Raw genomic sequence first — 286,122 nt, forward strand, 5'->3', positions numbered from 1 at the left:
CGTTTTAGCTAGTATACTTTTCATGCACACGGAACAGTCTCTTACTGTCATTCTGGAAGCTTAGGCGAGTGTGAAGGGGGCTCTGCATTTGGTTCTTAATCTGGATTTTGCATTCTTGATGCACTAAAGAAGGCCAGGGAGAGATGAACAATCTGTTGTTTTATACAAGATGATTGTGGTCTTTGGGGCCCAATGTTGAATTGCTTCGGGTCAGAAACTTCTCACTGGAATCATCTGGAAAATGTGGTTTTGGTACTTGGCACGGAGCTGTGCTGGTGCAGATAACATTTGTTACTCTGAGGCTAATTACCAAGTGCACTAAGTGAACTAAAGCAGCTTTGCTTTTTTTCAGGCTGGGTTCTAAATCCCCTGACCCAAAACTCCTTTCAAACCCAGCCTCGTAATAAATGCAGAGAGGCTAGTATCCTTGTATAATATGGCTGATGGTGAAATTCTTCTCGAAAGATAAAAGCAGAGCTCTAGCACTGAGCATAAATGTTGAATGCGAGAAACACTACCGGCCTGGCCTCTGTGGAGATGTCTTTCGCCATCTTTCGTCTGGAAAGAGCAGAAGGTCCCAGGCCAAATCTGCCCTTATGCCCATTTCCTTACTGAGACCCCTCCAGCAGAACTGATTAGTGATTGCAGATTCTCAGTCCCTTGGGTACGGCCCAATGGGCCAAGAGGCCAGACTTTTCCCTAGAGGGCTGGGCACAGTTGAGTGCCATTAAAAGAATGATGAGTCTCCACCACTTGAAAAACCAGACGGTGTCACTTTATATCACTAACCTAACGGTTAGGCTCCAAAAGACCTCGGTGCTAACTGAAAAGAAGGAACACGAACTAATTTCGGGGGCAGCAGAACAAGATCACAGAGAAAAACTGAGAAGTGAAGGAGAGTCCATGGAAAATTTTAGGAGGAACAAGAGAGCCGCTCTCCTGGAAACCCTCCAGCGGAGAGCAAACAAATTTTGACTTATCACACACAGCCAGAGGGTCCTCCAGCAGCATTTTCCAGGAATTATCTTTTGTGAAAGACTTAGCCTTAAGTCGTGGCCATGCCCCCTCACACATTCTAACTGATACGTTTGTGCTCACACGGAAACTATGAGCGCAAAAGCGTTTGCAGAAGAGACAGCAACAGAAGAGCCACGTCACATTGCACCCCCCCCACCACGTCCCGGCCCCACCTGTCCTTGGGGAAAAAAAATTAAAATCCTCTTTTCAAAATGCATGCCTCAGGAAAATGGCTTCATTGCATTTGTTTCCATGCTGCAGAAAATCAACACTCACTGGCTTCAATCCCAAACAGGGCCAAATGCAGAACGCGGAGGTTCAGCCGCCAGGAACTCCGAGGCCTCCTCCATCCTCCCTCCCCCCAAGCACATTCGACTTCAATTATGTGGGAACATGCCTGGGCCGGGGGCTGCTGCCAGAACTCTCCTGGCCCCGATGGAGGAAGCCCCGTGCTGCGGCCCAGAAGCTTTCCTAAAAGTCCATACAGGATCTCTCAGCTGCTGCCAATCGTGTACTCTCCCTTTGGCCAGATTCCTAGCTCTGGCCGGAGTAGCGCCAAAGCTCTCCCTTCTCACTTTCTTCCTATAGGCTCGGTGCTCCTCTCCCCACGGCCCCCTTTCCCCTCGCTCTTGTAAATAAGAATGTTCCGCTGCTTTTTAGAACCAGAATAATCCCAAGAAAAAGCCTACATCTAGCCCCCCCACCCCTTTTTAAGGGTGAACCCTTAAAAACAGTTTTCTTTTCACCTGCTGAGATAACATTCTTGTGAGAAGGGAGGTAATTGACGCTAAGAACTCATTGAGTTTCTGTTAGCCCGTGTGAACCCATGTTGACTTGGAACAACCTAGAAGAACATCCCCAGGAGAGACCTCTTTTCCAGCACCAGTAACCCCCAAGTAGGCGATCCAGAGGGGCAGACCCGGAACCTCTGGTTTCTTTGGTAGGACCCAAAGCCAGGAGAGAATGAGAAGCACAGAATTAAGAGGATTCTCCTCCACTCGCTGAGCGATAGAGACGGGAGCACGCTCTGCCCTGATTTGATGCACCTGATTCCAGGGGCTAGCGCACGTTTGTTGAATTCCTGCTGACCGGACCACAGTTCCTGTGCATGGTTCCGTTCAGTCGCGCACACCAGCCTGTGAAGTAGGTAGAGCTACCCTGCTGTACCAACCGAGAAACCGAGGCCCAGCCAGAGGCATCTCAGAACTGGCTGAGCTCACATCAGGGATCCCTGAGTAGAGCCATGCTCAGTCCCAGCATTGCCTGAGTCCGGACTCTGGGCTCCTCGCCACTCCACTCGAACCTTGGGACGTGGGGACAGAAAGGATGCAGCTCCCAAGTCCCCGTTTTGTGATTGCCTTGCGCAAGGAGCAGAGTACGGAGTTGAGGCCACTTTGACGTGAGTAAAATGGTCTCATACCCCTGCCTTCTGCAAGCCTCCCCCTCCCCATGGAACTTTCTAACTTCTGTCTCCTCTCCCACTTCAACGGGACCTGAGCCAGAGCTGATAAAGAAGGAGGAAGAAAACCACACCAGTGGTTTTCCCCCACTCCACCCAAGGGCCAGCTTTGGGAAATCACTTTATTCCAATAGCCTGTTGTGGCCCCGTCACCCCGGAGAGGCTCGGGGCCTAGTTCATACCGACCATTTAAGCTGACATCTCAGTTCTGTTCTATAGAGCTTCATGGAAGCCGGGGTGCTTCCCTGGCTGGAAAAGTTGCTTCTGGAACAAAACTGTCTGGACTCTCAGGAGTCCTTTCTTTGAGAGTGTAGACTCAGTTACTGCCCCCAGAGGCACGAGCAGGAATAAACAGGTTAACTGGAAACTAGATTCTGAAGGGATCAGTTTAGCTTGCGGCTTCAGTTTATTACAGAATCAGTGGAGAGGGAAAGCCTGAAACACATTTTTTATGAACTCGAGGCGGGGTGTTACAAAGCGGTGTTAACTTGGCAGGTATAGACTGGTCTGTGTGTATCCGTGGGTAAAGGTCATCCAAAACCTTTTTCTTCTTTTTTTTTTGATATTGTAACAAGTGAAATTTAATTTAGAATACAGATGCAATACCTATTATCCTGTTTATAATTATGTATTTTAAATGCTGTAAGATAATGGCAAGAGCATTGTATTTTTTTTTTAAGATTTTTTATTTATTTGACAGACAAAGATCACAAGTAGGCAGAGAAGCAGTCAGAGAGAGGGAGAAGCAGTCAGAGAGAGGGGGAAGCAGGCTCCCTGTCGAGCAGAGAGCCCGACGCGGGGCTCGATCCCAGGACTGTGAGATCATGACCTGAGCCGAAGGCAGAGGCTTAACCCACTGAGCCACCCAGGCGCCCCAAGAGCATTGTATTTTGAGATATACACGTATGTTATTCATATATTACTTGTATGTTTTTTTTAATTTTTGAGATATAATTAGCATATAACAGAATGCAGGTCTGAAGCATTCAGTTGGGTGAGTTTTGACAGTTGTCCACGTCCGCGTAATCACCACCCAAATCAAGATACAGAGCATTTCCATCTACCCCCCAAAATAGGATGTTTTATTTTTAAAGCAGGAAAATATAGAGAGGAAAAGTAAAAGCAGTCTCATTTCAACAGAGGAAACCATTAACACTTTGGGGTGTTTCTTCTAGTGTTTTCTAGGCATACAGTTTCTATATGGTTGATTTGTTCTCTCAGTAATTACTTGAGGGCCTACTAAGTGCCAGACCCCGTCAGGATTCTGGGACTCCAGCAGCGGATACAACTGTCCCCATCATTCCTGCCCTACAAACAAAGGAAATTGTATGAAATTTTAGAAAATGTAAATGCTAGGATGAAATAGTGTCAGGGGGCAGGAGGGAAGGGCTGCTTCAAGGAGGGTAGGCACAGATGCCTCCATGGTTGATTGTGTACAAAAGAGGCTTGATTCGGACTTCTGGCCTCCAGAACTATAAGAGAATCAACTTCTATTTGTTCTAAGCCCCCCAGTTTGCGGTACTTTGTTATTCTGGGACACTGACCCATGGGTCTTTGCTTCCATTCCCTCTGACAGCTTGGCAGCTGCTCCCTTCCCCCGGCCATTTCCTATTCCTGCAGTCTACCTGACTAAGCACTATGTCCTCCTAAGGGCCCTCCCTGTCTCTGGGATGAGCCTAGCCTCCCCAGGCTGCGGTTTCTCTCCACACCCGCCGTCATGATTCATTCCTGGTCATCTCCACCAGCTCTCAGAAAGAGAGGGGTTCTCAGCGGTGGGTCCTGGCCTCCGTCTTCCTTCTCCTCTCTCAGTGAGCTCACCAGGTCCTGTGGTTTGAAAGACCATCTTGATGCCGTGAAATCCCATCCCCAAATTTCTACCTGCGGCCTCGACCCTGCCCTGAGCTCCAGTTGCAGTAGCTTCCTTGCTGGTCTTTCCACCGTGACTCCTGCCCCCTTCCAAATCATTCTCAACACCCCCACTTATGGCAGTTATAAAGCCCATCCGTGATTTTCTGGATCTCAGAGTAAAATCCAAAGTCTTGCCTGGGCCTACGCGGTCTTGCGTGATCTGGCCCTGACCTGCCTTTCCAGTCTCACCTCACAGCTCCCTCCCTCCCTCTCCCTACCCCCCAGCTCCCTGGAGACCTCCACTGGTGTGTTTGTCTGCTAGCACACAGCCATCAGAGTGCCACAAACCGAACGGCTTCAGCAACAGGAATGTGTCGTCTTGTGGTCTAGAGGCTTGGAAAAGTCTGAGATCCAGGTGGCCGCAGGGCTGGTCCCGTCTGCGGCCGTGCAGGAAGGGTGGGCTCAGGGCCTCTCTTTGCAAACGGAGATCTGGCCAGTCTGCCCCCGAGCCTGGACAGGCAGTACATTTAGAGGTTTGTGCCCAGGGCCCGGGTTCAAATCCCAGCTCTGCTACTACCTGGTTGAGTGATTTAGGGAAAGTTGCATGACCTCTCAGAGCAGTGATTTCATCTCCAAAATGGCAATAGTAGTAAGAGCTGCCCCTCAGAAGATTTGTGAGAGGATTAGAGGAACCGGTGCTTAGTTTAGCTCGGTGGGCACAAATACTGGTCTCCATGTCAGCATTTCTCACCCCAACCTGTGTTAGTGGCCGCTGTGCTTATCTCTCACTGTCCCCTGGCTAGATGATATGCATTTTGAAGGTGGGGACCATTTTCCTTCATCTGCACAAGGTCTGGCCCAGAGAAGCCCCTCAACACGGGACTGTTGGAGGGAATGAAGGAAGGAGGGAATGGACAAGGGCCGGGTGGAGTAAACCAAGCACACTCTGCATGACAGAAGGCACGCGAGGGGCAGCCTCGCCTGGACAATGCCGGCACCCAGCCCCTCCCCTAGAATCTGCAGGACTTTAATAGAGTGAATGGGGACGGGCAACAGGAAGAAGGAACAAAATGTCTGAGGGGTTCAGTAGAGGTCAGGGTGATTGTGACCAAGCATGCCAGGAATGGCTGTAGGGACAAGGTGGCAATTGAGATGGTCCTTGGAAGGACAGAGTGGGCTGGCCTGTCCCGTCTTTGGAGCAGGAAACCAAGTCTGGAGAAAACTGCCTGGAGCAAATTCTTTTGGTTCAAGGAATGAATCTGTGAGATGCCGTCAGGTACAAGTAACAGAATCCCAACTGAACAGGGTGAGGGGTTTATCTCACTCAGTGAGAACGGAGGTAGGTCCAGTTGTGGATTGGTTAGATGAGCGGCTCAACAACCTCACCAAAGATGCGGTCCAGAAGCCCTCCAAGAGACTTTCCCTTACTTTCCATGAGGCCAACCATGGTTCATCTCCCAAGAATGGGGTTGGACCTCGCCACCCCAGAAACTCAAAGAGGTTGACTTTTGAGACAGTCATGTTGCTCTCTTAGCAAACAGATGAAATCATAATTGGTTGTAGCCAGTCATAGGATTGGTATGGACAGGGATGGTCATATGGTGAGATTATGGCCAATGAGATGGAGAGGGAAGTCTGCTGGGGGTTTCTGGAAATGATTTTACCCCCTGAGATAAAAAAGGTGAAAATGAGAAAGTTCCTTTTGTTCCTGGCTCCTGTCTTCCTACTTTCTTTCCTTCTCAGAATGCTGCTGTGTGAGGCTGGGATGCTTGGTGTCACAGCAGCCATTCTGTGACTCAGAGGGACAATGTTGCAGACATGCTAAGGATGGCAGAGCAGAAAGTAAGAATGAACCAGGTTCTTGATGACATAGTTGAATCACCAAACCAACACTGAAATTGCTTACCTCCATACAGCTAATTCATGCAATAAATAAACCTTTATCACTTAAGTCCCATTAGTAGGTTATTCTATTACTTACAGACTAAAGCATTCCTAATTGATAGAGTCCCTTACTTCCTTCAATACATTTCACATCCCTTCTTTGCTGGTAATAAATTTGGAGCTGGTGGCCATCTTTTCTGCCATGTGGAAAGAGAGCACTTGAGAATAAAATCAATACAGCAAAAAGGACAAGGGAGAAATGGAGAGGGACTGGATCCAGCTATGCCAGAAATGAGCCCTATTCCTGGACTTTGTAGTTACATAAGCCAATAAATTCTATCCTCCCTCTCCCCCCACTCTTTTTTTTTTTTATTTTCTTAATCCAGGTTCTTTTGATTTTCTGTCACTGCAAGTCTTGACTAATATACTGTGTCTCCAAGTGCCATTTCAGGGTGTTCCCCCATGTCACAGATCATCACAAAGTATTTGTCAAGGAAGTGAATTCACTACTTTACCTTCTCTTTCCTGCATCCCAGACGTTGGGAAGATACCCAGCCCAACTACAGTCCTATGGCTGGGTGTCTACAGTGCACGGCCATGATATCTTACAAACTTGAGGCCTGTATTAGTCAAGATCATTCGGGCACAAGTCAGAAATCCAACCCCAAATGACAGAAGCAAAAAAGAGGAATTGCTTAGCTTTCATTAAGGGACGCTCAGCGGTGGGGGTGGCCTTAGGGACTGTGGTCCCACACCTGGCCAGCTCACTAACCACCCGGAGCTTGGTTTTCCTTCAGATTGATCTCACTTTCCCATCCACATGCGGACTTCCTCCAGGTGGAGGCCGATGAGGAGGGTGGGAACCTGCATGGCTCTGGGTGCTGCTCACACTGGCTCACCAGCACCTTCTCTCTCCATCTCTCTCCATCCCATGACTTCATTTCCTTTAGTCCAGTCTGGGGCACATGCCCCTATCTGGGATAACCACCCTGACTCTGACTGGCCGTACCTGGGCCATCTGTCACAGTGCTGGGTCCTTTAGGGCAATGTGACCATGATCACCTTGTGTGGGGAAGAGAATGCTCCCCAGAGAAAGGAAGGGTGCTATTGTGCAAATGAGGGGTCAGGAAGGCAGGGCCTGGTGGATGGAAGTGCTGACATCTGTCATAAAGCCATCCCATTACAAACTGGGACTTCAAAAAATCTTGATGGATTTCACGAACTGCTTTTGGACTCGCTAAATACTTCCTTTGCACCTGTTAAGGGCCACGAGCTACGTGTTAGGAGCTGGAGCAATAAAGATGATCAAGCAGAAGTCCCTACGCCTACAGACTTCACAATCGAGTAAGTGACCAGATGTGTAAACCGGTATACCATGGTTCGCTGTCATAAACTGTTTGGCTCTGGGAAAGTGAGAAAGGGTGCACTTCATTCTCCCCGGTTGTCCCCACGGTGGGGGGGCTTAAGGAAAGCTACAAAAGAGAAGTGTCATTTGAGCTAAGCCTTGAGATCCAAGTATGGAGATTGGCAGGTAGAAGAGGGTGGGCCAGTCCTTCAGCAGAGGAAACAAGCAGGAGCCAAGGAACAGAGGGAAGGAAGTGCCTAGTGGATCCCGAGAGCACGCAGGGAGGCCCAGCTGGTTGAAGCGGGGGTGTCGTGTGTTTGGTACCGTTGTGGCCAAACATGGCCACACCCTTATCGCCTGAACCTGTGCGTATTACTTTGTATGGCAAAATGGCCCCTGCAGATGTGATTAAGTTGATGATCTTCAGATGGGGAGGTTATCCTGAATTGTCCAGGTGAGACCTAAATGCAGTCACAAAGGTCCCTATCAGAGGGAGGTGGGAGACCAGAGCAGTAGGAGGTGATATGGGACCAAAAGCAAAGGGAGCAAAGGCCATGTAGGGCCAAAGGCCAAGGCATGGGCATGGCATGGGAATGGCAAGCAGAAGAAGAAAAGATAAGGAACAGATTCTCCCCTAGAGCCTCCAGAAGAAATGAGGCACGTTAACACCTTGGAGTTAGCCCCATAAAACTCACCGTGGACTTCTCACACAACTCTAAGATGTTGTGTGTGGTTTTTATCCACCAAACTTGTGGCAGCATGTTACAGAAGCAACAGGAAACTAATACAGACAGAGAATAGGATGGAAAGAGAATAGGATCAGGTTACAAGGACCTTGTCTATACGACTCCAAGAAATTTGGCCTGGCCAGTCCACAGGTTCTAACCCCCTGGCCACAGAAATAGGTTAATAAAAGAACATGGGACCCAGTTCTGCCCGATGAGCATTGGCTCTAGGAATTTTGTGGTGATCCTGTCTTCGGGGATTGCCAAGCCAGTCAGAAAGGAAGCTTGGAGCTGTAGGGGGCCATCTTTGCTACCATGTAAGGGGGACTTGTCTGGGGATATAGTCAACAGGGAGGATAGCAGAGCTAAGAGATGGAGAGGGACTGGGTCTGCAAGTCTAATACATTCTTCAGCCAATTTGTATAATAAGCCTTTGGTGCCACTTGAAATGGAGACTCATGGGGAGGAGTGGGGATGATTTTTAAATTTTTTTAAAGTAGGCTCCACCCCAGTATGGGGCTTGAACTCAGGACCCTGAGACCAAGAGTCGCATGCTCTTCCAACAGAGCCAGCCAGGCGCCCTGAGTGGGTATGATTTTTATTGGATGGGGATGACACCTGTTCTTCTCAGGCTCATTCAGGAGCTCACGCTGGCCGGTGTCAGTTCCTCCCTGGCTGTGGCAGGAGGCCTTGGTTCTTACTACGTGGGCGTCTCCATAAATGGCTGGAGTGTCCTTCTGACATGACAGCTGGCTTCTGCCAGAGTGAACTGTCTGAGGAAGAGAAAGTGAGAGCGCCTACCCAAGATGAAAGCCGAAGACTTCTTCGTAACCAAATCTTGGAAGTGACCAACCACCATTTCTGCCATGTTCGATATGTTTGAAGCTAGTCATGAAGTCCAACCCAGTCACAAGGGGACTCGAGTTAAGCTTCATTTTTTTTTTTTTTTAAATTTTAAGTAAACTCTACGCCACACATGGGGCTTGAACTCACAACCCGGAGATCAAGAGTGGCATGTTCTACCTACTGAGCCAGCCAGGCACCCCCAGCTTCAGCTTCTCAAAAGGGAGACCTATCAGAGGATGTGTAGGGCATCATTTTTAAACCAGCAGACCACCAAACTTCCCCCCTGATAATCTCATTCATGAGATTTGGGTCACATGGTTGTACCTGAGCCAGTCACTGGTAAGGGGAATGGATTCTCCCAAGACTAGACATTTCTGAGGGCTGGGCTCAGTTTCCTTGGGGCTCAGTGCTGCGTGGGGGAAGGGAAGTGCCCGAACAAAACCAGTATTCTGGGAGAAAGGAAAGAATGGGTGCCAGTGTGGGACCGGCGGGAGTGTGCCATAGGCAGTACGCTGGGCTGGGGTAACTGGGAAAGGCAAGGGGGACGTGTCAACGGAAGAGGAGCTGAATTTAATACTTAATTAAGTCTCAGATTCTTTAGTGGTATATATTTACCAGAAGAAGAAGGAGAATGAGATGAATGGCGTTTCCTTCCTGAGTTGGAACCCTGTTTTGTCCCCTCTGCCCTAGAAATTTTGTAATTTGTGTTCTCTACGGAGACACAATAATCCCTTTTATCACTGAGTCTTTGCAAAAATGCTAACTATTTCATAATGAAAGTCAAGGTTGTGCTAATTAAAAGATCCAACGTGAAGCCCAAACAGTTTTTTTTTTTAATTGAAGTGAAATTCACATAACACAAAATTAACCGTTTTAAAGTGAACCTTCGGTGCCGTTTAGTACATTCACAGTGCTGTGCAAATACCACCTCTGCCGAGTTCCAAAATGCTCACACACTCCTCCACCCTCAGAGCAACCCCGGACCTATTAGCAGTCACTCCCCGTTCTCCCTTCCCCCAGCCCCTGGCAACCGCCAATCTGCCTTCTGTCTCTGTGGGTTCGCCTGTTCTGGGCGTTTCATATAAATGGAATCATATACTCTGTGGCCTTTTGCGTCTGGCTTCTGTCACTTAGCATCCTGTGTTTGAGGCTCATTCATGATGGTATGTATCAGAACCTCACTCTTTTTTATGACTGAATGATATTCCATTGTCCAAATATACATTTTGTTTATCTGTTCACCCACTTATGGACATTTGGGACGTTTCCATTTTTTGGCTACTGCGAGTAGTGCTGTTATGAACATGTATGTACACATATTATTTTTGAGTTCCTGTTTTCAATTTTTTGGGGGGGGTGTACACCTAGGAATGAAATTGCTGGGTCATATGGTACTTCTGTGTTTAACTCCTGATGAGCCGGCAAACTGTTCCTTTTTTTTTTTTTTAAGATTTTATTTATTGTCAGAAAGAGAGAGAGAGAGAAAGCACACAAGCAGGGGGAGTGACAGGCAGAAGGAGAAATAGGCTCCCCGCTGAGCAGGGGCTCATGACCTGAGCCAAAGGCGGATGCTTAACTTGACTGAGCCATCCAGGCTCCCCCACTTATGATTTTCTTAGTAACACTTTTTTCCCTCTAGCTTAGTCTATTGTTTTGTTTTTTTTTTTTAAGTTTTATTTATTTATCTGACAGAGATAGAAGACAGCACAAGCTCGGGGAGCAGCAGGCAGAGGGAGAGAGAGAAGCAGGGTTCCTGCTCAGCGGGGAGCCCAATGCTGGGGCTCGATCCCAGGACCCCAGGATCATGACTTGAGGCAAAGGCAGACACTTAACAACTGAGCCACCAGGTGCCCCTAGTTTACTCTAGCGTAAGAATACGGTGTATAATACATATAACCTATGAAATATATGTTCACTATGTTACCAGTAGGCTTCCAGTCGGCCGTAGGCTATTGCGGGGGTTCACACCCCCACCTCTGCATTGTTCACGGGTCCACTGTATATCTCTTTTACCTTCTCATTCATTTCCCTGGTTCTCCAGGAGTGCGTTAAAAAACACTTTTTTTTAGTAATCTCTATGCCCAACATAGGGCTCAAACTCAAGACCCTGAGATCAAGAGTCATGTGCTTTTCAGACAGAGCCACCCAGAAGCCCCCAGGAGTGGATTTAAAAAACACAACACCTAGGGGCACCTGGTGGCCCAGTCGGTTAGGCATCCGATCTTGGTTTCTGCTGGGGTCATGATCTCAGGGTCTTGAGATCAAGCCCCATGTAGGGCTCCATGCCCAGCGTGGAGTCTGCCCCAGATTCTCTCTCTCTCTCCCATCCTGTTTACGAACCCGGCTCCAACTTGCACATGCACATGTGCTCTCTCTCTCTATTACATAAATAAGCAAAATCTTAAAACAAAATAATACATACACACACCACACATGTAACTCCATTTAAAATCTGTAAATTAGGAGTACCTGGGTGGTGTAGTCGTTTGGGCATCTGCCTTCTGCTCATGATCCAGGGTCCTGGGATCAAGTCCCACATTGGGCTCCCTTCTCTGTGGGGAGCCTGCTTCTCCCTCTCCCTGCCACCACCCCCCTTCCCGCTCAGGCTCTCTCTCTCTCTCAAATAAAGAAATAAAATCTTTTAAAAAATAAAATAAAATCTGTTAAATATCTGTTAATTCACTCAAAATATCAAGCAGGGTGCCTGGTTGGGTCAGTCGGTTAAGCAACTGACTCATGATCTCAGCTCAGGCCTTGATCTCAGGGTCATGTGTTCAAGCCCCACACTGGGCTCCATGTTGGGCATGGGGCCTACTTAAAAACAAAAACCAAACAAACAAAAAGCCAAGCATCTATTAAGGGTCAGGCAGCGTTCTAGGCTTTATAACTGCAAAAAATAAAGTTTCTGCCTTTGTTGGGCTTACTTCTAGTGGAAGGAAACAGGTGATAAAGAAACCACCAAATATATATCTAGTAGTGATAAGTGGTATGAGGAAAGATAAAGCAGATTATGGGGGTAAGTGTGAGGAGGTAGGGTGCTGTTGTACACAACAGGGTGCTCAGGGAAGCCTTCTCCACTAAGAAGGATCAAAAATGAGCCCAAAGATCCAAATAAGGTAAAGGACTGAGCCACGTGTATGCCTGGGGAAAGGTCATCCCAAGCAGAGGGAGCCGCAAGTGCAAAGGCCCTGAGGCGGGGGGGGGGGTGTGTGTGCTTGGCATGTTGTAAGACTGTCAAGGAGGCCAGTGTTTGGAGGCTGGAATAAAGCACAAGAGTGGAAGGAGAAGACAGAAGAGGTAGTGAAGGTCCAGGTGTTTAAGACCTTATAAGTCAAGGTAACCATGTGGCACTTATTATTAAGACGTGAGAACTACAGGAGCCACAGACTATGACTTGTGTGTGTGTGTCTTTTTTTTTTTTTTTTTTTAAGATGTTGTTTGAGAAACACACCCAGCGGGGTAAGATTGTAAGCAGACAGGCATAGGACAAGCAAGTGCAGGGCAGGCCTGGGGGAGAGAATGCAGCTGAGATCATGAGGGTGTGAGTCCCCACAGGGGAGAAAAGCGAGGTGGGGAAGGTAAGCGGGGCTCATGAGAGAGTTCAGGGCAGAGAGCCAGGTGGCAGGAATGTCTCTAGAAGGAGGAAGTGAGGAAGTCTGCTGCTAAGGCCAGGAAGGCAGGCTTCTGCAGTGGGGCGGCCACAGCAGACATTGAGGAAAGTGTTTCTTTGAAGGGGTGGGGCTCAGGAGAGAAGGCAAGTGGAGGAAAGGGAGGTGGGGGCAGGCAACTCTGCTCAGTGGCGGGCAGGGCAGGAAGGCAGAGGTGACCCAAGGGGGGGTGAGCACCAGTGGAGGGTTACTTTTGTAAAGATGAGAGGTAATTGTAGTGCTTACTTAAAAACATAATAATAAGTTTTTAAAACATTAAAAGTTAAATTTTAAAAGAAAGAAAAAAAAATATTTAAGGATCCCGGGCTGGCTCAGTTACTATATATAGCATGTGACTCTTGATCTCTGGGTGGTCAGTTCAAGCTCCATGTTGGGTGTAGAGTTTATTTAAAAAAAAATAAAAAGGGATGACTTGAGTGGCTCAGTCAGTTAAGTGTCTGCCTTCAGCTGAGGTCATGATCCCAGGGTTCCGGGATCAAGCCCCGGGTTGGACTCCCTGCTCAGCGGAGAGCCTGCTTCTCCCTTTCCCTCTGCCTGCTGCTCTCTCTATCTCTCTGTCAAGTTAAAAAAATTAAAAAAAAAATAAAGTAAATAAAAAATAATTAACAGTTTTTTAAAAATGAGAGCAGTTACAGCATGTTGGTTTGCTGGAGAGAATGAGCCAGAAGAGAGCTGAGCACTGGGGATGTCCCTCAGTAGGAGAGAGATAGTAGGATTTAGATCAAACAGTGGACCCTTCTACAAGCACAAATAATGTTTCTATGGGTGAGCCTGCTACTGAACTTTGAATTTGAACTCCTTAGGGTTTATCTAATAACCTAAGAACATCACCCGTGTTCTCTTAGCTCCAAAGCCATCTGGCAGTAGTTTGTTACTTAGTACCGCTTTTTTTTTTATTATGCTAAAATATACATAAAATTTACCATTTTAATCATTTTTTAAAAATATTTATTTATTTGGGGGAGAGAGAGCTTGTGAGCAGAAGGGAGGGGCATAGGGAGAGAGAATCTCAAGCAGATTCCCTGCTGAGCGGGGAGCTCGATGAGGGGCTCGATCCCACGACCTTGAGATCATGACCTGAACCAAAATCAAGAGTTGGATGCCTAACTGACCAAGTCACACAGGTGCCCCCATTTTAAGCCCTATATGGGGCTCCATCCCAGGATCCTAGGATCATGACCTGAGCTGAAGGCAGACGCTTAACCGACTGAGCCACCCATGCGTCCCCATTTTAACCATTCTTAAGTGTACAGGTCATTGGCATTAATTACCGTGTTCTGCATCCATCATGACTATTCTTAACACTTTTTCATCACCCCAATAAATATCAGCTCTTGTTATTTGTTGGGTGAATTCCTAGTACAGGATAGCTGTGTTGGTTGGTGCTCTCACTGCGATGGAAAAGGCAGGTTACGTTAACTGTATGTTTCTGGTCACTGTGCTCCAACATTAGTGCAGGTAGAGGTGGGAGTGGGGGCCACCCAGCGGAAGTGCACTAGGGTGTCAGTATTCCAAAGAATAATTCACGATATGTGAATATCCTTGCACGATCCTCAGGGCAGCCCACCCGCATGTGTACACAGAGGCTGTTCTCTGAGCTGAAGCTGTTCACGAACACTGGGCTTTTTTTTTTTTTTTTAAGATTTTATTTATTTATTTGACATAGATCACAAGAAGGCAGAGAGGCAGACAGAGAGAGGGGGAAGTAGGCTCCCCACTGAGCAGGGAGCCCGATGCAGGGCTCCATCCCAGGACCCTGAGATCATGACCTGAGCCGAAGGCAGACACTTAACAACTGAGCCCCCCAGGCGCCCCTCGAACACTGGGCTTTGCCTAAGGGTTGAGAAGTTAGGAATCTACCTCCTCAGTTCCCGGCTACCTAGGCTTTCCCAAGAGGCCAAGTTGGCACCAGCCCAGATTCGTTTTTGTCATTGTAGGTGAGCCTCTCATCTCTGCCCCTTTGGTCTATCTGCAGAAAGTAGCGCAAAACACTCAGGGCTCCAAATGCCAGGACACCCACCACCTCTTTAGGCAGGAGGTGAACAAGGCCAGAAGGGGAAGGGCCTGTGGGAGACACATGGGCACAGGCCCCACATATCCATCATGACTCCCTTCAACACAGCCTCTTGCCTTGCTTTCCCTCTTGGCCAATATAGAAGGGTAAGTTCAGACTACTCTTATTTTTCCATTTGGAAGGGGACGGAGATGAGTGGGAATGGGTCCATTACTCGATTAGTAGAGGTCAGTCCACAAAAAACAACTTCCAAAGCTTGGCATGAAATAGCCTATGTGTAAATGTAGTCCGTTCATTCAACAGAAACTTACTCAGCCTGAAAAGGGAAGGAAATTCTGCGATATGCTACAACAGGGATGAATCTTGAAGACATTACGGTGAGTGAAGGTAGCCAGACACAAAAGGTCAAATATTGTATGATTCCACTTCTTTTTTTCTTTTAATTTTATTTGTTCATTTGAGAGAGAGAGAGCACAAGCAGGGGGAGAGGGAGAAGCAGACTCCCCACTGAGCTGAGAGCCTGATGTGGGGCTTGATCCCAAGACCTGAAGATCATGACCGAAGCCAAAGGCTCAACCATCTGAGCCACCCAGAAGCCCCATCTGATTCTACTTCTATAAGGTACTTCAAGTAGTCAAGTTCATAGAGACAGAAAGTAGAAGGGTGCTCACTGAGGGCTGCGGGCTGAGGAGGGTAGGGAGGAAATGGGTAATTAGTGTTTAATGGAGACTGAGTTTCATTTAGGAAGATGAATGGTGGTGTTGCCTGCCCAACCATGGGAATGTATTTGATGTCACTAAGTTGCAAATTTAAAAATGGTTCCAATGGTAAATTTTCTGTTATGTATATTTTGCCACAAGAAAAAGAAATAGCCCAAGGGGCAGAAAGTAGATTAGTGGTTGCCAGGAGCTGAGGAAGGGGGAACGGGCATTGATTGCCAATGGTTATGGGATTTCCTTTCGGGATGATGGAATGTTCTAAAATTATACTGTGGTGACAGTTGCACAACTCTGCAAATATACTAAAAACCACTGAACTGCACGCATTTGAATGGGTGACTTACAGAGGACGGGAATTAGATCTCAACAAAGCTGTTAAAAGAATAGTGCAAGTTGGACACCTTAGGAAAAGTGCAAAATTAACAGATTCTTTTCCTTCATTTGCTTTCGCTCTCCCTCTCCTTCCTGCTTTCTTGGCCTTCATGTGTTTGGACATTTTTAAGAAACTACCGTCTGCCTTTCGCCTTTTTACATCTAGCATTGTTGAGTATTCTGCTGACTTTTAATGCCCTTTAAGGCCTGGGGGAAAGGAAAGGCTGTTAAGGTCAGGCTGGAATAAATGGGTATTTGTAAAGTGGTATAATAATATTGCCCAATAAAAATGAGATCAAAGGGTTTAACCAGGCCTATGAGGAGGAAAAGTTGAAAATCATAGTCTTACAGACCATACCAAAAATCTGGGTGAAAGCTGAAAGTTCCAGCCCCAAGTCTAACCATCTTCTCTCTACAAGCAGGGGTTGGGCCATTCAGCATGTGGCCTATTCTTTCATTTTCCTGCAATATAACCTCTGAAAGTTCCCTTCCTGGTGCCAGGCTGGCTTAGTCTGTGAAGCATACGACTCTTGATCTCCAGGCTGTGGGTTCAAGTCCCACATTGCATGTAGAGATTCCATAAAAATAAAAGTCTTAAAGAAAAGAAGTTCTCTTGCAACTTGAGAACATCTAGTGCCCCCCTCATCATCCATAAGGGACAATGAGGATGACTTTCCCAAGGTTATATGATGACATTTCTGGAGTATCAGTGTTTTACTCAGGGTCCCCCAGAGAAACATTACCAATAGGAGATAGATAGATAGATATCTACCTTTTCTCTGGGGGACCCTGAGTAATACACTGATACTCCAAAAATTCATTATATAATTATAATTCATATATATATATATATCAATAGATTTATTATAAGGAATTGGCTTGTGTATTTACAGAGGCTCAGAAGTCCCACAATCTGCCATCCGTAAGCTGGAGACCCAGGAAAGCTGATGGGGTGGTTTAATTCCATGTCCAAATGCCTGAGAACAAGGAGCCTTGATGATTTTAGATCCCAGTCTGAGGCCAGAAGACCAATGACCCAACTCAAGTGGTCAGGGAGAGGACTCTTCCTTCTTCTGCATTTTTGTTCTAGTCAGGTCCTCAATGAACTGGATGGTACCCACACACATTGGAGAGGGCACTCTGCTTTACTCAATCTGCCAACTCAAGTGGTAATCTTTTCTGGAAACTCCCTCACAGACACACCCAGAAATAATGTTTCACCAGATATATCTGGGTATCCCATGGCCCAGTCAAGTTCATAAATAGCATTAACCATCACAACCAGCTTTGCAGAAAACACATGTGGTGCTGTTTTCATCAGGGTGCTTCTAGCAATCCTGAGTGAGATGACCAAAAATCTGGAGGTTTGAAAGTCATCAAAGGGTTAAAGGTAGGCTTCTCAGCTTTCTTCCGAATACTGGGCGTCCTCTTGTTAAAGAAAAAAAAAAAAAGGTTTAAATAGATTTTTCTAATTACCCCATCCCTGATTGTGATAGATTCCAAAAAAAGGACCACAACATCTTTCCTCCCTGCATGCTTATCCTTTGCAAAGTAATTTTGCAGCTTGTTGCCTCAAGAGATGGATTCTCTGTCCCCACCCCTCAACTCTAGGCTTGGCTTTGACTAATGTGACATTAGAAAATGTGACACAAGAAGAGACACGAAAAGTGCCATGGGTTGAGGCTTGCCCAGTATATGCTCCTCTGGAGCCTGTTGTGACCACTGCCATGTGAATGAGCCCAGGCCAGCCTGCAGGATGATTCGAGTTATGTGGCCAAGTTGTGCTTCCCATCCCCAGCTGATCCAGAGCCAATGGCCAGACATGTCAGTGAGGCCATTCTAGACCATCCACCTCCAATCACGCCAGCCCGGTAAAGAAGAATCGTTCAGCCAACCTAGGAATTTTAAGGAAAAAAAAAAAGTTTGTTGTTTTCAGCCACCATGTTGGGGGGCAGTTTTTTGCAGGGCAAATGCTAACCAATACACAAATATTTAGGATGTTCTTAAAAAACACTGAACAACAACAACAAAAAAAACACTGAACAACTTTTTAAAATTTTTTTAAATTTATTTATTTGAGATAGAGCGAGAGAGAGAACACAAGTGGGGAAAGGGGTAGAGGGAGAGGGAGAAGCAGGCTCCCCACTGAGCAGGGAGCCCAATGCAGGACTCGATCCTGGAACCCGAGGATCATGACCTGAGCCGAAGGCAGACGCTCAACCGACTGAGCCACCCAGGCGCCCCTGAACAACAACTTTTAAAAAATATGTTGAGATTATTAGAAATCCAGTAACGGGGGACCCTGGGTGGCTCAATCGCTTAGGTGGCCGGCTCTTGGTTTTGGCTTGGGTCATGGTGTCAGTGTCATGGGATGGTGCCCTGGACTGGGCTCTGCGCTCGGTGGGGAGTCTGCTTGGGTTTCTCTCCCTCCTCACTGGCCCAACTCACAGGCACATGTGCACACACACTCTTTCTCAAATAAATAAATTCTTTAAAAAAAAAAAAAAAAAAAGGAAAGAAATTGCAGTAACAGGATTCCTGAGTCATTTTCAGGATACCAGAAGCCTATCTGTTGCTTATTTGATGGATGAACACTTATCCGGTATTGACACGCTGAGGACAGAAATGAGCCAAGTGTGTGGCAGAAGAGAGTGGGATCCCGATCACAGGAGGGTGAATCCAGCACTCCCAGCACCCCAGCAGTCACCTCTTCAAGCCCCGCTGAACTCTGGTGACTAAGAGTAGTTCCCCAGGAGGGCCCCTTGCGGTTTTCTGGCTTCAGCGTCTCTGATGAACTAGGCTGGCACTTTCCCGAATGCCCGTATCACAAGCTCTTAACTGGAAGAGACGTAAGCTTTATCCATGAGGGAATGTGAACTCCGCCCAAATCACATGCGATGGAAACGCGTGGGTAAAGCAGGCTAGTTGTCCAGCCGTCCTCTCCCTGCCTGGAAATGCTTGGGTCATTAGGGGGTGGCCTTGGATGTGGGCCCCACCATTCTGGCCTGGGGCTGGTAGTCATTAGCAGGTTGTTGAATAGGAAGCATATGCCGTTCCGGGCCCAAACAAGCAAACGTGTATAAACCGAGATCGAGTCTCTATCAGGTTGAGTGAGCTGGGGTTTATTAAGTGCCTACTGTGGACTGACTGTAGGTGGTGGGGGTGAGCGGGTCTACCTGTTTCCCTGGCTCCTCTGGCTGATCTAACATTTCAGCACTAAACAATACAAAAGTGGCAGAGAGAGAAGAGTGTGTGTGTGTGTGTGTGCATGCGCATGAGAGAGAGAGGAGCTCCTGAAACTGGCTTTTCTCTTTTTATGGGAATCAGGATTTTCTAAACATTTTTATTTATTTATTTGACAGAGAGATCACAAGTAGGCAGAGCAGCAGGCAGAGAGAGAGAGAGAGAGGAGGAAGCAGGCTCCCTGCAGAGCAGAGAGCCCGATGTGGGACTCGATCCCAGGACTCTGAGATCATGACCTGAGCCGAAGGCAGAGGCTTAACCCACTAGGCCACCCAGGCGCCTGGGAATCAGGATTTTCTGCTAGAGTTTGAGAATGACAGTTTGTGGTGGAATAAAACAAAAATTAGTGGTGGGGACAGTGATTGATCTTTGGGAAACAGGGAAGGGAGGTAGGTGAGGGAGTCAGTGGCGAGTGACCTTGGGTAGCTCAGGCCACCTCTCTAATCCAGGGTCACCGTCTCTGCAATGGTGTGAGCCCCAAAGGAAATCCTACAAATAAAAGTGCTTTGTAAATCATGAAGCGTTATATAAACAGTAGTTACTCTTACTGATGCCCTAACAGTCTATCATTTTTTTTAATAAAAGGTAATATATGGGGGCGCCTGGGTGGCTCAGTGTGTTAAGCCTCTGCCTTTGGCTCAGGTCATGATCTCAGGGTCCTGGGATCGAGCCCCACATTGGGCTCTCTGCTCGGCAGAGAGCCTGCTTCCCCTCTCTCTCTGTCTGCCTCTCTGCCTACTGTGATCTCTGTCTGTCAAATAAATAAATAAAATCTTAAAAAAAAAGGTAATATATGCACATGGTAAAATAAATTTTTTTTTAAGATTTTATTTATTTGTTTGTCACAGAGAGAGGGAGAGAGAGACAGAGAGCAAGCACAAGCAGGGAGAACGGCAGAGGCAGAGGGAGAAGCAGGCTCATCGCTGAGCAGGGGACCTAGTGTGGTACTACATCCCAGGACCCCGAGATCGTGACTTGCTAGCTGTAACACTTAATGAAGGTGACCTTAGGCAAAGCGACTTAACCTTGTTGTGCCTCAGTCTCCCTACCTATCACATGGGAATAATAATCCTATCTACTTCATAGTGTTATGCAGGTTTTCCCAGCCAACCTTGGCACTACTGATATTTGGGGCTGGGTAATTCTTTGTGGTGGTGGTGGTGGGGGGGCACAGTCCTGTGCACTGTGGGTGTTCAGTAGCCTCCCTGACCACACTCACAAGATTCTAGTAGCATTTCCTCTTCAGTTGTGAACTGTGGGTATTCAGCAGCCTCCCTGACCTCACTCACAAGATGCCAGTAGCATTTCCTCTTCATCTGTGACAACCAACAATATCTCTAGACATTTCCAAATGTTCCCTGTCGGGGGAGGGGGCAGCACAAAATTCTCCCCTTCCATTGAGAATCAGAGGGTATTGTGAGGATTAAATGAGTGAGTTATTATGTAGAAAGCACTTAGAACAGAGCTGGTCCATAGAACAGTGTGTAGTAAGGGCTTGCAATTATCATTCTCATTCTCTTGTCCTGGCCTACCTTATGGAAAATGAATAGTTTTGATAAAATAGGGTCTTCAGCAAGACAATGAGTATTGTTAAGCCCATATCTGATTTCACTCTGAAACAAGCAGCCAAGTCCTTATTCTAAGATGATAGGTCAGCGATGCCAATATTAATTATAGTCTGATCCCTCTGGGGGTTCCACCGTGGGGTTCCCCATCTCTTGTAGCAAACTTAACACCATCCCATGCTAACGGCCACTTGAGCCATCTCCAGTGCGGAGCACATCGATTTCAAATTCCCTCCTGTATTCGTCACATGGTGCATGCTTCAAATCTCGGGTTTTCCATAAATCCATGGCCCCTGGAACAACAGGCTGCCCCCAAATCCACCGAAAATAGGGGGCAAGTGAAAACAGAGAATGAGGAAAAACAAAAGGCTGCGTTTCTTTAAATTTCTGGCTCCACGCAGCACAAGCATTTCCAATGAAAAATAAAGAATTCTTTCTTCTGTGTCCATTTCAGCTGGCATCCAGCTTTTGCTTCGTGAATAATGTCGCCGCATCATTATTCTGTCCCACAAGGTAAAACAAAATGAGCAACTTAACAACCAGAAGGGTGCTTGTTCAGGGGAAAGGCTCATTTAAAAGCTTTTCAGATAATGTGGCTGTTGTTCCCCTACTACTTTGCCACACCCCCCCCCCCGAAGTTTTTTTTCAAACCTATGGGAAAGTTGTTACTTTGCACACAAGGTGTATAAATTATGCCCTCCTGGAAGGCCTCCGCACCATACACGTTTTCTTTTTTTATTGCTTTTAGTCTTTTGGGATTCCTGGAGTGTCTACAAATAGATTAGCCTCTAAGAATTCTGAGTAACCATGGTTAGAAAAAAACACTGGTTTAATTAGCCATGGTCCTATTTTTGAAATTACATCTGCTCTTTTTTTTTTTTTTTTAAATGAGGATTGATCTATGCAAAAACTTGAAAAGGATGGATGGGGGGGGCGCATGTTACTTTTGATTTGAATTAATTTTCCTGCTTTTGAAAGTGAAATCAAGAGTATTGAGTGAATAATGTATCATCATACATTAAACATGCTCAAATGAAGAGAGTTGAAAAGAAATGATTGGAGGAAAATGAATGGCTGAAAATACTGGATCACCTGATGTGTGCTGCCGTACTGAGAGGTAGCAAATCACCCTTCTCATTTCAGCTTTGTGGGGCTGCCTCCGTTTTTCAGCCCCAGGTCCTCAGACTTGATTAATCATTGAAGTGATAAAAATTAAAGGGCCACACGGCTCGCTGAAGGGTCACTGAAAATCAGAAAGCAAGTGCGAAATTCACAGGACTAGGTTCCCAAGTTTGAAAGTCTGCTTCCTCATTTGACACATTCTTCATTTCTGAAATCGTGTTTGAAATGTCCACAACTACTTTTGAGATTTAAATTTTAGCAACATTTCTCAATGTCAGAACTCTTTCCGAACAATGTTCTTCATCGCCCTTGATGACAACTTGCCAGCGACACTAGTGGATTTGGTTTAAGTGGCTGCCGGAAGATCATTCAGGAAGCATTCAGAAATTTAAATTCTATTGGATATAACATTTCTGATTTCAGCATTTGTCTTTAAAGAATTCTCTTCTTGCGGGGCAGGAGCTGCGTGGCTCAGTTGTTAAGCTTCTGCCTTCGGCTCAGGTCGTGATCCCAGTGTCCTGCTCAGCAGGGAGCCTGTTCTCCCTCTCCCACTCCCCCTGCTTGTGTTCCCTCTCTCACTGTCTCTGTGTCAAATAAATAGATACAATCTTTAAAAAAAAATTCTTTTTTTTAATTTTAAAGATTTTATCCTTTTTAAAAAAAAGATTTTATTTATATGAGTGAGAGAATGAGAGAGCACAAGTGGGGGGAGGGGCAGAGAAGTGGGAGAAGCAGACTCCCCACTGAGCAGGGAGCTGGCTGCAGGATCCCCCCCCCCCCCGGGGATCATGACCTGAGCAGAAGGCAGATGCTTAACTCACTGAGCCACTCAGGCAACCCCCCTTAAAGATTTTATCTTTTTTTTAAATTACTTTTTTGAAAATATTTTCTTTATTTGAGAGAGAGACAGTGGGAGAGAGCATGAGAGGGGAGAAGGTCAGAGGGAGAAGCAGACTCCCCACGGAGCTGGGAGCCAGATGCGGGACTTGATCCCGGGACTCTAGGATCATGACCTGAGCCGAAGACAGTTGCCCAACCAACTGAGCCACCCAGGCGTCCTTAGTAATCTCTACACCCAATGTGGGGCTCGAACTCACAACCCTAAGATCAAGTCACATGCTTCACCAACCAAACCAGCCAGGCGCCCCTTTAAAGAATTCTGAACGCACGTGGAAATCATAGGAAATGCACTTTTTGCTTCATCTGTATTGGTTGTCTTTTGCTGCATGATACATTATCCCAGAACTTACTGATTGAAACAACAAAAAGGCTGGGAATCTGGTGTGGCTAAGTCAAGGGTCTTTAGCTCAGGGTCTCTAACAAAGCCTATTAATGTGCTTTGATCAGGACTGCAGCCACTTCAAGCCTTGACTGGGGGATGAGTCATTTCCAAGCTCACCCACGTGGCTGTTGACAGCCATCAGGTCCTACTGCAGTGCTTGTGGACAGCAATTCCTTGCCACGGAGTTCTCTCCATAGGGTAGCTCGCCACATGGTGCTAGCTTCCTTCAAACAAGTGAGAGAAGGCAGTCCAAAATAAAAGCCACAGTCTTTTTATAACTCAATATTGGAAGTGGAGACCTATAATTTTTTCAAATTTTTTGTTGGAAGGAAGCCACTAGGTCCAGCTCATATTCAATTGGTGGACATTCCACTGGGTCTGGCCACCAGGAGAGCAGGATCACATGGGGGTGGTCTTTTTTTTTTTTTTTTAAGATTTTATTTATTTATCTGAGAGAGAGAGAGAGAGAGACTGCAAGCCAGAGTGGGGTAGGGGGAAGGCAGAGGGAGAGGGAGAAGCAGGCTTTCCGCTGAGCAATGAGCACGAAGCAGGGCTCAATCTCAGGACACCAAGATCATGACCCGAGCCAAAGGCAGATGCTAAACTGACTGAGCCGCCCAGGTGCCCCCAAATGGGTGGTCTTACAGGCTGCCTACCACACCTTTTTTTTTTTTTTAAGATTTTATTTATTTATTTGACAGAGAGAGACAGAGAAAGGGAACACAGGCAGGGGGAGGAGAAGGAAGGAGAAGGAGAAGCAGGCTTCCCACCGAGCAGGGAGCCTGATGCGGGGCTGGATCTCAGGACCCTGGGATCATGACCTGAGCCCAAGGCAGACGCTTAACGACTGAGCCACCCAGTCGCCCTAGATTTATTTATTTTAAAGAGAGAGAGAGCTCGAAAACACGTGTGTTTGAGTTGGGGAGGGGGCAGAGGGAGATAGAGAATCTCGATCAACTCCCTCCTGAGCACAGAACCTGATGCAGGGCTCAATCCCAGGACCCTGAGATCATGACCTGAGCTGAAATCAAGAGCTGGGCGCTTAACCGACTGAGCCACCCAGGCGCCCCACACACTGTTTTGTCTTAAGGTATATTATCCTGACGTTTACATTGAAAGCTAGAACATGCTGATGTCACAGTTGCTGTTATATAGCTACATTTTCAGATGTCTGGAATGGAGGTGAAGGGTTTGCAATAAAACATATTTCTTGGTTTTGGGTGGCGATCTTCCTTGGACAAAAAAAAAAAGGGTGTGTGTACAGAATGGACTTCATTCTGTAGAGGTTCTTTCGGTTTCCATTTTAATATAAAAGCAGAAATTTTAATGAGAAACCCTCAAACATTCCAGGTGTGGATATAAAATGGCAGTCACTTTAGAAAAGAGTTTGATAGTATCTTCTTTTAAAAAATTTTTTTATTTATTCACATGAGACAGAGAGCAAGAGGGTACAAGCAGCAGGAGAGGCAGGCTTCCCGCTGAGCTGGGAGCACGTCATGGGGCTCCATCCCAGGACCTGGCGATCATGACCTGAGCCGAGGGCAGACGCTTAACCATCTGAGCCACCCAGGTGCCCTGATAGTATCTTTTAAAAAGTTAAATATAAATTTACCATACCAGCCCAACATTCCACTACTAGGCCTGTGCTCAAGAGAAATATATCCATTTGAAAACATACATGTACAAAAATGTTCATAGCAGCATTATCCATAATAGCCTCAAACTTGAAACAATCTAAAAGCTCACCAACTGGTGAGTAGATACACAAAATGGGATACATCCATACAATGGAATACTATTCCATGATAATAAGTAACACTACTCCGTGATAATAAGTAATGATACATGCTAGGACATAGATAAACCTCCAAAACATTAACATATGCTAAGTGAAAAAAGGCAAACATTACCTATTGTTAGATTCCATTTATATGAAATGTCTACAATAGATAAATCCATTGAAAATATATTAGTGTGGCGGCGCCTGGGTGGCTCAGTGGGTTAAAGCCTCTGCCTTCGGCTCAGGTCATGATCCCAGAGTCCTGGGATCAAGCCCCACATCGGGCTCTCTGCTCAGCGGGGAGCCTGCTTCCCCCTCTCTCTCTGCCTGCCTCTCTGCCTACTTGTGATCTCTGTCTCTCAAATAAATAAATAAAATATCTAATGTATATATGTATTAAAAATATATTAATGTTTGCTGGGGCTGAGAATGGGAACCAGGAGTAACTACTAATGGGTATAAGGATCTTTTTGGGGTGATCGAAATGTCCTGAAATTAATGGCGATGGTTACATAATTATGCATTTACTGAGAATCATTAATTGTATACAGAATGGGTAAATTTTTTTTTAAGATTTTATTTATTTATTTGACAGAGATCACAAGTAGGCAGAGAGGCTGGCAGAGAGAGAGGGGGAAGCAGGCTCCCTGCTGAGCAGAGAGCCCGATGCGGGGCTCGATCCCAGGACTCTGGGATCATGACCTGAGCCGAAGGCAGAGGCTTTAACCCACTGACCCACCTAAGCGCCCCTGGGTAAATTTTATAATATGTAAATTATACCTCAATAAATTATTAAATATATATATGTATTTTTAAATGTTTTATTTGTTTGACAGAGAGGGAGACTGTGAAAGAGGGAATACAAGCAGGAAGAGCGGGAGAGGGAGAAGCAGGCTTCCCGCTGAGCAGGGAGCCTAATGTGGGGGCTCGATCCCAGGACCCTGGGATCATGACCCAAGCTGAAGGCAGACGCTTAACGACTGAGTCACCCAGGTGCCCCTAATTATTAAATATATTTTAAATGATAGTGGGTAAAACTTTCTCAGCCTAAATGAAATTAAGTTCAGCTGTCAACTTCAGGTTTTCTTATTCAACGTCTCTTTTATCTCCCACCTGTCTGCAGTTTGGTCCTAAGATTGAATTCTGGGATCATGTTTCCTGATATGGTTAACTATCAAATCATTAAACCAGAGAAAGTTGATGTATTTTTGTTATAGTCCTTAAAAAAATTTTTTTTTTAAAGATTTTATTTATTTGAGAGGGAGAGAATGAGAGGGCGGAGGGGCAGGGTAGAGGGAAAGCGTTCTCAGTCCAGGCTGAGCAGGACTGATCCCACCACCCTGAGGATCTGAGCTGAACGCAGAGGCTTAATCGATTGAGCCACCCAGGGACCCCTCTCCTGGTTTTTTAATCTCAATTTCCTTTGGGTTAATTTTTAAAGGATTTTGCAACTGTTGGTTTAAAATAATACTTTTCTTTTTTCTTCTCAACCTTTTTACCTCAGTTGGGAGATAAAGCTGACTTCCTATTTTCAAGTATTTGCAGAATTAATGTTAATTTTTGCCTGGACTATCTGGGAGATTAATTTCAATTTGGCTCCTGTATACTTGTGGTTTAATCATTCTCCAAGGGTTTTTTTTTTTTTTTCTTTTTTTCTTTTAATGTCTTTATCTGACAATTCTGGTCAGATTCCTTAACAATTTTACTTAAAAAACAAAATCAAAAACCAAAAAACAAAAACCTCGATTCTTCACTTAAAAAAAAAGCTATTAGCTTCCAGTTTAATTGCCACACATTTAAAAAACGGACTACTGTGCTGGCTAGCAATCTAAGTTAAAGTAAAACTTCTAAAGGGGCCAAGGTCTAAAGTTCACACATTCTTGTGAGGTCTGTTCTGTCTCCACCGAGGGAGACCCCATTATCCATAGCTCTACCAATCACGTACATTTCCTTTTGAGTCTCATGAATGAGGAAAGAAAGAAGTTCAAGTGAGGGAAAATGGGTTCAAATGAAGGTCAGATACCCAAAAGAGTTTTCTGGCTCCTGTGTGCTGGGGTGGAAAAAAGTGGGGAAAAGGTAACCAGATGTAGGTGGCCCCGAGAGGTTGCTCGACTCCAACCTCGTTGTTAGTCTTGGCAAGGGAAAAAAGGGTCTGCCTTCATTTTAGACATCCAGTGACGCGGTGAGAACCTACTGTGTGCCAGGTGCTGGGGATACAAAGACAACTATGGGATGCTTGTGTTCTAGATGCTTCTTACGTAGCAAGACAGAGTCTCCGCCCTGAAGGGACTCGCAGTCCACGTTCGAGGTTGCATCAGGTGGGGGTAAACACGGACTCTCCCAGTACTCTGAGGACGCCGAAGGATTACTGGGGGGCGGGGAAGAAACGCTTCCCTCCCGTCCTCTAGACTAGGCCGGCCCTGAGGGCGAAGACAGACACGCCCTCCCGAAGGGCAGACCCGCCTCGAGGAGGGCGGATCCGGGCAGGGCCGCGAGCCGGGCCCTCACCCGACCCCCGCGAACGCAGCCCAGCGCGGCGCCCGCTCCTCACGTGTCCCTCCCGGCCCCGGGGTCGTCTCACGTTCTGCTTCCGTCCGACCCTTCCGACTTCCGGTAAAGAGTCCCCGTTCCGCACCACCGCGCCCACCCAGCATCGCCACGCGGCGCCTCTGTGTGCCCGACCCCCGATGCGCTCGGCGGCCGCAGCTCCTCGGGGCCCCGCAGCGGCCATCGAGCCACGCCGCTTCGCCGCGGCCAGGTGGCCCGGGCGGCGCTCGCTCCCGCGGCCGGCGCGGCGGGGCGGGCGGGGCGGCGGCGGCGGCGCGGCTCCGGGCCCGTATCCCTCCGCCGCCCCTCCCCCGCCCGGCCCCGGCCCCCCTCCCTCCGGGCAGCGCTCGCCTCCCTCCGCCTCAGACTGTTTTGGTAGCAACGGCAACGGCGGCGGCGCGTCTCTGCCCGGCTCCCGGCGGCTCCTCGGTTTCGGCGGGCCTCCCCGCCCCTTCGTCGTCCTCCTTCTCCCCCTAGCCGGCCCGGGCGCCCCCCCGGCCGCGCCATCCCGCGCCTCCCCGCTCGGCGCCCGTGCGTCCCCACCGCGCTCCGGTGTCTCCTCGGCGCGCCCGGCTCCCGGCTGTCCCCGCCCGGCGTGCGGGCCGGTGTATGGGCCCCTCACCATGTCGCTGAAGCCCCAGCAGCAGCAGCAGCAGCAGCAGCAGCAGCAGCCGCCGCCCGCGGCCGCCAATGCCCGTAAGCCCGGCGGCAGCGGCGGCCTTCTCACGTCGCCCGCCGCCGCGCCGTCGCCGTCCTCAGTCTCGTCGTCCTCGGCGGTGGCTTCCTCCTCCTCGGGGCCGGGGAGCGCAGGCGGCGGGCGGCCCGGCCTGGGCAGGTGGGTGTCGCGCCCCAGTCCTCTCCGTTCCGGGCCTGGACGAGCTCAGGCCTCCTGTCCCCTCCCCCGCGGCCCACACCGTCGTCCCCGCCCTGTGACCGGCCGGCTTGGTGGGGTGGGCTGGGGGCCCGCAGTGGGGGTGGGGCTCCCGCTCCCCCCTGGAGCCCGGAGGTTTGGGTGGGGGGCGCTGCGGGGTCCCTTCGGGAATGTCAGGTCGTGTCCAGCCTCCTGCAACATCCCCACCCCCTCCCCCAAACGGTCAAGATGGAAGGACTGGGCAGCCTCCCCCTCTCCATTTAAGTGTTCGGGAGGGATTTACAGGTCTCACTAATTGTCAGCCCCTGTACCTCCTTTAGCCCCAACGTGGAGGGGATGCTTGGGCAGCGCCCCCCCGTCCCCCCCCCCGCGTTTAAATATTAACGTGGAATGGTCTTTAGGTTTTGGTTCAGTCTCCCGAAACTTGCCAACTCCCCCTTTGGGGAATAACAAGGGAGGGGGAAAGTTAGGGCAGCGTCCCCCCCTGTCCGTTAAAGGGGCCGCCACGGGGCTCATCTGGAATCGTTAGGGTCTGTCTGGTGTGCGTAATCACCCCACTCCCCTGCCCTGGGAAAGCTCGAAGAACCGGATTGAGGTGGGTGGGTAGTGGTCCCCGCTCCCCTCCCCCATTTAAATGTGAGGTAGCGGCGGGGGCTCCAGAACTCCAGGAATCGTGGGGCTCTGTGCAGTCTCCTGCAGCGTTCCGCCCTCCCCCACCTGAGGAAGGGGTGGGGAGTGCCCGGCCCGCTCCCGGCCTCCCTCCTTCCCCCGCAAGGCCTCTCAGCCGCGGGTGGTGGCCGATCCGCAATGCTGTTCCGAGGCCGAGAAGGCGCCTTTGAATAGTGGTGGGCGAGGGCCGGACCCAGGCGTGCGTCAGAAGTCCAGGCCAGATCGGGGACAGAGGGGGATGATGGTGGCAAGGAGCGGGCACGCTGCGTATTTTCCCCAACCCCCGCCCCAATTCGTAGAATTTCGAGGGGAGAGGGATTGCAGCAGGAGACCTGGTGGGGTTCCTGAAAGCAGAAATGCGGGTGTTTACTTGCGTCGTCTCCTCTTTCCCCATAAACCTAGGCTTGTGGTAGGGACTGGGGGCCGTGTGCTGCCTCTCTAACCGGGTCTGACTTTGGAGGGTGTGTTTGTGCGGGAAGGCCTGTTGGGGAGGGTGTGTGTGTGGGGGGTGGTGGTGGTTGACAGTTCGTATTTCACGAACTAAGAAAATGCTTAGTGTTCAAACGGGGCAGCAAATGTCAATAGACTCCGTTCCATTGTGGCCAGTGTCCTTAACTTGGGAAGTGCCGCCAGAGCTCACCAAGGGCACCCAAGTCTATTTCCCCTGTGCCCCGAGCCCATCCGTGTTCGGCACTGCCTTGCCTCCCTTAGACCTAGGCGGGGTTGGCAGTCAGTGACGAGGGTCCTCCGGAAATAGACATCCTGGGCTTCAGAAGGTGGGATAGGGGATTTTTTTTTTTCCACGCACTGAGTTTTGTTTGAAAACAGGTTTTCAGCGATCCATTTCCAAAGAATTTTCATTTATGGCCCGAGAAGTTACCCTTCAAGATGAATCAGGGCTGATTTGTAAGGAATCCTGCTTGAATCAAGGGGGGAAGGGCGAACATTGTGTTTTTTGTTTTTGGTGTTCTTTTTTTTTTTACTTCTGCCCTACCTCCCCTTCACAGTTGTCCTTTCTCTGAACCACCCTCAAACGTTAACCTTACCCCAACTAGTTCAGATAAAGTGCTTATTTTCCCAGCTCTTTCCACTTAGGATTCTGTAACTTCAGTTTCCCTTTTTCAGTGGCATCCACGTGAAAAATGGACAAATTTTGTACCTAATTTTTTACAGAAAAGGATCCACGGTATTTTTCTTCTTAGGTATCATAGAGATTTGGCAGATATATTCAACTTGTTCATACAATTAGAAATTAAAACTTAGGCTTTAGGTTGCGACCGCTCTCCTTAGGCTTCAAAATCATAATCTGTTCCAAAGTGGCTTGAATGATCAAAAATATTTGGAATGTTTTAGTACCAAAGAGCCTTTTCTGTTCTTTGAGGCTTTACATTTAAGATTAATTTAAGTTCTTCTTTGCTTTAAGTTCTTTCATTTGAGACATGAATTCTTGCCCGTGTTCTTTTTGATAGATATGTGAAGTTCTGTTTATTGGATTCATATAATGTGTACTTTTATTACATACATCTCACGTAGAGTTCTTTTGGATTTTGAACCACTGCTGCTGGGTTCTTTGTAAACTGGTTACAGTTTTTAAGGTCTCCTTACACATGTTTGTGTGTATCAGCAGTTAAAATATGTCCCTGAGGCCAGGGGTAAAGAAAGAAAATGCAGCATTGGGTTTGACGTGTTTAGAGATAGTAAAATATTCTTGAAAGTCAAGAAATTCACATGTTTTCTTTAAATAACATTTCATTATGTTTGACTTTTTAAAAAATACTGGTTTTTTTTAAATGGCTTTCAAAAATTTATTCTGCCTTAAATTATCATATGTTTTAGAAGGTTACTGTTTTCTCTTAGAACAACATACCCATGATATTAAAGTCTGTTAATCAAAATCTTGCTTTGGTTTTTACCTTTTCATTTTTATGTAGTTTTAATGATTGTGCATGTTATTTCGTGTTTTTTTTTTTGTGTGTGTGTGTGTGTGTGTTTTTCTGTTCAGCATGTAATATAAATTTTCTTTAGGTTTTTGGTTAACCAACTCTTGGGATTTGGGTGTCCATGTCTTTATTATTATAGTGGTACACTAAACATCTTTATACTAATAGCTTTTGGCTTTAGTCTAATTATTGCCTTGGAGAAAGTTCCCAGGAGTGGTTTTACTGGGTCAAAGGGCTTCAAGGTTTTTATGGCTCTTGCTAGCTGTGCCATATTACTCTTGAGAAGACTTGTGTTAGTTTCCATTGCCAGGAAGGTGGTTCTTCTATAGAATGGTTTGTCAGACACTGTGGGGCATTTTCAAGGGAAAAGTTGCATTTACTGTCAAGTGAATACATTATTAAGTACTTTTGTTAGCTACCTGATTATTTATACTTGAGTTTGAATTTGGTTTCTCTGAGGACTTAATGAAATAATATAAGGGAAGATGCTTTGAAAACAGTAACTGTTAACACTAATGAGGATACATGGTTTAACTATTGTGCTCATACTTTTCTAAGTAGAGGAATGAAAGTCCTGAGAAACTTGTTCTGAAGCTTTTGCTGTTGTTAATCTCCCTCATTCATCTAAAAGTATTTTTTATTAGCTGTTAGCCTGTGACCAAGTCACTTTTGTTGACTTTTATATAATTTCATGGCACTGTTGGGAATTATCACTGGCTAACCTATATCTCTTCCTCTCCCACATTCCCTTTCCTATTTAAAAAAAATAATGGGTTTACCCATTCTGTTACCCATTCCTAAACCTAAATAATACAACATTAGAATGTCTTTGGATACAGGATTAAATGTGAGTAGAAACTTACTTTAGTCATTTTCAGCTTAGTACTTTCACTGCTTCTTTCTTTTAAGGCATTGCAACTTCGAAATTATGCTGCAATTTATTGTAAGTTTTCATTTAAGAATCTGCGAGACATTCGTCTCTTTAAATATATTCTAGAAGAGCCTAAAACATCGACACACAGAAATTTATTGAAAATCCATGTACAGGCAGTTAACAAGTGTATGGGATGTACCAATGAATAAAACAAAAAGATAGTTGCTCTCCTCGTGTTTCCATTCTAACATGATGAGTCAGACATTAATTGAGACATTAAATTAGCAAACTATGTATGATATTCGGTAAGAGCTATGGGATTAGGGGAGAGCAGATTAAGGATATAATATGAGAATGTGAAGGAAGGGAGTGGGTTGCACTTTTAAGTGGATTGGGGAGGCTTCTTGGAGCAGAGCAGAGTTTTGATGGTGAAGTAGTTAGCCATTTGCTTTAACTCTAGACTAGTCAGTCATATGGTCCCATTTGTGGCTTAGAAGGTTTAAACTGTATCATCCTTTGTTAACTTTTTCTTTTATGTGGGTATTGATAATAACCACATTTGCAGTTGGACCAGAAAAGTTAATTGACAGTGGAAGTCTTCAGAGGTAAGCTGTACATGGCTATTAAAAGCTGTACATTTTTGTTTTTCTAATGGACTTATGTATTTTAACCTAATTGACTTAATTTTCATCCTAAGTACCTAAAGAAAATAGAGTTTTTTGGATTGGGCAAAAACCTGTATCAGTCTTTGTCAGAAAAAGTAATCCTATAGTTGCTTAAAGATTTTGCATTTTGAAAAGTCAAAGCATTAATGGTGTCAGTTACGGTGTTCCTTTTTTGGTTAAATGTTAAGTTTGTATTTTCCGTGTCTAATTAGACAGTTATAATTTTACAGATTTTACACGAGGGATGTTAACTCATATCATAGTTATTTAATAGCCATATGTTTCGACTTAAAGGAGGATCTAATTTTTTTATTGTTGTTCTGTGTAGCTACAGCAGTGTTAGAATTTATTTTCACTGTGGCAAAGTGTGTTTTTATACCTTGAAAGGGATTTTTAGTCTCTATAAGATATTTTTCCTGGAGTTGTAGTTTTCCGTTTTGGATAGATAGTGATAGTGTTTTGATATGTAAAGAGTTGAGCCTGAACAAAACCCTGTTTTTGTAGCTATTTCAAATGATTGTAGTAACTTCAGCTGCAATATAGTTGATTAACAGGCCTGACTGCTACTGTATCTTTTTAAGTGAAAGTACTTGTTTTTGTTTTTGTTTTTTTGTTTTTGAAGCACATCTGGGTCATTTATGACTGTTATCATACCTTGATTTTAAGAGGTCAGTACAGTGGTCTTTTTCATATTTTAGCAAGAATGTTACTAAAATAAAAGTAGGGTGCTCTTTCCTCTTGAGTCTTTTTTGCCTGCTTAGATAGCTAGACTTCAAAAATAGGGATGTTTTTATCAGAAGATTGACTTATCAGTGACTGTGAAGCTGGTATCAAGCCTTTGAAAGGTTGTAGCATCCAAATCTAGAATCTGTAATGTAGGCACCTTTGAATGTGTGACCTTTACTAGAATTACTTAGGATAGGTTGAGCTGCATCTTAATGTGTTTTTTGATATCCTTAAAGTATATTTTTCTACTCAAAAAGAATTTCTTCTGCTTTTGAAGATAAATGTTCTATGTAGAATAGTAGTAGTCTCCATTGAGGTGCTTGCCAAACAAAGCAGATCTGCAGTTTTGTAGGAGTGGTGTCATAAACCGCTTTCCTGTTATTTAAAACACCAATTAATTCAAGAGATTTTTATGTCATATATATATGTATATATATGTATATATATAAGATTTCAGGCTTTGTGACTTGAAGATATGTATAGAACGTGGTTGTGGATCTTCAGCAGATCTTAAGCTGCCTGTAGTATAATGGAGAGAAGAGATGTACTTGAACCAGTGTCCAGAACAGATTTCTTCTCTTTTTTTTTTTTGACCTTCTTATTTTTTTGAGTATAGTTGACATATACAATGTTACATTAGTTTGAGGTGTAGAACTTGGTGATTGGATAAATCTATGCATTATGCTATGTTTACCACAAGTACAGCTATCATCTGTCCCATTACATCACTATTAAAATATCATTGACTGTATTCCTTATGCTCTTTGTACTCCAGTGACTGACTTTATCTCCTCCTCCCCTTCACCCATTTTGCTCCCCCACCCTCCGCAACCATCAGTTCTCAGTATTTATAGTTCTTATTCTGCTTTTTGTTCATTCTTTTTTTTTTAAGATTTCATGTAAGGGGTGGAATCATATGGTATTTGTCTTTCTTGGTCTGACTTATTTTCACTTAGCATAATACCTTCTAAGTCCATCCATGTTGATTCAACAGAACAGATTTATTCTTGAAATTAATAGAGAGGGTGCCTGGGTGGTTCAGTCAGTTAAGTGTCTGCCTTCATCCTGGGATGGAGCCCAAGCCCCCATTGTCAGGCTCCCTGCTCAGCGGGCAGTCTGCTTCTCCCTCTGTCCCTCCCCGCTGCTTGTGCACCTGTGTTCTCTCTTGTGCATGCGCAAAAATAAATCTTTAAAATAAAAAAATTTGATAAATGGTCTTTGTACAGGTACTGCCTTATCTGTATATGAAAGTTCTGTCTTGTAATTTGAAAAACAGTAAGCTTTAAATACTCATTGTAGAAAAGAGTACAGAGAATCAGAAAAACAAAGCCAAAACTCCTTTAAAATCACCCACAATCTTTCCTTTGACATACTATTGTTGGAAGGTTGGAGCTCATCTTTTCAGACTCTTTGTGAACATATATAGAATAAACAAAATGGAATCATATGGTACATACTGTTGCAGCTTCAAGAGTATATATTGTCTGTCTTTTAAAATATTTTCCTCCTAAAACTAGAATTTTAGAGCAGGAAGAAATAACAGAAAATCTTAAAGTGGAAGGGAAAAACCCCTAAGCTTTGAAAAGTTGGGGGACTTGACCAAAACAACTTATTTGTAGCATTTTATTATATTCTTCTCTTTAAATAAATGCAGACATAGACCTAAATAAAGTTATGGTGTGTATTTTAATTTTATTTATTTATTTGTTTATTTATTTGAGAGAGAGAATGAGAGAGAGACAGCATGAGAGGAGAACGGTCAAAGGGTGAAACAGACTCCCTGCCTCGCAGGGAGCCTGATGTGGGGCTGGATCCTGGGACTCCACAATCATGACCTGAGCCAACGGCAGTTGCCCAACCAACTGAGCCACCCAGGCGCCCTATCCTGTATATTTTAAAGAATACGACATTCACAGTCAACCTTCAGGGTATCTTTTTGTAACCTTGAAGTTTGGCTCAGTGAAATAGGAAGTCTAGTTTTTTATCTTTTTGGAAGATACATGCAATTTTGTACATATGTGGCATGAAATCTACTTAAATGTTAAGTCCTTGGTTTTATTATTATTATTACTATTTTAAAAGATTTTATTTATTTATTTGACAGGGGGAGAGAGCACAAGCAGGCAGAGAGGCAGGTAGACAGAGAGGTGGAAGCAGGCTCCCTGCTGAGCAGAGAGCCCGATGCGGGGCTCCATCCCAGGACCCCAAGATCATGACCTGAGCCGAAGGCAGAGGCTTTAACCCACTGAACACGCAGGCGCCCCCTCCCCTTTGGTTTTGTTATTTTTAATAGTTTAGTATTACTATGAATCTGTGGTTGCTTATGAAAATTTGCCACAACTGGGCACCTGAGTGGCTCAGCTGGTTAAGTGACTACCTTCGGTTTAGGTCACGTCATGATCCTGGGGTCCTGGGGTCCTGGGACTGAGTCCCACATCAGCCTGCCCTTGCTCTGCAGGGAGCCTGCTTCTCTCTCTGCCTGCCACTCCCCCTTCTTGTGCTTTCTCTGTCAAATGGATGAATGGAATCTTTAAAAAAGAAAAAAAGTGAAAATTTGCCACAACTATTAGCCTTAGATTTTATTTGCTGAAAATTGTTTGCAGTTGTCATGTGAAAATTGGAAATCCCTTTTAATTTAAAAATACTGTGGTGTAGATTGCTTATATTATGAGCCTTGAAGGTCTATAAAATAGCAATTTCATGCCATGATTAATAGCTAACTGCATTTTGGAAACTGGATAAAATGGCATTCTATAATGGCTTTGTAAATCCTATCACTTTGTGGTATGAAACTTGTCTGTGATGTAATTATAAATGAATGTAGCTGATTTTTAGTAAGCATATAAGAACTGTAGAATGTCGTACTTGACAGTTTTGTCAGTGGTCAAATATTTTTGATTACCACTTTATGTTCTTACTGGTTTTATGAATTATTAAATAATATTCTTAATAGTAATCTTGTAAATAAGCAAAATTAATCTTGATTATAGTTTTAGTTTAAAAAGAAGGGAAAGGTTAGTTTTGAACCAAATTGTGCATTTTTCCTTTGGGGCTCAAAATCATTTTTTTCCCCCAAAAATCGTTTTTGTGGACAGTGTGTAGTTACCTATTTTCATTCCTGAAACACACTTGCAATTAGGTAAAGACCTATGGTTTTTACATTGAAGTTTGTGTAGATTACAGAAAGGGGAGCTCTTCAGGGCCTCTTTCAGAGTTTTATTTGCTTTTACTTTACACATGATTTTACATAGCTTGCATTTTTGATTTACAGATTGCCAGCAATAGAGAAATAAAACTTATTTCCTTTTTTTTTTTTTAAGATTTTATTTATTTATTTGACAGAGATCACAAGTAGACAGAGAGGCGGGCAGAGCGAGAGAGGGAAGCAGGCTCCCTGCTGAGCAGAGAGCCCGATGTGGGACTCGATCCCAGGACCCTGAGATCATGACCTGAGCCGAAGGCAGCGGCTTAACCCACTGAGCCACCCAGGCGCCCCAAAACTTATTTCCTTCTGTTTTAAAGAGTTTATTTAGTTGAGAGACGGGGAGGGACAAACAGATTCTGTGAGTGGGGAACCTGACACAGGGCTTATTCTCAAGACCCTGAGATGGTGACCTGAGCTGAAATCAAGTCAGACACTTAACTGACTGAGCCACCCAGGTGCCCCAGAAAGGGGCACATTTAGAGGCAAACATATTGACAGCAATAAGAAATACTAATTGTGTGACAAAAAGTGAAGAGATTGGAAAACTATAAAAAACACAAAAGAACTCAAAGTATACCATTTGACTCTAAGGTTATAGCTGTATGCCTTCTATAGGCATTCAGCCTGAGGCATTACTATTTTATAGCACAATATAGTTAGTTGATGGGCTTATAATAGTGACTCGACACAAAGGTAAATTGTTTTTCATATTTTTCAAAGAAGTATTTTTCGAGCTGGACATCAGGACCCCCTAATAAATTGTAAAAATCACTTTAATGAGTCGTGACAAGCATTTTTAGAAAAATGAAAAAGAATAGAAGATACTGGAATGCATTGTACTCTTAGAGGTAAGAATGGTTTTAAAGAACTGTTTGACTTAACGTATATGTACTGTGTTGTGATATAAACTGTAATATTTTAGAGCACTAAGATGTAGTAAAAGGACTGAGGAAGGGTTTTATAGTTAAGTCTCTGCTAGGGTTGCCAGATTTAGCAAGTAAAAATATAGGATGCCCAGCTAAACTTGAATTTCTGATCAACAGTGACTGATACTAAAGTATAAATGTGTCCTAAATGGCATGGAACAAAGCTATTCATTTATTTGAAATTCAGATTTAATGGGGGCATCCTTTATTTTTCTGGTAACCCCAGTCTACGCCAGAATCAAGGTTCACCCCTTGGTAACTAAAATTTAAGAGCAGTGAGGGCAGAAACAGTCTTTCTGTTGAAACAGTCATTGGCCCTTAGAAGTGGTGAGCTGTTTGAATAATTGTGGCAGATCACTTACTCTTAGTCTCAGTTTTTTTATTAAAAACTTTTTATTTATGACACTTATTAAAAGGAGAGGGGGCACCTGGGTGCCTCAGTCGGTTGGGTGTTAAGCTCTTGGTTTGAGCTCAGATTATGATCTCAGGGTTTTGGGATCAAGTCCCAGGTCCCCCTGCTACCCCTACCCACTGGGGGCTCCGTGCTCAGCCTGCTTGAGATTGTCTCTCTCTGCTGAGCAGGGAGCCGGATGCAGGGCTCAATCCCAGGGTCCAGGGATCATGACCCGAGCTGAAGGCAGCCACTTAACCCACTGAACCACCTAGGTGCCCCAATTAAATCTTTCTAAAAAAGGAGAAAAAAAATACCTTCCTTAAAAATTGAGATACTGGGTTTTTATTACATTCCATTCTTTTTTTTTTTTTTAAAGATTTTATTTATTTATTTGACAGAGATCACAGGTAGGCAGAGAGGCAGGCAGAGAGCGAGGAAGGGAAGAAGGCCCCCTGCTGAGCAGAGACCCTGATGCGGGGCTCCATCCCAGGACCCTGGGATCATCACCTGAGCCGAAGGCAGAGGCTTTAGCCCACTGAGCCACCCAGGTGCCCCTACATTCCATTCTTGGTACATGGAAAGCACTCAGTATTTTAGGATCATACAGATTTGGAGCTGGAAACTGGCCCAGGTGGATTTTTAGTTCTTATTTTTCTTTACCGGTGAGGAAACCAAGGCCACAGAGCTTATTTGCCAGGAATCTTGTTCCCTTTTCTTTCTAGGATAACATTTTAAAAAATTTATTTAAAGTCCAGTTAGTTAACCTACAGTGTAATATTAGTTTCAGGTGTATGATATAGTGATACTAATATGCAGTTTTTAAAAAATATTTTATTTCTTAGAGTGAGAGAGCGAGCACGTGCTCATGGAGTGGGGAAGCAGAGGAAGAGGGAGAAGCAGGCTTCCCACTGCTGATCAGGGAGCCTGTCTGAAGACAGACAGTTAATCAGCTGGGCACCCAGGTGCCCCTAATATAACATGTTACTTTTTTTTTAATATATATATTTTTAGATTTTTAAAATTTATTTATTTGACAGAGATCACAAGTAGGCAGAGAGGCAGGCAGAGAGAGAGGGGGAAGCAGGCTCCCCGTGGAGCAGAGAGCCCGATGCGGGGCTCGATCCCAGGACTCTGGGATCATGACCTGAGCCGAAGGCAGAGGTTTTAACCCACTGAGCCACCCAGGTGCCCCTATAACATGTTTCTTAAGACTTATCTTTAAAATTGGGTGTTTATTCAGTAATCTAAGAAAAGATTCACTTATCCAAAAAAAAAAAAAAATCATTTCTGAAGTTTGCTGAGTTAGCAAAGGCTCTACTCTACTTTTGCTCTTGTTTTGTCATGTTTCAAGTGAAAGTGTGTCTTTAATCCTCCTTTTAAAAAAATTTGAGAAGGAGCGCTTGAGAGGGGGAAGGAGGAGAGGGAGAGAGAGAACCCCAAGCAGATTCTGTACAGAGCCTGACCTGACTTGGACTTGATCCCAGGACCCTAAAAGCATGACCTGAGTTGAAACCAAGAGTTGGATGCTTAACTGACTGAGCCAGCCATGTGCACTCTTTAGTTCTCAATAAATGAATTTCATCTATTGTTTCTGCCAGGGATTCTTTTCCTTTCTTCTGTGACTATCCATTTCTGATACTTGTTCTGCATGGCAAGTAGGTTTTACCTGATAGGCCAGTTCTGATTGGAATGTTATGTAGAGGATTTGTCTTTTTTTTTTTTTAATGATTTATTTATTAGAGAGTGATTGAGAGAATGAGTGGGAGGAGGGGTAGAAGGAGAAAGCAGACTCCCTGCTTGAGCAGGGAGGACTCGATCCCAGGACCCTGGGATTATGATATGAGCTTCTGCCTTTAGCTCATGTCAGCCACCCAGGTGCCCTATGCAGAGGATTCTGAGATTTCTTTTGGCCTTAGGGAAGAAATGTGGATAGAAGTGGTGAGGGGAGTCTACATCATGGGCACCAGACGTTATCTGCTGCCTGGAGCCTAGCAGGCTTCCCATTTGGTCTCTTCATGTCCAGATACTTCTTCCATAGTCCATACCCATAAGAATCTCCCCCAAACATCTTTCACTTACCCACTTACTACTGAGAAACTTTCAGTGGCTCTCATTACTAGCTGAATCGAATCCAGACTCTTTGGCCTGCCAAGTCCCTCTGCAGACTGCACACTGTATTTATTCTCCAGCATAAATCAAATTATGCCAATGTAGTCCTCTCATCCTCTTCAGCATAGGTCTTTAATGGCTTAGCCCAGATCTTCTCTCGTAGTATCTTACCATATTTACCTTTGGAAAATGTGGTTTCTCCTGTGCTGCTAAAGCTTTTGGCAGGTATCATTCCCGTGGTATTGAATGCATAGTGCCTTATATTTAAGTGCAGTAGCTTCTCCTCTTACAAACTCTCTTTAGAATGAAATCAGATGGTAGCATAGCTACTGCCCAGAACAAAAGTGGGTTAAGTCTACCAGCAGATGGGTGGGTTTTTTTGGAGGGGGAGGTTATTTATGACTGTGGTCATTTCATAGTCAGCCATGCCTGATGTTTTTAAATTCTCTGTGTTTATACTTATTGTTCCTAAAGCTGTCATTTTCAAGAAGTGCAGCAGCAGTATTGACAATGCCAGTCAGAAGAAAACATTTAATTATGGTAGAAATGAGAGATTGGGGCACCTGGGCTGGCTCAGTCAACAGAGCACGTGACTTTTGATGTCAGTGTGGTTCAAGCCCTGCATTGGGTGTAGAGATTACTTAAATAAGTAAACTTAAGGTAATGAGAGATTTTAAAAAAATTAGTAGGAAAATGATGGCTGGGGACAGGATGAATTATTCTGAAGGACAGAGAACGACAAGTACCATGGTTTAGTCAGTAATGATCAGCCAAAAATAAAGATAATTAATGGATGAAATGGGAAAACTTGGAAGGTTGCAGCTAACCATGCTGATTTGGGAGAAGGCTAAAGTAGTTAAAGTGCTGCTGAAACTTGTGTCAGGACTTGCAGATAGTGTTACAGGTTCACGGTCATTGAGTACAGGATCTCAGGTGGCTCCCATGACACTAAGAAGGTTTTTTAGAAAAGGTTGGGGCGCCTTGGTGGCTCAGTGGGTTAAGCCGCTGCCTTCAGCTCAGGTCATGATCTCATGGGCCTGGGGTCGAGTCCCACATCGGGCTCTCTGCTCAGCAGGGAGCCTGCTTAACCCCCCCCACCCCCTCCACCTCTGCCTACTTGTGATCTCTTTCTCTCTCTCTCTCTCTTTCTCTGTCAAATAAATAAATAAATAATCTTTAAAAAAAAAAAGGAGAAGAAGAAAAGATTGTCTTTTGGGAAAAGATGCCCAATAGAATGTTCATATATTGGGTCTGTAAGCTTCAAAACCTCTTCCTGTCCAAACATGTGGATGATACACGAGAGATTTTAAAAATGTGTTGCTCAGTATACTGTGGTTTAGCTCAGGTTGGTAGACAGTTATTCTCTATTGTGGTAGGTTGCATTTTAATTAGCTATATTAAAATACGATTTACATAAAGTTCACCCTTTTTAGTGTATAGCTCTTGAGTTTTCACAAACAGAGCTGTGGAGCCACTACCACAGTTAGAGTGTCACTTAAAAGTTTCCTTGTGCCTCTTACCCGTCAGTCCCCATTGTCTAATCCTGGCAATTATGGTCTTTTTCCTGTTGTCATAGTTTTGTCTTTTCTGGAATGTCATTTGAATGGAATCATACAGTATACAGCCTTTTGTGATTAGCTTCTCTCATGTAGAATAATGGGTTGAGATTCATTTGTGTCACTGCATGTAATAGTAGTTTCTTCCCCACAGTTTGTTCATCGAGTGTTGGACCGTTGTTAGCAGTTTTGGCTATTATGAATGAAGCTGCTATAAGTATTTGTGTATAGGTTTTGTGTGGTCATGACGATTTCATTTCTCTTGGGTAAGTACATAGAAATGGGATTGCTGAGTTGTATGATAAGTGTTTATTTAGTTTTAAAAGTAATTGCCAAACTGTTAAAGTCCTGTCCTATTTTGTATTCCCCTCAGCAGTGTATGAGATTTTTTTAATTGCTCTAATTCTTTGGGAACACTTGGTATGTTAATCTTTAATTTCAGCCAGTCTAGTGGTATTTCATTGTGGTTTGAATTTACATTTCTTTATTGCCTAATGATATTGAACTTCCTTACACATGCTTGTTTGCCATTTATATATCATCTTTGGTGAAAAGGAACTATTTGGGCTCTAACTTGTTTGGAAGTAAAAGAGCTTCTGAATTTGTAGTGCCTTCTAGGTTTAGAGCATCTTGAGGACAGGGACAAGCGCGTTGTACAACTTAGCATACTTAATAAGTGGTAAATTCCTTATTGACTGTATGAGCCTGGGTTTCATTGTTAAGCAGATGAATTTACTCTGTCAAGGAATAGCTGTCATCTCAAAAAGGAACGTGCTATTTGTTTTATAGGCATACCTTAGTTAAAACTATTCTTTAGAATTTCTCATTTTCCAGGCCCTGGGGATACTGTAGTAATCAATCCAGATGAGGTCTCTTCCTTCCTAGAGCTTACCTTCTAGTTGGGGAAGACAAGGCAGAAAGTTCTAACTGCCTCCTCATGGTATGTTTGAGTTGCTAATGCTTGCCTCTTGGAAGGAAGTCTCTTAGATAAGGGGAGGAAAACACGCTGCTTTCATCAGAATATAGGCCCTCTTATGAGTAGTCTAGTATTTTTTTAATAGCTAATATTTTTTAAATTTTATTTTTTTAAAGGTTTCATTTATTTATTTGAGTGAGTGCAAGAGCACGAGTTGGGTGAGGGGCAGAGGGAGAGAAGCAGACTCCCTGAGAGCACCGAGCCACTCAGGCGCCCCTAATATATATATTTTTTATTTTTTTTATTTATTATTATTATTTTTAAAGATTTTATTTATTTATTTGACAGAGAGGGAGATCACAAGTAGGCAGAGAGGCAGGCAGAGGTAGGGGGGAAGCAGGCTCCCCTCTGAGCAGAGAGCCCGACGTGGGGCTCGATCCCAGGACCCTGAGATTATGACCTGAGCCGAAGGCAGAGGCTTAACCCACTGAGCCACCCAGGTGCCCCTATATATTTTTTTCAATTAAGTAAGCTCTGTGTCCACTATGGGGCTTGAACTCAAAACCCTGAGATCAAGAGTCCAGGCTCTGTGGACTGAGCCAGCCAGGGGCCTCAGTAGTCTAGTATGTTGCTAATGTTTTACTCCTAATGCTTTAGGGGCAGCCACTGGCTAGTCATAGAAATCAGTATGTTTGAGAATCCTTGTGGTCTAAGCTTGTGAAAGCTGAGTAAGGTTATAATTGAAAGGGAGGGGGAAAAATTACTGAGTGGAACCCACTTTGAGCTTCTTTTACTACTTGGGCATATATACTTAATGTAAATATATACATGTATACATACATATGTTTTTTTCTTACTTGGTTATCACACAATCCTGTTAGATAGCCTGTTGCCCTGTCCCATTTTACCTGTGAGGAAGGTAAGGCCCAGAGAAGCTAAGTACCTGTTTAAATTTACTCTGCTAGAAAGTGGCAAAACTGGAATGACTTAATATTGTTGTATTAGGATCTCTGAAAAGGTCTGCAAGTGAGAGGAGAAGAAAACTGGTGATGGATTTTTTCTTTTTTAAGATTTTATTTATTTATTTGACAGAGACAGACACAGAGGGGCAGCACAAACAGCGGGAATTGGAGAGGGAGAAGGAGGCTTCCTACTGAGCAGGGAGCCTGATGATCCCAGGACCATGACCTGAGTGGAAGGCAGACGCTTAAAGACTGAGCCACCCAGGCACCCTGGATTTTTTTTTTTTTTTTTAAAGATTTTATTTACTTAACAGAGAGTGAGCACAAGCAGGGGGAGTAGCAGACAGAGGGAGAGGGAGAAGCAGGCTCTCTGCTGATCAGGGAGCCCCACGTGAGGCTCGATACCAGGACCCTGGGATCGTGACCAGAGGTGAAGTCAGATGCCTAACTGAGCCACTCATAAGGCCCTGGTTATGGATTTAAGGAAAATTACAATTAGCTTCTTATTTTAATTGACCAGGAATTTGCTTCACCTGGTGAAGAAATGTACTTCAGAGGCTCCTTAGGATGAACAATGGAGAAGAAAGGGAGGAATTTGCATTTGTGATGGATACAGAATTTAGTTGTTTATAGTCTGTAAATGTTATAGGAAGTCTGCATATTTTTAACCCAGTCTGAAAGATTAGAGAATAAAAACCCCTGTTGACAAAAACTTTTTTCCTATATAAAATGTGTTAGGAAAAAGCTAGCATTTCTGAGTTGAGTGGTGGTAGTAGTAGTAGCAGCAGCCATTTTTCTGAAAAAAGTTTAGGTAACTGTGATGTGAAAACAGTTTATGGAGAACTTTCTGTTTATATAATGATAGTTACCATTTATCGTGGACCTATTAGGTTTCAGGAACCGTGCCAAGTGCATTACTTCTTCTTTTTTTTTAAGATTATATTTATTTATTTGAGAGAGAGAATGAGAGAGAGAGAGATAGAGCATCAGAAGAGGGAGGGTCAGAGGGAGAAGCAGACACCCTGCCAAGCAGGGAGCCCGATGCAGGGCTTGATCCCAGGACTCCAGGATCATGACCTGAGTCGAAGGCAGTCGCTTAACCAACTGAGCTACCCAGGCACCCGTCTATATCCTTTACTCCTTAGAATAGGTCAGCCTGTCAGGTTGGTAGTGCCATATCCATTTTACAGATGAAGTGGTAGTTCAGGGAAATTAAGGAACTTGCCCAAGGTTCAAGAGCTAGGAAGAGATGAAGCTGAGATTCTAAGCCTGTGAGACTTAAGCACTTTTGCATTTATTTATTTATTTATTTAACAGGAAAAAACCCCCAAATTTAATTTTGTAGGTACGGAACTCCCACAAAAATATGAGACTCAGAGGCAATCAGGCAATGGAGGCTCACATGCCATCCTGAGCTGAGGAAAGAGATGGGGCTGGGGCTTCAAAGGGAAGGAGGGCAATTTGCAGGAAGATGAAAAGAGCAGATGTTTCCTAGGCAGATGTTGGCCCTGCCATGTGGGTAAGTCTTTCAGATTTAAAAAAAGCCCCTCTGGTAAAAACTCTCTTTCTGGGCCAGGCTCCCCATCTAAATTTCTTTCAGGCGATTTCTTTTAGCCATCATCAGTCAGTTTTTCTTGAGTCTACTGAGACTTGATTGAGACTTGATTGCCTTCAAGTTAAAATAATCTACATGTCAAAGTGGCATATTCTGTTCCCTTCAGTCTCATCTTTGAAACTTTCCACAGTTTGTAAGTTGAGTTGGTAAATCGCCCTATCTCACTGGACAAGTCTCTTAGTCCAGAGAATAGGCCAGTTCAATTAAACAGTTGTGTCTCATTTTAGGAGGCAGAAATGCAGGTGGACTTCCAAAGTTAGGTATGTGCAAGCAAGCAATTAGATATTTAATAAGCATTTCTATGGAAACAAAAGGAAAACAACAGTTAATGCCTGGAGAAGATTATACTCCTAGTTTCTGAGTTCTGAAGACAGCCAGTGGAGAAGATTTTTAGATATCTGGCTCCAAACCTCTTCAGAAGGAGTGAGAAAGGACAGCAGCAACCTGACAGATTTTTCTGGTTGGCAGTTCGAATGTCTCTGGTGACCCTTCTGTAGCGCGGAGGCATTAAGATTGTCCGTACATGAGCTATTGTGGTGATTTCTTTGAAGTTTATATCAAGTTGTCCAGCTCTAGCTTGTTTGCCTGGCTTCTGCAGCATTCTCAGCTACAGCTGCCCTGGGGGAAGCTGTGTCCAGCCAGCGAAGGTCCCTTTGCAGGTCACCAAACTGTCAGGGGGCGTGGGGTGGGGGAGGGAGAAATTTTCCTTCTTTCTTTCTAGGTTCTTTGGTTGCTCTAATACGCTGTGGTCATTTGCTCAGGGTCAGGCATCCTCGGTGAACTCTTGGCTCCATGAAAGCAGGGATGGGTGGTTTAGTCCGCCATTCTACCTCCTGCCACCAGTACTGTTATGCATCAGTGTTCTCACTCCTTCCCCAAACCCACATTCCCAGTTGGAGGTAGCAAGTTGCAAACTATTGTAGTAATTTGCGGAGATGTCTGTCTTGTCTTTCTTTTCTTTTCTTTTCTTTCTTTCTTTCTTTCTAAGATTAATTAATTTATTTGACAGAGATCACAAGTAGGCAGAGAGGCAGGCAGAGAGAGAGGGGGAAGCAGGCTCCCCGCTGAGCAGAGAGCCCGATGCGGGGCTCGATTCCAGGACCCTGGGATCATGACCTGAGCGGAAGGCAGAGGCTTTAACCCACTGAGCCACGCAGGCGCCCCTGTCTTTTCTTTTTCTCTATCACATTCCAAAACTTTGTGAAGAGCTACGCGGACGGAGGAAACAATTTGTGCAGAGAAGGCCTCGGGCTTTCCTGGGGGTCACTTGCTCCCGCCGCACCCAGCCCCGCCATCCGGGCGCGCGAGGGAAAGTGGAGGCGCCCGGCCCTCCCTGCCGAGGCCGCGAGCGGGCTTTCGCTTTTAGTAACTGCTCTGCTGCGTCTAGTGTAGCTCTTTGACAAAACCGATAAAAATCCATGAAAACAATTCAGTCATTATTGTTAGCCATAAAATGGCTTCAGTTATCCATGCCTTAGTCCTGGCAGTTATATTTATAAATGAATCTGGATCTAAAAGTTCATGACTTTGATTTTTAAATCTGAAAACAGTATTATAAATGGTGGTTAGTTTTCTACACCTGCCTATTTTGTCAGATTGTCAGTTGTAACCCATAATTAATTTGAACTAAGTATTGTATATATCATGGGTTGAGAAGGCGTTTGTGGTTTGAACTAAGAACCCAAACACCACTTACGATGTTTCTGTAGGAAAATTAGTGTAGAACCCACTTCTCTACTCTCCCTGTCTTAGTCAAGTTAGAGGCTGCATAGCCCTGGGGCTAGGACACACTAAATAAGACTTAGCACACATTAGTCTTCCAGAGAGAAAGGATTAATAGTTGAGGAAATGATTGCTGACTTCAGGGAAATTACTGCTGCAGTTACGTGTATGGGCCAGACCGTCATTTTAGGTGATCATACATTTTATTCTTAATTACTGCAACACATTAATTTTGTCCACCAGATTAACCTAGCCTACCTTTTGCTGTTAGACTTAAACTCTCCTTTTGTTCAGAAATCACCCTCTTCCCAAGCCCAAGGTCTTCTTCACCTTTCCATGATCTAACCTAGGGATTGGCAGGCTTTTTTAGTGAAGAGCCAGATGACTTGGGCTTTGCATGCCACATACAGTCTTTTTTTGTGTATATATTAAACCCTGGGACATATAAAAACAGAGCATTTGCTGACCCTTTATAAAACCCCATTTTATCTTTTTTGGTCCTATTTTCAATCAACTCTTCAAAACATGACCCATTTAAATCACTATGGTCTCCTTTCTTATCACCTCTGCAGGTACCAAGCTCAGCCTTCATTCCCTTCTTGCTCTTCCGTCATTTTTCTGTTTCCATGTCCTTATATTTATCCTCATCCTCATCCTTAGATCTAGCCTAAGTCTTCCATTGAAACAAATTCTCATTTTTCTTTTTATTAACTCCTGTAGAACTTAGCTTGTCCCATATGTTAGTGTTTGAGAACATTTCCATATTTCTCTATAGTAGTTTGCTATGAAATACAAGAATAAAGATTGACATTTTCCCTCAAACTATTTTATGGAGAATGCCTAAAATTACTTTTCTTTTCACAGATCAGTGTTCCTTCTATTTGGCATCCTATTCCCTTCCCACAAATCTGAATTTTAAAATTGGAAGCTTGCGTTTCAGATCATCATGACTCATCTTTATTTTACACAGGAGCAGGCACTTTAAATGACTTGTCCAAAGTCATACAACAATTTGTTTAGCAGCATAGCTCCTTTCTTTGTGATACAAGGCCGGCTATTTCATTTGTGCTTGGGTTTCTTCGTCTGTGAAATGGGGATGAGTATGAAATGAATTGTGCGTGTAAAGTGTTTAAATCAATGCCTGGTGTGTAGTAAGTGCTCAGTAACGTTTAGCTGTTAATTAGCATTTTTGGAAATTGGTAGAAACTACATGAGCAAGTTAAAGCTGGAAAGTGCTTATTGGTAGGTTTCGGGTAGTACTGGATGAGTGTATGCAGTTAAGCATTTTGTTGAGCTTGTATGTATACTGTTCATTAATTCAGTAAAAGTTTTGTTTTGTTTTTTTTTTAAAGATTTATTTATTTATTTATTTGACACAGAGGGGGAGAGAGAAGTAGCAAGAGAGGGAACACAAGCAGGGGGAGTGGTAGAGGGAGAAGCAGGCTTCCCGCTGAGCCGATGCGGAGCTCCATCCCAGGACCCTGGGATCATACTTGAGCCGAAGGCAGATGCTTAAGGACTGAGCCACCTGGGCACCCCTTTTTGGTAAAAGTTTGAAGCTGTGTCTGGGACAGTTAAAAAGGTGAATGATTCTTGAATCACTATACTGTATGCCTGAAACTAACTCTGTATGTTAACTAACCAGAATCAAATTAAAACCTTGAAAGATGAATGAAACATCTCTGCTTCCAGGTTTCTCAGTGTAGTAGGGAAGGCAGGCATTCAGACAGTGTACGCTGGTAGCACTGAGGAGGGAGTGAGTGACTGCTGTGGGTGGGCGGTTAGGAAAAAAAGCCTTGAAGAAAGCAGGAGGGTTGAGGTGGATCTTGAGGAATGATGAGCAGTTTTCAGTGAGGCCATGGAAGAGAAGAGAAAGTTCCTGGCAAGGAAGTTTGTGCTAAAGCAGAAGATGCTATCAACATGGCATGTGTAGAAAGACGTGGTTCACAGTGTGGCAGAAGAAATGTAGGGGAGGCACTTACTGAAAGGGGGGGGCAGATTTGGAAGCCCCTATAGTTAGAGAAGGAATGAAGTGAGTTTGGAAATAAATACCAATGAGAATTTTTTAAATAGAAAATTTCAGGGACACCTGGGTGGCTCAGTGGGTTAAGCCTCTGCCTTCGGCTCAGGTCATGGTCTCAGGGTCCTGGGATCGAGTACCGCATCGGGCTCTCTGCTCAGCGGGGGGCCTGCTTCCTCCTCTCTCTCTCTCTCTGCCTGCCTCTCTGCCTACTTGTGATCTCTGTCTGTCAAATAAATAAATAAAATATTTAAAAAAAAAAAAGAAAATTTCAACATATGTAAAAGTAGAAGAGTTTAATGAGCCCTGTTTAGCTACCACTCAGCTTTAGCAGTGATGGCTCATCTTTTTTCACCTGTACTCCCCTCTTCCTCATTATCACTTGTTGTCTTTTGAAGGGGATTAAAGTTGTTTTGAGTCCCCAGGAAAGATTAATGACCAATGGGTAAAACCATTGGGACAGAGACTTGAGTTTACTATATGGAAACACTTTTGGTCAGAGGGGATGATGACTGCTTTGGAAGGTCGATAGGGCCTTTTGCGGAGGAAGCAAGTTCAAGGAGAGGACTGAAACTGTACTGTCCAGTATGGTGGCTATTATCCGCATATGGCTATTTAAATTTACAGTTACATTAATTAAAATTAAAATTCAGTCCTCAGTCACACTAGCCGTATTTCAGTTGCTTACCCATCATGTGTGCCCCTGGGCTACCATATTGGGCAGTACAGGTATAGAACTTTTTTTTTTTTGAAGATTTTATTTATTTATGAAAAACAGAGGTAGCGAGAGAGGTAACACAAGCACAGGGGAGCTGGAGAGGGAGAAGCACTGAGCAGGGAGCCCGAATGGGGCTCGATCCCAGGACACTGGGATCATGATCTGAGCCAAAGGCAGATGCTTAACGACTGAGTCACCCAGACACACCTCCCCCCCTTTTTGAATCATTATAGAAAGGTCTGTTGGACAGCACTGAACTTGAGCCCTGAAACTCCTTTTTATCTGAGTCTTGTGGAACTTTTGGTGCGTCTAGGTTTCTAATTGTGTATGGCTTCATGTTATGGTCAAGCCCCTTATCCCTTCCTCTAAGTAAAACTTCATTTGAAGAGATACTTTTTTTTTTTTTTTAATTTTTAAATTTTTTAAATTTTTAAATTTTTTTTTAAAGATTTTTATTTATTCATTTGTCAGAGAGAGTGAGCACAGGCAGACAGAGAGGCAGGCAGAGGCAGAGGGAGAAGCAGGCTCCCCACTGAGCAAGGAGCCCGATGTGGGACTCGATCCCAAGACCCTGGGATCATGACCTGAGCCGAAGGTAGCTGCTTAACCAACTGAGCCACCCAGGCGTCCCAAGAGATACTTCTTTTTAAAGATTTTATTTATTTGAGAGAGAGAACAGGCACATGAGCAGTGGAGTGAGAGGAAGCAGGGAGCCCAATGTGGGGCTCAGTGTGGGGCTTGATCCAAGGACCCTGGGATCATGACCTGAGCTGAAGGTAGACACTTAAACTGCTGAGCCACCCAGGTGCCCCAAAGAGATATTTTTTTACAGCTTTAGTTTGTTCTGTAATATGAGGAAAATAATTGTATTAAGCCAACAATTATTAAGCATTTATTTAATGTACCAGGTGTTGTTCTTAAGCCAGGCTGTCTATATGAATATCATTTAATTTTTTATAACCTTATGTGCAAATACTGGTTTTTGTTTTTGTTCTTTTTCAGAAGGTACTGTATTTATCACCTTTTACAGATCGTAGATTGAGACACAAACAGCTGAAGTTAACGAGGTTAAGGTCACAGAGCTAGAAGTGATAGTAGGGTCAGATTTTTAATCCCAGCTGTTTGCAGAGAAGTTGAATTAGTTCTTATGGGGATGGTAGTTTTTTTGAAATGTTGATTCTAGATGATTATGTAACTGGATTAATCTGATAGTTGTTTTGTGTGAATTTAGAGTTGCCAGTCCACCTTAGTTTGCTAAAAAGAAAAAAAAAAAAACTAGCTTTACTCATCTTTTCAGTGAGGAAATAGTTGTTCAGTAAGTACTAGTTACACAATTTCCCTTTCTAATAAAAAAAACTGAAACGGGAAGAACAAAATGACTCACCTAAGTGACTTAACTGTAAGAGCTGGAATTAGATTTCTAGGTTTTAGTTGTCCTTTCTCTTGACAACTGTAGTTACTCTGTACTATAAAAAGAAATTGAACTAGTTGATACTTGTCATAATTCACATAAACTGTTCTGTATACTTAATTTAATCAACGATTTAGAGTACTTTCTGTGTCCCAGGCTCTGTTTAGCTATGGGCACACAGTGGTGAAGGAGACAGAAGCATTTGCCCCCATGGAGTTTATATTCTGGGAGTGGGAGGTAGACAGAGAAATTAAGTAGCTGAACACATAATAGAATTTCAGATACTAAGTCCTATGATGCACTAAAGATTAGTTACTAATAAGTACTAAAACGGTGTTATACTGTTGGGGAACTACTTTTTGATAATATGGTCAGGGCAGGCCTTTCTGAGGAGGGGACATTTAAATTGAGATCTAAATAACAAGCAGGTGGCCATATGAATACCTGAGGAGAAGAGCATTATTACAGCTTCTACTGGAAAGGGGTTGGAGGTATGTAGTATTCTTTCTAAGTGTGTCAGAGAATATTAGATACATCCAGACAACAGTTTCTGGTTCTAGAAATCTGGGTCAGTGAAGTATTTTGATTGCATTTACTCAGGCCTGTTGAAATAGTTGTAGAAACTAGCAAATGACATGTATAGCTACAGTGTTGAAAGATGGTAATGAAGGAGCAGAATGGTGAAAAGTGAAGAAATAAAAATTTCCATAATTACATTATGGATGGCAGTTCCAATGGAGATTACGTATTTCCTGGACCCCCAGAATTTTGAAATAATAAGGGAAGGAATTTTATTCTTAGCTAGATTTTTAAATGTGTTTCAGTTACCAGGAGTGTTCTTGGGGGGCATCTGGCTGGCTCAGTCAGAGCATGCAACTCTTGATCTCAGGGTCATGTGTTCGAGCCCCATGTTGGGCATGGAGCCTACTTTTAAAAAAAAAAAGGAGTGCTCTTGGGTTTTTTGTATGTTTTTATTTATTCAAGTGGTGAAGGAAACAGATAAAATATGCATATGAAAATATACATTCTAGGGACGTCTGGGTGGCTCAGTTGGTTAAGCGGCTGCCTTCGGCTCAGGTCATGATCCCAGCGCCCTGGGATCGAGTCCCACATCGGGCTCCTTGCTCCGCAGGGAGCCTGCTTCTCCCTCTGCCACTCTGTCTGCCTGTGCTCTCTCTCTCTCTCTCTCTCTCTGACAAATAAATAAATAAATAAAATATTTAAAAAAAAAAAAAAAAAAGAAAATATACATTCTAAACTTTGTCCTAGACATAACCTCTGAAGTGTAAGCTGCCTGAAGGCAAGGCTGTATTCATCTTGCTGTTTCAATAAATATTTGTCAAATATAAAGTTAAAAACAAACTAGTTTTTGAGTGCTTCCTGTGTGCCAGACTTTATTTTATACCTTTAATGAAGTTTAATTGACATAAAATAAGCCTCTAACTCTGGTCCAAATGAGAGTGTGTATGTGCACACATATGGTTTATGTATGTACATTCCGAGTATTACTTGATCCTCAACAACCCTTTGACTTTTTATTTTTTATTTTTTAAGATTTTTATTTATTTATTTGACAGAGATCACAAGTAGGCAGAGAGGGAGGCAGAGAGAGAGGAGGAAGCAGGCTCCCCGCTGGGCAGAGAGCCCGATGCGGGGCTCGATCCCAGGACCCTGAGACCATGACCCGAGCCGAAGGCAGAGGCCTCAACCCACTGAGCCACCTAGGTGCCCCTGACTTTTTTTTTAAAGATTTATTTGAGAGAGAGAGAGTCCATGTGAATAGGGGGAAGGGGTAGAGGAAAAGAGAATTTTTTTTTTTTAAGGATTTTATTTATTTATTTGACAGAGAGAGAGAGAACAAGTGTAAGCAGGGGGACAGGCAGAGGGGGAGAGAGAAGCAGGCTCCCCACCAAGCATGGAACCTGATGCAGGGCTTCATCTTCTCACCCTGAGATCATGACCTAAGCTGATACCAAGAGTTAGATGCTCAACCAACCGAGCTACCCAGGCACCCCCAACCTTATGACTTTTCTTAGTAACATTTTACAGATAAGAAAATTGGGGACCAGAGTGGTTAAATAACCATTCTGGGGTTCCTGTAAGTGGCTGGCCTAGGATTTGAAACTGAGCTGTCTAAAAGGCAGTAGAGTAGACTTTTGGGTTTTGATGTGGTTGTTCTCTGTTTTTAAGGAGTGCACTCTGGAGTCCTGTGCTTTTGGTTTCCTGTGTTAGGGGATATCTGAGATCTCTAACATAATTTATTCATAGTCCTTCACATTTCTGGGTTTTTTTCATGTTTTTGGTTTTGGAGTTTTTTGGCTATTGTTTTATTGATGTCTTTTGCAGCAAAAATTTATTTATCTATCTATCTATTTATTTATTTATTTATTTTTTCAGTAAGTAAGCTCTATGCCCAGTGTGGGGCTTGAACTCTTTTTTTTTTTTTTTTTTTAAGATTTTATTTATTTATTTGACAGAGAACACAAGTAGGCAGAGAGGCAGGCAGAGAGAGAGAGAGGAGGAAGCAGGCTCCCTGCCTATCAGAGAGCCCGATGTGGGACTCGATCCCAGGACCCTGAGATCATGACCTGAGCCGAAGGCAGAGGCTTAACCCACTGAGCCACCCACGCGCCCCGGGGCTTGAACTCTTGAGATCAAGAGTTGCATGCTCTACTGACTGAGCCAGCCAGGCACCTCAGATTTCTGATTTTGATCGAGTTCCATGTAAAATATATATCCATTGTTTGAGTCCTATCTAAGAATCCATTGCTAAGGGCACCTGGGTGGCTCAGTTGGTTAAGCACTGCCTTCAGCTCAGGTCATAATCCCAGGGTCTTGGGAGCCCCACATCAGGCCAGGGGAGCTTCTACCCCTACCTCTGCTCAGGTGCGCATTTAGGCTGTCTCTTTCAAATAAATACAATTTAAAAAAAAAAAACTAACCAAACAAAAAGAATCCATTTCCAAATCCAAGGTCTTAAAGATTTAACCCTATTTTGTTTTCTCCTAAGAGTTTTTACAGTTAGTCTTTACATTTAGGTATTTGATCTATTTTGAATTTTTATATATGGTATAAGGTAGAGGTCCAGCTACATTCTTTTGCATATGGATATGTAATTATGCCAGCGCTTTTTGTTGAAAAGACTATTATTTCCCCAATAAGTTGTCTTGGCTCTTCCTAAAAATCATTGACCATAACTATAAGAATTTGGGGGGGGGGGCGGCGCTTGGGTGGCTCAGTTGTAAAGCGTCTGCTTTCGGCTCAGGTCATGATCCCAGGGTCCTGGGATCAAGCCCCACATCCGGCTCCCTGCTCGGCGGGAAGCCTGCTTCTCCCTGTCCCACTCCCCTTGCTTGTGTTCCTCTCTCACTGTGTCTCTCTCTATCAAATAAATAAAATCTTTAAAAAAAAAGGGGTTTTTTTGGACTTTGAATGCTGTTTCATAGCTCTTTTATCTGTCCTTATGTTGACATCATACTATCTTGGTTAATGTAGTTCCCATATTATTTTATTTTATTTTATTTTTTAAAAGATTTTATTTATTTATTTGACAGAGAGAGATCACAAGTGGGCAGAGAGGCAGGCAGAGAGAGAGGGAGAAGCAGGCTCCCCGCTGATCAGAGAGCCCGACGTGGGGCTCGATCCCAGGACCCTGAGATGATGACCTGAGCCGAAGGCAGAGGCTTAATCCACTGAGCCACCCAGGCGCCCCAGTTCCCATATTTTAAAGCAGTATTTCAATAGATATCTCTCCAAGAGAATGAAAGTTTTAAAAACAACACATGTACGGGCACATGGGTGGCTCAGTCGTTAAGTGGCTGCCTTTGGCTCAGGTCATAATCCCCAGGTTCTGGGATCAAGTCCTGCATTGGGCTCCCTGCTCAGATGAGAAGCCTGCTTCTACCTCTCCCACTCCCCCTGCCTGTGCTCCCTCTCTCGTTATGTATACTGTCTCTGTCAAATAAATAAATAAAATCTTTAAAAACAAAACAACACATGTAGTGACACCCGGCTGGCTTAGTCAGTAGAGCCTGGGACTCTTGACCTCAGGGTCATGAGTTCAAGCCTCTTGAACATTGAGGGTAGAGATTACTTAAAAGAAAATAAAAACATCACATGTAAAAAATTAAAATTCTCAAGTATTACTTAATGTCTAGTCAGTTCAAATTTTCCCAATTGTGTGTCTCTTAAAAAGTAAATCAGCTTTACTATTGAAGTATAACTTATATACAGTAAAATTCACCAAATTTACGTTTGCAATATAATCAGTTTTTAAAAAGATTTTTTTTATTCGAGAGAGCGTGGAAGCAGGGGGAGAGGCAGAGAGAGAGGGAGAAGCAGATTCCCCACTGAGCTGGGAGCCCCACATGGGGCTCCAACCCAGGATCCTGGGATCGTGACCCAAGCCGAGGGCAGACACTTTACCATCTGAGCCACCAGGTGCCCCAGTATAATGAGTGTTTAACATCAGATTAGTTTTGTTACAAAATTCAACCTTTTTGTAGGTATATGTGTTAGGAGTTTCTTTTTTCTTTGGATCTGTCTTTAGTTTGGGGAGTGGCAGGGTTTTGAGGTATAGTTTATATGCAGTAAACTCATCCTATTCAGTGTAAAGTTCTTTGAATTTTAACAAATGTGTATAGTCATGCAATCACTATCACAATTGAGATACCACCCTTGGGCGCCTGGGTGGCTCAGTGGGTTGAGCCTCTGCCTTCGGCTCGGGTCATGATCTTGGGGTCCTGGGATCAAGTCCCGAGTTGGGCTCTCTGCTTGGTGGGGAGCCTGCTTCCTCCTCTCCCTGCCTGCCTCTCTACCTACTTGTGATCTCTCTCTGTCAAATAAATAAATAAAATCTTTAAAAAAAAAAACAAAGATACCACCCTTTAAAGTTCCCGCTGTACTTTTATAATAAATATCCTTTCTTCTCCCTTATCCCAGGGTAGTCATTGATCTGATTCTGTATCTATAGGTTTGCCTTTCCAGAATGTCATATAAATGGGATCATTTGTGTCTAGTTTCTTTCCTTTAGCGCAGTGCTTTTGAAATTCATCCAGGTTGTGTGTAGCATGTATCAGTAATTTGTAACTTTATTACTGAGCAGTATTCCTCTGTTAAGGATGTACTATCACAGTATGTTTATTTATTCATCAGGTAATAGACATTTGAACTATTTCCAGCATTTGGCTATCTGAATAAAACAGCTCTGAACATTCACATTCATTTGGTCTTGAATAATTACCTGGGAGTGGGATTGCTAGGTTGTATTAGTATGTTTAACTTTATTTTTTTAAGTATTTTTATTTGTTTATTTATTTAAAGATTTTTATTTATTTATTTGACAGAGATCACAGTAGACAGAGAGGCAGGCAGAGAGAGAGAGAGGGAAGCAGGCTCCCTGCTGAGCAGAGAGCCCTATGCGGGACTCGATCCCAGGACCCTGAGATCATGACCCGAGCCGAAGGCAGTGGCTTAACCCACTGAGCCACCCAGGCGCCCCTGTTTATTTATTTTTTTAAAGATTACTTATTTATTTATTTGACAGAGAGAGACAGACAGCAAAAAGGTAACACAAACAGGGGGAGTGGTAGGGGAGAAGCAGGCTTCCCGCTGAGCAGGGAGCCTGATGCCATGCAGGTTCATCTCAGGACCCTGGGATCATGACCTGAGCCTACGGCAGATGCTTAATGACTGAGTCACCCAGGGGCCCCTAAAGTAGTTTTATTTATTTATTTATTTATTTATTTATTTATTTAAAGATTTAATTATTTATTTGACAGAGAGAACTAGATCACAAGTAGGCAGAGAGGTTGGCAGAGAGAAAGGGGGAAGCAGGCTCCCTGCTGAGCAAAGAGCCTGATGCGGGGCTCAATCCCAGGACCCTGACACCAGGACCTGAGCCGAAGGTAGAGGCTTAACCCACTGAGCCACCCAGGTGCCCCAGTTTTATTTATTTTTGAGAGAGTGAGAAAACGAACTGGCGGGGAAGAGCAGAGAGAGAAGCAGACTCCCCAATGAGCAGGGAGCCCAATCCGGTCCTATCTATCCCAGGACCCTGGGATCATGACCTGGGCCAAAGGCAGATGCTTCACCAGCTGAGCCACCCAGGCATCCTAGTATGTTTAACTTTATAAGAAAATGCCAGACTCTTTTCCAGGAAAAGAAATCTGCATTTCCTTTTCCAGCAGTGGTGTGTGAGAGTTTCAGTTGGTTGGCGTCCTTCCTCGTGGTTAGTATTATCAGGCTTTAATTTTATGAAGTCTTAATTGGTTAAACGACTGTGTAAGTCTTCTGCCCACTTATGGGTTATTTGTCTTATCTTACTAAGTTGTAGGAGTTCTTTGTATATTTTTGGTGTATATCTATTATTAGACATTTTGCAAATATTTCCTTGTTTGGATTGACTTAATTTTCTTAACAGTCTTTCAAAGGACAGAATACTTAAAACTTTGATGAAGTCTCATTTGTTAGTTTTTGCTTTTATGGTTTGCATTTTTTGTCTTATCTGGTCTTCATCTAACCAAAGGTTATAAAGATTTTCCCCCCTATTTTCTTTTAAAAGTTTCATTTAACCCTTTTGTGATTAGGTCACTGATATGTTTTGAGTTAGCTTTGCTAAGCTCTTATTTCTTGTAGTTTTTTTGAAGATTCTCTTAGGATTTTCTGCATGAATGATCCTGCTGTCTTTATTACTAAAGACATTTTTCTTTTTTCTGTCCAATCATGGTGCCTTTTCTTCCTTCCTTCCTTAAGGTTTTATTTATTTTTTTGACAAAAAGACAGCGAGAGAGGGAACACAAGCAGGGGGAGTAGGAAAGGGAGAACAGGCTTCCCGCAGAGCAGGGATCATGACCTGAGGCAAAGGTAATTGCTTAAGGGCTGAGCCACACAGGCAACCCCTATTTCTTTTTCTTGCCTTGATATGGCCCAGGCTAGAACCTCCAGTTCAGATGTCTCATCAATTTATTTTTTTATAATTCTAGTCAAGATTCTTATGAGATTCACAAGGTGATATATTAAGTCTATCGATACAAAGTCCCTGGCTTTGTGAAACTTGCTTGTATTGACATCAGATGTTAGTAAAATACCTTGATTTTTTTCAAAATTTGGATCATCCTCAATTCCATTGTGAAGCTTAAAAATAATTAAGAATGAGAGCACTTTGGTGACATTTTTTCAATTATGTTTACATTAAACTTCCATGAAAAAAATATTTAATAAGCTATCAGATTTGTTTTAGAAGTAGTGGTTCATGTAATATAGCAGTAAACTTTTATTTTTTAAATTGCAGTTGTTGACATCGCAGCCACTTTTTCAGTGCAGAGGTCGTCAGCAGATTTTTCTTGAAATGACCCAGAGAGGTAGTATTTTAGGTGTTATAGGCCATATAACTTCTCTGTTGCGTATTCTTTTTGGCTTGTCCCTTCTCTCCTCCCTCCCTTCCCATCTTCCTCCCTACCTAAAAACGTACTTAGCTCAGAATCTCAACAAAAACAGGTTGTGGGCTATAGTTTGCTGACCACTGATTTATGTAATGATTACTTTGAAATCTTTCTCCATCTTTTTCTTTCTTTTTGGCTGGGCTCATTAATTCATTACTTATTAATTATATGTCATATGTGAGCTATGGTTCTTCTGTGCTGATTTTGGTAGATGTTACTAAGGTGTGTAAGATACTGTCTGCCAGTCTTGGTTTAGGTTTTATTTCATCCAGGAGCTTTTGGCCAAGGACATGAATGCATGTTGAAATCCAGGAGTTTCTTTGGCCACACAATGTGCCTTTGGGGCTACCTCCATTTCTGGTACCTCTTCTAATTTTCACAAAAGCACTGGCTGCTGATCACACTCTTTTCTCTAGTGTGGAGTTTGACTCCCTGGAGGAGGCATCATTTTCTGATATGGTCAGTTGATGGCCCTGAGTAGTGGGCATATGATAGGTCACCAGTAACTATAATACAAATCTGGTTATGTCAGATTCCAGTCTGGAGAGTTGAAGAGAGCACTGTGTGTTTGATTTGGAATGGTGTAATCCAAGGAAGGCTTCTTGAAAGGGTGGCATTTGAATTTCAAGGCTGCGTAGAATTGAGTTTTTGTTTTTTTTTTTTAATTTAAAGAAATTAAAGACATTCTGGACAGTAAAGTAGATAGAAGTTAATAAATCACAGTTCTTTTTTGTTTTAAGATTTTATTCATTTGGGAGAGAGCAGCGAATGAGAGAAAACACAAAGGGGGTGGGGGGGTGCAGAGGGAGAGGGAGAAGCAGACTGCCCACGCAGCAGGGAGCCCAACGTAGGGCTAGATCCCAAGACCCCGGGATCATGACCTGAACTGCAGTCAGACACTTAACTGATTAAGCCGTCTAATCATCCCCAGAACCCTGCTTTCGGTTATTTTGGGTATATATTCTGATGTGGTAATTACTGGATCATATGGTACTTCTGTTCAATTTTTTGAGGAACTGTCATACTATCTTCCACAGTAGCTATACCATTTTACATTCCCACAGGTAGTGCAGAAGGGTTTTGCCAGTTTTTTGCCAACACTTGTGATTTTTTGTCTTTTTGATAATAGCTACAGTAGTGGGGGTGAAGTGGTAGCTCATTGTGGTTTTGATTTGCACTTTTCCTGGTGACTAGTGATGTTGAGCATCTTTTCATGTGCTAATTGTATGACTTCTTTGGAGGAGTGCTATTCAAGTCTTTTGCCCATTTTTGAATTAGGTTGTGTGTACTTTTCTTATCAAGTTACAGTTGTTTATGTATTCTGGAATGAACCCTTTATCATATTGGATATGTATGTGGAATGCACATATCTTCTCTCATTCTGAAAAGTATTGTCTTTTCACTCCGATAACTCTGATAATCCTTTGCACAAAAGCTTTTTTAATTTTGATGAAGACCTTTTTACTGTTTTTTTTTTTTAATGTTGTCTGTTCACTTTGGTGTCACAGTTAAGAAATCATTGCCAAATTCAGAGTCATGAAGACTTGTTCCCTCTGTTTTCTTCAAGAGTTTCATAGTTTTAACCCTTAACTTTGCATCTTTGACCCATTCTGAGTTAGTTTTTGTATATGTTATAAGGTGTAAGGGTTCAACATATTTGTGAGGATTTATTTCTGGACTCTCTATTCCATTGGATTTTATGTCTGCCCTTGTGCCAGTATCACACTATTTTGATCACTGTAGCTTTGTAGTAAGTTTTGAAATTGAGAAGCCACACTTTGCTTTTGATTTACGTGTGTCCTTAAATTTATAATTTTCCCTCCCTCTGCACTGTTTTTTTTTGTTCTTCTGCTGTTTATTTGTTGAAGAAGCTGTTACTTGTTATGTCATATTTACCACAGTCTTGGTTTAACTGATCATAACCTCATGGTATCAGTTGATATATTCTCCCACACCATGTTTCCTGTAAACTAGTAGATCTTGATTAAATCTGGATTCTGATTGCATCATATCAGAAGGTACTTTTTTTTTTTTTAACTTAAGGAAATTGTAAAAAGCAGGCAGAATGATATATTGAACCCCTGCACACCTGGCACCTAGTTTTAATGGTTAGCAACTCATGCCAGTCTTACTTCAGTATAACCCCTGCTATTTCCTCTCTCTGTGTTATTTTGAAGCAATACAAACTGCTATTTAAAACATTCCTTTATATTAATTTGGCATTTTGAATGACACCTTAACTTCATATTCAGTAACAATTGAAAGCATAGCATCCTGAATATGGTTATTTTGTTAAATCTGATCCACCTAATCATAAGTATATTTAGGAGTAGAGTATGATCTTGGCTTTTTTTTTTTTTTCCTTTTAAGATTTTATTTGCCAGAGAGCGAGCGAGCGAGTGAGGGCACAAGTAGGGGGAGTGGAAGAGGGAGAAGCAGGCTCCCTGCCTGCAGGGCCTGATCCCAGGATCATGACTTGAGCTGAAGGCAGACACTTAATTGACTTGGCTTCTTTGAGATTCTGTTTTTGTTTCTATAAGAAACATTAAGATGCTTTATTCCAAAATACTAAAGAAAAAAATTAAAAGTGAAGCATAATCTGAGTGGATTCTAAAAGAAAAAAAAAAAAAGAGAATGAATTTAGACTTGTAGCATAAGTTTCAGAAAACACTACTATGGTACGCTAACATTCCCCTTGGTTATTCAATTTCCTGGTTTGGTCAGTGGAAATCTGTTTCTACACTCTACCACTTTATACTGCTGTGGGTCTTCTGTTATTTTCTTTGTTGCATGATTTGTTCTAATTAGTAAACTAGATTGTCAAAACAGTTCTTTGTTAGTCAAAGATGTAATTATATAATCAATAAAAAATAGTGTGACTTCTGTCGAGGGTCTGTAAATTCTTTTAAATAGCTTTATGGGGATGTCACATGAATTTAAAGGTACTTAATTGGTGGCATCTCAGCAACCACCAAGATAAGATAACCCACAGAGGATTTTTAGCTATTTGGTAGCCATTCGTTTTAGACTACTGATAATTAGAAAAACCCAATAAATTCAAATGATGTTTGAAAAAAAAAATTTGGTTAGGTTTAATTGTGAAATTAGTTTATTCCTTGTGATGCAATTTCAGAGAGGCAGAATATAACCTAGAAATGAAAAGCCTAGACTTTGGATCACCTGGTTAAAATACCAGTTCTGCTGCTCATTAGCCAGATGGTTTTGGTCAAGATAGTTAACTAAGGTCCAGTTTCTTCACTTGTAAAGTTGGGGTGAGAGTTTGACATAGTGCTTACCATAGTATATGGTTTGTAGTATTATAAATGGTATTATTAGTCCTATTCTGTGGACTACAGGAATTTTTCTGTGCTGTGTGTGAGGCAGAGAGTTACAGAATCAGAATGTTAGAAATGGAAGGACTTTCAGAGGTGCTTTGGTCTAAGATGTTATTTTCTAGTTGAGAGAGGGTTACTGAGTTGGAAAGCAAACCAGCCCCGTCCTTGGAGTTCTAAGATCAGTGCCATTTTACTGGGAATTGGCACATTCATACTATTAGACTTTTTAGACCTTAATTGTGCTTCTCTTTGAATTTGTGACTTAATTTGAGTATCTTGATTATTTTGTTAAAATAAGATTCTAGGGTTTCCTGGCTGGCTCAGTTAGTTGAGCATCTGCCTTCGGCTCAGGTCATGATCTCAGGGTCATGAGATTGAGCCCTTTGTCCAGCTCCACGTGGAGTGTGGAGCCCACTTAAGATTCTCTCCCTCTCCCTCTGCCCCTCCCTAATCACACTTTCTCTGTCTCTCTTAAAAGAGAGAGAGAGGGAGATTCTAGTTCTATTATTCCAGTTTTATTATTATTCTATTATTCTGTTATTGATGAGGAATATAGCATTTTATGTTATTAATGTTTTTATCATTTCATAAGGGGCCTAATCTTTTCCAGTGGAATAAGCCTTAGCTTGTATTATGCTCTATAACTAAATTCATTTGAGTCCACCTTACTGGAAATAACTTGACAGCTGACTGGTTTACTGCATTGTTTCAGAGGTAGGGGATTGGCAGAGAAAGATACTTGTTACATAGATCCTGACAGAGGTACTTAGAAGTGAAAGTGCTTTGAATGATTTAACTTATTTTCAAATGTCTTTCTGCAGTTGTAAACATGGTGCCTATTTTTAGAGGCAAGAGAAAAACACAGGAGGTGACTTTGATGTCAGTCAATAATATGTCAGTTAAATCAGGAGTGGAATTTATATTTTATTCCTAAGTAGCTTTCTGTAACAGAACAGTAGGTTACTATGGGACTAAAAATTATTATGTTTAGTATTGGTTATTTTTTCCAGTAGGCTGTTTTTATTTTTACTTCATTTATTTTATTTTGATCATGTTCACATTCTTCCTCCTTTCTCCCTCCCATGATACATACCTGTTCTGGGTCTCTGAGCCAGTGAAGCACAGAGGGAATCGCTCTTAGGTAGCCTTTATACTTAATATTAGATGAGCCTTCCCCACAGGTTGCTTGTGCTATATTTGAATGGAATTATAAGATGATTAAATTTGAAAATATTTAAATTTGAAAATATTTATGAAATTTAAATTTGAAAAAATTTTTTAAGCTTGTTTCTCCTGTTGAACTTAATAAACATTTTATTTTTTCAGAGGTCGAAACAACAAAGGACTGCCTCAATCCACGGTGAGTAATTTTAATGTCACTTTTTGGGAAGAATTGGTAACTAAAGTGTTATTTCTGCACCATAGACGAAAGCCAAGACGAAAAGATATCTTGGGTTTTATACCTCATACAACTTTTGTACCTCAGTACTGTTTGGTATAAAATTATCAGCTATGTGTGTTTTTGGACGTGATTCTTCATACAAGATGTAAAATTATCTGTAAATAGTATTTTTCATGCAAAGTAATAAGTCATTTGTTATTTTATAAATGGCTAAAGGCAAATCTAAATGAATAACACCCCAAAAGATAAGTGGAGCAGGACTGGAGTTGGCAGAGTTCTTTGGGGTTTTTATTTTGAATTAATGCTGTCTTTTAAGTCGTTTTCTCCCTTGGAAAGGGCCTTCTTATTTTAAATTTTAGAACTCTATCAATAAAATTAAACTGGGCATGAAGGGCAGTTCCATGTGATGGAAAAATAAATGAGAAACTGTCATTTATCTTTCAGATTTTGGCATTACTGGACAGATACTCTTATTTCAAATCAGAAGGACACATGCTTTGGTAGTATGTAGTAAGGAGTGGTGTGTTTGATGAGACCTGAGAGCACTAGTGTTGATTCATATGTGCTAAGAGAAGATAGTCAAGGGTCTTTGACAAAGGTGCACACTTCTGCACCCCATTTATTTATTTATATATGCTTAGCCCTGTTTAGTGTACAGGTCTTTGAGTTTTGATGCATACAGTAATGTAACCACCACCACAGTCAAGATAATGGGACAGTTCTCTCACCTTGAAAACTCACTCATGCCATTTAGTAGTGATGCCTCCTCCCTCTGCTCCCCAGCCTTTGCTCTGTCCTCTGTTTCTGTGGTTTTGTCATTCCTCATATATGGAAGTTCACTTTTGCTTTTTTGTATCGCATGTAGTCAAAAACATTGTTAGATGGTATGACTGTTTTCACTGTTGAAAACTTAAGCTTCTATTCTCTAAGGAAACAAAAGATCGTAGTAAACCCAAGTCTTTCTTTAATGCGTGTAAGGCATCACAAACTTAACTAAACATTTTTTAAGAAAATAAACAATATATATACAAGGATTAATACTAATTGCTAATAGTGTTTTTTTCTTAATATTCCAGATTTCTTTTGATGGAATCTATGCAAATATGAGGATGGTTCATATACTTACATCAGTTGTTGTAAGTTACCAGATTATTGGGGAGAAACTGCCTTGGGAGTGTACAGTAAAGTAATTTCGTGATGCTGAAATGTAGACGAATGATTTTCAAAATAACATTTCTTAGGTCACATTTAATCAGGATTATTTAGGAAAAAAAAGCTTAGAACTCCATCCAAACTATTGTGACATATTATAAAAGCATTCTTCTTAACCCTGGTATGTATAAAATAATAGTAGTAGTTGATTAGTGCATTATTTTGTCACCTAATAAAGCCAGAATCAGAAATACTTAACTTCAGTATTTATTTTATCTATTTATTTTTTTAAAACTTCAGTGTTTAAATTCATACTGCAATCTCTGAGCAGTGCCTCCTGAGGAATTTTGAGAATTCAATGTATTGTTAATGTTTTAGAATTTATTGTTCTGTCAGTGAATACCTAATATGCTGAGTGAAGCCTGGTGAGCTATATAAAAAGTAAAATGAAAACAGTTATCCCTCTTGACTGGGTAGCACACTGTTTCTTTGATAAATTAATTGTATGTTTTTAGGGATCCAAATGTGAAGTACAAGTGAAAAACGGAGGTATATATGAAGGAGTTTTTAAAACATACAGTCCTAAGGTAATTTTTACTCTTTTCCTTTTTGTTAAATGTAAAAGCCCGTGAACTGCTGAATGTTTGTATACCGTCCTGACACTGTGTGTTAGTTCCTGATTTAGCAGTTTGTAGTTGTTTCTGACATTTTCATGTTCTTTAAAACACTTTTAAAAATTTACACTTTGGGGATGCCTGGGTGGCTCAGTAGGTTAAGCTTCTGCCTTCAGCTCAGGTCATGATCCCAGGGTTTTGAGATCAAGTCCCGCATCGGGCTTGTCTGCAGGGAGCCTGCTTCTCTCTGCTTCTGCCTGCCACTCTGTCTGCTTGTGTGCTCTCTCTCTCTCTCTCCCTCTCTGAGATAAATAAATAAATAATCTTAAAATTTACACTTTGATTTTGCTCTTTAGTTTGAAATACTGATTATTTTGTAGACTGGTTCATATAATTAAACTTGCTCTGTGTGCTTATTAAAATATCTTGACCTTTTCAAGCATTGGAGGCTAGAAGACGTATTGAGTGGTTCATTATTTTCTTCATCATCACCATTAATGTACTTAAAACAGACTATGGTAGCAAGGACCAACTTTCAGATAAGAGGATTTTGAATGATGGAATAAATAACAGGTTATATTTTTGAGAAAAATTTATGATTATAAGGTTCTTTTGAGATAGATTATTTTTGTCAAAGACATAAGAAATAGTACCTTGATGTGCTGAAGAATCCCTGTCATATTTTATTTTATAAGTAATTTGAATATTTACTCATGCTTCTCATTTTAGTGTGATTTGGTACTTGATGCTGCACATGAGAAAAGTATGGAATCCAGTTCGGGGCCAAAACGTGAAGAAATAATGGAGAGTATTTTGTTCAAGTGTTCAGACTTTGTTGTGGTACAGTTTAAAGATATGGACTCCAGTTATGCAAGAAGAGGTAAATTTTGATTTCCTAAATATGCTTCATGGTTTATAAGATTTATTTAAACAAGGACTCTATACATTATACAGACTTTTTTCCCCCTTTTTTTAAAGATTTTTTTTAAAGAATAACCTGTTTAAAATTAAAGAAGAATCTGTTTAATAACAGATGGGAATTTTAATGCATTTTTGTTGAAAAGTATTTAAAACTTCAGAGGAACAGTCCTTGGTACTTTTGGTAGGGTAGATAATAAGAGTTCTATTAAAGTTTGTAAAGGATTTTCTACAGTTTCATGGTCAAAAATGCTATAGATCAGATTCAGCTGAAATTTCTTGTCCTATTTGGCTTACAGTTCTTTAGTTTATAAATTTTTAGTTTTAAAATGGTTATAAATCATGCTTATTTAGTTTTATTATGCTTTTAGTTCTATAAATGTTTTAGTTTTGTGACCTGGAAATAAAGCACAGGTCTCAGGGAGAAAGCCAAAGAGCTGTGGATGGAAAAACAATTGTCCAATGAAGATGAAAAAGGTAAAGAAGTAGAACATGCATATTTTAAAAAAAAAATTCAGAGTATGGGAGTATGTTTTGACAATATAAAAGGGGTGATATAGTTATATTAAAATTTAATCTGTTTCAGGGGCGCCTGGGTGGCTCAGTGGGTTAAAGCCTCTGCCTTCGGCTCAGGTCATGATCTCAGGGTCCTGGGATTGAGCCCCGCATCAGGCTCTCTGCTCAGCGGGGAGCCTGCTTCCTCCTCTTTCCCTGCCTGCCTCTCTGACGACTTGTAATCTCTGTTGATCAAATAAATAAATAAAATCTTAAAAAAAAATTAAAAAAAATTTAATCTGTTTCAGATGTCCACTGAGGAGGGAAATATGGGAATGCTATTACTTGTTTGGAGAGCATTCTTTGCAGTGTTGAGTGTTCATAACATGTTGAAAGGCTCTTCTGGGCAATTTTGAACTTGGTTCTAAAATTCTTTTTTTTTTTTTTAAAGATTTTATTTATTTATTTGTCAGAGAGAGAGAGAGAGAGCGAGCACAGGCAGACAGAGTGGCAGAGGGAGAAGCAGGCTCCCCGCGGAGCAAGGAGCCCGATGTGGGACTCGATCCCAGGACGCGGGGACCATGACCCGAGCCGAAGGCAGCCGCCCAACCAACTGAGCCACCCAGGCGTCCCTGGTTCTAAAATTCTTAAATTGATTTTTTTTTTCTGGTCACATTCTATAGTCAATTCTCTTTTGAGTTTTAACTCACCACAATTTTTGATTTTCATTATTCAGTCTATACCAATAGCTGTTTTTGTTGTATTCATTTTTCTACACCGTTATTTAGAAATACAAGCCACTAGAAAGTTAAAGCCTTTCTCTTGGACCCTTAACAAGGCTCTCACATATAGTTAGCTTGTTTTTTTCAGAGGCTAGGTACCATTAACCGCTTTGCCGTGCTGCAGAAAGCACTGTGTTCTGTTTTTGTACCTTGTACTCAGATGTCTGTGTTTCTGACTCACAACTGTATCTAAGAGTCCTTCAATGGCCCATACAAGGAAACAAGTCTTTTTTTTAGTTTCTGCCTTTGGAATTGATCTTGTTTATGCCTAGGACCACAAAAATACAGTTACAGTTGAATTTAGTACATCGTACTCTAGAAAAAGTATGGGCCACAACAACAAAATATTTCTTACTCTGTTGGGTGCCAGGCTGTTTAGCTAACAGCCATTCACAATAGACTTTGGTTTTTGTTCTTAAAGTGAATTGGCATTTCCCAAATTTGGAAAGATAAATATTACTTGGAAGTATCTATGGTATCCTGTTTTTCGATCCTCTTCAAAACAATGTCTTCAAATTTTTTATTTTATTATTTTGTTATGTCTTTATTTCTCAGATAATTTGTGTTCATTGTAGAAAGCCAACAACATACAGATCAGAATGACAGCTTTGACAGTGTTCAGTACACTCATAACGGGCTGGATGTATTCTGCTGTATACATAAAAATACAGTTTTCTTGATGAGGACATCCCGTAGTGGAGTAATTTAAAGTATTTTATATAAAGACTGTAGTGGTTTAGTGAATTACAAAGTTGTGTCTAGTGCATAGTCTCCTGAAAATAGTGTTAAGTCATGTGTTTAGGATTTCAGATCTCTTTTTTTTTTGTTTTTATTTTTATTTTTACTTATTTATTTTTTAAATTTTTTAATTATTTTGTATTTCAGGTCTCTTAAGCCAGGTTTTTAATACTGTCTGGCAGAAGTTGCCCTCTATAAGTATTATTTTGGAGATAATAATTAGTATAAAGAAAACTTTTTTAGAGTAATTAATTGGCATTAATTGGTTCATTAATTACAGAAATTAAGACACAATTCAGTAACTTGGTAAAGTGATGCCACAAACCTAGCACTCAAGTCGTGATCCTGAGGTCCTGGTACCAAGTATGACATCGGGCTCCTTGCTCAGCGAGGAGCCTGCTTTTTCCCTCTGCCTCTGCCATTCCCCCTGCTTGTGCTCTCCTCTCTCTCTCTGACAAATAAATAAAATCTTTAAAAAATTATTTATTTATTTATTTGACAGAGACAGTGAGAGAGTAAACACAAGCAAGGGGGAGTGGGAGAGGGAGAAGCAGGCTTCCCACTGAGCAGGGAGCCCAGTGCAGGACTCAGTCTCAGGATCCTAGGATCATGACCCGAGCCGAGGCCAGGCACTTAATGACTGAACCCCCCAAGCGCCCCCCAAATCATGTTCTTAAACATTGTACTACTGTGACATAAATTATGTGGTGTAATTTGTTTAGCTGTGTCAGAATAAATCTGCATTTACCTTAAAAGATTTCCCCACAAATAAAGCCAAAGGTAAAAAAAAAAAAAAATTCTTGTTCAATATAAATATGCAAATTATTATATTACTTAAGATTCTTTTTTAAATCTTTGGCTTTATTTTTGGGGAGACTTTTAAAATTTAGGTTATTACGACTTTTAACTTCTTAATGCTGACTTTATTGATTTTATAAGTTTGTCTTTTTCATTTTAATACGTTTATAAGGTTGTCTTATTCATATGCAAGTGAATAAGAGGCCTAGAAATAATATGGTGGATAAGTTTAGTTTGATCTCGTGAATGAATATGTTACCAGATTGATTTGCAGACAATGAAAAGTAAGCACTATTTTGTAAGCTGTGGGTTCCTTTTGTACATCCATAGTTAGACCATCAGATTATCACTGGAAAATTAGTGTGTGTTTTATACTTTATCTGAATTCCATTGCAGACAGAGCTAGGATGCTCTCATTTTACCCGCTTCATTTTGCCACCTATATCTTAGGGCATTCAGTTGCTTTGGTGTCTGCATTTTTCTACCTTGGAGTTGGTGTATTATCTCTACTCACTTTTTACTTGGTTTCTTTTCTCTTTCTAGTGTTTCTCTGTCTGCTTTTCTCCTTCTTTCTCTTTCCGCTTTTTCTTTTGCTCCTTTATTCATATTTTGCTTTTGATTTAATACCCCAACTCAACTACATTTTAGTTCTGTGGCCCCTTCCTTCTTTCCTTCTTCCTTCCTTCCTTAGATTTTATTTATTTATTTGACGGAGAGGGGGAGAGAGCACAAGAAGGGGGAGCAGCAGGGAGAGGGAGAAACAGGCTCCCAGCTGAACAGGGGCTCTATCACAGGACCCTAGGATCAAGATCCCAGCCAAAGGCAGATGCTTAACTGACTGAACCATCCAGGTGACCCCTGTGTCTACTTTCTTATTTCATTCTCCTAACTTATGCTAGTTTTATTTTAACAGGGTATGCCTGTTTATTCATGTATTGTCTATAGCCACTTTGATGCTACAGTGATAACATTGAGTAGTTGTAATAGAGACTATATGGCTTGCAAAGCCAAACAATATTTTCTGGTTCTTTACAGAAAAATATTGCCAACTTTCGTCCTAGATCTTTTTTCCTACTGTGTTTGGGTTGTTAGGGCTGATCAAAAATACGTACTGTACTGTCTTTGGTGAAATAATTTAGAACATACTTTGTCTCTAACTCATGCTTTGGCTCTAATACTGTGTAATTTCATCTATTCCTTATTTGTGACCATTGAAATTGGATTTAGTTTGAAGAGTCAGTTTTCTTACCAGCTTTTTGTCACAATAACTGAAAAAATCACAAATGAGGAAAGTAGTTATTGGGAAAGACCTCCATCATCAACCAGCTGCTCCCTCCCCTACCTTCAACTTTATATTCCCCTTGCTATCACTGCTCTCTTTCCTTTGGTTTTAATAAATGGGATGTTTTACTTCCTGTTGAATCCCAACTTCTCTGGTCATGCCCTTGACTCTATTTTACCATTCCTGGGTTCTTGCTCTTTTATGTCACCTCTGTTTCGAGACTTCAATCTTTTCCTCTCTAGTTAGTCCTTTCCCTTTAGCCAGAAAACCTATTCAAGTCCCTCCCTTCCGGAAAAGAATTCCCTTTTATCCTGAACTCCATCTTACTATCCTTTCTTCTTTTCTTTTCCTTTTTTTTTTTTTTTTAAAGATTTTATTTATTTATTTGACAGACAGAGGTTACAAGTAGGCAAGAGAGGCAGGCAGGGAGAGAGAGGAGGAAGCAGGCTCTCTGCGGAGCTCGATCCCAGGACCCTGGGATCATGACCTGAGCCGAAAGCAGAGGCTTTAACCCACTGAGCCACCGAGGCGCCCCCTTTCTTCCCTTTCTTATTCAAACATTTTTTTTTTCCCCCAAAGATTTTACTTACTTATTTGAGAGAGAGCATGGCGGGGAGGGGCAGAGGCAGATTGTGGGACTTGATCCCAGGACCCCAAGATCATGACCTGAGCCGAAGGCAGACCCTTAACTGACTGAGCCACCCAGGCACTCCATTACCTAAACACCTTAACTCTTACTAGTTTCTTTTGACTCCTGCAACATAATCTGACTTTTATGTTCACTACTGGGGAACTACCTGGAATTAACCTCTCATTGCTTGGTCCTTTGTAGTCTTGCAGACTTTACTATGGTTTTTGACACTGTTGGTTTCATCCTCCCTCAGAAGCCGCTCTTCTGTTTTTCGTGTGTGTGTGTGTGTGTGTATGTGTTTTAAGATTTTAAAAATTTATTTGACAGACAGCGAGAGAGGGAACACAGCAGGGGGAGTGGGAGAGGGAGAAGCAGGCTTCCTGCTGAGCAGGGAGCCCAGTGTGGGGCTCGATCCCAGGACCCTGAATCATGACCCGAGCCGAAGGCAGATGCTTAACAACTGAGCCTCCCAGGCGCCCCTGTTTTTCATATGTTTTATTCATCATTTCTTCCCTGCCCATTTTTAGGCTTCATTTCTGTTAAAGTGGTCTTAATTGTGTGTGTATTTCCAGTGTTTGTTTCTTTGCTCACTGATCTTAACTGCCTATCAGTTGTTTAATACTCTTCTAATTTCAGCAGCCACACATAAGCCCAGCATCTTTTGTATTGCCTTTATGCCATGTTGTTTTATAGAATTAGATGTTTCTGTCTCCCCTATTATGCTTTGAGCTCCTTGCGCATGAATACTGTTTTGTCTTATTTTTGTTTGAGTTTTTATTTATTTATTTGACAGAGATCACAAGTAGGCAGAGAGGCAGGCAGAGAGAGAGGGGGAGCCAGGCTCCCTGACGAGCAGAGAGCCCGACTCGGGGCTGAATCCCAGGACCCTGAGATAATGAGCTGAGCTGAAGGCAGAGGCTTAACCCACTGAGCCACCCAGGCGCCCCTGTTCCATTTTTTTAATCCTTGTTGCCTAGCGTAGTCTTTTCCCACATAGGACAGGCACAGTGTAAATGTCTCTTGAATGAATGAAATTAGGACCTTCCCATATTTTTAAAAAACTGTTTTATGCAAAGAGTGAGAAAACTAGAAGTGGTCTTATGTATACAGCCAGCCAACAAACACTTACTGGGCCCTGGAATGTGTTCATTGCTCTGCTTGTTTCTATAGACAGTACAGAGAAATTCAAGACTTAATCTATTTTGGGTCCCTTTTGAGAACTTCGTGAAACTGTATACCCTAACCCTAGAAAAAACACGCACACAGACTTTTATATTTAATTCTGTAGTGTTCACAGTTCCTTAGGGAGTTCATGTACTCCGTGTTAAGAAGCTCTGCTTCAGGCATTTTCACAGTTGGAAATACCAAGGCACATGAAGGAATTCAAGAAAAATGGAATGTTAAAATTGGTGGCATTGAATTCCAAATAGAGTTCAGAGACAAGTAGAATTGTAGTGGTTGGAGGAATTCGGGGTGTGAATGTGTGATTAGAGGTAGAGTGAAATAAAGTAATACGTGACTATTGTGTTCTCATGTGGTTGTTCTGTAGCTCTGATAGGGCACGGTCCTAGGAATAACAGAGAATCTCTTCTTCTTCTTTTTTTTTTTTTTTTCCCTTAAGATTTTATTTCTTGGGGCGCCTGGGTGGCTCAGTGGTTAAAGCCTCTGCCTTCGACTCAGGTCATGATCCCAGGGTCCTGGGATCGAGCCCCGCATCGGGCTCTCTGCTCAGCAGGGAGCCTGCTTCCTCCTCTCTCTCTGCCTGCCTTTCTGCCTACTTGTGTCTGTCAAATAAATAAATAAAATCTTTAAAAAAAAAAAAGTTTCTTAAAAAAAAAAAAAAGATTTTATTTCTTTATTTGAAAGAGTGAGAGAGAGTACAAGCAGGATGAAGGGCAGAGGGAGAGGCAGATTTCTTGCTGAGCAGGGAGCCCAACTAGGGGCTGATCCTAGAACCCTGAGATCTCAGGCCGAGCTGAAGGCAGATGCTTAGCTGACTGAGCCAGCCAGGTGCCCTGGGAATGATCTTTTCTGAAAGGCATGACATTAGGAAGGCTATATCAGTCATATCTAAGGAAGAGACAAATCTCCGCAGGCTGTAACTTGGAAAACCTTGAATTCTGAGGTGTCTGAATGTGTTCTAAATTCTTTCATGGGTGGTCTTATAGTAGGGTGATGAGACCACAAACCTTGCAGCTGAAGAGGCACATTCTTGGAGCTAGGAGTGCAGTCAGTAGGCTCTGTAGATGGGCAAGCCATGCTAATGTTGGACAGGCAAGCAGCTGTAATGCTGGACAAGTACTAATGATCACTCTGCCTTTTGGCAGGAGGGAGGGTAGGCCCTCTGGTGAGTAGGCAGATGGGGTGATGGATAAGCAGGTGGTCTCAGCTGGGGGATATCCAGGGAACGATGCAGGGAAGCTCTGTAAAGAGATTGGCTTGGGCCTGTCGGCTTTGGACTAGTTTTTCTATTGAGCCAGCTGAGTAGTTTTGTGCTCTTAATAGTCCTCTGTTAAAACTTGAACCATCAGAAAGTTGACTTCCTCTGCTGTGGGCTAGTAAGAGAAGGTTGTGTGTCCATGCTGGGCGAAGTGGTTGAATGGAAACTAACATTTACTGAGGCCAGTATGGAGGTGGCACAGAGAATATTGAGATTTAAAAAAATAAACATGTATAGTAGAACAGGTGATGAAACATTAAACAGTAGTTGGAGCTATGCAATAGGGAAGTATTGCATATTAAAATATGATCTCTGATATGTTAAAATTTCATTTCCTCATATATTTTTAGAGCATATAAAAATTCTCTGCTGTATTCTTCATGTGTATGCGAAGATCAAAACAGTAATTCTTCATTTATTAAAAAAATAAAAAACAAGCAAATGAAAACCTCTAGAAGAAAATAGAATTTTGTTTAGATAAAATAGAAATATTTAGAACTAATAAGAGTAAGGTGGACTGATTTAAGATATATGAAAACTGTTGCTAACTATTGGACAGCATTAATCAGCTAGATGGTTTAAAAGGAAAACATCTTCACAAAGGAACAAGACTTAAAGTGTAGAAATAAGCATAGTTCAGGGGCGCCTGGGTGGCTCAGTGGGTTGAGCCACTGCCTTCGGCTCAGGTCATGATCTCAGGGTCCTGGGATCGAGCCCCACATCGGGCTCCTTGCTCCGTGGGGAACCTGCTTCTCTCTCTGCTTCTGCCTGCATCTATGCCTGCTTGTGCTCTCTGTCTCTGTCTCTCTGTCAAATAAATAAATAAATAAATAAAATCTAAAAAAAAAAAAAAAGAAATAAGCATAGTTTATGTGAATAGGCTGAAGACTTCATAAAAACACTACTGAAGAAAATAAAAGTAGATTAGACTAAATGGAGAAATGTGCCATACTTGGAATGGAAATATGTAACACTGTAAAATTGTCCTTTTTCCTCAAAATAATCACTAAAGATAGTATCTCTGTTTTTGTAGAAAGTGACAAAATGATCCTAAAATTTTATTTATTTATTTTTTAAGTATTTATTTATTTATTTGACACAGAGAGAGAGATTGCAAGTAGACAGGCAGAGAGAGGGGGAGAAACAGGCTCCCTGCTGAGCAGAGCGCCCAACACGGGGCTCGATCCCAGGACCCTGAGACCATGACCTGAGCCGAAGTAGCATTTTTGAGCTCTTCTGGCAGGTAATTCAGATGAGTCCAGGAAGACCGTTTACTTGGCAGTAGTGTGTAATGCTAGTATACCCAGTTACTGTTTGGTTTTAGTTTTACTTTTTCTCTTGCTCTACACACACTCAGTGAAGTCTTATGAATAGCACATATATTAAAAGTAGTAATAAAGCAGGGCAGTGAAGGGATGTGGACAAATTGTCTGCATTTTCTTTTCCATTTGGCTGCTTTTTTACCCAGATCAGTCCTGGCAGAGAGTTTTAAGGGAGCATGCGCACTTGAACGGTAGTTCTTCTAATTTACATAAGAAAAGAACAGTCTGATTTGTAAAGTGTTTTATATATTTTCCAAAGAAACAGAAAGGTGTTTGTATAGCTGTAAAAATTGGAATTAATTCTATTTACTAGCTTTTTCTAGGTCTCAACACTTTGCTATAGAATTGAGAGTAAATTGCAAAAAGAATACTGTATTGGCTAATGGTATTGGCTAATGGTATTGGCAGTTAGTTCCCAGATTCTTTTTTTGCTTCCTGAACATTTCTGAATTTACTCCCCTAAATTTTCAACAAAATCACTTTCTTTCCATTTTTCTTCCTCTTTAACTTTTGAGATAAAAAGTTACCTTTTTTTTTAAAAGATTTTATTTATTTATTTGACAGAGAGATCACAAGTAGGCAGAGAGGCAGGCAGAGAGAGAAGAGGAAGCAGGCTCCCTGCTGAGCAGGGGCTTGGTCCCAGGACCCTGGGATCATGACCTGAGCTGAAGGCAGAGGCTTTAACCCACTGAGCCACCCAGGCACCCCAAAACAGTTACCTTTTATTAAAAATTTGCTCTAGCAGTGATTAGACAGATTTCATTTTTTCTGATGGTGTAGACTAAAGACTCCCCCCACCCCTTCAAAATGGGTTCTGAACCAGGAGTCTAATGGAAAGGCTGACAACAGAATGTCACCTCCTGATACCCCACAAAGTATCTTTCTGTTGGCATCTTTGTTAGAATTTCTTGTGATTTCTTTTGGAGATAATATAGAAAATAGAAGTCTAACATTCTCTGTAATCTGTCACTTTGGGTTTGTTTGTTTGTTTGTTTGAAGATTTTTACTTATTCGAGAGAAGAGAGAGAGCATGAGCAGGGGTAGGGGACTAGGGAGAGGGAGAAGCAGGCTCCCTGCTTCTCAGGGAGCCCCATGTGGGGCTTGATCCTGGGACCCTGGAATCATGATCTGAGCTGAAGGCAGATGCTTAACTGACTGAACCACCCAGATGCCTCTATCACTTTTTTTTTTTTTTTTTTTTTTTAAGTAATAAAGCAAGCCTCACAATGGGGGTTTCCATTTTTCTCTTGTTCTGTGTTACATTAATCTGGCTTTGCTGTAGGATTTGGTGTGCATTTGATTCTGTGGAGTCTTGGCTATTGATCTTCATTTAAATCTTTTCACAGAAGTCTATGGTTTGTGGGTTTAATGGGGTTTTTTTGTTTGTTTTGTTTAAAGATTTTATTTATTTGAGAGAGAAAGTGAGTTGGGGAGGGGTGGAGGGGGAGGGACAAGTAGACTCCATGCTGAGTACAAAGCCCATCGTGGGACTTGATTCCCTGACTCTGAGATCATGACCTGAGCTGAAATCAGGAGTTCGATGTTCAGCTGACTGAGCCACCCAGGTGCTCCTGTTGGTTTAAATTTTTACCCCCAATACTTGGTTGATTTTTAAGTCTTATACAGCAGTATATTAAATGGTAAAGTTTCTTTTAAAAAAGTAGGATTTCTGAAAAATTTGGGGTGCTTGGGTGGCTCAGTCATTAAGCATCTGCCTTCATCTCAGGTCGTGAACCCAGGGTCATCCTAGGATCGAGCTCCACATCAGGCTCCCTGCTCAGCAGGAGGCCTGCTTCTCCCTCTCCCACTCCCACTTCCCCTGCTTGTGTTCCCTCTCACGCTGTGTCTCTGTCAAATAAATAAATAAAATCTTAAAAAAAATTTTTTTCCTGAAAATTTTAGCTCAACTTCTAATTTTGCTAATATTTTAAGAAAATTGCTTCTCAAATGTTATATTCAGTGTTTTCATGTTATATAGCAGGTTAGTAAAAAGATAAAATAGTTTGTCTAAAAATATTTTGCCTTAAGTTTAAATTAGAGAATTCAATGTGCACATTTTTCAAAGTTTATTGGTAAGGAAAATAACTGCTTTTTCATATTTAAGTTGGATATGTTTTTCTCTGAGGAATTTTAGTAATATTTTATCAGTACTGTAAGATATTTTATATAAGAAGAATATGAGCCTTCTTCATCATTAATACATCTTGACATAATTTGGTGCTGTTCAAGTAGAGCTACAGACTAAGCAATTTATTTAAACTTTTGGTCAAATACTGTAACATGAAAAGCATTGATAGGGCTGTGTATTGTCAAAGGCCTATACTGTGTGCCCTTTCGAAGTGGTGCATTGATTCACGTTACCCGGTTTCCTGCTTGGAGTCTAGGCTTACCTGTTGGGCTCCATAAGAGAGACAGAGACACAGATTGAATTTAACAAGACCAGTATTTGGGCTTTGCTTTTCCACATCTCTTGATTCTTTCCAACTTTAGTCAAAAGGGTACCTAGTCCAGATGTCAGAAAAGAACAAAAGAAAACGATTTTGGTGGTTTGGTTTGATACTGACTAGAAAACCATAGAGTCTGTTTTTTAGTATTTGGTTTATTTATTTTTAATACAGTAGGTGATGCGTGGACTGAAACTGAAGTCTCCCAACGTGATACACTCTCCTTTTCCTTGGAGCAGCATTTTGCTCAGGAAAGAATTTTTTCAAGTGGCTTAGTTAGCCGTGTTTCAGAAAGCCCATTATTGGTGCTTTCCCTGCACTGTATGCCATCCTTTAGGTCCTTGCCTACTGCAGCTGTTCAGATAGCCTCCATCTCAGTTTCCTTGCTAAGGGTTTGTCATTTCTTCCTTGGGTGGTAATAAATTTACTTTGAGTTCTAGGACTCAGAAGTTTTTATGGAAAGCACAGTTAAAAAGTAAGCACTGTTATAGGCTATATTATTTTGTCGTCAGAGAACAGGACATAATGATGTCTTTTTCATAGCTGCATATAACTATCAAAAAGAAAAGATCCCCTTCCCAGGTTTTTTATTTTTTTCCCCTTCTTAAAGGCTGCATCTTGAAATTTTGTAAGCTTCAGAAAAAGTACGTTGCTGTGCTTTTAAATGGGTGACATCCCTTTTTGAGTCTTTCCAGGGTGGCTCTTAAATAGTGTAGTGTTTATTTCCAAATGACTACATGATGTCAGATCCCAAAAGTTACATACATCCGCAATAAAATCTGATAAAATACAATTTTTCTCTTAAAGGAATTTAGGAATTTGGGGCTTTGTAGCCTCAAAGCTTTTATGATTTTGCCTCTTGCTTGTCATTTCAAAAGAGATACCGCCTTAGGTTATCAGTATGATTCACTTTCTGAGATTGATAAGCACTGTATCTAAGAAAGTCCGTTTTTTTTTTTTTTTTTTTAAGATTTTATTTGTTTATTTGACAGACAGAGATCACAAGTAGGCAGGCAGGCAGAGAGAGAGGAGGAAGCAGGCTCCCTGCTGAGCAGAGAGCCTGATGCGGGACTGGATCCCAGGACCCTGGGATCATGACCTGAGCTGAAAGCAGAGGCTTTAACCTACTGAGCCACCCTTGTTCCCAGAAAGTCCGTTTTTTATTACTAGCTTTAAACAGGCAATGTGCAAAGACATTATTTAGCTTTATTTCAGATTAAGATAAAGCAGATGATTTGGGTTATATGATCACTGGTTTGATAAACTATCAGTCAAATATGCATTTGAATGCAGAGCAGTATGCCTGATGGAAGAAGCAGTTGGCAGTATTGTGACCAGTGTTATTTGAAAGTTGTCAAAATGAGTGCCAGTTCAACTAAGGTCAGACAAAAACTTTCTTTTTTTTAAAAGATTTTTATTTTTATTTATTTATTTATTTTTTATTTTAATTTTAATTAATTTAATTAATTAATTTAATTTTTATTTTTATTTTTTATATTTATATTTATTTATTTATTTATTTGACAGAGCACAGGTGGGGGAGTGGCAGGGAGAGGGAAAAGCTGGCCCCCTGTAGAGTAGGGAGCCCTATGTAGGGCTTGATCCCAGGATCCTGGGATCATGACCTGAGCCAAAGGCAGATGCTTAACTGACTGAGCCACCCAGGTGCCCCTAAACTTTCTTCCTGTTGATAGTTATATTATTTTGAGTCATCAGTATAACAGGCATCAAGCTCCAAATCCTGAAAACTGGAATGCTGCTGTTTATATATGCCGGTCTCTTGAATTGCATGCCTCCGATGCAAGACAGTGTAGGGATTCTGGCTAGTCTGAAGTTTCCCAGAAAATACAGTTTCTACCTCCTTAATGCCATATACTTTGCAAAGAAGTAAAGATTTTATCTGTTGTAATACTGGCATTTTTCTTTGTTGCTGACTTATGAGACAGCATTGTAGAGATAATAGATTTCAAGCCCTGAAGTACCTCCAGCTTTTGAGTTGCCTTTCAATAAGGTAATTTGGGGGTCTGGGGGCAAGGGGACCACTGTCACATAGTCCTTATCTTTTGGACTGTTGAGAGCAAAATTGGATTTTTCTTAAAAAGAGTTTTATTGATATATAATTCACATACATTATAGTTTATTCATTTATATTATACAATTCGGTTTTTAGTATATTCATAGAATCTTTCACTGTAGTTAATTTTAGAATATCTTCAGCCTAAAAAGAAGCCTTGCACTCTTTAGTGTCATTCTGTACTTGCTTCCAACCTACCCAGCCTTGGACAACTACTAATCTCCTCTCTGTCTCTGTAGGTTGCCTTTTGTGGTTATTGCATATAGAATCACACAATATGTGGTCTTTTGAGACAGGCTTGTTTTACTTAGTGTGTATATAATGTGTTCATCCATCCATCTATCAGTGCTTCTTCCTTTTCACTGCCAAGTGATTTTCCATTGTAGGGCTAGACTACATTTGTTGTTGACTAATAATTTTTTTAAAAGATTTTATTTATTTATTTGACAGATCACAAGTAGGCGGAGAGGCAGATAGAGAGAGAGGAGGAAGCAGGCTCCCTGCTGAGTAGAGAGCCCAATGCGGGGCTTGATCCTAGGACCCTGAGATCATGACCTGAGTTGAAGGCAGAGGCTTTAACCCACTGAGTCACCCAAGCGCCTCTTAATCCTGTTTATCTATTACACACCCCCGTCACCTCCCCTTAGGCAACCACCAGTTTGTTCTGTTTAGCATGGGTTTTTGTTTTGTTTTGTTTTGTTTTTAAATATTCCACATACAAGTGAAATCATATAATACTTGTTTTTTTTTCCTGACTTCACTTAGCATAATGTCCTTTTCATCCATTCTGGGTATACTACATTTTATTTATCCATTTATCAGTTGTTGGACATTTCAGTTTCTGCTTTTTATGTTGAGAATATGCTGCTAAGATCATTCATGTGCTGATTTTTGTGTGGACATTATGTTTTCATTTCTGTTGGGCATGTACCTAGGAGTGGAATTGCTGGATCATATGGGATGGTTTGAGGAAACTGCCGGGATGGGTTTTCAGAGTGGCTGTATCATTTGACCATCCATCAGCAGTGTGTAAGAGCTCCAGTTTCTCCATATCTTCATCAGCAGTTGTTTCTTGGATAATAGCTGTCCTAGTGTGTGCTTGTGAAGTAGCATCTCATGTGGTTTTGATTTTTCATTTCTGTAGTGATTAGTGATGTGAATCTTTTCATGTGCTTATTGTGCTTTTCTTGTGTTTTTTGAGATTTGCACATTTTTCTTAGAGAAATGTTCTTTGCCTACATTTTAAATTAGTATGTCTTATTATTGAGTTGTAAGTATTCTTTAATTCTTTAAATATTCTGGGTACCATTTATCCCCTTAACAGAAATGGTTTGCAATATTTTTTCCCCATTGTGTGGGTTATCTTTTCACTCTTTTGCTGGTGTCCTTCAAAGCACAAAAGATTTCGGGGCACCTGGGTGGCTCAGTAGTTAAGTGTCTGCCTTTGGCTCAGGTCCTGTCCCCAGGGTCCTGGGATCGAGTCCTGCATCGGGCTCCCTGCTCAGCGGGAAGCCTGCTTCTCCCTCTCCCACTCCCCCTGCTAGTGTTCCCTCTCTTGCTGTCTCTGTCAAATAAAAACAGAAAATATTAAAAAACAACAACAACAGCAACACAGAAGATTTCAATTTGGATGAAGTCCAGTTTATCTGTTTTTCTTTTTTTTTTCTTTTTGTGTTGTATCTAAAAAAAAGTTGCTTACTCTGAGATTATGAAGATTTGTTCCTCTGCTTTCATTTAAGATTTTTATAGTTTAAGGTCTCATAGTTAGGTGTGTGATCTATTTTTCGTTTAAATTTTATATGAAGTGTGAGGTAGAGCCCCACTTTAATGGTGTTACATGTGGATATCTACTTGTCCAAGTACACTCTGTTGAAAAGACTGTTCTTTTCCCATTGAAGTATCTTAGAACCTTTGTTGAGGTTCAGTTGACCATAAATGTAAAGATACATTTCTGTACTCTCAGTTATATCCTATAGATTATATGTCTCTCCTTATGTCAGTATTGTTCTATTTTGATTGTTGTACCTTTTTTTGTTTTGTTTTTTAAAGACTTTGTTTATTTTATTTTATTTTTTTTTTTAATTTTTTTTTTTTTTTTTTTTTTTTTTAAGATTTTATTTATTTGTCAGAGAGAGAGAGAGAGAGAGCGCGGAGCACAGGCAGACGGAGTGGCAGGCAGAGGCTGAGGGAGAAGCAGGCTCCCCGCTGAGCAAGGAGCCCGATGCGGGACCCGATCCCCGGACGCTGGGATCATGACCTGAGCCGAAGGCAGCCGCTCAACCAACTGAGCCACCCAGGCGTCCCAAGACTTTGTTTATTTTAGAGAGAGTGTGCAGGGGTGGGGAGAAGGGGAGAGCAGCAAAAGGGGGAGGAAGAAGGAGAGGATCACAAGCAGACTCTGCGCTGGGTGCAGAGCCTGATGCAGGGCTCAGTCTGAGATCATGACCTGAGCTGAAACCAAGATTTGGACGCCTAACTGACTGAGCCACCTGTGTGCCCCTTAATTATTGTACCTTTGTAGTAAGCTTTGAATTCAAGTGTTAGTGTTTTTTTGTTTTTTTCTGCCAAAGATTGTCTATTCTGGGTCCCTTGCATTTCCATGTGAATTTTAGGATCATCTTGTCAATATCTGTAAAATGATAGCTGGGATTTTGATAGAGATTGCATTGAATCTGGAGATCATTTTGGGGAATGTTACCATCTTAACAATGTTAAATCTTCTAGTTCAAGCACATGGTATGTCTTTCCATTTATTTAGGTCATCTTTAAATTTATTCAGAAATGTTTTGTAGTTATCAAGTTGTAAGTTTTACACTTCCGTTGGTAGCTTTAATCCTCAGTATTTTTATTTTGGTTAAAAATGTTATCCAAAATGGAGTTTACTATTGTAAATATACTTTATTTATTTATTTTTAGAGATTTTTATTTAGTTATTTGAGTGTGAGAGAGAGCAGAGAGGGGGGAGGGTCAGAGGGAAAAGCAGACTCCCCGCTGAATGGGGAGCCTCACGTGAGCTCAGTCGTAGGACCCCAGGATCATGACCTGAGCCAAAGCAAGACACTTAACCAATTTCAGCCACCTAGGCACCCCTATTGCAAATGTATTTAAAAATTTTTTTTTTCATTTCTAGATTAGAGCAGTATTGTTTTAATAGTCTTTATATCTAATACAAATCTTTGTTTTGACTCATTAGTAGGATAGGTACTAAGCTTTGAGCTTGTCTGCTCTGCTACCTTTTGCTGATTTATTAATTTCCCACTGATAGTAGCATTTATGCATGTCTACGTTGTAAAATTCGTTTTCTGTAATAATCAGAACAACTTTGTAATTGGTATTTTGGCAAGGTCAGATTTTTACTGTGTTTCAAAGTAACAGTGTTTTATGAAACAACTTCTGGAGATGAAAGCAAAAGCTTTCTTTCCTTTGAAGCAAATGATAGAATGGTAATTCATTCTACAGCAGGAGTGGACACATAAAATACCTATTATATAGATGGAGTCTTAGAGGCTGTGTAACCTGAGCTGGATTTATTCTTTTAGCTCATAATACACTTTCAAACAAGAGTCACATCTTTTTTATCCATCCTGTTCTTCAGCTGCTTGTAGGGAAGTAACATAGACACAAGGATTATTTTGGCTTCTGTTTGGGAAGAAAGTCGTATTCTTCCTTTTACCTTGCTTTGTAAAGTTTTCCTTGGTTGTCACATCTGCATTCTTTTCTTCCTCACTGTTTCTTTTCCTATGATAGTTTATAACCAGACAGTACTGGAATCGCCTAGTTAACTTCTTCCATATCCCATCACTTTCAGCCAGTCCTGGACATTAGTACAAAGAAATTATTATTATTTTTTTTTTTTTAAGAGGAGAGGGAGAGAGAGAATCTCAAACAGTCCATGCGCTGAGGGGCCTGATGCAGGGTTCGATCTTAACACCCCTAAGATCATGACCTGAGCTGAAATCAAGAATAGCACGCTTAACTGACTAAGCCACCCAGGCACCCCAGCACAAAGAAATTCTTAAGCATTGCTTTTATTACATGATCTCTTTTCTTGTTCAAAAATCTAGGGGCGCCTGGGTGGCTCAGTGGGTTAAGCCTCTGCCTAATGCTCAGGTCATGATCTCAGGGTCCTGGGATCAGCCCTGCATCAAGCTTTCTGCTAAGCAGGGAGCCAGCTTCCTCCTCTGTCTGCCTCTCTGCCTACTTGTGATCTCTTTCTCTCTGTGTCAAATAAATAAATAAATAAAAATCTTAAAAAAAAAATCTACAGTAGCCTTTGTAGCTTACCGAATAAAGTTGGGATGCCATACCTGGGCATTCAAGGCCCTTCCCAGGATATCTTCTCCTTTTCAACCTAAAATCTCATTATTCCTCAATATTAATCCACTTCTTGACCCAAGGAGGCCTTTTCTGTATGCTACACATTCCTGTGTCTACCTTTGAGCTTGCTTACCTAACTGCTAGATTTACTCTCTGCCTTAAATACCTTCCTTCCTTCGTAGATTTTTTTTTTTTTTTAAGATTTTATTTATTTGACAGATCACAAGTAGGCAGCGAGGCAGGCAGAGAGAGAGGGGGAAGCAGGCTCCCTGCTGAGCAGAGAGCCCGATGCGGGTCTGGATCCCAGGACCCTGAGACCATGACCTGAGCAGAAGGCAGAGGTTTAACCAACACTGAGCCACCCACGTGCCCCCTTTGTAGATTTTTAAATACTTTTCTAAAACCAAGTCAAACCTCCTTTCTACTTTATAGTGTTCCTTGACCTTCCCTGCTCACTGTGGTCTGATTATTTTGCCTATACCAATGGCTACTGAAATTTACCTCATTTTATTTTTAGCACAGAATGGTTTGTTTCTCCCTGACCCCCATGAATCTCATGCTGGATTCCAGTTACAACAAGGTAGTGTTGAGGGAGGAAAGTTGGGAGGAGGGTGTCCTAGAGCCTCAACTTACTCAGTTTCCTTTTGTCTGCTGAGGTACCCCTAAGAAATCATAGGGTTACATGGAGCACAGTGGGAGAGCCAATTGTCTACCTCATGTCCTGAATACTCAGCATTACAAAGCAATGTGTGACATTTTTTTCTCCTAATGCATTATAATTTTCTGCAGTTTAGAAACATGTTTATAGAACTAGGGATGTGTATTCCCCGCGGTGTCTAGCATAATGTCTCACAGAGAGTAGGTACCCAGCATATATTTATTTTTCAATTAATATTTTTAAAATCTTATGTTTTTACATTCACTACATTCAGATCAGGGGCCAGCTTTTTTTTTCTTACATGGACATATTGCCATAGGTGATTAGAAACTGTAAGTACCACTCATTTTCAGGATATTAAAGAAAGCAGTTATTCCTAGTCAAATCTAAAAACGGCTTTCCTACAACATGTCCTACAATATGACATACATTTTAATAATCCTTTTAAAGTATTAGAAAAAACAAAATCCCAAGTATTAACTTTAAAAAATAACTTTAAAAAAACTTTAACTTTAAAAAAAATCATCCAAATGATGCTTATACAAGTGAGAAAAGTCAGAAACACAAATAAGGGATTTAAGTATAAATGCATATAGGCTATTTGGAATTCAAATACATATAGGCTATTTGGAATTCTCTTAAAATAATTAATTTGCCTTAGCTATTGTGTGTGTTGGAAATGCATGCATTTTTGGGTTTATATCCATGTATGCAGTATATTCATTTGTGAAGATTTGTATCAAATCAGCTTTATCTGAGTTCAGTTTGAAACCCTAAGATGAAAAGATACCATACTTTAGAGATTAATGCATTTCATTTTTGTGCTAACCAGGGTAAAAACAAACCCCTTTCTGCTTGTGGGTCACAAAACTCATTTTCCTTGTTCAGTGCCCAGGAGGCAAAGATAGGATTAATTGGTTCTTCTCTGAAAAAATGACACCCTTTTCTATTAAGGTAGGAATTTTTTTAAAAAAGATTTATGTAAATCCCCCCTATGCTTGTGGGGTCCATGAATAAAAGAAGAAAGGTTAAGAATCCCTAATCTAGATAGAGGCTCCTCCTTGTGCCCTATTTCCCTGCATTTCTCTCCTTAAGATTTTATTATTATTATCTTTTAAGTAAGCTTTGCACCACTGTGGGGCTTGAATGAGCCCAGAACCCCAAGATCAAGAATCACATGCACTACTGACAGCCAGCCAGGCCTCCCCTCCCCTATTTCTCTCTTACTCCTTTTTCTCCCTCTTGCCTGAGAATAATGCCTCCACTTATCCCTTTGTTACTATTGTTCCTTTCCACACACCTTGGCCCTTATAGTGTTATCCCCATCTTGTTCCTTTTTTTTCTTTCTTGCCTGTTTTAATAGTTTACAGAAATATATGTAGATAAAAACTTTATAAAAAAACCTTATAAAACATAACACCTTAATCTGTAGCATGTGCAGTCTTTGTATAATACACTGTTATTTGAGGATTTAGCATTTTCAGGGAACACATCAATTGCTTGTTTTGTGTGTGTGTGTGTGTGTGTGTGTGTGTGTGTGTGTGTGTGTTTAATTTGAATTCCAGTATGGTTAACATACAGTGTTATATTAGATTCAGGTGTACTATATAGTGATTCAGCAGTTCCATACATTACTTAGTGCTCATCATGATACGTGTAATCAATCCCTTTCACTTTTCACCCATCCTCCTACCCGCCTCCTGGTAACCATCTGTTTGTTCTCTAGAGTTGAGTCTGTTTCTTGGTTTGTGTGTGTCTCTTTCGCCCCCCCCCCCCTTTGTTAGTTTGTTTCTTAAATTCCATGTCTGAGTGAAACTATATAGTATTTGTCTTTCTCTGACTTATTTCACTTAAAATTAAACTTTCTAGATCCATCCATGTCATTGCAAATGCCAAGATTTCTTTCTTTTTTATGGCTGAATGATATTCCATTGTACATATATATCACATCTTCTTTATCCACTCATAGTCAGTAGACATGTGGGCTGCTTCTTTAATATGGCTGTTGTAAATAATGCTGCAATAAATATAAAAGTGCATATGTCTTTTTGAATTAGTCTTTTAGGGGCGCCTGGGTGGCTCAGTGGGTTAAAAGCCTCTGCCTTCGGCTCAGGTCATGATCCCAGGGTCCTGGGATCAAGCCCCGCATCGGGCTCTCTGCTCAGCGGGGAGCCTGCTTCCTCCTCTCTCTCTGCCTGTCTCTCTGCCTACTTGTGATCTCTCTCTCTCTGTCAAATAAATAAAATCTTAAAAAAAAAAAAGAATTAGTCTTTTCATATTCTTTGGGTAAATACACAGTAGTGGAATTACTGGATTGTATCGAAATTCTATTTTTAATTTTTGGGGGAGCCTCCATACTGTTTTCTGCAGTGGCTGTACCAGTTTATGTTCCCACCAACAGTGCATGAGGGTAAAAAAAAAAGGGGGGGGGAGAAAAAAAATTTTTTAAATGGGGGTGGGGTCCGTGGGTGGCTCAGACAGTAGAACATGCAACTTTAGATTTCAGGGTCATGAGTTCAAGTCCCACATTGGGTGTAGAGATTACTTAAAAAAAACAACAACAAAAAACAGTGCACAAGGGTTCTTTTTTCTCCACTTGTTTCTTATGGTTTTGATTTTTAGCCATCCTGACAGGTGTGAAGTGATATTTCACTGTGGTTTTCATTTGTATTTCCCTGATGGTGAGTGATGTTGAGCATCTTTCCATGTATCTGTTGGTCATCTGTGTGTCATCTTTGGAGAAATGACAGTTCATGTTTTCTGCCCATTTTATAATTGGACTGGGATTTTTTTGGGTGTTTTCTAAGTTCTTCATTATTTTAAATGCTAACCTTTTATCAGATATGTTATTGGCAAATCTCTTTCCCCATTCAGTAGATTGTCTTTTAGTTTTGTCAGTTTTTTTTTTTGTTTTTTTTTTTGCTATACAGAAGTTTTATTTTTATGTAGTTCCAATAGCTTATTTTTGCTTTTGTTTCTCTTGCCTCAGGAGACATATTTAGAAGAATGTTCTTGCAGCCAGTGTCAGAGGAATTACTGCTTGTGCTCTCTTCTAGGATTTTAGGGTATCAGGTCTCATATTTAGGTCTTTACTCTATTTCGAGTTTATTTTTGTGTATGGTGTAAGAAAGAGGTCCAGTTTCATTCTCCATTTTGTTTCTTTATGCTCTTCTTTAATCTTATTTTTTGATAAATATTTATTTTAGAGAAAGGGAGTATGAGCAGGAGAGGGAGAGGGAGAGAGAATCTCAAGCAGACTCCAAGCTGATCGCAGCGCCCCACATGGGGCTTGATCTCACGACCTTGAGATCATGACTTGAGTGGAAACAAGAGTTAGACAATGAACCAGCTACACCATCCTGGCACCTTGAGAAAATATTTTTTTAGTTTTTGAAAAAAGTCACAGTATTAATTCATCAAAACAGAACAATAACAAGTAAGTTTTTAAAAATTGATCTAGAATTTCATTGTTTGAGAAAACGTGATCCCAGGGTCCTGGGATCTAGCTCTGTGTCAGGCTCCCTGCTCAGTGGGGAGTCTCTTATTCCTGTGCTTGCTCTCTCTCTCTCTCTCATATAAATAAAATCTTTAAGAGAAAGAAAAAGATTTAATTGAGAGAGAAAATAGAGGATTCTGGTGCAGACTTTTCTGGAAGTGCATTTGAGGGCTTCTGATGTTAAGTCTGATACCGATTTTTTAATTTTCATTTATAACATTTAAAAAAATTTTTTTTAAGATTTTATTTATTTATTTGACAGACAGAGATCGCAAGTGGGCAGAGAGGCAGGCAAAGAGAGAGGAGGAAGCAGGCTCCCTGCTAAGCAGAGAGCCCAACATGGGGCTCGATCCCAGGACCCTGGGATCATGACCTGAGCCGAAGGCAGAGGCTTTTAACCCACTGAGCCACCCAGGCACCCCTGACATTTTAAAATTTTTGATGATTTTTTTTAATTAAAGATTTTATTTATTTATTTGACAGACAGATCACAAGTAGGCATAGAGGCAGGCAGAGAGAGAAGGGAGGAAGCAGGCTCCCTGCTGAGCAGAGAGCCCGATGCGGGGCTCGATCCTAGGACACTGGGATCATGACCTGAGCTGAAGGCAGCGGCTTTAACCCACTGAGCCACCCAGGCGCCCGTGATAATGATTTTTAAGTTTCGTTTAGTTTTATGTCATTTTGTGGTTTGAATAAATTTAAATTTGTATTTATTAATTTATAGCATGCCACTAGCATTTTATTTCACCACTATTCTGAGCCTTCAAAAAGTTCTCAGACAATTTTGAGGGATTTTTCGGAGTCTTTAGAGGAGCATAATTGAGAGGTAAAAGAGGAAAAGCTGAGGAGCAGAAGAACATGCATCCTGTTTCCTGGGTGTGGGGCCCTGGGCTACCCACAAGAGTTGGTGGTTTGGCTGAAACACTTCTTTCTGATTACCACCAGGTGTCGCCAGTGACCCAGGGCGATGAGACCTCTGCCTAGAATCAGAAGGGAGGGTTTTGAGAGCCCATCTTCTGTTGGGGGTGGTGACATTGAGGGGTTTGCAGATGTGTGGGTAGGAGGATACTTGTGTATTCTTTCCCCTTCTAGTCTAGAGATTTGGGTAAACTGAATGTTTATAAGGCAGGGAATGAAGCACATGAATTTAAATCTTTATTGTCTTTATAATTTTTATTGTTTCTACTTTCTATACCTGTTACTGCTTCAAAAACAGGTAAAATTTTTCTAGCATCCTTTTTGTATTCTTGCATCTTGCCTTTATTATGCTTTTGTTTTGTGCATAGAGGATAATGGAAAATTAATATACTCTCACATGGCATTGGAAAAATCTGCATGCAAATTCCCACAATTGTAATTAGATTATGGCCAGTTGATTTCTTGAACTTTGCAGAAATCTTGGCTACAAGCTGTATTATTTAATACCAGCATTGTTTTTTAAAAAATCCAAACATGGAATTTTCAGAATTTAGAGCATTAGATATTGGTAACAGCGTAGAATGAAATATCCAGGTCTTGCTTCCTTCTAGCTAATAATAAAACACAGGGTTGACCTGAAATAATAGTATTTGTCGCCAGGGTTTCCCTTAGCATCCTGACTGTATAGCCTCATTTTTGTGCTCACTCTCTACCTCTGCTCATTTCTTTTTTTTTTTTTTTTCCCCACATCTTTCTCTAAACTCGTCACTCATCTTTAAAAAGAGACTTTTCTTTGGAGGAGGTCTTAGAATCGAGGAATATCATTCTTAATTAAGGGAAACACACCTTTTATCTTTTCTCTCCCCCCATTACTGCCTCAAAAAAAAACTATCATGTTAAGTAACAACATGTGAGTAGTTAATCCCTGTTACAGTATTGATACTGTAAACAGAAATTTATGATAAAAATGTAATGAAAAAAATAGGTTACTTAATAATCTGTTAAATTTGAGAGGCAGGGCGGGGGGTTGTGGGGGTAGGGAAGGGAAAAATGAAACAAGATGGGATCGGGAGGGAGACAAACGATAAGAGACTCTTAATCTCACAAAACAAACTGAACGTTGCTGGGGGGTGGAGGGGAGGGATAGGGTGGCTGGGTGATGAACATTGGGGAGGGTATGTGCTATGGTGAGTGCTGTGAAATGTGTAAGTCAGATGGTTCACAGACCTGTACCCCTGGGACAAATAATACATTATATGTTAATAAAAATAATAAAAAATAATGTCCTGTTAATATAGCCTGAATTGTGATCAGCAGGGTAAAACTTGGCTCGGTGAACTGTTAAATGCTTGCTTTTCCACATTGACTTCCATTCAGGGATCCTTTTTGATTTTATTTAGAATAATACTGATAAAAAATATATTTATCAATTTGAGGACAGCTTGGTTCAGCCCGTCTTTCCTAAATATTTTGACACACACATGCGCTCACATGTACATACACATGCTTAGTGAGAAAAAGGCAATTTATTTCATTGTGTAAAAATATCTCTTGCTGCTTTGAGCTTTAATTTCTTGGATAAAGAGTATCATCTTTAGTGCTGGGATTCCATGTAAGTAAATATTCACTGAAGTAGATGCTTTTCCAAGACCTAATGTGATTACAACATAGGATGAGCAGTATAATAGTAATCCTATTGCTTTTTCTTAGAAGATGACATGACTGGTTGGGAATTTTCCTGTAGTCTAGTTTTCTGGAGAAAATAGGGAATTTCAGCACCCTAATGTAAGTTGTTATTGATGTTTTCTTGAAGCATTTCATGTTCTTAAAAATAAACATGGCAAAACTAATTTTTACCAAGAATTTGTCCAATTACAAGGTGGTAGAGAGTATTGCTTGACTTAGGTGAATGTCACATAAAGCCAAGTTTCTAGGGCCATTAGTGGCTTCCAGCTGAACGTGGCATTATGAAGACAACACCAGTCTATTAGAAGCTCTTAAGAGAGCTTTTCCAAAGTACAGTAACCTTTCAGTGGATGCTCCATCCTACTTTAAGCTGAGGCCTGCTGTTCTTGGGGATTCTCCTTGATATGCTCTTAGCTTTTATAATTGCTAGCAGCGGGAGCCATGCTGTTGGTAGAGCTAGTGGCTAAGCCCACAGGTGCAGTTATGCTTTTATTTCTTGGTTTGCATGTACACGCCCATCTACCCCTACTTTAGGATGAGAGGAGGCAAGAGCTAGTTAGGTTTGTAGTGCCAAGCTGGCTTTAATTTGCTGGCTCAGATTTTTTATTTTGGTTATCATCTTGCCCACTAGGGAGCCAGTGACTGTTACAGAGTCGTACCAAATTAAAAATCCCTCTGGAATTGTCTATTTAAAGAGCCACAGTTGTTGATTGTCCTTCCTCCTACTCCTTGGTGGCCTCTTACAGTATGGTGAGGGCACAATGACTGGGAACTAGTATCCTTTGACAGAGCCAGATCAGCAGAAGTATTATTCCCTAGCCCTGTGCTAGGTGATACCTTGTGGGCCTAGCCATTTAAATGCAAGCCTGTATCTCCAAAGCATTTTCTAATACTGTCGTTAGCCAAGTAGACCTTTACTTACCTGGTCCTAACACCCAACTAGAGAAAAATTTTCTTTGTTGGATAGCAGCTATGAGATATTTCCTGTCAGCTAAACAGTGATGCTCTCACAAGCTACTGCTTCTCGGTAACATTAGAGAGGAAGAGAGGACACAATAATTATAAATAAGTGTTGGTGGGAAGTCCAGGTAGATAGGCCTGCCTCCTGAACCTTTTGGGGACAGGTGACACTGTAGCGCCTGAACTGTGTAACAAAGTGGCTCTAGGGAAAAATGGATTTTCTGAAGGATTTGCTCATTTAGAACGGCTTCCATTACTAACGGCAAGATTATGTTAGGATACTGACCCCTGCATATAGACATGGCTTTGGAAAGTTAAAATATCAACACATGTTTAGATATAGGAGCTCTGAGCTTTTATTTAATTAATGGATCTGTTAAACCAAAAACATCCTATTTTACATGGGTTGATAGTTTCTGGGTCACTTCTGAAATAACATAATGACCTGTGTGAATACGTTAAAACATTTCATGTGGCTTAATTATATGGGAAGAACATACCTTACTCAAAGTGTTCTGAAGATTATTGTATTAGAGGCATTATACATCTGAAAGCATACCATTAGTGAATGTTATACCTTCTATATCATAATTTAGCATATCTGTTGATAATTTATGTGTGTGTATTAGTGTCACCCATTGGCTGGCTATATGATCTTTCAGCTAAGTCCATCCTTTGCAGATGCTTTTACTGACTCTGCTATCAGTGCTAAAGTGAATGGTGAACACAAAGAGAAGGACCTGGAACCCTGGGATGCAGGTGAACTCACAACCACTGAGGAACTGGAGGCTTTGGAAAATGATGTAGTAAGTAAAGTGTTTTTGCTTGGTATCAGACTGTGGTCATGTGATGTGGTGTGATATCATTTGGTTTTAATTTAAGTATGTTGTCATCATTCCGGTGGATATATTTAAATCAACAGTTTTTACTGTCTATATAGAGACCTCCCCCCAGGCAGTAAATACAGACAAATCTTTCTTTGGGATGCTTATGAATGATTTCCATGTTTTTAAATAGATCATAATAAGCAACTTATAAATTTAAGTTGGGAAACATTGGAAAGTGGAAAAACTGGCATGTTTTGCTTTGAATGTTTTACAGAATAAGGTAGCCTAAGGAAATTAGTGTTTTAATTAATTGTCTGTTGACCTTTCCTAGAGGTAAGACTCTTGGGCTTTCTTATCTGAGGAAAACGTACTCACTATTAAGATACATTGTTAAGTTGCATTAGAAATAAAGCAGTAAGTAGGGGCACCTGGGTGGCTCAGTGGGTTAAAGCCTCTGCCTTCGGCTCGGGTCATGATTCCAGGGTCCTGGGATCGAGTCCCGCATCGGGCTCTCTGCTCGGCGGGGAGCCTGCTTCCTCCTCCTCTCTCTCTCTCTGTCTGCCTCTTTGCCTAGTTGTGATCTCTGTCAAATAAATAAATAAAATCTTTAAAAAAAAAAAAAGAAATAAAGCAGTAAGTAGATTTCTTGGTCTTAAAATTAGGATCATTCTCCACAAAAAAAAAAATTTTTTTTTTTTAAAGATTTTATTTATTTAACAGAGATCACAAGTAGGCAGAGAGGCAGGCAGAGATAGAGGGGAAGCAGGCTCCTTGCTGAGCAGAGAGCCCGGTGCAGGACTCTATCCTAGGACCCTGAGATCATGACCTGAGCCGAAGGCAGAGACTTAACCCCACTGAGCCATCCCGGTGCCCAAAAAATCTATTTCTTTCTTTCTTTTCTTTTCTTTTTTTTTTTTTTTTTTTTAAGATTTTATTTATTTACTTGACAGAGAGAGAGATCACAAGTAGGCAGAGAGAGAGGGGGGAAGCAAGCTCCCTGCTGAGCAGAGAGCCTGATGTGGGACTCGATCCCAGGACCCCGAGACCATGACCTGAGCCGAAGGCAGCGGCTTAACCCACTGAGCCACCCAGGCGCCCCAAATCTGCTATTTCTAAAAGCTTTTTAATGTGTATTATTTTTACTTTTCTATTAACACATCATCTATAAATCAATGCTTGGTAGTAAAGACTATCACTAGGATTCTATAAATTATGTTTCTAAGGTAGAGAGATAGCAAAGTCTTTTGCCAAAAATGAATGTTTAGGTACCAAAATTTGAATTGGATGAAGAATCTTCCATTGACTGTTGTGGAGAAGTCTTTATAACAAATCTGTTTTTAATGTTTAAGTCCAGCTATGAAACTGAAAATATATAGGCAATACATCATTATTCATTTTCAGACTTTAAAGAATTCGATATAACCTAATATAGAGGTTCTCAGGTCTCTGCACCACATCACCTATGTAGGATACAAATCAGTTACTCCTTTTTTACTGATAGTAAGGTGGATAAACTGTTAAGTTGCCAGAGAGCATTCTGGCGATATTTATAAAAGTTTAAAACACACCTATAGTTTGTCTCACCTCTGAGAATTTACTTTTGTCTTGGTATATCCATAGGACTTGCAAATAATGATGTGTAAGGATTTTTTTGCAGCATTATCTCTGATAGTGAAAAATTAGAAACATCCTGTCTATCAGGAGGACATGAGTTAGATTTATTGTGCTTCCATTCAGTTGAAACACTGTGGTTCCACTAAAAAGAATGGCATTCTGGTATGGAAAGGTACTTAAGACTTATTAAAAGACCAAGCAAGTTATAGAATAAGAAGATCCTAACTGAATTAAAAAGGAACTTCATCTAACTGATCATGTTCTTAATGAATGCATAGAGTGCATCTGGAATTATGCCCAAGAAGTTAGTAGTGGTTAATTGTTGCGGATAGATTTTGCTATTATAGATGATATTATTAATGTGAGATATTGATTGTACTTGAATTAAAACAATTTCCATGACAAATACTTTGTCATTTTGAAAAATACTATATTTTCTTCTAGTCTAATGGATGGGATCCCAATGATATGTTTCGATATAATGAAGAAAATTATGGTGTAGTGTCTACATATGATAGCAGTTTATCTTCATATACGTAAGTTTAAAAACCTGGCTTTTATTTTAGTACATTTGTCTTTCACTTTCATCAACTTATATTAGGATGTTGAATAAATTTTTCTGTTGGATTTTTTTTTTTTAAATGTACTTTTTTTAAGAGAGGGGGAGAGGGGTGGGGCCAGAGGAAGAGGGAGAGAGCGAATCTTAAGAGGGTTCCATACCCAGTGTGGAATGTGACATGGTGCTTGATCTCACAACCTTGAGATGATGATCTGAACTGAAATCAAGAGTTGGATGCTTAACCGACTGAGCCACTCAGGCGCCCCTCTGTCAGATTTTAAGTTAAACAATTATGTGAAAGAATTAATCCTTTTACTGCTTAAGCTGATAAATTCTCATTAAAACAGGGCATAAATGTAGTTTAGTTTACCTGTATTCTAGTTTTACGCTCTAGATAAATTTTGTTCTTGTTTTAAGTTGTAAAAATTCTTAAGTTTGTAAGTGTAGATGTTATAGGAGAATAGTCAATTTAACCAGTTTTGGAAATATTACATTCTTCTAGGGAAAAGTGGAACAAAAAAAATTTCTAATTTTGATTTATACATGAGTAGATCACTGTAAGTGATTTATATTTTTATCAGTCTTTCAAACTCTAAACTCTCTTAATAGTTGATTAGGACAGATACATAAACTGTGCCTTCAAAATACTCACTTTGCTCCCCGCCCCCCGTCTTGTTTCAGGGTACCCTTAGAAAGGGATAACTCAGAAGAATTTTTAAAACGAGAAGCAAGGGCAAACCAATTAGCAGAAGAAATTGAATCAAGTGCCCAGTACAAAGCCCGGGTGGCCCTGGAAAATGATGATAGGAGTGAAGAAGAAAAATACACAGCCGTTCAGAGAAATTCCAGTGAACGTGAGGGCCACAGCATAAACACTAGGTATTTAAAGGAAATCATGATGCAGTATTTTGGATACACAACTCAAGGTCTGTGTGAGAAGGTGTATTATTATTATTTCATCTTCCTTTAATGTAGCTTAGGTAGAGAATGCAAGGGGAATTGGTTTAAGATTCTTTTAGAGAAAAGATTATAGTAATTTTAGAAAATATTTTTTGAGCATCAGCTCTGTGAAGCCAAGCGTTGGAGGTACAGTGATGAGCAAGCCAAGGAGGAGCTACTTACAGAAAAGTGATCAGGTGGGGGGATGCTGCTCAGAACATAACAGCAGTTCATTAGGATTTGCTTGATTAGAGGTGTATTCAGAGTGAGAAAGAACTAGCATGTATCCAGTGGGGTCAGAGAAAGCCTCACAGAAGAGGAGAAATTTTGTGATAGGATAGTAGCATTGTCTGCTGCCCATCGAGAAGTAAGAGAGAGGCATTCCTGCATGAGGAAAACACATGTGAAAGAACCTGGCCACCTGAGGATGAGGCTGGTTGTTTCATATGTCTGGCATACAGGGTGATGTTGAGGGTGCAGTGGTGGCAGCTGGTGATAGGAACTGAGGTCCTGAAGGGTTTGTGTCCTGTTAAAGAGCACCCTGTAGGCAAGGGATGGTGTGAACGAACTCTGGGACATTTGAGAATTGGCTGAAACATGAAGACCAGTTAGTGTATTGAAATTGTTCAAGTGTGAAAACTTGGTAACCATCTAGACCAGGGCTGGCGAGAGAAAGGTTAGAAAAACCGTGGGTGAGCCTGAGGTTTATTTGATAACTAAGTTGATTGATATTCGTACTGGTAATGGAGATAGAAAACAGAGAGCAAATTTGAGAGGAGATAGAATGAGCCCTTTGTTAAATTTATTGCATTTGAGGGGCTTGCAGGTCTTTGATTAATTTATTTGTAAACGTGTTGAGAAACATGTACTACATACCTGGTGGAGTAGGATACAGATTCTTTCTTGAAGACGCAGCTTAGAGTGATGGTTTGAATGAAAGTGTTCAGTGGGAGATGTTGAGACTGTGGGACTGGCAGTGTGGATTTAGGACTTGTCAGCATTGCTGATATTGAATGAAAAAACCAATGAATAGCTATAAAAAGAAGAGATCCAAGAGAAAACAGCAGAGAAGGCCAAGGACAAAGAAAGTTTTAAGAAGATGGACCATATTTGATAGACTCAGCCATTTAGAGGTGAGGTAGGATGAGAATGAACACAAATCTGTTAAACTTTTTGCTTAGGAGGAGAATCTGAGAGAAAGGAAAGGCCATAGGGTAGACTTCAGGGTAACATGGAAGAATTAGGGGTGTTAGGGAGTGAGATATTTTGGTTTAGTGTTTAACCTTTTTGTAACAAGCATTCACTTCTGCCTAAATTATTTTTAGATTTGTTTCATTGGCCTGATACCTGTTAGGATAAAATAATTTAGAGAATCTCTCATTTTCAGGGAAAATAAATATATTCCTCCTGGACAAAGAAATAGAGAAGTCATATCCTGGGGAAGTGGGAGACAGAATTCACCGCGTATGGGCCAGCCTGGATCGGGCTCCATGCCGTCAAGATCCACCTCTCACACTTCAGATTTCAACCCGAATTCTGGTTCAGACCAAAGAGTAGTTAATGGAGGCAAGTATTTTGACCAAATTTGTCAATGTCCTCAGTCAGATACACCGTTTTCTGAATATTTAAGTTTAACATAATTGGTAAAAGCATGCACATCTTCAGTGATTTCTGTGGAGTAGTTTTTACTTCAAAACTATTTAAAATTCGCCTTTGTGGATATCAAATTAGTAAAATTAGTATAAATCATTGGCATATATAGTATTTAGTGTGATGAAATACTCACGTGTTAGGATGAAGTGCTAAATTTAACCAAAGATAATTCACTTGGCCAAAAAACACTCCACATACAAAGAAATTGGAAACTTTGGGTAGGTTCTCAATTTAAAAACCCTGTGTGATAAAATTACTTGAACGTAGTTTATATGGAAAATCCTAGTTTGTGTGAAACGCTCAGTAGTTAACACAGATTAAATTCATTAACTGTTTGCACGTTTATACTCTGCTTATTTCAAGAAACGATTTGAGGTAATTTGCTATACAAGACATGACCAAGAGTCATGTGAAGATGATGAAGAAAGAAAAGTGCTTAAAAAACAAGAAAAACGACTGGATATTGCAATTTATCATAAGTACAGTGAAAGAGACTTGCACCTTCAGGAGGAAGATATTTTTCTGCTCTACCTCTAAATCTAAGATTGAATATAGCTCATAGGTCATGGATCTTTCGTGTGAGTCAGGGGTACTGGACAGTAGTGCTATAGGCAGTACGGAAATACCATAGCAGAACTGTGTTCATAACCTAGGGAACAAAGTGGACATTCAGTTTAAGATACTTAGGTTCAGAAAGTTAGAAAATTAGAGAACACTTAAGTTTCCAATTTCAGTTGTTTCTGTTGAGTCTCCAGAATTCCTCTCCAAATAAACACTCTTGAGTATTTTCTGTACTTAGTGTTGGGGGTGAAATTTCTTTGCTCTCTGAGTAAAGAATTTTAGTTCATGAACAGAATTTCCAAGTAAAAAACCTGAAGGGGGCTAGGAAATGTGTGATACTCAAGTGTGTGGAACCCTATGGAGAGGAGACCTGGACTGTTTTCCTAAGATTAAGGTAAGTGATATGTAATGTTACACATTAGCTGTATCTTGACCTGTGCATATCCATCAGTGTCAGCTTATGTGGTGATGACTGCTTTCTAGTAGCATTGCTTATTAAGCAGTCACTTAAGTAAGTGTTTAATTGCATAAATTAGCAGGTCTCCCCTCTTTTTCTAATTTGATGAGATTAAAATGTTTTTTTGAAAAGGCAATGAATAGTAACCTTTTTCACTCTTATGACTCTAAAAAATAGAAGTAATGTTATATTTCTACTAAATGGGCTTGCTTAATGAGATTTCAAACTAAATTTTACCTTCAAATACAAATTAGATGAGAATCACAAATGGTTATATAAAAACCAGCATTTTTAATGGGATATAATAGCTCCTGCTTATTTTCCTGTTTCAAAAGCTAAAATTAGTAAGTAATCTTATTCCTGAGTTTTGTCATTTATTGTGTGAAACTATCTAGTTTATGTTAATACTCCTTTTAATAATTGATTATTGAGAAACAGTTACAGAAGCAGGATTAATAGGCAAAGTCTTAACTGTCTTCTTCAATAGTATGTCTAGATCCTAATTAACCCTTTGGGAACGTATGTTCATTTAAACAGACTTAATTTTAAGGAGGTTAAAGTAAAATGTGAATTTATGTCAGTTAAGTTATGCTAAAAATTATCACAAATCAAATGACTGTCCTCAAAGGGTTAAAATGTACAAGAAATCATTTTTGTCATTTTACTTTTTTTTCTGTTTACTTTTTTCCCTCATTTTTTTCTTTAGTTTTTATACTTTCCTTCATATCATTTGTTCTGTCAGGTGTTCCCTGGCCATCGCCTTGCCCATCTCCTTCCTCTCGCCCACCTTCTCGCTACCAGTCAGGTCCCAACTCTCTTCCACCTCGGGCAGCCACCCCTACACGGCCGCCCTCCAGGCCCCCCTCGCGGCCATCCAGACCCCCGTCTCACCCCTCTGCTCATGGTTCTCCAGCTCCTGTCTCTACTATGCCTAAACGCATGTCTTCAGAAGGTACAATACCACAATTTGTTCATGTTTTTGTTTGTCTTTGTTTAACTCCTATGTGAGTTTATAATTACAAAATAGTTTCCTCTTCATTATTTAGTAACCTATAATTTCCGTGTTTTAACTTTAGTTTATTAAAACTATTTCTATTAACCTTTTGTTCATTGGAGAGAATATTGATAAATGCTGTGTGAAGCTATGAACTATCCTGGATTATAAGAATGGGGGTTTATCTCTGCCTGGTAAAAATGATGTTCCTTTACAGCCCCAGAAGGTCTGCCCCAGGTTTTTGTCCCTCTCAATATACAGTGTAAACAGTGGTTAATGATAAATGATGAACTTTCTTCACCAGTTTTGGACTTACCGTAGAACCTTCATTTTATAGCTCCTTGGCCAATGTACTCATGAACCTACCTGTTGGCCATAGGCAGTAATGGTGATTTAGGGGTCCTTTTTGAAAGGGATATTCCATGTAGCTGCCTTTGTGTGTCTACTCTTAGATTATAATACAGGGATTGGTTTTATGTTTGGGGAATTTAAGAAAATTAGCTTTGTAATATTTTCTAGTGAAAGTCGAATCTGGAAGTCTTTGATCTAAGATAAAACATTGTTACTAAAAACCATTTGCCCTTGTCAAAAAAAAAATCCTTAATTCTTATGCAATGTTTGATGCTAAGTCTACCGTTACTACATATCAAATCATGGAGGTATTGTAGACAAATGACACTTTAATATAAATGCAGTGCATATGTTAAAAACCTATTTTCTGAATATGTATTTTTGATATTATTTCAAGGTATATATGTTTACATTTTAGTCCCGACTTATTCATTAAAATCGTAGTTGATAGAACTTATGCTGAGACTAATACAGTTTTCTGGCATAAAGTGCTTCCCTGGAGAAAACCCACGTTGGCTGCTTTTTAATAAATTGTTGCCATCCAAGCAGGAGGGGAAGTCATGTGATCCTGACTAAAGTGGCTGACCTTGAACAGCATGTTGCACTGATTTTCAAGGTGACTTCCTTGCTAGAAAGTGCTTGTGATGGTGGCTGCTAAGTGAAAAGTTAAAATCTGTTGTGGTATTTGTTGTGGTGCATTGTTTGAGTAAAGCAGGACTCAGTGAGTATGAACGTCTTCGCTATAGTAAATTATACACTGCTTGTAAGAGGGACTGTTCACGTAGAAAATAGACCTTCTGGGTATTCAGAGCTGCTACATTATCCAATTTTTCTTTTTAACTGATTTGAATTAAAATGTTTTCCAGTCATGTAGTCAGGTGAACTTCAAACGTAGAACTATGAAATTCAGTGGTTTTCTGTGTTTAATATGGGAGAGTATTTTGTATTTTATGTATTACCAAAAAGAATGAAATTTTTTTTAGTTAGAGTTTGATTTCATTGAGCTATGCCAACCAGCTTTCTTATTCTTTTTCTCTAAGTGGGTATAAAAAGTTTATGATATGCATTTACCTAATTCTTCAATTAGTCTTTTTTACATAAATCATCTCTCCAATTGAAAACTATAATACATAACATTAACATTTCTTTTTAAGATTGTGTCCATGATTAAATTCCTACTGAGCGTACAAATTTATTTGACATTCTTAAGATTTTGGCAGGAAGGTAAGGGTGAGGACCTTGGCTCTATGACATTAAGGATGAGTTTTGCTGAGTATTAGCACTGTCTGGCTTTTCTACTGAGAGCCATTCTGTCTACTGATTTCACTTGATTATTCAAGTGCAGAGTAGACTTCTTTAGAAATAGACGTCACTAATGGGGTGACAGAATTAATGATCTAGAATTTTTGATGATTCATGTAGTGCACATTTCTTCTCCAAATGCCAGTTATTTTAGTCTTTCAGGTCATGCCTTAACAGTAGAATTTTCAGCTTATAGCCTGTTCAGCCTGAGAAACTGCTTACAGGTGAAGACTGTTTTAAGGCATGGGTTGTAAAATTTATGCCATATTTCAATAATATAAAAGTTTATAGGGATTAATAGTCTGTTTCAGAATCTTTTTCTAATTTTAGAAATAACAAAGTTTGAGGGGGAAAAGCTAAAAGTATGTGGTAAAATAAGACTGATCCTATCATGTAACTGTAACTTCTGTTAAAATTTTATAATATATTTATTTTTATATGCCCACAAGTAATGAATATAGATTAAACAAATGAATAAAAATTTTTGAAGAGTTACGACGTCTGTTTGATTTCCTGACACCAACTTCATCCCTCCCTTTCTTTAAAAAACAGGGAAATAATATAAAATTTATTTATAAAACCTTGTGGCATTCCACAGAATAATTCTGAAGGAATATGGCCAAAAATACATTTTTCTGGTTTTGTTCTTTCTTTAATAACCAAGGAGAATTTAGAGAGAGTGTGTGCGTGTGTATGTGTGAATAGGATCTATGTATTTAGCAGAAAAGTTGTACTGATGGACATTGTAGCATTTATGTGATGTTCACTATTCCTTTCTTAGGGCCTCCAAGGATGTCCCCAAAGGCCCAGCGACACCCTCGAAATCACAGAGTTTCTGCTGGGAGGGGTTCCATTTCCAGTGGCCTAGAATTTGTATCCCATACCCCACCAAGTGAAGCAGCTGCTCCTCCAGCAGCAAGAACTAGTCCTGCGGGGGGCACATGGTCATCAGTGGTCAGCGGGGGTAGGTAACACTTGGCTTGGAGCATAATGACAGTGGACATTTTGTAACTCCGCTGCATGTAAGAAGGGCTGAGCTCAGTGTATATATTAAAAATAGTGGAATAACCAGGAATTGGGAAACCTATATTTTTATTCTGGTTTCCACCACGTATTCACCATATGTTAAAGCAAACCATGTGATCGTTCTGAATTTCAGTTTTCTCAGTGAATTAGAGTAATTTTTGCCTGTTCTACTTTATGGACTTGTGATAAGATTCATATGAGGTTCATAAGTTTAGGAATATACTTCATAGTTCTGTAGAATACCACCCAAATATAAAACAAATACAGTATGTAACATCAGATGAACAGACTGTATTTCCTGTCTTCTTAGCAATTTTGTCTGTGGATTCATTCCACAAACCATTACTTTGGGCTTACAGTGCTGTGTATTCCTGTAGCATCTGTATATGGTATTAATTCCTGATTGTATTTCCCTAATAAGGAATATCAATACATGATGGGCCCCAGTTTTATTTGTGATTAGCCTGAGGAATGTGCTGACAGCAGCTATAAAAGTATAAAAGATACATAAAAAGACTAACTGTAAGCTCAGTCCAAAACTGCTTTTGCTACTTAATGTTTTGTTTCCATGATAACTGTGGGAATTAGAACATGCAGTGATTGTGATTTTTTAGTCATAGTCTGTCTTAATCAGCAGATAGGATTTTTATTTTTATTTTTATTTTTTTTTAAAGATTTTATTTATTTACTTGACAGAGATCACAGGTAGGCAGAGAGGCAGGCAGAGAGAGAGGAAGGGAAGCAGGCTCCCTGCCGAGCAGAGAGCCCGATGCAGGGCTCGATCCCAGGACCCTAGGATCATGACCTGAGCCGAAGGCAGAGGCTTTAACTCACTGAGCCACCCAGGCGCCCCGGCAGATAGGATTTTTATTTATTTATTTTTTATTTATATATATATTTTTTTAATTTTTTAAGATTTTATTTATTTGTCAGAGAGAGTGAGCACAGGCAGACAGAGAGGCAGGCAGAGGCAGAGGGAGAAGCAGGCTCTCTGCTGAGTAAGGAGCCCGATGTGGGACTCGATCCCAGGACGCTGGGATCATGACCCGAGCCGAAGGCAGCCGCTCAACCAACTGAGCCACCCAGGCGTCCCCAGATAGGATTTTTAAAAGAAAAGATCTTCAGGCTTAAACAAAAACATACCCAACTCTCTAAACTTAGTTGATACACATTGCTCAGCATCATGTATGCATAATTTTATGGTCAGCTGCTTTGTATATTCTGTTTTCTTCTTTGGTCTTCAAGGAAGACCAAAAGAAGTTAGGTATTAGAAATTAGATATTTTGTTAACATAATCTAATTAGAAATGTAGGTGTTAATTATTAGAAGGAAATAATTCACTTAACAAGAAAATAGAATTTCTAAAAATCTCTATTTCTTTAGTTGTACCATTTATCGTTTGACATTGCTTAGAGAATTTGGAAGTGAATTTTGAGAGTAAGCATAATAATAGAACTGAAACAATAACTGTTATTAGGAATACATGCAGGGTGGTGTTACAGTTGTTTTTTTATACTAATTAGAAAAATGACAGTTGTTGGATAGTTTCCTTCCATGATCCTATGACTTAAGAAAGTAAAGAACCACTAAATTGTAATTGGAACCATTTTCTTTAAACCGTTGAATCTGAGTTCTACAAATGGGTTTTTAATGGAATAAGAAACCTATTAGTTGTTTACTTAAGGTCAGGTGGAACAGGAGCCCTGGTGAATTATCTTCTGCTTTTGGCTAAATTGGTTCCCCGATTTTCTTAGTTCTTGTAAAGTGCCTCTTGAGGTGGCTGGAAAGAGCATACAGGATTGGCTGCAAGCTGCCAAAAGGTGTTTGAGTTTATTATTTGAAGGAGAGACAAATAAGCCTGTTTCTTTGGGATCTGCCACCCCACTGTTAAAGAAACATCTCACTTCTTAGTGGAGAATGTTGCTGTCTTCATCTAAAAAATGGGGTTTATCTTGTCTTAAAATCCAGTTTCTAATTTCATTTAAAGTACTGCCTTTTGGCATTAATCTGATCTATTTAGTTACAAGGAAGACCTGCAGCTGTACTTAGGTATTAGTAATTGCTGTCATTCTTCAGGTATTTGTGTTTTCAGTCACCACCACTATGGGTGATGGGATAAAGAGTAATAGGGATGGTGGTTGACGAGGAGTATTTTACCTAAATTTTCTAAGAAGCCTCTTTGAAGAAGTGACATTTGAGCTAAGAATGTAATGGATAAATTTTCTCTTTCTTGTAGTTCCAAGATTATCCCCTAAAACTCACAGACCCAGGTCTCCCAGACAGAACAGTCTTGGAAATACTCCTGGTGGGCCAGTTCTTGCTTCTCCTCAAGCTGGTATTATTCCAGCCGAAGCTGTTGCTATGCCTGTTCCAGCCGCGTCTCCTACACCTGCCAGTCCTGCATCCAACAGAGCTGTCACCCCGTCTATTGAGGGTATGTAAGAAAGGGCTTCTGGCTCCATGTCATAAGTTTAACATTAATATGAAAAATGCTGTATTTATTCATAGGTATGTATTTGAGTGTAAATTTAAAATTTTATGTAAATGAAGTTTAATACTGTTTCATATATATTATTCTTGAATGTCTATTGTTACAAGGGTTAACATTCTTAGGTAGTGACTATCAATATAAATAAAGTTGTTGGTGTTTCATTTGTCTGCCAAGGGAAGAGCTTCTGGTTAAGTGGAAAATTTTTTTCCACAAACCATAGGAAATAAAAATTGTTGAATATTTTCCCATTTTACTTTACTATTATTTTTTTAAATATGTATTTTTTTAGCTAAGGATTCCAGGCTTCAAGATCAGAGGCAAAATTCTCCTGCAGGGAATAAAGAAAATGTGAAGCCCAATGAGACATCACCTAGCTTCTCAAAGACTGAAAATAAAGGTTAGAGCTTTAAAAAGTCTTTCAGTATAATTATGGAAATAGGAAGGAGATGTCTAAGCTCATGCCTAGTACAGATTGGTTTTGGTCAACACTTTTTCTTAGGATTGTGCACATTTTAAATGCATAATTTGACAGATATCAAAATCTGTAAATAGTATATTGAATAAAAGCTTATTTTTATTTCCAGTATCTCATCCTAAAGAATTTTAAATTAAAGATTTGCAGCGAATTTATATTTAACAGTTTGTAATTTTATAGGTATATCACCAATTGTTTCTGAACATAGAAAGCAGATTGATGACTTAAAGAAGTTTAAGAATGATTTTAGGGTAAGTGTTGTTATTGATTAATGAATTAGAACTTTAAAAATGAATAGTGAACATGATTACGAATTCTTAGATCCTTCATTTACAAAAATGCATCATATGCATACTTGGCAACAATGAATCATGTCTGTAGAAAGCTAAACGTTCTTAAAGTTGTCTTTGTGCTTTAAAATTATTTATTTTATTTACTTACTTTTAGAGAGAGAGTGACCTTGGGGGTGGGGGAAGGAATAAAGGGAGAGGGGAAGAGAGAATCTTGAGCAGACTCTCAGCTGAGTGCAGAGCCTGACACAGGTCTTGGTCTCATGACCCTGACATAATGACCTGAGCCGAATTAACAGTCAGTCGCTTAACCGACTGAGCCACCCAGGTGTTCCTGCTTGTGCTTTTGAGTAGGTAACTAAATCAGCAGCTTCGAGAACTATACAGATACCAAATGAAAGAGAATATAATTTTGACATTTAAAGTCAGTCATAACATAAGTTATTATTTGATGCTCATTTGATTACTTTATTCAGTGAAGAGTAGAGCAAAGCCAGGGTATTAATTATCTGGTAGGGCTAGTGGGAGATATAATGGACCCTGGTGTTCTGGATAGTTGCAGGTGTATACTTTGTACACAAATGTATTATAGTAGAAATTGGTCTCTAATACCAGTTATCTGTCTTAAGACTTTCCGAACATACTCCCCTCTCTTTTGGATGAACACTGTATTCTTTTGCACGCATTTACTATAATACACTTTGTATGTCAGGTCATTTTGGGACCAATGCAAGAAGTTATCCTGAAACTTAGTTTATTAGAGGGAAAGATCTGATTATCAGCCTTTGGAAAATATGGCTGACTTAAGAGGTGAATCAGTCAAAGGGCAGCTTTTTCATAGTCTGTGTTAGCTTCCTAAAACTTAATGATTTTTTGGTGATAGCTTCATATTTATTGGCACCATTCAAAGTATTATATACCACATTTTTCCACAACTTATCTATTCAGCTTTAATGCTGTTAGTGATTATGAATTTAAATTTTAATTTTTTAAGCCATAGCTAATCCATGGACATGATACGGAGAATTACAACCAAATGCCCAGATAGCCAGTTTAATATGTCATGCACTCCCAACACAATTAAAGCTCTTTTATGTACTTGGTCTCCTCAGCTGCATGCTCCTGCCAGAGGGGAGGGTTTCATGTCTGTGCAGTTCTTTACACTGCATCTGAATAGATTCCTAAGGAATAGGTGATACTATTTTGCATAATCTTCCATATGATGTAACTGAGCTCATGTTATAGGTATTGCCTATTCCCTTTTATTTTCTCACATTACTTTTTAGAGTCAGGCATTCAGTCCTTTCTTATGTTGAATTTATCATGTTATGAAGGAAAGGAAATTTTTACTTTGAAGCATATGAGTTAGTAGTATCAGTCTTACTGAGATAAAATTTACATGTCATACATTTTAGCCATACAAAGTGTACAATTCAGTGGCTTTTCGTATATTCACAGATTTGAACGACCATTACCACAGTAAATTTTAGAACATTTTCTTCACCCCCAGAAGAAACCCCATACCCCTTAGCAGTCATTCCTCTTTTGCTTTTAAACACCTCTTCCATACCCTTTCCTCAGGTCCTAGACAGTCTGCTTTCTTTCTCTATACAGTTGCCTATTCTGGATATTTCATATGAATGGAATCTCATGACATGAGGCCTTTTGGCCTTTTGGCTTCTTTACTTAGCATAATATTTTCAAAGGTCATCCATGTTGGAGCATCTGTCATTGCTTTTTTTTTTTTTTTTTTTTTTTAAGATTTATTAGAGCACACGAGAGCGTGCAGGGAGGGGGAGAGGGAGAGAGAATCTCAAGCAGTCTGTCTGCTGACCAGGAAACCCAACATAGGGCTTGATCCCACAACCCTGAAATCATGACCTGATCTAAAACCAAGAATTGGTCACCTAACCAACTATACCACCCAGGCACCCCAGTACTTCACTGCTTTTTAATAATACTCCATTGTATGAATAGACCACATTTTATTTTTCCATCATTTGATGTCTCTGAGTTTTTCCCATATGTTGACTATTATGAATAATGCTACTATGAATATTAGTGTAGTTTTTGTTGTAGACATATATATTCATTTCTTTTGGGTGTATATACATAAGAGTAGAATTTCTGGGTCCTATGGTAACTCTGTCTTAAACCTTTTGAGGAAAGTTTCCAGACTGTTTGCCAAAGCAACTGGAGTATTGTGGTTTCTGTCACCAGCATATAAGGATTTCTGTTTCTCCACATCCTTGCCAGCATTTGTTATTGTCTCTTTTATTGTAGACATCCTTGTGGTATCTCATTGTGGCTTTGATTTGCATTTCTCTATTGGCTAACAATGTTGAGCATCTTTTTATGTGTTCATTGGCCACTTATAAATCTTTTTTAGAGAAATGTCTATTCAGATCCCTTGCCCATTCTAAAATCTGAGTTGTCTTATTATTGAGTTCTTTATTCTGTGTACAAGTCTCACATGAGATACATGGTTTGCAATTTTTTTTCTACTATTCTGTCAGTTGTCTTTTCACTTTCTAGATGTTGACCCTTAACCAAAAATTTTTGATTTTACTGAAGTCCACTTTATCTCTTTTTTTTGTCGCTTGTGCTTTTGGTGTCATTATCTCAGAAACCATTGCTTAATCCATAGTCATAAAGATTTACTCTTATTTTTTTCTGAGAGTCTAATTTAGGGCTATGATCCATTTTGAGTAATTGTTTTATATAGTGTGAGGTAGATTTCCAGATTTACTCTTCTGCTTGTTGCTCTTACTTGTCCCAGCACCTTCTCTTTTAAAAGATACTGAATTGGGGGTGCTTCCTGGGTGGCTGAGTTGGTTGGTTGTCAGGTTCTTAGTTTCAGTTTGGGTCATGATCTCGGGGGTCATAGGATCAGTCAAGCCCCGTGTTGGGGCTGTGGAGTCTGCTTGGGATTCTCTCTCTGCCCATCCCCCTGCTTGTGCTTGCTTTCTCTCTCTCTTTAAAACAAACAAAATCTTAAAAAAAAGAAAAGATACTGAATTGAATAATCTTTTCACTCTTGTGGAAACTCCATTACTGGACTCTGAATTCTCTTCCATACATCTCTCTGTATGTCTTTTCTTATGTCAGCAACACACTGTCTCAGAATTAGTGTTTTTGTTTTGTTTTGTTTTGTTTAAGGTGGGGAGGAAAAGGGGAGAGGGGGAGGGAGAGAGAGTCTTAAGTAGGTTCTGTGCACAGTGCTCCATCTCACAACCCTGAAATCATAACCTGAGCTGAAATCAAGAGTTGGGCACTTAACCAACTGAGCCACCCAGGCACCAATAGAGTTAGTGTATTTTTTTTTATTATTTTTATTTTTTTTTACTATTTTTTATTTATTTGACAGACAGAGATCACAAGTAGGCAGAGAGGCAGGCAGAGAGAGAGAAGAGGAAGCAGGCTCCCCGCCGAGCAGAGAGCCCGATGTGGGGCTCGATCCCAGGACCCTGGGACCATGACCTGAGCCAAAGGCAGAGGCTTTAACCCACTGAGCCACCCAGGCGCCCCAAGTTAGTGTATTTTTTTTTAAGATTTTATTTATTTATTTGACAGACAGAGATCACAAGCAGGCAGAGAGAGAGGGGAAAGCAGATTCCCTGCCGAGCAGAGAGCCCGATGCGGGGCTTGATCCCAGGAACCTGAGATCATGACCTGAGCCGAAGGCAGAGGCTTTAACCCACTGAGCCACCCAGGCGCCCCTAGAGTTAGTGAATTTTTGTTTTTTTTTTTGTTTTTTTTTTTTTTTTTGATTTTATTTATTTGACAGAGAGAAATCAGAGCTAGGCAGAGAGGCAGACAGAGAGAGGGGGAAGCAGGCTCCCGCTGAGCAGAGAGCCCGATGCGGGGCTCGATCCCAGGACCCCGAGACCACGACCCGAGCCGAAGGCAGAGGCTTAAACCACTGAGCCACCCAGGCGCCCCGAGTTAGTGAATTTTTGATAAGCTTGTAACTTCATTTAGTAGAAAACATTTTGTTTCTCATATTATCAGTTCACAGTTTTCTGTAAATCTTTAATGCTTGACTCTTAAAGTCCAGGTGGTTGTAGGATTAGAACGCTACCTCTTTAGGAATTCTAATCTATCACTATTGGGAGCCTGAATAATTTAATGTAACATTAAGTCTCTTATAAGTAACTTTTTCGTCCATAAAGGACTTCTGAAAAGCAAGGAGATGGTATTAAAAAATGTTTGAGGGTGAACTTTATACTTCAATTAGGGTAAAATAACATTAGTAGTTTACACATTGAATATTGCCTATGTATCCTCTGCTGTCTTAAGTGCTTATCTGATCAATCTTTTATTGTCCTATCATCCCTTTGAAGCAGCCTCTATTATTATTTCCAGTGTGTATATTAGGAAACTGAGGTAAAGACAAATTAAATAATTTGCCAAGGGGCGCCTGGGTGGCTCAGTGGGTTAAAGCCGCTGCCTTCAGCTCAGGTCATGATCCCAGCGTCCTGGGATCGAGCCCCGCATCGGGCTCTCTGCTCAGCAGGGAGCCTGCTTCCTCCCTTCTCTCTCTGCCTGCCTCTCTGCCTACTTATGATCTGTCTGTCAAAATAAATAAATAAAATCTTTTAAAAAAAATAATAATTTGCCAAGAATCACATGGTTAGTAATAGATAGGCCCGGCCATTTGTGTGTTTAAGTTTCTAGTAGTGCTTTGGATAGTACCTAACACATAGGCTGTATTGCTGCTATTCAGTCAGTGAATTATCAGAGCCATCCTCATAGTATACACGTGGCCTCAGACTATGGTGATTCACGGAAATCTCTAGTCTTTCATTGAGACAGAGGTAAGAGTACTCTGTGGTTTTCTTTTTTCTTTTTGTTTTCCTTGACAGCCATCTGCAGGATCTAATATAGCTGTGTGCACGATGCTGATAGCTTTATTTGTATAAGAATTGCTAGTAATTTGATCTGTACAGATTAACAGTATGGGGTTTAGAGGTAACTAGACTGTCTGATTTGAATCATCCCTTTACAGATACCCTATGTGAAACACTGAAGTATGTTACCTACTTCTACCAAGCTGAAACGGGATTATTATAGAACCAATTTCATTGTTCTTATGAGAATTAAATGAAATACTAATGTGAAGTGTTTAATATAGTACATGACACATACAGTATGTGTTCAGTGAATATTAATTCTTACTAGCAAAAAAACAAACAACCCAGTGCTTTATTGGCAATCAATTGTCTTGTTTGTTAAATCACATAAGAATTTCAGTTTTCCCATTAAATGTCCATACTACCCAAAGCAACCTAGAGATTCAGTGCAGTCTCTGTCAAAATTGCAATGGCATTTTTCACAGAAAATGAACCAATAATCCTAAAAATTGTGTTACTGTAGTACATTTCAGACAGCCAAAGCAGTCTTGAGAAAGAAGAGGAAAGCTGGAGGCATCATGCTCCCTGATTTCAAACTGTATATAAAGCTGCAGTAATAAAAGTATGTTCTTGGCATAAAAACAGACACACAGGTCAGTTATACAAAAATAGAGAGCCCAGAACTAAAGCTATGCACATATGGTTAATTAATTTACGACAGAGGAGCCAAGAATATAGAATGGGAAGGGGAGAGGTGCTTGGGTGGCTCAGTTGATAAAGCATCCGACTGTTGATTTCGACTCAGGTTATGATCTCGGGGTCCTGGGATTGAGCCCCGTGTTGGGCTCCATACTTAGCAGGGATTCTGCTTCTCCCTCTGCTCCTCTCCCTGCTTGTGCACTCTCCCTCTCTTTCTCAAATAAATAAAATCTTAAAAAAAAAAAAAAAAGGCATGAGGAAGGGCCAGTATCATCATTAAATGGTGTTGAGAAAACTGGTCAACCACATTTAAAAGAATAAAACTAGGGCATCTGGGTGGCTCAGTTGGTTGAGCATCTGATTCTTGATTCCAGCTCAGGTCATGATCTCAGGGTCAGGAGATCGAGCCCTGCATCAGCTCCCCGCTACGCAGTCTGCTTGGGATTCTCTCTGTCCCTTCGCTCCTTCCCCTGCTCACATGTGCGCTCTCTCCTTCTCTCTCAAATAAGTAAAATTTAAAGAAGAATGAAACTGGACTATCTTACACTCTACATAAAAATTAACTCAAAATGGATTAAAGACTTGAACAAAAACTCCTAGAAGAAAACCTAGGCAGTAAGCTCCTTGACGTTGGCAGTGATTGGCAGTGATTTTTTTTATTTGACATCAAAAGCAGAAGTAACAAGAGCTAAAATAATGCACAGCGAAGGAAACCAAAATGAAAAGGAACCTACTGCGTGGTGGAAATATTTGCAAATCACATAACTGATAAGGATTTAATATCCATACAGAACTCCTATAACTGAGTAGGGTGCCACCCCCCCCCCCGCCCAAAAAACTGATCTAAAAATGGCGGAGGATGTAAATAAACACTTTTCCAAGAAGACATACAGATGGCCAGTAAGTCCACGAACAGGTGCTTACCACTAATCATCAGGGAAATGCAAATCAAAACCACAATGAGATATCACCCACAACTTTGGAATGGCTGTTACCAAAAAAAAAAATTAAGAAAATAACAAGTGTTGGCTAAGATGTGCACTTTTTTTTTTTTTTTTAAAGATTTTATTTATTCATTCGACAGACAAAGATCACAAGTAGGCAGAGAGGCAGGCAGAGAGAGGAGGAAGCAGGCTCCCTGTGGAGCAGAGAGCCCAATGTGGGGCTCGATCCCAGGGCCCTGGGATCATGACCTGAGCCGAAAGCCCCCAAAATGTGCACTTTTGGTAGAAACATAAATTGCTGTAGGTGCTAAGGAAAACAGTATAGAGGTTCCTCAAAAATAAAAAAATTAAAGGGGCGCCAGGGTGGCTCAGTGGTTTGAGCCTCTGCCTTTGGCTCAGGTCATGATCTCAGGGTCCTGGAATCAAGCCCCCCATCGGTCTCTCTGCTCGGCAGGGAGCCTGCTTCCCCCTCTCTCTGCCTGCCTCTCTGCCTGCTTGTGATCTCTGTCAAATAAACAAATCTTTAAAAAAAAATTAAAAATAAATAAAAATTTAAAAATTAAAAATAGAACTACCATATGATCTAGGAGTTCCATTTCTGGGTATTTATACAAAGGGAATGAAAATACCAGGACCCCCATGTTCATTGCATCATTATTTACAGTAGCCAAGACATGAAAGCAACCTAGGTGTCCATTGATGGGTGAATGGATAAAGAAAATGAGGTGTATATATATATGTATATACAAATACATACACATATATATGTATATGTAATATAGATACAGACGGGAATATTGAGGCATAAAAAGGAGATCCTGTCATTTGTGACAACATGGATGGACTTTGTGGTCATCATGCTAAGTAAAATAAATCAAAGACAAATAATTGCATGATCTCGCTTATGTGTGGGATATTAAAAAAAAAAACAAAACCCTTCAGGTACAGATTGGTTATCACAGGCAGGGGACAGTGAAATGTGTGAATGGGGTCAAAAGATAAAAACTTCTATTTATAAAATAAGTCATGGGGGTGTAATGTTCAGCATGGTGACCCCAGTCAGTAATACTGTACTGAATATTTGAAACTTCCTAAAAGAATTGATCTTAAAAGTTGTCAAAAGAAAAATCTGTAACTGCAGTTATGGCTCTTAACTAGACATTGATTATTTTGCAGCATATACATATATTGAATAATTGGGGTGTATGCCTGAAACCAATACATTTATACATTATGTTTCATTGGGAAAAATTGGTTCAGTTTCAGGGGAAAAAAAATCTCAGTTTTCACTTAGGCTTCCTTAGTGTACTGCAGTTGGAAATACAGCTGAATGCTGAAAAGCATGAATTGTGCCTTAGTTTATCCATTTATGAGGTGGTGATAAGTGTCTACATCACATAGGTCTGTTGTAGCAATTAAATGAATGAGTTTGTAAATCACTTAGAACAGTGTCCACACCATAGTGAGTACTTTAGGTATGTTTTCCATTATATGAGTAACATAAAAAAAAGTCTCATTTTTGTCTCACTCAGAGACTACTGTAAATACTCAAGAGATCTCTGCAGTATGCAGTTGGTCTGTTAACGTAGGTAGCTTCTACTAAAGATTACCTGAACAAATGCTGGCTTAAACATTAAATGCCTGTTTGTAACTTAAGTTGCCACTGGGTTCAAATAAATGATCCTATCATCACCTTTTGGCATGAGCTGCTTGTGGATTCTGTGACTGTATTGGTGATGTAGTGAAGCTTGAGATGCCCCCAAGATGCCAGCCTGCCAAGGGCCTGAGGAGCGAGACTTTGACATTTGTTTGCACATCCTGAGGCTGGGGAGAGACTTGTTTTCTGTCCAGCCCACTCAGTCCCTTCTTGATGCCTGGGGCTGCTGCTGTATTCACATTGCCACTTCGGCTGCTTCTACTTGGTGTCTTTTTCCTTCTCTTTTTCTTGTCATTTCCTTCAGCTGCTTCTCTTATCTTTCTTTAGAGTATGGCATCTTAAATCAATCATCTTCAGACAGTAGTAGCATTGATTTCTTCTAGCCTGTAAACTTAAAAACCCCAGCACCTACTTCACTAACATCTTTGCCTTCTACTCGTCTTGATACTTGTGTTTTGCACTTTCCTTCTTCAGTAAGGTTAGAAGATCTAATTGACCAACCTTCTATCCCTCTGAATCCACCTGCTTCTGACTTGCCAACCCACCACTTCTGCAGTCCAGGCCCAGCTCCTAGTCTACTAGTACTTTTCTGTTTTTCCCTTTCCCTTGGGTTTTTAAACATGTTGTTTCTTTAGCTTAGATAATTCCATTTTCCAGGCTACCCCCACCCCCAAACTTTTATGCCTTAGACTAGATGGCGCTTCCACTGAGAAACCTTTTTCTATAAATTGCTTTTCCTTTAGGATCCCATAGCATTTACCACATTTTTGTTAGGTATCTGATCTCACCCAGGTGGTAAGCTTTGTGAGGATAGGAACTATTTCATATTTTCCATACCCAGAGGGTACAATTTCTGACACATGGTAGGCAGTTAGTAAATATTTAACTTTTGAGGTTAGGACATTCGAGTGCCTAGATGACTATGGGTGTGTTGTATATATGTTGTTGTTATTGCTTTATAATAAGTGCATTATTCTTAAAATGTAAAAAGCCTTATTTGGTGTATCTCATGCTTATAAATAGTATTGGTTTGCTTATACTCATGGAGAAAATTGATTATAGAGTTATTTAAAATATTTAAATATAATTGTTTCCTTTATTTAGTTACAGCCAAGTTCTACTTCTGAATCTATGGATCAACTGCTAAACAAAAATAGAGAGGGAGAAAAATCAAGAGATTTGATCAAAGACAAAATTGAACCAAATGCTAAGGATTCTTTCATTGAAAATAGCAGCAGCAATTGCACCAGTAGCAGCAGCAAACCGAACAGTCCCAGCATTTCCCCTTCAATCCTCAGTAACACGGAGCACAAGAGGGGACCTGAGGTCACATCCCAAGGGGTTCAGACTTCCAGTCCAGGATGTAAACAAGAGAAGGATGATAAAGAGGAGAAGAAAGATGCAGCTGAGTGAGTAAACTTTGAATTGAGCTCATCCTGTTACTTACTTTTTCTTAGAGTGTACAGGGGCTTTCAGCTCAGGAATCTATCTAGACTTTTGGACTGCTTTCTGAGTACCCCCCAGGTTACAAACGACTGTAAACAGATGACTTCTTAAGTAAATTAAGTCTTTGTATTCTGTACTCTGTTTCCTTCCTTCCCCAGTTTTGTTCCCCATGGCCAAAATCTAGACTAAATTAAGAAGAACTTTTTTCTGTAAATGTTCAGGGAGTTTTGGGAAGTATATCCCCTGAATGCAGGTCAGTACCCCCCTCCTAGCCCTGCTGCTAGAACCAAGAACTGCTGCTGCCAAGAAGAGAAAGAAGTATCTAGTGCTCCTACTTGGAATTCAGCATGTTTTCCGTCAGAAAACATTTTATTAATTGTTAGATTTCTTAAGATAAACTTAATCCTCCACATTTGATGTGTTATCAACTGAACAGATCTTTGTGGGCTAGCTTCAACCTAACCACTGTTAATTTATCTGTTCTGGGTTCCATACAATCCATTTACAGCCGAACTTTTGGAATGTAGCCTGTTGATCTGTCAAAGAGTGCTTATTCTTAATATGAGGCAAAAATTTTTATTAGATTCTTCCCAAGGTGGTATGTAGGAAAACACTTGGTTGCATTAGAAAATACTGCATGCTAGGGGGCACCCAGCTGGTTCAGTCTGCAGAGCATGCGACTTGATCTCAGTGGTGTGGGTTCTACCCCATGTTGGGTGTAGAGAGTACTTAAAAGTAAAATCTTAAAAAAAAAGGGGGGGGGGTAGAAAATACTGCATTCTAGAGAATCGGTATATTAGGGATTGCCTTTAGTGATATTTTATCTTCTCAGTTGATTTGTTGATTGCCTTTGAGAGAAGAATTATATATCAACACTTTTTTTTAGGATTTATTTATTTATTTGTTGTACACATGCGTATGCATGGTTCGGGGATGGGGAGAGCGTGAGAAAGAATCCTCAAGCAGACACCCACTGAGTGCAGAACTCAAGGCGGGGCTTGATCCCAGAACCCTGAGATCATGACCTGAGCCGAAATCAAGAATCGGATGCTTAAATAACTGAGCCACCTAGGTGCCCCCACTCTTTAAAAAAATTGCCTTTTTGGGGCATGTCTTTATCTGATTAAGGTGTGGGAAATACATGTATGCATTTTAATGAAGAGAATTCGTGATCTAGTAAGAATTGTTTAATGTATGTTTAGCAATTTTTTAAAAAAGTGTAGAAGACTTGAGAGAAACACAAGTTCCATGCAGATTTTATTGGCCCCTTTTAATATTCCCCTGGTTTAGGCAAGTGAGAAAATCAACTTTGAATCCTAATGCAAAAGAGTTCAACCCTCGTTCCTTTTCTCAGGTAAGTTTATTTCTCTCTTTGAAGTAATCATTGTCTCTAAAAAAATTAATTTATTATTGGTAATAGTATTTTTCACATACCTGACATCTTATAGGATGTTGAAACAACTTGTAGTTTAAGTTCCTTTTTCTTATATGGTCATTCATGAATATTTTTGAGTCACTGAAAAGATTTCTTGTTTTATTTTGTTGTCAGTTAAATGTGATCTGGGATAAATCTTTGAGTCTGACTGGCTGGCAAGCTAGGCTCTCAGGTTTATAGATAAACTATTTTTATTCTACTGAATTTGTAAGACACTTAGTAAATTTTAAAAATACTTTCTTTAGTTCATTAAAAATCACAACTGTTTTTAAATTATTATTGACAAGTTGGCAGATTATTGTAATAAATTAATTGACAAATTTAACTTTCTACCCAAGTGTTTTTCCATTTGAAACGTGGAAATTTATTTTCTAAAACTTTTTTTCATTAAAAGGCACTAAAAGCAAGTAGAGCTTAGAAGGATGGGAAAGATCAGTTTTCAGATTGAAATAACAGTTAGCTTTTCACCTTAAGCTGGTTGATTTTTATTTTTGTAGCCAAAGCCTTCTACCACCCCAACTTCACCTCGTCCTCAAGCACAGCCCAGCCCATCCATGGTGGGCCACCAACAGCCAGCTCCAGTTTACACGCAGCCTGTTTGTTTTGCACCAAATATGATGTATCCAGTCCCAGTGAGCCCAGGCGTGCAAGTAAGTCCTAGATTTTGATGTTCGTTTTCCCTCTTAGTTATTTGTATTCACACCAAGCACTCTGTCAGTGTGTGGTGACTTTAAGGCAGTAGTGGCAAAACAAAAGTACTTGAAAGGGGGAGGCATGCGATGGCATGGTGTGTTGTTAGTATAATAACCTAAATCTGAGAATGTTTTCTGGTGAGAAAGAAAGGCAGTTCAGGTTTACTGCAGTTTGGGGTTTGTTCTTTTAGGTGTGGGGGTGATTTTATTTTTTTAATAACTCCTGGAGAATCAGGAAACCTCAGAGCTAGCTCTCTAGCAATATACAACTAAGAGAAAAGAGTAAAATATATTCTTACTATCTGGAAAGTCTAATCTTTTTTTTTTTTTAATTCCCTCAAGCCTTTATATCCTATACCTATGACGCCCATGCCAGTGAATCAAGCCAAGACATATAGAGCAGGTAAAGGTGAGAATAATCCTGCCTGTGTTTGCTTGTAGTCAGCATGCTGCATGAATTTGGGAAATAATTTATAATGAATGAATATTTGTAGTTGAGCTTTCATTTTTGGTCAGCGTCTATCTACATTGACTTGTGATACCCAATACTAGGTAAGGTATTTGATGCGCTTTTCCCCCCCCCAAGATTGACTTATTAGAGAGAGAGAAAGGGGAGGGGGCAGAGGGAGAGAGAAACTCAGGCAGACTTCTCACTGAGAGCAGAGCTGATCTCACAACCTTGAGACCATAACCTGAGCCAAAACCAAGAGTCGGATGCTCAACAAACAGCACCACCCACGTGCCCTCAGATGCATTTTAATAAACAAGACTAGGGGAGGAGAAAATGTTCATCAGTTGTGATTGTTAAGATCCTTTTCAGAAAGAATAATTGAATTTTGAAGTTTTCATTACTAAATTTGAAAAGTGTTTGCTAAATTAATTTACCAGGTTGTTAACCTTTTGTTTCATAGTAACATACAACCCACCCCCCACCCCCCCAAATCCGGAATTTCTTTTTGAGCTGAGGGCAGCTCATTTCAGAAATCATCAAAATCTTCATGGTAGAGGGATGTTTCCTCATCTTAAAAATGAAAATGTTGTGGGGAGCCTGGGTGGCACAGTCGGTTAAGCATCCAACTCTTGGTTTTGGCTCAGGTCATGATCTCAGGGTTGTGAGATCGAGCCCTGCGTTGGGCTCCCTGTAGAGTCTGCTTGGGGTTCTCTCTCCCTCTCCCTCTGCCCCTCCCCACCCTCAAATAAATAAATCTTTAAAAAAATAATAAAATAAGAATGTTCTGTAATCTAATATTCTAGACTTGTGGTTAAATAGTCTTCATGGGAAAAAAACACCTATTGATCTTAAAAGGAGATCTTTTAATGTGGGCAGATGTTAAAGGGTGTCCTTTTTTGCCGTCCAGGTAGTTGAGAGCTAGTTGGTAAGTTACTCAATGCCTAGCAATATTCTCCTGACCTAAAACTTCCACTTCTTAAATTAATAAGCTTTCCTAAGTATTTGAAGTAATCATTTTTTGATGTTGATTAAAATTCTTACTTTTTTTTTTTTTTTTAAAACAAGTATGGTATTCTTTGCCTTGGACACTGGAACATGCTGAAAGAACTGTAGCTTAGATAATTTAAAGTTATCTAGTTTTAGGATTAATCTTATTCTGTGGATCTAAAAAAGTTCAGATGGAGGAAAGGTTCTTCTAGTGCCATTTTGAGTGAGGTTAATACTAAGGTATATCTTCCTCTCAAACTGTTGGTGGGAATGCAGGCTGGTGGAACCACTCCGGAAAACAGTATGGAGGTTCCTCAAAAAGTTGAAAGTAGAGCTGCCCTATGACCCAGCAATCACATTGTTATGTTTTACTGCAAAGATACAAATATGGTGATCTGAAGGGATACCTGCACCCCAGTGTTTATGGCAGCAGTGTCCATAGTAGCCAAACTGCGGAAAGAGCCCAGGTGTCTATCAGCAGATGAATGGATAAAGAAGATGTGGTGTATATATACAGTGGAATATTACTCAGCCATCAAAAGAAAAATGAAAGGGCGCCTAGTTGGCTCAGTTTGTTAGGCGTCTGCCTTTGGCTTGGGTCATGGTCCTGGAATCAAGTCCTGCATCAGGCTCCCTGCTCAGTGGGGCGTCTGCTTCTCCCTCTGCCTCTCCCCGTGCTTGTGTTCTCCCTCTCTCAAATAAATAAATAAAAATTTTTAAAAAGCCAGTGGGGGTGGTGCCTAGGTGGTTTAGTCATTAAGCGTCTGCCTTCAGCTCAGGTCATGATTCCAGGGTCCTGGGATTGAGCCTGCATTGGGCTCCCTGCTCTGTGGGAAGCCTGCTTTCCCTCTCCCATTCCCCCTAATGTGTTCTTTCTCTCGCTGTCTCTCTCTGTCCCAAATAAATAAATGAAATCTTTAAAAAAAGAAAAATGAAATACCTTGCCATTTGCAAGTATGTGGATGGAACTAGAGGGTATTTTGCTAAGCGAGAGAAGTCAGAAAACAACAAATATCATATCTCACTTGTATGTAGAATTTAAGAAACAAAACAAGATCATAGGGGAAGAGAGGGAAAAAATAAGATTAAATCAGAGAGGTAGACAAACCATGAGAGACTCTTAATCATAGGAAACAAACTGAGGGTTGCTGGAGGGGAGGGGGGGGGTTAGGGGGATGGATCAACTGGGTGGTGGACATTAAGGAGGGCACTGGGTATTGTCTAAGACTGATGAATCACTGACCTCTGTCTCTGAAACCAATAACATATGTTAATTTAAATAAAAACAATATTAAGGTTTTCGTATATTACTACCTGGTTATGGGATATTTTAACGATTACTTAAAACAGTACAATGGAGTGTTTTTATGTTAAAACAAAAAAGATGATTACAATGAAAGCAAACACTATAGTATGGCTCTGATGTGAGGGCGGCACTTTAACTTCAGGCAGCAGTATCATTTCCCAAAGAGAGAAGTTACACGCCCTGAGAGACCCTCAGCCAGTGTTGTAGAGCCATTTCTAGAAAGGTAGAACAGGCACACTGCAAACAGCAGCTGTAAACATAGTCTGTGCTAAGAAGGTGGAAAGTGACAACATAATTGCTTTGTCCATAGTTCAGATTTGGTGGTTATCAAGATTTTGTCATATTTATTTGAGGGGTGCTTTGTTTCTTTGCTGCAGTATTTAAAGTAAATCCCAGACATCATGCCATTTTATTTCTATATGTGTATCCTTTTGAATATGGACATTTTTCTTAGCCAGAGTGCTAATTATCACACTTTATAAAAATAGTAATTCCAGGGTGCCTGGGTGGCTCAGTCGGTTAGGTGGCTCCCTTTGGCTCAGGTCATGATCCCAGGGTTCTGGGATCAAGTCCCACATTGGGCTGCCTGCTCATCAGAGAGCGTGCTTCTCCCTCTACCTGCTGCTCTGCCTACTTGTGCTATCTCTCTAATAAATACATAAAATCTTTAAAAAAAAAATAGTAATTCCTTTTTATCTAATAATCACCACAATCACATTATCTTGGTATTTTTACAGCTGGTTTGTTTTGAATATGGATCAAAGTAATAAGATCCATACAGTACTATATTTATTACATGTCTTTGTAATTCCTCTGCTGTTTTTTCCCTGCCTTTGTTTTGAGGCAGAAACCAGTTGTTACATAGGAATGTCCTATATTCTAGATGGTCTGTTCACTTCTTGTGATGTCACTGATTACATTAGGTTTAATTTAATTTTCTTGTGGCAGAGAGGTAAGAATATTTAACAGATGATTGTGAGATATTTAACAGAAGATGGTTAAGAATCTTTAACAGATGATATTGGATCGTTCGGGAGGTGCTCATTATCTGGTCCTGCTTTGATAATTGGTAAAATTAAGGGCTCAGGTGGTGATAGCCCAGTCCTTCCCTCCCCAGATATAAAGTTTTCTGTAATTTGTTAGGGCTCTGGTTCTCAAATTTTAGTGTGTATCAGAATCACTTGATGAATTTGTTAAAAACACAGATTGCTTGGCCTCAGCCCCAGAATTTCCAATTCAGTAGATTTGTGGTATAGCCTGAGAATTTAAATTTCTAGTACAACTTATAAAACCAGCTCCCTAGTGATACTGATGGTCCGTGATCATATTTTGAAAATCATTGCAGGGGCGCCTGGGTGGCTCAGTGGATTAAGCCTCTACCTTCGGCTCCGGTCATGATCTCAGGGTCCTGGGATCGAGCCCCACATTGGGCGCTCTGCTCACTGGGGAGCCTGTTTCCCCTCCCGCCCCCGCCTGCCTCTCTGCCTACTTGTGATCGCTCTCTCTGTCAAATAAATAAATAAATAAATCTTAAAAAAAAAAAAAATTGCAGTTAGGAGTTTGAAAACAGTAATTTCTGAATTCCTAGCATTTCTTTTCTATGTATTAGCTAGAATCATCCTGTAAGGGGCTGTTTTTTTCAACTAGGGCTGGATATGGTTATCCTCAAATAGTTGGTATAGGAAAGTAAGAATAAATGCTTAAATTTAAGGGCTTAAAATTGCCTTAAGTGCCAATTTTGCCCTTGACACTTTTCAGTAGTGTCTAGTAAAATTGCTTTGTTTTGAAAGATGTGACTGTCTCCCCTTTCTTTTATTCTTATTTTTAAAAATATTATGAATGCATGGATTTTCGTATACTTTTGTATATTCGTACGTTTCAGGTTTTTGCTGCTCCTATTGCCCCATCTTTATTTTTTTTTAAAGATTTTATTTATTTATTTGATAGAGATCACAAGTAGGCAGAGAGGCAGGCAGAGAGAGAGGAAGGGAAGCAGGCTCCCTGCTGAGCAGAGAGCCCGATGTGGGGCTGGATCTCAGGACCCTGGGATCATGACCTGAGCTGAAGGCAGAGGCTTAACCCACTAAGCCACCCAGGTGCCCCTGCCCCATCTTTTAATCAATGCCAATCCCTTCCAGTTGGCTCCTGTGTCCTTTTAGTACTATTCCTTTGTCTTTGTTTTTGTTGTTGTTGTTTAAAATTTAATTTGTTTATTTGAGAGAAAGCACAGAAGAGCAGGGAAGAGATGCAGAGAGAGAAGCAGACTCCTGCTGAGCAGGGATACCCGACACGGAGCTCAATCCCAGGACCCTGAGATCATGACCTGAGCCAAAGGCAGACACTTAATTGACTGAGCCACCCAGACTCCCCTATTCATTTGTCTTTGATAGCTTCCATAGTTTCTGCCGTAAATAAGATATCTCAGGCTAATCTGTGTCTAAACTCCGACCTGGATCTGCATTCCTTCAAGGAATCCTAATTCTTTTTGCAGAAAAAGTATTTATAAACCATTTTCTGGTCTTTGGGTATGCTGTTGAGTTGTTGTGTCTTGGCCTTTTCAGTGGACAAAATTGGGAAATTCATACTGATACATCTAGCTCAAGTTAACATTGCAAGATTTTTACAGTGACTTTTTGCTTGCATCTTTTTCTTTTCCATTGAAAACCTTGTAAAAATAGTGACTGTATTATCCCTTTTTCGGGGAAAAAAAAAGATTATATTTATTTATTAGAGAGAAAGGGGAGAGGGAGAGAATCTCAAGCTGACTCCCTGCTGAGTGTGGAGCCTCCTGCAGGGCTCAGTCTGATGACTCTGAGACCATGACCTGAGCTGAAACCAAGAGTCAGACACTTAACTGACAAGCCACCCAGGTGCCCCGGTATTATCTATTTTTTAACAAATTACCACAAACCTTAGCTGCCTAAAACAACAAACATAAATTATTTCACACAGTTTCTCAGGGTTAGAAAATCAGGAGTAGCCTAACTGGGTGGTTCTGTCTCAGTGTCTTATGAAGTTGCAGTCAGGATATTGGTTAAAACTATATGGTCTGAAGGGGCACCTGGGTGGCTTAGTGGGTTAAGCCTCTGCCTTCGGCTCAGGTCATGATCCCAGGGTCCTGGGATCCAGCCCCACATCGGGCTCTCTGCTCAGCAGGGAGCCTGCTTCCCTTCCTCTCTCTCTGCTTGCCTTTCTGCCTACTTGTGATCTCTGCCTGCCAAATAAATAAATAAAATCTTAAAAAAAAAAAAAAAAAGAAAGAACTATAGGGTCTGAAGGGTTAAATGGGGCTGGAGGATCTGTTTCCAGATTCAGAGATATTGACAGGGTAGAGCTGGTCATAACATGACAGCTGGCTTCTCCCAAAATGAGTATTCAGAAAGAGAAATTGATCTAAATGGAAACTAGAGTGTGTTTTACAGTCTAGCCTTGGCAATGACATAACTTTTGCGGTATACTGTAGATCACACAGAGCAGATCTGGTACAGTGGGAGGGGACTTCACAAGAGTGTGATTACCGGGAGGCAGGATCAGAGTGGCCCATCTTAAGAGTGGGCTTATTTACATTTTGCTATAATGTGTATAATATATTTTAAAAATATTTGTTGTCTAATTGTGTAATAATAAAATTTAACATTTCTTTGCAGTATTAATTTCCTTAGTATCTATTTCATTTAGAAATCGTTAAGTGACAGTTTTCAGAGTGAGAAGTTGTTGGTATTTTATATTTTTATGCTGCTCTTTCAGTGTTTTAAAAATTTTTAACATTGTTTACCAAGTATATAGAGATACACTTGATTTCTTAATACTGACTTTGTGTCTTGCCTCTTCACTAAATACATTTATTGTTTTTAGTAGCTTCTTTTAGACTTAGAATTTTCTGTGTACATAATTATAGGCCAATCACTGTATATTTTCTTTATTGCACTGGCTAAGTCTTCTAAGTGACATGACCCTTGCATTGCTCCTGTTCTTAGGGCGGAGCCTTGTCTTACAGTGTTAGGTACAGGCGTACTTCTTTAATTACACTCTACAGGTATTGCTTTTTTTCCAGAGCGACGGTTTGTGGCAACCCTGTTTTAGGCAAGTCTGTTGGCACCTTTTTCTTTTTTTTCTTTTTTTAAATGTATTTATTTGTCAGAAAGAGCATAAGCAGGCAGAGGCAGAGGGAGAAGCAGGCTCCCTGCTGAGCGAGGAGCCCAATGTGGGACTCAATCCCAGGACCCTGGAATCATGACCTGAGCTGAAGGCAGCCACTTAACCGACTGAGCCACCCAGGTGTCCATGGCACCATTTTTCTAACAGCATTTGCTCAGCCTGTCTCTGTCACATTTGGTAATTTGGTAATTCTCTCTTTGTTTGAAGCTTTTACATTATTATTTGTTTTATACGTATATAAAATATGTGATCAGTGGTTACAACTCACTGAAAGCTTACCGTCATCCCAAATCCACCTTTTTGATTGATGTATCTCTCTTAATAAGTCTCTCTTAAAGTTTTCCCTTTAGTTTTTTTTTTCCCCCCCTTTACATTTTACTTAAATCTAGCTGCTTTGTCCTATATTCTTTCTTACAATTTGAATTTCAGGAATTGCATCTCTGGTGGTGTTTAAAGTAGCCGTCTGTTCTCTGTAGTGCTCGAAAACTGAGAGTAGATGTCTAGAGAGGCTTGATAAGATCAGGTTGTAGTTTTTTAAATTTAATCTAGAATGTTTCATAGGTAAGTGTATACTGTCATTAGGATTCATATGCTGTCACCTTTTTGTGATAATAGAATAGCTGTATCTATTCAGGATAGCATTTCCTACCAGCCCTTCTCTGTTTAGCAACCACTGACAATCATTGTCTAGCCCTAGAGCCATCATTTCATTAAGGGGCTGCAAAATGGTGACATTGTCTATTATCTCTTATTCAATTATTAGTTGGAATACTTCTATAAAGAAAATTTTTAGGGACGCCTGGGTGGCTCAGGTCATGATCTCGGGGTCCTGGAATCAAGTCTGCATCAGACTCCCTGCTCAGCGGGGAGCTTGCTTCTCCCTCTGCCTGCTGCTCCCCCTGTTTGTGCTCTCTTCTTCTCTCTCTCTGACAAAATCTTAAAAGAGAAAAACTGGTTACTGTGAGGTATAGTTTGTGCAATTAAAATGTTATCATTTCAAGAAAGTTCTCAAAATAATTAGTTGATTTCATACTATCCTCTAAAGGTTGGCCAGTGATGGTTTTTGTTGTTCTTTTAGTACAAACTCATTGTTTTTAACATTCAGTTCTCCAGTTGGCATTTTTATTGGAATGATATTAAATTTATAAATTAGGAGAGAATTGCTGTCTTTTTATTTAGTCTTATGCAGGAACAATTATGCCTTTCTCCGTTAAATCTGCTTTTGTATCTTTAGTGGTTTTTTTAAAGTTTCTCTTAGAAGATAGTGTGTATTTTTTCAGTTTATACTTAGGTATTTTCTTTTTTTATTGTTATAAAACCAGTGTGTTTTCCACTGCAGTTTAAGTAGTTACTTATGAAGTAAGTTTATGAAGTACTATATATGCAGGCTATTTCTGTCTTTATGTTAATTTTGTATCCTGCTCTTTTATCTGTCAAGGATTTGCTTCTGAAACGCAGTCATGGATTGTATAAGGCACATCATTCCTGCATGATAGTAAAGCCTTTGCACAAAACCACTTTGTCTTCTTGGTACAAATGTAATGGTTTTTTTTTTTTTTTGCAATTTGTGAGAAAAATTTTGTTGTTCTAAAAAATATGCCAAAGTCAAGAACTTGATTAATGTAGAACAGAATTTCTTAGCCTTGGCCCTGTTGACATTTTGGGACAGATATTTTTGGTTTATTAGCATACCTGGCCTTTACCCACTTTTAAAATCTTTTTTTTTTTTAAGACTTTATTTATTTGAGGGAGAAAGCGAGTGAGGGAGAGAGAAGAGAGAGCATGAGCAGTGGGGAGGGGTAGAGGGAGAGAGAGAAGCAGACTCCCCGCTGAGCAGGGACACTCCCCCCAAGCCCCCTACTCCATGTGGGACCAGATCCCAGAACCCTGGGATCATGGCCTGAGCTGAAGGCAGATGCTTAACCAACTGAGCCACCCAGGTACCTGGGCCTTTACCCATTTGATGCTAGTAGTACTCCCCTTCTCCCATTTGTGGCAACCAGAATGTTTCCAGATATTGCCGCATGTCCCTTGTTGGCCATATGGAAATCATTAAACTATGGTCCATCTAAGTTATAGTTTAATATTAAGATAGATTCAGTTTAAGGAAGAAAATAAGCCATAAACCCAAGTATATGTCTGTATAAATACATAGGCATATATGCTAATGCATAGGAAATAATCTAGAAGGCCACACACAGTTGCTGTTAGTGGGAAAAAAATGTATGTAAATAGTGGGATGGAGGATTTTATGTTGTATTGTAGAATTTTTTATGTTTTAAAATTATATTCAAGCATTTTCTGTGTGTATAACTAGAATTTTAATTTTTTTTTTTTAGACTTTATGTATTTGACAGAGATTGCATATGTACAAGCAGGGGAAGCTGCAGAGAGAGGGAGAAGCAGGATCCCCCATCTGAGCAGGGAGCCCGATGTGGGGCTTAATCCCAGGACTCTGGGATCATGATGTGAGCTGAAGGCAGATGCTTAACTGACTGAGCCACCCAGGAGTTCCTAGAATTTTAATTTTAAAAAAGATGGTACACTCGACTGGCTTTTTTACTTAATTATTTTAATGTATGAGGGTTATAATCAAGTATCAAATAGTAAAAAGGGTTATAATCAAGTATCAAAAGAAATCGTAAACTTTCATTTGTTAAAAATGTTATAGGAGTTTGGGGCAGCTTTACTGAAAGGAATTGCTTTTTCAGTATATGGACTCTCAAGATCAAGTTCAGAAAAATACTACTGTATACACATTTCTTCTATTTCCACATTTCCTTCTCTAAATAGATAAAACTCTATATTACCAGCTCTCTTAAATTTCAGCAAGTCATTAAATTTTTAGCAAGAAAATTCAAATATTTAAACAAATTCTGTCTCTAAATTAGTAATTACTTGTGTAATTAGTTCTGATGATTTTATGAACATGCCAAGTTATACATTCTTTGTGCCTTCTGCCGTGCTGTAAGCAGTGGTTCATGATTCCTTCCCTCGAGTGGCTTTGTTGACATCATACCACCCACCCGTTACAGACAACAGTCAGTGCAGTGCTCTAATAGACAAATGAGGAGAAGGTACACAGAGTATGCAGCTCGTTGTTTTGGGGGAACTGGAAAAGATGTTACAGAGGAGGTGACAGCTAAATTTTTATTTTTTAAAGATTTTATTTATTTGAGAGGGAGAGAAAGTGATATATAGCATGAACAGGAGGGATAGGGAGAAGCAGGCTCCCTGCCGTGGGGCTCAGTCCCAGGACTCTGGGATCATGACCTGAGCCAAAGGCAGATGCTTAACAGACTGAGCCACCCAGGTGCCCCTGAATTTCTTTTAAGTAATCTCTACACCCAGTGTGGGGCTTGAATTCACACCCCCAAGAATAAGAATTATATCCTCTACTGACTGAGCCAGCCAGGCGCCCCAGTTGAGCTGAATTCTTTTTTTTTTTTTTTAGCTGAATTTTTAATTAATTTTTAGAATTTTAATACTGGAAGGACCATGAGGCAAAAATCTGTGTGGAATAATAAAAGACATACAGTAGGGTTGCCTGGGTGGCTCAGCTAGTTGGGCATCTGCCTCCACTCAGGTCATGATCTCAGGGTCCTGGGATTGAGAGCCCCATCTGGGGCTCTCTGCTCAGCAGGGAGTCTGCTTCTCCCCGTTCCTCTGCCCCTTCTCCCTGCTCATGAGCTCACTCGCTCCCTCTCTCTCTGTCAAATAAATAAATCTTAAAAATAATAAAAGACTTACAGTAATTTTTAAAAACAACTATTAGAAACCTGCATGGTAGTATGTGTTGCTGTGTTTTGAGAAAGAGCAAGAAATTGTGTAAGAATTCAGTGATGGGAAAAGAGTAAAGCTTAGTGTTGGGTCTATTTTGGCTTTTTTCTTGTACTATTGTTTTTCTTTAAATAACTCTAATAGCTTTCTGTAGCAAATGGCATAATTTGGTGTGTCAAACAGGGATTATCTCAGAAAGTAGTATGTAGGAAACTTTTCATAGTGCTATAAGTGTCGATTTACAGGGACTCAGATCTGGGGGTCATTGGAGAGAATCTCTGAGGAAGTTGCTTTCAGGCTGACATTTGAAGGATGAGTCAGAGTTGTGCAAACTGACGGTTGGGCATTGGTGTTTGAGGTTACATGAGACACATGTAAGAGCATGTGTCCGATGCTATGTGCATGTGTCTGATTCTGAGGAGAGGGTATTTTCTAATACTCAGTCATCTTTTCTTCAGTACCAAATATGCCCCAGCAGCGGCAGGACCAGCATCATCAGAGCACCATGATGCACCCAGCCTCAGCAGCGGGCCCCCCGATTGTGGCCACCCCACCAGCTTATTCCACACAATATGTTGCCTATAGTCCTCAGCAGTTTCCAAATCAGCCTCTTGTTCAGCATGTGCCACACTATCAGTCTCAGGTAAGGCTGCTATGACCTCTTAATTTTTGTTCCATTTAAATAACTTTCAGTTTTAATCTTTAATAGGGTAAAGGGCTTTTCCTTTATATTTTGTGTTCTGTGTCATAGATAGATAGCTAAGGATTTGGGGGCCTTTTTAGTATAAGAAGGTTGCTGATCAGCGTAAGTATTTCAAAGGAAATAGCCAAAAACAGTTTTAGGATTTTCAGAGTTGTTTCTGTAAACCTGGAAAGTGTGGAGTTAAGACGTCTGACTAAAATTTGCCTGACTTTGTTCGATACTTTAATGTGTTTTCTTTATATTTTGTTTGAACACAGCATCCTCATGTCTATAGTCCTGTGATACAGGGTAATGCTAGAATGATGGCACCGCCAGCACATGCCCAGCCTGGTTTAGTGTCTTCTTCAGCAACTCAGTACGGGGCTCATGAGCAGACGCATGCGATGTATGGTAGGAAGCATTTTGTTTGTCTCTTTCAGTGTGAGTGACTATTAATTTGTTTTAAAGCTCTGAAAAGAAACTTGAAGAATAACTTAGCCTTTTATACCAATGAGGGTCAAGAGTCTAAAGAAAAGATTAACCCATTCCTTTAAGTCTTGGCATATCATTTCAACTTCTATTGCTGAAATTTGTGTTCAAACATCTTTCCTTATTTTAAGTGAAATTGAATGACTTATATAATGGAAAGTATCATTTGTGGAGAAAGGCATCTTCCTCCTCTTCCTCATCAGTATTACAGCAGTTTGGTATGGCCTGCCTAAGGCATGCAAGAAAGTTTTGACACAATGAAAGCCCTCTCTGGCAAGAAAACATTCTGCTCCACTCCTTCCTCTGGCAGTCATTGGCATTACATATTTTTATTGCTGTTTGTTAAAATGAATGCTACTGTGTGTCTGCCTCATGCTAATTTTAAGAGGTCAAAATAATATGATACTGGGTCTCCTTTAAACATGAGTCACACTTTAAATATAATCATTATAAGCAGTGGTAAAATGAAAATGAGAAGTATCCTATGTAAAATAATTAAAACAATATATAAAGGAATAATAGGCAAAAATCTCCATCTTAGTTTTGTGGCTGGAGAGTTTTGTGCAGCTCACCTTAGCATCTATCTAAAGTACTAAAATAATGTGGTTTTCAATGTTGAGAATTTAAAATGACATTTCCACTCATATCTTATAATAATAGAGTCAGTGAGTGGACCCATATTTTTCAAAAAACTTTTATTAGTTCTAGTTTCATTAAGATGTAAGTTTTATTTGAACTTTCCTGCGTACTCCTGTACTGTCATTTAGGTTTTCCCATTGGCATTTCCGTTTTTTGGAGTGGGAGGAGAGAAATTTAAATTTATTCACACAAATGGGAAGTATACCACTATGAGAAAGAAAGTACCATTACAAGTAATTACATGGACATTGCATTTTTTTAAACTTTTTAAAACTTTTTTAATGACTATAGCTATATGATACTCTGTAGGTTCATAGGAATAGGACTCAGGCAGCAGCAGTCAAATTTCTTGTCATCCATGACCTGCTGCTCATGCTTTCTTCCCGGAGGCATGCTCCCACTGCACACACACAGTGATAGGCATGTTAAATGATTAAAGGCATTGTTTTTGTAAAATTCTTAAACCCAGTCCTTATACATTATCACTTAAAACCTTCTGCTGTGGATTATGCCCTTTAAATTAAAATGGTGTAATTGCCACGTTTGGGGAAACTTTCTTACAAGAAACTCATTCATAATTTAATTGGAAAAAATACCAACAGACTGATTTTGGCTTATGATTTTGGTTATGATTGCTTTTCATTGGCTTGTCTTAACCAGGACTAAGTATGTATGAAATTGCATAAAAGTGTATTCATCATACATGCTTCTACACAGTTTGTGTACATTTTAACAATTTTCTGGTTTGCTAAAGGCTTATGTGAAAAAGTTTATTAAGATTTTTAATATATTTCTGATAAATACATCATGATTTTAAAAGTAGAAAAAACACTTCTCCTTTCCCATTTTCTGGCATACTCCCCTTGGAATAAGGTCTAAAACTTTTGAGTTAAAATTTCCATTACTTTTTAGAGAATAGCTGTTTGTGTACCCATGCTTCTGAGACATTGTAGTAATACTGTGATGTTGAGAAGAATCTTTCTCCTCAGTGTGTTCACTAACTGCCAGCATTTGGTTTTGTCTTTTGGATGGATGTTCATTGGTTTGAAATAGCCTGTATCGTAAATACTGTGTTTGATATACTAATGGTTTTATAATTGTTTTCCCAAAACATTTCCATTTGAAAAGTAGGTGTCCTTGGACCCTGAAGTCAATTCAAGTGTGCGTAAATAGGAAATACTGCAGACAAAACACTAGATCTAATGTCCAGTGAAATCTGGAATGATTTGTCATTAAGACTAGTTCTTTATTATTGCTGGGAGAAAGTTGCTCAGCCAGATCTGAAACTCCTCCTGCAGTTTACACATGTTGTATCTAATTGACATCTGTTGATAAGGGTAGGCTGGGGTGAGGCTATGGACTTGATATGGTTGTTGCTGGTTTACTCAGGGTCTCGTTTTGATATTTCATACTCTAAAAAGAACACTAGAAAATGAAATATTTTATTCTTTGCCATCATAAACCATAATTGAATCTAGTAAAGCAAGTTCATTAATTCTTCAGTAATTTATTTCAGTTATTTTCGATCTTCCAAGACTTAATTATGCCAGATATAGACACTTTTGTCTTAGTTTAAAATAATGTACTTTTAAATCTGTTGCATAGAAATGCTAATTTTATACTTACTTCCCTTGAACAATTTATATTTCATATTCCCAAAGGAACCAAGTATTTTGAGTATGAATTATGTCTATTTTTAAGCTTCGTTCTACCTAAATATTTTCAACTTTTTATGCAAATAAAAGAATATGCACCCAGATGTTGGCGACAGTTATGTCACCCTTTTGTCATTCATTCATTGTTAACAGCCACAGCAAAAGGCTTTAAGAATAGAAAGGACACTAATGACTACAAAATGAAAGACTGATTATTTTCTTTAAATGGTTGGTGTATTTAATATAAATATGCTGACAGATTATTGAACAGCTAAATTATTAGAGATATTAAACATTCTAAATAGTTACTGACCTTGTTCTCTTTCTAGCTGTTATAGAAAGGAGTTTGATCAGAAACTTCATCTCTGACCTTAATCTAACTTAAATCATTGCCTTTGCCCCTTCCCTCCTAAGAAGTTACTTTTTGTTTCCTGGTCTTCTAGTTCACCTAATTTTGTTCTATGGCAGTGGTATTTTCCCTTTCAGAAATAGTAGTAATGAAACTTTCTTTTCTAACTGAAGCCGTCAGGAAGAATTAGATCTAGAATCCTCTTTGAGTTAATTTGAGTTTGTTTTTGGTAGTTTAATGCAAGCAAATGAGAAAATACATGAGGCAAAAAGATTTAAAATACACCTATTATCCCCTCCACCTGACAACCACCAGTTAACATTTTGGTGCATATCCTTCCAAATGTACTTAGAGACACACAGATTTATGTAGACATTTTAATAAGAAATGACACTATACCCATGTTTAATATTACCATTATTATGTTTCTAAATTTTTGGGTTCACTTCCAGATGCCTAATAAATATCTTACAGAATAATGATGTTTCTCTTCATGATTTATAAAATTGTTTGAGTCTTTTGGATTAAACTTGGTAAATATTCTCTTATTTTGGTACGTTATTTATATTCAGTTTGTTCAATGGAATGCCATACTGGTCTTTGATTAGATAATGATTTTATACCTTTTATTTAAGCAAGCCAGAATGTGGAACTCGACACATAAGTACAGAAGAAAGTGTCTTTTGGTTCAGTCCTTTGTATAATTTTGTAGCAATGTTTAAAGTGCTTGTCATCTCTTGTAAAATAAGAAACATGATTTATGCATGAATACAAAAAGAAATTACTAAATATGTCAACCTTTCCAGAAAATTAGGAAAATGCACACCTCAGAAGGCTAATTTACCTTTCTATTTCCCAAATTCAGCATGTCCCAAATTACCATACAACAAGGAGACAAGCCCTTCTTTCTACTTTGCCAGTGAGTTGGGTTTTTTATACTAATTTTAATTGAACAGTAAAACACTTTTTAAAGAATACATGTTAAGGGAGTAGACTTGTTGAGCAATATTTTCCTTGTGCCAGACAAAATTGTTGAATATATGTATATTTGTAAATAATGCAGAGTTTAAAAAAAAATAACCCAGCTTAAGAAAGCTGGAGTTAATTTAAAAATTGAGTTGCGTCAGAAATTAATTTTTGCATACCAAGCAAACATGTGACGACTGTTTTAGAAGTGCCTAATATTTTCCTTGTTCAGAGAAACTTCTGCTGAACTGCCTTTTTTTTTTTAAATCCAAGCCACAAATTTAGTATAAAAGGCTTAAAATAGTAGGCTTTTTCAGTATCCTGGTAAGAAGAAATTTATCCTTACAAGGATTTTTTTAATTGAATAGGGTTGAAATTCTAGGGAAGAAACATTTCTGTCTTTTCAGTCTTTGCATGACTGAAGAAGGTTTAAAATATTCAGGTGTAGACACCCCAGGATGTTTTGAGCTTCACCAGGAAAGCACAGCCTCGCTGCTTGATTATGTTTGGCAGCACTGGCCTCTCTCACCAGCAGTGAAAAGGTAAATAAACAGTGGCTCCTAAATGGAGAAAGTCTGGGCAGGGCTCTGTTTTAGAAATGAACATGTAAGGTGTGTCTTCTTTATTTTGTAGGGCAGTTTTTAAATAAGGCTAGTCACAGACTTTTGGTATTTGGATAAGAGAGGTACTAACTTGCACAAGTCCTTCAGAAATGTATGTCAGTAATGAGTCACTTTATGTGCAATACTATATTTTAAGGGATATTAAGGATTAAGATTTTAAATACTAAATTTTGGATTATTTTAGACAGACTTAATGTCTGAATCTACTAAATGCCAGATTTTAAAAAGTTGAGGAAACATTTTGACTTAAGTTTTCATTGACTGTGTCATGACTTGGTATCCAAAAATAAGTGTGTACATGTTACTCATTTGGTGCTAGGAATTGTTAACAAATTTAATCCTTTAATAGATGCTCTTTAAAAAGGAGTCTTGCTGTATATCTATACTATTAAAAGGAAACTTTGTATGTGATACAGTTTGTAAAAGACAGTGTCAGTAATTAATTTTATTATGTACTCAATTTGAGGTCTCAAATGTAGTTATCCTCACCATCTTACTGTCTCTGATAGTAATTTTGGAGTCAGTTTCCTGGTAAGTAGCTAAAAGGTCCTTAATCATCAAACCTAAGTATTAACTGCCTTAGTACAACTCCCCCTGAAAGGAATTAATAGTTTTAAAAGAAACTAACAGTGGGGCTGCTGTTTGTAATTTAATTTGCTGCTTTGTACCACCCCCTCCCAAGAAGCCATTTTGTCCTGGTTTGATCTAGTTGCCTGTTACTCCCCTTTAAGAGTTCAGTTTTCCTCACTTGCTTTTTTCTGAATTTAACATCAAATTGGAAGATTTTGTTTTCATTTTTAGTTTTGCAGTGCTGGTGATCTCTCATGACTTGTGCATCCAAGGTCAAAATGATAAAACCTAGTTAAAAATTAAACGCACAGCCTTGGGGACTGAATTGGCTTCAGTAGGATCATGGCTTAGGAAACAGTTTTAATAATACAGTTTTTAGTGTTAGGAGGATTTGACAAGTCATACGTTTAGAGTTTTAAACATTTGTATCAGGGAACACAGTGAATGGGAGACTTCTGGACCAGGTAAACCCCAGAAAAGCAATGCTTCTTTGATTAGCCTGAATTCATCCAGGTTTCATGAAGGCAACTTAATTTTTATAAATAGAAGTTTAACCGATGAACAGCTAAATCAGAATTTTGAAGAAAACTTATTTTTAGCCTTTGGAGTCTTTAGCTAAGTTAATGAAATAATTAGACTCAGTAAAGCCTAGCATTTACTGTCTTCCACTCTCCCCTTCTCCCTTTCCCTGATTCTAGTACATTTTCCTCATTTATTGTATCTTGGTTCCTTCCTCTTGGCTCTTTCTTCCAACCTTTCTGCCCCTCAACCTTTGGATATCTCTCCTACCCCCCCTTTGTCCCATTCTTAACTGGCCTTTCAAAGAACCAGACTATATTTTTGTTGTTACATAAGTATTGAATTAAAATGTGTCAGTTTCACATTTTTTCCCAATTAGCTGCCCAGTTTTCGTATTTGAGTGGGGGGAAGAGTTCCTGGATGAGGTCGTTGCTTAGCAGATATCTTCTAAGCAAGAAGATAAAGGAAATTATTTCTAATTAAACCTTTCAAAGTTTTATTTGCAGTTAATGATGCATATTTACATGTGCTTAATTTTTCTTAGAATGCATTGTAGTTTGCTGTTACTTAGGTAGGGAAAGGATTTTTTTTGTTTTTAAATAACATAATGTATTACTTGTTTCAGGGGTACAGATATTTTGTTTTTTTGTTTTTTTAAACAAAAGCCTGTGTAGATGCACACAGTTTGGGTTACTTGAAGTATTTGTGCTATGAATGCAAATGAGATAGAAATTAGAATATAGCCTTTTGATACCTTTTAAAAGTGCATGGTAAAACATATTTCATCTTTAATTTTTTTCCAAATAATTTCAAGATTTTAACCTTTTTAAATTGATGAATTACTTCATTATGAGACATCATGGGTGTAATTATTCTCCTTGTGTGAGGTAATGTTTTTATGTCAGAAAATTAATAATATAGCACCCAGCTGGAGGTTTTTTTTTTTTTTTATTGTTTTTTAAAACTTTGCTTAGAAGGTTAAAGTACAAACATTTCTTGAATATGAATAGAAATTCTGAGATTCTGTACTGGGTCTTGGTATTCAGGAATTGCTTTCCTCTAGATATATTTAGTATTGTTGCAGATGCAACATTTAAGAAGCTTGGGGATAGGGAGGATTTTGATGCTAATAGTGTGAAAATAAGGAGCGTGAGGGGCGCCTGGCTGGCTTAGCGGTGGAGCACGTGACTCTTGATCTCAGGGTCAGCGTCGTAACTCCACACTGCGGGTGAAGTTGCCTTTTTTTTTTTTAAAAAGGCCTGTGAATGACTCTAGACAACATTTTCCAGTAGAACTTCTGTGATAATAAAAGTGCGCTGTAAATTGTGCTGTGTAATCAGAAGCCACTAGCTACGTGTGGCTATTGTTATTTAAAAATAAATTTGAAGAATGAGTATAACATTTTTGTAAGAGCAGAGTCAGGTTCGAAATTTACATCAAGTCTTTTAGACCAAGTCAGTGCCTAGACAGCTTGGGGGGATCTGAAAGTTAACCTAATGAATATGATGGTGAAGAATGGCCGCTTAATAAGCAAATGAATTAGTAGAAAGACACTGACTTTATAGACTCGGGGACCATGGAGTTCAGGGAAAGCAATTAGCACATTATTCTTCCTAGCTCCCAGAAAACAGGCATGGACTCTTCCTAAAAACACCCAGAGACTATCTTGCCACAATTTTCCTTGTTAATATGTTCCAGTGTATATTAACTCTTAGAGTTAGGGAAACTTTTTCACTGTATAAATGAAAGTGTTTTGTTTAATCTGGGTATTAACAAATATTAATGCCTGCTGTGACATTGGCAGTGGATGCACAGGTGATCCTAGCACTGGCTTTTTGCCTCACCCTTGCCTCTTTTAAAAGATATGTGTATGGGGTGTCTGGCTAGCTCAGATAGTAGTGTGCGCAGCTCTCAAACTCAGGGTTGTAAGTTCAAGCCCCATGCTGGGCATAGAGTCTACTTTAAAAAATACATACATACAGTTGGGGAGATAACCAGTTAGGCTGGAATATTGGTGGCCTTTGGTCCTACAATGTCAGGCATAACAGAATTGCTTCATGTACCTAACCCTCTGCATAACATTTCTTTGGGACATGCTGGGTGTCATCTATGCTGGTGACTCTTGGCCGTCTTGCCTATTAGACTGTTGGAGTTAGAGTGCCTATTCTCACAGCAGCGCTTGTTTCTTCCTGTCAGTCCCCTGTATGTCTGTATTTGCTCACATATCATAGGAAGAACATGAGGAGCTATTTTGGAATTGTTTCTGTGTACAAACTTAGCTTCTCTGGAATTTTAGGATGAATTTGAGAGAATGCTGGAAGTCCTGTGTTGCTAGGGATGTGTCTTGAGAACACTGTACTCAGTTCATTGCCACATCGTGGTTAGATTTGTATCCGTGCTGCCAGGAGTTACTAAAAGCAGTGAACTCACTGTGATTTTGATTATCAGATTGCTGTTTTGGGAATACATGAACAAATGAATTTATACCTAATCTCCTATTTGGTATCAAGGCATGGTCTTGCTGAGATCCATAAAGAATTGGCATTAGGTTCTCAGGTTTAATGAACACATTTTTACTTAGAATGGCCCATCATATTTCCTTTGAAGTTATTCTAGCTAGTAAAAATCTTCCTGAAGTCTGGGATGCTTTGAAGGGAGTTCATTTTTCTACATAGTTTAGGTAATTCCATTTACTAGATTTTTTAAAGCAAAGGTGAGGCAGATCCTTGAGTAGGGAGGATCCAGGGTACGAACTGAATGGCAGAGTGACTTCTGTGATCCGCTGAGATCGATTATGGTCATTTTGCCGTGAAGATAGAGCCCTGACCTTGCCCTCGCTCCCAGCCCCATTGCTGTCCGTGCCCACGGGACACTGTGCCTGCTCCAGGGCAGTAGCATGGTGAGGTTAGCCAGATGATGGCCTTGAGCTAAAGAGAGAGAGAAAAAGTGTGTGTGTGTGTGTGTGTGTGTGTGTGTGTGTGTGTGTATTTCTGCTTATCTGTTTAAGTTGCTTTTTCAGGAAAATATGGTGGCTGTTTTTAAGAATACATTTAATTAGATTTTAATATAATGTATACAGCTGTGTTATGGAAATAAAATGCTAGTGTGATTGGTAAGTGATAACGTCACACTTAGATTTTCAAGAAAATGGATGGTTTAAGTGGAGTCGAAAACAGATTGGTGAAAGCCTAAGTTAGGCGTGGAGTATCACGAAAGCTCAGCTGATGAGGCACAGAGGAGCAGTTGAGACGGTCCTACATGTCGATTGTACACACATCTTTTTCTTTCACTTCAGTTTCCACTGGCTCCCTTGCTCAGCAGTATGCGCACCCTAATGCTACCCTGCACCCACATACTCCACATCCTCAGCCTTCAGCTACCCCCACCGGACAGCAGCAGAGCCAGCATGGTGGCAGTCATCCTGCACCCAGTCCTGTTCAGGTAAGGAGACACCCAGGTCCTCGTAGAAGTGCGTCCTCGTTCTGTTCACTGGGCGTTTTCGCTGCTGGGGAGCGCACTGGGTACCGCTTGATCAAAACCCCTCAGAGCACTGCCTCGTGGCCCCAGCAGACAGCTAACTCTGCCCGCTGTGGCCCTGGGGTTTGGTTTTTGTTGTTACTGTTTTTAAGGCATATTAAGATACATCTTGAGAATGAAGTGATTGGGTAAGTTCCAGAAATAATTGATTGAAAAATCTTATTTAACATTGTATAGGAGATTTGCTTGGGACTTTTTTTTGTTTTTAACTTCATTCCTGACAGTTATAGAATGAGGTTTTTTCCCTGTTAGTTTCTGTAGTCACGTTTGTTAACAGGGCAGTTAAGGATCTCTTTGACATCTTTCAGTTCCCTGGGGCAGTGGACTTGTTTTACCTCTGCTTGGTTGGGGTCTTGCTACCGCCAGGCTGAGAATTGGGCTTGTGCCCAGAAAGGAGTGTCTCTGAATGGGGGGTGCCCCCCAGCCCTGCCCTTCCCACCCTGTACATTCTCTGGTACTTGCCACTGGCCCTCATCTTCAAGTGGGCCCAGTGGAGCCTACGCTCATGTATGGAGTTCAGCTTTGTGTGTGACCTTATCTGCTTTTCATTGAAGAAATGGTTTTCTCAGGTCTTTCTTGTCGCTTTGCAGCACCATCAGCACCAGGCCGCCCAGGCGCTCCATCTGGCCAGTCCACAGCAGCAGTCAGCCATTTACCACGCGGGGCTTGCACCAACCCCACCTTCCATGACCCCTGCCTCCAATACGCAGTCACCACAGAATAGTTTCCCAACAGCACAACAGACCGTCTTTACAATCCATCCTTCTCACGTTCAGCCGGCATACACCAATCCTCCCCACATGGCCCACGTACCTCAGGTAAACCAGCTTTAGCCAACTTTCTGTGGAGACCAAGTAGAATATGAAAGTTACTGGAGAAGCAGTGAAGAGCCAGGTGCTCTGCAGGCTAGGAAACCCTGTGTGTGATGCCATCTGCCTGTCTCCCTTCCCCACTCAAATACATGTGATCTGGCCCTAAATGAATGTTGGTGTGGTTTTGTAATGGGGTCAGTGAAGTTGCTGATTGGTCAGTCCTTCAGTGTTTCCCATCTGAGACCTTAAAAATCTCTCTGATTTTGGAATGCAACCCAGTCCTTTCCTTCCTGTGTCTGCTTTGCTATGTTTATACAGCTTCACTGCTATGTGTGTATACATAGTACATACATTCTTTCTCCTCTTCTCCCTTCCCCCTCTCTCTCTCTGTCCCTACCCCATTCTCCCTCCCTCACTCTCCCCATCCCCCCTCCTCACACACACACACACAGACACAGAGAGAGAGAGAGAGAGAAAAAGAAGACTGGCAGGGAGATTGGGCCTTCACAAATTCTCAGCTCTCTGAGGTGACTGCCCTGAGCCTGTCCGCTTGAATGTTAGTTAAACGAGTTCCAGAGAAATCTCTCCCCTTGTTTTCCTTGCCTATCAGTACACCCGCTTTGACCATATGTTGTACTTCTTGAAAGGGCTTGGCCTTATACATTGGTGCAGTGTAGCTAGAAGTTGGAAGCACTCAGGCGTTCCCATTTTTCTTAGAGAGCATCCTGGCTCTCTGGAGCTCTCCTCCAGCGGAAGCCTCTGACGGTTGAAAGGTGTGGTTGCCATCTCCGTGGTTGCTGGCTGCATCAGCTGCTGACAAAATCCATGCAATCCAGGGCCAAGTTAGATTATTTTAATAAGGAGCTGCACTGAAATTGGGCTCTAACACTGTCCTTGAGGCCCTCCCTGGAGCTGTTACGGGTGAATCGGCTGTATTTGATGGCTCTTTTTGCTGCTTTCATAATAGAACTCTCTGAGGCAGGTGTAGGCTAGACTGCTCACTGAACTCCATTTCATGTCAAATGGTGCGCCCCTGAGGTGCTGGCGTGCTGGGGGCTGGAGATGCGGCTCAGTCGGAGCTCCCTCTCAGAAGGCGACATTGTGACTAGAGTTCCGCAGCTCTGGGAAGTTTGGGCGTCCTCCTCTGCACAAGTGAGGAGGGTCCTGTAGTGTGGCGCACTGCAGCGGATGATTGGTTTTGACAGTGGGGAGGGGGCCGGTCTGGTCAGGTGTGGGCCAGCGTGGTTTGGCTGAATCAGGAGCTTCATGAGAGCTGGGGTCCTGGAGGTGGTTAGCAGAGGCTGGTGGCTAAGTAGATATGTGAATTTACCTTAAGTTAGAGTTCCTAAAACCTCACTTTTGTGTTTTTGTGCTGAAAGAGAGAAAGGTTAACACTTCCAGGGCAGTCCAGATACGCCATGGGCCCACTGGAATCTGTAAGACAGTAAAAGCAGCATTTCATGCAAGGCTTATTGTGGTCTAGGACAGTGCACAGGGAGGCAGGAAAGGAGGGCTCTTCTGGCCCTGCCGTGTCTCCCCAGGGCTGGGATCCAGCAGTTGGGCTGGCTAACCCTTTTCCAGCTTGACAGACCAGGTTGCACTCACTGTCACTTGGTTTAGGGACACGGGGCTGGCCCGGATAATTTCACATCACTCCTCCCCCATTTCATTGGAGCCATTTACTGCAGCCTCCTCCTCCTGCTCAGTCAGCACGTCTCTTAGAATAAAGGAGCCCGACTGTCTCTTTCCTCGCTGCCCGGACTCATTCTTCACAGAGATGTGCTGGTGAGCAGACAAGAAGCAGAGGGGAGGGGCAGACAACAAGAGGGCGAAGGAATCCATAGATGACTGTCATTACCTGCTTTCCTAATTAAAAGGGAGGTTACCTTTAAAACTACTTCAGGCCCCACTCAGAAGCCAGATTCTGAAGCATCATTGCATCTCTCTTCCTAATAAGTTGAGAAAGCTTCCCTCGGATCAGATACCTAGCTTTGTGACCGTCTTGCCCGACGTACACAGAATCCAGCAGTCAGAAATGTTGAAGGCTAGGATGTTGCAGCCCTTACTTTTACCCAGGTTTGCTGGGCGCCTGCTCCCTCAGCCTTGCAGGACCTGCTAAAGGGTGAAGCATGTCTGTAGGTCAATGGATGATCCACTAGGGAGTGTCCACAGAGGAAAGAAAGGGCCCTGAGGGCCCCCCTGTTGGCCTTTCCTGCCCCAGCCCAGCTAAAGGAACACAGTTGACATGTTGTTTAAGCTGGAGATGTTGCCTGTATGCGTAAAAGAGCTCTCTGTTTCAGGCTCATGTACAGTCAGGAATGGTTCCTTCTCATCCAACTGCCCATGCGCCAATGATGCTAATGACGACACAGCCACCCGGCGGTCCCCAGGCCGCCCTCGCTCAAAGTGCACTACAGCCCATTCCAGTCTCGACAACAGCGCATTTCCCCTATATGACGCACCCTTCAGGTGAGGCGTGTGTGTGCAGGGGCCGCCGGGCACCCCAAAGCATTCTGCTCGCACAGATCGAATGGCAGGCAGGGCCAGCGCTTCAAGCCCCGCATTCGAGAACTAGGAAGACCCATCAGAGTGTGCACAGTAGGGACTGTGATGATCAGTTCAGTGTCAGGGCCTGAGGTTTCCAGGAGCCGAGTCTGTGTGTGTTCTGATGGTATACAGGATTTGGCTTGATGAGAAGCAGCAGCAGCATTCTGTGTGGCTGACGCATGCTTAGGACTCAGTTGGCCTTCCTTGTTATAATAGGCTGGACAGGGCAGCGTTCGCCTTCCTTCGTCCCCGCCCCCCCCCCCCGCCCCCAGTCTGACGGGGGTGGTTACCACCATGGCAGAGTTTGATTGTAGCTCTGGAGAAGACTACTGATGAGAAAGTGTGCTGTGTGTGGATTGGTTTTGAGTGTAGCCTTAGCTCCAGCCTATGCCCTGACAGGGAGAGAAGGCCCCGTGATTGTGCTCTAACACTTGATGGCTGCCATGGCGATATTTCAGTCTAACCTGTTACTCTGAAAGCAATACTGGTGCTTGGCTAGTATCTGGGGAGGGGGTATGTTAAGGCCTTTTTCTCTACCCCATGAGCAACAAATCTTCTGGGAGTTTGACCTGAAGTGGTTTTACATCTGACTGGTTTGTTTCTACCCACCCACCTACCCCTCCCCTTTTTGGTGCAGATGGGAGGGGGAAGAGTGAATTGAATTTTGAGTCTTGTTCAGCTAGCACAAGGATAGTTTACAGTCGTGTGCTGCAGAGACACTAGGCTGATTTGCGGTGTTGCCAGTTTTCTGTTTAAATATCCACTTTTCTTTCTTACAGTACAAGCCCACCACCAACAGCAGTTGTAAGGCTGCCCTGGAGGAACCGAAAGGCCAAATTCCCTCCTCCCTTCTACTGCTTCTACCAACTGGAAGCACAGAAAACTAGAATTTCATTTATTTTGTTTTTAAAAAATATATGTTGATTTCTTGTAACATCCAATAGGAATGCTAACAGTTCACTTGCAGTGGAAGATATTTGGACCGAGTAGAGGCATTTAGGAACTTGTGGGCTGTTCCATAATTCCATATGCTGTTTCAGAGGCCCGCAAGTACCCCAGCTCTGCTTGCTGAAACTGGAAGTTATTTATTTTTTAATGACCCTCGAAAGTCATGAACACTTCAGCTAGCAAAAGAAGTAACAAGAGTGATTCTTGCTGCTATTACTGCTAAAAAAAAAAAAAAATCAAGACTTGGAACGCCCTTTTACTAAACTTGACAAAGGTTCAGTAAATTCTTACCGTCAAAATGACGGGTTATTATTTATAAATCAAGTTTGATGGAGTGATCACTGTCTACAGTGGTTCAACTTTTAAGTTAAGGGAAAAACTTTTACTTTGTAGATAATATAAAATAAAAACTTAAAAAAAATTAAAAAATAAAAAAAGTTTTAAAAACTGATATCAAGTTAGTGTGTGTTTGTATAAGCTTAAGATATTTCTATTATAGGATACTTCGTATCAAGGCAGGAGGGCTGAGTGTGCTTTCTTAAATAATCCTGGAAGGTTAGTTGTCAAATGACTTTTCTTCTTCACCTTTAGTTCTGGTTCAAGGTATCTCTAGAAAAAGACAAGACTGAGACATTCTCTTTGGTGGATAAAGGTCCGCTCCAGCAGGAGGAAGGCTGGCCAGAGCAGGGCAGCACTGAGATCCCACATCCTCAGCCTGACGCTGGTTCTGTAAGCTTCCTTTTTAATATCTCCTGAACGCAGATGAGTGGTGTTAGTCAGAAGTCGTCCTGATTCACACACCTATTTTACCAGAAGGGGGCAGGAGACACTTTTTAAAAAGAAACTGATAAATCCAGAAGGCTGAAAAGCTAAAACAACACAGCGCTGTACAGAGTCACTTACTGCCGTCGACTCGCAGCAGTGCTCACGTTGCCGTGTGTGGGAGGACGGAGGGAGGAGCAAGCAGTGGAGCGGAGCGGGGATTTTGCAGAGACCACAGTCCTGTAATGATAGAGCCTTTAAATATTGTGGCAACAAGTCAGTTCTGAAAACTTTTAATTCATGTGTAGCAATTTGTACATTATAGCAAAATTTGCATTATTCAAGAATAAGTTACTTGTACAGTACATAAACAATACATAAAAATTTGCCAAATATCTTCTGCCTATAATGATACGGAATGGATCCATTTACGCCGTTGTCATTACAATGTGCTGCTTATTCCAGCCAAACACTGGGTGTCAGATGTGTCTTTGTTAATGGTGGATAAAATACTATCAAGTTCCTCAAGCCTGTGGGAGATGTTAGAGCTCACGTGACATTTGCAGTAAGAGACGTAGCCCTGAATTAAAAGCATGAAGGAATCTCAGGCAACACTTAGGGAAGAGTTCAAGGCCTTGATTTTAGGTTAAGAAACTGTTATGTAAAAATAGTGTTTTCTGGCCTAAGATTTTAATGATTGCTATTCCTTTTTCCTACACGGTCCAGAAATGATCAAAGGCAGAAGATTTATACCAGATAAAGCCATATGGATTGCTGGTCTAAAATTCAAGGCAGGTTAGTTGACTTAATTCTTTGGTGCTGGTGACTGTTAGTATGTAAAAGTTCATTCAAGACAGAAGAAGGAAGTGATGGTGCTGGGAGCAGTCAAGCTATCCTTGTTGTCTTGTCCTTAGAGCTAACTGGAGGGATCATGGTGCTTTACTGTCCCTTTGGCACTCAGAGCGCGGGCTCTCAGTGGAAGCTGCTGGCTTGGCTTCTTGCTGCCAGCAGCAGTCACCCGGGGGCCAGGAGGGTGGTGGGGTATGCTGTGACCATGCTGGGCTGACTGTAGCCAGCAGGGTCATTGCCTGTGAAGGCATCTAGCCCAGGGGACCCATGGCTCCTTTTCCTCCATCTCAACCTGCTCTAGCAGAAAGAAAAGGCAGTGGCTCAGTGTCACTTCTTCTCACGCCCTGAGGGGGCTTTTTGGGGGGATGTATTTGAGCTGTCCTGGGAACTTGGACATGTTTTAAAAGGAAGTGTTTTTCTTGAGCGTATTAACTGAAGCAGTCTGGAGGTGGGTGACTTCCAGTTTTCTGTCACTGAGTCTGGACTTGTCCTTCATAGCCAGTGGGTCAGAGCTGCTAGTTTGCTGTGCCTGGCTTGCCTTTTCGTATTACCTGAGAATTGTATGGTGAGCAGCTAAGCAGTGAGGGTCCGTGGCTTAATGATGTCACATGCCAGGTGTTTAGATTCCATCCCTTCTGGCTAGAGGGAGGGGACTCATGTGGGTTGTTGCCTACTTGGCCCCTTTCCTGTGCAGCAAGGGGACAATCTGTACCAGTGCCTTCTCAGCACTTTCTTTGATGAGTTTCTCTAAGAAATTGAGAACATAGAAAAAAAACCACAAATCTGGATTGGATCTGCTTTATAATCTACTGGAAACACCCAAGAGTGTTGGTTTCTAAAGTGGTGAAGAGGTGACTGCTTGGCCCTCTTGACGCCCCCCCCCCCAAAGAAAACCCCAGAAAATTCTAGAATCAAAAGTCTGACCTCTGGGAATACAGAGAATGGCTGGAGGGGGCAAACCGAACCCTCACCCCGGATAAGGCAAACGTAGTTTTAGGCCAGGGTTTAAATTTAGCCTATGATTGATGTATCTGTAAAGGTTAAGCTGTGAACTCCCAGTTTCCTAGAAGCCACACGGGTGAGCCTGCTGGCTCTACGGAATGGCTCTGCTGGCACCCAGGAGCAGCTGGCTCCACTCTGTCACTGCCCCCTTGTTTTAGAGCCTCTGCGTGAAAGTCCTGGGGGGAGTCAGCTCCCCTGTGAATTGTTTTACTGGTGAAAGGCAAGTATAGAGGGAGGCTCGACTGCAGGCCCCCAGCTGGTGGAGACACTGCGTGCCCGCGAACGCGCGCACACATTCCTCATCAAGAGAAGCAGTAAGCGGCTGGAACAGAACGCTGATTGTGGGCTGTTAAAGGAGTTTCTCATTAGCTGTGGCACCAGATTCCCAGCTCCTCTTTTGGCTCAAGAATGAGCCTAAAACCTTGTGGGATAGTTTATAAGCCATTAGATGCCTGGGGGTTTCTGAGCCAGCCCGGTTGGTGAAGGATGGTCCAGGAGCCCTTCCTCCCTTTTTGCTTGTCCCTCCCCTCACCCCTTGGTTAAACTAGTTTAACTCTCACCATAAAACTGCTATTAACCAGAATCCAGTTTTTTATTCATAAGGCACCAGGGTAGAATTATTCCTTGCCACCCTCCTATTTCAGTAATTGCCTGAATTTCCCTGAAAGGGTGACATATTTCACTTTTCTTCATTAGTAAGGACAGTGGCTACTCAGCAGCAGGTGACTGTCCTGAGGATGAAAAAAGACATGGAAGCCAGGCGTGCTGGCTCAGACTGGGAACTAGTCAAGTAGGGTTTGCATAGCTGTCTCTGAACTACAAAATCGCATGGGTATTAGTTTAAAGAGTGCAATGACATAAGCAATAATTGAGTTTTGAAACCTGCTGAATCCTTTGAAAAATTAATCTGAGGTAAAATGTTTTAAAAAATTTTTAACCTTGAGCTTTGTCCTAAAGCTGCGAGTCAGAGCAGGAGTGGTGTGTTCACCTATGACGTGGGTGATGGCAGACCTGCCACGTGGACTGAGGCTACAACAGGCAAACCATATGAGAATCCAGGGCTTGTTAGTGTTTTGGGCTTCCTGACAACCCCCCCCCCCCGAAAGTCTGCCATCAGCTGTGACAGTGTCAGTGAAAAGGAGAACCCAGGTTCTGCCTCCAGCTCTGGCCCTCACCACCACCTCCTGTAGGAGGATGGGGACTGGTCCTGGGGACTCAGGGCAGGAACTGGAGGCATCTGCGAACAAGAACTACATCTGTAAACAATAAGGAGAAAGCCAGATGGTGGACGATGAAACTTACAGGAGGCCCTTTAACAGGCCAAATAGAAGGGTCACATCGAAACTGGAGCAGCTAACAGTGTCCCTTAACTCTCTCTCTGGAAGGAAGGAAAGAAAATTACATTCACAAGTTCACATCTCTGCTTGCTTGTGCTCCTCGGGGGCACGTGTGAGGCCCGAGATTCCTCACCGCCGGTCAGAGAGGTGTGTACTGATTGTCTATGGCCCGTAGATGGCTCCGGGAGGAGGAGTCCATTTCGTAGTCTGAGTCCCGGGCTCGACTGGCAGCTTCAGGCTCCAGGTGCCGCAGGCTGTTTTCCAGTTCCTCGGGCGAAGGCAGCAGGTGGAAGATCTGCTCTGGGGGGGAGGGTCGGCTGGGGGGACCCTCCGGGCCACGCCCTCGCGGACAGCCAGAAGAGCTAAGGTGGGGAAGGCCCAGCTCCGAATCCCAGTGAGCAAGGGAGAAAGGGAACAGGACGGTGTTGGAGGAACCTGGGGGACAAGTGACCAAGAGAGAGACCAGCGCAGTCAGTCCTAATGTGACAGGGGGCAGATGTTGGAAGAACACAAAAACAGATCTCTGTGCCCCTGGGTTTGCAGCAAGCTTTTACCCTCTGGTTCCCTGTGCCACCCACCCCCTTTATCAAGGGTCACACCTGGTGGCTGGGAGACGACTACCACATAGCTGGACAAGCGGACGTCACAGGCGGCACCGCACTCGAGTGGGATGGGAGAGCGCTGGAAGTGGTGGAGCATGTCCACGACGGAGGGGAAGTGGAGGTGCTGCACTCGGCACTGGCCTCGCTCGGTCAGCGACAGGCGCAGGTGCTAGAGAGGAGAGGAGAGTAGGCTCGGCCACTGGCCACTGAGGGCTTTGAACTTGGGGGTGGGGGAGGTACGGCCCCACCTACCATGCCCCGTACCTTGGCTATGCCTTGGAAATTGAATGTGAGCACATACTCCCCTCGCCGTGTCTCACTCTGCCGTACCAGGAATACTCCGTGAGCGTCAGGACCCTGCAGCTGAACCAGCTGGGCTGCCTTCACCCGGGAGATGGGGCCGTGGAACCAGGGATAGCAGGACAGGAAGTGATCTGTTTTCTGACAGGCTGGGTCCAGCAACCCCCCAGGAGAAGCACCTGGTAGACAGGACAGGTGATGGTCACCCCCGGTGGGTACCTTACATCCTAGGCTGAAGCTGGTTCCGACTTACCCGGAGAACGGAGGCCTGACCCACTCACCTTGGTTCAGGGAATCTGTGCTTCCCCGCGGGGAGTTGGATGTGCCAGACTCTGGGGCTGAGGGAATGTGCGTCTCTGGGTCTGTGCTCTCCAGCCTGCTGAAGAGGCTGAGGTTAGGATCTGGATAGACCAGGGCAGTAGGAAAAACTGTGCCAGGAGTGGGGCCCTATGGTCTGGGGCCTCACCCTTGGCCTGTGCACTCCCGGAGCTCAGCCATCCAGGAATTCAGCTGCTGCTCGTCCCCCACCTCAAAGATGATGTCTGTCCGGTCCTTCACCTGGCAAGGAGGAAGGGAGTGGCTGTGTGGGTGCCTTGGGTGTGTAGGTGTGACCCCCGGGTGGGAAAAGCCATTACTTACCTTCAGGACAAAGGTGTAGAGGTTGTCCGGCATCTCGAGGCGTGTGCATCGCCGAACCTCCTGGATATTGGAGCAGGCTGCTTGTAGCTTGGGCTTTGAACTCTAGGAGACCAAGCGGGGCACTTGAGGCTTGTTCCTGATGGCCCTTCATCCACCCAGACCTCTCCTTTCCTGCAGTCTCCCCAAGGGCTTGGTTGGGAGAGTGAGAGCTCATGGTGCTGCCAGGCAGGCACCCCAAGCATTCTGGCTTGCTGGAGCCTTGCCGAGGACCCTTCTCCTGTAGCCTCTAAAGCACTCTTCCCGTGCCCCAGTGTACCTGAACCTGTCTCTGACAGGTGTCTACCTGCTGCCATCTGTTCCTCCTCCACTGGTGGAACAAAGAGCGCCCTCGCCCCACAGCCCAGCCAGGTCACAGCAGCTGCTGACCTCCTCATCAAAAGAAGCGCAGAGAGTGGACATGAGGGCATCCAACCCAAGTCACATTTCCCTCCGCGGCACTGCCTGTGCTGGGGGCTCAGGCCTTTGTCCTGCCTTTAGTTTCTCCCCCTGCCACCAGTTCCTCATTAGTGCAGGCCTCTCCGGACCTTGTAGGAAACATACTCTCATCACATCATAAAGAGAAGAAGCTCAAATCTTGGAGGTGAAGTCTTTTGCCTGAGGGAGGGTAGATCAGGTTTTCACCTCTGTCCACAGCATACAGCCGAGAAGTTCACAGTGCCACACCCAGCTAGTCTGTCTGCAAGGCTGAGGATTCGGGGTTGGATCTGGCTGCAGGGTGGGGGTTGGCAGAGCGGCTTAGCCACAGGTTCTTGGGGCTCCTGCCAGCATCCCTAAAGGAACAAAACTTGGTATGGCTGGCCCCAGGTAGAACCAGCTGGAAACCTACACAAAACCTTGGGCCAGGGAGTCTCCCGTGACATCCAGCATACACGGGGTTCAGGGTGCACGGGAAGTGGTCCCCTACCCCTTTGCCAGCAAGGGCTCCTCTCCCAGGTCCTGACTGAACCTGACTAAAGCAGGGGCTGAGCTTGCAGATGCCTGTTCCCAGAGAGCAGGAAGCTCTGGGGCTCTAGAGCATAGAAGCCAGCATCTCTAGGGCAGCAGCTTCTCAGAATGCAGGTCTCCCCTCTACTGCCCACCCCCGTCTCCTCTTCCTCTTGTGATAAGAGTGATAAGATTATTTCTCGTGGGGTCATGAGATGATGGATGACTGCTTCCAGCAGGGGCCAGAAGCAGATAAGAACAGCAGAAGGAGCCAAAGATGATGGAGGAATGGACAGGGAGGCTCAGTTGGGCCCCGTCTCTCCAGTACCTCTTCTCAAGGACCAGGAGACTGCCAGGCCCACCTAGGACCAGCTGGGAAGGACCAGCCCGACCAAACCAACACAGGGCAGGGACAGAGGGATGGAAACAAGGCAGGCCGGAAGGCTTGTTCCTGGCACTGTGACATTGGGGGAATCTGACCTCCACATCTCGAGCAGAAGCTGCCTTTTCAAAAAGTGGTACAGGAGCCCATCCCCAAAGCCACGTGTGTGACTGCTCACGACACACAGGCACCAGGCATCTCTGATAGAAGGATGGTGACCCTAGGGCCAGGCCACCTGCCTTCAGCTACTCCCTACCTGCAGGAGGGCTGGTGAACAGTGAAGGATGCAGCAGTCTGGCAGGAGAGGTTTGGACAAATGGGGGCTCTTCCCAGTCCAGGCAACCCCTGCCCCCAGCAGTCCGGAGGAAAGAACAACTCTAGGAGCCCCTGACGTTTGCCATGGTGGACTGCCTCATCTCACTAACGTGATAGCAAGCGCAGAGAGATGGCCAGCCAGTCCCAGCCCTAAATGACCAGCAGCCAGGGGGGGGTTTAATCTTTCAGGTTTCTCTTACGTGTCTCCCATACCCCAGTTTCTCAGCCTGGGAGCCCGAGAGATGTGGGGAGCACAGGAATCCCATGCGGTACTGACACGGGCCCTGGGCGTGCTGGAGTGCGTATGGCTCCACCTCTCAGAGCTTCTGTTTCCTTTCTGCACAGTGGGTACGGTCCGAGTGCCGTTTCCTTCCTTCTGCTGTCGCAGTTGGCTCTGCCTGGCCCGCAAGCCTCCCCACTGGCTCCAGGCCCTCAGGATCGCTGGGAGGAAGTAGGCCAGGCCAAGAAGGAACAGAACTAGTCTCCCTTTCAGTTCCGCTCTGGGCCTGGCCCCAGGGTGAATGCTGAGATTAACCAGCAGAGCCACTGGTTTCACTCTGAATGTGGGGCCTCCATGCCAGCTCTGTCCCCAGAAGCCGAGGAACTGCTGACCTGGCAGGCGGTGGTGAAAAGGATTCCCCTGTTTCCCCCATAGCCAGCCCTGCTGCACAGATGCTGGCCCCCATTTGCTCACTGGCTGAGATACAGGTTCTTCCTGACTCCCGTCAGGCAGCTTGGGGGACAGCTGTCCCAGCCAGCCCAGTCGTCTCCCCTGTTGCCGCACAGCTGGGGGCACAGCCGGGATCTGAACCCCAGAGCTGGTGTGTCCAGGGACTGTGCTGTCTGATGGTAGAGAGAGGCCAGAGGCTCTGCTCAGACTGGAGTGGTGAGCGAGCACTTAGGGCAGGATAAACCCTGCCTGTGGCCACAGCCCTAGTTGGATGGTCCAGAGCAGGACTCGAGAGCACTGGTCACATGGGGAAGGACCAATGGATGCCTTCCTGGTTCAGCAAACAGCTGGGATGGAGAGCTGAGCCCAAACCCTGGGGCTGGATCAGCAGCTATAGGAACATTAGGGAACTCCAGGTTCCCCTCTCCAGCATGCGCTCTGTCCCACCTGAATGACTGAAACGGCCAAAGCACTCCAGATGATGTGGTGTAAGCAGTATCATGTCACTCACTACATCGCCTCCTGGGAAGCAAGTTTCAGCTCCCAGCATCCACAAAGCTAGCTGCTTTCCTGTGGCCCCTCAGGCTCCAGGGGGAATAACCATTTCTTTCTTTGCCCTGGCTGCCAGGAAGCTCAAAGGCAAAGAAGCAGATAAGCTCTAACACTGTCCCCACGGTAGGGCTTGCATTTCTATACCTGACTTTATCTAGGCTCTACACTTTCTTCTTTCTCTAGATGTTAGTGTTCAGTCTTGTCTGTGCTACTTCTGTAACCCTGGCCAAGTGGCTCAGCCCTCTGTCGGTGTTGTCATCTATAAAGCAGAGAGATTTAAGAGCCACTCTCTCCTTGCACAGCTGCTATGGTGACTGGGCGAGCTACTGCAAGTGGGGAAAAACATGGCCTGACAAACAGCTGTGAAATTTCCAGGCTGGGGCCAGCCAAGGTGGGTATAAAGCCCGGGGTCCCCTGTGGTTGCAGTATGACAGCTTCCCCTCCATGTGGCCCAGGGACCAGGCACACATGCCTTCCTTCAGCCCATCCTGCGGTGAAATCCACGTGTCCTCTAGCTTACTTCTGTAAGTGCCCTAGTGAAGGTAAGGGGAAAACAGCAGGATGCAGTTGATGTGAAGATGTGCTTCGGTGGCACCTTGGTGGGCCAGTCAGTTAAGCGGCTGCCTTTGGCTCAGGTCCCTCTCCCTGCCCTGCTTGTGCTCAGTCTCTCTCTCTCAAATAATTTTTTTTAAAAATATATTTCAATGTGACTATCCAGACATAATGAACCATTCAGGTGCTTCGAGTTTGTTTTAAAAGGAGCCTGAGAGCAGGGTGAGCCCTAAGAGAAGTTAGTCTATTCAGTGGACATTAAAACCGGGCAGAAAGTTCCATGTGCTTCTGTAAGACTGTACTTTTCAGGCTCTAGGTTTGTCATCTCTTACACTTTCAGAGGGTGGCATGGACATCTCTGCCTCAACCTGTGAGTTTACCTGGTCCTTCCTGACCCCCACTGACCCATGGGCCCGCCTGCCCTTGGTGGGGCTTTGGGCTTCAAATCTGCCTGGGGGACTGAGATGGACAACTGGAACCAGACTTCCTTTCCCATTTCTCTCAGCCTTGTTTTCCCCTCATGTTGTCACCTGGAAGCTGTCCCATGACCTGTTCCTGCTGCCCATGTGCTAAGTTAGGGTAGGGCCACAAGCGTGGGCTGAGGGCAGGGATGGCCCAGAGCTCCAAGGTTACACGCTCTATCCCACTCTGCCATGTCCTCCCAAGCACGTGAATGGGGCCTGTCACCATTTGTTCTTTCAAGACCCCAGCGCAGGGACCGGCCAAGCCCTCACTGAACTCCAGGTGCAGTACCACAGTGGAAACAAAATACCCAGTCCCTGACTCACAGCTTAGTTTTAACAAGGGCGACAGATGCCCAGCGTGAAGGAGACGGGAAGGACCCAGCTAGGTAGGTGGGGGAAGCCGTGAAGGGCCACAGAAACAAGATGGGCTCACTTCAGCTATGAGGAGAGTGCAGCTGAGGTTCCCCGGCACCAGGATGGCCCTTGCAAAGGCCCTGAGGTGGGAAAGCACATGAGCACCTAAGGAGGCTGATGGGACTCCTGCGCACGGTGAGGTGGTAGAGGAGGGTGCGAGAAGTCCCCGTGTGGTGTGGAGGCTTTGGGGGTCAGAGATGTGGAAATGGCAGCTGGATGTACACTTCAGAGGCTCCGGGGAGCTCCTGCCCGACACCAGCATACCTGCTTGTCGGGCCGGACCAGCTCTTATCTCCTGCTCCCTGGGAAGCTGGAAGGGAAGGCACCACTTCACTCACACCCAGGTAGCGAAGGGCTTGGCACGGAGGGCCCAGAGGTGTGGGGCGGGCCCAGAGGTGTGGGGCGGGCAGGCCCTCACAATGGCTCCGTTCCATCCATGGCATCCCACCCGGCCACTGGAGAAGCCCTCATCCAGCGACAGCCTAGGGGAAGGCATCTCACCAGCGGGACTCCCCTCAGACCATCGTGCGCCCCTGGCAGTCTTGTCTCTCCCAGGGCTTTGGGCCCTCGCTCCTCTCCTACAAAGAACAGCAGTGGCACAGGAAGGAGGAGACCGTGTACAGTTGGGAGGTCTAGGTCCAGGCCACACGTTTCCACCCCAGCACCCGTGCCCTCTAGGCAGCCTCTCAGTAGCCTGGAGCCCCGCTCGAGGTGGTCAGACGAGTCCTAACTCCACCACTTGGTACCTCTGGGATCTTGGGCATGGCACTAACCGCAGCCTCAGTTTCCTCTTGGTGACCTGGGGACAGTAAAAAGATCCTGCTGACCTCCCAGGAATAGAGGGGAGATGGGAGGTGGTCTTGGAGGACGGCTTGAAAAAAGACTCAGAGCAAATTGCAGATCCTAGTCCTGGATGGCTGAGTCTCTCCCCGCCCCATTCCCACCCAGAGCCTGGAATGGGCGCTGCCTGGATGAATGAATGGACAAAGGATGAAACATCCCTATGGAGAATGCTCAATCAAGTCTTACTGATGGTATCAAAACAGCAGCCTACGTACAAGGTAAAGAGAATACCCTGGCTTATTTCCCCCTACACGCCTCCAAAGAAGATTTTAGGATCTCTCAGTGGGAGGGAGACAACTGCTAGAACACAGAGCAGAGTTCCACTTGCCACTTAACTGTTGCTGAGGTACCTGGCAGCCAGTGCAAAAGAGGGACTCTTCCCAAGAGAGGGCAGCCTCCTGTGCCCGGGAATCCTACGCACGGTCCACGCAAGGCTCTGGACGTGCCGGAGCCAAGAAACCTGAGGGACGCACGTGTTCCCATGACTTCAGCGTGACTTCCTGTGACCCGGTGTCCTACTCAGACACCTCACTGGGGCCTGCGTAACAGCCACATGGCATCCTCTCCATCCCGGGCCTTGGGTCTCGGCTCTGCCTCGTCCTCTATGCACAGGTGACACCTGTCCAGCTTGTCTTCCCTCTCGTAAGACCCGACAGTGCCACACCCTCCCACGAGACGCTGGTGACAGAGTGTGCGCGGTGGGTACGGGAAGGCCCCGGAGGGCGAACGCAGGCCTTCGGAAGAGTCCGTCCACGCGGCCGCGGGAGCCTCCTCTTGGCAGAGCTTTCCTCCTGTTACTCGCCACCCCCCTTCTCACGGCAGTCGGCCCACGCGGCTGTCTCCCCACTTGACACCGTAAGCTCCAGAAGGCTTCACTTCTCTCCAGCTTTGCCTTCAGCAGGGCGCAGAGTCAGCGGCTCTAAGGGTTTGCTGAGCACCCCTGGGTGGCAAAGGTGGAAGGAACGGGGCCGGAGGCTAAGAGCACAGCAAGAGCCACCGCTCAGAGGCCAGAAGGTACGGCCAGACCCAGAAGATGGCAGGGGAGTTGCCTGGGGCTGCAAGTGCTGACAGACCCCCTTCGGGAGCACCTGTTCGGTGCCAGGCACTGCGGCCTGGGCTGTCCCATCAGTGGCTTCTGGACTATTGACTTCATAAGCCACCACCATTTAAAACTTTTCTCCAGTTTCACAGAAAAGAGCACCATATTGAAGAGATGCCAGGACCAAGGAAGCAGGAAGGTCACTGTCCCAGTGTAAGGGACAACCCTAATATTAAGTGTGGAGGGAAGACCCTCACGCCCTGCTCTGGGCCGTCTGTCTGCCCGAGGAGCAATGGTGGGGGCCTTCCGCGCCCCTCCAGCCGCCCAGCGGCCGGTGCTTTATCCCCGCTTCACAAGGGCGGCGCCAAGGCTCAGAAAACCTCCGGGGGTTACTAATCACAACCCAAGTCTGGCCTGTAACCCGTGCAAGTGAGCCTGACGTCTGTGTTTTAACTGGAGCCCTGGGTGGCTCTGAAACTCACTGGCACCTGAGGGGAGTCCTGGGCGGGAAGGCCAGACCCCGCCTCCTCCCTTGCCCCCCTCCCCAGGCTCCTCCCACAGAGGCAGACCGAGGGGTGCTAGGGGCCTGGAATCTGGAGGAGGGCAGCTGCTGAGGGCAGAGCGGTGCTCCGGGGGACCGCCACCACGGAGTGAGAGCTGAGAAAACGGGGTGACCTCCCGAGCCCCCAGGAGGCGGGCAGCGCTGAAACAGAGCTGCCACCGACCAGTCCTTCCTGGGCTACTCGCAGATGGGTCCAGAATCCAGCTGCTCCCCACCCTGTCGTCTGCTCAGCACCCTGTGGGCCTCACCTCGCCCCAGGAGGAGCGCAAGTCCTCACCGTGGCCCGCAGGACCCCGCAGCACCTAGTCCTTAGGACCTCCCGGAGCCCACCTGCTCCCACTCTGAGCACAGCCCTGGCCTCCGCCTTCCGTAAGTGGGCCAAGCGCGCACTAGCCTCGGACCGCAAGTCCTCACCGTGGCCCGCAGGACCCCGCAGCACCTAGTCCTTAGGACCTCCCGGAGCCCACCTGCTCCCACTCTGAGCACAGCCCTGGCCTCCGCCTTCCGTAAGTGGGCCAAGCGCGCACTAGCCTCGGACCGCTGCACCTGCCGCTCCCTCGGGGAGGCGGTCCCCCTGGGCTTCACAAATCTAGCTCTTTGCAGATTTGAGTCTCAATCCATGTGCCACCACAGGAAGGCCCTCCCTGATCCCAGTGACTAAATACACAGTCCCTGTCACAGAAACCCCCGAACTTCCTTCCCTGCATTTATCATCCTGTGAAACAGGCTCCGCTGGGGCCTTGGTCTAGTCACGCAGCGGCCCCGGCACCAAGTTGGCCCTGAGTGCTGTGGCCTGGGGGACACAGGCCACGGTCCCCACTGCGGAGCCCCACCGCAGAGCCCCACCCAAGTGAGCACTCTGGAGGAGGGACGGGTACTTCGAGGCGCTGTGTGGTCGGGGGAGGACCAGAGGACAAGGGAGTCAGGACGTGAGCTGGGCCTCCCGGGGCCCCAGCTGGCTGGGGGAGGGGGGTGCTGGCAGCAAGCAAGACTCCGGGCGCTCCACCCCGGCACCAGTAACCCCGCCCCAGTACAGATGGAGAGAGGGAGGGCCCGGCAGGCGGAATCCGGAATCCGCTTGCCCCCAGCCAGAGAGAGGAGCTGCGGAGAGCCAGAGCTCAGACCCGCGGCGGTGCCTGATCCTGAGTGTGGCCTTGGCAGAGGGAGCCTCCCTTCCTCCAGGGAGCCTCCTCTGCTCGCTCTGCTCGCTCGGTTGTGGTTAGTGCGATTCCCGTGCCTCTCCCTCGGCCTGGGTCTTATCAGGCCCGGCCATAATTTCCTGATGGGGCAGCTGCCCCCACCGTCGGACTGGGAGTTCCTCCCGGGGTGGGGACAGGGCACCAAGACCTCGTTCGGAGGTGGGGCCCAGCAAAGGGGCGGGCCCCAAGGACATGCTTGGGCTGGGTGCGGGCGGGGGTCCCAGTCGGTAGATATCGGGGAGCAGAAGCTGATGTGGGGTGTGATGAGTTATCACCTCCCCCCTCTGTTCCCCAGCTCCTTTAGGGGCAAACTGAAGGCAATGAGGCTGTTCCAGGGGTTGAAGACTGAAGAAGTGTTGGGACTACAGACCACAGGTCACTTCCTTCCTGGGGCCCCAAACCCCACTCCACAGGCCCTTCAAAGGCCTGCTTCAGCCACTTCTCTCTGGGGTGACCCGGAATAAATCACTTCACTTTCCTGTGCTTTTGGTTCCTCCTCTGTAGAATGGGAATGATCATGGAACCCGCCGCCTAGGGCTTCTGAAAGCAGACCTGCCTGTGACCTGACTACACAGGAGTCCCCCAGACTCACCAGTTCACTATGAACCAGATCTCCCCCTTTGCCTTATGCTTCTCTCAGAAGAACAGGAAAGGGATGGGAGACACTTGGAAAACCCACATGGGTCAAGTCAGCTTCCCCCTTCCCTGGCAAGCAAGAGTCCCCAGAGCCCCCGAAGGGCAGGCACAGACACAGTGATACACCCCCCCCCAAGTGAAACAGTTCTGCTAGAGAGACAGTCCCCATCATCTGCCCTCCCCTTCTCCCACTCTTGGACCCTCAGAAGCCCCAAGGAGGCCTTATAGTGTAGGTGATTAGCCAGAGATGCTGAGACGGAGCCTGGGGGCCTAAGGCCCCACCTGCAGTGAGCTCCCCTTCATGCCCATAAGGGTCCCCCCACATGCCAGACTCACAGTGACACAGTCACAAAGCCCCCTCTTGAGATGACCCCCACCTCCCCCCCCAATCACAGGAACAGGGACACAGAGCTCCTCCCAGATGCTAGAGCAACATCCCCCTGACAAACACGTGGAGACAGAGACCCCCCCCATACAGAAGGAGACAGCCCCCCAACAAACAACTGGCCTGGGATCTCCCCGACACTCACTCTACCCCCTTCCGAGATGCAGGAGTCCCGGATCACACAGAGTGGCCGAGTGTGGAGGAACCATCTGTGAGGACAGGCATGAACCTCCACTCCAAGGCCTGCCCATAGAGGGGCCATACCCAAGCCTAGGGGGGCCATGGCTTAAGAGAGACCACCCCTGCAGGTGCCACACCTGCCGTACCCACTCGTAGGCATGACTGAACAGATGAGCCAAGGAGCCAGTCAGTCCATCGGCACCTTTGTCAGCTGATCTCACCCCTCCAACAGGGTGACAAAAGTGACCATGCCTGGCACCACCCAGGACAGAGCCTTACAGGGCAGGAATGGAGGGAACCAGTGTCCCCCACCCTCACTGGCCAACACCTCCTGGCTGTCTCTCCTCCACACCTGTATTCAAGCTGCGCCCCCCACGCAGGGCACCGTTCCTGGCCCAAACCTGGGCTCTCAGGGTGGCAGGTTAGGATCAACAACTCTCCGGACCCTGGAGCTGAGCTGCTGCAAAGACCCCGCGGACCTCACGGGCTGGTCACCCACCACCACCTTCAGTCAGTTTATGGCTGGCCTGGAACATTCTTGTGGACGGAAATGGCCTCTTAGTCTGGGAGTGCTCAGCAGGCAGCCAGCAAGCCCAGAGATGGTCCCGAGCGGGGTCAGGACCCAGCCAGAAACCCCCTCTACCCCGCCCTCCCCCTCGCCTGCTGCAAACCAGCTGCCACCAGCCCACACCTTGAGCGACCACATCCTGCTCCAGGAGACCCCACCAGGAATCGTCCCTGCCCCCACATGACCGCAGAGCCCCAAGGCCAATACGCCCCATCCCCATCCACCCTTGCCCCAGGCCATGCCCTCCCATCACAGTGCCACTGCTCCTGGCCACCTCCGTCCCAGGGACACCCCAAGCCATGAGTGCGGGGCAGCAGTCAAGACAGAGCCATGGCTCCAAGAGTCCAGGCCATGTGTCCAGCTGTGCCCAAGTGTCAAAGCTGGCACTGCCCGCCTGGGCCTTGTAGGATGCGCTCTGCGGACTTGGACACCCCTGCCCCCGAACATGAATGGGCCCACTGGAGTCTGCAGGTGATCACCATGGGTGTCACCAGGCCGAGAGGTCCCGGGCCCCAAGGCCTTGGACGAGGTGCCCACCAAGGGCCCTGCTGTGAAGCCAGAGCAGCTGGGGGAAGCCCCTCACCTCAGCGACTCGGGCTTCAGCTGCAGCCCCGGGGCCCAGTGGCTGCCGAGCCGGCTGAGGGTGCAAAAAGCTGTGGTTGAGAACTAACAGCCTCTGTCGGGGGCCTGGGGTGGGGGAGTGCGGCGGCGGAGGGGGGCTCGTCACCACCGAGACCCACCGCCAGCCTTCGAAGAATGGTGATTCAGAAGAGGCGGAAACGACAGCCTCTGGGGCGCGGGGGGCTGCAGGGGCGCCAGGAAGGCTCCGAGCCCCCGAATGGATGGAAATGCGGGTGAGAGCAAGGAGCTGGCCAGGTCGCAGCCGCAGCCAGCACAGCGCCCGGGGGTCCCCCACCCCTCTGAGCGCATCCGACAGACTTGCCACCCTTACCTTGAGCCTGTTCAGTGAGCGCTCCCCGTGCCATGTGCCTGCACACACAGCATCTCACGGACATCAGAAAACAACAGGAAATCACACCAGCCAGAAGAATAGAAACCGGATGGGTTAAATAATTAGAAGTGAAAAATAAAGCTCAAGACAAAACTGGAATAGAACCCAAGTAATTATCTGATCCAGGGTGGGAGGGACCTGAGGCAGAAAAAGCAAAGGACAAAACCCCAAGGGAAAGATCACTGTATTTTATTGCCTGGACTTAAAAACCTCCAGGGATGAAGAACCTCAGGATAGAAATTGAAAAGCCAAATGGCAAATAGGGGAATATTAGCAGCATGTGACCGCTTATCCTCATGTAAAGAGCTCTTGCAAATCAACAAGAAAAAAGGCAGACAGTGTTGTAAATGGCCTGTAAGTCACAAAAATGTGTATGGCCAAGAAATGGAAGAGAAACGGTCCAAATCCACAAGGACAGAGAGTAGACTGTTGGCTGCCAGGGGTTGGGGAGGGTGGGGACGGAAATTGGACTGACTGCTAATAGGTACAGGGTTTCTTTCTGGGTCGACGGAAATGTTCTGGAATTAGTGGTGATTGTGCACACAGTGAATATAGTAAAAACCAATGAACTGCACTTTCCCGTGGTGAAATATGTGAATTCTCTATTTTTATGGGTTTTGGAGAAATGGTCCGTTCCACTGCAATCAGGAAGGGCAAGATAACCACTTCACCTAGAAGTTGGCAGAAGTCTTGAGTACCCAGTGCTGGGCCCGCTGGTGGTGAGAAGGTGAGCGGCCCTAGCCTTTCTGCGAGGCTATCTGCAAAGGATCTATCAGAAGCATAGAAATGGCCAGTGCAGCACATGAAAAAAATGCTCAGCATCAGTCGTCATCAGGGAAATGCAAATCAAAACCCAGGGAAATACAAATCAAAACCCGATGAGAGAGCTCTTCACACCCACCAGGACGATTATAATAAAAAAAAGGCCGGTAACAAGAGTTGGCGAGGATGTGGAGAAGCTGGAGCCCTCACCCGCTGCCGGTGGGAACAAAACGGTGCAGCCGCCTCGGACAACAGTCTGGCAGTAAAATGTGAAACCAAGAATTACCATATAACCCCGCGGCGCCACTCCTAGACAGACACCCAAGGGAGATGAACCCACAATGTCTGCACAGAAGGTTACACACGAATGTTCACGGGAGCCACGCTGTGTGCCAGAAAGTGGGAGCGACGCAACGTCCGTTCACTGATGGACAGATGGAACGTCGTGTGTCTGCACTATGGAATAGGACTCAGCCATAAAAGGAGTGGGGCGCTGACACCTGCCACGACATGGGTGAACCTTGAAGACGTGACGCCACGTACAAGATGCTGGTCACAAAAGACCGGGCAAATTCTCGGATTCTACTCCTGTAAAAACAACCTAACAGGTGAATGCAGAGACACCGAGAGCAGACCAGTGGCCGAGGGAGGGGACAGTGGGGAGTGCCTGCTAATGGGTGCAAGGTCTCTTTCTGAGATGATGAAAGTGTTCTAATAAAATCAGATCACGGTGATCATTGTGCAAGTACGTAAATACACCAAAAGCTGCCGCTGTACTCGAAATAAGTTCATTTTCCGTGCTTGTAAACTGCATCTCATTAATGCTCAGAGGGCTCCTGGGTGGCTCAGTTGGTGGCTCAGACCCTGGGATCATGACCTTGACTAAGGTCATGATCCCAGGGTCCACGTGGGGTTCTGTTTGGAGGGGCTGCTTCTCCCTCTGCCCCTCCCCCTGCTCGCGCTCTCTCCCTCACTTGCTCTCAAATAAATCAATAAATAAATAATCTTAAAAAAAAAAAAAGGCAAACAGCTCAGTGAGCGTGCTATAGAAGCTGTCATAAAGCCTTCGACTCAGCACTTCCCTTTCTAGGAAGTTAACCTAAGGAAATAATGAGAGCTGGGCACGAAGATTTATGTACGAGATGTTTGTCACACAGTTCTCTCTCCAAGCAGGAAAGTGAGAAATGGCTGAATTAGGAGTCTGGATAATGTTAAATACATCACAGTCTCTCTGTGTAAATGAAATATTGCGTAGCCAGTAGAAAAACAGACATTCTTGGAAGATAGTTCAGAAAAATGTCCAAGCTCTGTTAAGTGAAAAAAAGCAGGTCACAAAGCAGAAGGAGGAGTGTGCATCCCCCGGGACTGGGGTTTTTGTCCTAAGGTGTCTGCCCGAGCTGCCCCGCGCCTGGTGCGCACAACGGGCTCCAGAGAGAAGGGCAGAAAGAAGAAGGAGCGAATGGTGGAGGGACTGCAGTTGGGGGGGGGGGGCGGGGAGGGAGTTAGGAAATGCAAGAAGGGTCACGAAGACTTCTACCAAGATGGAAAATGCTGGTTCTCTCCAGGTGCGGGGCTCGGAGGTGGTTTTCAGTTACTGCTCTACAGTCTCTGCCATGAGCTTTATTAGCAGAAAACGCAAAACCAAAACCAGGAGGAGCTCAAACGTGGAAGCTCTCGGCAAATTAGAGAGTTTCCTAGATTACGTGACGGTTCAGATGAGACAGAGCAGGGGCCCTCAGTTCCGCACGATTCCCTGGAGACAGGTTTCTCCCCCCGACTGCTGTTCCTGTGGGCTCGCGGCACCCCCGCCTCGGCCAGCTCCGGGACCCCCGCTTCAGTCCCAAGTGAGGGAGGCTCCCGAGGCCTGGTGGCGGGCGCTGCTTGGGTCGTCCCCGTGGATGGTGTCACCCACTGGTGCCAGATCCTGAGATGTCAGCGGAGTCCACGGCCAGAGGACAACAGTGGCCTCCTCCCCAGCACAGAGGGGAGATAGGAAAAAGGGGAGTGGGGCCCCCAAAAGGAAGCTGAGGTGGCCCCTCCTGCCTTGGGGAAGGAAGCTCCCCACCCCCAATCACCACTGAAGGCCAGCGGCTCAGAGCGCCGAGATCTCTTCTTGTGCATTTTGGTTTCCTTTTCCATTCACAAAGACGTGGGTGGGGGATTTCCAGCAGCGGCCTGCCTGGCTCGCTGGGGCTGCCAGCCGGTGCCCAGGATGGCCACCGTGCTGGCCCAGCACCGGGACGGCAGCCGGGGACCCACCTCTGGGATGCGGCACCCTCTCGGGTGGGAGCACGCTGTGCCCTTGGTGAGCCTGCTTTTGATTCAGTCACCCCAAAAATGCCACATACTGACATTCCGCTTTCCAGAATGGGAAACTGAGGCTCAGAAAGGCCAAGCTCTCGGCCCAAAGTCACATATCAAGGACATGAGAGCCAAGATCTGAGCCTAAACCCGTCCACCTGCTGCCCTTCTCCCCCGTGGCCACAGTCACAGCCCAGACTACAGCAATGGTTCTGTCCCAGTCCCTCGTCCCCCAAACGAACGAAAACCGAACGCGCGCTTCCAGGAAGCTGGCGAAGGACCCTGGGGAGCAGGTGAAGCACCCCCGGAGGCGCTGGGGGCAGAGGGTGAGGATAAACCAACGTGGTCCACCGCCCTCCCCTGCTGGACTCAAGAGCGCTTTCTAGCATGTGGATTCATAGAATTTGAGCTGAAAGGAAACACCGATACCATCTGCCCGCGGTGTCAGCATGGTCAGGGGTTTCTTCTGAGCGGCAAACTACTCCAGAAATGATCTGACACGGAGCCCCAGTAAGGGGCAGCTCTGTGTGCCTTCGGGGCCCCCGCGGGAGCCCGGCCCACCACCACCCCTTCCTTCCTTCCCCCACCAGTCCCGGAAGGCCCAGACCAAGCCCCTTTGTTGTCCATTTCACAGCTCAGAGAGGGGTGGGGACCCGCCCAGGGCCCAAAGCAGCCCGGAGCGGAGCAGGGACAGGAACCTCATTCTCACTGGGGGAGCCCTCTGCCTCTGGTCATCCTGGGAGAGGGTGGGACCGGGGCGCCACCGGCCTCTGGCACTCCCATCTGTCCCCACGGGAACACGGGGTCTCTGCCCGGTCCACAGGGCTGGCAGTGACGGGTGGGCGACTTCTCCACCTGTTGGGGGGCCGAAACGCAAACCCCTGGCCTTAGCAGGCCTATAGCAGATGCTGTTCCTCGCTCTTTATCTCCCAGCTGTGTGGCCCTGGGCAAGTCTTTCTACCTCTCTGTGCCTGGTTCCTCACCGGTGAGATGGCTTCATCGCCAACCCCCCCCCCCCACCGGCCTCCACGGTGTGTCAAATTGACAACCAACCAATGTTGGTAACAACACAACCATGGCTCAGCTCTGCTGGCGGCATGGGGCGCCCTCAGGTGCTTCGCGGACAGCAGCCCGGCCAGCCCCTCTCAGCTCCCCACAAGTGAGGGCCGTCACGCCGCTGGTTTTAGGAAATATTTGAGGAAACTGAGGCACAGTGAGAGAGGGCCGAGTGCCTTTCCCAAGGTCACACAGCTCGGGGGGGGCAGAGGCAGGACTCAAACCGAGGTCTGTCTGAGCCAAGGGAGGGTGCCCCCTCCCGCCTGGCCGCTTCCTGCCCGGCCCTCCTCCTCTTCCTCCTCTTCCTCCTGCCTCCGAGAGGAAACCGCCAGGCCTCCGGCGGACATCCCTTTCTCTCTGCTTCCTCTTTCCCACACTCAGGGGCATGAGCTCCGGGCTCAGGCCCCCGGCATCCACACTGTGGCTCCTTCTGCCTCTCCCAGCCTCAGTTTCCTTACCTGGAAGGCAGGCGCAGTGCCAGTGCCAACCTGATCGGGCAGTGACCAGCCACAGGCTCCTCCAGTGGCGCCCTCAGCCGCAGCGCGCCCCCCGGGGATGGGGGCCCGGCCAGTACCCGGGCGGCCGGAGCCCCTGCGGCTGCACAGGCTCTGAGAACCACCAGACCTGCAACTCCGCCTCCTCCCGGACACACAGTGGGCACAGCTGGGGAGCCGAGGGGGCTCGAGGCCTGGGGGTCTCTTGTCACAAACTGGGTCCCCCAGACTGTCGCCCGCTGGACAGTGGGCTCTATGAGGGCGGGGCCGGAGGGCTTCCAGGCACCCCAGCGAGGTCTGCTGCCTGGATCAGGGGCCCGAGACCGACCCCCAGCCACCCAATCAGCACACACTGTATCCGTGGCCTCCGCCACATGAGCAACCCCACGGGCAGGTGCTGTGACCATCCCCATTTCACAGATGGGGAAACCGAAGCCCGGAAAGGCTGGGTCGCTTGCCCCAGGCCGCCCAGCTCAGAAAGAGCAGAGTGGGAACGGCTCTGAACCACAGTGTCCAACTGGCCCGCCCCCCAGCCGCCCCAGGACCAGCGGCACAGCTACTCCCAACCAGACCACTTCCTCCTGGGGCTAGTTGAGGCCTACGGTGTATATGGGGGTGCTCAGGGCTATGGGCTGAGGTGTCCCCCGCCTCCTTCCTCTACCTCTTTTCCAGGCCAGGCAGCAGAGGCCAAGGGCAGAGCATGCTGAGTGAAGGAGACACTGGCCGGCCCCCTCTAGGGGGGCGGCACTGGACAAAGTGGTCACAGGGAGCCTTTCGCGGGCTGCGAGCTCCGAACAGCGGCCCCCCCCACCCCGATGGGGCCACTAGTGATAGTAAGTCCTGCTGAAGGCTCACTCGGCACCCAGGGCAGCCTGGTTCCCCGGGGTTCCAGTCCCAATCCGGCCACTCACGAGCTGTGTGACCTCAGCCAAGTCATCATTCTTCACCTCCTTTCCTCATCTGTGAAATGGGGGCAACTCCGGAGCTCTCACAGGGCCGCTGTGAGGGTTCAGCAAGCCAGGTCAGTAAAGTCCCGCATATATAACAAGCGCCAAATAAATGTCGGCGAACTGGTTACTTTCCGACCACAGCTAGAACTCCACCATCACCCCCGCTGTGCAGAGGAGAGAAACTGAGGCTCAGCCCCCAGACCTGACAGGGCTTTGAGACCATTTCAGCCAACTAAGGCCTGGATACATGGGGAAACTGAGGCCCCAAAGAGCAAAGAGCCAACCCAAATTCCATGGCCGGCCTGGTTGTGCTCCATTTGAAAATGGACCCTGAGCTCCAGGGGAAGGCCTGGCCCGGGGGCTGCTTCGGTTCCTTCTCCCCTTCCCGCCCCGCTCCGCCCACCGCCTCCTGCCCGGCTCTCCCTCCGCAGCACATAGGCTGGGTCCACACCCTGCGACACCGGCCTGGCTCGTCTGGATCCACGGACTGGTTTGGTTTTTTTCAAGATTATTTATTTGTCGGGGGGAGGGGAAGGAGAGGGACAGAGGGAGCAAGAATCTCAAGCAGAGGCCCCACGAGCAGGGAGCCCAATGTGAGGCTTGAGCCCGTGACCCTGAGGCCACGACCTGAGCAGAAATCAAGAGTCAGACACTCAACTGACTGAGCCACCCAGGTCCCTGCTTATCCACTGACTTTATGAGAGAAGCCAGAAATCTATGGGGCGCCTGGGTGGCTCAGTGGGTTAGAGCCTCTGTCTTCAGCTCAGGTCATGATCCCAGGGTCCTTGAATCGAGCCCCGCATCGGGCTCTCTGCTCAACAGAGAGCCTGCTTCCCCCTCTTTCTCTGCCTGCCTCTCTGCCTACTTGTGATCTCTGTCAAATAAATAAAATCTTTAAAAAAAAAAATAAAAGAGAAACCAGAAATCTGGATACTTCTGTGAAATCTCTACATTTTATGTTTTTAAATATTGGTAACCAATCCGACTTTGTTTTTTCTTTTAATTGCTGAGTACAATGGCGTGCCTCAGGCCTGGCCTGGCGGGGGGCTAACACTCCACGGACTCGGGCTCCAGGGAGCAGTTGAAGAGTGTGGCCAGGGGCTTGGAGGTGGGAGCCCTTGTGATCAGGGTTCCTGTCTCCTCAGGTGCATGACCCTGAGCAAGTCCCTTTGCCTCTCCCAGAACTTAGTTTCTCCTGTCAAATGGGCCATAGGCCTTGACCTCATGGGTAGGGACTTCGGGTCAAGTGTTTAGGGCAATGGTCGGCCCATAGCAGGTGCCCAGGCAAGATAGTAAATATGCTGCTCTCCCCCCCTCCCCCAATTCTAACCCAACCCTGGGACTCAGATGTCTGAGGAGGGGGAGTTGCCATAGGACGAGTGGAGATGGAGACCAGAGGGTCTCGTAGGAGAAGAATCACGCCACTGCTGATAGTGTGAGACCCCCCAAGTCCTCCCTATGGCCACATGGCCCCCACCTAACCCAGCCCCAGCACCTTTCCAACCTTCTCCGTGCTTGTTCCCTCCATTCCAGCCCCCGGCCACTTGTTCATTCCTCAAAGTCTCCTGGTTCATAGCCACCCCAGGGCCTTTGCACTTGCTATTTCATTGACCTGGGACTCCTACACCCAGATCTTTCAGAATTGGCACCTTTTCTCATCTCAGACATCACCTCCTTCCAGGGGCAGGACTACTCTGAGGACCACCCCCCAATCCCCAGCCTTCTCCTGAAGGTGAGCACCCAGAAGGGAGGCCCATCTCCCGCCCACCCACAGGGTTGCCACTGAAACCAGAGAAGGCCATAACCACCCATCTTTGGACCCTGGAAATAGCCACAAATGTCTCCTCCAACCACCCTCCAGCCACCCCCCCACCCCCGCCAGCAGCCCAGCTCCGGCCTCCACTTACACCCCCATTAGCAAGGAGCTCCCCTTGAGAGCCTTGTCATGACCCTGAGGGGCTTTCACCCCTGCTTAGAGGTGAACAGAATGAGGCTGAGTGGGGACGAGGTCAGCCAGGGTCACACAGCTGGTCGGAGGCAGAGGTGAGTCTTGGGGACCCAGGAACCCCTGGCTCCCTGGCCTCAGATTCTGGGTGGCATTTGCTTGGCTGAGGCCCAAGGAACACGTCTCCGGGCAGCTGCCCTGTCTCAGCTCGTGTCCTCCAAACCTCTGCCTGCTCTAGGCAGCGGGACCTTGTCCAAGCTGGTGCTCGGCACCTCGCAAGGGCCATGGTGTGGGCGTGAGTCCAGAGCCCAGGCCCTTAACCACCACCCACCGGCTGTCGAAGCTGCAGCCTTCCTTTGCCTTCTGCTTAAAGCTGCTCCCTTGAACAACTCCAGGCTCAGAGGTCAAGACTGCCCACCCGGCAGGCACACTCAGTCAAGACTTAGAGTCTAAGGATCCTCAGCCTGGAACCTGGACGCTCCAAGTCATTCCAGGAAACATTCAGGAACAGCCCCTAGATTGTTCCAAACACAGTGGGGGGCTGCTGGAGCTGGGCTGCCCCGTCAAGCCAGATACTTGGTGCAGGGGCTGGGAGAGGCCCTCACAGGGCTGCTCACTTTGTGGGGGACACCCCAGGTCTTGGACCAACTACCGAGCCTACGACACAGCCCTAGGGCCCCAGCTGCCCTCCCCCAGGCCTCGACATCACCAGGGCCAGACCACCACACACAGCATTTGTGCCTCCCAATTGGGCACTGAGGACCCAGACCGGCACTGGGAATAAAACTGTTCTCAGTCCCAAAGTCATTACCATGACCACCACCATGACAAGAAGAAGCACTAACACTGAGTGCTCCCCGGGCCAGGGGCTATCCCACTTAACTCAACAACTCCACAAGGCGAAACTGTGAGTAGCCCCATTGTACAGAGGAGGCCACTGAGGCTCAGAGAGGGGATATCACTTGCCTATGGCCCCAGAGCTGGGAAAAAAGTTAAGTCATTATTTAAACTCAGGTCCACTTGACTCCTGACCTGGTTTTCCAAGATGGTTTGTTTTAAGCAGAAGTTGTTTTTTTAATTTATTTTTTATTTGTATTTTTTAAAGTACTTATTCAGTGTTCTCTAGCCCCAACATGGGGCTCAAACTCATGACCTTGAGGATCAAGCATCGCACACTCCTCCAGCTCAGCCAGCCAGGCACCCCAGAAGCTGTTTTGAAAGTGAAGTTTTACAGGGACCCCGTGCTGTCACACAGATAAGACCACGTGTTTGGGATGTTATTTGCCTTTCACGGTGTCATAACCTCAAGACTTTAAAAATGATGAGAAAACAGTTTTTATCTGCACTTGCATTTTCCAACAGCTTCCCGTTGTGTTTGGAATAAAATGCTAACTCTTCACGGGACCCTCTAACCACACATACGCCCCATGCCCCATCTTCCCTCTCTGTGCTCCCACCACCCAGGCCTCTTCTGTTATATTCTTCAAAATGCACAGAATGCCTTCCCACCTCAGGGCCTTTGTCTGTGCTGCTCCCTCTGCCTGAAACACTGAGAGTTTTTTTCATTTTAAAGATTTAATTTTTAAGTCATCTCTGCACCCAAATTGGGGCTCGAACTCACAACCCCGAGATCAAGAGTCTCATGCTCTACCGACTGAGCCAGCCAGGTGCCCTAACACTGAGAAATTCTTCACCCAGGATTAAGACTGGTCCAAAAGTCACCAGCTCAATACTCACTAGGACACTTTGGTAATTAGGACAGGGTGGTGTTGGCCTAAGGACAGACACATGGGCCAGTGGAACAGGAGGGAGAGTCTTCCAGAAGCACACCAATGTACACTGGATTTAGGATAAAAGCAGCATTGCAATCCAATAGAGAAAAGATGGTCACATCAGTAAATCGTGCCGGAACAACCGGAAGAATTATGACCCCTACCTCACACTGTACATCAGAACTAATTCGAGATGGATTTTGGTCCAAAATGTGAAAGCCCAAACAATAAAGTTTCCAGAAGAAAAGACAGGAGATCATCACCCCGGGGGAATAAAATTTTCTTAAACAGGACACAAAAAGTGATAACTGTAAGGAAAGCAGCTGATAAGCCGAACTTAAAGAACTTGTGTTCGTGGAAAGATTCCATTAAAGAAGAAAAAAGGCAACCCACAGAGCTGGAGATGATATTTACAAACAAGGAAGTCTATCCAGCATATATGAAAACTCCTATAAGAAGAGACAACTTGATAAAAACAATAAGCAAACATAAAAGAGTTAATTCCAGTGGCCAATAAACATATGAAAAGGTGGTTAACCTCATGAGTCATCAGGGAAATGCAAATTAAAGCTGCAGTGAGCCCCGGTATACACAGCCACCGGGAGGGGTGGGAGGGGTGGGACGGGACGGAAAAAGACTCTCATACACTGCTGGTGGGGACAGAAGATCTTGCAGCCACTTTGGAAAAAATACAGACATTTCTGATAAACATGCACTTGCCACATGACCTAGCAAGGCCTCTAGGACTCTCCCTGAGAGAGAGGGAACTATACGCACAGGGAACCATACGCGAATTTCGTAGCAGCATTATTCATAAAAGTCCCAAAGTAGAAACGATCCAAATACCACGGACAGGTGGGTGTAAGCTCCCTGCGGTACCACGACAGGAACGGGCTCCTGACGCACAGGAGAGTGCGAACAAGCCTCTACAACATTCTGCTGAGCCAAAGGAGCAGATGCAAAAGGAAACATGCTGCGTGATTCCATTTGTATCAAGTTCAAGAACAGAGAAATGTAATCCGTGGAATGGAATAGGAGTCCGTGGGAGGAGGAGGTGGCCTGGGTTATGACGGGCGGCGGGAGGGAGCCCCCTGGGTGCTGGGCGACTTGGGTGTGTGCGAACGTGGCCACCCTCGTGGGGCTTCCCACGCACTCACCCTCTGCCCTGTACGCCCCGGACACAGTGCCGAAGGTTATGTCACACAAGGGGATTCTTTGGCAACACCCTATCCCAACCACTCTTCCTTTAGAACACCGTGCAGAATTTATAACTCCCTGTTCGGTTGTAGGTTTCTTGCCCAATAGCTCCCACTAAGATGCCAGGTCCCCAGCATCAGCATCTGTGTACACGGTCCGTGCTCAATAAACATCGGTTAAATGAATGAATAACTAAGTCTCCTCCATTCAGACCGGGACCCTCCGGGGGCTAGGATCACATGTGCCTGGCTCACTTTTCAGCAGCCTAACAGAAAGAGAAAGGAATTAAATGAAAGCCACGTGGTCGCATCAATTTGATACACCTGAGTCCAAGATAGAGCTTGTCAGGCCTCACCTGCAGAGCTGAATTAAGTTGTGGAAACACACACACGGAGAATTTTTAACACTTGAAATAAGACATCCACCAACCATGAGACATGCAAAGGAATCAAAACGACGGGTTTCAACCCCCCTAGAGAACCTCCTCCTCTTGGTCATGGTCCACCTGGGGCAGGGGTGTCAAGGACCAGAGGGACCTGTCACAGCCCACGTGATGCCCATCTACGGTGTCTCTGGACTTTCTACAAAATCCTTGACCACTACTCCTCAAAACCGTCATCAGAAACAAGGAAAGCCTGAGACCTTGTCGAAGCCGTGAGGCCCCTAAAGAGACACCACGACAGCCGAATCGAATATGGAATATGCTGGAACAGAAACACCGCCGCCAGCGGCGCGCTGCCTCAGTTAGGCACATGCCGCAGTAACGCGAGCCGCTGACGTCCGGCACGGCTGCGTGGGGCGGCCGAGCGAACGCCGGGCCATCTCCGCACCCTCTCTGCAAATCCAAAACCGCCTGAAAGAAACGCCTCACTTTTCCCAAGGCATACTTTCCCTCCGGGCGGGTGCGGCCGCCCGCGGGGCTGTCGCGCGGGGAGCTTACCTTGGGCGGGTCGAAGAGCTCCAGCACGCGGTCCGCGCCGCCGTCGGGGCCCCGGGCGCGCCGCAGCGCCAGCCGCCCCCGCTGCCAGCGCGCCCCGCTGTCCATGGACGCCTCGTCGGCCAGGCTGTAGCGCAGCGCCGCCTCCTTGAGGGCCTCAGGCGGCGGCTCGCGGGCCAGGCTCCAGGGCAGGAGCTTCCTGGCCAGGCCGGAGCGGGCCGGACCCTCGCCGGCCTCCCCCGCGGCCCCGGTGGCGGCGGGCAGCTCCCCGGCCGAGCCGCGGCGCAGGATGTGGCGCAGGCTGTGGCGCAGGTGCTGGAAGGTACAGGCGGCGGACGGTCGCGGCGGGGCCAGCTCCTCTGAGCTACGGGCCTTGGGCAGCGCGGGGGCGGCGGGACCCGGGCCCGACTCGGCCGGGGCCGCCTCGGCCTTGGACGGGGGCCCGCGGCCCGTGTCCCGGTAGTCGCGCGCGGGCGGCGCGGCCCGGGACCCCGGCGGCCCGGGCGCCCAGCCCTCGCGCACCTCGCGGCAGAAGTAGCGCTGGAAAAGGTCGGTGAACTGCAGCGACACGAGCTCGGCGCGCAGGGGCGCGTGGTGCGGGTGCTCGCGCGCGAAGAGCCAGTACTGCCGGGCCAGCTCCCGGGCCGCGGCCACCGCGTGCAGCTCGCAGAACTCGCTCCAGCCCCGCGGGGACGGCGACGACGTCGGCGCGGCCGACGAGGAGGGCGAGGACGCGGAGGAGGCCGAGGAGGGCTGCAGGGTGGGCCCGTTCATGGCGGAGACCGAGGTGGGGCGGCCAGGCTGAAAGACACAGAGGGGTGGGCGACAAAGGAGTGAGCCGCTGAGCAAACGACTACTTAAACCCGCCACCGCGAGACAGGTTATTCACCAGGCACGACGTCAGATCGGAAATCACCGATAATACCTGGTGCTGGTGAGGGTGCAGCGAGATGGTCACTCCCCTACGATGCTGCCAGTGCTCGGACTGATCCAGCCTTTTTGGAAGGCAGTTTGGCAGGGTGCATTGCAGACCCAGGAATTCCACTTTCAAGCATTCGAGAGAATGCTTGCTTGCATGTGCAGAGAGGTAGGTACAAGACAATCCCCGGATGTGTCCGGCTTTGGTGTTTATACAACTTAAATGCCCATCAGAGACTGGTAAAGCAAATGGCGCTGCATCTGCAGGCTGGAATATTCTGCAGCAGTGGAGGAGGTAGGGGAAGGTCTGCGCTGCCACCCCAGGGAGATCCCCAAGGCAAACCATGAAATAATGCAGACTCTGTGATCCCATATATGTGAACACACACAAAACCGAACTACCAATTTTGATGTCCATGTAAATGTGTTTAAGTGGTGGGCAAGAAAGGTGTGGCTGGAGCAAAGCTGCTGAAAACAGTAGTGACTTCTGGGAGAAGCACCCGATTTGGGATTCAAGTAACCAAGGAACACTGCTGCTACATGTCTCTATGGTTGAGAACACTGAGCCTGGGTTCAAACGCTAGCACCGCCACTTACTTGTTTCCTGACTTTGGGTGAGTTACTGACTTCTCTCTCAGTTTCCCCATCTGTAAAATGGGGAACACGCTTGTACCTGCCTTATAGGAGTGTTACAAGGATTAACTGAGTTAATAAATGTAAAGGCATTAGAACTTAGGAAAAGCCTACTAAAGGCTGGCTGTTACTATTTAAATATTACAATGAGAGTGTATCATCGGTGTCAATAAAAATATAAAACGACGAATAAAAAGGAATTAACAAGACTCACAAAGGAGTGCAAAGGTTATTTCCTGCTCCAATGGGGGGGGGGGATTTCAGGAAAGGCAGACCCTTGCCTACATATCCCACCTGGGGCTCCCTTCTCCTACCCCCATGGCTCCTTCTTCCGCACCACACAATCAAAATGGTAGAAGCCCCCCCCACCCTCTGCTGTCCGAGGTGCTGAACCTTGGACCTCTCTAGTTACAATCAATGCTGTCCTCCCAGGGAAGCCTGGCTGGCCCTGGGCCCCTTTGGGGACCACATAATGACAGCTGCTCATTCTACCACCATGCCTCCTCCCCAATAAAAAAAAAAAGCTATTACTGAGGGTCTACTCTGTGCCAGGCACCATGCTGGCACCAAGCTATACTATACACATACGTGGAAGCTGTGTGACCTCTGACACCTGACTGGACCTCTCCAAACCCACACTGCCCAGAAAACCGCCCTGCTGCTGAGGGCCTGTGTGTGTGTGATTTGTCCTTAGTTAACCCCATGGCCACGCCCATGCAGCCACACAGGTGCGGCAAGCACTGTTCTCGCAGGTTAGGGGGCCCAGAAAGCTCTCGGACTCCAGACCCAAGCTCCTGCTCCTCTAGGAGACCCTGTGTGTGCAGCATCACGTGCTGGCTGCAGCCTCTGGGCCTCGCCTTCAGTGTCCCCTCGGCCCTGCCTGCTCTCAGCTGGCTCCCAACTTCACACGCGAGAACCTTCCATGAGCCCACAGAGTCAAGTCCTGAACTTGACCTTCAGCACACCCATCACATGTTAGCATTCAACAGCTATGCGCGGCTCAGTCAGTGAAGCGTCCCACTCTTGATTTCAGCTCAGGTCATAACCTCGGGGTTGTGAGATCCAGCCCCCCCAATCGAGTCTGCTTGAGATTCTCTCCCTCTGCCCTCCCACCAAGCGCGTTCACTCCCTCCTCTAAAATAAATAAATCTTTTTTTTTTAAATAGCTGTTATTTTTAAAATTAGTGGCTATCTCTGCACCAGACTATGAGCTTCCCAATCTGCTCCCTGCTCCAGCCCGAGTTCCTAGCACGCAGCGGGAGCTCAATAAATGCCCACTGAATGAATGAATGTATGAATGCAAGCGGTCAGCTGCATTTGCAACCTGTGGCCCCGCAAGAGATGCATTGGGGCCAGTCCCCCCCAACAACCACCTCTCACTGGGCCAAACCACCTCCCAGGCACCCCCAAGTCCCGATGCCCAATGGCAGGGCCCAACCTCAGCAGGAGGCTTCCTGGAACAGTGTGCTGGCTCCAGGCTTCCTGACTGCCCGGGGGATGGCTGGCAGCCCTCCTAACCACACCTCCTACAGTTCCCCCAACAGAAGAGCGGTGTGGACCAAGTACTTGCTAGACATCAGGCATCGGTTCTGCTTTTGCAAAGCATTAACTCTCCTAGGCTTCATGGAAGCCCTAGGAAGTTGGGCCTATAATTGCTCCCATTTTACAGAGAAACTGAAGTGTGGGAGGTCCCATTGCTGGCAATAGAAACCCCCACAGAAGCTGTCCCAAAATGCCTGATCAGTGCCAGAATGCACACCGTTAGGAAGACTCACTTTCCCAGCGAATGTATATTGAACGAAGGAGACCCAGGGGAGAGACATAAACTTCTCATTCAGCCCCTGTGGGAGTCTGGAGGCATCAGCTCCTCTGCCCAGGTCCCAAAGCCACCTGGTGGTCAGGAAAGCAGCCATAGGGTACAAGTTTAAAAACAATGATTTGGGGCGTCTGGATGGCTCAGTGGGTTAAGCCTCTGCCTTTGGCTCAGGTCATGATCTCAGGGTCCTGGGATCGAGTCCCACATTGGGCTCTCTGCTTGGCAGAGAGCCTGCTTCCTCCTCTCTCTCTCTGCCTGCCTCTCTGCCTACTTGTGATCTCTGTCAAATAAATAAATAAAATCTTAAAAAAAAAACCCACAATGCTTCGACATTTGTATACATTGTAAAATGATCACAGGAAATCCAGTTATTATGTTGTATCCCTGAAACTAATGTATGTCAATCATATCTTAATTTTATTTCTTAAGATTTTATTTATTTGACAGAGAAAAAAAGAACACAAGCAGGGCGGGCGGCAGGCAGAGAAAGAGGGAGAAGCAGGCTCCCTGCTCAGCAGGGAGCCCAATGCGGGGCTCAATTCCAGGACCCTGGGATCATGACCTGAGCTGAAGGCAGACACTTAACCAACTGAGCCACCCAGGCACCCCAATCGTATCTCAATTTTACAAATACAATTTTAAAAACAAAAATAACAATAAATGACACTATTTCTGGCTTTTTAGATGCTCTGCTGTGTGCTAAACACTTTGCATTTATACTCGCTAGTTTAATCTACACTGGAGGGTAGAGGGGAGACCTATCAATACGCCCATTTTATAGATAAAAAAGCCAAGACATGGGAAGATTAGCTTGCCCAGAGCCCCATGGCCAGTGAGGCGTAGAGCTGGAATTAGAACCGCTCTCTGTCCTGTGCACTCAACCAGGGCTGTTTGCCCCTGGAAGGTGCAGAGGCCATCTCGCTCCACTCACCCCCACAGCCTGGTCAGAGTAGATGATCCCGAAATAGCACCTGTATGAGTTAATGAACTCCTGGGATTGGGGCGGGCTACGGTTTGGTAATCCTGCTCTTGGAGTCGTGCTCCTGACTGACACGGACAAACAGAAGGGCTGCAGGGCTCTGAGAAACGCACCGAGATCCCCCCACCGCCCAGACAAGCACATGTGGAGCTACCCGCCAAACCTGGGGCCGCCTCCTGCCTCTGCCACTTCTTTGCTGTGCGGCACAGAAAAGGGGGCTCGTCTCTCTGAGCCCGTCCCCCCATCTGTAAAATGGGCCAGTGTTCAGCTCTCGGCATTCACTAGGAACATTCTGAGAACGGAGGTCTGCGGGGTGCTGGGCACTGGGCTCATCTAACAAGTGGCTGTTGCTATTTTATTACTCTTACTGTTAGCAGAGAAGAGCACCAGCTCCAGAGAATTTCAGGCCTTTGGTCACAGAAGCCAGAGAGGGAGCCTGAACAAAAGGCCTTCTCAGGGGAGAGGTGGCTCCAGGCAGGAGCTCCAGGCAGGAAGTCACCAGTCAGAGCACTGAGCGCTCAGCAGGGGCCCACGTCTGGGAGGGGGCGTGCCTCGGAGGTTTCCTGGCTGGGCTGGCAGCCAGGCGGCAGGAAGGTGGTCCTCTCCTTGGACCTCAGCCCCGGTGGTAGCCATTTATTGAACACTTACTATATGCTAAGTAATTGATCAGATCATGCCAACTGTGGGATTAAGGCCTGAAAAGCTCTTATCAGAAAGCATTTATTAATCACCTGAGGGTTCCCAGGAACCTCCAGGCTTAGGGTGGGGGATATAAGTAGGAGGGTCTTGGGGGCACTTCCATTGGCCCCCTCCTCCCCCCTTCCTCCACCCACCAGAGCACTGGAAACCTGGGTGGCCAAAGGGATGAACAAACACACAGAGGGGCCTGCAAATCTGCAGAGTCCCTCCCACCTGATGAGCTTGGGCTTCTGGGGCAGGGAGTTAGTTCCCAGCTATGTGTGTGGAGGTGGGGTGCCGGCATTTCCCAAATCCTATGGTGGGGTGAGGGACAAGAAGGATGTTACGCGGAGCAGGAAGGTCAAATCCTGGCACCCCCTTCCCCCCAAGTCCCCACAGCGAACACAAGGAAATCAACGTCTCCCGGCCCATCCTAGGGCCCTGGGCTGGGCTGGGGGTAGATCTGCCTCTCGGGACCCCCATGTTCAAGACAGCTATGTCCACCAGAGTGCCTGCGGGCCTTAAAGCCCTAGCCCGAGCTTGGTGTCCCCCACTGAAGCAGATCCAGCCTAAGCAACCCTCGAGCCCCTACCAAGTTGGAGAGAAATGAGGCGCTGAACAGCTGGGAATCCTGGCTCTAAGCAGGGAATCTGAACTGCGGGGCCCACTCTAGCCCGTGACCCCAGAGACTAGGGCTCCTCAGCCCCTCCTCTATCGGATCACCCTGGATAACAAAGTAATCTGGGGAAGCTAACATTTCCCACTTAATTATGAGGCCCAGGTGCAGACAAGATCTTTACCCACCTGTGGGAATTCCACCTGCCAAGGCTTGGGGAGGATAAATTGTGGTAAATGAAGTTAAAATGAGCCAGTCCAGAGCATCCATCCTCCCCCAGGTCCACAGCTTCCCCTGTCCCCAGCTCACAGATGTTTGGGCAGGAAGTCCCATATCTTCAGAGGGAGACACCTCCTCCAGGGAGGCCTCCAGGTTGACTACAGGCCACAGCAAGCATTTTGTCCTTTCCCACCTACAGCACCAACTTCTCCAGCAGCCCAGACCCTCTGCCCAAGGAAGCCCAGAGAGTTGGGGGGATTCCAACACACACGCCTGGGAGTCAGCCCACTGCCCTTTCACACCATTCAGGCTGTCCAGACTGTGGAGAAGCCCCTGGGATGTAGGGAATAAAGGTTCTGAGGTCCTGTGGAGGCTGAGAGGTGGGTTCTGCCCTATATCACTGAGCAGTCCACGGAGTCCTGAGGCACCCTCTCTGGGGTCACCTAGTGCCCAGGGACATTCAAGTCCTCTGTCCCCATGCCCAGCCTGACACCCCAACCACCTACCCAGCTAGGCTTCAGAAGAAAGCCAGGGACTATCCCCCCAAGAACAGGCAGTACTCACCAGCCCCAGCACCACCCCTCCATACCAGCATGTGACTTCTTTTCACTGCCCCCAAGTTGAGAAGGCTGAGACTCTACCCAGGGGACACCCCCTCGGTGCGCCCTGCACCCTGCAATGGTGTCAGGAGAGGTGAACCTCTCCCCACACTCCTCACCTTCTCTGGCCTGTCCTGTGAGAGGCCAGCTCTCAGAGGGCATATTCATGCCCAAGGCCCTCTTTTGTGACCGCCTCCACCAGTCACATTTCCAGTCCTCCAGCTCCCCAAGGCCGGCACCTCCATCAGGCACCCTGTGAGTCAGCTCCCGGTGAGCAGGGCAGACTTCCTCCCTCCCAGGCCTCCCTGGGGACACAAGGGGCAGTGGCAGCCTGCCCCCCCCCCGCCAACCAGGGTGGGGGCCCACATCCGGACAGGCCCCCAGGGGCTCACGGCCTGGCTCACGAGGAAGCCTGCAGCCTGGCCCCCCTCGCCGACCCCTGACAGGGTGGCGTGGGAGGACAAATCTTCCAGCCATCTGCTCAGCTGCTGGGTTTCCGGTCGAGGCGGGGCCGGGGGACACCAGGAGGACTTGCTCTCCTGGGGAAGTGCCCCTTGCCCTTGCTGGGAAGAAGAATACCAGGTTGAGAAGCCTAGGGGTGGTCCATGGGACCTCAGAGCCCCGGCTGAGGAATGGTGGTTGCCCAGGGGACAGGACCCAAGTGAGCTGGTGTCCAGCTGTGGTCTTTGGACCTGCCCAGTTTCCAAGGGACTACAGGCCCCCGGAAGCCAGGGAGCTGGGGTGCAGGGCTCCTGGGTCCAATTAAGCCTGACTCAGCGAGTGACCCCAGCTGAGTCACTTCCCCTGGGCAGACTGCCCGCCTCAGTTTCCTCAGGGAGGGCGGGTAGCTGGGAGCAGGGTCTGGCTGGGAACAAGAAATTTGTATTACACCTCTGGACTCTGAGGCAGGCTTCTCCCATCTGCCAGATGGAAGCAGTTTCCTGCCCCGCCCAGCCAAAGATGCTGAACACCCGGGGTGGGGGGGGGGGTGGCCCTTGGGACCATTTTCTCAGGAAACCTGGCAATGAAGTGTTAGCCCCCTCTAGGGCACTCACAGCAACAGCTCACACTTATTGAGCACCGACTGCATGCCAGGCATCATGCATGCCTCTTTTCAATACAATCCAGTCATTAGTACTCCCATGTCATAGAGGAGGACAGCGGAGCTCAGAGAGGTTAAGGGACAAGCCCAGGGGCACAGAGCCTTAGCAATTACAGCCAACGAGTTTCAAGTCCCTACACTGTGCCGGGCTCACACACTCTATATATTACCTTACGCACAGGTTCACATACCCCGGAAAGGCTAAGACTCTTGGTCCCCCGTTGGGCAGATGAGGTCCAGAGAGGTCCGATAATTTGCCCTAGGCCTCACGGCTAGAACCTGGCAGATCCTGGATTTGGCTCCAAAATCCATGTTGCTACCAAGGAGAAGTGGGAATTTAACAGGAGAGGCAACTCATTTAATAATATTGATAATAATATCCTCATCTATTATCGTCAGGGGAGGCCCAGCTCTGACTGCTTTATGTGCATCTCCATACCTCCCCCAACCCCCAAAGTGGGCTGCACTGGGACTGGGAGGTCTCTCCAAGTGCCTCTAGCCCTGCCCCCTTTGTCCTTGGGGAGGTTCCATCCAGGAGGTGGAGGGTGTCCTGGGGTAACACGGCTGGACCAAGATATCCAAGGGCCCCCAAAGGCTGACCTGCTTAAGGGCTACCTGTGTCTGCTGGGCCCAGGCTCCCCCCATATCTGGAGTGGTTCTACAGAATCTTGTTTTTTTTTTGTTTTTTTGTTTTTTTTAGTTTTTATTTATTTACTTGACAGACAGACAATCACAAGTAGGCAGAGAGGCAGGCAGAGAGAGAGGAGGAAGCAGGCTCCCCGCTGAGCAGAGAGCCCGATGTGGGGCTTGATCCCAGGACCCCTAGATCAGGACCTGAGCCGAAGGCAGAGGCTTTAACCCACTGAGCCACCCAGGCGCCCCTACAGAATCTTATTTGTACTAGAAAGTTCTGTCTATCAGGAAGGATTAAGTCCAGGGTTTACAGGAATGGCAGGGGAGAGGGGGAGGGGGGAGGGAAAGCAGAGGATCAGGAAGGAGAACAATCAGAGCTAACATCCACAACCAACAGTAACAGTCTCATCATTATTATTATCACTCCTGATCAAAATGTTCTAAACGCTTTGCAAATTTGCTCGTATGGTTCCAATGACCCTAAGAATTAGGTACTCTGATCACACCCATTTGACAGACGAGGAAACCGAGGCTGGGATAGTTAAGCAAGGCTTTGTAGCCAGGAAGCACCATCCCCTCATCCTGCCTGCATCTTTGCAATTCTTCTCCTAAAGACTCAGGACCCCCCCAGAGCCGCACACGTGCTGGAGATGCTCGAGGGATGCTGATGGACAAACATTCCACAGCCAGGAAAATCGTGATAATGATGGCAATGATAATAATAAAATAACCACCACCACCTGTAATTGAACCTTTTCTCTGCCAGGCAGCAGGTGCTTCTCACACAATGACTCATTAAATCCCTACCATAAACCTGTTATTATCCCATTTCACATGGGGGGGTGGAACTGAGGTTCACAGGTGTCACTTCGCCATGCCCTCAGCAGGACAGAAGCAGTGGGAGCATGGAACCTCCGCCTCCAGGCCCCTCCTCTCCCACTGCTAAATCCCTGAAGGTCCTCCGACTCCAGCAGCTGGTACTTCAGTCCAGCTCCTTTCCAGCTGGCTGTCTCTGTGGTCCACAGGGACCCGCACAAGTTCTAGGAATGTTCACCCTTTGGCTCAGAAGGATTTTCCCTCCCAGAGGAGGGTTGTGGGAAAAAGCTCAGAAAAAGTGTATTAAAAACCCTTCCAACTTCCCAAGCGGGCCCTGGCCTCTCATCGGCTGACCCCAGCCCGCCCCGGGCGGCCTCTGCCTGCTCTCCCCCCATTAGGGCTGGGTCTCCAGCCCCCGCAGCCCCAGGGAGCCTTCAGAGCTGTTTCCGCTCTGGCAGCCAGGTCAGTGATGAGAAAGCCAGACATGACTCGCGCCCCTAGACCTGGAGACCCATGTGCCCATCGCCTGGCAGGGGCCCTGCAGCTGGACTGTAAAAGGGAAGGCGGGATGGGCTGGCTGCCCTAGCTGAGCCTGGCAGCTGGTGGAGGTCAGGGGATGCTCCTCTCCCAGGAGAGGGGCATGGGGGTCAGATCTCAGCCCCTCCTGCCCCCAAAGCTGGACGTTGGCCCTGCAGACATTGCTTTGCCAGGCCCTCTGCTCCAAAGCCCCCACCGCAGCCCAATTTCACTTCCTCCCACTCAGTCAGGCCTGGCCATGCCCCTCCCTGGAGGCCTCCAGCTGCAGGCAGTGACCTCCTCACCTACATCATCGTGGCCGGGAATGGGGAAGAGAAACAGGAGAATGAGGAAATTAAAGGAAAAAAAAAAAGGCAGGACAGGCAGGAAGGTCCCCCTCCCCAGTTCCTCAAATGCAATCCCCATCATCCCAAAAGCCCCCATGGGCAGAGGGAGGGAAGGGAGGGGATTTCTGCACCAAGCATTAAAGGCCTCTGAAACTACCCTCTCAGCCTTGCTGACCTAAAAGGCAAACCACCCCCATCCCACCCACTTTTTTTTTTTTGTCTTAGATAGGAGGATTCACCTGAGCTCCAGGTCTGGGGTGCGAGGGCACCAGCTCAAAGAGAACTGAGCTCCAGGACTCTTGAACCCTTGGGAAACCCCAAACTCAGCGGCTTGGGGGCACCTGGCCTGGCCCACTTCTGAGGTGTGGTGACTGGGGAGAGGGGCTTCTAGAATCCAGAGACACCCTCATAGCCACATGGTCTGGGCTGGGAGAGTGGGGAGGGACAGTGGCCCCACTTCCAGAGGGCTCTTCCATCCTCACAGCCCCGTCTGACTGCTTTCACTTTCAAGGTACCAAGCGCTTGACCCTGGACCCCTCCTCACCACACACAAGTTGAGGGGGACTGCTGCCCTCGACTGACTGGGCTACTTGAAGGGGTACACTGGGGGTATTAACCATACCCTCTCAGCGCCTTCCCCACTGCCTCCCCTATTACATCGCCAACACGTGTGTGGGTGGGGGTGTCGGCTGGGAGGGCGTCGCAGGAGCTGGAGAAGGGCCGCCCCTGAACACCCCATCCGGGTCAGGGGCAGGACAGTATTTCAGGCTGTTGTGGGAGTGCGCAGACACCGGGCAGAACCGGACAGGGGGCCTCCTCTTCCCCCATCAGAGCCCTCCCAACCCGGTGGAGGGAGCGCCGGGAAAGGCGGGCTTACCTGAGAGAGAGGGGGTCCGGGCCCGGCCGGCCCATGGCGTCGCGCGCCCCCGGCCCCCCGAAATCCCGAGGGGGCGGGCGGGCCCCCGCCCCGGGCGCGTTCTCTCCCGCGCGCCGGCTCCTGGCTCGCGGCTCGCTCGAGCGGGGCTCAGGCAGGAAACCCGGGCTCGGAAAATGGCCAGCGCCTCATCATTTCCGCCGCCAGCGCTTGACAGTTGCGGGGGGATGCGCCCCCGGGCCGCCGCCGGGGAAACTTTGCTGCTGCCGCCGCCGTCGCCACCACGGGCCGCGACAGTCCGGGCGGGCGGCCGGGCGGAGGCGGTGGCCCGAGCCCATGCCGCCTCGCGCCGTTATGTAAAGAGGAACCGGCTGTGCGAGCGGAGCCCGGCGGGGGAGGGCGGCCACGGCAGGGGCGGGGCCAGGATGGGGCGGGACCGGGAGAGACCACGCCCCGGTCCTTCCCCGAGCCGGACTCGGCCGGAGGGGGGCGGCTCCTAGGGGCGGGGTCGGACCTGGCCCCGCCCATCAATCCGGATCCGCCTCGGCTGACTGGGTTCCTGGGGTCTCAAAGGCGAGCTCGGAGAGAGGCGGGCCCTACCAAGCCACTCCCACACCTCGCCCACCGGAGGTCGCGTCGCGAGGGCTAAAGAAGGGAATGAACGACCGAGGGGCGGGGCAACCTTGGCCCCACCCACCTAGCCCCTGCAGACCCCCCGGTGCCTCAGCGCTGCGGGGGCGGGGCCAGATGGAGGAGAGGCGGGGCCTGGGGCGGGGCGGGGTCGAGCCTCTCGGCCTCGAGGGGGCGCGCCCCTGCGACTCCCTCCTGCAAGGCCTTATCTGCACGCTCCGGGCGGGTCCGTGCAATAGCGACCACAGCTTTCGTCACCCCCCGGGGAAGGATCCCAACCCCGCCGGGCCCCGACTATCCGCGACTCTGCTGAACCGACCCGCCACGGCCGTAGCCCAGCCCCATTCGGGTTCTATCCCCACCCTCGGTTCTGCTCTTGCCGTTGCTGGTGCCTGGGTAGACCGACCTCCCCTGGGCCACTATTATCGGGGCCACACCTCAGGAATACATCTTTCTCCAGGAAGCCCTCCCGGACCGCGGGCACCCATGCCTTCTGGGCCTCCCTCTCTGCTCTCCCCCGTGCTTTCATTTTCTCTGCAGGGCTTACGTGGGGTGAGGTTGACAGTGGGGTGCCCCCTAGTCTGAGGTGGAGCATACAGTCAGCGAGCCCTTCCCCCAACACGGGGCAGCGAGGTGAGAGAGGAATGTCTACTCTTCTCTCCCTCCCACAACAGGAAACTAGTCGATCGGCCCCAAGCTTGCAGGAACCTCATCACCCCTTCCCAGACAACACACTGTCCGGTCTGCTGCCTCCCCTTCTTACTAATCTTGGGCAAATGACTTGACTTCTCCATACCTCAATTTCCTCATCTGTGAAATGGAAATAGTAAGATACCCACTCCACTGGGTTATTGTGGGGATTAAATGAGTCAGTGCATTAAAGCACTTAGCGTTGGGCTTTGCCCAAGGGAAAGCACTACTACCTGCGTGTTTGTTAATCAGGCTTGAGTTCTGCCCCTGGAGATGCAGAAAGGGGTTCCCCAGAAGATGGGGATTTCCAGACTCCACCCAGACAGGGATCAGGGCTGGTCTGCTGTAGGATCCTTGAAATCACATAACCTTGAAGGACCTCTAGCAATGAACATGTGCTTTCCCACAAATCCTTGTTAAATGCCTCCAGTACGCCTGGCACTGTTGTAGGTGCTGAAGACACAGACGTGAACAAGACAGACAAATGGGCTGCCCTTGTGGAGCTGACATTCTGGCGAGGGGACACACAGCATAAGTACTTGAATAAATGGGATAATGGATTGAGAGGAAGATAAAACAGTTAAAGATAGACAGTAGGAAGGGGCTGTCTTAGACTGGAGGCTTGGGAAGGACCGCTCTGAGGAACTAGCATTTGAGGTGAGACCATCCCTTTCCCCATCCTGTAGCAAGAAGCATCTGGGCATGATAAAGTCTGAGGGAAGGGCATTCCTGGCCAAAGGAACAGTGAGTGCAAAGGTCCTGAGGTGGGAATAAGCTTGATACATTTGAGGAAAGTCAAGAAGGCAGTGTGATACCCAGGCTTACAGATGGGAAGAGATGAAGTTGGAAAGGCAGGCCTGTCACATGGAAACTTGAAGGTCCTGGTGTCAAGTTTGGGAATCATCTTGAGAGCAATAGGGAGCCACGGGGAATTTTTGAAGGACCTGTTGAGTTTGGATTTGAGCTGCAAAGTCTGGAGTTGGCAACCCATTAGAAGGTGCGCCAGTAACATTCACACAGCGTCTGAGGATATGGGACGAGGTATCAGGGAAGCCTAAACCGATCACTCCATATTATTATCTCTATATGGCATCTGGGGACACTGAGGCCTAGAGAGAGCAGTTACCTGCCTGCAGTCACACAGCTGCCAGGTGGCGCCAACAGAGCAGCAGGTACACAGCAGTTGTCAAATGGTTGCTGAAAGCTGCCAGCCACAAGCACTTTCCCTCTCACTGCCCAGACAGCAGTTTTGCTGACTTAAACGGAGACTTGTGGTTCTTCCCCTTTTTAATCACAGTGCAAGCCTTCTCTCGTGCCAGATTTCTCTGAGGCCCAAAGTGGTTTCCCTTCTCGCTTAATTTCTTCTTGCCAGGCGTCCCCTCCAGAGTCCAGTTGGTTGTTTCAATGCTCTCTCCACGAGAGACTTCTCGCTCTGTTTCTGTTCTTCCTTCTAAAGGCAACGGGTTTACAACGAACACCTCTTGTGTCGCCTTGCCCTAGATTTGAGAGCACCCCTGCTCTGAACTGCGGATTTTCCTCTTCTCGCCGTGGCTCCTCCCACTTCATAGGTCCCTGGGACCCAAAGTGAGAAGGAGGTTTATCCGAATTGCCCTGAAGCAAGGGAGGTAGCCTCAGCCAGCAGGTCCCACCGCCCTTGCTCTCACACCAACGGGGAGAACGCCTACTGCCTGCCAAAGAGGGGCTGGAGACTCTCAGGATTAATAACAGTAACAAAACAGCAGCCAGTGACAACATTAGTAAATGCTTATTAATACCATTAACATGATATTAACAACTGGTACTGATAACAATACAAAAGTTAACCAGTATGGGATTAATAGTAAAAAAATCAATAACAACAGAATAATAATGTAACAACTGTTAATAGATTTTGTTAAAAATAATAATAGTTACTGTTAGTTATTACAGAATTAATAGTAAATATAAAATAACAGTAAGATATTAGTAGCAAAAATAAGTCTAATAACAGGTCCAGGATTCATAGTTACCGTGATAGCAAGCAGTACCAGGATTAATAATAATAAATAAAAACTAACAGTAGAAGAGTAATAAGATTAATAATAAACGTAACATGGGGCGTCTGGCTGGCTTAGTGGGAAGAGCATGTGACTCCTGAGCCCGGGGTCGTGAGTTCAAGCCCCATCCCCCGCTGGGTGTAGGGATGACTAAAAAAATAAACTTAAATAATAATAATAATAACAAATGTAATATAATAATATAATCATAGTTAACAGTCCTAGGACTAATAATAGCACTTAATAGTTACAGGATTTAAAATAATAAATAGGGGCACCTGGTTGGCTCAGTCAGTTAAGCGGCTGCCTTGGGCTCAGGTCGTGACCCTGGGGTCCTGGGATCAAGCTCCGTGTGGGGCTCCCTGTTCAGCTGGTGGTCTGCTTATCCCTCTCTGTCTTCCCCTCCCTCCTGCTCATGCTCTCACTCGCACTCTCTCAAATTAATAAAAGCATTTTAAAAATAAGAATAAAGTTGGGGCACCTGGGTGACTCAGTGGGTTAAGCCTCTGCCTTCGGCTCAGGTCATGATCTCAGGGTCCTGGGATCGAGCCCCACATCGGGCCCTCTCCTCAGCAGGGAGCCTGCTTCCTCTCCACCCCTCTCTGCCTACTTGTGATCTCTCTCTCTGTCAAATAAATAAATAAAATCTTAAAAAAAAATAAAAATAAGAATAAAGTAACAATAGTCTAGAAAGAGGACTAACAGTAATAGAATAATAGTGTAATCATAATAGCTAAGGATCTAGGATTAATAATAATACGCTTACCAGTTGCAGAGGCTCGTGTTGGGCATTGCTCCATACCAGTGCTGGCAGAGGAAACTTTCTGTGATGATGCAGATGTGCTGTCTGCCCTTGTCCAAAATGGTCACCATGAGCCACGTGAGGCTATTGAGCATTTGAACTCTGGCAAGGGTCACTGAGGAACTAAATTTTAATTTTCTGTAATGTTAATGAATTAAAATTTAAACAGCCTCATGTGGTCAGTGATCTCTGTCCTCGACGGCGCGGCTCTGCTCTGGACATTTTCCATCAGTTAGCTCATTTCATTCTCATGACAGCCCTGGGCTAGGTACTCTTACTGTTGTTATTATCCCCATTTTATTATGAGGAAACTGAGTCATTGAAAAGTGAAGTCATTCGGCCCGATCAGAATCTCCCCAATTCAAAGATAGAACAGCATTGTCTGAGGGGACCCCAGTTAAGAATGAAGGCTCTGGGGTCACCCCGACAGGTTTAGAATTCTGTGTTCCGCATCCTCTTAGCTGGGTGATCACTTGGACTCCCTAGACCTCAATTGTTTTGTCTGTAAAACGGGGACAGTCACAAGGCTGGCTTGGTTGGGCTGTGTGGGAGAATTTGATGAGAAAACTTACAGTGATGGCTGGGAGTTTGGATAGCGCTTCTGTATGAACAGTACGTGCCCATAGAGTGTTGATTATGATGTGTAATTGGACGTGAGTCATAGGTCCCTCAGGGAGTGGTTGTGAAGAATGGTGGCCACAGAGATCAGCTGTGTGGGCATGAGATCCTCACACCCATCCTACAGATGAGGACACTGAGGTTTGAGAGTAAAGACTGTTGCCTGAGGTCACCCAGCTAGTGAGAACAGACCTTGGTGTTCACATCTATAAAATGTGCTTCTGCAGACCTATCCTCTCCCTATTGGAAACAAAGTCTGGGCCACAGGATGAGGCCTGAGCGCCTAGTCTGCCCCCTATGGACTGAATGTTTATATCCTCCAAAGACTAGGGGATGGTGTTAAGAGGCGGGGCCTTTGGGAGGCGAATGGGTCATGAGATCAGAGCCTTCATGACCTATATAAAAGATTATAAAAGAGACCCCAAAGAGATCCCCCTCTGTTTCTGCCAGGAGAGGTTACAACCAGAAGCCACAATCTCTGAGCTGGAAAGGGAGCTTTCCTGAATCTGCCAGGGCCTTGATCTAGGGCTTCCCACTCCGGAATTGTAAGGAATACATTTCTGTTGTTTCTGAATGGCCTAAGATAGAACGTCGATACTGAGAAGTGGAAGCTGCTGCAACAAATACCTAAAAATGTAGAAGCAGCTTTGGCACTGGGTGATGTGGGTAGAGGCTGGAAGAGTTCGGGGTGCCATGAACAGACCCTTAAGGGTGATTCTGCTGGAGACCCAGAAGAAAAAGAGGAGAGCTGCAGAAGGTCCAAGATGTTAGAAGAATGACCCCAGAGGCCTTTCAGAGGTCACCAAGGACCTGGGTGGCAGGAAGATTTCAAGGGAGGGGCCCCCGTTCCGTTCCGGGCTCCCCCACCCCCACCATCCGCTGCCCCAGCTGCGGCTCCAGCTGGTCTCCAGCGGTGGGTGCTGGGCCCTGCAAAGCTGCGAGGGTATGGCTGCCTCCACCCAGATTTCAGAGGAGCTGCACATGCACAACCCAGGCAGAGGGCCACGTTGAGCACGGGGCCACCGCAAAGAGCCCCCACCAAGTCAATGTCCAGCCGACTCACAGGAGCACGGCGCCCTGCGCCGACCCCAAGGGCCCCCAGCCCGTCCTTGGGGAGCTATGAGTTGTCCCCTCTTCCCCCAGAGAATCTGGTTTCGGAGGGGAAGTGACTCAGTGGCCTGAGGCCCAGTAGATAATATGATAATTATTCACTTCCAATCCCGGTAATTAAAGGCCCTAATGGCTCCCCACAGGACGAACAACCTGTTACCTCCGCAGTCCTACCCCTGCCCCTGGACTGGCGTTCCGCGCAGGAGCTTCCCTTGCGCGAGCTTTGCCTTCGTCCCAGGCTGCGGGTCTGCGGCGGCGGCCGAATTGCGCGCAGCTCTGGCGCCCTCTGGTGGCAGCCTTGGGGTGGCGGCCTGGGAAGCGGCGTCCTGAGCAGGATTGTAGTGAAAATGAACTTAACTCATGTAAAAGTCCCTGCTACAAGTGGTAAGTGCTCAATAAATGTTATTGTTAACTTCCAAGGCACAAATTTGGTTATGTGAGACCTCTCTCCCCCCCTCTAAACCCTCCAAGGCTCCTATTACCTTCTGAATAAAAGCCTCACCCTGACAGGCCACGCCCCTTCACAGTCTCATCCTCAGCGACCTCCTCTTGCCACATATCCACCAAACACCCTGTGCTCTGGCCACACCAGACTTCTTTCTGTCTCCCGCTTCCCGTTCCCAGACCTTTGCCCACACGATTCTCACTGCCTGACATTCCCTTTTCCTTTCCTCTGCTTGGCAAACTCTTATGCATCCTTCAAAACCCCCTGAAACATGATCTGTGCTCGAAGTCTACTCCAGTTCCCTGGGGACACTGCCTCCTCTGGCCTCCTTTGGTTCCCTCTGCCACAAGCTTCTGAGGGAAAGGGGGCTTGTCTCTTATGGTGCAATTACTCATGCATCTGTCTGTATACCCCCCAGACTCTGAGCTCTTGGAGGGGGAGGCAATTTTTTTGCTCACCTTTGAACCCCTGGGATGCAGCAGGATTCAGGCACACATCAGGTGCTTCAAAACCTTGTGCTGAGACCAAACAAAAGGTAGGTGCTAAGTGATTATTGGTGGATGGTGACTCCAAAGCACACGGTTGTTACGCGAGCCTTGGTTCTGTCACCTTCGTGCTGGCTTGATCTAAGTCTCAGTTTCCTCATCTGCAAAATGGGGATGAGAATAATACCTACTGCACAGAGTATTTGTGAAGATTGAATGAAAATATCTGTGTAGCCCAGGACACTTGATCAATGATGCTGATTATGATGAGCTAAACTTGTTCTCGGGTCCCCCCTTTACACTGAGGTGTAGGGGACTGCGAAGACCTGAGAATATGACCCTTCCCTATCTACACTACAAGAAGCATCAGAATGTTAGCTAAAATACAGACCCAAAAGAACTGATGACAGGTACTCGAACAGACACTTGTATACGAATGCCCATTCAGTGTTCACAGAGGCAAAAGGTAGAAACATCCCAGATGTCCATCAGTGGATGAATGGACAACCAAGATGTGATCTATCCTCAACCATAAAAAGGAAATACTGACATATGATAAAACATGGATGACCCTCCAAATAATACGCGGAGTGAGGGGTGCCTGGTTGGCTTGGTTGGAGAAGCATGCAACTTTTGATCTTGGGGTTCTGAGTTCGAACCCCAGGTTGGATTTCGAGATGACTTAAATAAATAAACTTTAAAAAAAAAAGACATTCACATGGGATTAAAAAACAAAAAGAAAAAAAAACAAAACCCCCTCCCACACACAGAAAAACCCCAATGTGCTGAGTAAAGGAAGCCCGACACAGAAGGTCCCATAGTGTATAATTCCATTTCCGTGAAATATGGAGAAGGGGTAATTCCACAGAGACAAAACACAGATCGCTGTTTGTTCCAGGTCAGCGGAGGGGAGGATGAGGATGGGGAGTTCCTAGTTCTAAGTATGGGGTTTCCTTTTGTGGAGATGAATAGGTTTTCGGAACTAGGTAGCCGTGGGGGTTGTACAACATTATGAATGTGGTAAATGCCACGGAATTGTTCACTTTAAAAGGATTAATTTTATATTATGTGAATTTCATCTCAATTAAGAAAAATGTAACCAAAAAAGGGTTAGGTACAGGACTAAGGTTTGGAGATGTGTCTCCTTTATTCCTCTAGTTCCCCACAGACTGGTCTTTACCCCAAAATGGGCTGCTGGAGCCTGGTCTCCTACCCCTGGCCTGGCAGAGGCTGGGGATGGTCCCACAGAGGATGTGACATGAGTGTGAGTCACTCCTCACCTGCAGATCACCCAGGGTGGCTCTGAGACCCCAGGGACGATGCTAGTGGCCACCTGAGGCCCTGGCCAGCCATTGGGTGACTGAGCATGGCTTCAAGGTGAGCCAAAGGAACCATGGGAAGGTTGTCCAGCAGCAGCTCTATGCTCAAGGATGGCCACCAGGCAATCAGGTCCTTTCTGGGGAGAAAATGGAGCCACAGGGCAGGTACATATTTGAGGGCAGATGTGACTGGTGTGAGGAGGCTGCAGTGTCCTCTGTGGGCTGTCTGGGACTGGGCTAGGGTAGCACCTCCTGAGCCCAGAGGAGGACTTCATGGTCAGCTGCCTGCGGACGCCTCTGGACTCCGCCACATGCGCTGGCTGTGTGACCTTGGGCAAGTTACTTCACCTCTCTGAGGCAGCAAGAGCCACAGGACCAAGGAGAAGAGGAGCAGAGAGGAGGAGAGGAGAGAGGGAAATATTTAGCAATACTCTTGGAAACAGAAGTAGGAAGCTGAGGGCATGCACAGAGAGCAGCCGAGCCCCACATTTCCATTTTCCCCAAGCTGGGCTCTCTTCAGTTTTGAGATGATTGCCCATGATCGGTGGCCATCACGGTGGCCTGGCTTCCCCTTTTTATGGCAGCAGCACCTGGTTTCCTAGGTAGTCTCAAGATGTTCTCTGGGGCTGACCTTCCCATCCCTGCTCCAATGACTGGTTCAAGGATGGGCAGGGACCTGTGAGAATCAATTTCGGGCTCAGGCAGAACAGCAAGAAAGTGTCCTATTCCACTGGAAAATTTTAGAGCTGGGAGGGCATAAGCTTGGAGCTTCCGGAGGGCCACTGTGTCTCAGAATGAATACACTCAGAGCAAAGCAAAACTTGGAGACAGAAACACTGAGAACTACTGATGTATACAGCTAGATCCAGCCATACCTGAAACGCTGTTACTCTTAGACTTCTCGACCAGGTGCCTCAGTTGGTTGGCTCTCGTTGGCTGAAGCCCTGTTTGTGGGCAGGCTTTTGGTCACTTAGCAACTGAGAGACTCCACCCAAGAACAACAGTGGTGCCTCCCGGGAACCATCCCCCACAGAAGGTCCCTCATGGGTTTCTCATGGCTGAAACAGGAGATGAGGACATGGTCTTGGGGTTGGAAGTAAGGAGTAGCAGGTGCCGGGCAGGCTGAGAGAAGCTGGGGCGCCATGGGGGGCAGGAAAATACTCCCCTCATCAGGCTGAGATCTTCTGAGCCCCTATTATGTGCCAGACACTGGGGATCCAATGGTGGACCCTGCAGACACTGCAGTCTGTTCTTGTGCTCGGAAACAGATCATTGGTAAGTGACCTCTTAAATAAATGGACAGTGACAAGTTGGCAAGGACCTCAAATTCTTCCAACAACCCTTATCTCCGTTTTCCAGATGAGGAAACTGAGGCCCAGAGAGGTGAAGGTGACTCCCCTGAAGTCACGTAGCTACTCAGATTCCAAACCAGGATTCAAACCCAGGTCTGCCATCACAGCTTTTTAGTTCGTTAATTTTTTAAAAACCTGTTACTTATTATTTATTTTTAGTTTCAAAGGTTTTATTTACTTGAGAGAGAGCACAAGCAGGGGGAGCAGCAGAGGCAGAAGGAGAAGCAGGCTCCCCGCTGGGCAGGACGAGGGGTTCGATCCCAGGACTCTCTGATCATGACCCGAGCCGAAGGCAGACGCTTAACTGACTGAGCCACCCAGGCGCCCCTGTTTTTTTACGTTTTCTATTTCTCGAAGGTGTTGAACTGCCGACAAAACTTGTGAGCAGAAGGTGGTAACACCCCACAGTTACGGAGAATTTACTACCTGCCAACCCGTTCTGTGGGCTTTTTATTCTTTTTTTTTTTTTTTTTTAAGATTTATTTATTTATTTATTTGACAGACAGAGATCACAAGTAGGCAGAAAGTCAGGCAGAGAGAGAGGAGGAAGCAGGCTCCCCACCGAGCAGAGAGCCGGATGCGGGGCTTGATCCCAGGACCCTGAAATCATGACCTGAGCCACCCCCGGCGCCCTAGGGCTTTTTATTCTTAACCAGATGGGGCGGCAAGATTTAGACTTAAAGTGGGACTGCCCAGATTTGAACTCATTTTGCTCGCTGAATGAGTCCAGGCAAGCCATTTCATCTTGGTTTATTTATCTGTAAAATGGGGATGGTAAAATCGCTCCTACTTCTCAGCGTTGTCCTGACAAGAAGAACACACAGCACGGCTCAGTGAACATGAGCCATTTTTCCTGAACCCCCTCATTAACACCTACATCCTACATGCATATGTACAAACATCCTACACCTACAACACTAACATCCTGTAGGAACGGGATGACATGATGCTGTTACTTCTTCTGTTTTACAGATGAGGAAACCAAGGCACAGAGAGGTTAAGTGACTTGCTGAAGGTCACACAGCTTGAAAATGGAAGAGTAGGGATGGGAACCCACTTATACACATTAAGCCCATTAATTTCATTGGCAAATGTAAGACTCCTCTGTCCCTTCTGCCACCTAGGGTGCAGCTCAGGGACCACGGCTGCCAGCCCCGTCTCCTTTTGGGGCCCAATCTGGCCTAGAAGGAAGAAAAACAGATCACACTTCATATACAGACCAAAGGCAGCCATTCTGCTGTTCTGGGAATGGGAGTGGCTTCTGTCAGGGGAAGGGATTAGTTGTTTGCGGGTTTTGCTAGGCAGGACCGGAATAAGGGGAATAACGTTTCTTTGGACTTGAGGTGGAGCCGGCTGCATGGTTAGGCTTTGATATCCAACAGGTCTGGGTAGTAATGCCAGCTCTGCCCCTTCCTGTGTGACCACAGGCATGTTACTCACCTTCTCTGAGCCTTGCAGATTCCATGTGAGGGTCTGGGGAGAAGGAGCTTGGCAGATCAGCAATACATCTTGCAGGGGGGTGCCCGGCTGGCTCAGCTGGCAGAGCCGGCGACCAGATCTCAGGATCATGAGTGTGCCTGTGGAGCCTCCTTTTAACTAACGAGCTAAGGAGCTGGTGAAACTGGGAGGAGGCTTAAGTCCTTGGGAGAAAGGGTTCAGTAATTCGGGGGTCAGTGGCAAGGAGAGGCTTTAAGGAGTGGGGAGAGGCCCCGTAAGAGATGAAGGGGACAAGGAGTTGGCAATGCTATGGAATGAGCTGGCAAGACCTTCCAGGTCTCTGTGCTTTCAGCGAAATTTCACTCATACCCAGGACTCAGCCTTAGGCCGCTGGCGCAGACACCGGAGGAGGGGCCCTTGAGGTCAGGGACTCTGGCCCTTCCGGTCACTCCCCTTCCCCCATGTGCCTCCCAGCCTGCCGTGTGCCAGGCCCGCGAGTTGTGGTGGAGGACAATTTCAGTTCCTTCTTGGGGCTGGCAGGTCCTGCCCACTGCTGGGGTGGGGTGGCCACTGTGGAAGGAAACTCTGCCTCAGACCCCAGCTTGGAGCAGGTCTTCCCCTGCTCGTGGCTAAGGCAAGGGGGGGAGGTGGGGTCTGGAAGTGAGATGGCAGGTCCTGTGGGCACCTTCCCAGGAGAAATGGCTCAGGCCCTGAGTCATGTGCCAGTCCCCCAGCCCCGACTAGGTACCCAAAGCTGTGCCAGGCGTGCGGACGCAGGTGCAAGAAAAGCAGACAAACTCCCTGCCCTCGTGGACCTACCATCGAACGGGGGTTGGGGTAGTGACAGGTTAGGCACGGAGTCATCAACCCCAAGTACACGGCCTACAGTGGGTTCCTCCTGTGGTCCACCCCCCACCCCCCGCCCATCGCATGTGCCCTCTGGCCTCCTCGCGAGTTCCTCCTCATCTCACCTTCTGAGAAAAGCCCACGGGCCTCCTGATCTCATCTCTCCCCTCTTCTTGCTCTTTCTTCTCCAGCCACACTGGCCTCCTTGATATGCGTCTTGCCTCTGAGGCTTTGCATTTGCTGTTCCCTCTGCCAAGAATGCTTTTCCCTCTGGATATCCGCATGGTTTGTGCCCTTATTTCCTTCAGGCCTTTCCTGAAAAGCGCCTTCTCTGGGAGGTCTTCCCTGGCCCCTCCTAGCTACCCAGGAGGGCGAAGCTCATTATCACTCACAATTCTTATGTTCTTCCCCTGCCTTATTTTTCTCCTTGACTCCTAACTTCATCTACTGTGCTGTGTGAATGTTGCTTCCTTTTCACCCCCCTCTAGTAAGAGAGGGGAGGAGCACTTGTCTTTCTTTCTCTCTTTCTTTTTTTAAAACAATGTATTGAAGGGGGCACCTGGCTGGTTTAGTCTGTACAGCATGAGACTCTTAAGATTTTATTTATTTATTTGACAGACAGAGATCACAAGTAGGCAGAGCGGCAGGCACAGAGAGAGAGGGGGAAGCAGGCTCCCCGCTGAGCAGAGAGCCCGATGCGGGGCTCGATCCCAGGACCCCGAGATCATGACCTGGGCGGAAGGCAGAGGCTTAACCCACTGAGCCACCCCGGGGCCCCAAGATTCTTGGTCTTGTGCTTGTGAGCTGGAACCCCACGTTGGGTGTACAGCTTATTTTAAGTATGCCCACCCCCCAACTTATTGAAGAGAAATTCACATGGCATAAAATTGACCATCTTATTTATTCTTATTGATTTATTTTTTAAAGTTTTTTTTTTTGCGGGGGAGGGGCAGAAGAAGAGGGACAGAGAGAGTCCCAAGCAGACTCTGTGCTCAGCGCTGAGCAGGGCTTTATGCAGGGCCGGACCTCACAACCCTGAGATCACAACCCGAGCAGAAATCAAGAGTCGGACACTTAACCAATAGTACCACCAGGTGCCCCCCAGAGATTTAATTTTTAAGTAATCTCTATACCTAACCTGGGGCTCGAACCTACAACCCCAAGATCAAGGGTCAGGCGATCTACCAACTGACTCAGCCAGGCACCCCAGAACTCTATTCCTTAATTGTGGGTGAGTAATATTCCATTTTATGGATACACCATATTTTGTTTATCCATTCATCCACTGATGGACACTTGGGTTGCTTCCACCTTTTGGTTATTGGGAATATTGCTGCTATGAACAGGCATGCACTTATTTTTAACTTGTATCCCTCGTCCCTGTGACACGGTCATGCTCGATAAATGCTGGTGGAAAGAATGACTGGAGGAAACAAAGAATGACTTCGAGGAAACCAAGGCACTGGACTCAGTGGGGTGGGGTTGGGAAGAGGGGATGCCGAGTGAGGTCTTGAAGGAGGAGCCTGGAAGTGGGCCAGCCACATGTGCAAAGGCCCTGAGCATGGTGTGTTGTTGGAGCAGAAGGAAGCCAGGTGGCTGAAGCTGAGGGAGTGGGGACAGAACACCATGCATGAGAAGCATGAGAAGCTAGAGGGGTGGGCAGAGTCCAGGACAAGTAGGATGTTGTCACTCACAGGGTGGAGGTGGACTTGCTTCTGAGGCAGTGGGGAGCCACGGAAAGGCTTTGAGTAAGAGAGTGCCATGCCTTGGTTTGCCTTAAGTTTTACGAGGATTCCCTCAGAGGAAGATGGATTCACCGGGTGCAGGGGTCGGGGGCAGCCGGGAGACGGGAGAGGAGGCCACAGCAGCTGTCCTGGTGAGAGCTGAGAGTTGATGGTGGCCTGGGATGGGGAAGTGGTGGCGAGGATGGAGAAGTGACAGACTCAGACATGGTTTGGAGGTAAAATCATCAGGATCGGTCACCGCAGCCACAACTCAGTTCTGGTTCTCAAATTCCCCTTTCCAGGCCTTCTCAATCACGGCCTCTTCTCCAGCCCTCCCCAGTCCCCAGCCACAAAACTGCTCAGCCATTCACAGCCGCCAAAGGCTGGAATGACAGAAGATCCCTCAACAGTTGAAAGGATAAACAAAATGTAGCATACTCGTACGGTGAAATACGAATCGGCCACAAAGAAAGGAAGTACTGATAAATGCTGTAAGGCTCATGGACGTTGAAAACACTATGCTAAGTGAAAGAAGTCAGGCACAAAAGGCCCTATACACTGATTCCACTTTTTTTTTTTTTTTAAAGATTTTATTTATGTATTTGGCAGACAGAGATCACAAGCAGGCAGAGAGGCAGGCAGAGAGAGAGAGGGACGCAGGCTATCTGCCGAGCAGAGAACCCGATGTGGGGCTCGATCCCAGGACCCTGGGATCATGACCTGAGCTGAAGGCAGAGGCTTTAACCCACTGAGCCACGCAGGCACCCCCCCCCACACTGATTCCACTTATAGGAAATAACCAGCATAGATAAATCCATAGCAACGGAAAGTAGAGGCAACCTACTGAATACGAGAAGATATTCCCAAATGATATATCCAATAAGGGGTTAATATCCAAAATATATAAAGAACTCATGCGACCTAACACCTCAAAACCAAATAATCTAATTAAAATAAGCAGAAGACGTAAACAGACATGCTCCCAAGGAAGACATCCAGATGGCCAATAGACACGTGAAGAGATGCTCCACATCACTCATCCTCGGGGAGATGAAAATTAAAACCACAACGGGATAGCACCTTACACCCATCAGAAGAGCCAGAATTAAAACAACCACCACCATAACCAGAAATAACATATGTTGCTGAGGACGTGGAGGAAAAGGGACTCTCCTGATGGTGGAAATGTAAATTGGTGCAACCACTGTGGAAAACAATGTGGAGATGTCTCAGAAAATTAAAAGTAGTAACACAGTATGATCCAGTAATCCCACTACTGGGTATTTATCCAAACAAAATAAAAACACTAATTTGAAAAGCTATATGCAATCCTGTGTTTAATGCAGCATTACTTATAAAAGCCAAGGTATGGAAGCAGCCCGTGTCCACCCACAGATGAATGGATAAAGACGTGGGGTAGATACACAAAATGGAATATTACTCAGCCATAAAAAAGACTGAAACCTTGCCATTTGCAACAACCTGGATGGACCTAGAGGGTATGGTGCTATGTGAAATAAGTCAGACAGAGAAAGACGATCTTCATACAACCTCACTTATATGTGGAATCTAAAAAACAAAACAAATGAACAAACAAATAACAACAAAAAACCAGAAACAGACCCATAAATACAGAGAACAAACTGGTAGTTGCCCTTGGGGAGGGAGGTGGAGGTGGGCAAAATGGGTGAAGGGGAGTGGAAGACACAGGCTTCTGGTTGTGGAAGAGAAGTCACAGGAATGAAACGGACAGCACAGGGAGGACGATCAATAATACTGTAATAGTGTTGCACGGTGACAGATGGCCTCTGTGCTTGCGGTGAACACAGCGTAAGTACAGAGTTGTTGAATCACTATGTTGTACACCTGAAACTAATGTAGCATTGTGTGTCAAGTACACTTCCATGAAAAAAAAAGACAGAAAGTAGATAGGTGGTTGCCAGGGTCTGGAGGGAGGGGAGAATGGGGAGTGACAGCTAAAGGATGTGGGGTTTTACTTTGGAGTGACAGGAATGTTCTGAAACTAGATAGTGTTGGTGATTAAACATCATGAATGTACTAAATGTCACTGAATTGTTTCTTTTATTTTGTGCTGGTGATGTTATAATTTATCTATTTATTTATGAGCAAGAGAGAGAGAGATTGAAAGCATGCGTGCCAGGAGGCAGAGAGAAAGAATCTGAAGGCAACTCCGTACTCAGCACGGAGCCTGATGTGGGGCTTGATCCCACGACCCTGAGATCATGACCTGAGCCAAAACTAACAGTACGACCCTTAACCAACTGAGCCACCCAGGCGCCCCTGTGTTGGTGACTTTTTTTATTTTTTAAAGATTTTATTTATTCATTTGACAGACAGAGATCACAAGTAGGCAGAGAGGCAGGCAGAGAGAGAGGAGGAAGCAGGCTCCCTGCCGAGCAGAGAGCCCGATGTGGGGTTGGATCCCAGGACCCTGGGATCATGACCCAAGCCAAAGGCAGAGGCTTAACCCACTGAGCCACCCAGGTGCCCCATGTTGGTGACTTTTTAAAGCTCAGAGCTCTATCTTTTTGCTTTTCTTTCTTTATTTTTAGCTTTATGGAGGTATTATGGACAAATTAAAAGTAAGACATTTAAAGTGTACATTGTGATGATTTGATACATATATGAACATTGTGAAAAGATTCCTCTCCCCTAGTTAACACATCATCAATGTGTTTTAGCGTTTCTTTTTTGTTTTTTTTTTCTTCTTTTGGTGAGACCATTTAAGCTCTACTCTCTTAGCAAATTTAAATTATACAAACTGTTATCAACTAGTCACCGTGCTATATATGTATGTATACACACACACACACACACACACACACACACGCAAATTTAAAGATTTTATTTATTTGTCAGAGAGAGAGAGCACAAGAGGGGGAGTGGCAGGCAGAGGGAGAAACAGGCTCCCCGCTGAGCAAGGAGCACAATGTGGGACTCGATCCCAGGACCCCAGGATCATGACCTGAGCCAAAGGCAGACGCTTAACAGACTGAGCCACCCAGGTGTCCCTCACCGTGCTATATATTATGTTTACTTTAAAATGGTTAATTTTGGGGGCACCTGGCTGGCTGGCTCCGTTGGTGGAGCACGCAACTCTGGATCTCAGGGTTGTAAGTTCAAGCCCCACGTTGGGTATAGAGATTACTCAAAAAAAGCAAACATTTTTAAATAAATAAAATGATTAATTTTTTGTTATGTGAATTTCACCTCAATTAAAATGACAATAAATATTAAGGAATTTTTTTAAAAAAGATGCCAGGTGGTTGCTTTCTGCTTCTTTCACCCACGGCAAACCCCAACTGCAGCATGAGGGGCTCTGAGAACCAGGGTTCACAGACTTCTGGGAAAATTGCCCCACATCAAGACCCAGAAGCCTTTGTGCCTGGCATTTTCCTAATCTGGTGAGTGTTTACAGTTGTGGAAATTCAGGCTAGGCTTTCCTGACTAAAGAATTATGGCAGCATCCAGTACAGGTGGATTCAGGGGTTCGGTCATTATCAGATGCATTTAGGTACCTGTCTCACTCCATGTTGCGGGTCTTGGTCCTACTCTCCCCCGTGCTGGCTTCACTATCAGGTAAGCCCTAGAATTCAACCGCTCCTCTCCACCCCCCACTGCTTCCGCTTTACTCTAAGCAACAACCATCACTTGCTTAGACTAATATAATAGGATCCTCCCTGGTCTCCTGCCTCTACCCTTCTTCTTGTAGTTCATCCTCCTCACACTAGCCAGGACCATGTTGAACCCAAGACAGACCATGTTTCTCTCCTGTTCTCAAAACCCTCCCATGGCTCCCCATTCTTCTCAGAGTAAAAGTAAAATCTTATGATCCACAAGGCTCTAAGCCACCTGGTTCAACCAATACTCTCTGACCTCATTTCCTACGATTATTTCACTGGCCTGCTTGGCTGCAGCCCCACTGGGCCTGTTCCCTGTTCTTCAAACATGCTTGGGATGGTCCAATCTCAGGACCTTTTGCACATGCTGTTTCCTCTGCCTGGGACAATCTTTTCCCGGACATCTACATGGCTCTCTCCCTCACTTCATTCAGGTCTCTGCTCCTCAGAGAGACTTTCTTTGAGCACCTTGTCTAAAGTTTCACTCGCATTCTTTCTACCTCACCATGGCTGACTGTCTTCCTAGCACAGATCACCTCCAGAACTCAGTTGTTGACTGATTAAGGAACAGTGCCTGACACATAGTAGGTGCTCTGTAAGAGGCTGTAGAACGAATACATGATCCTGGTCTGTCCTGTTTCTCTCTTGTCCTCAGGTCAGGACCGGACAATGACTGAGTCCTGGAGGGTGGCAGCAAGAGCCAGAAATTTAAAAAAAAAAAAAAAAAAAAAAAAGGTCCAGGAGGCAGAACAATGTTATTTTGGGTGGAATAAAAAGAACAGCAGTTCCTGTTTGCTGAAAGCACCTACTGTGTGCCACGAACTTTATATTCACTGTCTTTACTTTACAGACGAGGAAACAGAGACCTAGAGACGTGAACTGACTTCTCAAGGGCCCACAGCAATCAAACGGCTCAGTGGGACTCGAACCCCATGCCCGCCCAACTCCAGGACTTTCCCTCTTCACTGGGACAAGGGGTAGGGTTGCCAGGCACCCTGTTTATATAATACAGTTCTCGACTGACTTTGTCAAAACGCCCGAAATGTGCTATATTCAGGGTTTTGGTTTTTTTTTTAATAAATTACAAATTTTTAGCAGAGTTGTTTTTCAGATTCGGCTAGGAGCTAAAATTTCTAAATCTGGCATTGCTAGTCAGGGAAGAGCTCTGACTTCAGGCCTAGGGCTGCAGGACCTGGTCTCGCCCACGACCCCAGATGATTTTTCCCCTGCAAATCTGCCGCCGGTCCTTACCCCTAGAAGCGCGCGGTCTCCCGGGCCTAGGCCTCTTTCCTGGGATAGGGCACTGGGGGTTGGGGAATTAGGCGCGGTCCCTTTAAGAGCGGTTTCGGGAGCCGGCCAGCGGGGGCGTGGCGAACCCAGGGGGCGTGCCTAGTCGGGGCAGGCCAATCCGGGGGCGGGACGAAGGCGGGGCGGTCCCGGCGTGGGTGGGGTGCGAAGGGTTAAAGGGGCGCGCCCGGGGATCGTGGACCGTCCGGCTGCTCCCGCCTCCTTCCGACCGAGTGGCGCTCTCCCGCGGCTGCGCCAGCCCCGCCGCCCAGGAGACAAAGCGCCACCGCTGCCGCCGCCACCCAGCGGGTCCCGGGCCATGGCCGGGCCGCCCCGGGGCCCCGCGCCTCCCGTCCCGCCACTGCCGCCACCTCCCTAGGCTGCACGCGAGGTAAGGCCGGCCTGGCGAGGGGGGACCTGCGGGTGGCCCTGCGAGGGGACGCGAGATCGGGCTCGGGCCGCCGTGGGCCTCGGGATCCCCGGCTGTCTGGGAGACCTCTGCTGGAGAGAGCTGCCCATCTGCGATAACACGCCGCTGGTAATTTACCCATTGGGGACCCCAGCTGCCGGCCGAGCTTGGCCGCCGACCCGCGCCCCATAAGGGTCCTCCACCCGTGGTGGAGCTCTGGTTCCCACGTTCTGCGGTGAACCACCGCATCTGGGCTCTGGCTGTCCTTTAAGGAACACACCAGACACAAAGAAAGGAGCAGAGGGCAGCCAGGAGCAGTGCCAGACCTGGAGAAGCAGCCTCTGCAATGGGCAGTGGGGCTGCTTCGGGCCTGGGTGGGGGTTCTGGGCGCTCTGTGGCCCCTGGTCTTGGAGAGGCCCTCTTCTTCGGGGTTCTCAGCACGTTTTTCTGTCCGTACCTGCCACACCCTCTCCCCCATGCCCACTGCTGGGGACACTTGTGGCAGCTGGATTCAATCTCAATACCTGCGGTCTGGCTTCTTGAATTGAATGCCAAATGTCATGCCTCATTTTCCCCAGAGTCCTGGATTCTGGGCCAGCTGTGTCCCTGGAGACCTTGAACTAATTATTTGCCTTTTGGACAGCTTCTTTCCTGAGTGCTCACTACCTGGTAAACATATTGCAGAATGACTTCTCGGGATTTATTCAATCCTTCCCAGAGAGATAGAGATTAATATTCTCACTTTATAGATGAGGCTCACCCTGACTCCCAGTGGCAGTGCTTTCGGTTCCTTTCCCAGAGTTTGCCAGTGGGTTTTCCTCATTCTAGCCCATCGAACCCCCTCCGCAGCCCATTTGGCAGACGGGAAACAGGCTGGGAAAGGTGAAAGGACATTCTTTAGATGGAGGAGAGAACTTGGCCCTGGGACCAGAGAGAGGCCAGGCTCCCTCCAGCTTCCTGCTTGGCCAAAGGCTGTTGAATCAACAGCAGTACCCGGAGTGGACTCTGAACTTGGAAAACAGCATGAGTGTGAGGAGATAAGTGGGTGACCAGGCCCTCCCAGAGGCTGGAGGTTGAACCCCTTCTGTTTCCTGCCCTCTTTTTTTTTTTTTTTTTCTGGGCTGGAGGAGGCAAGAGTCACTGGCAGAGTGGGGTTCTGTGCTGGGCAGTGATCGTGGCCAGGCTGGCCCCATTTGGGCAGCAGCAGGGGGACAGCTGCTGAGCCATGAGGGAAATTGCTCTTCCTTGGGTCTTAGTGGGGTGGGGACATCTCAGGATCAGCCCCTTTGTGCTGGTTGCCTGGAGCATGTGACTCTGGGCACAGCACTGTGCCTTTGGACAAGTTACTTAACCTCTCTGTCTCCATTCTCCACATCTATGAATGTGGGATGTAGAGAGATTTCAGAAGGTAATTGTCTGACTCATTCCACAGGTATCTGAGCATCAACTACATGCCAGGCACTGGAATTCAGGCAGGAAACCCCTGCCCTCCTAGAGTAGGCAGAGATGACTCAGGTAATTTCAGGTTGGGGTGTAGGGGAGTGACTGGGGGTGTGTGTCTCTTGCGTACAGGGTGGTCAGGGACTGCTTCCCTGATGGTCAAGCTGACACTGAAGGATGAGAAGTCAGCCATGTGAAAATAGAAGAGGGCCGTTCCAGGCAGAGGGAACAGCCAGGGCAAAGGCTGGTGTGTTTGGGGAACAGCAAGAAGGCGAGGGTGGCTGGAGCTGAATGAGCAAGGGGGAAAGAGGTAGGGGAAGGGCATTTGGAAGCCATGGGTAGGGCTGAATTTAATACTGGGACAAGCAAGGAGTCATGGGAGTGTTTAGAGGAGGAGAGGAGAGGTGTGGTTGGACTTTTCTTAACAGGATCCTTCGGTGGGAATGGATTGTAGTGGGGCCGGGGCGGGGGCGGGGGGGGGAAGGAGGGAGTTTGGCTCTGAAGAAAGAGGACAGGGAAGGGGCAAGGGTGGAGGCAGGGAGACAACCAGGAGGCTACGGCACCTGTGAGGTAAGTGACGACAGGGATGGAGGACAGGGAAGGGGTAGAGGGCAGAGATATTAGATCAGTGATTTGGAAGAGGTTGGGATGGGGGGGATCAATTGGGCTTGATAAGTGCACAGTGGGGGTGAGGAGGGGAGGCAGAGTGCTGAGGGGGGCATTTGGTGAGGCCGAGAAGAGTATCAACACTACCACTGCTGAGGGTGTACTGTGTGTCCAGCACCAGGCTCGGCACCTTCTACAGAGTCACTGTCACATCGCAACACCCTGATGTAGGTGCTGTCATGATCCCATCTTACAGATATGGAAAAGGAGGCCCAGAGAAGCTTAAAGGTTGCCCGGCTCACACGACCCGAACACTACAGAGCTGACATTTGAACCCAGAGAAGAGCAAGCCGACACCAGACTGGGCAGAGGGCAGGGAGGCAAGTGGTGGCCTGAGAGGTAGGAGGGCAATGGGGCAGGTAGGGTGGGTGGTTCTTGTGCGAAATGGAGCCAGGGTCCACATGGAGTTGTTGGGGTGTGAGGAAGGCCCCTCGCAGGGCCACCCGCAGGTCCCGCCTCGCCAGGCCGGCCTTACCTCGCTGTGCAGCCTAGGGAGGTGGCGGCAGCGGCGGGACGGGAGGCGTGGGGCCCCGGGGCGGCCTGGCCATGGCCCGGGACCCGCTGGGTGGCGGCGGCAGCGGTGGCGCTTTTCCTGTCCTGTTTTGCAGAGAGAGGAACTGAGGCTTAGAGCAGGGCAGCCTGTGTCTAAAGTCGCTCAGGCTTTAGGCAGAGCAGGAATTACATGCCCTGAGCCTTCAGGGCCTCTGTCTGACCTTGGCCCCACTGCTAGATCAAGACAGGCTGATCTCCGCTACTAAATCATAGCTCGTGTTGTCTCTTCCAGGAAGCCTTCCTTGACTGCTCAGGCAAGTTAGATGAGGTGGATTCAGTTGGGAGCAGTCGTTCTCCTCTGCTCTGGGTCAGGTTGCCTGGCTTGGCAGATGCTCCCAAGAGAGTCACCAGCCATACCTCATTCCTCCAGGCCCTGAGTAAGGCACCACCCAGGCTGGGGAATAAACGTTAATTGAGTACCTTCTGCAATCCAGGGACTTTACATGCTTTGCCTCTTGAAAAATACAGCTACTGTCCTGCGCAGAGTGGGGCTGTGAATCCCAAACAAACTGTCCATGAAATACTCCAAGGGAAGGTATGGCTATGTTGGGGGCCCAGGTTCCACCTCCCAGTTAATCCCGTCTGGCCAGTGTTGCCCCCATCATGTACTCTTTGGGGGAAAGTGGATAAAAATCACTGGCCAAATGTATAGAGTTAGAGTCCTCTGCTTTAATTAGATGCTCTCCACATCTGTTTCCTGTAAGTGTGGGTCAAGCCCTGGGCCTTTTATCTGGGTCACTTCATAACAGTGTTTTCTGCCTCTTCCCTTCCCCCTCTGGCCTCACCAGCCTCCTGGCTGTTTCCCAAGCCTAGTAGCAGGTTCCTACCTCAGGGCCTTTGCACTTGCTCTTCCCTCTGCTTGGTATGTCTCTGGGGCTCCCTCCCTCACCTCCTCAGGTCTCTGCTCAGATGTTACCTTCTCAGTATAGCCTTTCCTGACTTCCACTAAAGTCAAACATTCCTTTGGTCCCTAACACTCTTGGCCCCTTCCCTGTATTTTATTTTCTATAGCACTGAAGACCACCTGGCAGATGGACCTTACCTGTTTCTTAATGGTCTGCCTCTTCCCCTGCCACTAGCACGTCGGTGCCACCAGGGCAGTGGCCCTCTCTCGTTTATGGCTGTACTCCTCATGCCTGAGAACAGTACTTGGCACATAGAGGGTCCTTAACAAATTTGATGAGTGAAGTTTGATGAGTGAAGGCCCTACAGCCTTCCAAAATAAGTTCTGTTCATATCCCCATTCCAGGGATAGGCAAATCAAAGCCAGCTATAAAAGCACAGCTGGGACCTGGAAGGGACCACAGAGAGACAGCCGGTCTGGTTTCTGGGGATGCTGGAGGCCTCCGGGCCTGAGATGAGGCCTGGGTTTGAATTTCAGTTCCGCCCAACCTGCTTTGTGACTGTCTGAGAGTAACTAGCTCTGTCTTTTGTTACCCCACCTGTCAAATAGGGGTGGTGCGAGGCCCTACCAACGGGGGTTTGCTGCGAGATGAAATGAGTTAATACATACAAAATGCTTGGCCTGCAGTAGTTACCCTCCACCTTACCTTGGGGAGACTTCGGGGGCTAGTTAGCCCTGCATGTGGGCCCTGGCTCTGATCCTGAAGAGCTGCATGAGCGTGGCCAGGCCGCTTCTGCTCCAGGAGCCTCGGTTTCCTCCTCAGCTGTGCAAGGGGGGGTGCGTTGAGGGCCGCGGGTGGCCAAGGGTGGCACTGAGGTCACAGCGAGGCGCGGTGCGGGGAGGGACCTGGTGGCTGTGGCCGTGTGAGTCACGGCTGGCTGTCCTGGGGGGCAGGGACAGGCCCCTGCGCGGCCGCCATGAAGCTGAACGAGCGCAGCCTGGCCTTCTACGCCACGTGCGACGCGCCGGTGGACAACGCGGGCTTCCTGTACAAGAAGGGCGGCCGGCACGCGGCCTACCACCGCCGCTGGTTCGTGCTGCGCGGCAACATGCTCTTCTACTTCGAGGACCCGGCCAGCCGCGAGCCGGTGGGCGTCATCATCCTGGAGGGCTGCACGGTGGAGCTGGTGGAGGCCGCCGAGGAGTTCGCCTTCGCCGTGCGCTTCGCGGGGACCCGGGCGCGCACCTACGTGCTGGCCGCCGAGAGCCAGGCCGCCATGGAGGGCTGGGTGAAGGCGCTGTCGCGGGCCAGCTTCGACTACCTGCGGCTCGTGGTGCGCGAGCTGGAGCAGCAGCTGGCCGCCATGCGGGCCGGGGACTGTCCGCCGCCGCCGCGCCGGCCTCGCGCGCTCCCGCCCAAGGAGAACGGCTGCGCCGTGTGGAGCGCGGAGCCCCCGGCCGCCAGCCCCGCCCCCAGCCCCGCCCCCAGCCCCGCCCCCAGCCCCGCGGGCGCCTCGGCCGCCGGCTCCCGGCCGGGCCCCGCGCCGCCGCCCCTCCCGCCCCGGCGGCGGGCCTCGGCGCCCAACGGGCCCCTCCGTGCCGGCTCCTTCGCCCGGCTGCACGAGCTGTATGGGCAGGAGGTGAGGGCGCTGAGGAGCCAGTGGCTCAGGAGCCGGGCCCAGCTCTGAAGGGATGAGCGGGGCGGGCCAGCCCTGACGTCGCCCCGGGGGTGGGGGAACCTGGTTCCAGGCGGACCCCAGCCCCAGGCCTCGCTCTGACAGGCCCTGCCCTGGGAGACCAGGGTGGAGGGGGGTTCCTGAGGGAAGTCGGGGTGGCCTGGTTTCCGGGACCCGGCTCCGAGAAGATGCTGGGCTCTGAGGGGTGCTTTAGGACTTGTGGGACTCAGAGGGGGCCCTGTGCCTGCTTCTAGGGAGCCTCCGGGGCCTCAGTGAGCCTCAAGAAGCCGGAGTCCTGGTATCCAGGGAACTCTGGCCCCAAGCCGGCCGGAGTCACCCAGCAAAGGCCTGTTGCTGTTAACAGGCCCCCACTGGGGTGACTGGGACCACATGAGGATCTGGGGCCTGAAAGGCAATGCCGACTCAGCCCTGGTCCTGGCCGCTGGGACTGGCCCTGAACATAGACAGAGAGAAGCCTTGGCCTTGCGGCACCACACCTGGGTCTGACCTTTTGCTCCAGGGCCTGGCTCCAGGCTGCCTTCCTGATTCCCCAGGCAGGTGCAGAAGGCCGCGCAGGCGCAGGTTTTCATGTGAGGCCGGTGCCCTGAGATGGCCTGCTCCCAGGGCTCTTGGCTTGGAGTGGGGCCGAGGCAGGACTTTGCCCTGGGACTCAGCCAGGCCTTGAGAAGGTACTGCTGGCACAGTAGCGGCCCTCTGGTTTGGGCCATGTGTGTGTCCGTGTGGTGGTTCTCACATGCCTTCCCGACACTCCTTAACCACATACTTCAGTCTCCTTCGGAAGTGGGTCTTCTGCCCCAGCCTGGGCTGGGGCGTCTCAGGAGCTCGCCTGACCTTGTCCAGCCCTGAGCTGGGCAGGTGTGGCCTGAGCTGACTTTCTAGCCGGGTTCCCCAGGGATGGATGGCCAGGAGCTGACTCACCACCCAGAAAGGGCCTGGGTGCTCATCTGGTACTGCAAAGAAACAGCTGCCACGCTGTGTTTGGCTTCTGGAAGCCCCTCACTCCACAGTCCCAGCCCACCTCCACCCCCAATATTCTGATGGGGAGACCAGGTCTTGCTTTGCTTCGAGGCCGACTGCTGTTTTACGTACTCACCACAGTGGCCATTCTTCTTCCAAGGAGAATCTCGGGGGGCTGGGACACCCCCAGCCCTCAAGCTGGGTTTTGTTTACAGTCCTCAGTGCCCCACACTGGGGACCACCTGAGGACACATATGCCCCAACCTGTATTTCCCCAGAGGGTCCCTCTTGGTGGCAGTGGGGCTTGGTCCTGAGGCCCCTTCCTGCTGTCTTTGGAGACCCTGGGGCTCTGGGAAGAATGGGGGGGTGTCTGTGTCTGCAGTCACCAGCTCACTGCTGGCTCAGTTGACTGGGGCTTCAGTTTTAATTTAATTTTTAATACTTTAGGGTGTTTTCCCCCCAGCAACAGAGCCTGGTGTTTTCACTGCTTTTGTTTCTTGTTATCTGGTGGGAGGGGATGAGGTGCCCCAGCTCTGGGCTGGCTGAAGGTCGGCGGTGGGCAGTTGGCACGGCTCCCAGGGAGAGGATCAGGAGCCTGGGCTGGAGACCGTCACCTCAAGAATCTCACCTGGTTTTCTACCTTCTTCCCAGTCTCTACACGTCCTGTTCCACTGACAGGTGCCTCTGGGGTCTTCCTACACTTCCCATGCCCCTCCTTTCCAAGTCCCGAGTGGAGGGGGTAGGGATGGCTGCTGTTGTCTATAGGCTCTGGGTCTCCAGGGATGTTAAGATCTGCCCAGAGCCCATGTACTGGCCAGACCCAGCTGGTGGGGTGAGGTGTCAGCCCCCATCCTGGTACAGGTTTACAAGCTCTGTAAAGGTACAGTGCCTACCACTGCTTCCCTTCCCCCCCCCAAAAAAAAGCACAAGATGGGGTCAGGCTGCCTCCCGAGTTGGGTGGGGACAGAGATATCAGGCAGCCTGGGAGGGGCATGTAAAGGCTAAAATAAAAAAATTGGTCAAAAAAATGGCTGATTGTGTCATTTTTCCCCATCAAAATCCTTCATTGCAGAGCAGACCCTACAGGAGAAATGACTAGTGGATGCTGAGTGCCCATGGCTTTATGCTCTGCCTGGCACATTCTCAACATCTTACAGCAGATAACAGCTCCATTTTACAGATGAGGGAACTGAGACTCGAGTTGAGAAAGCTGCTAAGTTCACACAGCTGTAAAAGTGTCAGAGTAGGGACAGAAACACCTAGAATCCTGTGGAAGAAGGGCAGAGCCTTCCAGAGGAATATGGGGGGGGGGTGGAGTTGCAAAGTTCCTTTTCAGAGGGGAGAGGAAGGAGGGGGAAAGGTGAAGACTTTAAAATTAACTGTGGGCCAGGGCCTGACAGTTGGGAGGGATGTCAGGGATGGCAGATGGGAGAGTCAAAACCTGCCTCTTCTCACAGATCAGTTCGTGGTGCCTGCCTAGGGCCCTGGAAGAGAATTCTGACATCAGTGCTGGTTCAGAGAGAAAGAGCCTGTGATGAGTGATGTCTTCTGTGAGCACAGGGTGGATGGTGGTGGTGCTCAAACAAGACTCCTCGAGCTTGTTTGCTGGGCTACTGGGGGATTCACAGATGGGAAGGGGCTGGCCCAAGGTGGTCCTAATGTGGATTCAGAACTTGAGTCACGTGTCTCCCTTGCCAGCCTGGAAAAACCGTGCACACTCAGGAAAATGTGGCTTAGGATGAGCAACCTACCGTCCTTAGTCCTCGGAACAAGTTCAAGAATAAGAAATGAAAAATGTCAGGGTCAGGGAATCATGCCACCGTGAGCACCCAGGATGTGCTGAGTAATTAATCCCACCTTTCCTGGGACCACAGCTGACATGGGAGCCAGGGAAGTGGTTCCCCACACAGGCTGAGTCAGGGCGCTCCCTGTGGTGTTTGTGACCGCAGCCTCTGCAGGGCCTGGGCTATAGGATGGGGGAAGTCGCAGGAGAGAGACAGCCCCACGAGGGAGGGTCACAAGGGTGTCCTCACGTGCCAGGCTTTTGAGGGCTGGAATGTTTCCTTGCAACCCGCTAAAAAGGGGAGGGGAGACAAGTCGGTCCATGCCAGAGCGTTGGGCATCTACCTGCTAGTATGTCAGTGTTTCCGTCAGACCGAGGGGGGATGTTTGGGTCATGTGTCTAAGGATGAGTAAAACATCCCAGAAGCAGGACAAAGTAGAGGAAATTGTCCTTACCAAACAGTCTTTGGGGGGATATTGTATATATTCAGAGGGATATTCTGAGAAGCCACTTGGGGTAGGGGTGAGAACCTCAAGGATGGCAACCAGACCAAAAGCTATGGGCTGGTTGCCCACATCCATCTACCCTAAATGGTTAATTGTGCTGCTCCCGCTTGACTTTCAGGGATCAGCTAGACTTTAGCTGCTAAAGAATGGCTGTGTGACTGAATTTCAGCCAATGAGATGTGAGTAGAAGGGTCTTCTTGCTTCTAAAAAGAGATACAATGAAGAGCTCTTCATTGCTCTCTGGGGATAGGTTACACCTGATGTCTGGAGCTGTGGCAGCCATCTTGTGATCATGAGTAGGCCACACTAAGGAAAATATGCCCTGCTGGGTTGTACATATTTGAAGATATCCTTGAACTGACAAATCAACGGACCAGAAGCCTGCCCTACTCCTGGACATCTAGTAATTTGAGGTATTAAATGTTCTTGTTTAAAGGTTTGAGTGGGACTTTTTTTTTTTTTTTTTTTTTTTTTCAGCCAGAGACTTCCTAACAGGTAAGTTTGAATGACTGTAGCTGTTCCCTCTAAGGAGCATGGCTCTAGGTGACCAAGTATAGGGCTGTTCTCAGCTCAGTGGGGTGAAGGTTAGTGCTGGGTGGTATCCCCTGGGACATCCAGCTCCTCTTCAGAACGAATACTGAAAGAATAGCACTGTACTTATATGTTCTAAGAGGGGCTGTTTTGTCCCAACTGTCCACTCCTCCCAACCCATCCCGAGACACCTTAACTCATGTTACACAAACCTGGTTACTGAAAAGTTCCTACTACTTGTCCCAATTTCTAAAGTCGCGGCATCTAAAATGAAACTCTTCAAGAACAGAAAAATGATAAACTCCTTAATTAAGCCCAACTCCAAGTTTGCATTTCCTGATGAAGACTTTTTAAAAGGTGGGTCCCATGAACCGTTTTTTCACTTAGGGTTTCAAGACGGTTGCCTGCTCCTGACACAGGGGTCAGAGCTGGCTTGGTCTGGTCGCACTTGGGGCCACGGCCATGGCTGTTCTTACCAGGAGGGGTTTGGGAAGCACTTTAGGCTGGGGCCACCGCCAGTGCACTCCCTTCATTGTTCGGGGTAACTGTTGTCGTTGTTTCTCCGGTTGTGGGGCCGAGATCCCAGGGCAGTGCGCCCAGGCCTTCCAGAAGGTGCGGATCAGCTCTGCTGTTCGTGCGCATCCACCCAGGGCTTGGCACTGAGATGCCAATCGCTGCCTCCCATGCCCCGTGAGCTCACGTGATTCTTCCCTCCCCAACTATGGTCGCCAGGCAGGGTCCTGGGAACTTTGAATTTGGAGGAACAGACTCAGGTGTGAGGGGGCCTGAGAGAGAAACCGTCTGGTACCCCAAAGCCTGGCCGAACCTCCTGCCTCTGGATTTCACAGGGTCCTCTCCTGATCTTCCCAATAAACCGTTCGCACATCCCTAAGTGGATCCATATTGCTCTCAACCCAGCCGTTCCCAATCATGCCAAGACATCCAGCGGATGTTTGTTTCACACACCCATGCTCTCCTGTTTCACCAGCATCTGGGGCCTGGCACACCCAGTGGGGCCAACACAATGAAATTAGCTCTTCCTCCCATCTGCTGACACCTGTGATGTCCTAGTCACCTCAGGGGGTGGGCATGGTTTTAAAAATGCAGATTCCTGGGCCCTGGCTCCCAGAAATCTGGGTCAGGTTGGGGGCAGGGCCCAGGAAGCTGCATTTTGAGTAGGAAACAGGGATTTTAGGGTCACGGCGTAGGAAATGCTCATTTAATCTTCGAAGACTTCTAAGGTGGTGTGGTAGCCAGACCCCATGATGGACCCCGATGAGCCTTGCCTCCTGGTGTCCGTCCCTTAGTGTTGTCCCCTCCCGCACTGAGTCATGGCAAGCCTGTGTGCCAAGGGAACACCGTGAGAGTGACAGTGGGGCTTACAAGTCTGGGTCACGGAAGATGCCGCAGGCTCTGACTTGCTCCCTCTTGGCTGGCACGTTGTGGGGACACTCGAGCAGCCCTGACAGAGGAATGGAAGCCCTCAGCCAACAAGCCACCCCCAGTGGGCCAGTCACGGAGGGCACCATCTTGGGATCAGATTCTCCGGCCCCAGAACAGCCTTCAGGAGACTGAAGCCCCGGTGGTTGGCAGCTTCCTGGTACCCTCATGAGGGATCCAGGAGCCAGAACCAACCCGGTTACGCCACTTCAAAGTTCCTGACCCAACAGAGATTGAGAGGTAAACATTTACCTTTTTAAGCCACTAAGTTTTGGCATTGTTGTGTGCTAAGAGACAGCAAACACAAGTAGATGCTATTATGATCTGGTCCGTTTTACACATAAGGAAACGGAGTCTCATTGAAGGACCCTAGATTACCTGATAGTGGACAGTCCAACCCAGGCCAGGCTAAGTCCAAAGCCAGTGCTTTTAACAACACCCTGAGGGCCTGGAGAAGATCATGAAACCAGTAGTCTTATTCCTTCTTGTGACAGTTGGGAACCTGACCTGGGGTGAGGAGTCACCTTGGCTAAGATCACTCAAGGTGCTGTTCCCTGCCCCTTCCCTTCTGCTCTTGGGTTTACGGGAGTGACGTCAGCCTCCAGGGTGCCCGCAAAGGGAGCCTGGATTCTAAAGCAGCATATACGCTGTGCCTTTGGCTATGGCAAACTTTATTTATTTTAAACTTTATTTATTTATTTATTTTAAAAAAGATTTTATTTATTCATTTGAGAGACAGAGACAGAGAGGAGCAGGGGGAGAGGAGAGGAGAGACAGAGAGGAGAGAGCAGGGGGAGAGACAGAGGGAGAAGCAGACTCCCTGCGAACCTGGCCTTTGGAATGATCTCTAGAATAGCCAGCCTGTCAGTCATGGGCTAATCAGCCAGGTGAGGTCTGGTTTCTTCACTCACCAGTAGGTGATAGGAAGTGGGGCTGTTGGCCCAGGGCAGAAGCTTAACTAGGAGCCAAAGGGGGGCAGGAGTAGGAAGCAAGGGCCATAGAGGCCTGAGGGTCAGGGCCTATGGTAGGGGTGGGCCTGCTTCTCTCCTCTGGCTTGCTACCTACCCAGGCAGATGGAACCTCCTAACCTCCTAAGAATGCAAATCTGATCAAGCAACTGCCTGCCTCACACCGACCATGGCTCCCAGTACTCTCGGTACAAAGGCATATTTCCCACCATGGCCCAACAGGCTTTGGGATCTGACCTTCATCCTTCCTCCATCCACCCCACCTCAAGTTCCAACCTCTTTTGGACCTGTTCCCCCATGTTCTGGCCCCTGCTTCTCCTCTAACTCCTATAGTATTTCAGGTGTCTGCTGAGATGTCCTCTCCTCCAGGAAGCCTTCCTGGACTTCACTACTCATACTCTCATGGTTCCCCATGTTTCTGCCATTGGATCGCTGAGCACATTCGATAAATAGTTATAACCCAGACAGTCACCCAATTTCCCCCAACTCAGCTCTCTGCTCTCCCCTGTCCCCTGATTGGAATCTACCACCACCCTCTTCCAAGGCCTTCCCTGCATTCTCTTATCTTTCTGGTCTCTCCAACCCCCACTCACCTATGCTCCCTAGTTCAGCATTCCACATGTCTGTTTTTTACTGCATTTTCCACTCCAGATGGGCAGCGACTGCAGACAATATCAACACCAAAGATGATGGCCCAGGATGGAGCTTTAGTTCCCAGAGGCCGGGGGCACCTGCTTCTGCAGGTTCTTAGGTGGCTTGTGGATGTCAGATGTGGCTTCTTCTCTACTCCGGCCCCCACCTACATCACCATGGGGCCATATCCTGGGAATTTCTGCCTTCCGTTTTTCCAGAGCTGCGAACCGAGGGTCCAAAGAGTCAGTCCGTGGCGTTGCTTCATTTAAACCCTCACAACCACCTTATAGGGAAGTTGCCATTGTTATTCTTTCCACTGTACTGCCTGGGAAGTTGAAGCACAGAGCGGCTTTGGCTTATACTCAAGGTCCTATGGCTCCAACAGACGGAGCCAAGGTTGAACCCAGGTGGTCTGCCCTCCCCTCCCCACCCCGGAGCTCTTGACTCTCATCCTTCTTTCCAACTTTGAACAAAGGCCAGCCCCGCCCAAGATGTCACCCTTAAGGGCTAGCTCAGGACCCCCATGGATAGGGGCCTTGGCCTTACTTGATGCTGCCCTCACTGCCTTGATGGGGTGCTCAGGCATCCCAGGGGGCAACCCTGCTGGGTTCAGAGTAATTAATTATCCTAATGAAGGTGATTAATCATTTGATTACCACTTTAAGGACATGTGGAAAGTTTCCGGAGAGGAGAAGTCTGTCTTGGGATACCATGTGGCCTTGCCTCACGGGTGAGTAATGCCATCTCAGGGACTCTCCTGACATTACTGGTCAAGAAAACCCCTGCAGCTTGAAGCAGAGACTCACCATCACGGGTTGAAAGAACCCAACCTCTGCTCATGGGAACAGGTCACGTCGAGCCCTGATGTGCCGCACTAACATAATTTACACGCGTGGTTGTTCTTCATAACCACCTCCTGAGCTGGTTAGTTGCTGTGATACCCCCATTTCGCAGACAGGGAAATCAAGGCCCAAGTTACACAGTGTGGAAAGGGGCGATGCTCTATTGGTTACTGGGAAGCCCATCTTGGCCTTTTCATATTGGGAGGCCGGGGACACCTCCTCCTCACTCCACTGGGTGATCCTGGGGCCATGACCTGAGGCCACTGATTTGGGGGCAAGGCATGATCTCAGGCCCAGAGTATAACTTTCTTTTACCCTGCTGCACTGAGGACAAACATGGAATCTGATCCTTCCATTTTCCTTTGCCGGAGCCCATAGCACAGTCGCCAACCGAGATGTCCACAGGACCCAGGCAGGTGGCACAGGCGAGGACTGAGGTGCACCACAGGCAAGTGTCCTGTCTAAAAGGGGGGAACTGCTGTTACCTTAGAACTTGGGTCCAGTGTGGCCAGATCTTATGGTCTTCAAGAGAAGCCTGTAATTAGGATTTTTATGTGACACGTCCCCATATTTTAATGGTGGCAAACTAATTTAAAAGCCAGTCCCCCCCCCAAAAAAAAGTCTTGTAAAACACCTTTAAGGGCCAGCTTGGACCTCCAATTTGCATCCCCAGCTCCAGAATAAAGCAAGCAGGACACCCAGACATTATTATACAATTCTGTATTGAGCGACGCGTTTACAGAACGTGTTCTTTTTAAAATTTTAAACAAAGTTCATCAATCTCTCATAGAAACGGTTTTGTGGGGTTTTGTTTTGTTTTTACCGTTATAGGACGCGAACCTGACAAAGTTGTTCATGGGTCTGCTAGCTTTCAGTACAACAGGATTTCCGTGTTCAAAAGACTATATGCTAAGTGCTTAATCAAATCCCGTCACACAAAAGCCAGATTGAGTCCTCTAAGATCTGTAGTCTGCGGGTGAGCCTGGGTTTCAATGTTGTGTGGGTTTCAACAGTAGAAAGTTGTGTGTTCCCTCACGGTCGTCTTAATTGAGACAGGGCGGTAGTGGCTAAAAGGAGATGTTTCGTTTGTTCCAGATTTGATTACTCTGAAAATTGGTCAGTGTTTCCTATTGTCAAAATATAAAAATACCTTCATCTGGATAAAAATGTATACAGTGGAAAACTCTTCAATGCATAGCCTGGGTGTACGGAAAAGGATGTTTTCCTGCAGGATTTGTGTTCTTTTTCATTGATTGTGGAGTCTGCAGCCTGGCCTGCGTGCATGAGAGTTGAGATTTCTGGAACAGCCCTCAATTGTCCCCTTCTGGTTACTGGATTTTGCTGCATCCTTGAAAACCCTCAGCCATCTCCCCCCGGGGCACTGGATTGGCACCGATTATGGCCACCTTTTCATCGTCATTCTGGTTTCAGCTGGGGAGTCACCAATTCAGCCTTCCCATGGAGAGTTTGACAAAGGAAAAGAAATAAAAACAGGAGAGAGAGACAGAGTCGAAAACCAATATGGTGGCTGTTCCATCCACACTGGGAACTCTCCTGCCAGAAACCCTGGTGACGAAGGGCTCCTCTGAGTTTGGGGGGATTGAGTCTCCGCTCCCGAGAAGGTCATGTGTTGGAAGGCAGGAGGGTAAACTTAGAGCCTGGGATACAGTGGTCATGCTGAGGTGAACTCAACCTTCTTGCTTTGTTCTGCCTTAACTTGGGAGTTGCAGAGGCCTTGCAGAAACAGCACCTGGGTCAGCTTGAGAGTGAAGATGGCAAGAAGCGGAACTGGGGTCTCCAGCTGGAGGAATCTACTTTTTGGTGCTGGGTGCTCATGGGATGGCCAACGCTGTTATTCTCTTAAATCACAGGGAGGGAAAGATGGCGGCCGCAGTCCTGCTCTGGAAAGCCAGTGGGGAAATTTCCTGTGCCATGGCCACAATTCAGGGGAGCGGGGTCACTCTGGCTCAACTGCTGCCCTCCAATCACCTGACCCCTTGCCTGGCTTCCCGGAGAATCCAGAAACACATCTTGTCTAGAGATGGACAGGCTGGGTGTCCAAACTTGGCAGCCCCCAGGTTTCTGACGAGAGGGCGAGGAAGCAGTTTTGTACCACGTCACGTCTTGGGGAGGAGGGGGGCCACGGCCCACACCTCTACAACATTTACGACGGCACGGGACGCTCCGGGTTACTGAGGCTGCACGACAGACCGGCAGAATGGAACACATCCTCAACGGCATCGAGGTTTTCATTTAGAGTCTTTTGGACTTTCTCTTTTCAACACGGTTTCTGGAAGGGCAGTAGCAATGTGCTGTGTCTCACAGACAGATACGGAAGGAAAAAAAAAAGCAGTTCAAGGGTTATCTAAATTTTGGTCAGTCTTAGAGCGTTTTGTGATGGCTTTGAACAATTGTCTTCTTTTAATCTCATCTAGTGGCAAAAACGACACAACTTCAGTGTATACTTCGCAACAGTTGTGACAGCATCCTGATTTTATAACTCTCTGTAATATCAAAACAGCATTGGCTGGGAATAAATTCCAAAGGATCCTTTATTAAAATATCTAAAAGAGGTCTATAAATATTTATTTTTCTAAAAGAGTTTGGAGTTTCCAGGTGAACGTGTGGTGCCACATCGCTTCCGCCTCCCGCAGAGAGGCCAGGGTGGAGAAGGGGGTGTTCTGCGGGGCGGGGCATGCCAGAAAGAGGAGGCAGTGGCACTTGCCCCGCCCGCTCACTCACAACGTCAGAGAACTAGGATTACAACAAAAAACGTAAACTGCATACCACTGCTGTCCCCATTTGGATGGTTGAGTTCCTTCCTTCCTTCCCCCACCCCGTCTGGGGGAGTGAGCGAGAAGGGGGGGCGCTGGCCCCCTGGTACGCCCCGCGCCCTCGCGCCCCTGCCTTCAGAACTCCCACTCCAGGGCCTCCTCCCGATTGGCAGCTCTTTCTAGCCGGTAGATGATGCTGTTCAGGTTGGCCATCTTCTCGTGTCGCCGCTGCAGGTTGGGGTTCACCTTGGCGCTGGGGTGCAAAGCCCCAGCCGTGTCGGCGGTGGGGCTGGCACTCGGCACTTTGGCAGGAGGGGCGCCGGGTGGGGACGGGGAGATGGGGGCTGAGGAGGAGGGGACGGGTGACACAGACATCATGAGGCCCGGTGAGGAGGCAGCCGAGGGTGAGTTCAGGGACACCTCCAGGCTACAGCGCGAGGACTCTGAGACCGACTTAAAACTTAGAGGGTCCGGGTGGAGCCGCTCCCCGCCCTCGCTCTCCTGGGGGGGCTGTAGTGAGGGGCAGTCTGGCGTGGTCCCGCCTGGAAGGAGGAGCCCCGGGGCCACTTTAGGGAGTCTGTCGTTACCCGGACGGTCAGGATGCGCCTCTTTGGGGGAACCATGACCTTTGTCTGGCTCCCCCGAGTCCTGGAGCTGGTTGCCCGCCTCTTCCTCTGCATCCTCCTCAGTCTGTTCCTGCTTAATCCTCACCTGGGCCTTGTCCTGGGGGGTCGGGGGTGTGATGCTCTCCTCGGAGCCTTCCCGAAGCTCCAGTTCTTTCACGGTAGGCTTCTGGTCCTCAGCCTCAGAGTCGGGGCTCTGCGGGGTAGGGTCTGGGTGGGAGTGGCCTGGCGGTAGGACGCCAGGACCCCCACTAGGGTCGAGGTCTGGTTCGTCTTGGGTCCCCTCCACCAACATCTCCCGGCGCATCCGGGACCTGGGGCAGAGATGGTGGTGAGCCAGGGGCTGGATGGGGGACCCAGCTAACCCCGGACTCCATCCAGTCAAGTGGCCTTGTGACCCCGCCCACTTTCCCAGGGGGGGGTCTTCACATGCAGCGTCTTAGTAAGTCCTGTCAACAGCCTTACTCGTGGGTGCTTTGCTGTTATTAACCCTCCTTCATATAAGAGGAAGCAAGCCTCACACAGCCAGTAGGTAGTGGAGTCTGGGCTTGAACTCAGGATTGTTAAAGATTCCAAAGTTCTTGATCTAGACCTGTGCTGTCCAGTAGAGGAGCCACTGGCCACACGTGGCTCTTGAGCACTTGAAATGTGGCTAGTCTGAACTGAGGTGTGCTGTACGGGTTAAAATACAAACTGGATTTTGAAGGCTTAATACAAAAAAAAAAAAAGTAGAAAGTCTCATTAGTAAAGTTCTTATATTGATTACACACTGAAATTGCTACATTAGGCTAAATATACTATTATAATTAATTTTGTATACTTCTGGTTTTTTTTAACATGGCTACTAGGGAATTTCAAATCACATGTGGCTTGCATTGTTTCTCTTGGACAGCACTAGTCTAGAGCACTTCTTGAAGCCAAACCTAGATGTGGGTTGTGGCAATATCTCTCTGCTTCTTTCCTGTGGGGACTCTCAGACATCAGCCCAGACGGGGAAACTGAGGTGCGAAGAGTGACTTGTACAGGTCACCACGGCACACACGGGCAAAGCTGGGACCAGAACCTGGGAAGTGCAGAGTGCAGTCCAGAACCCACTCATCCTCTCTTCACTTCTGTGGTTTCCCTGCCACCAGAGGGCAACTCAGTCTTACACTGGTTTTGGAGCAGACAAACCAGGATTGGGACTAACCCTAGTCATTATTTTCCTGACGGCAAAGGAAGTCTAGAGAAGTGAAATGATTCGTTCAGGGTCATAGAACAGAAGGGCTTCCTCAGTTACCTGCTGTGGCCCTCTGCCCGTCTATATTAGTAATAAAGTACATGTGATTGATATGTAATAATAACAATTACAAGTGATAAACATCACACTAAGGGGTGCTTATCATGTATCAGGCACCATGCAAGCGCTTTTTCCAGATTATTTCATTTATTTTTCAAAATAACCTTAGGAAAAGGATATTAGTCTCATTCCTATAGATACAGGAGATAAGACTGAGAGAGGCACAAGGATTGGTATGATCACAGGGCAAGCAGTTGGGCTGGGAACCTGGTGACCTGGCTACACTCTCTTGTCCCCTGGCTCCCTGTCCAGGTTGGGGATGGGGGTCCCATCTCAGTAGCCTGGGTCTAGAAGGACTCTGAGGGGTTATTTGGTTCAGTCTCCAGTCCCTCTACAAAGGAGGCCTTAGCCCACCATCCAGGAGACTCCACCTTCACCCTTAGTCTCCTCTAGAAGAGGGAAAAGCTGTTGGGATCAGGGAGAGCCCTCGTGAGTTCCACTGAGGTGAGATTGGAGGGGGGTTTAGGATGGCTCAGTGTCTGAAGTTCCAGCATTAGACTCTCCAAACTGTAGAACAGAGATAAATATGAGGCTAATAGTCATTTACACCATAGTATAAATTAGTCTTTTTTTTTTTTTTTTAAAAATAAAATTCCTGACTCCTGAATCTACACCAGGGTGTACCTGGTAGTTCTTTTTTTTTTTTTTTTTTTTAAGATTATATTTATTTATTTGAGAGAGAGAGTGTGTGTGTGTGTGCACAGGAGCAGGGGAAGGAGCAGAGGGAGAGGAGATAATCTCCAACAGACTCCACTCTGAGTGCAGAGACTGACACGGGGCTCAATCCCATAATCCTGAGATTATGACCTGAGCCAAAACCAAGAGTTGGATGCTTAACTGACTGAACCACCCAGGCTCCCCTCCCTGATAATTTATTCTCGAAACATCCTGTCGTTCACCGTTCCCAGAGTTCACTGCAATTTGTAATGATGCATTAATACGAGTGCTCATATAATAGTGTCCGTCCCTGCTGGTCTGTAAGAGATGATAAGGGCAAGGACTTTGTCTTGTTCTCTTCAGTGCTTGGTACAGACTAGGTGCTCAGTAAACATTTACAAAATGAAATGATATATTCTCCTCTAACTCTTTGAGACCAGTTACTTTCTTTTGGGAGTGGAATTCTCTCTGCTCCTCAGTGCAAGTTCCTAGTCATCTCTCAAAACCCAGCTCAAATGCCACCTCTTCTGTGGAGTCTCCCCTGGACAGAACTCCTTTTTCCCTCAGCCCCTTCGTCCTCCCTGTTGTATAGTAATTAGGCTGTAGTAAAATTATCTGGTTCATAATTTTAAACTCTCTAAGGGTAGGGATGATGGCTTTTTAAAAGATTTTATTTATATGAGAGTGAGAGGGAGTGAGAGAGATCACAGAGGGAGAGGGAGAAGCAGACTTCCTGCTGAGCAGAGAGCCTGATGTAGGGCTTGATCCCAGGACCCTGAGATCATGACCTCAGCCGAAGGCAGGTGACGTTTCACTGACTGAGCCACCCAGGCACCCCGGGATGATGGCTTTGAACCCCTGTATCTCCAGATCCTGGATCAGTGTGCATACATTGTAACTATTTGTTGGATGAATATGTTGGATAAAAATGGAGTGCTCTTGTTCCTATGGGGAACAAGAGGGGAGAGGACATCCCCATATCCCCCAGGAAGGGAAGGAAGACGTGAGGATTTAGGGACCTATGTCATTTGCTGTTTGGAAGGCCCTGAGTCTGATCATAAACGGAAATATTTCACAACATTTTTATGTCTAAAGTTTTTTCGTTCACTCCTTGATTCAGCATTGTGGGGTATTAGATTCCTTGTCTGCCTTGTCTGTAAACAGGGATGAGACTCAGAGAAGTACAGTGACTCGTCCAAGAACACACAGCCACGGTGAGACTGAGCTCAAGTCTTTGAGGTGCCCGTGCCTGGGCTGTGGAGAGAGGAGATTTCAAACGTTCCACCTTTCCAGGCTCCTCCTTCCTCTTCTCCCTTGGGGAGCAAGAAACCATCTCCCTGCCCCCCGGAACACATGGAGGGACTCTCTCTGGCACTGCATGGACACCAGAGACCCTTCCCACTCAGGAAGCTTGGCTGGGGAAGGAGGCTCAGAGACGGAATCCCATCAAGCCTTCCCCGCAGGGCTCTCTGCTGAGCTCAGGGAGCCCCTCTGCCGTCTTCTTGGGCACTGCTGAACCAGTCACTGCCCCCAGCCAGCCCCGGGACTGAACTCCCAGGAACCCCAGCCACTAGAGACCAGTGACCCCCAAGACTAGGGAGCGATGAGTGGGAGGCAGCCACAGAAATAGGAATCACCCACTGCTCCGGGCAGGCGAGACTAAGGGGCTGCCTGAGGGATCTCCTTTGGTCTTGGGAGTGGGAGAGGCCACGAGCCCCAAATCAGGGCTCCCACATGAGGCTCAGTGGGTATTTAGGGCTCCTCGGGCCTGTGCCCCAAACACCATTCCCTGTCTCTTCACAGAGGCAGACGCAAACTGGGTGAAGCAATAATTCAGACAGGTGACACCAATATCAACAGCTACCCCGTACCACGTGGCCAGCATGTTCTGTAAATATGGTAGCCCCCGGAATCAATCCTCAAATCCAGGAAGCAGATCCCACTACGGTTCCCATTTTATAGGTCAGGAGACTACGACTCAGGGAGCAGAAGCGCCGCGCTCAGGTGCTCACAGCTGGAAATGCTGGGACTGAGGTTTATACCCGGGTTTGCCTCGATTCTGAATCCAAACACCAGGCTGCGACGGTCTCCCCGTGCCGCCCCCGCCCCACAGGCTGAGCTGGGTTCCCTCTGGGCCTGCGATGGGGCAGGGGTCCCACCGGCACCCGCCCCCCTCCCAGCGGGCACGCCGCGCACCGCACCTGTAGTTGTGGAACCAGTTGATGACGGTGTTGGTCTTGAGGTTGAGCTGGAAGGAGAGGAGCTCGATCGTCTGCTGGGAGGGGTAGGGCTCCAGCTGGTAAGCCTTCTTCAGCGCCTCCTTCTCCTCGGGCGCCAGCACCACTCGGGGCTTCTTGATTTGCAGGAGGCTCAGGTCCTGGGGCTGCAGGCACGGGCTGGGGCACTCGGAGCGGGTGGCCGGGGACTCGCTGTCGGAGCCAGTGCTGATGAGGCCGTACCTGCGCTTGAGGTAGGCTGGGGCGGGTTGGGGTGGGGGGAGGAAGCGCTGAGGGGGTGCCGACCAGAGGCCCGGCCCCTAGTGTTGGCAGGAGCAGGGGGCAGGGGCGGCTCCGGACTCACGCCCCACAGTCAGGGCCGCACTGCCAGTCTCATCCTTTCCTCCCTCCAGGCCGGGCTTCCACATCCTCCCGAACCCTGTGCTGAGAGGCTGGTCTGCCTACACCTGCCCCTGATGTCTGGTCACAGAGGGGAGTGTTCAACACCGGGGGCTATGCCGCGCTCTCTTGGTTGACGGAAGGGTCACTGAAGGGCACTACAGTCTTGGGGGCGAGGGCAGGACATTCATGTAATGGACCCCTGTAACTGCATGGTGCATCTCCATCCCAAATCACCAAAATGGGGGAAGAGAAGCCCGGTTCAGAATAGAGGGTGTAATTCAATCCTCCCAGCAATGCCCTGAGGCTATTCTCTTCAGACGAAGCAGCATGAGGCAGAGAGAGAGGGAGCAACTTGCCCAAGGTCACAGAGCCAGGAAGGGGTGGGTCAGTCCTCAGTTGCAGAGTAGTCTGATGCCAACAGCTCGTGTGCCCTTGGCAGCCTGGCTTGGCCCTGCGCCCTCACCAGGAAGTGCCTTGCTGCCCTGGGTGACAGCTTTCCAGTTGGTTTTATCTCACCTCCCAACCTTGAGCTTTTTTTAGACTCCCTTTGGCACAGCCCAAGACTGGGTGGGCACACAGCAGGTGCTCAATGTCGGCTCAGTTTTTCAGGAATATAATAGTGGATGACGGAAGAATCTGCAATCTTCTCGCCCACCCCCAGAAGGGAGAATTCCTGTCTGCTGGGCCACTTTTGTGCCGTGTTGTGTAGAGTCTGGGTGACAGGCCAAGGGGAATCGGAGAGAGAGCTTTCTGGGGAATACAAGGTTGGGGCTGACAAAAGACCTCGAAGCAGCTACGGGTGTAAGGAAGGATGCTGAGAGAGGCGGGGTACTGGGGTTTTCATGGGAGAAACAGTAAACGGTTTAGTTGCTTTCAATTATGTGCTGGGGGATGGCTATGTTTCACGGGCCCACACCCGGCTGAGATGGGATCCTTGGAGCCCTGGCTTTCCTTGGGTTACAACTAGATATGGTTCCAAAGGAAAAACCTGAAGCCATGCCCAGAGTACCCAGCGCTCACCTTTCTTCTCCAGCTTCTTCATGTCCCTCAGCTTCTCCACATTCTGGGGGTCGTTGAGCCACAGCTGCATGCGTACAAAGGGCTCCCGTCCCTTCAGACTCAGCTTGTGCCAGGGTTTGGGGCGAGACAGCAGGTCAGACACGGAGCCCTGTGTCAGCCCCAGGATGCTCTCCCCGAACAGCCGCTGCCCTAGGGACAGGGGAGGGCAACCTGTTACCCCAGGCTGGGCCCAGTGCACCCCGGAGAGACAAGAATTAGAGGAGAACCCTGGACGTCTCCATGAACTCAGAGGGAAGGACCATACCCCTAGCAGGACCCACACCCAGTAGGAGTCTGGAGGGGACTTTTCTGCAAAATAGGAGGTTGGGGGTAAGGGACCTGACAGCTCCCAACAAAATGCTTTTGTAATTCAGATTTCCTTCACTCCTAGGAGATCCCCGAATAGGTCAGAAAGCTTCATGTGTACAAATTAGTGGCACCTCATTAGAAAGTAATCTGACAGACGGCATCAAAATTTCAATGTGCATATTCTCTGATCCTGCAGTTACCTCCAGTTGTATTTGCTCAAGGCACAAAGACACATACTGACGTGGTTTCAGAGGCAGAAGGAAACTGGAAATAAGCAAAAGCCCATCAAGTGGGTCAGAAATGTGGGGCATCCCTGATCTGCAACACTTGGCCACATGGAATAAGACTGCAGGCGTTCTGGTCATTCTAATGTGGAAGGGTGTCCACAAAACAGGGTTCACTTTTAAAAAGCAGGTTATAGGACAGTATGTGTATAAATTCATCTACATAGAAAATATGTAAAAAATCAGGTATACATATATTCTTGCATGTTTTCAGAAAGTATCAAATATATATAAAAATTATGGAGTATGATTGGGGGCTTGGGGAGTTTTACTTACTTTTTAGTCTTTTTTTTTTTCTGCACTGTTTGGTATTTTAAAATAAAGAACATGTCTTAATTTTCTAATAGAAATTGCAGTGAAGAGGGTTTTGTGTGCATCCCTCTGGGAGAGGGGCATGACCTGCAGTGGAGACTCAGAGGAGTTCATGATCCATAGAGCGAACGAGTTCTAGAGCAGGTTTCTCCTCTGTGTCCCCTGAGGGCAAGGGGCTCGGCACTGGGTCAGGATTGTGCTAGAGTGTCACTGTCACTATGGGCTGAGGATTTCAGGTCACATCAGACCTGTACTCAACCCTCTCTGTCCTAGTCTAGGGTCAGAGTCAGATGCCTTCCAGAGGATCCTGGATACTCATGGGCTGATGGGCCCCTGCAGGCTGGACCCCGGGCCCCGGGATCTCATTGTGGGCACTCGGCTCAAGGCAAGTTAAGAGCCAACCGGGGGAGGAGGGCAGCATCCCTGATTCCCGCCGCCCCGTACCTAGGTTGTTGTCCGTGAGGACCTCTTTGACTCTCTTGGTGATGGAGTATGTGTCCAGCTCGGGGGACATGGCCACAATCTCCTGGATGCCCCCTGTGGTCTGGCTGCCCGAGTACATCTTCCCCCCCAGCGAGGAGCTGGAGCGTCCCTCCGGCTGCTGGTTCTCCTTGCTGCCCTCCAGCGCCAGGATCAAGGGCTCCTGGGAGCTCCTCTCCGGCTCCGTGGGGCTAGGGGGTGGCGATGGCGAGGACCTCGGTTCCGTAGGACTGGCTGTGGGCCACAGAGAGACAGAGAAGGCAGTTACTGCCATTTGGAACAGACACACAGGGTTTGGGTGTCTGTGTGTTGGAGCCAATGTGGGCAACAGCCCATTTTGCAACCACCACAGTAGTATCTCAAGCAGGGATGATCCTGGATGCAAAAACTAGCAGATGAGAGGCTGAGGAAGGGTACATGGTCTCACAGTATCTCCCTGTAAGATACTTATTAATTACAAAGGGAAAAATAGTAACTCTCCAGCACAGCTACTTGGCAGACATCCCTTAACCAAAGGACCAAAGGTAACATCACCAATCGAAGGACAAATCAGCATTTGGTGCCTCCTGATGCAATGGAGTGAGAAGGACACAGTGTCGTCTCTGTGATAGTCCTGCTCTGAATGTGGCCTGAACCTAATCACACGGAGGCAGCCGACAAAGCCGGACTGAGACAGTCTGTAGAATAATTCAGAAATGTCAAAATTGGAAAACAAACAGAGGCAGAAGACTGTTCAAATTGGGAGACTAGAGAGACATGACTACAAAATACAAGGGTTCCTGAATCTGATACTGGACAGGGAGAAACAAAATTATATAAAGGATGGGGCGGGTGCCTGGCCGGCTCAGTCTGTGGAGCATGTGACTCTTGATCTGGGGGTTGTGAGTTCAAGCCCTAAGTTGGGCACAGAGTTTACTTAAAAAAATGATATAAAGGTTGTTATGGGGACAACCAAAGAAACCTGAACATAGATAGTGGGTTACATCAATGGTATCATACCATTGTCAGCTTTCTCGTTCTCGGGCAATGCTTTGTTGAAATATTTAGGGATAAAGGGACACGAAGTGAACTAACCTCTCCAATGGTCAGGAGCGAAAGGGCAAAAATGTGGCAAAATTAGCAATTGGTGAATCTATGTGGGGGGTACAGGGAGCCCGTGGTCTATTGTTTCAACTCTTCAATTAATTAGAAATTACTTCAAAAATGAAAAGTTCCAAAAAGTAAGTTGGGAACCCTTTATAAACCCAACCGACAGAGATTAACAGAATAAAATAAGGTGATTCCCAGAAGCAACGAAAAAGGATGTAATGAAAAGCTGTCCACAGAAGAAGAGTCCGTTCTGGGGATCTAATGTGCAGTGTGGTGACTGTGGGGACCAATTCGGCATTATATACTTGACACTCGGCTATGAGAGAACTTCACTCTTCCCGACATAACAACAAAATGGTAATTATGTGAGGTGAAGGATGTGTTAGCTAGTCTTACTGTGGTAAATAAAAAACCATCATAAAAAAATAAAACCACCATAAAAAAAAAAAACCATCACATTTTATGGGTACCTGGGTGGCTCAGTCATTAAGCGTCTGCCTTCAGCACAGGTCATGATCCCAGAGTCTTGGGATCGAATCCCGTAATAGGCTCCCTGCTCGGCAGGAAGCCTGCTTCTCCCTCTCCCACTCCCCCTGCTTGTGTTCCCTCTCTCGCTGTCTCTCTCTCTGTCAAATAAATAAACAAAATCTTAAAAAAAAAAACAAACACAAAAAAAATCACATTGTATACTTTAAACTTATACAATGTTACTATGTCAAATGTATCTTAATAAAGCTGAAAAAAGAAAAAGAAAAGATGTCCACAGTACACTGGCATATTTAAACACTGAGTTCATAAGCCACAGTTTTCATTTGGCAAAAGCCACTTGGTAGACACGTTGGGTGGGGATGACCTTACCAAACCCCCAGCCCCTGAATCTGTTACATGGCACCACAGAGCACGTGGCACTATGCCTACAGCAGCCCTCCTCCGGGCCATCAAGAGGCCACTGCCTGAGCAGTCAGTCACCCACTGGGCTTTTGGGCATGAACTGAGCCTCCCGTCTATCCCGGGAGGTAGGGGAGGGGCCTGAGCTGATGCCCTTAAAGGGGTGGGGACCAAGGTGGAGGGTCGAGGAATCCCAGTGCTGGTCCACATGGCACCTTCCAGCAAATTAGAAACAGGTACCTCTTCTTCAAGACATTTGGCTGCTGCCTGCCAGAAATTCACTAAGTATAAAAATGTATGATGCCCAGAAAGTGAAGAGAGTCCCACAACCGTCCTGCAGTGGCTTGATTCTAGAAAGAATATTCTGAGCCTCTGCTCTGGAAGGGTTCCTCCTTCCCTGTGGAGAGCAAGTGGATTACCGTGTTCCAGAATCTGACATGTCTCTTTATTGACCTTTGCACAAGAAACGTGGTCTCCTTGTTCTAGAGTTTAAGGCTCTGGGCTCTCTTGGAGGAACCCATCGCACAGACCTGGAGCTACTCTCACAGCCCCAATCACCCACCCTCCACCGCCCGCCCCAAACCTCCTAGGCTCTTCTACGCCCCTATGACTTTGCCATCCTGAAGGTCTTCTCCCTAGCCTTGAACTCCTATGCATCCTTCAAGACCCAGTCCCAAACACCCCTTCCCTGGGGTGCACACCTTCAAGGTTTAATAGCACCTTGACTACATTGTTACACTTCACTGTAATTTCCTTCTTGTGCCAGATCTCACCCCTACCTGATGACAATGATGATGATGATAAGAATAAAACTTCCTTTTATTGGGTACTTATTACATGCCCTGCATAATGTTATTATTCCCTCCATCGCCTCATCCCGCTTCGTCCCTAGTTGGAAATCTGGCCCTTTAGAAGGGGGTGCAGGTGTTCCAAGAGGACCTTCATAGCATCTCTTAGGGGGTAGCTACCATGTCACCCCATTTTGTAGAGGAGGAAACGGAGGCTCAGGGCTGTTAGGCAATGTGTCCAAGGTCACACAGGGACTAGTGGCAAGCTGAGATCTGCTTGTATCTGACACTGTCTTCTCGTCCACTATAAGTCCACTATAAGGCCAGGAACACACGGTAGTCATGGGTGAGTTCTAGCAGGTGGGGCAGAAGGAAGCACTGGGCAGAAGTCTGCTGAGTGAATAAACAAAATAAATTTTGAAACAGGACCCCTATGTACCCTCACAAGGTGCAAGGTGAACCCTCAAAGTTCTGAGCAGTGGCATCGCAGACCCATGGAACTGGCAGCCCACACTGGGCATCATGATGACACTGCTGTTCCCCCGGCCCCGAATCGGGCTGATTCTGGTCATCCAGGTGGCCTCTGTGTGATGCTGGAGCTGATGTGTCCCCCTGTCCCTGTCACCAGCAGAGATACAGAGATGGTGGGGAAGGGCCAGCCTGGGAAAGCAAGAGGCTGTTTCAAGAGTCCATCCATCACGGGCATGGGAGAGGAGCTGGGCTCAGCTGGAGGAGAATCGGGGGTCTCCAAAGGCATCTGCCTCTTGGAACACCTGTACCCCCTCCTAAAGGGCCAGATTTCCAACTAGAGACAGAGCAGGATGAGGTGATGGAGGGAGACCCCGATGATAAGCCCGAAATCAGCCAGCCTCCAGGCAGAACGCCAGCCTTTTCTGACTACTCAGACTCGGAGGATCACTTCTGACAAAATTATTGAAAGATTCAGAAATCAACTCTATCAGGAGGAGCACACTAATCATAAGGGGCCGGGGGTTGAACATGAACAGTTAGGTGGCCTGGGGCTTGAGCAAGGGCGTTGGACAGGGATGTTGGCGGGGCACAGCTGGGAGAGCAGGGTGACCACCTGTTAGCCCAGGACTGTGCTGGTTGTAGTACAGAAATTCCCATGTCCTGGGCAGACAGACAGTGGTCATGATGGAGAGAGACAGTGAGGGAGAGATGGAAAGAGAGAGATGGAGTGACAGGGGGACACAGGGTAAGGACAGGCACAGAGTGGGAGAGAGGGACAGGAAAAGAAGGGGCTGGGGTGGGGAGAGACTGGGACAAAGAGACACATGAGAAAGGCAGTAAGAAAGACAAGGGAGGGGGAGAGAAACGACAATGATGGTGGGAGAGACTCAGGTGGGTGGGGGTGGGGGAGTCAGAGACCACTCTGGGGGAGCTAGAGAATTCTGAGAAGCAAGCCTCAGACACAAGTGGCCGCAGTGTCCATTTTGACCACTGTGGGCAGTGCTGAAGAGCCCATCACTGAACCAGGCTCTGCTGGCGGGCAGCCGGTGTGGGGGAGGCCATGCTTTGGAAGCCTCCCCTGGCATCGGGCTCATCCCCAACTCCCTGGGCCATGGATGGTATGGGGGCTGGAACAGGTCTATACCCAACCTCATGGCCAGACTATGCGGGACCTTGGGCAATGGATCCTCTCCTGCCTCTAGGCTGTGGACAGCTGGTGGCTGTGGGGGCCTGGGTTGGATCAGCCACCCCCCACCAAGCCAGCAGCCACTGCTCACATCTCTGCCTCCATGAACATGGGGCTTGGCTTCCTGGTCTGTGGGGGAGAGGGGTAGGGGACAAGGTGTCCCTGCTCACCAGATATCACTCCTTTCTTAATCTATGAAGGATCCTTTTTCCTAGCCTTTGCTTGTGTTGTTTCTTCCACCAGGAACACCACTCTTGACTATCTTAGCCTAACCCTATCCTTACACAACAAAGACATTTTGAAAAACCCAAACAATCTGACACTGGGCAAATGCAAACCAGAACTGCAACGAGATGCCCGCTCACACCCACAGGGACGGCTTCAGTCAAACACGGAGAACGGCAGGTGTTGGCGAGGACGGAAAGAAATAGAACCCCTCCCCCAACAATGCTGCCTGGGGTGTAAAATGGTAGGGCACAGTTTGGAAGGTCCTCAGTAAGTTACAGAATTAACACCCGACCTAGCAATTCCACTCTGAGGTATGTATCCAAAGGAATAAAAAACAGGTGTTCAAAACAGGTACATGAAGTTCACAGCAGCATTATTCACGGTAGCCAAAAGGCGGTCTAGCCACACATGGAAATATTATTCGGCCACAAACAGGAAGACAGGTTACAACAGGGATGAGGTTGGAGAACATGATGTTCAGTGAAAGAAGCCAGACACAAAAGGCCACATAGCAGACGATTCCATTGATCTGAACGGCCAGCAGAGGCAAATCCACACAGACAGGAAGCAGGCTGATGGTTCCTGGACCTGGGGGAGGGCTGGGTGTGCACGACTGATTAATGCACAGAGGACTCCTTTTGGGGGGGGGCTAGGAATGTCCTGGGGTGCCAGAGAGCTGGGGGTTGCACAAAGTCTTGAATGCACTACATGCCATTGAATCGTACACTTTTGAAGTGGTTCAAATGGTAAATTTTACGTGATGTGAGTTTTACAACAATGAACAGATTAATTACAATACAACACAACATGACACAGGGATGGGGACTCTTGGGTATGGGCTCTGGGGCTCGGGGCTCTGGGGTAAGCGCTCCTAGGGACCCTAATGGCTAAGAGCCTTGTGTTCTGATCCTGGCTCTGCCACTAACTGGCCAGTGAGTTTGGGCACATCCTTGCACTACTCAGACTGTCTGTTTCTTCTTCTGGAAGGTGGGAATGACAAATAATCCCTCTGGTGAAGACTGATGTGAGGATTAAAGAAGCAGCTACTACAAATGCCCAACCTTGGGTGTGACCAACGACAGCTGTCATTAGAATGGCTCCATCAGTCCTCACAACTGCCTCATGGAGCAGGGTTTTTCAATAAAAAAATTTAAATATAAAATATTTCAAAGTATAGAAATATACTGAAAAGAAAACATCAATCCCCCTTTCCTTCCCTGGGTCCATGCCCTTAATAGATGTTAATACGCCCTTATTTGCTTCAAATTTCCCTGTTTCTTTTAAAGACAAAAAGCCACAGAGATAGCCAGAGCCCTGTCCTCCCCCATGGAACCCCTCTTCCCAGGCTGGAGAGTGGTGGCTCTTTTTGACTTTTTTTTTTTTTTTTCCAGTAAGCTCTATGCCCAACATGGGGCTTGAACTCATGACCCTGACTGAGATCAAGAGTCACACGCTCTACTGATGGAATCAGTCAGGTGTCCCTCTTTTTGACATTTTAATGCACAGGCTTGTAGCCAATGCGGCAACAGTGTGCTGTCTTGTCTTGTGGGCATGAACTTCTACAATAAACACCATCACCTGGGATGCTTTGTTGTCTGACCTCGTGTTTCTTGTTGATTCCTGCACTTCACCTGGACTCCAACTGACCTGCCCACTGGGCGTTGCAAGGGAGGGAGCGTGGGCTTCCTAGAGTCCCTCCCCGGACTCCATGCTGCCATCTCCGCTCTGTGACTTTGAGCAACTCTCCGAGCCTCAGTTTCCTCACCCAGGCAACGTTCAGACCCCACCCTGCCTATGCATCACTAACGGATGGGTAACAGCCCAAATCTCTGTGCTAAGGCTTCTGAGGCTGCGTGTTGCTTCGCTGGGAAAAAGAGATCAATCAGTGATTCTGGTCAGGGGATGGGAGGGCGCGGCCCCGGCTCCACACGCAAAGCATTCCCTCCACTTGCTCTAGGCATAGAGTCTAAACCACCAACAGAGGGCGTTCCTCTGGTTGGAGGAAGGATGGCACTGCTGTCTTCCAGAGAGAAGTAATGGCCGCTGGGAATGGCAGTTCTGGGGGGCAGGCAGCATCCTGCGAGAGGGCCCCGACCACACTCACCCTGGGAGGCGCTGGGCTGCTGGCTGACAGCCTGGCCGAGCTGGTCCGAGAGCCACAGCTGCATGCGGATGAAGGGCTCTCGCCCCTTCTGCGTCAGCTTGCTCCAGGGCTTCGGCCGGGACAGCATGTCGCTCACGCTGCCCTGGGACAGGCCCAGCACCTGGGGATGGGCGGGGCAGGAAGGGTAGGGAGGCAGGCTCCTGGGCCATCCCCGGGGCCTCCCCTCCCTCCCTCTCCGCGACCTATAGAGACCACTGTTCACTCTGATTCTCTGGGAGACCAGGGCTGCCTTGATTGTTCTTCATTTCCCAGGTGCCTGCCCTGTGCCTGGGCCACGCCCCCCACCTGCAGTGCCCTTCCAGATATCCCTGCATGTAAGAATCCTTCCTGACTTTAAGAGCCCTCAAACACCTCCTCCTCCAGGAAGTCCTCCTGTGCCTTCCACGTAGGTCACTCCTATCTCTCAGCTCACTTGACCCTTTGCCTGCTCCTCTGCTATGGGCAGAGGTGCTGTTAAAAACTACTTAACCACTGGCACTGCAGGGCACCCTTTGCTGGGCTGAGCCTTAACCCTTTAGTGGGCAGACCATTGGGAGGGATGGAGACTTCTGGAGGAGGGGAGGTAAGTATCTATTCCTAACCAGACAGAAACATTTCACTGCTTGAACAACCACAGGCCTGAATGTCAGTCCTGTCTATGGCTCTCTTCCCACAGGACCCAGAGACAGGTGGATGCAGGAAAAAGGGTTTGGGTCATGCAGACCTGGGTTCGAATCCTGATTTTGCCTTGTTCCTGTTCATACACACAACCTCTCTTTCCAGACCACAAGCGCTGGGGCTGGGTCCTCAGGCGGTCCTCCCTTCCCAGGTCCCATGGGCCCCATGGCCCCCTGAGCTCCTTGGGGGTGGGCCCCACTGTCTTCACCTTCTCCCCAAAGATCCTCTGGCAGATTCCGTTCTTGGCTAGCTTCTCCTTGACCTGGCGCGTCAGCTCCAGGGTGTCCACCTCCCGGTACATGTAAAGCTCGTACTGCTCGGGGGTCAGGGGCGGAACGGTGGGCTTCAGCGTGCGGGGCACGTACGCGGGGTAGTAGGCCAGCCGCCCACCGCTGCCTGCCTCGGGGACGCCTCCTTCAGACTTCAGCTCGCCCACCCTGGGGGGCTCCTCCTCGCCCCCCGCCGACTCGTCCTCAGGGGCTGCGGGGGCCTCATCCCCACGGGGCCACGCCCTCCCGTTGGGCTGTCCAGAGTAGCTGGAGGAGGAGGAGGACAGGGAGGGCGAGACGGAGGCATAGGGACGGCTGAGCAGGCCGCGGTCTGAGGCCCAGTGGTGGTCAAAGTAGCCGGCATCTCCGATCTCCGACTTGACCTTCCGGATGATGCTCTGGACAAAGGCCGCAGGGGACAGGACCGTGAGGGACGTCTGTGTGGCACTACTGCTGGTTCCCCCGCCACCGCTGCCACTGCTGTCCTCCTGCTTGACGTAGGTCAGGGCCCCATTCTGGCTCACAGCAGCCAGCGAGGGCCGCTCTGGGGGCGAGGGAGGGACCGAGCGGCCCCGGGGCCCGGCCTCCATCTCCAGCAGCGCCTGCTGTTGTGCCTGCATCTCGCGGCGTGCTTGCTCCAGAATGTTCTTGATGGCATCTTCCGACGTGCTGGCGGGGGCTGTGCCGTTGGTGATGCTGAGTGGGGCTGTCGCGTTCTTAGACTCACCTGTCAGAAGGATGACACAGGGTGGCCAGAGGCCCACGGTCAGGGCATGGTTTGACGGCCAAAGGTGTTCACAGCATCAGTCAAAGCATGCTTTGGAGATACTGTGAAGATACTGCAACAAAGTGGTTAAATGAAGTTAATTTCTCTGCCAAAGGCAATCACACGGAATAGCCTCAGGTATTGCCTTCTGCTCTGCTTTCTAATCTCACACACGGGGAGATCACGCTTGATGTGGGATCGCAGCCTGGCGCGTCCCCACTTAGTATCAACACGAGCATTTTTCCTCATGACTCAGAGTTCTACCTCTCACAGCTGCCTATGCCACTTGAAGGGATATTCTCTGCTGTGTTTACCTGATCCCCTACTGCTGGACACTTATGCTGTTTCTAGCTGGTCACTGTTGTGAACACCGATAAAGGAACAGCTTGTATATCTTTGCCCCCATCCTGGATAGTTCTTCAATTCTGAGAGTGGAACTCTCGAATAAGCAGTCAGCATGATCATGTCCTCCCTGATGGGCTGTTGGTTGCTCTCTGCGTAGCATCCACTCTTGTCAGGGGCGTGGAGCAATCACGTTTCTGTCTCTTGCTACCTCTTCAGAGACCCTGAATGGAAACCCCCCCCTGGCTGGCCCACTCTGCTGTGATGTTGCCCGATATTTTTGTCTTATTATTACTAGTTTTTAGAGGCAGAGAGTGTGCATGGGCGGGGAGGGGCAGAGGGAGAGAGAATCTTAAGCAGGTTCCATCTCACTACCCCGAGATCATGAGCTGAGCCCAAAATCAAGAGTCGGACGCTTAACCAACTGAGCTACCCAGGCGCCCCCTGATGTTGCCTTTTTGATTTCTCTGCTGTCTTCTTCCTAACACCCCCCACCCCCGCCTGTCGGAGCGCACTGCACAGGGAGTCAGGAGACTTGGGTTCTCCCTTGGTCTCTGTGCAACTGCGAGCATGTCTCCCTCTCTCCACTCTCAGCTGTCCCATTTATTTAGTGGGAGAGTTTGATGAATCTGTTTCTCATGGTTCTTTACACTCCAGTACCGTGTCTTGTCCGCAGCTGTACCTCGTGCCCAGCATGCAGGAGATGCTTAGCCAATGTTTACGGAATGACTGCCTCTCCTGCACAGGAGCTCAAGAAGGAATTCAGCTGTACACAGCAGGGCCTCAGGGGATTATTTGGGTGGGGCAGTGTAGGGTCCTGGGGCAGGCTCCTCCGTCCCTCCCAGGGACCTGGCAGGAGGACCGGCCCTTGCTGAACACTTGACTGCCAGCCACATTCAGACGCTGGGGAATCGGGACAGTTTGCTCCAATTTGCCACCAAGGGGCAGCAGACACCACAAAGTGGGAACGTGAAAGCCAGCATCAGGTTCAAAGTCAGCAGCAGTACAGCATGCTGGGTGTAGGGGAGGCCACTCTGCCCCCTGCTGCAAAAAGCCCTCTGACAGATGGGTAGGAGGGACAGAGGTATCAGCAGAGGTATTTGTAACTTGAACAAATGTAACAACAGAGACAAAAAAGTAACATTACCTGTAATGATAGCTACATTTTCAGGGGCACCTTATACATGCCAAGCCCCCAGGCTGAGTGCTTGTCAGGACTGATTTCATTTGACCTTAAACAACCTTAAGAAAGGAGTACTGATATTGTGCCCATTTTAAATATGAGAAAATTGAGGCACAGAGAGGCTAAGAAACTTGCCCAAGGTCACACAGCTAATAAATAGCAGAGCCAAAATTTGCAGCCTGGCCACTCTGGCTCCACTACATCAAGCAATGTAGGTGATTACGGGGAATCCAAGGAGGGTCAGTATCCAATCCATCTGGATGGGGGTGGGGGGTTTCCTAGACGAGGTGACTTCTGAGTTGAACTGTTGAGAATGAGCAGGAGTTGGCCAGGGGTGAGGATGGCATTAGGGGCACAGGGAACAGCATGAGAGTAGACGTGGCTATAAGCAGTTCATTCGAGAGGTATAGGGAGTCAGGAGAAGTCAAGACCTTAGGGTCTGGGGCCTTGTTGAGGAGTTGGCATTTTTGTCTTAGGGGAATGGGGAGCTGTGGAAGGGGAGTAGTGACATGACCATTTGTCTGCTCTAGAAAGATCCCTCTGGCCTCTGTGGAGAATGGGCTATACTGGGACCTAGAATATCATTGGTAAGACCAGTGAAGAGGCTAGTGAGACAGTTCCAGCAAGTGATGATGATGGCAGTCAAGGATAGTTGTTAACCCCACCTGGGTGCCAGGCACCATCTGTATCAGGTTCCCAGCCTTGAGCTGGTGGGTTTGGGAAGTGAGTGAGGGGTAGGGGAAGGCCGTAAGTTCCATCCCAGATACGCTGAGTCTGAGATGCCAGTGGGGGACCCTGGTGGATACGTCCAGGTAGCAGTTGGTGCAGGGCTCTGGAACTCTCGAGAGAGGTGTGGCCTGGAGAGGGGGTGTTTTGGGTGTTGGTGGAACTTCCAGGAATGGACTAACTCATCTAGGAAGGGTAGGAAAGTCAGAGGGCCTGGTGAGGGGAGCCCTGGGAGACCCTGTGTTTGAGGGGCTGCTGGAGAAAGTACACTCTGTTTGGCTGAATAATGGTGTCCCAATGGTATCCCTGTCCCTGGGCCCAGACTATGCTACTTTACATGACAAATGGGATGGGATCAAGTTAAGGATCTTGAGATGGGAGACAATCCTGGGCTACATGGGCCAGCCACACATCATCACAGGGGTGCTTGTGAGAGGGAAACTGGAAGATTGGAGGCAGAGCGGAAATTGCTATGCTGCTGGCCTTGAGGATGCAGGAGGGGCCACAGGGGAAGGACTGTGGGCGCCTCTAGAAGCTGGCAAAGGTAAGGAAATGGATTCTTCCCTGGAGCTTCCAGAAGGAACGCAGCCCTGCTGCCCAGTGAGGCTGACTGCGGACCTGTGACTTTTGGAACTATGAGATGATCAGTGTGTTGTTTTTAGCCACTGAGTTTGTGGCTGAACAGCAGCATGAGGAGGCTAAGGCAGGGCCCCCGAGCAAGTGTAGAATATACAGTCTGGGAGGCAAGAGGAAGCCAGGAGAACAGGGTCTCCTTGGGAACTAGAACGTGGAGGTGCACGAAGAAAGGTGAGGCTTTGGCCTCTGTGGTTGACAGAGTTCCTGTGTGATTACGGATCACTGTGTCTCTTCAAAGTCGAAGACACCCGGACAATCCAGACCAGGGTGGTGGCAGTAGCTGGGCTGTCCCATACGGCTGCCACTCATCACTGTGCAGAAAACTGAAGCTGTAATTTTAGTTAATTTCCAGTAATTTGAGTGGATATAGTCACACACGGCTAGTGGCTCCCACACTAACAGGGACCCGGTGCCTTCCAGGCCTTACATGGCTGCAGGCTGGTTGGCGAAGAGGTTCTGACCTGCTTGGAATCCCCGCTGTGGTGGGTGAAGGTGGGCAAGGGCTCCCCTCCTGCTCAGGGCAGGTCCCGGAGGCTTCAGGCCTCGCCTGTGGCAGTGACACTCACCCCCCTTCTGGGACTCGATCTCCTTCTTGGCCTGTTCCAGGATGCTCTTGATGGCGTCATCTGAGCCTGTCTCTGGTGTGCGGATTCTTGGGGTGATACTGCCTGGGGGAGGCAAGGAGGCATCTGTCATGGGGACCTGCATGCTGTGGGTCAGTCCCTGGAGCTGGGCAGGGTGAAGGGTGGGTTCCTTCCTCCCTCAGGGGCTCCAGGGCCAGGGCTGGGAGAGGGAGGGCCAGACCTCGAGTGTGTGTGGCAAGACCACCACTTAGCCAGTCTGTGTGACTGGATCTACAAATGATTTTGGCTTGAACTAATAATAATAATACCAATCATAATGGTGACAACAACGATCGCCACCACAGCTAACAGTTTTCAAGCAGGTACTAGGTTTTGAGGGCGTGCTGAATGATTTCTACTTGTTTAACCCTCAGAGGTGCCTGACAGATGGGGATGGATGGGGAAACTGAGGCACAGAAACTAAAGTCAGCTGTCCCAGGTCACCTAGTGCGTGAATGGCAGAGCTGGAACTCAAACTCAGGTGTGTTTGGGAGGTCAAACCTTGGGCCATTCACATGGGATACCCTAAAAGTCAAGTCTGGCAAGATTGGCAGGAACCCGGGCCATTTCATGGGTGGGTGAGCTGAGGCTTGGAGGTCCTCAGGAAGTACCTACCTGCCAGGGCAGCCCCTGGCCCAGCCTTCTCCCACCATGATCAGCCTGAGTTGTCCCACTAGGGCCAAGTGGGGAGCAAGGGGTAGTCATGGGCCCCAGGAAGAAGGGAGAGAGGATATATTTCCTTGTTCTACAGAAGGGGAAACTGAGGCACAGAGTGGTAAAGTCACTTGCCCCGGGTGACACAGCTGGGAGGTGGCAGAGTCTGGGTCCGAGCCCAGAGCCTATGTCCTCGGTCCCTGTGCCTTGGGACGGGCCCTCACCTCGCTGCCGCACCTGGATGGTCCTCAGAGCCAGCACGTTCTGCTCATCTGACAGGAACTGCTTCATCTTGATGAAGGGCTCCTTGCCCTTCACCGTGAGCTTGCGCCAGGGCTTGGGCCGGGCCAGGATCTCGCTGACCGAGCCCTGTGACAGCCCCAGCACATAGTGGCCGAACACCCGCTGCCCGATGTTGTGTTTGAGCAGCTGCTCCTTCACCTGGAACGCGATCTCCGCCGTGTCCAGCTGCTCCTCCTCGGCTCCGGCCCCTGCCCCTGCCACGCTGCTCCCACCCCCGTCCACTGGCTCGGGGGCCCCAGGTGGCTCGGGGCCAGGAGCGGGGGTGGCAGGGGCCGTGGGGGGCTTGGCGCCGTAGAAGGCCGGGGGGAACACCAGCAGGCTGCCTGCCTCCCCCTTGAAGGTGGCCGGGGGCATCATGTGCTTGGATAGCAGTGCGTCCCCTGCCAGTCTGTCCCCAGAGGCCAAGCTGGGGAAGGGGGACAGTGAGAAAGTCCTTGGGCCATCGGGGCCCAGGCCAGGACCCAGCAGGGGCTGCCCAGGGCTGGGGGATAGGGGGTCTTCGGGCCCTGGTGGAGGCGGGAGCTGCGGAGGGGATGGGTAGGACTGCTCCGTGCCCAGAGAGTCCTTGATGGAATCGTCCTCCGAAGGGTCCTCTTCTATGACGTCGAGAGAGACAGACAGATGGAGGAAGAAAGGAGAGATAGAGAGAAAGCAGCAGACAGTGATGGGCGGGGGAGAGACAGGGAGAGAAATATCGAGAGTGACAGAGAGTGAGAAAGATACCAGAGAAATGGACACAGGGAAACAGAGAGGCAGAGAGAAACAAGAAACCAGGCATACACCAGGCAAACAAGAAACCAGGGAGACACAGACAGAGGCAGAAACAGAATGAGAGGCAGAAAGAGACAAAGGGACAAAGAGACAGAAAGTGGGAGGTAGAGAGACACATACATGAGAGAGCAATTCAGGGAGAGGAGATGGGAGGAGAGGGCAGGCGGGGAAGGGGAGAGAAGTGCTTTGGGCGTCCAGCAGTACCAAGAGCTCCTTTTCTGACCCTCAAATCCCCATCTGTGCAGGTCTGGCCCACATGCCAGTCCTGGGGACCCTTCCCTCCTGCATTAACATGCACTGAGCACTTGTTCCGGGCCAGCTCCTGGCCCCCGGGTGGTGCGTTGGGACCAATGCCCACCGCTGCAGGATGCGCACTCCTGGCCCCCGCCCACCTTGCAGCCCTCCTCTTCCTACACGTCCTACGTGCTTGCATTACCCATGTGAATAGCACCCACAGAGTAGATCTGTTATTGCCCCCATTTCACAGATGAGGAAACAGAGGCAGCACAGAGAGTCTTGGCAGGGGTCACAGAGCTGTAAGGTCATGGAGCCACTGCGTGGGGAGAAGGCCTGAGCAGCGAAGGTGATTTGGGGAGAGAGCAGTGTCTGCGGGGGTTACAATGGGAATGCCCTCCTCGTGCCCTGTGACCTCTTCCTGCCGCTCATCAAGACTCGGGGATGAATGGAGCCTTTTGTGGAGGGTTCTTGGGAGGGCCTGAGTGAGCTGTGTGGGGTAGGTGTGTGTGGACACTCGGGGGCGGGGCACTGCCAACTGGCTTCACCCAGGGAACCCCCAGCTCAGCACCACCTCACAGTAGCTGCCCTTTCCTCCATCCCTCTCCTGCCCACACAGGAGGCAGTGGTGTGGGGGCCCAGAGAAAGCCAGAGGCCCACGGACAGCCCCCATCACAGTCCCTCGGCCCCAAGAGCATCCCGTCTCCCCTACCAGGGCTGGCCAGAAGACCGGGCTTTTCCAGAAGGAATTTCTGCGTGGGGAAGAAGGCCTCCTTTGCCATGAGCAATGAGTCTTCGGGCTTGGCCATGCCCTGAGGAGACAAGAAGCCGGGCTGAGAGGGCACGGGTGGCAGAAGGCTCGAGGGCAGCCTGCACTGCGGGGACAGTGGCGGGAAGCTCACCTGCGGGAGGCTGCAGGTGCTGGAGGCCAGCTTCATGGCTTTCAGGATGCTGCCAGAGAAAGTGCAGAGGGTCCGAGGCCAGTCAAGTTCGTGGGGCTTGAGGGGGAGGTCTGAGAGGTACTTCCTCTAGCTCCTCTTCCCTGACTGAGAACAACGGCCCCACCCCGGGGACCCCACGGAACACTGCACCCGGGTCAACCACGGGCTTAGGTAGCAGGCTGTGAGCCGTCTCCAGTGATAGCTGGAGGGGTGCTGCCCTAACCAACCCCGAGGGCCGGCCTGAGCTCATCCAGTGCAAGCACCATTCCGCCAGTTCCCACACGGGCCACGAGCCGCCTTGCAGGTTCCCGTATAGGTGGCTCTGGAGGGCAAAGAACCAAGTGTGGTTAAATTCTGAGACCCAGGCTGCCCTGGGGGAGAGACAGGGGTATCACCAAGTCGGGTGTGGTGGGAGGAAGGAAGATCATGAACTATGTCCAGGGCCCCTCCTCACCAAGGAAGAGGGCTGGAGGTGGTGGGGCCCCGCTCCCCATGGTACCTCAGCTCTGTTTTAATTTCTTCATAGTCAGACTGCGCCTGGAGCTTCTCTTCCAGCTTCTAGAGGAGAAAGCAAGGATGGATTCAGGCTGGCCCACGTCCTTCTGTCTGGGGACGCCCCGCCCATCTCCTGTCTGCACACCTCCTCTCCCAAGACCTACTTCTATGGCCTCGGACTTAGCCGTGAGCTGCCGCTCCAGGTCCGCGATCTGGTTGGCCGAGGTCTCCTCCAGTTCCTGCAGAGAGTTCTGGAGGTGCTGCACGTCCTTCAGCAGCCGCAGGATCTCCCGATCCTTGGAGGCTAGCGCGGCTTCAAGCCGGGGGCCTGAGCACAGCGCGAAGTTCACCTTATCCTGAAGACAAAGTGGGGCTTTGAGGGGCTAAGAGGTGTGGGGCAGGGCGCCGGAGGGCTGGCTTCCCCACCCCTGAGTCCCAGACAAAAGGGGAAATCCATCCATGGCATCCTCCCCCACCCCTGGTGCTGTGCTCCCCAGAGTGACTCAGCCCCTCCTTCCAGGCTCTGGCTTTTCTCCTCCTGTCTCTGAGCCTCTACTCAGGCCAGTTCTACCAGCCCAGATGCCTTCCCTCTAGTATTCAAACTGGGGCGCAGGGGCAGAGTGGGTAGGGAATGTTTTCTGGAGGCAGATGTGTCTAAACTGGGAAGAAGTTCAAGAACAAGTCAGTGACTTGGAAAACTGCTTGGCAGCGTCCACTAAGGGTGGATATGTGCACTTCTGCCTGGTGCATATGTGGGGGGGAAGCAGGAACCATGCACAAGGCACATATGCGAACACCAAGCTAATAGTCATAGCAGCCCTCTCTGTGACAGCCCCAAGCGGGAAACCCTCCTCTGGCCGCCAGATGCCCTCCAGTGAGAGAAGGGAGGATCGGGTTGTGGCACACCCACACCATGGAGCACGCTACAGCTCTGAAAATGGATAGTCCACAACTACTAACACAGCACGGACCAGGCTCTCAGAATACGAAGGGAAAGGAGCCAGACAGCAAAGCGTGAGTGCGGGATCCGACTCTGATCAGATACAAAAGCAGGTAAAACCCAGCTGTGTGGTTAAGAGTCAGGAGAGTGGCTCCTTTGGGGAGTAGGTCCTGGATGGGGACCCGAGGGGGGCATTCTGAGGGCTGGGGACATTCTACCTGCTGATCTGGATGCGGGTTATGCCATCTCTGAAAAATTCAACATGCTGTACACTTAGGATATGCACATGTGTCCTTATACATATTATATTTCAATAAAGCCTCTGTTATGAAAGGACAAAAAAAAGGGAAGTAGTCTGGTGAGGAAAAGGTGGGGACTGGGTGTTCCCAGCAGAGAGAACATCAAGATCAAGGTTTAGGTTTCTAAATTAGGCACAGGTCCTATCCCAGGGAGGCGTTTCCACTCATTCCAGGCAGACCCCTCAGGATCAGACCTGAGACCCCGCAGCCACAGGCCATGTGAGCGGTGGTTCCTTTCTCTTCCTAATTTGCCCGTAGCCCCAAGCCCCATGGCTTCTCCAGGTTTTAGGAAATGGTCCCTTTGTCCTGGATGAAGAAGAAGTTGATGTTGGAGAGGACCTGAAGTCAGGCTTGTCCTAAGCAGTTGCAAATGAATCTAAGAAGCCTTACAAAAAACAAAATGGAGCAGAAAACACAGCCTACCACTACCAATACCGGCTATTCTTCCAGGGAGATAAATGCCAATTAAAACAGGAAGCGGATGCCATTAACACATTAAATTAATTAGCATCGAGCACCACTGTGGTGCTCAGAAAAACTTACCCCCCAAACCAGCAAAATTTCCCGTGGCTGATTAGCACAGGCATTTGCTGGGTTCCACGGGGGTTAATTAAGAACCATCGGTAAATTCCGTCTAAGGCGACCCCAGGAGCCCTCTTGCTCTTGGTCTCTCTCGCGCTCGCTCGTTGTGTTGTGCAGATATCCAGGCACACTGACGTCTACACACACTGCCCCCTGGGACACAGACATACACACAGCACACCCTGATACATGTACCTGCTGGAGTACTCGTGCTGACACGCAGACACACAGAAATACCTGGGCACCAAAGAGATATGTGCACACGGACAGGTCGCCGTGACACACAGAGTCATGTGTGTGCTGAGAGATCACATGCGATGTGGGCAAAACCACCTCAGACTATAAGCCAAGAACCATTTTAGTTACCTTACATGTAATCCTCTCAACAGCCCTATAAGGTAGGTCTTACTTTTCAGGTGAGGAAACTGAGGCAGAGTTAGATTAAGGATACAGTTATCTGCCCAAAGGCCACAAACAGATATACACATTCATGGTAACACACGTCAGGGGAGACATAGTCCGACACTGAAACAGAAAGACCGATACGGGCACAGTGGTCAGTGTTTCAGGGAGCCTGGTGGAGTGAAACGTATGCTGGCCACTTCAGGTGTGTGTGGTGAGGCAGCAAATCACCCTGGAGCAGGCCTGTCGTCATGTAAGGAGTCGGGAATCGAATCCCTTGGTATGCAGAGCTCTGGAAAGAAGGTGGACCAGCTGACATAAGGAACCCAAGGCTTCCTGGGAGAGGAGCAATGGCGACTTTTTTTTTTTTTTTTTTTAAAGTAGGCTCCACACCCAATGTGGGGCTTGAACTCATGACTGTGAGATCAAGTTGCATGCTCTACTGACAGCCAGGTGCTCCGCGATGAATACTCTTAACACAGGACAGAGGGGTCGGTTGGGGTGACTCTGACGGAAGTCCCTCTGACCCCAGGACCCCCGGCGGCCCCAACCATGAGGAAAGAGAAAGGTGTGCTAAGCTGGCTTAACACAGGAACCTCAGGCTTGATGACTAAAGACTGGTGCTTTGTAGCATGTGGCTGTTTGGGAAAGCCCACTGGAATCACGCTGGCATGTTTTGGGACCCAACAGCTGATAGGACTGTTTACCTCAGATCTTGGTTAAGCGGTCCTACTGCGGTTTGGTAGGACTTGAGAACCAGGGGGGTCAGTGGCGACACCTGGTGGTAGCTACCAGAACTGCACCGCTGCTCTAGAGCTCAAACTTACCCTCCCACCCCGTCTTGCCAGGCATCAGGCCATGGAAATAGTCCTCTTTGGCCTGAGTAAGTTGCTGGCATTCTTGGACAATTTGGGGTAAAGGAGAGCCTCCAAAGGAAGATGCTGCACTTCCTATTAATCACACATGGAAGCTTGAGCTTGCAAAGAGCTGTGGCTGTATTTTGACCTTCAGCTGGTGAAGCAAGTCATAGTAATTATAGTTAACTATACACTGACCTTATCAAGATGCTATGCCCACTGTATCCACACACTTTCATGTGCCTAATTTCACACAGAGGTACATGACTGATCCACAAAATGTCATCCACATATTCATACTCACCAACATGACTTTTTCCAACCTTTCCCTCTGGCTCCCCCACCATCCTTACCCCACTGGGTCCCTGGGGGGAGCAGCAGGCCAGGCGGATAGAGCTGTTGACCGAGGCGAGTTGTTCCCGAAGACTTTCTACCTCCCGCTGGGCAGCCTCAGCTCGCTGGGGGAGGAGAGTGGAGGCGAACGTGGTTAAGAGGGGAGCAGGGTCACACTGGATCCCACCCTAGCCTTCTGCCATCGCCCTGCACAGCGCAGGCAGGGCTGGTGTTTGTCTCCAGTTCCCAGGCCACCTAGTGCCACCTGGATGGAGTGTCTGCAGAGCGTTTCCCAGCCCATGAGCTGCGGCAGGCCCCTGGGCAAGTCGCTTCCTCTCCCTGGGTCTCAGTTTTCCTCTTGTGAAATGGGGGCAATGAAATACATCTAAATTGGGATGCCGGCTTACCAAACTCGGTCTATGGTGGAACTTAACTCCTCAAAAATTTCTAAGAAAAAAGCCTGGAAGGAAGCCTCCAAATGTTCACAATGTAGTCTTGTGGCTTTTGAGAGAAATTTGTACTTTGTCATTCCCTCGTTGTGTGACCTTGGGCAGGAGATTTCATCTGTCCAGCCTCAGTTTTCCTATTTATAAAATGGGGATGTTAAAAAGAACTACCTCATAGAGTTGTTTTGCACAGTAAGTGATCTGGTAAATTACAACTCATTAGGTATCTTAGGTATCAATAGTTGGTTAACGTTACGAAAAAAGCTGTGACTGTATTTTTATCCTCAGCTGGTGAGGCAGGTCATAACGACTATAGTTAACTTTCACGCTGATCTTGGCAATCAAGATGCCACGCCTACCATACACATATGGAGACCCACACACATCCATGTTCACATTTTGTTAATTAATTAATTAATTTTGGGGGGGTTAATTTTTTTTTAATTGATTTGTTCACTTACTAGTATCCTGCCTCGTTCCAGAAATGGCTCAAGTCAGTTTTGTTTCGGGAACGGTTTTGGGTGTGCGGGTATAAAGAAATACTTTGATGTTTCTGCACAGTCGGGGCTTCCCGAACAAATCTGACTAAAACAGGATGGGGCTAAATGACAAGCCCAGAAGTCAGTTTCTGACATCCGCTGGTGAGAACGGCAGATGTTCCTCTCTGAAGGTATGTGTTCACATTTCAAAGCGGGAGGAGACCCCGGCCATGGACACATCCCCTGGGTTGGAAAGCTGGGTTTATAGCTACTAGAAAGTTACGAGTCTTATCTCCCCCATGGAGAGAAATATTTGCATTCCACATGCTAAAAACCTAGGATCCTTGCCCTTCTGTCCGTCATGACACTAGGGAGCTAGTTTTCTCCCTCTCAAAAAGTTCCCTCTCCTATATAACCACCCGATTCACATCTGGGGGTTCCTTGTCCCCAGTAAGAAATCTGGTGCATGCAGGATGATGACTGATTGTCACCCCCAGGGGAAACAGCTGGGGCAAACTGGCCAGGTTATTACTATGTAAATAGTAATAACAGTAACTACTATTTACTATGTAAATAGTAACGCTGATCTGCTCTGCTCCAGAATCCTCTTGTTCACATTTTGGATAATCTTTTTTTTTTTTTAAAGATTTTATTTATTTATTTGACAGACAGACATGGCGAGAGAGGGAACACAAGCAGGGGGAGCAGTAGAGGGAGAGGGAGAAGCAGGCTTCCTGCGGAGCAGGGAGCCCGATGTGGGGCTCGATCCCAGGACCCTGGGATCATGACCTGAGCCGAAGGCAGACGCTTAACGACTGAGCCACCCAGGCGCCCCCTCATTTTGGATAATCTTAACACAGATTAAAGAAACCCTCATACGATGACATTTATTTTCTTCTCCATACTTTCTATAACGAGGTTTTACTTTTATACTCAGAGAAGATGAACATTAAAAAAATTGTTTCCTGTTCAAACTGCTCGAAGATCTCTCTCCTCAAGCCTATTAAACTGGCAAAGATCCAAAAGTTGGGTGACACACGGTACTAGGGAGGCTGCAGGGAAATAGGCCCTCTCTTCACTGGCTGCAGGGAGGGTAAACTGGACAGTTTGGTCACATCTGTCGAATAAAAATGCACAGATCCTCTGCCCAGTAATTCCACTTCTCAGAATTTATCCTATTTATTGGCTCATGTAGGTCTAAAATAGTGTCTGTGCCAGGGTGTTCCCTGTGGGACTGATGATGATGGTACACGGCTGGAAATATCATGGTCTTCACCAGTTGGGGACTGGTTAGACCACGGGCGGGCAAACTGCGGCCGGATGCCTGGTTTGTGTACAAATTTCTTCTGGAACCCAGCCACATCCATTCACTCGCATACGGTCTATGCTTTCATGTACGGGAAAGCGGATTAGCTGTGACAGAGACCCACAGAGCTGGGCATAGTTCCTCCCTGCCCCTTCACGGAAAGCCCCCCCCCCCCAACCCCGGGTTACATGGCGGTACGGCCCCCCCGTAGGGCAATACCAATGGCCATGAATAAACTATTTCTATACAGACACGGAACGAGTTCTAAGATACACACGTGGAAAAAAGAAGGTTCAGGAGGGTGGGTACAGTATGTTATAGTTTTTGCTTTTAAAAGGGGTAAAAATCCGTATAGTCATGAGCTTGTGAATGGAGCTCTACAAGGAGACCCTAGAAACAAGAGAGGCTGCCAAAGGGAGGGGAACTGGCAAGCCAGATTGGGGAAGGAGATGGGAGTTCCCCAAGTATGAACCTTTTTGAGTTTTGAACTCTGTAAATGGATTATGTATTCAAAAAATTACCCCGAAAATGCTACCCCTTTCCATGTTTCCTCTCCAGGTGGGAGGGCCCTGCCCTTGTGCCGGCACAGCCCTGCCTCTGGGCCTTTGCTCCTGCGGTGCCTTCTGCCCAGAATGCCCTTCCTCCAGAGAACGGCTCCTGGGCTGCAAAGTGTGCTCCCCAGGGCAATGACCCACTTGTGACCAGTGTGACCCACCTGCTGTCACACTGCTTGGCCATGACCCTGGCTGCTGGGTTTGCAGGGAGCCGGGTGTGGGTAGAGACTCCAGAGCGGAGACCATGGCCACACTTCACCTCCATTCAGGCTCCTGCCAGCTTTGCCCACCAGACGGCAACAGGTCTGAGGCCAGAAGGCGGCAGGGTGCGGGACTCCATTTACACATGTGTAAACGGGGACTCGCAGAGGCTCGTAGACTTTCGAGGACCTGGGCTGGGACTAGAAGATGGGGAACCCAATGAAGTTTGGGGCCTGCCCAGTGCTTGGCTGGTGGGGCTGGGATCAAGGGAGGAGGCTGTAGGAGACCTGGTGGTGGGGAGGGAGGGGAAGCAGCAGCAGGGGCTTGTCCCCTGTCACCACCACAGGCTCTGTGGAATATGGTTCCTCACTCAGTCTGCTTGGGAGAGACCCATGTCCAGTTAGGCCTGCACACTAGGCTCACCAGTCACTGCTCTGCCTCCTTCCTCCTGTTGGAGAGGCCTCCTGTACAGCCACCAGGGAAGGCACTGCTGTTCTCTCTAGGTGGCCTCCTGGCCTTTGCCCAGGCTGTTCCCTGGCCTGGAATGCCATCCGGGCATTCGTTTTCAGTTTGTTCATCAGATCTCAGCATCACGCCCTTTCTCCATGATGTCTTCTCTGACCCTTGAGTCAGGCGTCCCTCCCTGACTGCTGCTTCCTGGTCACCCTATTTCTGAGTGTCCCATCAGCATCACTTCCTCCTCCCTCTGGGAGCTCAGGGTCCGGGCACCTCCTGGCCCTAGCACTCAGCATGGCACACGGCAATGATACCAACAAATATCAACTGGGTTCATTCCCTCCCCCCCAGCCCAAGCCCCCAACCCTGGGCAGAATGAGTGCTAGCATACATCTTCTCACCTGATTAGCTTTCTCCAAGTTGGTCATGATCAGGCCGACTTCATCTGCCCTGAGACAGAAAGAGAAGATCCTGAGAAGGGCTTCTGGCAGCCCCCGGGCCCCTGCCTACCCCGATAACCCCAGCCCCTGCCTGAAACTAAAGGCCCGCAACGGGAGGTTAAGGAGGCTGCCCTCTACCCTTCCTACCAGAGAGAAATGGGGCTGGGCACTAAAGAACCCAGTATGTCTGGAAATGGGACGGGGGCTTCAGCACAACACCCCTTCTGGGCAGCCTGGCCTGCCGCACCCCAGGGGTCTGTTCTCTTTAGCTGCACACAGAGCTACGCCTCCCAGCCTTTGTCCCTGCTATGTCCCTTCTACCTGGAATGCCCTTCCTCAAGAGGACAGGATCCTGAGCTTTAAAAGCCAGCTCCAAAGTGTCCTCCTACGAGGCCTCCCTCAACTATCCCCGCGGTGGTCATTTGTTTATTTGCTGCCCCCCACCCAGCCCCCAGGGTCCCAGCACTAAGGGGGCCAGGACAGGCCGTATCCACCTCGGTCACCCCTCTGCTGAGCATGGGGTTGGGGGGGGCACAGGAGGCCTGCGGGGAGCATTTGGTGACTAGAAGCTGTGCGCATGCTTTAGGTATGTTCAGGGCCTTCTTTCGTGTAAGCTGTTCCCCCCTGCCCAGAGCACCTGACCTGGCATTCTCCACATGGCTATCTCCTTCTCATTCTGAAGGTCATCTCCTCAGGGAAGCCCTCCGTAACTACGCTGGATAATAGCACCCTACCCTCCCTGTGATTCTCTCTTGCTGCTCTTGGTTCTTCCTTTCTTAGCATTCACCAGGCACCCAGAACAGTGCCAAGCATACAGTAAGTGCTCAATAGTATCTGTGAAGGAATGAATTTATCTCTGTACATTATCAGTTATTGTCTGTCTCTTCTCCTCAACTGAGGACAGCACCATGTTCTAACGTTTCTTCCAGGGACCCAGCACAGCACTGGGTAAACAGTAGGTGTTTAATAAGTGTCTGTGGAATAAATGATGTCTTTTTTTTTTTTTTAAATAAATGATGTCTTAAAGCCATGTTGAGTCCAGAGTAATTTAAGTGAATGACACTCAGCCCCTGAGGGTTGGACTGTGGAGTTGTGGTGGAGACAGTTCTAGGAATTTGGGGTAAGGTGAAGGCCCCCACCCAGCAAACCTGCTCAGCCACGACCCAGAATATCATTTATAGTCTGGCACATGAATGGCACAGCAAATGACCAGTGAACAGCTGTGTGCCTATGGGGCTGAGGAGCCCTGGGTGCTTAATGAAATAAGTGTTTCAGGCAATAAGTTTGAGGGAGGAGTCAGGAAGGAATATTTGAGAGGGCCTGAGGGTGGAGGCATATTTGGGAAGGTCAGAGGGAAGAGACATATCTGGTAGGATATGAGGGAGGAGGGATGTCTGGGAGGGCCAGAGTGAGAAGACATGCCTCAGCAGGGTTTTCACTTACTTGGATGCTGCCTCCTCATCATATTTTCGCCGCAGTTCCAGCAGCTCTGTCTGTGTGGCCTTTAACGCTGGGAAAAATTAAAGAGCCAGGGTGAAGCACCCCCCTCTTCCCCCAGGAGCCCATTCCTTCTGCAGGGCTCAGAAGGCAGAATGAGGTTCAAGGTAGTAAGGGAAGACCTTTCTTTTGGTTAGAACCAGTGACAGGTAGAGTTTCCTGCCCATGGAGGGGCTTCAAGCTGGTTGGAGGGTGGACAGGATGACCCTCTAGGAGTCTATGGAGCTTAGAGGACCCATGCAAGTGGTAGGGGTCTTCTGTCCCATGGCCTTGGGTATAAGCTGTCCCACACCCTTAGGTCACTTCAGGACCTGGGTGGGGCCATCCGTCCATGAGCTTACCTACCCCAAGGTCCAGACTGGCAAGTGAGGGGGACAGAGAGGAGCAATGAAGTCAACAGATATGTGTATATTATAATAAATGAGAAATTTCTTATAAAATTCCAGATTTCTGATTTCTCCAAGAAAATTGAAGGCTTGGCGACCCTGGGTCATATGGCCATGCCTGGCTGGTGCTCACAGTGGCCATCTCTTTAGCCAAGGCTCAAGTGGTCCAGTTTGCCCAGACCCCACCCTGCCCTAGTGCCTTCCCTAACCTGGCTGGCTTGGTTGTGTGTCTGGCCCCTGCAGGCACCGTGTTACTGCTGATTTAATTCTATTTCTCAAACCCTCTCTCCACAGCAATGTGGCCTCTGGAGACTGGGCTCAAACCCCCACTGGGTCATGCTGAACTATACCCTTCCTCCTCAAACTCCCCCCTTGCCTTCCTGATTCCAGAATACCTGAACCTGAGTTCATAGTGTCACTGACTGTCCCCTCCCACTCCCCCTCCTGGTCTGACTGGGCTGGGGAGCTGCATGGGGCCAGGGAATGTGTGCCAGATACATACCTGAATGTAGGACTTTGATCTTTTCCTCTGCCTCCCCCAGTCTGGCTGCCAAAGTGATTTGTACTTCTTGAAGGCCCCTGCGGAGAGACCAGGCCTGCTCACACTGGCTCTGCACACGCCCATGTGCATGGGCCTTGCCTGGGTCCCCGAGTCGGCCCTCCTGGCTTCCTACTCCTCTCACCTGCTCTCTGTAATCTGTACCACTGCCTTGTTACTGGGTCCTTAAACATGACCTTCGGGCACTTGGCTGCCTTGCTTTTTGCTAACTGTGTGGACCTGTATTTGTTAGTGACTTTGTCTCTCCGGGCATCGGTTTCCTCATCTGTAAAATAAGGTTCCTGCTGGGCTTTGCCTCCATGGGTGCTGTGAAAATCTTCAGCGTGATGCTGGTTCCCAGGGCTCCCTCAGTAACATTACTTACTATTCCTGTCCCCAGGGAGGTATTTTTTCCCGTTTCTGGGTCAGTTGTTTGGGATAGTCACCCAGCCCACTGCAGCCTAGAGTTTTGGTGTGATGCACGTGTCTCAGCAGAGACAGAGGAGCCCCAGCTGGAACGGGGGAGGGTTTATACAAAGCCTGGGCCTTATGTTGTCTGGCTCAAAGACTCTAGGGAAGGAGCCCCTTTACCTCTGGTCCTATATCCTGTCCCTTCCCCTCTCTCCTCCAATCACACCACCTCCTTGCTGGTCAAATGCACCAGGCATGTTTCTACCTCCAGGCCTTTGCACTGGCTGTCCCCTCTGTCTGTAACACCCTTCCCCTATATATCTGCAAGTTCCCCTCCCTCACCTTCTTAGGGCTTTGCTCACCTCCTCAGTGAGGCCTTCCCTCATACCCTATTTAAAACTTCGGCTTCAATCTCATCCCCTCCCCCCCCTTTATTTTCCTTCACAACCCTTATCATCATGTAGCAGACCATTTATTTATCTGGTTTATTTGTGTCTTCCTCATGAGAAAGTAAACTCTAGGAGAGTAGGAGGTTTGTCCCTTTGTTCACTGCTGTGTCCCTAGAACAGTGCTTGGCACACTACACACTAATCTTGGGGTTGCTGTGAAGGTATTCTGTAGTTTGGGTTAACATCTACAGTCAGCTGACATTAAGTAAAGGAGAATAATCTCAATAATGTGGGTGGGCCTTGTCTAATCAGTTGCAGAGCTTAAGACTAAAACTAAGGAAGAAGAAATTCTTCTCAAGATTGTAGCACTGACTCCTGCCTGACAGTTTCTAGCCTGCTGGCTGGCTCTACCGATTCAGACTGGTCAGTCCCACCAGCGTGAACTAAGTCTTTAAAACACATGTCTTAATTAAAATAGAAAATGCTTCTTTTTTTTCTTTCCTCCTCTGGGGAATCCTGACTAATACACCACCATTAGCCCCACTTTCCGGCTGGGGAAACTGAAGCTCAGAGAGGTGATGTGAGCTGCCCAGGGCTGGCTGTTGAGCTGCTGAAATGGGGCAGGCCTGCATCTCCACCTCCAACCTACATCTGGGTTCCCTGACGGTCCCACCTCCCACCTGCTCCTCCCCACTCACTTTTGTTTCTCCGCCTCATTTCTCTGCAGCAAAGTTTCTGTCAGGAGGGCTTTGCTGGGAATGCCCGGGAGGCGGCTCCCCTCAGTCAGCGTGGGCCCCGCCGGAGACGTCCCCTCTCTCTGCTCTGGAGGGAAAAAAGAGGGAAAACCACCCATCGCTGGAAGTGGCACGGCAGCCAGAGCTGTGTTCGGCAAATCGGAGGGACTGGGAGGGCTGGGACTTAGTTTTCCAAACTCGGGTGATGGAGAGAGTGCAGCTGGAGAGACCTGCCATCACCATGGTCAGCTGGGTTGTTGCCCTGGGGGGCGTGTGTGAATGAATGTCAAGTTCCAGTGTGCCAGCCTCAGCCAGCCTCAGCCAGCATGCCCAGAGGCTTCCTTTACCCTCTTGGACCTGTTCCTGCCTCATCGGCCTTCTTACTTTTTTAAGGGTCATGGTAAAATATACATAAAAGTATACAATTCAGTGACATTTAGTACATTCACAGTATTGTGCAACTGTTAGCACTAATTCCAGGATGTCATCAAAAGGAAGCCCGTCCCCACTAAGCAGTCACTCCTTTTCCTCTCCCCCAACCCTTGGCAATCACCAATCTGCTTTCTGTCTCTGGGGACTTGCATATCCTGGATATTTCCTATCACCGGAATCACACATAATATATGTCCTTTCGCGCCTGGCTTCTTTTACTTAACAAAATGTTTTTGAGGTTCATCCAGGTTGTAGCATAGACCAGACCATCACTCATTTTTATGGTTCACTAATATTCCATTTCATGGACAGGCCACATTTTGTTTTCCCATTCATCTGCCGATAGATATCTGGCTTGTTTCCACCTTCGGTGGCTGTGATTAGGGCTATTGCGAACATGTGTGTACATGTGTTTGAGCACCTGTTCTCAGTTCTCTGGAGTAGACACCTAGGAGTGAAAGTGCTGGGCCGTGGGGTAGCTGTGGGCTTAACTTCCCCTCCCCACAGCCAACGGCGCACACTCAGAGGCTTAGTCACAGTTCACCGCACCTGCGGGTACGCCTGCACAGGGCCCACATCAGCTCTCGCTTTGCAGGCCCGTGGAGGCTCCTTCAGGGAATCAGTGTGTGTGCCCCGGGCACTCAATTTGTCATGGGGAGAAAGGGTACATAGGGACCGGCCATCAAGGGTGTCTCAAGAATCCCAAAATCTGGGCTTCTGGCCTTGAGTCCGACTGACTCCTTTAAGCTCTGTCCTGGATGTTAGTCTCCTCTGGTGAGTGCAGAGCTGGGCAGTTCGCAGAGTGGGTCTCTTGAGGGCCTGACAGTTTTCAGGCCCTGGCTTGTTCACACACACACACACACACACACACGGAACATTCCAGGGGCTGAGGACACAGCAGCGAACAAATGGGGTTTGACCATCGTGAGGCACAGCAACAAGTGTTTTCACGGAGAAACACAGCCCAGGGCCAAGGTCAAGAGCCCTTGGTTTGAATCCCTGCTTGACTGCTTGCTGCCTCTGAGACTGTTCCCCCGTTTGTCAAATGGGGCCAGTGACACCTCAGAAAGTTGACAGGAGGAGACAGTGGGAAACCTGTCTGTGTGAAAGGCACATGGCACAGAGCAAATGCTCTCAAGAGGCAATTCCCACAAGCGTCATTATTCTGATAGAGGGAAATTCAAACCCTAAAGCGACCTCAGAGGCCGCACAGAGCCATCGCTGTATGAGCTGGTTTGTCAGGGAGGCTGGAAGAGCATTCTGGGTACAGGAACAGAGCCGGCAAAGTGCTGTATTTTAGTCACCATTAATCTTCCCCAGAGGACTCTGCCAAGGACCAGGCATACAGTAGGTGCTCACTAGGCACTGGAAGGAAGGGAGGGGGCTGTGAAATGGGGAGTGCGCTGGAGCAGTCAGACTGACTTGGCGGTCCTCAGCTCATGATCTCCATGACTCCAGGAGGTAGACCAGGGGTCTGCGATGACAGCCCTTGGGCCAAATCTGGCCCACCTCCTGTTTTGCCTATAAAGTTTTATTGGAACACAGTCACACCCACTCATTTACCCAAGTTCTATGGCTTTTTGTCCACACAGTTGAGTAGTTGTGACAGAAAATATGTGGTCTGCAAAGCCTGAAGTATAGGTACTCTCTGGCCCTTTACCAAAAAAAAAAAAAGTAAACTTGCTGAACTTTGAGGCAAATTCTCCTCACTTATTCCTTAGTCTCGTCCCCTCCTCTCTGCTTCATTTGTCCCCCAAAGCCTTTCTTATACCAGAAGTACTGTATATTTAACATTTATTAGTTGACAGTCACCCTTACATTCTAGAGGGTTGGAGCCACGAGGGCAGGGATTTGGGTCTGATTTGCTCCCAGCTATGTTGCTGGTGCCTATGACAGTGCCTGGCTTGAAGCTCAACCAACACCCAAGACCAAGAGCTTTCACGTGTGAATTTGCTCCTCCCCAGAGACCTCCTCCTTCACCTGCCATGGGTAACCACCATGCTTGCTTCTGTTCATCACTCTCTTGCTTTTAAACATTTTTAATCATCATATATGTATATCTGAACTCTATTTTTAGCTCTCCCAGTTTCTTGACTTGCCTCGCTCGATGCCGGGACAGGGCTGTGTTCCCCACATCCCGTTTCCCTCCCCTGTGGGGCACACAGTCAGACTGCCCTTCCCGGCTCCCCTGCGGCTGGGGAGGGCCCCATGACAGAGTTTGGGTCACCGGGATGTGGCTGGGAGTGCTGTGTGCCACTTCTGAGCCTGGACTCATAAACCTCGGTATGATCCTCTGCAGTTTTTCTCTTCCCATTGGCAGGCTGTAACAGTCACTGTGACTCTGGATGTCATGTGTTGAAGACGGCAGGATCACCACAGCTTGGGTGTGAGTGACCACATGGAGTGTCCCCTCCAACCTCCCACCCTTTAAATATATTACGCTTCTGCGATTTGGGATTGGGTTGTTTCAGCAGTGGTGTACCATAACGCACCCTACATGGAAAATGAGAAAGCCGAGCTCCTAGGCGTCCCCACCCCCATCCCTCCAAAGACGGCCAAGCCAGGCTGCTGAAGATCCACAGCCCATTTGTTTATTAGGGACATCCCATGAAGGCCTTATCAGTACCTTTGGGGCCCAGGAGCTCGGGGTGCCTCTTCCACGAAGTGTGGAGGTCTCGCCGCGGCTGCCCAGTGGAGTCGAAGCTGGGGGACTGCAGTCTGTCGTCTAGGCTGCGTGTCGCTTCAAACACAGGCACGGGGTCTGCATACACAGAGAGAAGAGCCCAGGATTGGGTTGGGGGAAGCCCTGAGGGCAGAGGGCTGCCCAGGCTGAGGCCACAGGGCCTGGTGGGTTCCCCTTCAGGGGGTGGAGGGCACCATCCACAAGAGCCTTCTGGAGTTGCTCCGATGGCTTAGGAGAGCAATGTGGAATTTCTGCTCTGCGAAGGAGTAGCCTTTTTCAGGTACATGCTCAGGGGAGCGCGTGCCAGCCCCATGGGTGTGGGTGTCTTGCCCACCTGGGAATAGTAATAATAATAATTGTCACAATAACTGCATTTTCTGGATTCTACGGTGCCATCTGTGGTGGCCGTGAGACTGTGCCTTGCATGCCAACCCCGGGAGGTGTCAGTACACAAGGACCCCACTCCTACAACCAGCCTTCCCCTGGCCTGCAGGTAGCTGGGGGTGGGGCGGGGGACAGACTCCTGAGGGATACAGGACTGCGCTGACGACCAACGACTCCTCCAAGGCCTGCCCAGCGCTGTACAGATGGCCAAGACCAAACCATCTGGATGCTTCCACCCAGGTCCCTGCCTTCCCTCCTCTGAGGCCTCCTCTACCTCACTCCCTATTTTCCTTCCCCTGCATTTCCTCAATACTATCTATCTAGCTCTTTATCTAATCCTTGGGGGTGCTTGTCAATGGGCCTGGACCAACACACCATCATTTGTTACATGCAAGTTCTATCTTTTAAGAAAATATTTGAGAGAGAGCGCACATAAGCAGGGGAAGAGGCGAGGGAGAAGGAGAGGGGGAAGGAGATTCCCCACTGAGCAAAGGAGCTTGATGTGGGGCTCAATCCCAGACCCTGGGATCATGACCTGAGCCGAAGGCAGAGGCTTTAACCACTGAGCCACCCAGGTGCCCCACATCTTTTAGCTATTGAGAAGTTGGAAGGTGTCTTATGTTCAGCTTTTCACCCCTACAGAACCCATTATTTAATTGACCATACTTGGGGCAACTGGGTGGCTCAGTTGCTTAAGCGTCTGCCTTCGGCTCAGGTCATGGTCTCAGGGTCCTGGGATCGAGTCCCGTATCGGGCTCTCTGCTTGGCAGGGAGCCTGCTTCCCTTCCTCTCTCTCTGCCTGCCTCTATGCCTACTTGTGATCTCTGTCTGTCAAATAAATAAATAAAATCTAAAACAACAACAACAACAAAACCATAAGGCATCCGTAGGTCCTTCTGTATGGAATTCTGTCATTCCCCCACCCCCCATCTAGTAGGTACTTCCTCTTCCTTCAGATCTAGACCCCAGCAGTTCTTCAGGTGACTTTCCCCAGCTGCCCACCGTGGGCAGGTACTAAGAACACCTGGATAATGCCAGAGCTTGGTGTGGCCTCTTCTAGGTTACAAAGCTGTTCACGGGAATGCGTTCCCCTGATGCTCCCAGCATCCCCTGCAGGCTGGCGTGGATTCAACTCATTTTCACAGATGAGGAAACCAGCTCAGAGAAGCCAGGTGACTTGCTGAAGGGTGGAGGTGAGGTTGAAGTCTGGGTCTCTTTCTCAGATGCCACAAAGGCTTCCTGTCCCGGAGGTGTGGACATTTCCACCCAAGCAGTCCAGGTGGGTCTTCATGGGGGCCCAGGAAAGCCAGGGCCTCCTTGCTCCAGACCAAGGGGCCTGCGTCTGGTCCACAGTACTTTCAAATGCACCAGAGCCCTCTTTCTTGCTGGTCCCTTTCCTGGAGCCTCCTGCCACCATCCACTTGGTGACTGCTCTCTGCTGGGGGCAGAGGCATTACGAGCGTGGATCCTGGTTCCTGGTCTAATCTATACTTGCTTTTCAGGATTGCAAACAAGTCTACCTCTCTGTGCCTCTCCATAAAAGCACCGACCTCACAGGGCTGGGATGAGGATCCACGTACACAACGATTTCAACACAGTGCCTGGCATTTGGTCACCTTGGAACAAACAGAAGTCTTGGCTATTCCTGCCTTTCCGAGCTCCAGTCACACTGGCTTTCTCTTAGTTCCTCAAATGCACCTTCCTACCCCGGAGCCTTTGTCTGGGCAAGAGCCACTGCCAGGAACACCCTGCCTTCTCCTTTAACCTCTTTCAGCTAGTTAATGCTTAATCACCTTCCATATTGCAACTCAAATGCCACTTCTTCCAGGAAGCCTGCCTTGACCAGTCATTCTTCCACCTGAGCTCTCCCAGCTCCCCGCACCTTTCCTTTAGAGCACTCACTGTACTTACAATTTTCACTGATTTGCAAGTCTACCTAATTAACACCCACTGGACTGCCAACTCCACAAGGCAGGGCTGGGACTGCGTCTGTTTTCACTCCCCACTGGACCCCTGGTGGGTGAATGAAGTCCAACACACGATCTGACCCAACAAACATCTGCTGAGGGAAGAAATGGGGCAGTGCCTGCACACAGGAGCCTTCAGGTCCGGCTGGAACAAGGTTGCCTCTGTGTTTTATCCCTCTCCTCTTGTCTGTCTGTTTAGGTGGCGGGAGGCTCTGACAATGGGCGTTTGTGCCGAGGTAAGCAGGTGCGCGAGAACGCTGCCGTCTTTCCCCTGTCAGCACTCCCCCCACGCCCCGTCATTAGGCAGGGCCTGCTCAGCGGGGTATGCCATTATGTCTCCCCGGGCTGATGTAATTATACATTGACATAATTAACCCAGCAAGCGCATTAGGCAGGCCAGCTAAAAATTCATCTATAATTATTTGTTGTGTGCATGCTAATGAGTCCATCTGCACTGCCTTTGTACAACACGGACAAATTAATTTACAAGTCTGGATTTTTTAATAAGTTCAAGGAAACGCTTCCTATTGTGTCCTGGTTTTTCAGAAAGAAGAGAAAGGCCACGAGCACTTGCCAGGGTCAGGGAAGTTAGATAAACACGGGAGGGTGCAGCTCTGAGCGGGCCACAGAGGGCTCACTCTGGTTCCAAGGAGGTGGAAAAGATCGAGCTCATGGCTTGGGGGCTGGCTGGCCACGAGCCCGTCTAAGCCAAATGATTACACTTGGGTGATAAAGGGTATCATCCACCCCATGTCCAGGGATCAGGGATTGATCACTCCTTCACTCTGCTTGGAGGCCCTGTGGGCCACTCCTTGCTGCCTTGTGCACTCTGTCCAGGGGGAGCTGCCCTCAGGCGGGCCCCTGGAGAGGCTGGAGGAGCAGGGTCGGCCGGATCCCTGCTTAATAGAGGTTCAGCGATTCTAAGGCTCCTGTTTTTCACCTTCATTTGCTGGTACAGGGTAGAACATAGTGGTTAAGCTCACAGAAGCTGAAGCCCAGCTCTGGATCCAAATCCTCCTCCCAAAGAGCCATGAAACCTCATTTCCCCCCTAATACAGTGGGAGAACTACAACGGCTCCTAATTCCTAAGAATTGTTACTGGGAAGATAAACAAAGATATCAACAGAGGCAATATGTTCCAAGGGCTGCTGGTGCCAGGTCTGGCTCCAAACTGGCTAATAACGCTGGACAGTTAATTAACTTCTCAGAGCCTCCATTTTCTCATCTTTAAAATGGGGCCATGTGTGTAGGGTGTGGTTATGATGTCTGGATGAGAGAAAACGGAGATCTGCACAGTGCTAGGTGCCCAGCTGGGCTCAGGAAGGGTGCTAAGGCTGCTATTATGTGAGGGGAGGCAGCAAGCCGGGTCTTGAGGTGATCTGGAGGCCAGCTGTCCGCTTGGTGATGCTCTGTGGAGTCTCAGGACCAGGGATGGCCTCATATATTCTCATCAGTACCCAGGAGATCCAGAACCCAATAATCCTGCTTTGAATCTACTCTGGGGCCCAAAAATTCCAGCGTGGAAAGTCATATTGGGGAGGGACCAAAAGGTTCCCCAATGCACAGAGGGGAAAAGTGGGGTCCTGTGACTTTCCTGAAGTCCACCAGTGAGTTGGTGGCAGGACTGAGACAGGCTCTTGGGCCTCTTCTTCCCACACTTCCTTCCTAGTTCCCCGATTTGAGGGAGAAAGTGGCAGGGGGGTATTCTGATGACTCAGCCAAAGTCAGACTGTGACCGAAATATAACAACCAAAGCATGTGACACGAATTACAATTCCTATGATCTTCACCACAGCACTAAAAGGTATGTACTGTTGTGTTCCCATTTTACAGATGGGAGAACTGAGGCATAAGCAGTAGGGTGAAGTTATGTCCCCAAGGTGAGGCCCAGTAAGGAAGATGTTATCCCCCATTTTCTGGATAAGAAAATGAAGGCCCAGAGAAGAGATGTCGTGCGCTCAAGGTCACCTAGCTCAGAAGTGGCAGAGGTGGGACTTGAACTCAGGGTGCCAGGTGATTCTTTGCAGTAGGCCAAGCTGCCTTGAGGCAGGGCATGGGGATTTTTTACTATTAGGCCAGCCCATTAGACTGATGGTTCTGTTCTTGGCCTTGCCATCGGCTTGCTGTGCGGCCTCAGACAGAGCACCAGACCTCTCTGGGTTCTCCACTCAAATTCCTATTACAAGTATATTAACCCTGGATGTCAATCAGATAGGGGTGGGGTCCTGTCAAAGTGAGTGCTTTTGGCTGTGGGGCTATCCCGTAGAGCTGGGATGTGTGGCAGAAAGTTTGTATTAGACACCTTCACAGGCTAGCCTGACCCAAGAGGTACGAATGTTGTGAATTCCCAAGCCACCCTGAGACAAATGGGGAGGGGGCCAGGCTGGGACACGGAGAGTGTTTCCTGCTGTGACATCTCCAGAGATAGCCGCTTAGGTTTTGTGTGTCTCAGTTTCCCCAGTGATAAAATGGGGACAGCAGACCTACTGTGTATGGGCTGTGCAGGTCTCCCACGAGATGCCGAGCCCTGTAATGGTGCCTGGCACCCAGCAGACTCTGAGTGAGTATTGCCTTTCCGCTTATTATGAAGACTTGTGGCAGCCATGGACACTCTTCTGATCTACTGCAGTGTCAGCTCAGGCCACGCCTGCCCGGGGCTGCTCCCAGCCCAACCAGGCATGACAGGGGGTGCAGAGTGGGGCTGTTCCTGATGATGCTGGGACGGGCAACCCTTGTATCATGAACTGAACTGTGTCTCTCCAAATCCATGTAGTATCTGGAGAAAAGGGCCTCGAATCCTATAGGACCAGTGCCCTTATATGAACAGGAAGACACCAGAACTCTCTCTGCACGTGCACAGAGGACAGGCCCTGTGAAGACAGCAAAGGCAGCCACCTGCAAGCCGGGAGGAGAGCTCTCACCAGAAACCAGCCTGCTGGCACCTTGATCTTGGACTTTCAACCTCCAGAACTGTGAGAAATAAATGTCTGTTGCTTAGGCCACCTGGTCTGTGGTCTGGTCAGAGCAGCCTGAGCAAACTGGTACATCTTCTTTGGCGCTGCCTGTCAGCCCAGCCGAGACCTGCCCAGAGCTGCACTGCAGTCCGAGGGTCTTCCCGCCAAGCTTCTTCCCCTCACCCCCAGGTTCGGACCACATTGCCATCTAAAGGCTCTCGGCACCTCCTCCTCTCCCTCTCCTTCATCCTACACAGCGTCCCCCCTGCCCCCGTAATAAACCTCTTGCCTATCTAACGCTGTTCTGGCATCTGCCTGCTTCCACAGGACCAAAGCCAACATGTGACTACTTTTTCTCCTCTTGGACTCTTAGTTTCCCCATCTGTAAAATGGGGGCAGCCACGGGGCCTCTCCTGCAGAGCTGCTGCTAGAATCCAGAGTCTATGGATGTGAAACCCGTGATGTGGCGCTGGCACTTTCCAGGGAGGAGTCTGGAGTGGGCAGAGCTCACAGGGGGACCTAGGGGTCCACGTACAGGCTTTGCTCAGCATGAATTTGTTGAGCTCTTGTCTGTGTGTGACTGTCATCCCAGTCAGGTGCTATGGGGAGGGATGGGGTTTACCCTAAGGGCAGTGGGGAGTGAGTGACACATTCTATTTCGCCTTTTTCAAAGGCTCGTCTGAGCAGCTGTGTGAGAGACGAGCTGTAGAGGGAGCCCGAGGGGAGGCTACCAGGACCGTCCAAGCAGCGATGCCGCAATCAGGGAGGAGGCAGAAGTGGATGGAGAGAGTGCGCAGATTCAAGACGTAGACAGGAAGAACTGATGGGGTGTGGTGTACTAGGTTGAGTAGTGTTCCCTGAAATTCATGTCCATCCAGAACTTCAGAACTTCACCTTATTTAGAAACAGGGTCTTTGCAGAAGGAATCAAGTTAAGGTGAGGTCAATTGGATTGGGGTTGACTAATGACTGGTGTCCTTTTAAAAAGAGAAAACAGCACAGAGAGACACACAGAGAAGTCCCCGCGAAGACAGAGGCAGAGACTCAAGTGATGCATCTGCCATCAAGGATGGCCGGCCACCACCAGAGGTAGGACAGGGGACTGGAACTGGTTCTCCCTCAGCGACTCCAGAAGGAACCGACTGACCCTGCCAACACCTTGATTTTTGGACTTCCAGGCTCCAGAACCAAGAGAATAAATTCCCATGTTTTCCAACAACCTATTTTGTGATAATTTGGTAGGCAGCCCCAGAAAATGGTCTGGAGGACACAGGTCCAAAGTCTGCTCTCCCCGAGTGCTCCACACCTTCGTCCCCGCTCCTGGTATTACTATCAATCTTTGGCGTTCCTTGGCCATTGTTTCTTGGTCTTGGCTCTGTTATCACAAGACTTTCTCCTCTGTGTGTCTCTCTCCTCTTCTTATAAGGACCCCAGAATACTGAATTAGGGTCTACCTGATGACCTCTTCCTAAGTTGATTATATCTGCAAAGACCCTCTTTCTAAAAGAGGGTACCATAAACAAATAAAATCCTAAAAAAAAAAAATGAAAGAGAGTACCAGAGGTTAGGACATCCACGTATCTTTCTGGGGCACATAATTCAAACCATAACATGTGGTAAGTGACTGGATACCAACTGCGAGAGAGGCAGGACTGAGGCGCTGCCAAGACTCCAAGTCCCACAGGAAGGAAGTCCTCACTCAAGTCTAATCTACTTCTCTCCTGCTGCACCATGTCACCTGGCATCCAGGGAACAAGCCCATTGTGTAAGAGAAAGTGTCGGGACCTGGTTCTCACTCTATTGCATTTTTATCCTCCAGATCTACTGAGGCACTGGGCCATGGGTCGAATAGGGTCCCTGCTCTGGAAAGTACACAGCAATGATGGTCTCTTACTACCCCGGGTATTTTTTACCCTTTATTTCCTCCCCGCTGGTGCATAGTGGGAATTCTTAGGTTTTACAATGTGTGGGAAACTCATTTCTTCCCACCTCCCCTATCTGGGAGAAATCCACGGAGCCCTGAGCTATACTGCCAGGGGCTGAGTTACGGAGGAAAAAAATGACTAGCACCCAGACGACAGGAAGATTTGCCAAATCACACAGAGGTAAAATGCTCAGCCTTGGGGGCTGGCAAATTCAAGGCTTTCCCCTTTCCCTTGTCCAACAGCATTATTTGATCCATCAGCTAAATGTCACTGGCTACTCTTACAAACACAAACTGAAAGAGAGAAAAGTGACAACAGATCTTTAAAATGTTTGGAAGAGGTCTTTCAGAGAACCTGACAGCCACAGGGAAGTGGGGAACGTCTTGCTTTCATTCCTCAGTCTTCCCTTTCCCCTTGGGGCCCTGCCCTGGCATTTCACATAGTAGGTGCTCAGTAAATGTGGATTGTGCTAAGCTTCTAAGTCTGCGGTCATTGGTTATAACAGCAATAGGAAGTGAATAGTCACTAATGCAGTCATTATTCACCAGTACATTTTTACTGAGCATCTACTACGTGCCAGACACCATTAGTTCAGTTGCCAAATATTTTCTGAGCATCTGCTGTGTGCCAGGGAGGTTTCTGGGCCTCAGAGATAGAGCAGTAGATAAGAGGGAATTTCTGTCTTCCTGGGGTTGACACTCCAGAGAGAAAGATGGGTAAAGGACAAATAAACCAATGGCAGTAAGGGGACAGAGAAGAAAAAGAAGGCAGGGTCCAGGCAGAGAGTGGCCTGACATGCTTGGTGGGCGGAATGCTGCTAATGGAGGCAGGCTGGTCAGGGAAAGCTTCTTGAAGGAGGTAACATTTGAACAGAGCCTTGAAGAAGATGAGGGAGCCAGCAGCGGGGAGAGAGAGAATAATCTAGACACAGGAATCACCACCAGGAGAAACAGCCCCCACCAGACCAAGAGAGGGTGGTGGGCCCTTGTGACCAGCTGCCCACCCCCTGCCCAAGTTATTGTCCCAGAAACACAACTTAGCTCAATCTTCACAACAACTGACCCATTTTAGAGAGGAGGATGTGGGGCTGACAGAGACTGGCAATGTCCGGAGACTTCCGCTGCCAGCCTCACCTCCCTTCCCTGCAGGCTAGTCTGAGTGCTGCCGCCAAGGGTGGAAGTTGGGTTCAGAGCAGGCTCTTGCCCTCTAACCGCTAGTTTCTGGTCTTTGTTTCCAAAACCCCAGCCACCATGGATCCTGAAGCAGGTGGGGCACCCACATCTGGGAAGCTAGGTTATGGGGTAGATATGACCTCCACCCAGTGTCTTGGGCCAAAAGCTCCAGGGAACTGACATTTTCTCATACTTGCCCCATTCACATAAGTCTGACACTTTGCATATATTTACATCTCATTTAATCATCAAAACAATCAAATCATGTTATATCCCCATGAGATGGTTCTATCCCCATCTTCCAGATGAGAAAACTCAGGCCTAGCAAAGGGAAGCCATTTGTTCAAGGCCACCAACCTAGAACAAGGCAGAGCTGAATCCAAACCTAGTACAGTCCAAATGCCAGACACTGGCATACTCACTTCACAACTTCTGCTGAATCCACCTGCCCCTAAAGGATTACCAACATGACATCTGTCCTTATGTGACGCAGTATTTTTTAACTAAAAATATTTTAAATTATCGTAAATAGATAATTGGGATCCTATATCATAAATAGAAGGTGCCTTAAACCATAAAAATAAACACAAAGAGGGGGCGCCTGTCTGGCTTAGTCGGGAGAGTATGCAGCTCTGGATCTCAGGGTTGTGAGTTCAAGCCCCACACTGGGTGAAAACTGATGTTATTAAATTCTAGTTAGACTCTCTTGTTACCTAAGACTGGGATCCCAAGGCTGGCTCTCCCTTGGCTAAAAAGGGAGACACACTGGTATTCTATGGGTGTTTAAGATGCTCTAGCACTGGACTAAAATTTTATCTAGAAGGAGGGAGACAGGTGACACCCGACATGCAACGCGTTGAAAGTTTCACTGCTGTGCCGGGTATGCTGAGGCTGTTCCCCGTGTCAGGTGACCCCACGAGGAGAAGTGCTGGGTCCCACCAAGCCCCCAACCTCCAAAGTGACCTATGTCCCCACTCTGGTGTCTGGTAAGCCTCCTATCCTGGTGTCAGGAGAAGTGACCAAACATCCCCGCATCCCCTCGTCTGGAGCAGGGAGCCCAGGTTCTGCCGGGCTCAGCACTTCCAGCCGAACCTTTCAGCCAAGACACACAGTTGCCCAGAGTTGGGTGCGGGACTCCCTCACTTCACTCCTGCGACAGACACACAGTCGATATATGGATGAAGGCAGTGGCAGTGGGAAGCAAAGGGCTTTGGATCTAACCTGGACGAAAAAGCCCCAAACAGGGGGATCCCAAATCAGAAATGTTTGACTACAACAAATCTTTTGAATTAATTGAGCACGCTGGCAGACACAGGAGATCAGACACGAACCATCCGAGGTGGCAGGTGCCGATGGGAACGCAGGGAGGGGGACACTGTCAGGAAGCGGAGGGCCTTTGTCCTACAGTCATCAACCTGCTCTTTATGCATAAACTGCTTAATAAAATGACTAATTCATTTTGGTTACATTGGATCTAACCCCTTAGAGAATACTGCCAACAGACTTGTAATATTTTAATACCACACCGGGCTTCACGGAAGCACTTTGTCTATTCCCTCTCCCACCGCTAGCTGATGCTGTGGTGTTTCTTCAGAAAGTGTCTATGGGGTTTTTGGTGGGGGGAGCCGGGGAGCTAGGAAAAGCTGTCTCATTCCTCCCACTGTGTCCATCTGAAGGAAAGTGGCATTCAGAGCTTTTTTAGGAAAGCTGGAGCCGCGAAGCCTGTCCGAGAGGCTGTTTAGAAACACATATATGCAGAAGTATGCGTGTGCCCCTCCAAAATATCTTGGAGACAGAAGCCTTCTCCCATCTGGGCCCAGGCTCCGGGCGCCTGCATGGGCGGGAGGCTCGGGCTACTGACGGCGGCAGAGACTAACTCTGATCCTTTAATCTTAACTTTTCGAGAGCAGATGGGGTGTGGGGCCCTTCTACACAGCCGTGAGCCATGTGTCCGCCCACCCGCTCTTCCATCCACTGCCAGGACCGGCTGCTCTGGGGGGTCTTCTGGCTGAAGGACGGACAGAGGGGCTGGGGAAGGTCTTCCTTCTTGGCACGGGGTGGTGGTGGGAATTCAACACCAGCATAGCTGCAGGGACTGTTTACTGAGCACATACTAGGTGCTAGACACCCAGAGGGCCTTCTAGACTCTGCACCACGGTTACTCCTCTCTGAGGTCCTAGGAGGTAAGTATGCTTTTCCAGACCAAGAAACAGGCTGAGAGGCAGAACCAGCCACTCAGGGTGGCCCAGCCAGGGAGCATCAGAGCCCGATTCAAAGCCAAGTCCATTATGAAACAAATAAAGTTCCCATATACAGAGTTTCACAGAAAGGCAGGCAGCGACGGTGTGTTTTGCTTCACATTGTGCTCCTGGTGGTGAGTAGAGGGTCCAGCAAAGAGTAGGTGCTCAATATTTGTCTTATGAATTGCATGGGGCTGCTACTCTGTACCAGGCACCACACTCAATGTTCTTTACTCTCACCAAATCCACCCAATTGGCCTACAATTAGGTACAATTATTATCCGTGTTTTATAAATGGGGAAACTGAGGAGCAGAAAAGTGAAGAATGACAAGGGGAGCACAATGGCAGGACAGGGATGGCCCTACTCTGTAGGAGGGCCCTCTGGCTGGGGTCCTGCTAGTGCTTCTCCTGGTATCACTCGGCTCCCTGAATTTGGAGGCTTGAGCTGGGAGAACGAGGAGTTCTTAGCTGGGGGGGTTAACTTGTTCCTCTTCTGGGTAACACATTTGCATTTCAGCAAAGGGCCCATCCTCTTAGTCTAGAACCTCATAACCTACCGGCAACAAAGACCCTCAGCTGTTTGTCACTCTTTTTGGAGGCCAAATGTCCAATGGTTTTGTCCAAATCCTTTCAATTTTTAAAATGAACCTGCATGTAGGTTAGGAGTCCGGGTCAAAATTCAGACTCTACTGCCTCTCTGCTGTGTGACCTTGGGCAAGTGCCTTGATCTCTCTGAGCCTACATTTTCTCAGCTGCACAGTAGGACAGCTTAGCTGCTATCAAGGAGGCTCTGGGGATCATGGACTCATTTCTGTGAGGGGCTGTGCTGCCTAGCCTGACGCACAGGAAGCACCCCCCAACCCGTGCAAGGGTGGCAGCTGATGCTTTAGGACCACATTCAAAGCCTACTTTCTCTGAGGTGCCGCCTCTGGCTGTCCAGCCGCAGGGCCCTTGCTCTGGCAGTCTGACTTTGGGGCATGGTGGCCCTGCCAGCCTCCGAGTCTCTGAGGGCAGAAGAAGGCTCAGGCTTGAGCTCCCACAGGGTTCAGCTCTAGTAGGTGCGCAGAATGAACCGATGAAAAGCCACAGCTGATGTACCTGGCTTTCCTTCTGCAAGGGAACGGCCGTGCATTGAGCACCTACTGGGTACCAGCATCATGCCAGATGCTTTTGTTTAATCTTCCTCCAGTCCTTGGTTACCAAGAGTACTGAAAGTTAGACAGGTCGCCATGGTGAGGGAGCACTTCTGGCAGGGGAGATGGTGGTGTAATGCCTTCTAAAGTTAGCTGCCATCTTCGGGAAACTCTGGCCTTGTTCCCTACGGGACCAAGTGAGCAGAGGCATATTCAGGGAGAAAGGGAAGGAAGTGAGGGCAAACAGAAACAAGAGTTTCTCGTTATACTAAAATCTTTATTACCTATATTTGTGAAGGTGGCTTATCCACTAGATGGCGGTAGAACTAGTCATTTGGGACAAAAGCAAAGCTAAATTCTTAACCTCCCTCACTACTTCCATCAAAGATTCATATCTCTAAAAATTAAGGTCACAGAAGTACTAAAAAAAAAAACCCTATAACTTTCAAGCAAGAAGAGGTTTTAAAAAATATGACATGAAATCCAGAAGCCATAAAAGCAAAGGTTTGGTAAGAATTTTTACGTTTCTGCAAATATTTTTTGAATGCCTGCTATGTACCATATACAAGAGACATTATAAACAAAAAGCAAACTAGGGGAGAAGATATGAGACATGTTTACCAGGACAAAGGTTATTACCTTTAATATATAAAGAGTGCCTACAAATCAATAAGAAAGTGATCTCTGACATTAAAATGGGCTATAGATACATGAACCAGTGATTCACAAAAGAATATGAGAGGCTCATAATATTTGAAAAGATACTTAGTGTAACAAATGCATGAGTTCAGAATAAATTCTGGGTTTGGGGCCAACGCATGGCTAAAATCTATTTTCCTTCCCAAGTTTTCTTCCTTGTCCTCAGAACTACAGCACAGTACCAATAAGGTGCTCATTCCTGAGCACCCTAAATGCCCAACATTGGAGAGGGCAGTCCAGAAAATTACAGCACAGCCACACAAGAGACCATTACACACGATGAACCAAAGTTACTCAGGATTTTTAATCACACAGGGAAATATGTATGCTCATGTTGGGTAAAAGGAAGGATGATTCAAAATGGTACAAGCAGAATGAACCACCGTTTTGAGGAAGTATATAGGGAAAAGATCAGAAAGAAAAGTAATGTTCCCACTGCTTCTCTAGTAGGGGGTTCTGTCTCCTTCTTTCTACTTTTCCGTATTTTTTGAAGTCGAAAGCATGCATTTGTGATTTTTATAATTGGGGAGAAAAAAAAATTAAAGCCCCAAACACCGTAAAGCATTTTCCTATTCCAGACTCAGTCACCCTGTTGCCTAAACTGCTCACCCCATGTCCTCGATAACTGACAGAACCCTGTGAGATCAGCAGCAAACGCTTGTGATCTATGTGGCTTACACTCTGATGTGAGCTTTGCAGTGGGCCGCTGGTTATTAGACCCTGCCAAATACTTTCACACCTAGCAGAGTGAACCTTCGTGTCAAATAGTGAGTAGCTGCTATTATTACCCCTCTGCTAAAGACATAGAACTCAGAGCTCAGAGAGGTTTGGGCCCCTGCCCAAGGTCACACAGCTCAAAACCACCGAACTGAGAGTCCTACCCTGCTGCGTCTGACTCTGCAGCTGGAACACCTAAGCTGACCAGCTTTGCCTCCTAAAAGAAGCAGGGAGAGAAACACCTGTCAGGAGTTGCCGTCTCCTGCACTGGATTTTTAAAAAACCAAAGTAAAGCAGAAAAAACCATTTTGGGGGCACTCACCTCTCTCTTCTTATCTCTTCAGCAGTCCTCTTCTGCCTGCTCTCTTACTTGCTCTCTCCTTGTTTCCTTTCTTTTCATTTTTTTCTTTCTTTCTTCCTCCTCTCTTTCCCCCTTTTACTTTTAACTAAGCACTCAGTTAACACTAAGTTAGCTTTGTGAAGCTTGGGTCGGTACCTGGTGACTGCGAGCGTGATAAAGAAATCAGCCGCCACTGATACAGAAGTCAGAAAGGTTTAAATCAAACCATCCTCCACAACAATGACATTAATTATGCTTTTAACACGTTTTACTGCTTTTTTTCTCACTTCACGCCACATCTGTGTGAACAATATCCAAAAGATTTACGGTTTTCTTTCGTAATTACAGACATACAGGCTGCACACTTATCAAAATACTTGCTGAGCAATCACGCCATATCGCATTCTCTGCCAAAGATTTGTGTTGGCAGCAGTCATTCAAAACAAAAATGTTGAATCAGGACTTGTGTGGCTTTGGAGGGGGGTGGAAAGTATTTCGACAAATAATTTTCCTGTCAAGAAATATAAAAACAGGAGAGTGTGCATCCTGGCAAATTTTCCAGGAGTGTTATTTTTCTGGAGGGGGTTGGAACAGCGTGTGTGTGGGGGGACAGTGCGCCGGGAAGCTCCAAGCACCAAAAACACATCTGACATTTGGTTCTTGTGTCTGAGGATAAAATTTAATGAGAACAAAAATATGTCTTCCTAATTCCCCTAAGAAATCATTAAAACATTTTGTTATTCTTAAATGTCTCGAAAATGAATTAGAGCCCCTAAAGGGGCCGTTCGAACAGTATGTCTCCATCAGTTAAGGCTCCTTGTTCTCCAACTCAGTGACAGCTAGGGACGTACGTCTCCCCCGCCTCTCCATTTCTGGGGAGCATAGTTGCGAAATCAGACGCGTGGAGTCAGCACCAGACTTGGAACGACCCCTTTGGGGGGAGGGGCAGGAGGGCACGAGGACCTTCTGAAAAGCTCTGCACCGGTCTTGGGAACTCTCACAGTCCCTGGCTGGCACTCTGGCCCTGTGATTGTGTTAACCACCCTATCTAGAGAAAGATGAGGGTTTCGCAGTGAACCCCGGAATTAATGACTCTTTTCCAAGCAGGGGCCATAGCCTCTCCTCACCCTCAAGCACTAGGCTTGCTGGAGCTCCCCTAGGTTTGCCATAAGCAATGATTATTTGAGGGATGATCTGGTCACCTCTGCCAGCGGCATGCAAGCTCCCCGAGGCCTGGGCCCCTGTCTGCATTTGCAGGCTCATGGCTAGGTTCTCAGTGTCTAGCAAGTGCCAGGCACACAGCAGGCACTTAATAAATGCACTTAAATAAATGTAAATAAACACGTGATAGGTAGAGGGCTCCAGGTGAAAGAGCACCTTGTCATTCAAATAATCCTTCCCCCCATTTCTGCATGTGAGTCTTGTTTCTCATTCATTCAACAACTATTAGGTGCTTACTGTGTACCAGGTTCTGGGTATACAAATCTGATATGACCAGTCAGTCCTAGGCTTAGAGAATTTCACTTCTAGGAAAGCCAGACACATACATGACGACAAGTGTAGCCCAGTCACCAATTTATACAAGAGGAGGCTGGGGCTCACGAAGTCAATTAACTCATCTGCAGTCACCCAGCGAGTGAGTGGTCCCGTTAGGACTCCAGCCTGAGCCCCGAATCACAAGCCCGTCTCGGTGCTGCCCCCTGGTGCTACAGGGGAGGTACATGGGCTCTAGGGGAGGAGCCTTGTGTGGAGAATCCTAGGAGACATTTTTGGGGTCTATTGTGGGTCACTTTCCAATGTCACTTGTCGCTGATCTTGGGACCTTAAGGACTGAAAAATGATGGTAAATATGGGGTTTATTTTCCCAATTATTTTTTTCCAGATAGCTCTAATGAGGGTAGAGATATAAGCAGAGCATCTGCTACATGCCCAATGTGGTCCTTAGTGAGGGGGACAATGGCTAGGGCTGCAGACATGGCCGTCTTGGCCTCATGGCCCGGGGCCATGTCCTCATGGTGGGCATAGAACCCCAAGGGCTGTACTGTCCAACTCCAGCCCCTCTCACTGCCCAAACATCCTCCTTGAGAAGACCCACACAGCATGTTGCCTTCCAGGAAGTGTAGGACCAGGAGGGTAGGACCAGGACAAAGAGGATGGAGTGTGCACATCCCTCTGCGGGGGGCTGAATGGGCCCCTGAACCCATGTCCTAACGCCTGGAGCCGGTGAACGTGACCTTATTTGGGAAAAGGGTCTTTGGCAGATGTAACTCAGCTAAGGTTTCTGGAGGAGATCACCCTGGATTATGGGGTGGGCCCTAAATTCAATGGCTAGTGTTCTATAAGAGAAAAGAGCTAGAGAGTTGGGACCCAGACATAGAGAGGAGGGAGCCTCGTGAAGACAGAGGCAAAGACTGGAATGATGTGGCCACAGGCAAAGGGACACCTGGAACCACAAGAAGCTGGAAGAGGTAAGGAAGAAGCTTCCCCTAGAATCTTGAGAGGGAGCACGGTCCTGTGGGCACCTTAATTTCGGATTTCCGGCCTCCAGAACTAGGAGACAATAAACATCTGTTGCTTCGGGCGCCTGGGTGGCTCAGTAGGTTAAAGCCTCTGCCTTTGGCTCAGGTCATGATCCCAGGGTCCTGGGATTGAGCCCCGCATCGGGCTCTCTGCTCAGCGGGGAGCCTGCTTCCCTTCCTCTCTGCCTACGTGTGATCTCTGTCTGTCAAATAAATAAATAAAATCTTTAAAAAAAAAAATAAACATCTATTGCTTGAAGCCCCCGAGTTTGTGGTGACTTGTTACAGGAGCCCCAGAAAACAAACACAGCCTCCCCCGCGCAGCCGAGTTGTGACACGGAGCAGCCACTCTGGACATACCTGCAGGTGTGTGGAGACCTGAGCCCCACTCTCCTGGCTGTGAGACCTCAGGTGCCAGACTCAACCTCGGGGTACCCCGTGAAGGGGGCTGGTTGGCCTGTTCCCCTGGGGCTGTAACGTGCAGACGGTAGAGTGGCCTCTATGCCAAGCGTGTGCTTTCTAAACCCTGATGTGCTCCCAGAGCTCGGGAGCTTGCTTCTCCCCGTTCCTGGCAGCCTCAAGCCCTCCTTGGCTTGCAGCCCCATCACTCCAGCCTGAGCCAGTCTTCACATGGCCTTCTTCCTGGGTCTCTCTGTGTCCTCTCCTCCTCTTACAAGGACACTAGTCACTGGATGTAGGATTCACCCTGTAATCTGCATGGTCTCATCTTGAGGTCCTTAACTAGCTACACCTGCAAAGACCCTGCTTCCAAAGAAGATCATGTTCCAAGGTTCAGGGTAGACATGAATTTTGGGAGGACACCGCTGAAGCCACTCTAGTCGCCCAAGACAGAAGGATTGAGGGACTTCCCCACCCACAAACACAAAGATCCCACGAACGACCTCCCCATAGAGTAGAAATGACTTCGCCTTCTCCATGACTTGGCTTAGCTAGGATTTCATTTTCTTCCTCATAAACCCCCAGCCCCGGTCACCCGATAGCATTGATCCCTGCGGCTGTGTAGAAGGGCCCCGGAAAGGACCGGGAGGCTGTCCGGGTGGCGGGAGTTGGCAGAGGGTATCCTCCCAGCCCCACCATTGGAAGCAAGTCACTTACACCTCTCTCGGCTCCCGTTTCGGAGTCATGAAATGAGAAGGTGGCAGAGGGGGGGTCATTTTGGAAATGGGAGACTTTTTTACAGACATGTATCTACATATCTTAGGCACACACCTAAGTGTGCTCAAACCGCTCACAGCTCTACAATCCACACCAAGATCAAGAAGCAGCAGCTTTGGCCCCCAGAAGGCCCCTTCTGGGAACTACTGGCCCTCCAACAGAAACCACTCTCTGGACTTCTAACAGCGCAGGTTAATTTTTTTTTTTTTTTTAGTTGAGGTGAAATTCTTAGAACATATAATCTACGACTTTAAAGTGAACAGTTCAGTGGGATCTGGCACATTCATGAAGTCACATAGCCATCACCCCCACCTAGCTCCCCAGAATGAGACCCCACACCCATTAGCAGTCACCGACCCCCTCCCACCAGTCTCTTTAGATTTGCCCATTTGGGACATTCCATATAAGTGGAGTCTTGGATTATGTGACCTTGTGTCTGGCTTCTTCCACTCAGCACTGTGATTGTGAGGGCCGTCCCTGCTGTGTGTCAGCGCGTGTCAGCGCGTCTCTCCTTTTTATGGCTGAATCGACCACATTTTATTTATCCATTCATCCATTGATGGACATTTGGGTTGTTTCCCCGTTTGGGGCATTGTGAATAGTGCCGACAGATTCATCTTTGCCTGCCTTCATATTTAATGTAAAGAGAGTCACATAAGTATGTGTTCTTTGGGCTGAGGTTGGCTGCGGTGGGGAAACATTTGAGGTCTTTCCTCCAGTGCCCTCAGCTGGCAGACAGCCCTGGGCACCATCTGTCCTTTGTGGCAATGGGTTGGGGGTTCTGGCAGGTAAGACACTCGGCTCCCCAAGAAGGTCCAGGTGGGAGATCTTGCCAGGAGTCCCCCAAAGCTTTCCAGCTAACATTGGAAGGTGGTGGGGGAGGATGAAGGAACTGTGTGGGGACATGTCACACCAGGCTGGGTGTGGACCTCTCACCGCCCCAACAACCCTCGCCTGTGGAGGGCTCAGCCTTGCCCAGGAGCCTTCACTTGTCCCTAGATCCCACTGTGGGGAGGCCCCTGTGCAACAACCAATAATGGCTAGCTCTTCAATGTCATTAATTATCCAATTATGGAACCCAAATATATCTTACCTGGTGCTTCAATTAACTGCTTGTAAACACTCAGGAAAGCTGCCTCGGCCTCCTGACTTCTCTTACTAAGGGCCACCACCTTTGGAAACAAGAGAGAGAGTCATGTGTAACCATGGCATCTGAGTCTACAAGGAAATATGATCACTTTCCTACATGTGAAAACATGGGATGGGGGGAGGTGGAGGGGAAATGAATGTCAAAAGTATGGAGTTAGAGGGGCACCTGGGTGGCTCAGTGGGTTAAGCCTCTGCCTTCGGCTCAGGTCATGATCTCAGGGTCCTGGGATCGAGCCCCACATCGGGCTCTCTGCTCAGTGGGGAGCCTGCTTCTCCCTCTCTCTCTGCCTGCTGCTCTGCCTGCTTGTGATTCTATCTCTCTCTCTGTCAAATAAATAAAATAAAATCTTTAAAAAAAAAAAAAAAAAAAAAAAGTATGGAGTTAGAAAGTCCAGGTTCGTGGCTCAGTGGGTTAAACCTCTGCCTTCGGCTCAGGTCATGATCTCAGGGTCCTGGGATCGAGCCCCACATCAGGCTCTCTGCTCAGCAGGGAGCCTGCTTCCCTCCCACCCTCTGCCTGCCTCTCCACCTACTTGTGACCTCTCTCTCTCTATCAGATACATAAATAAAATATTAAAAAAAAAAGAAAGAAAGTAAGTCCAGGTTCAAATCCTGGCCCCGCTGCATTTCAGCTGTGTCACCTCGGGCACGTCATTGGCCCTCTCTGATCTGACTAAGGTTTCCTCATCTGAAAAATGGGGGAAAAATAAAACCTACCTTCTGGGTCTCTTCTGGGGACTGAATGAAATTGCATGTAAGTGCTTAGTGCAGGGCCTGGCACATAGCAGGTTAATAGCTATTATTGTTTTTGTTATGAAAGGGTCCTGCTGGAGATCCAGATATGACATATGTTCTGGGGGAAAAGTGGCACACATCTGGGGAATATTTCTTGCCACTGAAAGTTACAGAGAATTCGTTAAAGCTCTCGTGAGATGTCAAACAGCTCAACAAATGCTTCCTGACTGATGAAAACACAAATGGCTCTGTAACCCCATTGTGAAGAGCTACCTTCCTACGTTTGTTCTCTCGCTCACAGACTTTTTCGTTCTGCCAGTGATGTTCCTTAAGATAAGGTGGGCAAACCATTTCTGGGGCTCAGCACCATCTCATCTCTCCCTGTCCTTGGCTAAGAATTCCAAGCTCTGGCCTCACAGCTGCCTTGGTGCTGCCTCTTGGTAGCCAGTTTCCCTGGCATCATCCTGGGCCTCCCCAGCACATGGCTGGTGTGAGCTCCTGGTACCTGCAGGTCACCGTCCCTACATCCTCGAGAACACTCTGGGTGGGTTATCTCCCTTTGCACTGGAACATCTCTATTCTCCCTGACAATGATATACCTCTCCCTCCGGTGCCATCTTCTTCAATGATGAATCTACGGGGAGGATCTACATGTCAATCTCCCTTTTCAGGGGTGGGCTTCTCTTACCAATCCCAGGGACGCCACTGGGGGGAGTGTCTGTTATCAAATTCCTTCCCTTCATGTGAGCTCTGTGAATGCACTGCCTGGTGCACAGAAGGTGCTCAACACAATTTGGGGGATGAGCAAATCTAAGAGGGTTGGTTGCCCCAACTCTAGGTCCTGTTTGTGACACCATTTTGGAGAAATGACAAGGGCCAATTCTGAGATGGTCTATTTAGAGAAGGGCCAACTAAGGCACAAGCCTTGGATCCAGGCCACCTGGGTTCAAATCCCAGGTCCATCACTTACTACTATCTTTGTGTCTTTGAGCGGACAGGTCATGGCAATCCCTGTGCCTCTACTTCCCCCTCTGTAAAATCCAAATAATAACATCACACCCTCCTTTGCTGGAGGGTCAGATGATTTAACACATACAAAGCCCTTTGTAAAACTCATGGGATACATTAAGTCCCGTATAGGTCACCTCTTGGTATGACCAACCCCTTCCTTCTTGCCTGTTACGGGGACAGGTTCTGCCCAGTGCTGGGTGATAAGCCCCAGCTGTGCTTATCTGGCATCCTACAAAGACCACCTGAGAAAGGCTCCGCCTCCACACCTCGCAGTGCATACTGGGAAGAAGAATGTGAAAACCACAGTGGTTCTTGTAAGGCCTTCAATATGGCAGCCACAAATCACAGGTGGCTCTTGAGCACTTGAAATGCAGCAAGCACAGATTGAGATGGGCTGGGAGTGCAAAGTGCACACAAGGTTTCAAAGACTCAGCAAGAGAAAAAGAATGGATAACAGCTCATCATGTATACTGGTTACATACTGAATTGGTAACCTCTTGGATATGTTGGGTCAAATAAAGCATTTTATTAAAATTCATTTCACCTGTTTCCTTTTACTTGTTTTTCAATGTAGATACTACAACCTGTAAAAGTACATCCATGGATCACATATTTCTATTGGACAGCATAACCTGAAGGTTTTACGAGGTCCACAGAGAATTCGTTGTTTAAGAGAGGTGGAGGGAAATGTATGGTGGACGTTGAGCAAATGATTTTAAAAAGGTCAGTTACAAAAATTCCCTAAGCTCTCTTGTTATTCTGCGAACAGTGTCTGGTCTTTTAAATTCCAGAGGGAATGATAGTCTCTCATTCATTCAACAAACATTTCCTGAGCACCCACTATGTGCCCTGTGCTGGGAGCTCTCGATGGATGATGCAGACTGGAGCCCTGCCCTCATGGGACTCAGTCCAGCAGGGAGACTGACATCAAGCAGATTCTCCAGGTCACTCATTAATTACAAATGCTAAATGCTTCGAAGGGAAAGTACAAGGGGGTCTTGAGAGTGTGTTAAGTGGGGAGAAGCTGGCCCAGTTTGGTGGAGGAAACATTAGGCATTGTCTCCTGGAGAAGAGAAAGACAATGGCAAACATAAAGAATGTTCCAGAATCTAGGAAAGGGAAAAATCAACTGCAGGTCGATTTTTGATCTTGCCGAGATGGACAAGACACAGTTCCTGTTCTGGGGACTCAGAACTGAGTGGGGGACACAGCTACGTCCAAGAGGAACCACAACATGGGAGAAGGTGATGCAAACACTAGGAAGCAATTAATTCTGAGTTCGGGGGGGCAACCTTGATGGGCCAATAATAATAACAATAATTATTATTGTTGTAATATTCAGCATTTACCATGTCCCAGATGCTCTTACTCTCCATGATCATCTCTCTCCATGGACACACCAATCAGTAAACGTAGCTGCTGTCATTATCCCCACTACATAGATGAGAAAACCTCGATGACACTGAATAACTTGCCAAAGGTCACCCAGTAAGTAGATGGCACAGTGGGATTCATATGAGGTCTGGGGGTTCAAATTCCTGCTCTGATCCAGATGCTGGCCCCTTTCTCCCGGATAGAAAAACTATCCCACTCAGTGGGGATAGTTGCTTGGACCCCATATGTTGCCTCATGACATCATCTATGGCTGTACCAGGTCACAGGCTGCTGTGTTGCTGATCTGAAGCCCAGAAAAGCCATGAGAAATGAAAGCAATTCATCTTCTGAGCCCTAGATGGGAAATTATCAAAGATGAGCCAGCAAAGTCTGAATGTTTCATTTTACAGTCATCTATGCTGAGCATGTGTGGGGCTTGGGAAAAGGCATAAGAATGTTCCATTGACTTGGGGCCCCTGGGTGGTTCAGTTGCTTAAGCGGCCGACTCTTGGGTTTCAGCTCAGGTCATGATCTCAGTGCCATGAGGCACTCAGTGCCTCAGTGCCCGCGTCCAGCTCTGTGCTCTGTGCACAGCTTTTGGATTCCCTCTCCTTCCAGCTTATGCATGAGCCCTCTCTCTCTCTCTCAAATAAATAAATAAAATCTTTAAAAAAAAAAAAAAAAGAATGTTCCATTGACTGCTAAAAAGGAACTGTGAGCAGGGTTGGGGCAAATACCAGAAGGTTCCTTCAATGCTTCCCTGTCCCTGCCTATAGTGCATTCTGCTTTCTTCTCATGGTGCTTATCAATTCATAAGGGCATGTTGTTTACCAGTGTGACTGTCTCCTTATGATATTGGTCTGCCCACTGGAGCTACACTGTCCAATACAGCAGCCGCTGGCACACGTGGCCACTGAGCACTTGAAATGGGACTATTCCAAATTCAGATGGGCTATGGGTGTAAAATACGGGATTTTTAAGTCTCAGGATGAAAAAAGGGTTGTACTTTTTAAAAAAAAATTTATTTAAAAAATTATTTAAAAAATTTAATTTTAAAAAAGATTTTATTTATCTGAGAGAGAGAGAGAGAATGAGCAGGGGTGGGGGGAGGCAGGACAGAGGGAGAAGCAGGCTCTCTGCTGAGCAGGGAGCCTGACAGGGTGCTCAATCCCAGGACCCTGAGATCATGACCCTGAGCCTAGGGCAGATGCTTAACAGACTGAGCCACCCAGGCAATCCTGTAACTTTTTATATTGATTTTATGTGAAAATGATAACACTGTGGACATACCGGGTTCAGTAAAATATATTATCAAAATTAAATTCACCTGTTTCTTTTTACTTTTTAATGTAGCTATTAGAAAAATTTAAATTACATCTATGGCTTGGGTTATATTTCTACTGGATAGTGTTGGTCTAAATCAAGGGCTGGGGTTGGCGAACGATGGTCCTTAGGCCAAATGTGGACCTTCATCTGTTTGTGTAAATAAAGTTTTCTTGGAATACAGTTGCAGCCATTCTTTTATTTATTATAATGGCCTAGTTGCATAGTTGTGACAAAGACACTAGCTGTAAAATAAAAAATATGTGGGGGCACCTGGTTGGCTCAGACAGTAGAGCATGTGACTCTTGGTCTCGGGGTCATTGAGTTTGAGCCCCATGTTGGGGGTAGTGTGATTACTTAAAATAAAATAAAACAGGGGTGCCTGGGTGGCTCAGTCGGTGAAGCGTCTGATTCTTGGTTTTGGCTCGGCCATGATCTTAGGGTCATGAGATGCGGCTCTATGTTGGGCTCCGTGCTCAGCGGGGAGCCTGCTTGGGGGTTCTCTCCCTCTGCCCCTCCCCTTGCTCACACACGTGCTCTCTCTCTCGCTGTCTAAAATAAATACATACATACATAAATACATAAATAAGTCTTAAAAAACAAAATAAAATAAAAAATACTTACTATCTGGCCCTTTATAGAAAAAGTTTGCTGATCCCTGCTTTCGAGACTCATCTAATGACTGGACAATATTTTCAAAAGCAGAGATCAGAAAACATCTTGGAATGGCTCTCAGTTTTAATCAGTTCAAGTTTAGGGCTTCCCACAGTAAAGGTGACTTGCAGATAGGGAGCCACGTGGATGCCCTGCCTTGTTCAATCTTGTTTTAGAACAATGACCCTGTTTCTAGAAGGCCAGGTCAAAATTTCTAATGGCATTAGAGCCCTATCTGGTGCTGGGCCTAATGTCCTTAAGCATTTCTTGGCCTTAGTTTGTTCAACCATCAAGTGGGAAGGATGCTCTCCATCTGCCTAGGAAGCTACTGGGGAGGAATGGGCGAGCATGTGGCAAAGAGTGGCCACAGAAGTTGGCAAAAAGCTTTCTAATAAGGCACTTAATTAATTTTTCTTCTGACCACACAGGATGTCTTTTCCAAAGTCTGCAACTTTAGCGCGTTTCAACCACGTGCCCAGACAGGTGAGTTTGGCACAAATAAAAGGCCATGTGTGTCTTTGCCTCATGGCCGGGCCCGACCACACAGAAGGGCGGGAGAAAGTGTCCAGGATGACAGATTTGGCTTGTGACAGGCAGATCTTTGAAGGCCATCTGGGGAAGGAGGAGGAGGAGGAGGTGGCGGCCAGCTACAGACACCAAGAAGGTCACCATCAGAAATAGCTCAGCGTCTGATGGAGCACGTGGCATTTGCACCACCCGCTATAATACGAGGGGTGAAAACGTGTTTGGTCCCCCAAGTATGAAAATAACAGGTGCAGAACCAGTTAAATCAGGGGAGATGCAAAAGCCTGTTCTGGCCACTTAGCTTTCATCTGTCAAGTGGTTAAAAGTAGCAAATTTGGGGGCCTCCTGAAGCTGAGATTCCAGAGCTGTCCAAGCTAGTGGTAACAACAGCCGCTGGCTATCGAGAACTTCTCTATCCAAGCTCTTTACAAAGAATGGTCAGAACTTCTGGGAACTGAACCTTATTCTGCACTCAGCGCTTTATTTTTGGATTCTCCTCCAGTTCTCAGATGTGAGTCCAGTTATGGCCCCCCGTTCTACAGAGGAAGAAACGGAGAGAACTAGTCGGTGGCAGAGGTGGCCCAGTCTTCTCATTCCAGGGCTCAGGCTTCAACCAGAAACTGGTGCTTCCCAAAGCACGTTGCACAGTCCCCTGGGCATGGACAGGAGGACCTGTGATCAAGTCTGCACACACTTTCTGCGTGGATATGTACAGAATATACCAACATAATGGATGCCTCGACAAGAGCTGCCGGGAAAAGTCCCCTTCAATTCAGCGTAGCCCAATGTTTTCCCAAATGCATTTAAGCCACAGAACTTTTTGTTTCGGAGAGTAAACTTGGAAACTAGGGTTCTGTGGAACACACTTTGAGAACAGCTTTCCTTTACCACTGGGTCCTGGGCTCTGGGGAGGGTGGGTGTGGTGGTTCTGGGAGACAGGACTGGGTATGTCTGATGTGGCAGGATTCTGGAAGAAACTGAAGACTTATGGACAATGGAGAGGAGGCGGGGTGCTCCGATGATCTCAGGATCAGGACCTCTGAGGAGGATGCAGAGAAACTGAGATCTGGGGAGACAAGGAATCAGCTCAGGAAGGCAAGGGGTGTGGGGCATGCCCTTAAATGCTGAGGCCTGGTTCTCCCTCTGGAGGCCGGGGGTGCAGATCTGAGGGGATGCATGGGGAGCAAGGGGGCACGGAGAGCTCTGGTGCTCGTGGGCACTGGGAGGAGCACGGAGAAGGGGGTGCGGAGGGCTGGGGTATTCATGGGCACTGCGGGGAGCACAGAGAAGGAGGTGCGGAGGGCTGCGGTGTTCGTGGGCACTGGGGGGAGCACAGAGGGCTGCAGTGTTTGTGGTCACTGAGGGGAGCATGGAGAAGGGGGCGTGGAGAGCCGCGGTGTTTGTGGGCACTGTGGGGAGCATGGAGAAGGGGCTGATGGAGAGTCAGGGAGGCACCAACATGGGAGGCAGCATGGAATAAGAGGGTCCGAATGAAGGGGGAGCATCGAGTGGGGGCACAGATCCCGAGGAGAGCAGTAAGGGGGTACATGGAGAATGAGGGGGGCAGAGGCATGTGAAGGATGAAAGACAGGAAGAAACCCAGACACTGTGAATGGGGGAAGCAAGTTGTTCACTGTGGGGGCCGCTCAGGGGCTGGGGAGGTTTGGTGCCCAGGTCTAGGGGGTCCTGGAGAACAAATTCGAAAGATGATCAGGAGATAAATTCCTGATTTAGGACAAGGTGGAGGCAAAAGATGGGGAGGGCTGCGGGGTACATTTAGCCAAGAGAGAGGAGCAGATTCAGGGGGACATACCCAAGAATGGTATGTAATCAGCTAAAGATCTTTCTGGCCATTACGTTGATAGCTGTAAATATTCCAGAGGTGGGGTAGACCAGGGGTGAGAGGATGAAGGAAGTTTTAAGGAGGCTCCGTCTTAGAAAGCTCTATTTCTCAAAGTGAGCTACCTTATGAGATACTGAGCTCCCTATGAGGTGAGGCATCAAAGTAGACAACTACCCATCTGGGAGGCTGTAAAGGTACTCAGGGAGACCTGCATATGGAGGTCTGACTCGACTATCCAGAAGACTCACATGTGATTCTAAGATGAGTCTTAGATAAGTCTGATAGATTGGTCCCTTTTCTTTATAGTAATATTCTGGTTTTCTACCACCTGTAAAACAGGATAACACTTATCTTGGGCTGGTATCATTAATAATAGCAGTGACTACCGAGCACTAACTCTGTCAGGCACTGTGTTACGTGTTGGGCATGTATTATCTCACTTAATCCTCATAACTCTGAGGAGGTGGTGTTACTGCCCATTTAATGGATGAAGATATTGAGGCACGGAATGGAGAAGGCCATAGCCTGTGGGAGTTGGGACCAAGATTCAGCTTAGCTGGACTCCAAACCCCATGCTTCCAATCCCTGCTTGGGACTGACTCTAGTGGGAGTTTTGTGGAAGCAGCTAGAACGTCTGAAAGAGTGGGAAGAGCTAGGTGGTCAGGGGACTGGGAGGCCAGGAGGAGCCAAGCACCCAGGTCTTCAGCAGAACTTGACTCCCCCTGCCTTACACAGTGTGTTTGCTGGGTGCTCCATTCCTGGGGTGAGTGCTAATGCTCTCTCTGCTATAAATCACTGATGTGGCTGAGCAAATGAGAATTACAATTTAATGTCAGGCTTAAATAAGAAATAAGAGTTTGACTCTTATTTTTGTTGGCTATTGTTGATCTGGACTCTCTCGGCTCCTACCTACATGAGGCAGAAGCCTGAGACCCTCTCTGGCCTTCTGAGATCTTGGGGGGCATTCCCTGGAGGATCATGGGGGTCCCAGAAAGACCTCATTCTAGGGGCTCAGAAGTCAGCACCAGACACTTCCATATCCCGACAGGATGGAGCAGAATTAATGCATCTGGCCATCTGTCACTATTTTGAATTCTCAGGTGTAAACTGCTAATTCAAATTCCATGCTTGAGCTCTGAGACCCTCCTCCTCTAGGGCTGCAGGTCCAGCTTCTAGATTCTCCCCTCAATGCCTCAACCTGCAACGGTGATGGACATGGGCAGGAGCTCAGTAACTACAACAATAACAGGTGGTGTTTACTGAGCACCTACTATGTGTGTGCCTGAGGGGGACCATCCCGCCCCCTCCCCAAGTCCCTCAAACACATACTCAGCGCTGTACATGCATTAACTCACTTGATCCTTGCAAAACTCCCATGAGGTGGTGGTGTTCCAAAATGAACTGCGTTCCCCTGAATCTTTATGTTGAAGACCAACCTCCAGTGCGACTATATTTAGTAATAGGGCCTTTAAAGAGGTATTTAAAATTAAATAATGTCAAAATGTCAGGTCCCTGATCCTATAGGACTAATGTTCTTTTTTTTTAAAAGATTTTATTTACTTATAAAGATTTTATTTCTTTATCTGACAGAGAGAGAGACAGTGAGAGAGGGAACACAAGCAGGGGGAGTAGGGGAGTGAGAAGCAGGCTTCCTGCTGAGCAGGGAGCCCAATGCGCGGTTCCATCCTGGGATCATGACCTGAGCCAAAGGCAGACACTTAACCGATTACACCACCCAGGTGCCCCAAAGATTTTTAATTTAATCTCTACTCCCAATGTGGGGCTCGAACTCACAACCGGGGATCAACAGTCACATGCTCTATCAACTGAGCCAGCCAGGAGCCTCAAAACTAATGTCCTTATAAGAAGAGGAAGAGCCCCCAGGGATGTAGGAGCAAAGAGGAACATAGTGAGAAGGCAGCTGTCTATAAGCCGAGGAGAGAGCTCTCACCAGAAACCAACCGTGCCAGCACCATGATCTTGGACTTTCTGCCTCCAGAACCATGAGAAAATAAAATCCTATTGTTTCAGACACCCAGCCTGTGGTATTCTGTTAGCCCGATCTAGGACAGGTGGGCTCTATGGTTATTCCCATTTTAAAGATGAGAAAACTGAGGTACAAAGAGTTTAAAGAGCGACCAAGGATGCGGCAGCTCTTCAGGGAGGCACAGGGTTTGGGCAATCTGCTTTCTTGGGGACTAAAATATTACTTTGATAGGAGGCAGAAAGAAGCCAGCAGGCTGGGGCCCTTTTACCAAGAGGATGGACAAATGGTTGTTAATGGGACCATAAGACACATGCCAAAAGGGAAAACAGCTGTTTGACAGTAGAGGTTTGAGATTTTAGAAACCAGGCCTCTTGCAGCAGGTTATACTTTTAGCCCTAGCTGGTTTCCATTGAATACACTTGTGGGGTGAGTCATGCAGGCACCCCTTCCCTGAGGAGTCACTCCCAGACTTGCCCAGCTCCAGAAGCCATCTTCTCAAGCCGGGATTTGTCAGCTCTTAGGTCTGAGCTCCCCCATGGGAAAGTGGATCTGTCCGTTCATTGCTGTGTTCCCCTTCAGGCAACTCTGCGCACAGCAGGTACTCAATAAACAACTGCTGAATAATGAGCCTCAGTGTTTCTATGTCGTCCTTGGGGGTGATTCTAAGGCTGGAAAGAAACTGCTAGAAGTGGGGGTCCCTCCTTATTGGGCGCCTCTTAAAGATGGAGGCTGTTCTAGGCACTGGGCATTTAGCACCAACCAGGACTGAATGAAACCTGTACCCTTGTGGACCCGACACTCTAAAGGCAGAGATGGGCAATAAAATAAATCATATTATAGAATGTGTGAACATGACCAAGTGCAGGAGAGGAAAATAAAGCAGGGAGAAGGACACAGGTTTGGGGCAAGGTGTGTGCTGCCTAGCAGGGCCAGGGAAGGCCCTGGGACTAAGTTGTGCAGTGATCTGGGGGAAGAGTATTCCAGGCAGTGAGAACAGCAGGTGCAAAGGCCCTGGGGCAGAAGTGAGTTTGGCTTGAGTAACAGCAAAGAGGCCGTTGTAGTGGTAGAAGGTAAGTGGAGGGGGAGAGAAGGAGAAGGGCGTGGTGTAACCTCGCGGGCTACCGTGAAGACTTGGGACTTTTTCCTCTAAGGAGGATGAGAAGTCATGCCAGGGTTTGAGTCCAGAAAGAGACATGATCTGACATTCGTTTTAACAGGATGCCTTTGGCTGTTGCGTGGAAAATGGACTGAGTCTGGCTCTGATAGAAGCAGGGAGACCGGGGAGGTGGCTACTGTAACAGTCTGGGCAAGCAAGGACGCCAGCTCAGAGCAGAGTGCTGGCAGCTGAAGTGGGAGAAATGCTCGGGTCTGGATGGATGTGAATTCAAGCCACAGGCTTTGTTCCTCAGGAACACAGAGACAACTGGGGGGTGGTGGTGAGAGGGGAATCAGAGGGTCTCCGCAGCTGGGGCCACGAACAACTGGATGATCTTAAATGGCCACTGCTATGATTTTTCTCCCCCCTTCGTAGCCAAGCATGGGGCAGGTCAGGAGTGGGCACTAACCCAACACTGACTGAATGAACAAATGAATGAATGAGATAAGGAGGGAATTTAAGAGGTTATCTGAGCTAATCTTACAAACTACAAACTTAAAAAAAGAACAACCCTCATCAGGAAGGATAATGGAGAATCATGCCCCCAGAGCAGACCAAACCAGGCTGTGGTCTCGGAGGCTCTGCAGGAGGTCTCCTGTGGGCTCTCTGATGGAGTAATGGAGGAGCCCAAGGTGGGAGGGGTCAGAGGCCCAGGATGGGCCCCAGAAAACCCTGGTGCTTGTCTTAGGGAAGCCAACAGCTGGGTAGAAAACAGGAGAAGCTAGAATTAGGAGTGAGTAGATGTGGGTTCTGATTTTGGCTGGGGCCTCGAGACCCTGCTCATCTTTGAGAAAGGCATGTCCCCTTTCCAAGCCTCAGTTTCCCCACCTGTAAAGTGAAGGTGCTGGCCTTAAGTTCCCTTCCAACTTTGTTGTGCGATGGTTCTAACTCACCTAGGCAGACAGAAAGACAGACACTCTCCTCCCCACACACTGATCCCCACCCTACTGATATTTTAATCAAAGGCAGTGAAAGGCTTAGGAGCCCACCCAGGTTCTGACTGAGGGGTGGGTCTGCTGGGAGAGGATGAGGCAGGGGAGAAAAACACTGTGCAATTTTATTCTAATATTTGTAATTATTCCCAGGCTAAAAATAAGGCACAGAGAAAAGTGTTTTCAAATGTCGGCATTAATGAACACTTTTTATCCAACATAATACAGGCCCCCAAATGCATTTGATGTCAGGCTCCCTGAGATCTTGTGAGCAGCGCCCCACGCCAGGCTGGCTTTCATGGCTTGGAAGCGGTGCAAAAATGAAATGTCCCACAAGTGCAGGCTGGCAGGCTTGCTATTAGCAAGAGTATAATCATCAATTACGTCCAATCACAAACTACTGATTTTATAATTATCAAATGAAGTTCTAACTTCTCACCTCTGCTCAGTGGCAACTAATATAATCTCTCAGTTCAAAAAGGAAGCTTTTTTCTTTTTCCTTTTCCTCTCGTGCTCTCTCTTCTGGGGAAAAGAATTTCCAGGCCTCCACGTAAGACTGCATTTAAATTGCTTGTCACTCAAAACAAAGGCGAACCACTCATTTGTAATTCACCAGCCACCTGAACAGACTGCCTGTTTTCCTTTAAGCATCCATGCACTGAAGCACAAAGATCATTTTTCTATTGTTAAAATTGTATAAGCCAGGGCTTTTTTTAGCAGCGAATACACAATTTCACTTCTCTTCCGAGGGCTCCTGGCATAAAAGGGACAGGAGGTTTTCTTTAGTGCCTTACAAATAAATTTCGCTTTGGGGTATTAAAAAAATAAACTATATGCTCATATAATAAGCCACAAAGCTATATATATATATATATATATATATATATATATATATATTCAGGACAGGAGTTGTGTTTCTTGTCCTGCCCGCCGGGGTGTGGCCAGTGGATGAAGCTGGATGATTGAGATTCATTCTCATGGGTGCTGGAAGCATCTGTGTCCAATTTCCTCTTTTTGGGAGCTGCCGATACCGCAAACGTGGCTTCGTGCTGATTGGCATTTGGCCGGCAGGCTATGAAAGCAGAAACAACCCAGGGGTGGGTGCCCCCAGCTCAGCCTTGCTGTTCTAGCCAAAGGCAGTCTCCAGCTGTGTGTCTGACTTCCTGGCTACCTCACCCCAGAGGGACGAGCTATGGATGGCTGTCACGCAGCCCCTGCATGCAACTGACTTCTTGTGGCTCAGCCGTTGAGGGCCAGACTTGCTTCGCTAACAGCTCAGTTTTTCTGCCTAACTGATTATAATCATAATACTTCCAATTTTAATCTAGAGCTTTTTATAATGTACAAAGACCTTTCACAGAAATTAGTGCGTCTGAGGCTCCACACACTCCCAGGGGTGTCCCAGGAAAGGGAGTGTGGTTGTTTGAGAGGCCCAGAGAGGCCCAGAGCGGCTCCAAGTCACATAGGAAGGGCTAAACTAGGGTGTGAAAGGGGTCTTTGGACTCAGAGCCAGCTGTGGGGCAGGGAATTGGGGGCTGGAATTTGTGTGACTCCCAACCTTAAGTGGGAAAGTAGCTTCCATTTTGGGTAAATTAGAACAGACTCGGGTTCACCTCTAAAATGTCCCCTTCATGTGCCTGAATATGCGACACTTCCTGAGTGGGAGAGTAAAAAATGGGGTTCCTGCCAGCCCACCAGAAGTTATTCATAAGCTACAGCCGGTCTTTCTCTGCAGTAGCCGTGGGGACGAACAAAGATTCTTGATTTAAAATAACAGTGGAACTATTCTGTATGATGGTGGATAGACGTTATGCCATTTGTCAAAACCCACAAAATGTGCAAAACAAAGAGTGACCCCTAATGTAAAGGATAGACTTTAGTTGATAACAATGTATCAATGTTGGTTTAGCAATTGTAACAAATATACCTCACTAAGGGAAGATGTTAGGGGAAACAGGGTGGGGGTGAAGGGAAGAGGGAGTGTATGAAAGCTCTATACTATCCCTTCAAATTCTCTCTAACTGCTCAAAAAAAGTCTATTAACTTAAAAAAAAAGTAGTAGTGAACATGTATAAAGCAGTTACTCTGTGCCAGGCACTGCTGAGTGTTTCCCACATTAAGTCATTTAATCCACACAATAGCTCTATGAGATTGGTATCATTATCTTTCTCATTTTATCTGTGGGGAAAACAAGCATCAGAGAGGTGAAGTAATTTGCCTGAAGTCACACAGTAAGTGGCAAGGCTATTTCACACCCTGGGCTCCAGAGTCTATGCCTTAGCTGCGAGAATAATGGGGTTATCACTGAGTCCTCACCCAAAGCCTGTCCCCATCCCCATGGGATATGGTTGTGTAAGCATCCCACCATGCTCATGGGGGTCACAAAATACATTAGACTAGGGGTCATGAACGGTGGGGTCCAGGGCCAGATGCACCCCAAGGGCATATTTTCTTGGACCCTCCAGTGTTTTAAAAATATTTGAGGCATCAAAATTCATCAAGTTACACACTTAAGATTTGCGCATTTTACCGTATGTAAATTACACCTCCATAAAGTACTGTGAGCATGAAAATATGTGCATATATATTGAGCCAGCATTTAAAAACCAGAAGAGATCCAAATTGCTGGCTTCTCTTGGAAAATCAGAGGATCTGGCTACCCTAGGCCTACGTTTCCACTGACAACCATTGCCTGGAGCCAACTAGCTGTCTCCTGTTGAGACAAGCTGGGGGGTCTCAATTCCCCCAAGCCTCCCGGCCTCCTGTAGTACAGGTGTGGGCCTATCTGGACCCCCAAAGACATCAGCATTTTCTCTCTGTCCTAGACAAACACTCCTTTCCCCCTTGCTTTGTCTTCACCACATTCTTCTTGAATTCCGTCCCCTTCCTACCTCCTCCCCGCCCCCTTCAAATTGTGATTTTGCAGTCTGATGAAAACCAGGAGTGAGGGGCAGAGTGTCTCATACTGGTCCTACTTCTCGCTCCCATGCAGCCCCGTGTGGCTGGCAAACTGCCTTTCCCAAATGCACCAAGATCTTTGTGTGAGCCCTCCATGGAATAAGTACAGAATGGTCAGGTCCTCGCATCCTCGCACTCAAGTCCACCTGGGCTCAGAGAAAAGAGGCCATTTAGAGCATCTGGATGATTCTGCTTTCCTGGTGGTGAGGGACTCGTAGGCAAAGTTGAGAAAGAACTAGCAGGGCTTGGCAATCTGTATGTTCTGGTGGGAGTGGTGAAGCCAAGTCGGGCCTGGAGAAGAAGGGGTGAGTTCACAAGTCAGGGGGAGAGAAGAGCAAGGGGGTGCATGCAGCAGAGGCTTAATAAAGGCCTAAGGCTTCAAGGAAGGACCAGAGAGCACAAGGCTGAGTGACCAGGGTCTGAAGCCTGCATCCCTGGCTGTGTGACTCTGAGCCAGTCCCTGAACTCTCAGAGTCTCAGCCTTCATAACTGTAAAATGGGTACAATGATAGGAAGAGCTACTGGGGCATCCAATCAATCAAGGCAGTAAAAGAGCCAGCACGGTGCTCACCTAGCTCACTCTACATGAATGTGCATGGGATGTATATGAACATCCTTTCTTGACCTCTGTGTGCCTCCTTTCTCCACTTAAGAGACCAGCTTGGGTGTGAAGGCATAGCAGCTAAAAGAAAAGCTTTGTTCACTCTTAATACGGAACGAAAGTGGCCAAGTCATAGATGGTTCTGGGGATTTCTGGGCAAAGGGTTCCAACAGTGTTAGAAGTTGATGCTTTCCACAGGGAATGTGGGAGGTGGAAGCTGCTGGAACAACAGGGCCAGAGCCAAACTGCCAGTGTGGGCAGAGGGTCAGGGATGCCAACAACCACCCCAGGCTGCCCCTCTGAAACAGCCACCCGTACCCTCTGAAATGCGGAGCGGTCCAGGGGTCAGTGCGCCCAGCTCCGACGACAGCTGCTGCCTTCTGAGCCCACTCAATGGCCCTGAGCTGGGCCCTGAGCTCTCACTGCCCCGTGCTCCATCAGCCATGTGCCGTGGCATCCTTGCGCCCAGAGGGAGGACTGCAGGGGTCCCAGGTGGCTGCGAGAGGGGGGACTGTGGAAGTTCTCCAAAATGCCAGCTCCGAAGAGCAGAGTTAAAAGAGCATGCATGCCCTTTATGGAGAGGCGGCCACCCAAATGTCACGAAGCACCACCCTGCCCGGGCTTTTAAATATAGCAATGTCCTTTCTGGATGTTTCTGAGGAGTGTGACTTGAGACAGGCCCGTGAGGCCCCAGCTGGACACTCAGGGCACCACTCTGCCGGGGCCACTCTGCCTGTAACTTCCAGCCATGGTTCTCAGGGGCCGCTCAGCTTCCTGAAAGAGGCTGATGCTATTCCCAGTCCCTCTTACTTCTTTGTGGCCCTGGGCGGCTGCTGGCCGTCTCTGAGACTTTGTTTCCATATCTCAACGATACGGTAAAGATTAAAGGTGATATGCATTAATATTGCTCAGCTCACAGACTGGCAAACAGACGGTGCTTAATAGAGGTTGATTCTACTGTTACGCATTATGATCTTCAGTGTGCCAAGCACTGAGGGGATGATGAACCCCAAACCCAGCCGACAAGTCCTAGAGTAAGAGAGACAGACCATGGAAAAGGGCAGGAAGCAAGAAGCACTTTGGATAGAGAGTCAAGGAGGGAGTGGCTTATCTCGCAGGGGCACTGCCTAGAGGAGGGCTTCAAGGAGGAGGCACTGGCTCACAAAGGATGAGCAGGTCATTGATGTGCAGAGGAGGGAGAAGGTGGTGTGTGCTAAGGTGGGAAGTGAGAAACAGCCTGGAGTAATCAGACGATACTCATTGCCCCTCCCTCCAAGTCTGAAGTTGCAAACAGGGTGTCCGTCGTGGTCCAAATCCCCTCATGAACTTGGTTTTGTTCAGGTTTAAAAAAATGTTCATTTTTAGCCAACATTTAAAAATCAAGAGGTTTTTAC

General features: G+C 46.8%; 4 protein-coding genes across 20 annotated transcripts in view; 2 read left to right on the top strand and 2 right to left on the bottom strand.

Annotated features, from left to right (window-relative positions):
• Nucleotides 1-27,801: 27,801 nt before the first annotated feature.
• Nucleotides 27,802-141,373, top strand: ATXN2 (ataxin 2). 16 transcript variants are annotated; one of them, XM_080822110.1, is made up of 26 exons: nt 27,802-28,271; nt 62,839-62,872; nt 63,991-64,050; nt 64,582-64,653; nt 65,410-65,560; nt 91,321-91,445; nt 93,525-93,616; nt 94,321-94,518; nt 95,966-96,144; nt 97,992-98,201; nt 100,678-100,860; nt 103,159-103,356; nt 103,703-103,810; nt 104,069-104,139; nt 113,436-113,740; nt 115,068-115,131; nt 115,710-115,862; nt 116,247-116,307; nt 127,045-127,229; nt 127,547-127,679; nt 131,266-131,319; nt 136,374-136,519; nt 137,206-137,433; nt 138,454-138,528; nt 139,728-139,896; nt 140,754-141,322. In XM_080822110.1, exons 1-26 carry the CDS (start codon nt 28,060-28,062, stop codon nt 140,780-140,782), a joined length of 3,495 nt encoding a protein of 1,164 aa, XP_080678236.1. In that variant the 5' UTR covers nt 27,802-28,059; the 3' UTR covers nt 140,783-141,322. The 16 variants fall into 16 exon arrangements, with proteins under 16 accessions (XP_080678236.1, XP_080678237.1, XP_080678238.1 ...); XM_080822111.1 differs by lacking the exon at nt 138,454-138,528 and having other exon boundaries at nt 104,054-104,139; nt 116,247-116,313; nt 140,754-141,373; XM_080822112.1 differs by lacking the exon at nt 138,454-138,528 and having other exon boundaries at nt 104,054-104,139; nt 140,754-141,373.
• Nucleotides 141,374-141,961: 588 nt separating this feature from the next.
• SH2B3 (SH2B adaptor protein 3) lies at nt 141,962-179,469 on the bottom strand. 2 transcript variants are annotated; one of them, XM_080822120.1, is made up of 8 exons: nt 179,334-179,469; nt 168,588-169,385; nt 146,414-146,515; nt 146,241-146,332; nt 146,056-146,150; nt 145,739-145,953; nt 145,472-145,643; nt 141,962-145,307 (listed from the first exon to the last, which is right to left on the bottom strand). In XM_080822120.1, exons 2-8 carry the CDS (start codon nt 169,356-169,358, stop codon nt 145,012-145,014), a joined length of 1,743 nt encoding a protein of 580 aa, XP_080678246.1. In that variant the 5' UTR covers nt 169,359-169,385; nt 179,334-179,469; the 3' UTR covers nt 141,962-145,011. The 2 variants fall into 2 exon arrangements, with proteins under 2 accessions (XP_080678246.1, XP_080678247.1); XM_080822121.1 differs by having other exon boundaries at nt 146,056-146,153.
• A 21,003-nt stretch (nt 179,470-200,472) lies between these two features.
• Nucleotides 200,473-205,332, top strand: PHETA1 (PH domain containing endocytic trafficking adaptor 1). The gene is made up of 2 exons (XM_080821128.1): nt 200,473-200,606; nt 202,618-205,332. The coding sequence occupies exon 2, from the start codon at nt 202,641-202,643 to the stop codon at nt 203,349-203,351; it is 711 nt and encodes a 236-aa protein (XP_080677254.1). The 5' UTR covers nt 200,473-200,606; nt 202,618-202,640; the 3' UTR covers nt 203,352-205,332.
• A 6,404-nt stretch (nt 205,333-211,736) lies between these two features.
• Nucleotides 211,737-286,122, bottom strand: part of CUX2 (cut like homeobox 2) — a 225,430-nt gene continuing 151,044 nt past the window's right edge. The window contains exons 4-22 of the mRNA XM_080821204.1: nt 269,574-269,652; nt 251,198-251,332; nt 248,104-248,227; nt 246,570-246,646; nt 245,628-245,694; nt 244,146-244,194; nt 240,323-240,427; nt 237,054-237,245; nt 236,894-236,952; nt 236,356-236,404; nt 236,166-236,265; nt 234,370-235,044; nt 233,435-233,536; nt 229,155-229,942; nt 228,230-228,389; nt 221,440-221,709; nt 220,052-220,240; nt 218,615-218,888; nt 211,737-214,731 (exon numbers count right to left, since the gene is read on the bottom strand). Of these exons, the coding sequence (XP_080677330.1) occupies nt 213,930-214,731; nt 218,615-218,888; nt 220,052-220,240; nt 221,440-221,709; nt 228,230-228,389; nt 229,155-229,942; nt 233,435-233,536; nt 234,370-235,044; nt 236,166-236,265; nt 236,356-236,404; nt 236,894-236,952; nt 237,054-237,245; nt 240,323-240,427; nt 244,146-244,194; nt 245,628-245,694; nt 246,570-246,646; nt 248,104-248,227; nt 251,198-251,332; nt 269,574-269,652 (4,296 nt within the window). The 3' untranslated portion in view covers nt 211,737-213,929. The remainder of the gene's footprint in view (nt 214,732-218,614; nt 218,889-220,051; nt 220,241-221,439; nt 221,710-228,229; nt 228,390-229,154; nt 229,943-233,434; nt 233,537-234,369; nt 235,045-236,165; nt 236,266-236,355; nt 236,405-236,893; nt 236,953-237,053; nt 237,246-240,322; nt 240,428-244,145; nt 244,195-245,627; nt 245,695-246,569; nt 246,647-248,103; nt 248,228-251,197; nt 251,333-269,573; nt 269,653-286,122) is intronic.

The sequence above is a fragment of the Martes martes genome, assembly GCF_963455335.1.
Source record: "Martes martes genome assembly, chromosome: 13".
NCBI classification, from domain to species: domain Eukaryota; kingdom Metazoa; phylum Chordata; class Mammalia; order Carnivora; family Mustelidae; genus Martes; species Martes martes.

Coding starts and splice junctions, on each gene's coding strand:
- PHETA1 (XM_080821128.1), top strand. CDS start 202,641: ATGAAGCTGAACGAGCGCAGCCTGGCCTTCTACGCCACGTGCGACGCG.
- SH2B3 (XM_080822121.1), bottom strand. CDS start 169,358: ATGAACGGGCCCACCCTGCAGCCCTCCTCGGCCTCCTCCGCGTCCTCG. Junction 146,516..168,587: donor AGCTCTTCGACCCGCCCAAG/GTAAGCTCCCCG, acceptor TTGGTCTCCTAG/AGTTCAAAGCCCAAGCTACA. Junction 145,954..146,055: donor CACAGATTCCCTGAACCAAG/GTGAGTGGGTCA, acceptor CCTGTCTACCAG/GTGCTTCTCCTGGGGGGTTG.
- ATXN2 (XM_080822103.1), top strand. CDS start 28,060: ATGTCGCTGAAGCCCCAGCAGCAGCAGCAGCAGCAGCAGCAGCAGCAG. Junction 62,873..63,990: donor AAGGACTGCCTCAATCCACG/GTGAGTAATTTT, acceptor TTAATATTCCAG/ATTTCTTTTGATGGAATCTA. Junction 137,434..139,727: donor ACATGGCCCACGTACCTCAG/GTAAACCAGCTT, acceptor TCTCTGTTTCAG/GCTCATGTACAGTCAGGAAT.